This window comes from Gambusia affinis, linkage group LG18 (genome assembly GCF_019740435.1).
Source record: "Gambusia affinis linkage group LG18, SWU_Gaff_1.0, whole genome shotgun sequence".
NCBI lineage: Eukaryota > Metazoa > Chordata > Actinopteri > Cyprinodontiformes > Poeciliidae > Gambusia > Gambusia affinis.
This window is the reverse complement of record NC_057885.1, coordinates 12,001,945-12,290,302: the sequence shown is the minus strand read 5'-3', so window position 1 is coordinate 12,290,302 and position 288,358 is coordinate 12,001,945. Positions and strand designations below refer to the sequence as shown.

At 39.4% G+C, this 288,358-nt stretch overlaps 2 protein-coding genes and 1 long non-coding RNA gene across 5 annotated transcripts; 2 read left to right on the top strand and 1 right to left on the bottom strand.

The window, feature by feature from the left end:
- Nucleotides 1–48,440: 48,440 nt before the first annotated feature.
- Nucleotides 48,441–57,912, bottom strand: dthd1 (death domain containing 1). Its single transcript, XM_044098255.1, is given in 10 exon segments — nt 48,441–48,971; nt 49,444–49,501; nt 49,586–49,839; nt 50,996–51,276; nt 54,028–54,183; nt 54,269–54,516; nt 54,951–55,130; nt 55,903–56,254; nt 56,256–56,289; nt 57,543–57,912. Coding segments are annotated over 10 exon segments (2,244 nt in total). The 3' UTR covers nt 48,441–48,660.
- A 10,166-nt stretch (nt 57,913–68,078) lies between these two features.
- On the top strand, nt 68,079–198,909 carry arap2 (ArfGAP with RhoGAP domain, ankyrin repeat and PH domain 2). 3 transcript variants are annotated; one of them, XM_044097633.1, is made up of 33 exons: nt 68,079–68,224; nt 73,571–74,445; nt 77,063–77,136; nt 80,977–81,053; nt 81,376–81,440; nt 82,519–82,848; nt 86,745–86,814; nt 98,047–98,167; nt 107,999–108,192; nt 119,405–119,511; nt 124,300–124,499; nt 130,333–130,418; nt 130,610–130,792; nt 136,327–136,501; nt 144,778–144,903; nt 151,962–152,106; nt 157,645–157,747; nt 158,230–158,428; nt 165,391–165,454; nt 165,912–166,078; nt 167,768–167,980; nt 168,771–168,876; nt 170,193–170,340; nt 173,578–173,655; nt 180,414–180,488; nt 181,188–181,305; nt 184,163–184,291; nt 185,901–186,034; nt 187,115–187,197; nt 192,092–192,127; nt 192,737–192,800; nt 197,576–197,701; nt 197,799–198,909. In XM_044097633.1, exons 2-33 carry the CDS (start codon nt 73,634–73,636, stop codon nt 198,147–198,149), a joined length of 4,959 nt encoding a protein of 1,652 aa, XP_043953568.1. In that variant the 5' UTR covers nt 68,079–68,224; nt 73,571–73,633; the 3' UTR covers nt 198,150–198,909. The 3 variants fall into 3 exon arrangements, with proteins under 3 accessions (XP_043953568.1, XP_043953567.1, XP_043953569.1); XM_044097632.1 differs by lacking the exon at nt 68,079–68,224 and adding an exon at nt 68,301–68,449; XM_044097634.1 differs by lacking the exon at nt 68,079–68,224 and adding an exon at nt 68,319–68,449 and having other exon boundaries at nt 165,915–166,078.
- Nucleotides 198,910–242,463: 43,554 nt separating this feature from the next.
- Nucleotides 242,464–243,995, top strand: LOC122820328. The gene is made up of 3 exons (XR_006368766.1): nt 242,464–242,575; nt 242,651–242,704; nt 243,701–243,995. It is a non-coding gene; the product is annotated as an uncharacterized LOC122820328 (long non-coding RNA).
- The last annotated feature ends 44,363 nt before the right edge of the window (nt 243,996–288,358 follow it).

Below are 288,358 nucleotides of genomic sequence, written 5' to 3'. Positions count from 1 at the left end.
AAAATAACAACACATGTAAACATACTAGAAACAAATATAAATCGGCTTATGGTTCAAAAATATAACAGCAAAAATGAATCTAATGTCACCACTAAAAATCTAATTGGTCTGTTTTGAACAATCTAAACATTTTCTTGAAAAAGTGCTTGACCATTTCTGGCCACATCAAATCCAGCATAGTGCCAAATCTTCTCTTCTCTAGTTTGGTCTGATGCATATTGTATTGTGCATAGGCAATGATATGTATGGCGTCTCATCGTTAATGGTTGAAGGAACATAAAAAAATAGAGCCGTTGAAGTGCAAAGCCTGTTCCATACTATGATTTCTTCAGATTAGATACGACTGCACGGACAACGAACGGAGCTGGCAGGCCAACTCCAACATATGATGAGATCCTCTGGCTGTGTGGCGTAGTAATTTTTGCACAGACTGATTCTGGTTTGTTTTATTTCCTGCTAACAGTTGCGGGCTAAAGGTTAGTATTTAGCACGCTGGAGCCCTGTTGTGTTGATTTCTCGTCTGAGGAGTTATTTTCAATTGCCTGGATTCATCAGTAACTTGCAGGGTGCTTGTTTCTTTTTGAACAAGCTCAAGTACACTGACATTTCTGACAAATTTCATTGATTAGATGCAGGGATGTTTTGTATGTGGGAAAAATGCTGCCCTTTTCAAACACCCGGCATCTATGAAAGCTTAAACACAAACTTCAAAAGAGAGGTAATATGCCAAGTTCTCACATGGAGACACAATATTCCAAGACGTGAACAGAAAGTATTTGTAACTCCTATGTAAAGCTGTCCTCTTTAGGTGTATTTAGGATTTTAAGTGGCATAATCAGAAATCTTGGCTTCCATCCTTGTCGTGTGGTGCAGTTGAGCCAAATGCAGACTGTCGTTTGAGAGGCAGTTTGGTGACAAAAAATCTGTACATCACTAAAGGTAACGTGAAAACAGCAGTCATGATGACACGAGATGAAAAATAAGCACAAATAGTGCTTGACATGAGTGAAAAAACCTGGACAAATAATAGTGAAGATGTGGAAGCATAAAACTGAGAAATTGTATGAAAAATTAATCACAAAACGACCTGGAGCTTTAAAAGGTTAACTGGCCAGAGATTCCAACTTGAGTTGCTGCTGTGTTTCAAAATCAAGGTCAGGGACGTGTAATGTTTTTCAGATGCTTCAATGTAACTGGTCAAAAATGTTTCAAAACCACAGACATAAGGGCGACAAGCATTTAACACAGCGATGGTCCCTTTCTTGAGAACCACAAAAGACGGTGAATCATCTGCGGGACAAGCTGCCAGTCCATCACACTACAATTATTAACTTACATTTGCTTATTTTATTTCCATTTTTTTTACACTCTATCCAGTATGAAAGTATTGGTAAATGAGTGATGTTATTGATAGGTGATGTGTCAACTAGCTGTAGAAGACATGTTTACATTTTTAGAGAGAAAAATGATTACTGTGAAAAATGACTGAAATTCAGTAATTCCTCCCTCCTCCCCCCCTTCTTCCCACAGAGAAGAAAACAAAAACAACTCTGCGTGCGAACCAGGCCATTTTAGGTATGACTGCAATCACCTCTACCACAACTACCATAACTATACAGATGACACACAGCTCTACATTACGATGTCACCAGGTGACTGAACCCATCCAATCACTGAACAGATGCTTAGAACAGATAAATGTGTGGATGTGCCAAAACTTCCTCCAGCTGAACAAAAACAAAACTGAAGTTATTATTTTTGGACCAAAAGAGGAACGATCTAGAGTCAGTGCACATCTTCAGTTATTACAACTAAAATCCAGCGATCAGCCCGAAACCTGGGAGTAGTGATGGACTGACCTGAACATTCAGAGCCACATAAAGACAGTTACAAAGTCAGCCTTCTATCGCCTGAAGAACATTTCCAGGATTAAAGGACTAATGTCTCAGCCAGATCTAGAGAAACTCATCCATGCGTTTATCTTCAGTCGTATTGATTATTGCAACAGCGTCTTCACAGGTCTGTCCAACAAATCAATCAAACAGCTGCAGCTGATCCAGAATGCTGCTGCTCGTGTTCTCACTAAAACCAGGAAGATAGAGCACATAACACCAGTTTTAAAGTCTCTCCACTGGCTCCCTGTAGCTCAAAGAATAGACTTTAAAATACTGTTGTTAGTTTATAAATCACTGAATGGTTTATCACCACAATACATTAAAGATCTGCTGCTGTTGTATCAACCTTCCAGAACTCTCAGGTCTTCTGGTTCTGGTCTGCTGTGCATCCCCAGAACCAGAACCAAACAAAGAGAAGCAGCATTCAGCATCTATGCACCGCAAATCTGGAACAAACTTCCAGAAAACTGTAAAACAGCTGAAACACTGACTTCCTTTAAATCTCAACTAAAAACCAACTTGTTTAGAGTTGTATTTGAAATGTAATCAATTACAAATTTAATGATGGAACTTGACTTAATGTCATGTTTTGATTGTGTTTTTGTGTTTGTTATGATGTAAAGCACTTTGAAATGCCTTGCTGCTGAAATATGTTATACAAATAAAATTTGATTGATTGTTTCTGTTCCTATGACCTTTGATGAAGGAGAGTAACCATGAGAGGGGATGCTGTTCAGGTCTATAAAACATGAAAATCAAAACAAGACCAATAAAATCAAAAAACAATTCTACAAAAAAAAAAAAAAAAACAGGAGAGAAGACTGAATTAAAAAAAAAATATGCCTCTGAGCACATCTTTGTTCTTCGCATCGAAACCAAGCACAGTGAATTATGCTATTCATAAAAATGTCTGTTTCAATAATCTCTCCCAAACATTTCTGCCTAAGTGCTAAGACTCCTCTTTTCTTTCCATTTCTGTCTGTGCTTTCCTCAGGTCTACCTCTGAGCTGTCTCCCTGCTGCCTTCTTCGCTTTTGGCCCAAACTTCCTCTGCTAATATCTGTCCACCCTGACCGACAAACCTTTCCTGTCTCTTTCTCTCTCTCTCTCTCATCTCTCCATCTTCCCATCTCTGCAGCTCTTGACATGAGTGAAGAGTTTAGCTGAGATAAAACACAATGTCAGAGCCTACCTCAGCTCTCTCTGCTGAGTGGGAAAATTGACTGGGATTGTCTCTGGCAGTCACCCTCTCGCAGCAGTATGTAGCCTGTGATGCTTAAAGTGCTGTGCTAATTAGTTTTCACTGTTCCTCTGTCCATACCAGTCTTACTCTGACACACCAACCACAACGATTTCCTCTTCGTTTTTTCTTTTCTTTTTTCTCCTTTTGTGCTGCCTTGCTCCTTTGCCATGACCTATCCGTTATGTAATAGCACACAGACAGTACACACGAACCCTCTCAGGGGTTTTCAGTGTGGCTTTATATGTCATATGAATTATGTCTTTTCCAATATTTGCCCAAACTGCGTGTTAAGACAAAATAGGAAAGAGGACAAAAAGCAGGATCTGTCAACCGATAAGCATGTGACCACAGTAGTTATTGGGAGATGACGTAAACACAGACTTGGGTTGGGATTCTTACATCTACTACTTTTAGCTCTCTGGTCTCTGCCAACTTAAATTACTTGGCTTCACTATTGTACTCAATCCACTTTGCTTCACCAGTTTAGTGTCTAGACATCTTAGTCTGTTGGTGGGTAATCTCAAAAACAATATGCTATGCTGGCCTTTTTGAGTTGCGTTGATGCTTGTTCTTTACGAGTGTTTTAGTCTGAACCTGAGGATCAGTCGTATTCTGGTGTAAGTTCTTAGACATCCATGACATGACGATTCAAAGCGCTCAGGTAGAAGGTAGACTTCTAGTCTTCTTTCTTCAAGATGCACCATATGGCACTTCCAGAAGCCTTTTGTTTGTCATCCAAAAGTCTTCTAAAGTTCTGGACATAGTTGGGGCAACTGGCTTATAAGATGCTGTTAGAAAAATCCCACTAACCGGGTGTTTCAGGTCAGTTAAAATCGGTGCTGTTCTCTGCGACTCTGCTCAGAATTTGAGTCACTGACGGTCACTGTTAAGTGTGACCATTCCCAAGTCATTACCAGCTAGTGAATGCCAAGGCTTATCAAAACATGACAAAGATAAGACTTTGTCTACATCCTGGTGGTTTTAATTTCATTGCTTCTTCAAGTGTTCGACCCCTCCGCAAATGACTTATTCTGCTGGTATCGCCTCAACCAGCTGAAGATTTGATCTCAGCTCTTTGGAACGTTTTGTGTACTACTGCCTGTAGAACAGGGCTTTTATACTTTTTAACCAGTTGGTGTACTTGTTTTGGAAAAAGAGAGGGGGGAAAAAAATTTAAAAATGAAACGAATGCATAAATAGCCAACCTAATGTTGAAGAGGGATGGTAGCATAGCAACCCAGAGGTAAAACACAGAAACACAATGGCCTGAGTGAGCGATATTGCAAGGAGTACAGCATTTGAGAATGCTAGAAGGAGCTTTGAGTGTTGAGGAGAACAATTATTTTAGACTGATGTCTGTGTTGTCAGGACAGATGGGGCCGTGCAGCAGTAAATGCATGAGCCACAACAAGGGGAAGGTGACTTCCATCCTGCGTATGAGAGTGGTGTGTTGTGGATCATTCGATTAAACTTTATTATTCAAGGTGATGTAGCTATTTTTCTTTTAACAGACAAGAAGACATACCAATAACTCTTTGGTTACTTTAATTAAAGTAATACAGTATAAACGCTGTCTATTCCAGTCTTCTTTGTGTCATCATACTGAATCCTTCAGTGTGTGATAGTTGATTAATTATCTGGAATCCTGTGCTTAGGGGTTGTGTTGCAAAAAGTTATTTTACCCAAACAATTGTACCTTGAATGGATTAGCCATTAGATTTTTATTTATTTATTTTTTTTGAAGAGATGCATTTTAAATAGTTTTATATTAATTTAAAACAAAATGGCAAAACAAACTGAAAATGCTGACTGGCATTTTATTTTCCTGCAACATGAGTTTGACCTTCTTTTTTTTTAAAGATGAGTCTGGTCACTGAGTTTAGGAGAACAACAGCTGTTTCCTATATTTACTGATGAGCAAATGCATCCTGCGGTGATTTAACAGAATGGGCAACAATGCAGCTACCAACTGTTAACCTCTGCATACATGCTGATCCGTCCTCTGGAAGCATTTTCTTCCTGTAATCATGTGTGAACCTCCAAAGAGCAGAGCTGACATGTTTTTCTAACCCTTCTGAGCGCCTCTCTCTCTCCTCTCTCTCTTTTTTAGCTGCACACACACATTCGCCGTGGTGTCGATGCACTCTGCGTGAACGGGCGGATTGCTGCGAGGGCTAATGAATTGTGCTGTCAGGGAAGTAACAGATTTATTTACATCGAGAAATGGATATCTCCTCCAACCAATCCTGGAGAGCTGAGCTGATGAAGTTTTACGCTAATGGATCAGGCAAAGGTAATGAGAGGAGGAAAAAAAAAGGAGGTGAGGCATTCAGAAAACAGCATGAGGCTGGACAGCACGCTGTTAGCCAGCAAAACTGGATATTGGGGAGAAATTACAAAAGCAAAGAGGGCGGCAAAAGTAAGTTGAAGGGTAGTAGTTGAGAATCCACTTTAGGAGCTGTCGTGCTGCGGTCGAACACATGTACACTCACGGTTGAGTGGCCTCGGAAGCAAGTAGACAGCACACGGTTTTTTAAATTGAGGGGAAAAAACCCCCACATAAGCCGCATAGATATGGCTGCATTCAGTGTTCAAGATATCGGGTTTGCTTTGAGAGAGGGAGAAGTGTACGAACGTCAAAAACACTTCCTGACAAAAGTATTCATTCCCATGGAAAGTTTTCACATTGTCAACAGTGATGGCTTTTGGAGGGGGTTTTATTTGATAGAAGAGAAATTAAACAGTTTTCTTAGGTGCAGTCAGTAGATGATGGAGAACAATCATAAACATCCACTTTTGAGGCTTGGCACAGATTCCCTTTTGGACTCGGGTCAGATCCAAGTCTGTCAAAGGCCAGACTTGACTTGTGCAGTCAATGCTTCGGTCGGGTGACTTGAACTGGTCTCCTGTTTGAAGGTCAACCTCTGCATCAATCTCAAATGTCAACTCTGTGACATCAGCAATACAATATAATTTGTGTTTGAACAATCAAAGCAGTGATAGCTTAGAAACTCATTTTAGCTATCCTATATAGTTTGCTAAACAAATGCTTCAACGCGAGTCTGAATTTTTTACCGTCTACCTTCTTTCTGCTGGAAATTAGTCTTGAGTTTTCTAGTTGGCTGCGCAAACCATGACTAATCGTTTGACACTTCCTTAATCTGGAAAGCTAGTGTCATCAGTCATTTGGCAAGTCAGGGCGCAACAAAGGTAGGTTGACCAAAACCCTCCTTACTGTGTTGATCCTTTTACAAAACCTTTGGAAACTAGAAAAAGTGTTGAAGAGGTCACTGTTTTATAACCAAACCATCACTTAAACTTCTTTACAGATTTACAAAATAAGGTGACTTCTAAGGGCATAGGTAAATCCCGAGGGTGTTTGGGGAGGGGGTCCCCCCCAAATTGGTCTTAAGAAAGTTTCCTGTTTATGGTCCCCCCCCAATAATGAGATGGGATTTTTTTTTTTTTGCGCCTTGTCTAAGGGCAATTGGTGGATGGTGGGGGGAATACAAATGGCAACATTTTCCTTTTTATTTTTTTCAAAAACTACAATCGTGTATCATTTTCCTTCCACCTTTTAACCATCCACTATTTAGTTTTACTAATAAAATGCATTGAACATGACAAAATCTGAATAGGTCTGTGCACATAATATTTGCAGGGTAAAAAAAGGATCAGACAGGCACAGCTTTCTGCGGACCAGTCTCAGGGGTGTTTTATTCAAACAATTGCTGGCAAAAAAAGCCCCTAAAAAACAATGGGGAAAAAAAGAAAAACAGGTAAAAAATGGAACAGCAGTCAGAAAGAACAAAGATCTGTTTTTCAGTTTCTTCCCACTGGAAATCTAAATCCGTCTTTTGATCTTCTCTTTAAATCCCAATCTGTCTCCTGTTCTGTGCCTGCTACATGAGTTTAGGTGTATCTTTACAGCCGTTTGTGGTGAGGAAATGAACACAGTCACAGCTACGTGTCAGGCTGTAGAATCATCGAGTTATTCAATGAAAACTGGAGCCCCGCTGCATCGCCTCCATCTCCTTTTCTCTTCTTGTTTTCCTTTCGCTCTGAGGGATCTGGACCAAACCTCCATACATGGTCAGACGTAGCAGAGTGTTAGCCCCTACGGGAATATTGGAGAGGGCAAGAAAGGACGAGTCTGTGGCGGTATGACTCGGTGTTCTTAGATGTTATCAGTCATGCCAACTGCTGGCCCCATGTTATGTCATTGGGCCCTTAAGCAAGGCAGAATAGTTCTTCTCTTGTCTCCGTCTGTTTATAAGCCCTCTCAAATGGCACGTTGTGGTCAGTTGCGTACGTGACTTTAGGTCTACTGCTAGCCTACATGGGTAATTACAGTCATTAGTCTATTTCTTATTGTTTGAGTATCTGTACTAATAAGTGAGTGTCTGGGAAATCCCTCTGTGTGTGTGTGTTTGTAAATCAGGGACATTGTATGCATTCAAATGAAGCATCCTAGAGAGTCGGTGCAGCGAATCTTCTCTCTCCATGGCTGTTCATGTGTGTGTCTGGAATCCAGCAGGGAGGCTTGTTCTGTTATTAAATGGCTTAAAGCATTTAATCGGCATCTATGAAGTGAGCAAACAAGCATGGATGGTTTTGTTGCTTTGCGCAGCATTTCATTTCATAGGTTTTCCATCAATCTAAAAGTGTTGGAAAAAGTGTTTTGAAGGATTTCCTTGAAAGGCAGCATGAGGACGCTGAATGCATACAATCAGTTAGAATGTCATGATACAACTAATCTTTTTCAAAAAATGCAACGTTTGTGTGTGCTTCCTACCTTAAGAAAAAGAGTTTGTCTCATGCAAAATAACCCTATGCAGTTTTTGTTTGGGGAATTTTTATTGACATGTCACCAAAAGCAAAGCACAGTTCTGCTAAGCGCTGATATCTTTTAAATGTTAAGCCCAAAGTATGGAAAGCCAACAATGCCAAGATTGGGTTTCTGGGCCGCTTTGAAAGGCTGTAGAATGGAGAACGTTTTAGGATATATGCCAACTGTTTGAGCAAATTAAAGCTGTAATTTGTTAAATATTTCTATTTATAGAGGTCCGGTCTGTGCACCTCAACTATTCCATCAGGAGCCTGGCATTATTACAGTACTACTTACTTTTACTGTGCTCCAGTTTGTTTTGGTGTGATACTATTGCAATGCTCAAGTATATCCAACTTGGTTTACTGCGAATTATGTTCTCTTTTTTTTATGTACTTCTATGTGTTTTTCTCTGAGTCTTTCATTATTTTTGTCGTACTCAGTCACAGATAATGTAAATAAAACCAACTCTTGAAATCGTATTATAAACTGTGCATACACTTAAGAGCACAAATGCATATTAAATAATGTAAAGCATTATTAGTGATCTTAAAAACTTGCAGTATGCAGTTGCTTAGGTTTTGAAAGTTATTACTTACTTTCATCAAAGCGTGTATGTGGTGGTACTGTTTAAAGTATTTGGCATGACTAACTCTCTAAAGGCTATGGGAGAATTAAAGATGAATTACTTCCTCAATAAGGACTAAGTGCTCTATCTACCAAAGCTGTCAAGCCTAAATAAATGAATTCAAATGACTAGGGAGCAACGTGGGCACTGGAGGGAAAAAAGGGAGGGAAAATGGTGGGAGTGATGATAAGAGAAAGGATATGAGAAGGAAGGAAAGGGCGTATAGAAAATGACAGTAAGCGGGGGTAAATTCATCTGTTAAGAAAGCAGCAAAAGCTCTTTTGCTTCTTATTAAAACTCGTCTCTTCCCCCCCCCCCCCCACTCACACACTCAGGCTTTCATCTTTTACACCTTTCACACACTCGCCCCTCCTCCTCCTCCCTTGCCTCGGCTCGTTCCCCTCCATCAGCGCCTCTCTCTGCTCTCATTGGTTCTCTACAACTTGTTTAGTCGAGTGATGTCGTGTGCAGGTACAGCTGAAGGAACGTTAAGACGGTGGGCATGCCTCTGACATTTTCTTCTGTTCTCCTGATATTTGAAGCACTTTCAGAACAAACGCTCAATTTGTTCAAAAGAGCAGCAAGAATAGACAGACATCAAAGAGGCTATAAGTGAAATTGGGGAAGGAAGAGGGATTAAAGTGTTCAAACCAATGTGATAGATGGTATGAGCCAGAAAAACAGCGACTTGGTAGACTACTTGGGTCTGACCAAAATAATTAGCTTTATATGAGTTTATTGAGATTTGTGGTGGTAATATGATAAAATTGGTACAACGCACTTTTTGTTTTATAGAGATTTGATGTATGTTAATGTTTAACGCACACACTTGTCAATGTCCACAAGAGGCAATTCACATTAACATTTGAGTGGTTGTTCACAGTCGGCAAAATGAGAGGTCGTTATCTGAAACAAGATAAGTGCCTCAAATATAGCAGAGAAAATAAGGCATGCATCATTTTTCTTAGATCTTTGGGTTTGTGTGGCTGATGCATAGTTGCTTTCAAGAGGCAAACAAGAAAAGCAGCAGTTCTAAACTAGACAGTAATCCTTTGACACAAAGTAGAAGAGCCAGAAGCTCCAAGATGAGGAAACCAACGTACTGTGGTTGCTTGTGCGACAGCTCATTAACAGCGGCGTGCATGTTAGTGGATTGGTGACAATTTTGCGCATATTTTAATTTGATTTAAAGTGAGGGAAGAAACTGTGTTTAGAAACAAATACTCACAGGCTGTGTGATAGCTGCTCATTTGCAAGAGTAAATGGTCCGCATTGTGTCACCCTGTGTTTTTAATGAGACGTTGGTTTGTATGTGTGCATTCTGAATGGATATGAAGAAGACAGGAGATTTTTCACCAGCACAGAGTTAGTCTGGTAGGTGAGTAAGAGCGGTCATGGTGGAAATTAATTCCACCAGACAGAAACGCTCTCGCACTTCTGTCTCTCTTTACACGCAAGGAGTGGGTCAGGGTTGCTGGCAATTATCAGCACTTATTTGTCTCATGTTGACAGGCAGATTCTTACCGTGATTTGAAATCAAAAACAGAGGCATGGGCAAAACGATTAAGAATGTTTTTCCCAATGCCTGTTTCATTACGCGGTAGATTTGCTACGTCAATTGAACACGAGATCAAGACAGTTTTTCGAAGGGCTATTATATGTACGGTCATGGTGGGTGGTAACTACCTGGCCTAGAATGAGTCTAAGGAGACTAGTGAAAGTGTGAGAAGTTCAATTCATTAATCTTTGCAAAATGGTGAGACACGTGCAAAGCCGAGGTCGTTCTGGAGAGGTTGGGATTGGAGATCATCTGAATGGGAAGAGAAGTAAGTTTCATTCAGAAGAATGAAACCAAGATAGGTCAGTGGTGAGACTGGTGGTTCACTGCAGCTTGAGACTGGAGGAAGACCCTGGAGAGGCAAGTCAGGTGCTGGTGCGTAGCAAAGAGCAAGTATGCATTCCAGAGGCGAGTTCGGAGAATGTTGACGAGTTTGAGAAACCAGAGAAGACGTGAGTGGGATGGTGGATAGCTTGTTGACGTAGCGCAGCCTGACAAAGTGAGGACTGAGGGCAGTTTGTTGTGTTCAAATTATCATCAACACTTCAAAGAGTCGAAGAATACTACTGTCTTTATCTTGCTATGATCTAGTGAGGATTCTCTCTGCCTCCATTTCCTAATAACTTTAACATTGATGTGGCAAAATCCATCGTAACCTCCGTAAACAGTGTGCTGCTGTGTGATGTCTACGTTCTTCTACCGCTCATGCTAGTCGCTGTGGGGACTAATTAGGACAATCACAAAATCCATCCACCTACGTCTGCTTCGTTTGATGAATATTTGAAGCAATTTTGAGCTGCAGTCAAGGGTCATGCAAAATTATTCCACTGGTTCCCTGTTCACACTTTGGACACCCTCGATCTAACTGTAGGTAGACAAGATAGATTTCAACTTCTTTTTTAAAATCTTTCCTCTATAAAGCTCTTGATATTTTGGTATTGTTGCATATTGCCCTGGTTATGGTCATTGTTTGTCCTCTAAGATGGCCTATGGGCCATATGGCAACTTCATTAGAAACCACTACAGTGACTACTTGGTCCTTAAATAGAGAGGTAACTTCAGCTGTTTGGGCACACTGCTACTGACAGGCTTTTGGTTCAAAGACACAACTCCAGGAGCACTCAGCAGAAAGTCAGTCAGTCACTTTGATAATCATCTCTAATGACCTACACCTGTGTGCCATTCAGCACAGCTGCCGCTAATCAGCAACTGTCTCAGCAGCCAGCCAGGAGAGAAAAGGTACAGACAAAGGTGAGCAACTGTGAGGACGGGGCTGTTGCTGCTGTACCTCATAACCTTATTACAAAATAGTCCCTGGAGGACATACACTAAGTTCCAAGGTGACTGCACTGACAGAGTAACTCTGCTGCTCAGCTCTGAATCCTGTGCTCTTTCTCTTTGTTAAAGGGCTTCCTTCGGTTTCCTGAATATTCTGCTGTTGTTCACGTCGGGTCATTGAAACCACAGCAGCAGGGAGTGTTCTCGTTGCTCTCGACTTCTGAGTCTTTCTATAGATAAGAGGTATTGATTGGATCCTCAGGTCTGAATGGGGAATAAACTCTGATTAATGGCACCTCATGCTGGGTTAGAGTCCAGAGCTGAACAATGCTTGTGGAAGTTTATATAGAGCCCTTGAAGAAACAATAGGAGACCAAGCTAGCGCAAATGAACACAGAAAGCATTTTTTAAAAGGAAAGTTTATTTTATAAATGTAAGAAAGCTGTCCAAGCCAACTTGGCATTATATAAAAGTTGAATCTCTCTCCTTCACCCCTGGGGGCCTTCATAATTTCTCCAAAGCAATGTTTACCACAGGAACTCTGCTTCCCATCTCCTTTCATCCACCCTCCCTCCACCTTGCTTTTCATCTGCTGTGTTTTTTTTGTTTTTTTGTTTTTTTTGTGTGACAATTCTCAAAGTCGAGCCAGAGATTAACTGCTTTCATTCATTAACAAATCCAATATTTGAGGCTGCTAGGATTCCCATTATTTTTCTCTAGGAGACCGAACACTGCCATGCATTCATTTAATTCCCCCATGTATGAAATAATATCCTGCCCAGCTTCACCAAGCTATTAAGGCTAGTTGTGCTGTGGCATGATAAGTGGAAGTATGAGGAACAATAATTAAATGATCTCAGCTGCCTTCCTCCCACTCTCTCATTAAGGCTTCTCCTCTTGCTTATTTATTTTTATTTTTTTCTGGCACAATATCACAGAGGAAAGTCTGACTACAACATTAGATCAAGATTTTGCATCGACTCTTTCAAACATTGAGAGGACGAAGCTTTCTTAGACCCGCAAGATTTGACAAGACTGACAGGATTTGCAGCAACTTTTTAATAGTGTCCTGCTAATTAAATTGGGGTCGACGGAAGCTTAATTTATTCTCACTCTATCACTCCAGATTAAAAGCTGAGTACGGCGCTGGCTGTGGAGTTTGTAGGATGGTAATGTGTCTGATAGCTGGCGTATCTCGTGCTTGTCTTGCCATATTATTTGTGAGATGGCTTTTGCACCCTTCTTTACTGCATGCTAACGTTGTTGCTGACACTTGAAGGCTGGTTAACCCCAGATTCTGATGAACATCTTGAAGATGGTTATGGGAAATCTACTTTAGTGTGATCGACCACACCTATGCAAATCTACACACGGACGTGATTTTTTGTTTTTCTCAAGATTTATTTTTGCCTCCTTGTTTTCAGATTCGCCTGTAGCTCTCTGAACTAGTTCCATTTGTTTAACGGGATCGTCCCTAGACAATAGTATTTTTTTAAGCAGTACCTTTATGGCCAGATGTATCTCTGACATATTGATTTCGAGTGGTAATAAGTGAAAGATTGCATATTAGTTAGGATGGTATACAATTAAATAAGAAATTGTTATTTTGAGCTACAAAATGGTGACTGTGTTTCAGAAATCTCACTTAAATCATATTTATGCTCACAGGGTGACTGGAGTCTGTATCAGGTGTAAGACATCTCCAGCACATGAGCTGCTCTTTAAACATTTCCGTGTTATTTTCTTACTCTATATCTGACTTGTACAACTATCCTAAAATTGCAAATGATGAGATTTTCAACACAGCTCATTCCCCAAGTCCCTCTTCTTCTACAAATATGTTGTTAACCTCTAACACATCCAAAACATTTACATCCTGTAGGGCTTGGGGCAAACCAAAACCCTGGAGGAGATCTAAGAGATGCTGATTCACTCGAAACTACCTAAGAAGGCGCTTTGGAACCTTCATTGATTTTTAAAAGGCCCGTTCATTCCACTGACTCTAGGAATGATTTACATTATCTCCTCAATTAGCAAATGAGACTGAAATCTCCAGCGTTTCCTGCTGCCCCTCCTGCTCTGACTGTTTGCTGTGCTGCTGCGCTTCATCAGTGTGTTTTCCCTCATCAGTTGTTTGGATTTGTTCTTCTTCTTAAACACTGTAACTGTTGGCTTTTCCTTTCTTTGCAAATTTTAAAGTTTTGCATTGTGAATTTTATTCAATTGTATGCTCATAAGTCAGTGTCAGACTGGCAGCCATTTTATCTCTGGCTTCTGAAGCCATATTGACTGAGTGAATAAAATGCACCCATCAATAGCTTTCTTTCCTCTTGCCACAAGTGATGAAGTTAATGTTCTTCTCTTTCCAAGTGATAAATGCAACCCTCTAAATCTAAAGCTGAAACTAAAAGTAACTCCTTTTCTGTTTTCCTTCCATCACCAACTCCTGTCTCGGCATACAAATGCACAGGCCCTGTAACTAATACGCTGATGTTGGTGCCATTGGATGTCGGAAGCTATTGTAGTATTATGTTAGACCCAAATATATGAATTTTTTTTTTCCCTTTCATTTTCTCCTCCGCTCATTTCCAATTTCAGGTTCAGGGAGCAGTAAGTTCGAATGACAGAGGGAGCTGAAGCCTTGAGGCTCTTTTCACTTTCTAGTACGGTAAGCAAAATCCTTTTAGTCATTTGAAAAATGCCGTCCACAAATAGTTATGAATTCCATTCTTTAGATGATTTTGAATACTTTTTTTAATACAACAATTTAGCACTGTTGTAAATGGTAGTTTGCATGTTTAATGTTCACTCACTCCCGAGCAAAGGACATCTCGTTCCGGCAACAACTTAACTCCACGCCACTTTTTACGCGCGCCAGTCACAGAGGTCGGGCCGAGTTGGGGGTCTCGCAACTGTTCACTGCTGGAACTGGAAGGTTCTTCCCGTATCTGTACCCTAGTTTAGTATGTAAACTCCTCTGTTATCGCTGCCTCATTGCCTCCCCAAGCCACAGTTACTTTGTAAGTGATTTTGCATTCTTACTCAATCATCCTTCCACTCACCCCAAATGTGACATTAGTGGGGGACTTCAACATACATTTGGACAATAGCAATCTTCCACTTGCAAGACGCTTATTGTCATAACAACGTATCTGCAGTCAAAAATAGAAGAAAGCACTCAGAAATAAATTACAAAGTTGAGCCTCTTAAGTGCGTAACATAAATTAATACACAGGAACACAGTTAAATATATATAAAAAAGATCAATATCAGACTGAGCTATTGTTTTCATGGTACAGAATTATAATTCACAACATACACTATTGTATGGTGCTATTGGTACTTTGTGTGTGTCGATAGACTCAGGATCTGACGAACGTACCACTTTTGACGAACCTCAAGCTGTGTCATGTCTAATCTGTGATCCATGTTTCAGATTGTTTGTTGTGTGGAAATTGTACTTCTTCATCACTGGGAGACATTGGGCATCTTTCCAACACGCTAATCAGAAGGATTTAAATAGCAACATTTAAGAAGTTCGTGCAGAAGTGTTTGAATTAAACCTTGAATATGCAACAGCATGTTTGTGCCTTTTTTATATTACACTGTAGTAAACATTTATTAGGAAGGGTTTCCTTGCAGACAGATTACCCTGACACTGTTATAAGTACTTTCCAAATGCGTTTTAAAGCACAAGTAGATAATTCAAGAGCTGGAGGCTTGTTTTTGTAAAATATTCATGGCTTTCAGGGGCTCCCATGGCTCTTTGCTGTGCCTGACTGCCTGAGAAATGTCTGGAATAATGCTATGCTGTAGTGTGGTTAGACATGTCCGACCTGTCAGGAAGGATTACTTGATATATTCACTAATGAGCTGCTGGACACAACCAGCTGAGTCCATCTCCTGCAATGGCTGATTGGATGTCTTCGGTGGCCTATAGTCAAGGGTCATAGTATTTTCAGGTATTTCTAAGATTTATCCAGCATTCACTAACACATTTTTAAAGCACTGACCAAACGTAGAATGTTGGCTCGAGCTAAGACTCTGTATAACCTTTTACGATGATCTGTATCTTGTCATTTTATTCCTTTCAGTACTGTTTTTTTCAGTGTTACCTTGGTTTCATTCCAGAGTTAATCTACAAAAACAAGTTAAAATTATATTAAAGAGTGTCAGTCAGTCTGGATTTAGTAGCTGTCTTATGTAAATGGGATGTTCGCTTATTATTCCCATGTTAAAGAGTTTAAGAGAAATGAGCCTCGGTGCTGTATCGGATTATCTTATTGAATTCGTTAGGATAATTTTGTTGAAACCAGTTTCCTAATGTTGGATCTGTTGGACGTTTCTAAAGTGTTCCGTGTGTGCAGTATGTTACTGAAATGAAGGGCTGCTTACTATACTATTTATCTTAAGAGATGGGGTCATTTGGACCCCACAAGTTTGTGTGGGGTCAAATTGTCTGGTTTCGGAAGCTGATAGTCTCACAACAGCCCCAAATTCCTCTTTGTTGGATCCTCCCAGCATCGCGCTACGATCGTGGGAGGGTTAAAGACTCTTCACAGTTCTTTACCAGGCGTGCCAAAAATGGAGGGTGCTTCTAATGCTGCGGGAAAGTCCTACAAACACATTTCCCCCTCCTCCAAATGGCTCAGTCCCTTTAGAGATCAAACTCATGTCATCGCACACGTCTCAAAATATTCAGGTGCTGGAGAGTTACCCAATGGCAGAGTCCTGGAAAGTATAGTGAAGGGTTTTGGTGGCCTTAAAGGCAAATAAAAAAATAAATAAAATGCAGGGTATATGAAAAATAACAAATCCAGAAGAAATTAGGAATACTGAGCAAAATGAATGACTGAATTTCATAAAACACCTGAGATCCAGGATCAGAATTCCAGTGAACATTTGTCTCTCCTTTTGAATTTCTTGGGCAACAAGCAGTACCTTACAATTTACTGGTGTACTGCCCTCTACCTATTGTCAGAGGCGGGTAGAGTAGACACTAAGCAGAAATTATACTCGAGCAAAACCAGAACTACTTCAACGTTGAGTTTGTGTGCATTTCCAACTTAGCCTTTCTTGTGGGACTTTTTCTCTATCCGAGTTATTTCACTGATTTTTTGTCCTGGCCTCAACAAATCTGACTTTTGTATGCTAATTTCCACTCCCTATCACATTTATTACTTTCCTCAGTGTTTATTCAGTATGGCTCCCTTTGTTGTGAAACCAATCTTGGTACAGAGTCTCTTACTTGTCTTGAGCCCATCTTGCCTTTTAGGCGCTGTTGGATTTGTTTCTTCCCAGCTCATGTTAAATTATTGAGGCGCTCTTCACTTGTTGCCTCCTGCCTGTCAGTGCTACATTTAGATCCATCTATCCTCACATCCCATGACAACTTTTTTTGAATATCCCACGTACCGGAGACCAGAGTTTTGTCATGTTTAAAAGCAACTTGGAGCAAAACCTTCCTCGGGCTTTCAGAAGTGCTTTGAAACCTTTTCCTTACAAGTCTGACAGCTTTACTTTCCTCGGTCCAGTTCTTTCACCTTACAATTTTCAGATGAAAACAGTTTTTTTTTTTATCCATTTATTCATTTTTTTTTATATCGGGTCATGTTACACTGACCCGATATAAATCATCCAAGCACATAAAGTAAACTTGTACCTGAAGAAATGCGACCAAAGAAATGGGAACAAATTGTAAATTGTAAAGTGCTTTTCTGTGTTGTCTGTGTGTAAAGTGTCCAAACTAAATGCTCGAAAATACCATATTACAAATTTGAGCAAGCAAAACAAGGAAAAAAAATTCTTTTTGAGCAATGTAATTATATCAATCTTTACAAATCTTCATATAAATGATGAAAATTGACACACAGAAGATACAATTTTATTTGTCAGAACGTCATTCAGGTAAAACTCTTCATATTTGACAAAAAAGGCTTCACTTTAGCAAATGAAGAGTTTATGGCTTTAATGCTTTTACATTACGTCGTGATGGTTTTTAAACCTCAAGCTATACAAATACAAAAGCAGCCTTTGTTTGGTGTTATATGGAAGGGCCTTAATGAGCAGCGCCATTAATAACTAACACTCTTTAGCAACGAAACACAAAATTATTCTTCCCGGCAGCTATTAAGTTGCTTTGCTCTTTTGATGGGTTTATTATGCTACTAAAATTGTATTATTCATTAGGTTTTTTCCCACTTAAAACATTTAAGACTAATGCGGCAGCAGCAACATCTTGTTCAAAAGTCAATACAACTGAAGACCAACTTGGGCACTTTAAGACTGAAGACAACCTTCAAAGATCTATTGTTGATGGCACAGAGGAGAGAAACCAAAAGGTTAAAGGGAAATAGAAATGCAATGAAACAGGAAGTGCTTTAAACTGGAGACCTTCCTTCTCTACCATTTGGGGGTTTGTCTGAGACCACTCTGTCCTGATCACCTCGGCAACAGTGATTACTAGATGAGTGGATGGGAGGATACAATTAAGCAGCGGTTCTGAAAAGTGTGCACATACAGGCTTAAATGCAAGCTAGTGTAACGTATAAAAGCAGCACAGTTTTTATCTGCTGTTTCCGTGACTATAATGTATAATTACTGGATCACAAGAAAATCTGTTTTAAAAAAAAAAGAAAAAGAACATCTGCAGTAATGTAGCTGGATATGTGTGAATGCATTTTAACCGTTTTCAAAGACACTTTTAAGTCATTTTCAACACTACTTGGAGAATAATTTCTGGTTCAATGGATTTCATCCACAGGGACCCTGAAGACACTTGGATGATATGACTTTCAATATCTCATTTCCTTTTGGAATAAATAAAGTATTTTTCAAAAGCCAGCTTCTGAAACCAGAAGCTTTGGGCCAGAATACCATGCTAACCAGAAATCCATACCTATCGCACATGTTGGTGGTGGCAGTATCATGCTCTGGGCTTACTGTTTTCCAACTCAAACTAGGTTTTGTGTCAAAATGAATGGATTAAGTTAATTGACTCCTAAATGAGACTCGGTTATATCATTTTTAAATAAAAGGGATTTCAACAATGCATTAGCTTAAAGTTGTGTGCTCATGCAAAACTGTTTTTGTAGCTATTTGTTTGACATTTTAACCTCTTGCTGATTTAATTAAGTACCGTAGCTGTATCAGACTAACCTCAAATTATTGGTGAAAAACCCTCCCTTCACTTTAACATTCCAGTTTTGTAAGCTATCTGTTACTGTTGCTTCATCATCGGTAAACTGATATTAGATCTTAGCTTTTGATTTAGACAGCTTTTCGTAATAAATTATGTATGTTTGAGTAGTTTTGATAGGACCTCCAGCAAAGTTGACACACTGACAGTCAACATATCCCTCCACAAACAGTACACCAAACCATCATCCTTCTCACATTCAAGAGCTGAATACTAGGATAACTAAAAACATTTTTATTTGGTAAAACATAAATATGATCAATTCTAAACATATTTCAATTTGATTTCTTAAGCTCAAAACTGACAAAGGCAGAATCAATTAGTTTGCAAATCAAACCCTTGTCACATATGTTGTGTGCTGAACTGTGTCTTGGCTGAGACCAGTTACCAGGCAACCAGTGGATATGTGGAGCTATTACATGAGTTTCTGACTGGCTCCATTTAGATTGTCGGTGGAAGTGCTCACAATGATAATTTAATGTATTCAAGAGCATAAAACATTATTGATTATTTGTGTTAATCTTTCCTAACCTGTACGGAAAAAGTAGAACAGAACAGTTTTGTTGCACAGACAGTAGTATGTGAAAAAAATATTGAAACTGTTAAAATCCAGACTGATACTTAGGAGCTTAACCATCTTTCCACTGCCTTCTGCTTTTCCAAGGTAATAAGAAATGCTTTTAAACAGTTTTCATAAAAATATTTCTACAATTATCTCCCGTGCTTATTTTCTTTGCTGCCATTTTTTATTAACTTTTTTGCTTGCTTCAGAACATAACCTTGATTCAGCTAGAGGAATGTAAACTAATGTTACTCTTAGAAAACTCCTGACTTTTAAATTATTATGGTCAATAGTCTGTTTCACAAGACATGATAATCATAAAACCACAAAGACAAAATGCACCAGAGATCCCTCTGGGCTTTCATATGTCCCTAACGAGAATGGTGTTTTACCACACCGCTTTCAAGCTTTCAAGAATTTAGTCAGCGAAAAGGAGGTGTCATGCAACATGGCCGTCAGTGGTACTCATAAAATCTGCATTATTTCCAACCGTGATGGCAGACAAACTTTGTAGCGCTCCGGTTTTTCCCTAAGGAAATGCTTCAAATTTAAATATGTCTCCTTTTTACTCTCATCATCAGAAATTAGTTCTGTCTCCTTTATGATAGTAAGTCCTGCAGCTGTCTGGTCATGCAAACACGCATCATCTCTATATCACTTTGTCCATTTTGGAAAAATAGCTTCCTTCTATGCAGGTGAACCAATGTGAGTCTGTAGCTACCTCACTTGTTGAGTCGGGAGCATAACAAGTGGATTGACTCTCAACCTCTCAACCTCTGTCGCGTTGGTTCCTTTATAAATCTCTCTGGGTTATGCATTTTCTACTCTTGTATTTTGGATTTGTTGTATGTTTTATGCCGCTGTCTTGGCCAAGTCACTTATGGGAAAGAGGATTTTAGTCTCAGTGAGTTATTGTGTTTGTTAAATACATAGATTTTAAACATGCATATATTAAGATATACTTGGTGTGTGAACTATTAAAATAGGCAGTTTTACGTGTTTTTAGAAGGGGTCTCAAGAATTTGTGGATTTTAACTATTAATGGGCAGCGGAGGTCCTTACCCACCAAAAAATATATATTTTTTCTTCTTCTAAACTCTCGTGTTCACCAGAGTTTCCACAAGAGTTTGGAATGCTAAGGTCTGCTCTTCTTTTTCAAATCTGTGATATGCATCGCTGTCCTTTTCTTGGCCTCCTACACACACTTCACAAGCGAGGACTTACCTACCATCAAGCATGTTCCGCTCCACTGAAGGTGGAATACATATCTACAGTTTATTCAATTTCAGCATAAATTTCCTGTGGATATCAGGAGAAAAGTGGGCTAGGAAAAGAAGGTAGATGCAATAAATCCTGAACGGAAAATAACGATTAGAGCCGCGTCCACATCATCTCAATCTTCAGTCTGCCGCTTCCTTATAAGCGAATGTTAATAGGGCAATCATAAACCCCATTGCTGTTCTGCTTGGAGTCATTACCTCCGTTATGTGCGCGTGCAAGAGGTAGCGTCATGTTTATTGCGGGATGTCCTAATTGGGTTTCAACAAGATTGATTCAATCTGCCCTTTAGTTCGTGATATAACATTTAAATGGAACATTTAACCTCCCTTCTTGATGCTCTCTCATCTGAGCACTTAGCCACACACACACACACACGCACGCACACACGCAAACACACTCGGTGCGTCTTACATATGCACGGCCCGTTTGCTCAAGCTCCCCAAGAGTGGCAGCTGGAACTTGCTAATTGCGAGCGCTAAATTCAAACACTATCGTTATCTTGGCTGGCAGGGCATAAATATTAATATATCATAAAGCGCTATAAAAAGCTCGCCTCAGCCTCATTTGGATCCATATATATGCAGCTGTTAGTGTCTATTGGGCGGCAGACGTGGACCATCATTTATTCAGGGAGAGGGACAAGAGCGGGCTGTCACGAGAGGAAGAAGGCAGGAAATGACTTGCTCTTCAAATGGATGATTGAAAGAGAAGAGGGAATGCAAAGAGGATGCTGGCAAGCTGAGAAAAGGCATCGTCCAGCAGAAATGACTGGTTTTGACAAAAGGGCAGGCCTGTCGGAGAGAGGAAGGCAGATCAGCATCTGTTTTCAGGGAGAGGTTTCCTCTCTATCAACACGACCCAGAGATTTGTCCATGTCGAACTCAAAACGTGCACAGCCTCGACCCGTCCTTGGCTCTCGGCTGCGCTGGCGCACCAGACGGCGGACGTGCCGTCGTCCCCGCGCTGCTCCCGTCTCTGACCGTCCCGGGGCCTGCCCACGACCGCTGAGAGCGCAGCGGGGATGGCAGGTGTTGACAGAGTTCCACCTGAGGGGATTTGATCACTGAACGCTGCCTTTTCCCAGCTGCTCAGCAGAGCTGATTAATCAATGGGCAGAAGGATAACCAACTGATATATATATATATATGTATATATATATATATATATATATATATATATATATATATATATATATATATATATATATATAGATATATGTACATTTACAGCGGGAAAGGCATTTGATGAAGGAAAACACAATAAATTAGCAGACAGTAGACTCAAAAGAGGACTGGTATACATCCGATAAATTGTCAAATCACCACCAAAAATATATACAGAGACTAGATTTATTACTACTTACCTTCTAGGAGTTTTTGTCCAAACAGAGTTGCTTTCACTTGTTCAGCTTTCATTTCAGATTTCTAAACACTTTTATACAAACATTTCAACTTTTATAGCCTAAGCTAATTAGCAGTGCCTGGTTCTAGATTGACTTTCATCTACTTGAGACTAATATACAAGGCTAAAAATGCTAAATACAATGGAAAAACCCCCAACATTCATTAAAAAGCGGAAACTATTTGCTCACCAGATAACAGGAGTGCATCAAAAGTAACACTAAATCACATGACAGGACTTGACGCTCTACAAACTCTCATACCAAGTTTTGAATGCCGTCATACAAGGGAGGGAACAGTTCCAGCAGCTCTTACATCTGAAACAGACTTTATTAGAGAAAAGCATACAAATGTGGCTATGGGAGAAAGCTAAGGGGGATAATAACTTTATTACAGACGGTGAAAGAACTCCATGTTGAGAGGGAAATTGTTAAATCACCGGGCTCAACATTTCATAGAATTCAAAGCACAGCTGCATGAAGCAATACCTCCCCTTCCTTGAATGCTTTGGTCCGTTCGAGCAGCATATATTTCAGGACCTGCTGAGAATGAAAATGATCCAAACTAATCATTAAAAGTCCGACTGGATAGTTTGAACAGACTACCATTAATATAAATTAGATCTGTGAATTCAGGTAATTGGATTTTTGTAGAAAACACAAGCACTCATGAAACGGGATGACTCATAGTCCACTGGATTATTAATAAAGCTCATAATATAATCTGGCCATATATTTTGTTGAGAGTGTGTTTTAAAATTCATATTTTGATATCTACCATATAGTGATATTCTGCATTTATTTAACATGTGGTATACAGGAGCATATATGATCTTATGCATTAAAACGACTATTTCTTCTGTACAAAAAACATTACAATTGACTTTTCTTTGTGTTCATTTATTTTCCTTTTTGTGGAAGAAGGGGGGGGGATGTAAGCAACTCTACTACCATAAACATCCAGACTTTAGGATAGATCCTGAAGGTTTTTTCCCTTTTTTTTTTTTTCTTTTTTTTGGCACTAGATCATTTACTGGAGAAAAAAGAGAAACAGAGCTACAAGAATGGTCTGGAAATTGCAGTTGCTGGAAAAAAGTTTCTGTTGCAGACACACAACTGATTCCAAACGCCCAACATCACAAATTGCCAAAGTAGACAATACAACAGACAATAAACAATAGTTGAGTTGTAGGACTGAGTAAAATTCTGTTATTAATGCAGCACTACTTTGTATATACAATATTTTCTCTTTGTTAAAGAGAAAAGATTTTCTAGTGCAGTTCTAACCTTTTTGTTGGTAGCGGGTCCCTGAAAAGCCCTTTAGTGGCTAGCAAGATACCTTTGCCCCTTTCTCATGAAGAAATCCTAGTCACAGAATTATGAATTAATGAGAGGAGGGCAGCATGCAACATCAACTCAAAATGAATTAATGCTGACAATGGCTTTTGTGATTGACAGGCTGTGCAATGTGTTCTCTCTTTATGCTTACGATTACCATCACCACCAATTCATATGTAAGCTTTAATTTTTCCAAATACAATAGTCCTAGAATTTCTCTATTCTACATTTTGGAAAGAGTAATGAGTGTGCTGCTGGACTCCCAATTTTTTTTCCTATTCTGCTCAGAGTAACATTCAAACATAGCTGCACATAAATAACGACACGCACACGCACACACACACACACGCCCACGGATAATCTGGATGCAGCGGAAGCACTATTTATTCGAGAGGTGTTTTGAAGCACAAGGGAAATAGAAAATGGAGGAAATTTAAACTGCCAGATGTGATTGAGTTCTATTGTGTGGTCTGTGTTGGTTAATGGGTGGCAGTGAAAGGCAGGACGGAAGGATGAGAGTGAGAGGAAAAAGGAAATGCCTTGATGTGCAGAGGCTATTACGGTCTGGCTGGTGAGCTGGACTCGATCACTGGGGATTCTTGGGCAAATCCAATATAGAAGCAGGCAGTCACACTGAAATAGTGCCGAATGGCTTTTCTCTCTGTAGATAAACCAAACTCCAAACCCATAAATCTTCTCATGTGGCCATGCATCCATGGTCTAAAGTTATCAATTTAAAAGTTTAAACACAATGTCCTCAATGCGTCACTTTTATTTTTGTCTAATCTGCAAAACCTTCGAATTGACAAAAACTTAAAATTGCATATCATTAAAGTTTCTGCTTCCAATGAAAGAGAAATAAATAATAATTTAAAAAAACAGTTCATGTGAGCTCAATATGAAGGTTGTAAGTGCAGTCTACGTAAACTGAAACGATGTGCTGGAACCTGTCAGCTCCATTCAGTTCAGTTCTTCATCTTAATCTGAGCGTCTTAACGAAATGTATGGATTTTATATCCAGAAAAAAAAAGACTTAAAAAGTTAAAATTAAAAACTTTGTATTAGCATGTGGCCCAAAGTTACAAGAGTAATGCTCAAAAGCGTTATGCCAACAATTAATTAATGCTAACTGCAGCAGTCTTAACTAATTACTGGGATTTTCAGACTCTGTGCAGTTGTCCAAGTATTTCTTCAAATATCTCGTTTGTTAAGTGGATCACAGAGAAATATGAATAAAATCCAAATTTACTGTCTTAGTTCTTTATCCAACAAACATTTGTTGTATAAATTTCCAACAATTGTTGAATGGCTCTCAGCTGAACTACTTATCTCTTGAAATAGCCGTTTAATATGTTTGTTTTTTTTCCTTTTTATCTGGTTCATGAAGAAATTCCTCTTATGGTGCTGTTTCCTTATGTACACTTAAGAAACATATCAGGATATAATCAGAAAAAAAAATAGCAAAAAGAAATGCCATTTCACCTCAAAACATCTCCAACTGTTTTTACTCCCAAACCAGGAAACATCAGACTCTCTTTAAGTGGCATTAACCTTCAACTGAGAATAACCCAAATCACCAACATGGGCAGGAACAGCACTGTGCAAATAACATTATGAAAGGAGAATTATGCAATCACTGCATGAAGAGTATCCTGCAGAAGGTAGCCATTAATTATTGATAAAATTAATCATTTATTGCGCAACCACCTGGAAACGGGGAACTAATCATAATTGTATCTGTTTAAATGTCTGTTGAGCTTAATGTCTCAGTCTGATATGGTATCTCCAGTGCAGACTGCTAAAAGTATGTATTACAAAACCTTCCGACCAGCAACCATCACCATATACATACAGTAGATAATGTCAAGCCCCCCCCCCCAAAAAAAAAATTCCAATAGAAGCTTTTAAAATAAATAAATAAATGAATAAAAAACAAGGGATACTGAGCTAAATAAACATTACTTACCAACTGCTGCTCAGTTTATAAGTCTGACGTTCGCAAATGATCATCAGTGTAAGCATGTTGGAGTTTGTGTATCTGTGTATCAGGGTAGGTGAGAGTGACAAACAAAAAAACCGTGAGGATTTCCCACATGTCTGTCTTTAACATGTCATCAGTTTAGTCGCGTGACAACTTGGCTGCTGCAGCTACAACAAAGGAAGATGGCGGCCAGGCATTGCATCAGATCACGTTCCTTACATGTTAGAGAGGAGAGTGGGACTTTGGATGAGAGATCTCTGAAGCATGGTCTGTGAGAGAAGAAATGTTTATTTCTCAGCAGATGGAAAAACAGGTTGCGAAACAGTGATGTGCGAAGTTTTTTTCCCCAGGGAAGTGTGACCGCGATAGAAGAAAATAGTTTCAAATTAAAAGTCCGGCCTTCAGGGTAAAACCGATTCTTAGGTTTATGAATGTGCAACAGGCTAATCGTCATAATTATGTCATCCTTGAGTGACCGCAGCCCAAAAAGAAATGTACCGCGTTAACCTGATGCGTCAGAAAACGCATTCCTAGCTTCAGACGAACAGCGGGATTTAAAATGTGTTTCCATAACACTCTCCATCACCTACATGTATTTAATAAAATCCACTAAATTGTTTCTTCCGGTGCCTTATTAGTTTATTTATGCTGCCATGCACTGTTCAGACCTTTGTGGAAACCTGACAGGTTTTGTTTTTTTAGCAAATTAGTGAAGCTGACAACTTGAAATGTGTGTTTAAATCAAAACATGGTGTGGAAAAAGAAGCCAACAGAAAGCAGATAAAGCCCTCTGGCCCAAAGCAGAGACAAACAGCTGTTTGATAACGATGTCTCAATATCAATTACCTGCAACACCTTAATTACTGTACTGAATGAATCAGCCTTTCGGCTTGCAACACGCTTTAAATACACGTCCAAAGTGCTTACACACAAATGAGAGACATTTGAGTCTATAAAGAGAAGATTTATTTTTCCCCCCCATTTACATAATTTCTTCCCCTTTTATGTGTCAAGAAAAACATCCTTTATTCACTTTGACTTTGAACATAAACCCCTAATGGCTCCCGGAGGTTGGTTTCTGCGTCCATCTTGCCTGCAAGAATGATGAAAGGCCGCCTTGTTAGAAACAATTAAAGGGATTTGAAGAACATAGAGTCTCCTAAGCAGGACATGATGTTTGATGTGTTAGGAAATTATTTCGCACCTTATTCTTTTTGAAAACTTCCATCTGCCGGAACCTGCCTCGTCCTTTTCAGCAAGCGATTCAACCTTTTCGTGAAGAAGCCTGAACATTAGAAATCTAATAGACACTTTATTAGCAAACACAATAAAAACCACAGAACTTCTGACAAATTTACAATTTACATCTCAGCATGATGTCAGCACAGGTGTGCTTCTCCCTGTATCAGATCCGGTTCAAGTGAAGCTGTAATAAATCTTAATTTACTACTTTAGCATGCAGGAGTTCACATCCTGTTCATCAATCTTGGGAGAGCTATAAGGCCTTTTCCAAACTATTTGAAATCTGCCAAACTTCAGTGATGATTTGCTATTGGGGAACAATTTAGAAAAGTCATCAGCCTTTCCATGTGTGGATGTTTCCACAAATTTATCCCAAATGTCGATTTTTAAAGGTGCTGAGAACAACGTGTAATATGTTGATCTCAATTGATACTGTCACTGCAATATAAAAATGGTTTTGCTATGCCTTTGTTTTTCCTACTTCCTAGAACCAGTTGGATTTCAGCACATTTCTTTTTTCAAGCTGTCGTAGAATCTAATAATACAAATTTGGATGGAACTCGCATTTTCTCATTCCAGTCTGCTGTGCTCTCTTTTGGAAAGCTGTCCAAAAGGTTTATATAGGAAAAGAAAATAATTTCTCCCGATTAAGCCTCACTTCAGCGGCTCGGCTGACGTGCAAATCCGACTTGTTTACATCTGTGTTTTGGTTTCACCGACATAAAGATGTGCTTGGATTGTTGCCTTCTTCGCGTCTGGTATTGCTAATGTGCTCTGGTGAATAATGACGAGTGTTTTAATGTAGCGAGAAGATTTATTCATGATTAGTTTTTGCTAAATGTGAAAAACGATTGAAATGGAAAATCTTGTTTACAAATTAAATTAAAGAACAGATCTTGTGTTATAATTCCTTGTATATTAGCTCCTTGCTGGAGATTTGACCGCCGGGGCGCCTGAAGAGACTGCAGCCCTCATTAAACTTTCATTTCCTCACCGGATTTTGGTCAAATGGTGTAAAATGTCACAAAATCCTGTCGGGGGAAACCTGCTGCAGCGCATGTGGCATCACGAAAAGGAGTGAGTCTGGCAGCGGAATCTCGGAGAGATGCTTAAATGAAGGCAAACACAGTTTCTTTGTCCGCCTGATATGTTTTCCTGACAATCACCAACTGTTGTTGAATATGTGACGGGGCTCGCTTTCAATTCAACTTATTCAGAAATGAATTGCCGCCTGGTGGCTGTGTTAATTACTTCTTAAACCATTTACCAGCCAACTTAATGTTCTCCGGTTGTGTAACGTGCAGCACATTGTCATGGCTAATTGCACAATGCCTCATTGATTGTTTGTTAATGTGGTCATAGGAGACATCAAGCAATGCGTGGACTTAAGTTGAACTTTTTTTTTTTGTGCAAAATTAGTTTGGAAGTTTGTGTCTCAAGGTCCTAGCCAGACTTTTTATGCCGAATCAAGTTTTAGTTGTTAAATTAACCCAGAAGTTGGGACAAAGATTTAAAAAAATTTTCCCCAACAGTTTTGTAGAACCAGGAAAACATTTAAATAACCTTATGGTTATCAGAATTTTAAATCTCATGATTCCTAAGTTTAGAAGAAATGTCGCAATTTGTCAAATAAAAAAACTGCAGTCAGCACAGAATAATTCACCACATTTTAGTCCCGCATTCCAATACCTATCTCCATGTCAAGTCTTTTAAATACCATGAACTGCAATGACAAAATCCTTCTTTACAGATTCTCAAATAAAGTTTGAGAATCTGTTGACTTCATCACTCAGTGGCGCCCCCAAGCGGAGGTCAGGTGGGATAGGGCGTCTATGGTATAAACATATTTTCTGATAAATTTGAGATGCGTCTTTGTGTTCTGTTTATCAGTGATTTTCTCTTCCAAACTTCCCCATGCAAGCTGAAGCAGTGTTGCGTTTTAAATGCCTTTTTGCCTACTTCATGTTGTCGGACAAGTTCTTATTGAGTTAATTCCTAATTCTACATGTCACACAGGCATTAGGCTTGGGAAATTGAACTCGGTTTTTCAAGAAACGTGGTTAATAACAGTTAACTCATGATTAAACAAGGGAGAAATTCCTGTTTTCACTTAGCACCATGTAAGTTTGCATCGCCATTTTCCCTTAATCTATTCGAATTTGAAAAAAAAGGTTTCTTGAATTTACTCAATTTCTCTATCCAATTTAAAAATGAGTTTGATCTGAAATACTTAAATGTGACAAATCAACAAGAGAAGAAATCTGTAAGTGGATATAAGTTGAATGCTCTTTTGAAGAACAGTGCACTGAGGTTATTACTTAAACTGTACCGTTTAAATTATATTAGAAACCACAGACTTTCACTTTATTTCTTGTAAAAGGCACCGTAGAGGCACACGTAAAGTGTAATCCTCACGGTCATATAAAAATGATGGTACTGCTTCAGGGTATCATTAAAAATCCTAAATGATGTTTTAATCTGAAGGGAGCGCGCTGCTTAAGCATCGTCTGCATTGAGATGCAAAGCTGCACTGGGAAACGTCTATTTTTTTTTTTTTTTCCCACTCGGGGGATGAAGCTGCGAGTCTCCTGTTTGACACTGGATTAATACCAACAATGCAGAGATTTATTCACTTGCGTCGAGCTCGCGGTCTTCCTCGCCCTCCCTGTCGTTAGTCGTTTCTGCACTTTGACTAATTCCTGCACGTTGCTCGGGCGGAAGACGGGAGGAACTCAGCAGACCGAACACATGTTGTGACTTTTCCTGAACTCACGCCTCGCTTCAAACACTTTGATGTGGAAAAACCTCTTCTTTCAAAACGCTGCAAAATTTGTCCAACTCAGGAAGTAAATGCCTCGGTGATGGCTAATGAAATGTTATTGGGAGGGAGTAATAAAAGCACGCTTCGCCGAGGCACAGCTTTGTTTTTCGAGGATTTTTTTTTTTTTTTGTGCGGGGCCACCTTCTTCTCTGTTTTGCCTGTGCAGAACTTAATTGAATTTGGTCAAGAAAACAATAGATAAAAGCCTGTCTGAGGCGTCTCCTATCTGTGTACACGCTTGTGTGATGTGGTGTGTTTGTGAACGAGCGAGCCTCGGTATCAATCTCTCCCATCTCCACGCCAACCAGCCTCTTGAGGAGTTGCGGCTGCAGCTTAATTAGCAAAGCAGCCAGTTTCTCCTCCCTTCTCTCCTTCATTTATTTATCTTTTACTCGTTTTTTTTTTTTTTTTTTTGTGCTTCAAATCAGAATTAACTAAAAGAAAATTCCGTTTTTACCTCACTCCTACCAACACGTTTTGAGATACAGTCGCAAACACAAAGGTAGTGAGCATACAACCTTCTGACCCCACCGATACTCACTGTGCCGGCTCGGACTCAGTGGTCTGTGAAGGTGGAAGCCAGAGGAGCCAATTAGAGCGCACAAAGCCAACGAGGACCCAATTTCTCTCCACCTCCCCCCACCAGCCCCCCATCTGAACTCTGCACGTCTCCTGCTCTGAAAGCTTTCCTGGGGACTTGCTTAATATTACACTTTGTTGAATATTCGAATGACCATTTGTGCCGTTTCCTCAGCCCATCCAGCACACCTGAGAAACTTTCAAGATGAGAAGCGCCGGGTGGGGCAGAGGTAGATAATCGAACCAGGGGAGGCAATTTTCACTTGTAGCTACTGTCGGGCAGAGCTGGCTGGGGGTGGCGGGTGGGGGGATGCTGTCACTTAGTTCACATTTTCTTCTTTCCCCCTCGATCGCTGCTCAGTGGAGGCTCATTATTACTCTCATTTACCAAAGGTCTTGTAACATGTTGATTTAGATGGGTTTAAAAAAAAAAAAATGCTATACAGTTGTGTGTAGATTTTTTTTCTTTAAAAAAAAAAATACGTGTACAATATAATGTACTATCCCTTAATGAAAAATATTAGCTTGCATTCACATGTGACAATCAAAAGAGTTTTCAGAGTATTTGAAATTATGGCACATAGCTTGGTGGCCTGATAAGTGCCATTCTAAATGTTTGCCTGACATCACAAACTATGTAACATTCAGTCGGTTAAGACGAGAGAGTTTACATCATAAAAACCTTAGTGGGGTCGCAGAATCGTAAAAGGGAGAGACACCACGGTAATAAATCACTAAATATGAGCAGGAGCTCATATTTAGTGATGCTTTTACATTAGAAAGTGCATTCATGGCACTCTGCTTCCAAATCAATGTAATTGGTTGCATTAAATAAATACATTTCATGTATACTAAATGTATAGCCAAAAAACAGACATTTTGAATAAGTTAAATTGAGGACAGTGGCAGTGGGCTGGCATTATTTAGTAATCATGACACTACTGAGATTTGACGAGTATTCATGTGGGAACTTGTACTTGGACTCGGTTGGGATAAAGGTGGTATCAGTGCATTCCTGATCAAAAAGGTCTTGTTGTATAAATGCTAGTGCAAACGACTGCAAGGCAAAAGAGAAACGCAACATTAGCAGTAGTGTAACGACGATGTTGATGTCGGTCATTGCACTCCTCGCTACAGGCGACTTTTTCTCCCTCGTGCACAGTTCACTGCCTGAAAACACGAGCTTACAGGCGTCTGCAAGCTGCGTGTCCTGATTTATCTGGATGATTTCTCAGCTGATTTCTTTCAGCTCGTTGAGTGCAGTCTTTTTCACTTTTGTTTTTGGGTAGAGCAAAAGCTCTCGTTGTCCTAAGACAAGAGGAACAGATGAGGAAAAACAAGCATGCAGTGCAAAAATAAGACGCATTTTCCGTATTCCATTGTACAGATCCAACCAACTACTTTTGGTTTCTCTTTGCAGTAGAGGCAGCACTAAATGGTCGATGCTCAGTAAAAGCAGTGGGATTGAGAGGATTAAAAAAGAAAAAGGGATGAAGTGGGTGCGTGTGTGTGTGTGTGTATGGAGAGAGAGAGGTTTCTGCCTGGACACCTCGAAGGCACCAGAAAAGAGTGTGCTGATTAAACTTTACTCCATCCTAAACAGATCCTCCCACTCTCTCCTTAGTGAGCTCATATGGCCAGAAAAGGACTGCAGCCACCGCCTTATTCTTCAAAATGATGCAACCCTTGTGGCACTATGCTGCACAAAGCCTCTGGTTGCATCAGTGACAGTTTGCTTTGCTGTCACTGTCAAGAGATTAACATCTGACTAACAGCAAACAAAGCTCTTTTCAACGGGATTCGCTCCCAAGGGCAAAACCAAGAATGAACGAGGAAAGGACATCATGGCAGAAGTCCCACGCAATGGGTTCAAATGCTCAGATATTTTGAACCTACAAGGTAACACATAGTCTTCATCAGATCAGCTATCTTCAGGTTAGTGGAGGTATACACGGAGCGAATCTTGTATCGATACTTTGCCACCATGTCACTTAATCAGGCGAGGCGCCATGACGGACGTCAGAAGTGACGGACGACAGCGATTGTTTTCCCAAGTTGTTTCTGCTAATATAGCCTCGGCTTGTACTTGTTCAAGTTGAGCTGATTTGTCTGTGGAAGTAGCAACGCCAGCAGTTGGGGCTCGTAGACTGTGGTTTTCACAAAAGTTAGGAATCGTTAGCTTAGAAACCAACCAATGCCTGGTCCCTACTAACACGCAGATTTGATTTGATCAAATCTGCCTGAATCGACTCCAGATGGTTTATACCGATAAGTCATAACTGGCATTTCCGCTTACACCCAAAAAAACTTAAAAGCATACAAAGTCTAGATGCTCACCAGTTTATTTATGTACAGTTTAGGCTATTTAGGCTATTTAGGCAATTTCCCTGTGGTTGCTAATGATTTCATTGCATCTTACTAAATGTACTTATGAACATTAGTGAGTAAGTACGTTACTTACGAATGTTCAAGGTCAATCTGCCACTGTTACGCCGCCAAATAAAAAGTTACTAGTACATTAGTAAGTAATCATCTTCTCTGTTGAAAAAAATGAAAAATAGGCCTCAGCATCAGACCGAAAACCTTCAATTTTCTCCAGAAATCCATTGTTTACCTATCAGTAGAATAAATCCTCTCAAATTGTGATTTTTCCAACTGAATTTTTTTAATGCTTTCACTTTCAAAATTTCATATGTTCTTCTTAGAGGATTTTTATCAAGCCAAAGCATTTTTTTTTTCTTCCGCAGAGATCTGACAGAAAAATAAAAAAGCTTTGTCACTCAAGCAGTGAAGCTGACCTGCATTTCTTATTTGGAGGCGTAACAGTAGCAGATTGACCTCGGACAACTTTCCACCTAAATCAAGTGTCCAAAGGGCAGCGACTGCAGTTCAAGAATGGTACAAATTTGACCTTTCAGCAAATGGAGCTGACGCAGTTGAACACTTGGTTTTCTTTATTAAAAAAGTTTTTATAAAATTTATATTCTACCTAACACTTTCTCTGTTAGTAGAAATGTTAGGTGCATCTAAAAGTATTTCTCTTTTTTGCTATGTCTTTTGGTGGTGTTCTTGTTGCTTCTATTTATTTTAAAAGCAAGGACCACAAAATACCTGCAATGTTTTACTTAAAAACAGACTTTGGCAGAGCCATTAATTAAAGTTGTACTGTGTTTTATTAAAAAAAGCATATTTATTTTTTGCTAAACAGATCAAAGAAAAAAAAATTACAAAATACTTAAATTTTGCTCATATTGGCCCACAGAGCAAAACGTTGAGCGAAGTCCTTTTGGAAAATACCCAGTGAAAAAAAAAAAAAAGCAAAACAAAACGCATCTCAACCGTTACTTGAAACGTTTTCCAAAAATGGGCGAATGAATCAAATTTTGCTGACTTGCTACTGTACACATTTGTACAAATTATCCCTTAAACCACATAAAGATGACTAAACTCCTGTTGAGAAATCGTTCAAATGTGAAAAAAAATCTTTCCAATGAACAGGTAACACACAAGGGCATTATCGCCCCCTACTGTATAGTGTGAGAAACTATAACTCCCTAGGGAGTTAGTTTCCTAACTCCTGGGCTGTTCCCTAAATGCTTTAAATCTCTTCCTCCTCTTTTATTATTCTGCAACCTTCAGAATTTTCACCAGGCCTATATTTCACTGTCCATAGTTTGGCCCTGCTTGTTCTTCCTATTGTAGTTGCACAAATATTGATTATATTTGATCCGAACTCAGCTTTCTTTTTTTAATCAGTCCTCCTAGAAAGGAAGAACATTTAGAGTATTTAATATAAAGTTTGTCCTGAAAAAAAAAAAAAAAAAAAAAAAACTAGCGAGAAAGCTTAAAAGGCGCGGCGAATGCAATGAAGCTAATTTGTTCAACGTGAGTCATGTGAGGCCCTTGAGCTGTGATGTCGGCGCTGGAAGAAAATCGCATCACGATGGCGTGGCACCCGGTGACATCATCCCCATTATGTCCCTAAGTGATGTCATTGAAGCGAGGGCACTCGGTCATCCTTTGCAGTGTTTATATATATATATATATAGTCCGCTGCCTTCCTTATCTCTCTCCCTCTCCCCACTGTCTGTCTCTCCTCAACTCACTTGTCCCCTCCGCCTTCTGTGCGCCACATTTTCTCCTCTCTCATTGGAAATCGCAACAGCAGCTTAATCTTTGTGTGCCCCCTTCCCATCTTTTTCTTCCCCAAGTCTTTTAGCAGGGAGTGACTTGTAAAGCAGGGGAGGAGGGGGTTCAGTTTGGCCACATCCCAGGCTCTTTGCTAGATTAATTTGTGGGCGCACCGGGCTGCACTGCGCTGCTTACTGTACGCAGTGAAAGTCACTCAGGGATTAACAGCGGCCAGGAAGGCAGCCGCCCCCACCCTCTTGCTGCCTCGGCAGAAAAATCGCCTGCCCTCTTCCCCCCACACACTCCTCTGACTCCCCCATTTTTTCCCCCTCCCTCTGCCTCCCCATGCAAAGCAAACCCTCTCTCACTCTAATTCTTTCCCTCTGTCCCTCATGCCTCCTTCCCTCTCCCAGACTTCCCTCTTTCCTTCTCTCCATCCCATCAGCTCCTTCTCTAGTTAATTACTGTAATGGGCTCGCTGTCCTTGGGTGCAGAGTGGGGTGGTGGGAGGGTGCCTGGAGGAGATGCTTTGTGGTTCAGCCTCTCGCCTCCAGCAGGCAAATGTTTCCATGCTTACACATGCGGCTTCATTCATAAAGTTGTTCGCAGAGACAGTGCAAATGATTCTGACGTGGGTTTCACTTTTATTCAGGAAGTACGGCTCACCACCCAGGGAGGCCACTGTAAGTGGGATGGCAAGAGTTCATAGGAGTATAAATCGGGCCTTTAATCTTGTTGTCTGATGTTATGCATGTAAACAGGAAGTGGTTGCCCTGTTGTCTTGGCCAAAGTGTGCAAAGGTGACGCACTCACGATTTCTGATTTCTGATTAGACTGCGTTCTGGAACAATTTAACTGAAGTTGTAGAAAGAAAGAAACCTTTATTCTGATACTAAAGATTGAAGCTTTTCTTGTCTTTAATAGAGAGACAACAGTGAATATACAGGTCAATTGTTCTGTAAGGGTTACATGAGGCACCCAGGGTGATGTTCATGTAAAAACAAAGAAAAGAAATAAAAAAACAAGAGAAAGACCGGGCTTTTATATAAGGCAAGGTAATCTTGGGGAGAAAAATAACTTGATGTCCAGAATCAAAATTTTACAAGATATAAAGAATTAGGACAACAGAAAGATACCAAGGTAATTACAAATAAACTATTTGTAAATGTTCATTTGTAAAACTTTTACAAACTTTTACAAAAGTAAAATAAAAGTGTAGAACTAGCTAAATACTCTGTTGCTTATCATAGATTTTCACCCGTTCTGCTCTTTGTAATGTTGGGAATCTGAGAGTTGAGCTCAGCTGGTTAATTAGTCGTGGCGTTTTGCCTGGATTTCCTCGGGAGACACTCTGACTTTAATAAATGATTTGCTGTTTTTTTGTGTTTATTTGTCTTGCTAGTTTGTTTGGTGCCAGAAAATTTTTCCATCAGCATAATTTCTCTTTATTGAACAAGTAAAGTTTAGAGGGTGCTTTCTTTGTTTGACCATTACACACACCCGACACACTGTGTGTGACTTTATAACTGGAACAATTTGAACCTACGATAAACCTTGAAACTGGCCCAAGCCTGCCTTTGTAATATCTGATGGTAGGTTTTGCAATTTTCCCAAAGGTTCGTTATAACATGTCAATAAACATTTCATTTGCTTAAAGCAAAAAGCGGTTTGTTGACATTTTGCAAATTAATTTTTTTTTTTTAAAAGTCTGATAAGCTGAGAGGAGTGAAGTAAAGAAAGACGGCTGGAAAGAGTAATGGAAAGCAATAGACAAAGTGACTTGTTCAGATAGATGTGCAGGGATTCAGGGTTTCTGTGTGGGAACTTATTGGCCCAGTTTAGAGATCAGTCATCTGAAACACCCTGACTGAAGCTGACAGCTGTTTGAGCAATGCCAAATGGTGCTGCCAGAGTACAGGCGCTCTCGCACAGGGCATCCGTTCTCTCCCACATCCTCGTATGAAACTTCGGTTCCATTCGGTTCCTAACGCGGACAAATGTGATTACAAGCGCCGCATTTTTTTTGTAGCGGTGCTGTTTACGCCGTCATGCGCAAACACATGACGGCGCGCACAAACAGAGTAATTACCTCTGCCAGTTGCATACGAGGAAGCATATGCCTGTGCTTCCAGGAGACACTGAGCAGACAGGACTTTTTCTAAATCAGAACAGGTAGCTTCATCATCCAACTAGGCGACTGCAGAGAGAAAATCTGTTTACCTTTCTTGTGTTTAGACTGTTAGAGCAGCAACATCTAATTTTAATGGTTTTTCTTATGGCAGGCTTATGTTTGGTGTATTTTGTCGAACATTTTCGAGTGAGAAGAAATATACTTGAAGCTAAAAAAAAACAACAGACTTTCACCATTGCTTTGTACTTTAACGTGTACTTTTTGTCACATAATATTCTGATAGATAATTTAGAACACTAAATGTTAATTGTACACATACGGATATTAGGCTGTTTCAGAAAAAAAATCAAGAGCTTTTATTTTAGTACTATTGCCCCTCGATCGCAGTTTCTCGCTGAGAAAATGTGTTTGCTTTCTAAAAGTTAACTTATATTTCCACATTTTTTCCTAACCGGGAGAAAGTAAACATGCAGATGTGTTTGTTTACTCGCAGCTGTTCTAAAGTTGGGCAAACCTGATGGGATTTATGGGCTTTTGTTAGAAAGCCGAGACGCGGGAGGTGCACAGAGGCGTCTTCCTTTCAACAAATTCCTTCTGGCTTTCAAAGAAAAGACAGTAGGTTTCCTCACCATGGCAACCCTAACGAGCAGGCCACACCAAGCTGTTGCTTGTTAGCAGCTACTATTTTGTGTGCGTGTGTGTGTGTGTGTGTGTGTGTGAGTGCTGGAAGTTTGTGTGTGTATGTATGTGCTGTTTGTAGCACCTAATAACACAACAAGATCAAAGTCAATTTAAGAAAAAAGAAGAAACTGTTTTTAATGAGCAAATGTTTCTGAGCAAATTCTTTGAAAGTTTCTGTCAAAGAAGCTTAAATATGTTTTGCACTCGTGGAAATCAGCCTTGATCAGTGGATTTTGAGGCTTTTATCATATTTTTTATTTTTTTATTTTTTACTTTTTTAACTTTGTTTGCACCAGAAAAACTCTATCTGAGAGTCAGGCCATAAAAGCAAAGTTAATCATCTCCTGTATGCAGCGTTTTAAAGCCAGCTGGTCTTTGGAGCTAAATATTATGCTTTGAGAGTGAAACTGTTGTCTTTGATATTGTTCATATAACATTACAAAAGCTGAGGGCAGAGGTTTACGCACATACACTTCTTCCTGATGACCTTCTTGCGATAACGAGTTACATTCCTGAAGGTGTTCTCGAGACAAGGAGTTAATCTCGAGAAAAAAAACAGTGTTTTCTCGAGATCATGAGATGATTGGTGTGTCTGTGTGACACCTGATCCCATCCTTCACATGCATTATCTCATTATCTCAAGAAAACAATCAGGAAAAAAAAAATATGCGGAAAATGTTCTGGACTTCTATAAAATACTGAATTTTTTCCGTCTTGATTTTTTTAGCGGAGTGACAGAAAGTAAAAAAGCTGCCAATATCTAAAGGCAGGTTTTAAAGGAAACTTCAAGTCCCAGAGATCTATTATAACAAAGTTTGGCTTTTAGGCTTCGGTTTTAAAATCTTTGTGTCTTTGAACAAAAGAAAGCATAAGAATCTGAAATCGCAAATCAAAACCGAGCTGGAGCTGGTGAAAAATCTAGTGAAACCAAACGTTTCTTGTTTTAGAACAGCTAGAGAAACCTAAATCAATTGAGGTTGCAAAATGCCATAAAATGTTATTGGAAAAGATTTTAGACATTTTTTTTAAACTTTCCTCAAATTCAGAAGCTTATGTACATTTGACAATAAACGACTTTTCAACCGAAAGACTTTTCAATTCTCCCAGCTTTCCTATTTTCAGTGTGTGTAAATATCTGGCTTGAACTGTGTCCGTTGTTTCCTTTAATCTTACCGAAGCCTTCCATTGGTTTGGAAAGTAAATCCGACAGTTTGTGGATTTGGGAAATTTTGCTCCATTAAGATCCATAAACATATTCAAACGAGTCTGATAATCTAATCAGAGAGGAAAGAGGAAAGATCTCACAGGACTTTGCTCTGATGCAACTGCTCGTCACAATGATTATGATGTGAATGTTTATCTTACTCCTGCTACTACATTTACTGAACTTGCTGTGGTAATAGCCTGCAGCTACTATTACCACAGCGGCACTATTTAATCTCAATAACAGAGACACACACACACACACACACACACACACACACAGATGCGTACTTTGACGCTGGCATGAAAAAAAATCACTTCACATAAGCCACAAGTGAACGCTGAGTGCATCAAGCAGCATGTAGCCAACCCGCTACTAACCACATTACATCCATTATGGGTTTTCATAATTTTTAGCTCCACTCAAAATAACCCCCCACGTCCTAAAGCTCAGATAAGTTATTTTTGCAAAGAGAAAAAAACCTAAATGAATTCAGACATTAGTCTTAAAAAAAGAGACTTGATTTGCAGATTCTTAAAATAATAATAAAAAAAAAAAAACTTTTTTCTGCCCTGTAACATAGATTAAATGTGAAACTTAGCACTCAATATGTCTCATGAAAGTTAGCATGCACTCAAGCAGTAAGGTAACCAGACCCACCACGCAGTTTGCATAGAGATCCATATATTCTCCCTTTTTGCAGGCACATGGGCTCTGCCCATTAACACTGTTGGGAATCAACGCCCCCATGCTTTTAATGTGTTTATTAAGTTAGCATGACTGTTTAGCCAATATGTCGACAATCGGCAGTTCTGAGTTGCTTCCGGATTCTGAGGTTAATGTTCAAACATGCCAGTGTTGGAGCATCAGACCTGATCTTAATGTCAAATTCCATACCTTGGACCTAATTGAAGGTTTTATATATATATATATATATATATATATATATATATATATATATATATATATATATATATATATATATATATATATATATATATATATATTTGCTAAATTCAAATTTTAAATCTTTTTTTAAGCAACTGTTTAACTGTCCTAAACTGTTAAAGTTTTAATTTAAATATTTGGTTGTGTTGCCTTTTAAACTGTATAACTCGACTCAAAGGTTTTAGGATCCTTCCATGAGGTTCTCGCTATACTTTACATTATTTTTGGCCCATTTGTCTCGACCAAACTGTTGTAACCAAGTCAGGTTTGTACGCCACCTCTCTCCTGTATTTCCTATAGCACTGAGTCAAATTAGATCAGATTTCCGGTCGATTAGATTGAGCGTAACACCACAGTACGGAGGCCGTCACGGGTTTGGGTCCCAGTGTGCTCACAATCCACTTCCTGTCTGACCACTTTCAAATAAAGGCTACCAAAGCTGGAAAAAAAAAAACCCTTTAAAAACAAAATTAGATCAGAGCTTCGTGATAGCTCCTCCAAACCACTGACTTTGTTGTCCCTAAGCCATGTTTGAACTAATTTGATATGATATGATACGATCAGGGTCATTGTCTCCTCAAAAAACCCATTAGATGACCTTCTGTTTGATGTCTTGAGATTTTGTACCAATATTTCCACATGATGCTCTTTCCTGATGATGCCATGTTTTTGTGAAGGGCAGCTTTTTGTGCAATGTAATAACCATGCAACATTTTGGTGCCACTCCCATATGTCAGGTTCAGGTGATTAGGTTGATGTAAGGATGGGTATTATGGCTAAAACCAACATTTTTGTTTTAGCTGACCTCAGGACATGCACCTTGACTTTAAGGTCTTTGACCCAAAGTGCATTTCCACACTGCAGTGTTAGTTTTTATGTTGCTTTTAGAGTAATGGCTTCTTCCTTTTGATTAGTATTTCAGCCCATGATAGTTCTTATTTCACACTATCAATGATTCTTTATTACTAGCTTATTTCTGGGGCTGAGAGGGTCATTTTGCAACAAAAGACAGAACTTGTTTACTTATTGAATATATATGCTGACATATATAGTTGTTTAAACAGGTGAACATGCAACCTTTAGACAAATGATTTACTTGGCTTGTTATCATACATAATGCTCTTCCTGACATCTTGGCTGAATATAATAAATTTTTTTCCACAGTGACACATAGGGAAAATTTTGAGCCACTGCCTAAAACCAAGATGTGTCTCCAGTTATTTCAAGTAATTTTAGAAAAAAATGGTTGTCAATTGCTTATATGTACGTCACCTGTATAAAAAGGTGAAATACCAATGCTCATGATCAGTATTACTAGGTAGTTATCAACAAAGGATGCTATCTTAAGAGTTTTAAAAGTATTTTTCTGCCATTGAACATTTTATCAAGCAGTGAAATCTTATCAGATCCTACACACCTGACCCTGTGTCCAGCCTGAGTCTAGTGCAGACCCAACAGTAAATCCGTTCAGATCATCTCATACTGTGTCCGCTACCCCCTCTGAATGTGAATATTGCCAGACTCGTTTGCTCTCCCGGTGAACCCGATGTGTCACGCTGGCCGAGGAGCAAAGATCAGAGGCCAGGGAAAGGTCAGCCAACCAGGCAGACTGCTGGCTGTCCACTGAGAGACTAACAGGATGCTTATGTAATGTAAATGGCTACATGAAATCAGTGCCCCAGTGAACCCAGGATTTGAAATGCAACACTGCATGAGGCCAAATAAGGTGAATCTATGCCAGATAGTTTAGTGACCAAAGACATTCAAGTTTTACTTAGCTGGAAAAACAGCTTTACTTTGGATTTTAGACATAGGATTCTTTTACAGAGTGCTGATGTGAAGGTTACATGCAGCCACCATGAGAATGAATGTAATTTATTTTTGCATTTCAATTTTGCTTCTTCTTTTTTTTTTCTTTCTTCCGACGTTGAATCATAACACCATGAGCAACTTAAATGAATTTTAATAAGAAGAATTTAATATCAGTTCGGGTCTCTTTGGATTTTTCTTAAAGTGATCGTGATTGGCTCAAACTCTTAGTCATAAAGGATCTTGGTATTTGGCATTTTAATTCCACCTTAGAAGAACATTGCCTCCTTCTGTCAGTCATTTAAACCTAATTATTCCTAATTTCACTGATTTTTCAAACCAAACACCCAAATTGCTATGAATAATTTAGCAATCTCTGCTTCATTTAGCATCTGACTGACATCAAAAACTCAAATAATGCTTTTAAATGTAATTGTAAACAAATTCAGGCAGTAAGAAGAAGCGTCCTGTTAACGCAGAACTAAAGGAAAACATAATTAGATACTCATTGGAGTACGCTGTGGTTCATAAAATCAAAAGGTAAGAGTAGATTCACTCATTCTCAAGTGGAACAAAGTAATCCATCTTTAAAACTTCCGACATGCTTCTACATCGGCCCTCTCAGCCGGTCAGATATTGAAGCAAATGAAACCACTTGAGAGCAAGGTCATCTGCAGTGCAGTGTCTAACAAGGATCTGTGGAATCGGAGAGGAAAGAGGACAGATGGTTATTAAAGAGGCAGAGGAACGTTGCCAAATAACGTCATTCAAAAATAATTGGAGGCTAAAATGGAAATAAAATAATCCCTGAACTGAAGTATTTCACAGACTAATATTGTCTTTTTTTGCTCACGAAGATTAACTATCTGCCTCTTCACTATCCATTTAAACTGCCATCCCCATAGACTTTGCTTGGATTTTTACGTCTCCTCGGTTTTAGAGACGAAAGGGACAATAAAATGTGATTCTGAATATTTAATTTTGTTCTCAAATCTGGATTTATATTGTGTTGTTTCCCTGAGTTAAAGACAAAATATTTTACTACTTTTACTCCTGTGTTTCCTTCACCCTCCTGCTTCTGTAACCAAAAATCAGCATGACTATTTATTTTTAAAGAAATAAATACTGAAATGACGTCTGGAAGGCTCAAAATCAATTGCAAAATTACACCAGTGTTGTAAATATCCAAACATTCTTACTGACTATATAGTTTTTTTTCTGTCATTGAGTGCATTTTGCCCAAAAACTGTTTCCTTTAAAAAATAAACTGCCTCCTTCAAGTTAACTGCTGATGGTTTTATACAGTTTCCCACTTCCTTTGCAACAGGAAGTGGGACACTTCTCCTTTTATCGTCTCTTTGAAATGTTTAGAAGGAAGCGATTACTGACATTTTGAGAAGATGATACTGTACACTTAATCTGTCAATAGTAATTCACACAGTCATTTCATGAGACTGAGTAAATAAATAAAAAAATCCTAACTGTATTGTCAAGAAATGAGTTTGATGCGTCGTTAATTTGCTCTGTATGACTTGGATTTAATATTTAGCGCCACAAATATGTGCCAAGACATTCCTATTATCTCAAACTATTATATTGATAGTTTGAGCAGATAAACGGGGACCTTCAGTCATCTGGAAATTTTACCCAAGGATAAACGGGACTAGGTAAAATTCTCACTTCTCTTCCTGGCATCGTCCATGATGTATAAAAACAGTGAATTTGAAGTGTCGCTTTAAAATACATCCGCTGGAGTTGCAAAGCCATTGCGTCATAATTTTGACTTCCCCAAATTGCTTAAAAGTATAATATGTTCAGTGCATGCAAATGACTGACTTTAAACAATGTTAATAGAACATCTCCCCATTATTATTCTGGTATTTAGGAATTTGACATAACTTTTGCAAAGCGTGACAAGTACAGCCTGATTTTAAACTCTCAAACAGAAACATTTTAGCAGAGTTTACGTAAATGTCGCGCTTTGGCTGTAACTGTCATTGGCTGTGCCCTCGTTCTGACCCTCTCAGCCGTAGACGATCCTCACGGTGAAACCAGACACGTCTTTGAGTGTGAGAGAAAGAAATTAAGCCGGGCTTCCTCGTCTCTCCTCGTCTCGTGCTTACCCTCGCAGAACACGTAGACACCGCTAACGTCCGTCCGGCAGCTTCACACGCCGGCGGGCACAGTGTTACTACTCTCTCTAACCCACACGCTTCACCATTTCCCATCGTGTCACACCTTCCTCCTTCATTCCCTCGTGGCTTTTCTCCTGTTTATTCGCTCCTCCATCACTCTCCTGGCTCCTCTTCAACCCCCGCTTCTCTCTCTCTCCATCATTCCACTCTTTTTCTTCACCTTGTTTTTTTTTTGTTTTTGTTTTTTTTATTGCTCCATATCACAACATCTCAAATATGAGTGGAGAATTTACACAGTAAACAATACCAATTTATTTTTTTTATTTTTTTATTTTTTTATTTTTTACCAGGAAATGGTCAAAAAGGACACGGAGACATACTTGGAATTGATGGTTTGTGCCTTTTACATTTGATGATTTAGCATGGATATTTTTATGCTTAAGTTAAACCCCGGCAGCAATGCCTCTGCCCAAAACCCCTGAAAAAGAAATCTTCTTGAAAAATCACTGGCTGAGTTTAAAAACCTCCATCCAATGGGCTTGGCATTGCCTCAAATTGTACATAACTTCCTTTCTGTACTGGTTCCAAACTCCAAAAGCTTTGCCCACTCAGTCTCATTTGTGTCGTTCATGCTGCATGAATGGCTTTCAATTAGCTTAGATCTGGAAGGAGGCTGTGGCGCTGCTGACATGCGTCAATCTTCTGCAGCTTGTTCAGGACTGTGGCCTAAATTCCCCCAGAAAAAAAAATGTATATAAATAAAAATCTGTGCAGCTACTTTCTGTTTTGCATCTATTTTGGAGTAAAGTTCACTCCTCAACTCTAACTAATTAGGTCAGTGTTTTCCAAACGGTACGCTGTGGGATTTTTGTGAACGCCAGACATTATCATTTCAAAATGATCTTGTAAAGAAATGCATTTCTAGTTGGTAACGCTGGCATTTTCTCACTTATTACCCAGACAGGGTCCAGCTCTTTAAACTTTGGACAATTTCTTTTTTTAATTGGCAGAAAAAAAAATCTACTGCTTCCTCTTTTTAAAGACATTAGCTCAAATGCATTGTCAGCCAGGAAAAAAATTAAATAATGCATCAGCGGCAGAAAGCTCCACACACCATACCCACTGTGGAGCATGGTGGTGGCAGCATCAAGCATCAGACTGTGGGAATCCTTTACATTAGCAAGAACAGATAAGCTTGACAGGGAACATGAATGTAACTAAATACAAGGCACTCATTGAAGAAAAATAAAAAATGTGAGTAGCTGCGAAAGACCTGAGACAAAATAAAACTACCAATATCAATGGTATTAAAAATGGATGTTTTACGTCCAGTCTGATCTTGACCTATTTTCCGGAGAAGAATGGGCAAAATATTCTGTTTCTAGATGAGACAATGTGGTAGGGATGTACCCCAAATGGTTCTAAATAATTTAGCAAGTTACTGTGTCACTCAGGTGCAAAAAGCAACGAGAAAATGTAGGACTAGACAGTAGACCTGGACTTCCACACGTGAATGCCAGTGGAGGACTTTGCAAAACGATGCTGTGAACGGTAAAGCTGAGATATAGAAATCATGCAATGTTCACATAAACCACATAAATTATTTTAGATGCTATTTCTAAACCAGAAAACGTATCATGTACTGTATGTATTTTAATGTTTTATGTCGGACCTATTTTTCTCTTCTAGCTTTATGCTAAGCTAAACTATGCTAACAATATTTACTAGCTCACCTTTTTTTTTCCTGTTCTTATATTTCCTTTCATGTTCTAGACTGGACATGTTAAAGTAGAGAACTGCAACATGCCTTGTTTTTTTGGAGAAACTTTTGAGTGTGTTGCTTAGAAACTGTTAACAAAACCAACCAGGCTTGAGACCTCCATTTAGAATAAATTGTGCTAAATATAGTGCGTTTTCAAAAGCCTGGATAATTAAATAAGCCTTAGAGAGTAAAGCATATTTCAGATATTAATAGCTGACAAGAAACACAGTATTATTTCCAAAAATGTGCTGCGGTCTGTTTGCTCTCGTTGCAGACTATTACAGTGCACATCATCATTCCTCACCAAGTACTCTGCATCTGGATCACGTTAAATTGCTTTACTCTGAGATCAGCAGCTGATCGAAGGGATATTGACTCCCACCTTTCCCCCCTCCAAAAAACAGGAACACAGAGTGAAGCTCTAAAGTGAAGAAGGTGATGAAACGCATGATGAAACAGATGAGGTATCTTTCAGCATCTCCTTCTGATTGCACCCTTCTCCATTGCCTCATCAACCCTCTGTTTCCACCGCTGCTGGACAGCGGCTGTACCCTCCCAGAGTGACTGGCTGCGTGGCCTTTTCAATAATGCAGGAGGGAGGGAAGTGAAGAGAGATAAAATGAGGGAGGAAACGATTTCTTGGCCCAGCAGGAGCCCCCCGGGTGTGACATTTACCTCTTGGGTTGTCAGCGCGTGCGTCTCACTGTGCATGTTAGACGGCCCCAGAGCCAGACTAATGATACCTCCCTCCAGCTCACTGACTCGGAGGACAAAACTCTCCTGCCAGTCATGTCGTTTAGAATCTCACTGAATGGAGGGAATAAGTTGAATAAGGAGGAATGAGGTGTTCTCCAACGAACTACGACAGAAATATTACCACTTAGAGTACGTGTGAAGTTGAGAAACACCACAACGTCTATACAAGGAGAAAAGAAGCATTAATAATTAAAAAGAAGAGATCGATATGTTTAATCCTCCTTTACTCTTTTATACGTCATTAACCTCCGCCACCCCCTATCGGCGGATCGGGGTGGTCTCGTCTCTCCTCCAGAGAACCCCACTAACCCCCACCTGGGCTCCCAGCGTCTATCATTAGCTCCCTCCCTTAAGCTCAGGGCCGGCAGAATGTCACACAGCTGGACTGTGAGGCTCTGAAGGCAGATGAAACAGAAGAACTCCTGTGAGCGCCTTGAAAAAGCTGGAGCTGGAGCAGTTTTAGATACGGCAGGAATCCGCTGTGGCCCTGTGGAAACCAGCTGCAACTGGCAATTACGTTTTCATTTGAAACACAAGTAAATATCTCATTACAAGGTCCATTTCCCAGCTGTGTGATGGCACACATAAAAGATTATCGGATGTTAGCGTTTGTGGGATTCGTTTACAAAACGCTGCTATTTCTGTGCGACTGGTGTTTGTTTTACAGTGTTAGTTAAGAAAGAAGCATTCTTAGACTATAAATCTAAAATAGATTTTTCTATCATAAACCTGTTGCACCAGTTTGTATTTTTCTTGGAAATATGTAGAGTTTAGTTAAAGGGGTTGGAGTATTATGCGTAATTGATTTTTTTGAGGTTTATAACATGTTATAATGTCATTCCCATCTCAAACACATACCTGGATTGTTACTTTAGTAAAACTGTAACCGTGTTGAGATCCAACTGCTCGATTTGTTCAGATAAAAGTAAAAATATGTATTTGTTCTGCCTGTGCCACTTAAAAGTTTAAGTAAACCACTGCTACTTTAAATAAGTAGTTGAGCATGATGCACTGTTTGATATCTCAGATCAGTTGGAATGCATGCACAATTGAACTGAAATTCTTCTTTTGTAAAGTGCCTCCAGACATTTGTTGTGAATTTGCACCCATAGTAACCTCATGTCACAGTAAGCAGTAGCTCTATCTGCACTGATGAACATTTAACAGCCTCAGCATGTTATATGCTTGAACCAAAAGAGAAGTCTGACCTATTTGTAGGCCACCTGTAGGTGGCACCCATAGAATGTGCATAGAGTATTGAACTTCCATCACTGGAAGATGAATACATATGGAACCAGAAAAAAAAAAAGATTTTCTGCATTTTACACTCTTCATACCAAAACACAAGCATTGTAGAAAACAAGAGCGCATCCTAAAATGAGCTACCTTTTCTCCATGTTAAATGCTTTTCAAGGAGGCCAACCTACTTGACTGGCTAAACAATTAGACAATGTAAGAGCTGTCCAGTTGTCAGTCCAGTTTTAATTTAACTCATTTTATCTAAATAGTGTCATCTCGCACTAAATGTCATCTCAATGCACTTTACAAGACAAACAGGACTAATATTGGATTGGGTTATGCATAAGCCAATCCAATCAAACTTCAGACATCACTCAGATTCTTTTCTATGCATTTCAGTCACACATAAACTTAAATTTAGTCCACATATCATACAATACAGTCCTATTCTACTGATTATATTGAGCCTCTGCGTAAATAGTTATCCATCTAAGGAAGACCAACTGGTTTAATCGAGCCATTGACTTTGTAGCAATCCCTCATAATAGGCAAACATGTGCTTACATTGGAGTCTTGCATATCGAGAGCCAAAATAAGGTTTCACAAAGACAAGTGTTACATCTGTGGCAGTGTCATGCTACGCCGTAAAATCCAAAGATGATGCCCCAGCTTACGCCACTTTGATCAAGTAAAACATGAGAAGCATTGATAGGTGTTTTTAGATCAACTTTCATCCGTATTACTTGTTTACTTCCATCCTGCAAATAATCAGTCTGATCAAATACTGAGCCTTGTTTATCTGAAACACATCAGCTCACAGACATCAAAACATATTAGGCTTTTAAGAACTTCAATGTGATGGGCCCATAGATATAAGTGGAAAAAAAAAAAACACATTATAGATTTTGCATGCATGGCTCCTTCTTTTAGCATGCGCCAAAGTTCAAATGATTACACAGTAACAGGATTTGACAAACTGTCACTCAATCAAGTGGATAAATAAGTAATTATAGTCAAATTTGAAGCAGATCTCAGTTGTCTCATTTACATACAAGTATGTGAAAACAGTAAGCTGAGGAATAGGCCTTAGTTTTCTAATCACATCTCAAGAAGTGCTGTCAAGTTTTTAAAAAATGACTCTGTCAGGGAGCTGAGAGGAGGTCACATCTCAGTGTTTGTTTATGAGAGAGATGATAGAAGACTGGTCCACTAAATCTCTCTTCTGTCGCTGAAGACAGACTTCTGAGCAAAGTGAGAATGTTAGTCTGTTTCATAGATAAAAATAAAAAGTTTTGAATAAAAAAAGGATTTCAGACAAATAAATAGGATTATTTCAAGTTGGGATGAAAGTACACCAACTTTCAGACAAACGATTTTACATAACAGGACATAAAAATTTGCTGGCGGTCTTAAAATTACAAAAACAAATTCCTTGTACGACCTTTATGTTACATGGCACATTAGATGCTACCGCCCCTACACTATCTGTCCAGTGTTGATGCTTAAGAAAGATACAAAACATGTTTTTTTAACCAAAAAACCCTTGAACCCTTAGCTTTGCAGAATCTGACATGTTAAACAAAACAATATACCCCAGCACAGTTTCTCACTTAAGACAGTGATGCTAAAGAGAATAAAAAAATCAGCTTGGTAAGACTTTAACCCAGCTGTTTTTTTATTACTTTATGTTTATAAAGCAAACAATTTCAAAGAACTGCAGGAATAATGCATAAAGGATTGTTCCAATACACTGTTTGATCAGGTCCTCCATATTGTCTAAAAGCTCCTGAGATGTCATAGTAAGAGGTGTACGGGGCAATTAGCTGAAATCTCACAATCATTCCTTTTGTTGATTAAATATTAAATATCTAAATTGCATTTACTACAAATGCTGCTCCCCAAATCAAAAAGGAACCTCTTTCCTCTTCCCACAATATTGTCTCCCTGTGCAATACTGTCCTCTTGTGGAATAATCAGATTACTACATCATGCTCCTTAAATTAAGCTGGTGTGATTCATTTTATTTATTTATTTTCACTTTCTAAAACTCCTTGCTTCAGAAGGTTCTGCCTCTCGCAGCAGCACCTCTCGGGCCAGCTCTGGTCTGCCTATTCTGCCCAGGCTCTGAGCGAGTTGGGAGGCCTTTGGGTGGCGTGTGACAGCAGGCAGCGCTCGCCTCCACATGGCCAGGACGCGAAAGGCCTGTTCTGACGGACTGTCCCTGGAGCGGAGCTTCACCAGCTGGGCTGCGCTGCGGCTGAGACGCAGGGAGGACGCCAGCAGAGACGTCTCCTCCGGAGACAGCTCCCGAGACAGCCAGAGGAAAAGGGCGTCCGAAAGAGCCTCTGATAGGTTTTAAAACGGCAATAAACACCATTAAGAAAAACTCACAGCGTAATGCTCACTAACAGCGAGTTGAACTAAACAATCCTACAGAGAAATATTACTTTTGTACAATAAAATGTCAGCAAGTGCTAATTCACAGTTGCTAACTCCACATGGCAACAATATTTGACATGGGATGTTCATATTTTTGTTGAGTATAAAAATAATATAGAATAGTAAGAGTAGTTTTTCCACATGCAATATAATTTAGCTTGTGTTATTCAATGTTATTTTAAATATATATTTTATCGCGCTAGCTTGGTGATCTTTGGGTGTGGCGGGCCCTAAGCAGCTGCTTAACTCCCTTATGCCCTTGACCACAACATGTAGTATTAATACAATGTGAAAAAATTCTTGAGGTAAAAATACTTCAGCAATGCATCTAAGAGCAGCACCAACAGCTGCTTCTAAACCGCTGACTGAGTCGCCCACCTGCATCCTCAGCTATCTTCACTCTGGTGGCAATCGGCCGATGAATGACTCTCACTTTCTGCAATCACACAAATGTAACGTGTTGAAAGAGATTAAAGGTCTTCTCCCTAAATTAAAATGATGTTTACCAAGACTTCTGCACCTTTGGTAAACTCAGAGGCAGTTTACAAACTGGGTTTGCCAGGAGCTTCGCATCCCTCAGAAGAGCTTTGTCTCCTCTCCACTCCAGCTCAGCTGCGGTGACTCTATAAAACAGGGCTGTGCCCTTGTAGCAAGGCGAGCTGTAATTCCCAAACGGGTCCACTTCGGTTAGGCGCACTAACAGCTCATTCCTCCGCTGACAGTGAAAGGTCAGCCGCTCGTGTGACTCCTCACTTGTGTTGCTCTGTGTGAAGGCTGCAAAGTGCAGATAGGCAAAAATCACAAAATCGTACAAGCATTTTTTCCCCTGTGAAATGTTGCATTTCAAAACTTCTCCTATAAAGCAAAGGATTTCTTTTAATCTCACTTTACCAGAAAGAATTATCTGTTTTACGACATTTGTTTCTAGATATCCTCTGTGGCCTGTGAAGGCTTGTCTATAAATCTCTACTCACGTTCCACCATCACTCATCATTATTTCATAAAATTATAAATAGCCTATGTTTGGTTTAGCCCATTTTCAGTTCCTCTGCTCTTCTGGGGATCTGTTGCTTATCTGCCTTTAGGTTGTTACTTTTTTGTGTTGAACTTCCTGTGCCTTCACCTCTTTTAGTTTTGGTAATAAAGGTTTCTGAAAGCTTTCACTTCCTGCATGCCGAAGTGAATGCAGGTTATAAAACCTATAAAACCTGAAGAGATTTTCATTAATTGGAGGACCTTTTTATTTTGCCTTGATACATAACATAGTATGACTAAAAGGGAATATAATCACTTTTAACCGCATCTTTAGGTCATGGGACATAAAGCAACTTCTCTCACCCAAAATCAAAACATCACACTCCCAGTGTTGAAGCCTTTTAGGATAGTTGCATCAGTTTTTCCTGTTTCGGCTGAGCTAAACAAACTGATGTTTAACCTGGAAATGTGGTGCCCACACACTGACAAGATAAGACATGGAGCAGGTTAAGAGTAAGGGCGGTGAGAACATTTGAAATCAGACATTAAATTGTTCGGAAAACAGTGTGCAAGGGTGAGACTTTAAACAATAACTGCCAATATGCCCAGAACTTCTGGAGTAATGTTGTTTAGATTGGGGCAAACCTCCTCACAGCGATATCAAAGACTGGTAGATACACGAAGCGTCTGCGAAGTATTTTTTTTTTTTAGCTAATGAAGGTAATACTAGCTATTAAGAGTGCAGAGTGTCTTTTCCACTATTGTTACATCTTTTGTTTAGTGAGTAAAATAAGTTTAATCATATAAATTTCCTCTCCGGAGACAAGTAAGAACAGCGCCTAGACGTTAAACATTCCACAATCGTACCGGATTTGAAGCACTCTGAACAGTCCTTGTGTTCTTTGACACATAAAGACATGTGACAGCTGACATGTGATTCTGGCCGGACTCCCACCTGTGGATGTGATGTTTCCACTGAAGCGCAGGAGAAGCTGATCTCCTTCACACAGGGAGATCTCAGAGGAGGTCTCCACGGCCCCACCGGCCCGCCGTCTGTTCAGCTCCCAGCTGAGGTCTCTGCTAGGCAACGCAGCCAGGAAGACGCTGTGAGGGTCATCCCGTCCATGCTGGAGGACGACGGTCACCGGGTGGCGGCAGGCCGAGGCCTCCAGCTCCTCGGCCAGCGCAGCCAGGTGACAAGGCTGCAGTGGTGACAGGACACGAACTACGAGGAGTCTGGTATGAAGAGGCAAAGAGAGAAACTTAAGCTTTACTTCATTAAAAGAGACTGGATTATCGCTGAGTGAAAAGGGCTTGTTATCAGGAGCTGGAAGTCAGAAATAATGTATTCATGGGAAATTAAGGAAATTATAAAACCTAGCGTGCAAATATATTATTCCCCACTAAGCTTGATTTAGATAAGAAGAACGAAGAGTAATGCAGTTTTAGGGGGGAAAAATTAAAATCCCTTCTTAAAGCTGGTTTTGTCACATGTAATGTCGCTTCAATAATCAACTAGAGAAGACGGGTTTCAACTCTTTGTTTTTTCAAGTACTTCCCAAAGGAATCCAAACAATACAAATCCAACATAGAAGCGCTATAAACCAGGTGAAGGTAGGCGTTATTTAACTGTAATGTTCAGCTGGTTGCTGATTTACTCATAAGTAAAAGTGAGCAGAACAACAAAACCATAATAAAGTGGAAGTAGTGCTGGGCAATGAAACGTTACACAATTTTATTGAGGAACAGAATGAGGAACGAAGAAATAATAAAATTGGCAAGTATAATTTAATCTATAGACAATATATTGTGTAAGTGTGATTTGTTTTATTTTATGTTGTACTAAAACATATTCTCTTAACTCTTAAACCACATATGTCAGAGTCAAGGCCCGCGGGCCACATCCGGCCCGCGAGAAGATTTTCTACGGCCCCTGGGATGATCTTGATTTATTATTAGAACCGGCCCGCAGCAAGCCGGCCCCCCGTTCGATCCTTACAACGCCCACCCCCCCCCCGTCGGAAATTTACGAAGACTTGAGCCGGGCCGCTGTACTGTTGGAGACCACTGCACTAGACTATATGTTTCAATGAACATTCGATCAGTCCGGCCCTCGGCTTGTAGCTAAATTTTTTATTTGGCCCTCCGTCCATTTGACTTTGACACCCCTGTCTTAAACAATGAAAAAATTTTGCTTTTTTAGTATTAACGTTGACAGAATTTAAGAAAAAGTCTCATTAGTTAATAACAATGTTTATTATGATGTGCTATTTAAGTTTGTGGTGGAATATGAGTGAGAACATTTTAAGTCACATTGTCCTGCTGCTGAAGATCATGTGCATTTTTTTTCCATGATTTATCCACTTCTGTCAGCAAATACTGTGAAGTATTCTCCTGCAGTTTTATAATTGATGTTTTGATAATTACACGTGACATTTTGAACCAATATCAAACCGGTGTTTAAAGTCCTGCTAGATTTGGACAGCGTTACTTGTTGTTATGTTATTTATGACTTAGTAGCTTTAGCTCGACAGAGATAGCTTGAAGTAGCTCCTCTCTGATATTTCCTCATATTATTAGCTCTCAGGTCCAAAGATCACCACCCTGTCACAACCATGCTTGACACACTTTCATGAGCAGCTTGAGTTGATCTTCTGTTTGGTTTCCAATTTATGATGATGCTTTGTGGGTGGACATCTCTAGTTTAGTGTGATCTGTCCAAAAGACAAATGGTTGTAAAGTCCTGCAGTTCATTCAAATAACACTTTTGCAATTGGTGAAAAATTCTCCACCAGTTTTAGCCTCTAAAGAACGGGACTGAAAACTAACTGAAGTACAACCAACTTCACTATTACTCCCACTGTGGTTTCACTTTGGGTTTTTTTTGTTTTGTTTTGTTTTTTTACATTGCATGCAAACATGTTCTGGTACTCTATTTTCAGTTCAGGTGCAAGAAGTTACGTCATCTTCCTTTGCAGTGAGCATAACTTCATTCGGACACTGTAAAAGTGAGAAAGGGGAAGCAAGATGAGAGCATGACTGTACAAATCAGCTAACGCTACTGACCAACTTCTGCAGAAACACAAAGAGAGATGTGGTGAAAGATACGAGATTATTTCTGCTCTCTAAACCATTTCCCAACACTGTTTTAGCAAACAGTATTTGCTGGGTGGGTGGATGAAGATGACCAAAAACTGTGTCCATGGTGAAGCTTGCCTACATCTTTTCCAATGACAGCAGGACCTTTACTGTTTTGTGCTATTGACTTGGCAACAATGAGTAAAGTGTTTGGAGGAGTCATTGTGAGAATCTCAAAACTAAGAAAACTGCTGTGACTTTCAAACACGGTGGTGATGGCATCATGCTGATGGGCTTTTTTTGGAGGCCAGTGGGTTTACTGTTAACAGTAAATCCATCACCACCGTGTTTGAAAGTCAGAGCAGTTTTCTTAGCTTTTCTTAGCTTTTATATACCCAATGTATATGAAATACAGTGGATTTACTGTATTTCATATACAGCAAACCCACTGCTGTATTTCTTGCTCAAATACAGCAAGAAATACTTTCGCCAAGTTATTGACTTTGGATGAAATCAGCAGCTTGATGGTTGAAACTTGTACTGTATGCTGGATTACTGTATGCTATGAAGACTTCCTGCCATTCTTGAATAAGGAAAATTAATTGTCTCACTTAGGAAAATTAATGTTTTCTTAGCATATGCTATACATTTTACATCTAAATTCAGTTTTTTTTTCTTCAGAAAAGCAAAACATCCATTCATCCGTCTAATGATTGTCTGTATCCACTTATCTTAGCAAGCTGGGGTAGCTGGGCAGAACCCACGCCTCCATCAGAAGAACGTGTGAACTCCGTACAAAAAAATCAACAACAAAAAAAAAACAAAGACCTGATTGAACCAATGTGCCACCATGCAGCTCAAATAGGCAAATTAAATAAATGAAAATCTCTAGGATATCGTTTTACTAACCTCTCAAAGTTTTCCATCAGATCAAAGGAGACCAGTCCGTTCTTCTGGTTCCTGATGACTATTTGATCAAGAACAGTCCACTGTTTGTCTCTTGAGCCTAGAACAATCAGCAACTCATTGGATGTCTCGTTAGATCTCACATAACCACCAAGGATTCTGATAGAGACACAGAAGGGAAAGTAGCTTAGCAACAGGACTAAGAAACGACAGACGATTTAGTGTTCCTACACTTTTGACCCACCTTACTTTGCCTGAAGGAATCAAGGGATCACTAGGAGCCCCATCCTGGTGTGCTTTGCTTTCCTTCCTCCTTTCTTCCTCCTTTTTCTCAGAGTTTGGTGGACATGGAAGCGTAATTGTGAGGGGTCTCCTAAGTGGCTGAGAGGTAGGGTGGGTGAGGTGGAGCAGTGGGCTGGCCGACACCACCGACTCATAGGCATCATTCCTGGACTTGAGGCCGGCCAGAAGGACTGCGTCCACCGGCTGGACCTGAAGCAGATGAGCAAACATCTTTTTGGCACAATTCGGATGGAGATGCAGAATGATATGAGGACGTGTCTCTCCTGAAGCTTTAATTTCGTCGACAGCGGGTTGTTTAATCAAAGCGGCGCCGAGCAGAGTGGGAGCTGATGTTTCTTGACGTGAGATCAAGCAGCAAACTGCTGCAGTGAAGTCAGTTCAGAAATGTTTGGACTCGCATGTACACTGAAATGCGCCACGCAGCTGTTCCTTGTTCTCTTCCTACAAAGCAAACATCTGTGACAGCAAATCTCTGAACTACTAGCTGCCTGTCTTTTTCTTCTCTACTCTGAATTTCACAATGTTTCAGCCATTTCAGAACAATCTGTTTATATGTTAATACACTTGGTCTGGCCTCCCACTCTACAAAAGAAGGTTTGGTGATCAGCTTGTTCTCTCCATACCGCTGTTTGGGCCATTACTGGAGCAGTGAAGGATCCTGGGAGGTAGTTCAGACAGATCCGAGGGTCCATGGGGATTTTTAGTGACAACCCCTTCCTGGGAACGTTGTACATTTCTCTTTTTGGACGTGAAACTACAGCAAATATCCCCAAGGAGTACACTTTCACCTCAGCAAAACAACCCTGTAAAGTATATAAAACATATATATATTATTTTCATTGCATTAAGTAGTAGGATAAAGTAAAAAAAAAGAAAAGCTATACAGCTGTGGGGAAATTACAACATAAACATAATCTATCACTGCAGTGGAAAGGCATTATATTTAGTTTGCATTTAATAAATTGTATATTGATAAAGTTGTCTATCAATCAACTTCCACATGTCCGTTTTTGGTATTTTTTAAGATAAATCTTTGTAAACTTTGCTTGGGGCTCTGTGAGTAGCTACTTTTCCTGGTCTTGAGAACTGTAAATTAGCTGTAACTGTGCTTAACAGGTATGTTATAACATAACTTTTTCTTTTGTTAAGCGGAGTTATGCTGCTTACAAAATGAATTGCTTCACGACGAAATAATATAACGTGGAAGCTTCGAAGGAAAATTTTAAGATATCAGCAATCTTGGGCACACGCAGATCTTCAAAATTAAAATCACCCTCAGCGAAATATACTCAAATTAACTTAATGACCAAAAAAAAAAAGATGAGAATTGCAAAGTGACAGTAACAAAGCTCCAAGATCTTAAATTAATTGTAGGCAGATCTGAAAAGGTGTGTGTTGGCAAGGTGGACAAATACCTTTAAGATTCCATCAAAAACAAAGGAATGCATGTAAAGTTCTAACTTGCAATAAAGTGTTGACCTAAAATAGGAAAAGCTTTATCAGATTTGATGTCCAACAATTGTTTTCTATTTAGTGGGAAACTGAACAGAAAACTTTCTACGCTAGCAGAAACACCTTTTGGCCTCCACGCGCTTCCTCCGTTGTCACCGGGGTGATGTAGCTGACTCTCTTCTCCTCATCAACGATCTTCACAGAAACCTCTCTGTGGCCGCTGCGATGGCGCACACGGTAGGGCACGGCCACGGTTACGGGGAACTGGAAGGCGTCTCGGTCCTGAACTTTTACACGAATCACTCTGCTGATGAGCTCCTCCGAGCCGCTCGCCATCAGGCAGCTCACGGTGTCGGCCGCCTCGCATGTCAGGGCTCCGGCGGGCGCTCTGATAAAACACGCATTTGTTGCTTTGTCAGAGCCGTCCGCCTCGCCTGTGAGCCTGAGCGTTGTTTTAGAACACACGAAAACAAGATTTGCAACACAGCGCAGAGATGGAGCACTTAAAAGCTTTTAAGCACAAGTTTCAATAAAATATATGGGTGACTGCCTGCACTCGTCTTCGAGCCACATTTTTGGGAACTATTTGGAGGGAGAGTGCACACTTTACCCATATCAGCTTCTGCCAGACTCAGTCTCTCCGTCTGAGCCGAATTCTCGTGATTTGTTCGACATTTTTGCACAAATGCAGCCACTGACCTGACAGTGAACTGTACAAAAACTATCTGGCTCTGTGGAGCCCAGGAGGTCAACTTGCGGGGCCTGTGAGATAACGTGTTGCTGAGTTTCTGTCTGAATCAGTGAGCGGAAGAAATGAGGAGCAAGTTCCCATTTATTTCCAGAAGAAAAAAAAAAGCAAGCTGCATGTTTGTTTTTTTCTTCTGAGAACAAGATGCTAAATGTTTCTGTCATCGGAATGCTCTTTTATTCCATAATATTATTCAATATAAAGACACTTGGAAACTGAATAATTTTCCAACCTAACTCCAGTTATAAAAAGTAAACTTTTATGAAAGGCAAACTAGAAAAAAAGTATCCACACCCTTTAACATTTTTTGCATTTTCACAAAACGACCACAAAGTTGGTATTTTGTGTAATTAGCCGAAGCAAAGTGGCGCATAACTGCAGAACTAGAATAAACTGCTGTTATATTTTGTTCTTTTATTAAAAATTAAAGAACTAATTAAAAATGGGAAAAGTGTGTCATATTTTGTGAAGTCAAAATAAAGCTTATTTTACTTTAATTTTGCTAAATCAAATCTAAAGCAATTAACTGCCTTGAGAGGTCACATATTGCAATTTCTAACCACCTGCGGTTTTTAATCTCAGCAGAATTCCATCTTTTTTTCTGCTTCAGATGGTTTTTTTTATAGAACATCAGAGAAACAAAAAGCATCATGAAGACCAAAGAGCACTGCACACAGGCTAAGGAGAAGATTGTGGAGAAGTTTAAAGCAGGTTGCCGTGACAACATTTAACTGAATCAAATTAGGGCGCAAAAATACTTGAGGATAGAGCAGAGGTTCATCTTCCGAAAGGACAACAACCTTAAATATGCAGACAGACCTACGACTGCATAAAAACCATATTCATGTATCAGAATGGTCTAGTCAATGAAGTTAGAATAAACACGCTGTGATGGTTGTGGCAGCTTACCATGTTGTAATCCATTTCTCTTCTGTTCTCCACTTAGTTTTATTTTTTCTGTCTTTCTCCTCTGCTTCCAGTGAAGTAGCCTGATGGTAGAAATCCTTCTCTTGACCTCTGATGTTGGTTTGCTCTTTGGTCTCTTTCTCAGTGCTGCAGTTTGAACTGTTGAATCCAGAATCCAGGGTATTTTTCTGATCTTGAGCATCTTGAACTTCTCTAATCTCCAGATGATATTCAGATTGCTGATTCCTGATGTCTTCCGTTTGATCTGAATCATTCTCGTCTCTGGGTTCCTGAGAGACGGCAGCTGACTCCTCATGCGTGGATAACCGGAGCACTGCGGCATCCAGCTTTGGAATGATTTTGGTCACTCTGTCCATGAGGTCCTCCATGTCTTCCCCCACTCTCAAGAAAATGCAGTCGGATTCTGAAACAAATTCACGGGAGATTGAGGTCGTGCCTTTACTGTCCACCTTTGTCATAGTCTCCGAAGGGTCAAAATATGCAATTCGCTATATTTGAAATCTCAGCTCAGCGTTTTGACTGAAAGATTTATTTATTGTAACTAAGTCAGAATTTCTTCTCTCCTGTTTTACTCATGCTTTTCTGGTTTGGACCAGAAAATGACCAGTAGGGTTTATTTACACAGTTTTGAGACTAAATACGTTCACTTGGATTTTTCCTAAAGATGGGGGGAAACTCTCAAAATAAATACATATTTTAATACTGTAGTACCAAAACTAGTGCTGCCCTGTGATGGACTGGCAACCTGTTATGGGTGTCACCTTTCACCTCTCATGATCACTGGAGTTTTTGTACTTTAATAAAGTAAAAACAACTTCAAGGGTGCAATCAATTGCTTAAAAGTAAATATGTTTACAATATTTCAAGATTTCTCATACAAGAACCAACACACGGTACCTGTGCTGTAGGGTTGTTTACACTACTCGGGTTCAGAATGAAAATGGTGATCGCAGAATGTGCACCGATTAGATGCCCAGATGACCCCGAGCCAATAATGAAGCCAGGTGATGGTTTGACTCTTTAATCAGCCGGTTAAAACTGGTTTACAGGCCGGATGTGGATTGAAGGAAGGCGTATGCATAAGTGTGTGTGTGTGTGGTTCTACAAAGAAAAGAATAAATACAAATTACAATCCACCATGAATACAGATGCTCATTTACAAACATATTATAATCATATTATATGTCTGTTTCATTAATATTAAAGTTAAGTAAAGCAAAGGAAAGCAACTAAACAGAATATGGTTTACCATTTTAGAATATAAATTAGCTTAGCCTAGCCTTCGCTTATTCTAAAGAAAATCTTACAACAGAAAATGTTCGAAGTACTAAAATACACATATAATGCCACTAAAACATAAATACACTGCAACCTACCATTCATATGGAGGGCCCTTTTTCGAACAAAATCCAAAACCACCTTCAAACACCACGTCTACTGGCCTGCACGGCTTCTCAAACAATGTTTTGGTATGAAAGAAATACTACTCACAAACGGCAGCCGCGCCACCTGGTGGCGGCTTCGAAACATGGCCTTCAGAACAGCCGCCCCCAAACTTGTAACCACAAGTTTGCAGTTTAAAGTTCACTGTCCATCTGATTCTGGTACTGCAGGTAGTCGGATAAGGCGACTCACTGGTCGTATGTACATGCGATCTTTCACCTTGACCTCTGCGGACCGGATCAAGCCATCAGCTCCCGGGAACACTCTGCTGATCTCTCCAATAGGCCATGAGGCTCTGGGGAGTTGGGGATCCACTATCATCACCACAGTGCCCAACTTGATAGGAGAAGTGTCCTTTAGCCACTTCGACCGAGTCTGTAATGTAGGCAGGTAGTGGCGTATGAACTGTGTCCAGAAGCGATCTGATAACACTTGACAGGTCCTCCAATGTCGCTGGCCAATGAGCTCTGAGTCGTGATATAACACTTGGGGTAGGGAAGGGTCTAGCCGCCCCATCAGCAACAAATTTGGGGTAATCGGGTCTGGGTCAGCTAAATCTGAGGATACGTACCCCAAAGGTTTCGAGTTGAGTATTCCCTCAATCTCAATCAACACTGTTTGCAAGATTTCCTCTTGTACAACCTGCGAACCTATTGTAGATTTCAGGGCTGCCTTTATGGATCTGATTTCCCGCTCCCAGGATCCTCCAAAATGGGGAGCACTTGGAGGATTAAATCGAAACGTGATTTGATATTCTGCTAATTGGGATTGTAAGGAGGGGTGTAGAGCATTAAAGGATTCCTGCAGCTCTTTCTCTCCTCCGCGAAAATTAGTTCCTTGGTCGCAGAGTATCTCAGTTGGTTTACCACGACGAGAGACAAATCTTCTTAAGGCCATGAGAAAGGAGTCAGAACTGAGGCCAGACAGCACCTCAATATGAATGGCACGAGTTGTCAAACATTTGAAGAGCAGGCCCCAGCGTTTTTCAATTCGCCGACCAACCTTCACTTGCATCGGACCAAAACAGTCAATTCCCGTTGAAAAGAAGGCTGGCTGATTCAATCGAAGGCGTGCAATGGGAAGGTCTGCCATCTTTGGATTGACAGGTTGAGCTCTCCATTTCTGGCACTCTGGGCAATTGCGCTGTTCACTCCTTATGGCTTCACGGCCCCTAAGAATCCAGTATTTCCTTCTCAACTCGGCAAACAATCTCTCTGCTCCTGGGTGCTTTAAATCTCTGTCAGCCTGTCGGATGAGTAGTTTAGTGACAGGATGTTTCGGGTCCAAGACTATTGGATGAGTCATAGTAAGTTCCAAATCATTACAACGTCTAAGTCTGCCACCTACTCTGATGAGTTGGAGTGATTTGTCATATTCTGGTGCCAGGGTGACTAAACGACTGGACGAATGAACTGGTTTCCCAGTGGTCAACCACTGGATCTCATCTGGGAAACTGTCTCTTTGAGCAGATTTCAGGAGAGTAAGTTCAGCCTCATTGTAGGTCTCTGCTGTGAGATTGTCACCAGTTGACCCCTGAAGACATTTGGCAGTTTCCTTTAAAAGGTCATTAAAACTGGTAAATTTCTGGGCATCTGGGAGCGGACAGGGTTCAGAGGTTACAACCAAGCAAGTGGCTGATCTCGCTGCTCCTCAGCGAAGTTGGTGCATGGTGTAATCGGGTGCTCTGGCCACTGGCCCTCGGTAACTGCAGAAATGATGGTCCACATGCCACCGGGACTGACATGTGAGGTCTACTGATCTTTTGCCTCTAGTTAGATCATCTGCAGGGTTGTCAGATGTTGTCACATACTGCCAAGCCCAACGATCTGTCAGTTCTTGGATTTCAGCTATTCGGGTTCCCTGAATACCTTGTAGTGGCAGGAATCTGACTGAATCCATGTTAGGGACGGTGGTGGAGTCTGTCCACAACACCACTTTGAATAATGGTAGGGTGAGCTCTTTGGTCAACAGGCTGGCGAGCTGAGCTCCAGTCAAGGCTGCACATAGTTCCAGGCGTGGCATGGACAGCTGGCGCTTAGGAGCCACTCTGGAAGCGTGCGGTCAGGAAGGCAACTTCCACCTTTCCAGCAGCATCTTCTGTCCGTAGATATGCAACACTTCCATGCCTGTTGTGATGCATCAAAAAAGATTTGAACATCATGATGACTATCAGATTTGTACATCTCAGGGCTTACATAGCAACGCAGCAAACTTATATTATCCAGATGTTGCAGCTCCTCCTCCCATTCTCTCCATGCAGAAAGCAAATCACTTGGTAACAGCGGATCATCACACTCGCTCTTTCTGTCCCATAACAGCTGGACTAGAACTTTAGCCCATGTCGTGAAAGGGACCAAAAGCCTAGTGGGTCGTACTGACTTGCCAGAACCCGATAGATGTTCCTCATAGTAGGTGGATTACTGTTTAAGGGCCTACATTTATACTGCAGAGTGTCAGAGTAGCACATCCACCTCAAGCCTAGAGCTGGTTCTTGAGGGTCCACATCAGTTTGATTCAGCCACTGTTCACTGTTCTCTGATCTTAATTCCTTGTAGATGGCCAATGAGATCTGGGGTGTTGCTGGCCCATTGCCTGAGCTCAAACCCTGCTTCTGATAATAGTGACCGTAATTTCTCCATCACCTCTTTAGCCACATCTGAAGAAGAAAAGCTTTGTAACCAATTATCAACATAGAAGTTCTTCTCAATGGCGTCACAAACATCCTCTCCCTGGTGGCTGTGATCATGGACATGTCTCTGGAGTGCGTAGATGGCACAGCAAGGGGAACATGTTGTTCCGAACGGGAGCACCTGCCATTCATACACTTTGGGAGAGGTGTCTCTTTGCAGATCACGCCAGATAAAACGTAGCAGTGGTTGATCTTCTGGCAGCAGTCTCACCTGGTGGAACATTCCTTTGATGTCGCTGCTAACTGCAATGGAGTGTTCTCTGAAGCGTAATAGCACACCAAGGAGAGAAGCCCCCAGGTTTGGGCCTGGCAACAGCAGCTCATTGAGGTTCTGGTCTCTGTAAGTGAATGAGCAATTAAAAACCACACGGTTCTTACCGTTATGTGTCACCATGTGATGGGGGATGAACCACGATTCTCTAGAGGCCTTCATCTCCTCTTCACTTACTTCTCTCACATAGCCGGCCGCTACTAACTTGGTGATCTCTGCTTGATAAGCTTTAGCCTTCACTGGATCTCGATTGAGGCGCTTCTCTGTGCCACGTAGACTGGGGAGTACTACCGAAGGTGGTACTTGGAGGGTAGGCATATCACTGACACGCAGAAGGGGAGTTGCATATCGGTTTACACCTTCAATATCCAGTCTGGTCGTTTTTGCCTCCAGGAGCTTCATAGCTTGCTCTTCCCTCCGTAACCGTGTCACTAGCTTCTCACTTCTCTGCATAATGTCAAGTTGCCAGAGTCTTTCTACTTGACTTAACAGGTCTGATTTAGGTGAGGTAGCTGAAAGGAAGAGGCATTGTTGTGATTGTGTGTCGAGGGAGGAACTGGTCCTTGTAATACCCAACCAAGCCTAGTCTTGACTGCAGCTGGACCGCCAGGTGGGCCCAGCCACAGGTTGGATGGGGTCACTAGGTGGGGACAGTCTGATCCAATCAGAATGAGCTGGGCATTGGTAAATGACTGCAAAGGAAGCTTTCTCAAATGTCTATACTTCTGCTGCAGTGCTTTCACTGGGTATGAGTGTGGAGCCAAACCCAGGTCATCTGCTGTGAAGGCTCTCTCGATGGTAAATGTTTTGGATGGTTGACTAGCAGAGGAGACTTTAACTGTTACTGATTCACCATGCAGTGTTCTCAGTCCTTGCCTTACTGTACGTAAAGTAAGACTCTCTGCAGTGCCCTGTAGCTGGAGCTTCTGAATGGCCTCTGGAAGAAGAATTGTCCTCTCCGAACCATCATCTAGTATGGCAAACGTCTCCAGAGTGTGTTTCCCATTTTGCAGCAAAACTTTGCTTATCTTCAGAAGCACTTGGTTGCACCCTGAACGACGGTCCAGATAGAGCACATCAGTAGATGGTTTACTGCCCAGTTCACTGACATGTTCTATTGGTGGTGTAGGTACAGCTGCTCTGATATTCACTTCATGCAGGGCTTCTAGATGTTTTCCCTTACATGTGTTACACTGTACTTTAAGTCGACACTGAGCCGCTTGGTGGTGTCGCCCGCAACGCCAGCAGCGATTGTTGGATTTAATCCAGGTGGACTTCTGCTCCTTTGTCAGCAGCTTGAAATTTGAACATTGATCTAGGAAGTGGAGAGTATTATTACAATAAGGGCAAAAGGTTGTGGGCTTGCCTTGGGCTTCAGAAGTGGAGGGGGTTGTGGCTGAGGACCTCTGAGGGGTAGCATCGTGTGTTGAGCCATGTAGCACAGTAGTCCCTTTAGTGGCTCTCTTATCTCTTTTGATACCATTTCGGTCTCTCTGCCTCTCTTCCCCCTTAATAGAACGATCTCCACCCTCTTGAATGATCAACTCATACTCCAACCACTCTGCAAAGTCTCTCAATGATGGTATTCCACTTTTCTGTGGGTAGAGGTAGCGGCGGAAAGCAGCACGCAAGTCTTGGGGTAGCTTTCGTGTGAGTCTTGCTACATGAGATCCGCATTGTAGCTCTATGTGTCCATCTTCCCCAAGTTGCTCTAACATGCCAACCAAAGCACGCACTCTTAATGCAAATCTCCTGAATCCTGTTGTGTCACTTGTACGAATATTGGGCTCATCCATAAGCTCTGCTATTCTCTGAAGTGACAGTTGGTGAGGCTGGCCATAATGTTTAGTGAGTGAAGCCATCGTATCAGAGTAGGGGCAGAGTGAATTACTGTATGAGTCAGCAATTAAAAGAGCTTCTTCAAATTTAAGGTGGTCACATAGTACCTGATATTTGAACCTCTCTGTTGCGTCGGCTGGGAGAATATTATCAAGGGCGAGTCTTAATCTAGCAAATTGCCTGGGATCATCCTTTGTGAACTCTGGTATAGAAGGCAATGGTCCCCTGTAGATCTTCTCCCTTGTAGCTATGGCCATGGTGGGATCCAATGTTTGGGCAGGGGAGGGCATGTTGGTGTCCAAGCTAAGTCCAGCTCGTGGTTGAGATAAGGGGGTGGACTGTGGCACTCGGGGTTGAAAGTCAGGATCTCTGCTAACAGCAGCTGCGGTTTGTTGTTGTACATGTAGCTCTTGTAAACGCTGGCTAAGCTCTTGTACAATGGCTGGTGGAGGTGGAGGGAGTGGAGCCCACTGTACTTCCTGAATATCTGGATAGTCACCCAGAAAGGAGATTGGAGGTGGCGGTACAGGCCACTCCTCTGCTGCATTTTGTGTAGATGATACGTTGAGCTGCTCCTGCTGCAGGGAAGAGGGTTGCGTAGTTTGACGTGTGGAGAGCCAGGTGTCATCAGTTGAAATGTAGCCATCTGGTTGCTGTGCAAATTGTAAGCTAGTTGATCTCACCGTGGCAACATTACGATCCATCTGCCTCCTCATGTCTTTAACCATCAACTGAAGTCGATTATTATCTTCTTGCAGTTGCTGCACAATGGTCATGAACTCATGCGGGATGTTGGGTAACACTGGCGTTCGTCTGACAGCTCCAGCAAAACCAGAAGTCTGGGTGAAGGGTGTCTCGGCATATCCCTCTCTAGTCTGACGCTGTTCCGACATAGTGTTTGACGGCAGTGTATATCCATCATATTCAGCCATCCATCCTGGTGGTCGCACAGCCCTCCGTGGACGTGCACCTGCTCGCTCGGGGTCATAATCCATGTTCACACTGTAATCACTCCACTCCGGCTCGAAGGACCATGTGCTGTAGTGTTGTTTACACTACTCGGGTTCAGAATGAAAATGGTGATCGCAGAATGTGCACCGATTAGATGCCCAGATGACCCCGAGCCAATAATGAAGCCAGGTGATGGTTTGACTCTTTAATCAGCCGGTTAAAACTGGTTTACAGGCCGGATGTGGATTGAAGGAAGGCGTATGCATAAGTGTGTGTGTGTGTGGTTCTACAAAGAAAAGAATAAATACAAATTACAATCCACCATGAATACAGATGCTCATTTACAAACATATTATAATCATATTATATGTCTGTTTCATTAATATTAAAGTTAAGTAAAGCAAAGGAAAGCAACTAAACAGAATATGGTTTACCATTTTAGAATATAAATTAGCTTAGCCTAGCCTTCGCTTATTCTAAAGAAAATCTTACAACAGAAAATGTTCGAAGTACTAAAATACACATATAATGCCACTAAAACATAAATACACTGCAACCTACCATTCATATGGACGCACACTCGAACAAAATCCCAAAACCACCTTCAAACACCACGTCTACTGGCCTGCACGGCTTCTCAAACAATGTTTTGGTATGAAAAAGAAATACTACTCACAAACGGCCGCGCCACCTAGTGGCGAAGCTCGGAACTACAACATGGCCTTCAGAACAGTACCTTTTGTAGAGGCATCGTGATCTTCATCGCCTCCTTGTGGAAACTTTTCAGGCATGAGGACGCATTCGCTAATAACCTTTCTCCAATCTGTCAGTATCTCCGCATGAAACTCATTCAGCTCTTTCAGTACTTCCACAACCTTTTCCTTCTGCTCTCTAATGACACTTCTGTTCCGCTTTTGTCCTCCTTCTTGATTTTGTCTGCCCTGCAATTTCCTTCTTCTCTGCCAAATGCTAACCCACCGTGGTGATTTCTGCAGCCCCTTTTTTCTTGAGGACCCTTTTCCAAAGTGATGTGGAGACTGTCCCCGGTGTTTGTGCTGAGGGGACAGTTTGCTTCATTGATCTGATGACTTTCAGGTTGGTCTGTATCCATGCTAACGTGGAAAATGGCAAAGATGACAGCCAGAAATTCTCCCAGGGAGACCTTTTTTATAGTCTTCCCTTTCTATCTTCTTTCAATTCCCTTGACATGAATTCACATGAATATAAGCCGAGCTGTGTGTGGTTTTGGTGCCACCGGCAGTGAATGTTGGCGTGTCTTTCGTCGTCCCAGCAGGAGCCAAAAGCTGCATTCACACGGCTGCTGGCAGTAAAAAGTGTTGCTAAGGTGACCCCCCCGCCTAAAGGGAGGGACAGGGTTGGACAAAAGAGAACCTACACAACAAAAAACTTTACGAGAGGAAAAACTTGTTTCTATTGTCATCTTCTGCTTTTGTGCTCCACAGTTTACTGCATGAGTGAGCAGAAAGGAGATGCAACCAGGAGCTGCTCAGAAACCCGAACCCAATTTAAGGAGTATTTCTATCCTGAATAATCACAATGTTGCTAGTTCACAAGGGATTCACGTGTGTTAAACGTGCCGTAAATTGCATCTTTAGAAGGTTTCATTGCAGTGCGAAGTCTTGAGCTGTCCTGTCACTGTGCTGGGCATCATTTTCAAGGTTTCCTGTGGAGTTTCTCATGTCAGTACACATGTAATACCTTGCAAACGTATGCAAAGCGCTGGCATTATATGTGATAAACCAACCAACACAAGGCAGTGGTTATTTTTGATGTGGTATAAAAAGATACACAGTTTTTCAAGTTTTCTTCCCCAAAAGCAAAATCTGAAAAGGATGGTGTGCATTTGTTTTCTTCCAGGATTGTCATTCATTCAGCTCCATTCATTTTTTGGGGGATTTAATATTCAAAGCTTTGGATGTTATTTTATAAAACTTTTCCTGGTCATTCTGCGGTGTTCCAACAAACCTCTGAGGCCTTCACAAAAGATCTGGATCCACACTGAGATTGATTTTCTTGGATTTTATTTAGGGGTATTAGGATAATACAAATGCATTCCACACTTTGTATTTTGTGAAACGTTTTGAAAACCCTGTAGGATCAATTCGTCTTCGCTTTACAGTTGTGTGCTTCTTTATGCGCATCAAATAACACATTTCCAAATACAACACACTGAATCTGGTGGCTTCACACAACAAAAACAAATGAAGGAGTGTGAATATTTTTAGAAATCATTGTAAACAAATTTATATGTGAATATCTCAGTGACCTACTATAAAAATGTCCCTTCAGACCAAGTTTCACCTAAATTTTTAAAAGTTGTAAAAGCATCCATCATTTACTAAAATTATACTCTGATATGTAACAATGCAAGATGTTCAAGTTCCCTTAGGGATGATGGTTTTGGAGTTCTGCATATCACAATATTAAATGAAAAAATCTTCTTAATAAAAGCAAGTATAATAAAAAAATTCTAACTTTTATCCTTCTTGGGTTGGTTTTGTTTGGATGTACGGTAGTAAACATTAGATATGATTTGTTTCCATGTCTCATAGAACCTGCAGTACTTTGGCGCCATCATGTGGCTGATCCTGGACAAGCAAAATAATTGCAGCTCTTCACAGACCACATATTCCCAACACGATCCACTGCATGGTCTTTTTATTCCAATAAGTCCCGGTAAAACAGCACAGCATTTAGTTTCACATAAGGTTATGTTTAAATGTGCTTCCCCTTTGTTCTTTGTTTTCTGAGCATATGATCAGCTTACAAAGATATACTGGGACACATCTTAAAGACATTCTCTTTGTGCATCCAATTTTTAAAGTTTAGTTTTTAGATTTAACTAGGAACATCTAAAAATGCGGAAAAGGGTAAAGACCCACTTTGGATTCAAAAGACAAGGGTCTTTAGATCCTCTTCAGAAATTAAACAATTAAGAAAAATGACAATGGCATAGACATATCCATGGTATGCATGTCAGAAAAAACTAAAAATGTATTTATTCTTTGTCCTCCTGCTGCTCACCAAAGTCTGATCCAGACTTCTAATTTCTCTGTGCATGATGTTTCTGATTTTGAAGAATTCCAATTTCTTTAGAGAAACTACCTGCTCACTTATAGCTATTTCCTGTTCTACTTGAATTATGAGTCCTGAAGAGCTGCTACAGGAAGTCATGGATTATTGATTAACACGAGAACCCTCTGATCAAACGAAAATGTAAAGCGTTTTTTCTCTTGATGGCACATTTCTTTCCCCATGGAATAAATAAGTATCAGATTTTTCTACATTTCAGATCGTAGGGTTTACCTGGGAAGTCGGGGTGTTTTAATGATTTTTCATTGCTCTACGGGATGAAAATAAAACAATGTGTCAGTAGGACGTGTTGCCAGCTGCATTCCTGCCTGTGCCGAATCCATAGCCTGCGGCATCGGGATCAAGCAGAGGCATGCCAGTATACCCAGAAAAACTTCACACATTCCTGTGAGCTCTGAACAGCGAGATCTCACCATTTTCTTTAACAATATCACGTCCTTATACTGGCTCATCTTGACAGCTGGTAAGTGTCACAATAAACACTGATGACTTCTTTTTTAATTATTATTATTATTAGAAGTTAAGGAGGAAGGTTCCCTGATGGGCGTGGAGCTCATTTTACTCAATGACGGAAACAGCCGAGTGACTTGTACACTGGTTCAAAAGCAGCGTTATTAGAAAAAGACTCGAGGGAAGTAAAGGTGTGCGGACAAAATGCCGGAAGTTTCTTTCTGTTCTTAAGTTGCAGGTAAGCTTTTCTAACCCAGCTGCACACACGCACACACGCTCACGAGTGGTACGTTTGTACAAAACCCGAATCAAGACCGGGCTGAATACGCCACCTTTAGTACAAAAAAGATTAGTTTCCTACGTACGCGTTAGAAATGAGGACGTAAGTAGTGACATATGATAAGAATTCTGGAACAAGTTGCGTTTAGTGGTTTTTTAAAATAGGTGACATTTACATTATATTTTCGGTGTAAGACCATTCATCCTGAAGTGAAACCAGGGCTTAGCAGCCCTACACGTGGGTTGTTCAATGAAAACATTCGCATTAAAAAAAGTTGAGCGTACTCCCAGGGCTATTAATCTAATTGATTATCTATTTTACTTGAGTTTTAAGTAGAGTGGGATATCAAGGGAACCATTTGGAGAATGTCTTAAGGTTTCGGCTTTCGGTTCCTGAGCTTGATGTGAAACGCACACGAGTAATATTACTCTCGAACAAGGAAGAAAACACAGGGTGAACTTTGTTCAAAGGGATGCACAGAAAGCAGTGGTATTGTACAGTTTTGTGTTTGTGTGCATGCATGGGCGTGCATGCTGTGACTCACGCAGTGATTGAACCGTACAATAGTACCTGCAACTTTCTTTTGGATACTTGTGTTTCAGGTTGCCAAAGTAAATAGAAAATGCTATATTCTAATAGCATAATAAGAAAACTATCCATACTAACTTGTTTTTTAAAAAAATAATCCCTTGTCCCTGTTAAATCATCTGTTATCTGTGATTAACCAATTTATTTGAAAAGCTTGTTTGAGTTTCATTAGCCATATCCAGGCCTGAACTTTACTCCTCAAGTCAGTAGAATCAAAAAATCAGTTGAATGAAAGCTGTTTGACAGCATGAAGTAGGCAAAACAATTTCAAAAAGCAAAAATAAAAAAAATAAGCTGTTAACATTTATCAATCTGGAGAGGATTATCAAAGCGTTTTTACAGATTTTGGTTCACATTGAGAACTATTCAGAAATGGAGAAAGTAAGAAGCGGCGTTAAACCAGCCTAGAAGCAGCCGGCCGTACGCACAGAGTTCATCAACTGCTCTTCTGGGACGTCACAAGAGAACCCAGAACAATTCTGCAGGCCTCACTTGCCTCAGTTAAGGTCAATTTTTATTGCATAACGGACATCTCAAGTCAGTACTTTTTTTTTTTTTTTTTAATGGATGTAAAACAAGAAAAACAACATTTAAATATCATTTGATACATGATATTCTTTTGTTTTAGAAGTATGATCTTGCATTTTAAACTTGGCTAGTCTACAATTTACGGGAGATCTGGTTTGATTCAGTCAATAAAATTAATTATTATACAACAATGAAATCTCTTGTTTTTTTTAAGAGTTTGCAGACATTTGATTGCAAAAAAAGTAAAAGAAAGTAAATATTTTTATGATGTTTCGAATAGTGCATCCAGTGCACAAGTTGTACTTGAATGCCCATATTGGGTAAAGCATCTTGAGGGATTATTAACTCTGAGACAATGGCAGTGTGTACTGCTGTAAAGATTTCATTGTTGTTTGGGGCTGATTGAATGCTGCTGCGTGCAGCTGGTTTTACTTTTTACTTTACTTTAAAGTAAAGATTTACCCCTTTTCATTGTAACGTTCAATCTCATCTTATTGTCAGCTCAGTGAAAAGCTACCACTGCAGATGCAAAGTTTTTGTTCAGTCCACTTTCCTCCTCGTCACTTTGGTTGTCTGGGAAACCGTAATGTTACCAGTGAGTCTTCGAACTCTCCTTGGAATTGAATTTGCTTTTCGAAGTTGTTAGCCCAGATTGAGAATCAGACATTTAAGTCGTATTCATTCTGTAAACACAACGCGACACAATGCGATAAGACTGAGATTAGGCACAAATAACATCCATGAGAGCGTTCGAGGCAGAAATAACCCAAAATCCAAAATCAACAAAATAAAAAAAAATACATATGTATTATTATTATTATTATTATTTAAAAGCATCTTAAATTATCCCCAAGTCCTTTGGGAAAATATTTCATAAACAGATGTGACAAAAGTAGAACATTACGTAACACAACCTTTCAGAGAAGGACCATTATAGCGACAGTCAAACATGGCGGTGGTAGTCTGATGCAGTGGGGCTGTTTAGTTGCAGAACCTGTATGACCTGCCATGATGGACTGAATCATGAATTCCGTTCTCTGCTGAAACATTTCAGAAAAACCAGCCTGACCATCGGTTCGGGGCTTTAAGCTCGGTCGTGCAGCAAGAACGTGATGCGAAGCACATCACCACGTCCACATCTGAATGGCTTTTAAAAAAATAAATAAATCAGTGTTTTGGAATGACAATGTCAAAGTCTGGAAGTTAAATGCTGTAGCATCACCCTACCATGCTCAGAAATCATCCAAAGGTGCCAAGAATTGAAGCATATTTTTTTCCCTGTTAGTAAAAGAAAGCATAATGTAAAAACAATTTTTTTTTTTATTTACTCAAGTTATCTGAATTCAAAATGTGTTACTTGATCTGAAAGCACTGTTGCTTGTTTTATGAATGCAGGCCATTTTTTTAAAATACCCCTGTTGTGTCTGTAAGTTGCTTTTTTTGTGTGTGCTAAATATGTCTTCATACTTATGAAGCATGTGCAAACCTAGCTGATTGAGTTCTCTTTCCCTCCTTTTCTTTATTTCTGTAGCTGATGTGTGGTTTTGATAGCAAGGCAGTGTATCTGTAGATTAAGACTCCTCTGCCTGATCTTTATTAATGTCTGCGGTTCAGTAGCTGTCTCTCTAAGTGCTCAAACTGGACTGGTGTGTCCAGCCGTAATACTTTAGTACAGAATTACGGCTGTTACAATAAGTAAGCTACCTGGAAGCAAGTTTCTGTTCACTGTTGGAGACATCCTTTTAGAGTGAATTCACCAGCGCCTGAACAATGTTTCTCAAAAGCAGAAGGAGCGGTACAGGTCTGCCGTGAGTGGCAGCTCTGAAACCTAAAAGAGAAGTGGACATATTATAAAGCTGATGTTTATGCGTCTCCCTGTTAGTTTCAAGTGTATGTGGTTAAAATCTAGATGGTGAGAGGCCAGAGCTGTGCTGCAAAGTTTAGCTGTGTGTTTTTTTTTTTTTTTTTTGTTTTTCCACAGGGGTTAGCGTATCAGCAAAGACGAAAAAAACATGACCGTTCATTCTGGTAAAGCTTAAATTTTGATGTCATCTGCTGTTTCATCAGAGCTATTGCTGTTTCCTGCTGCTGCCTCCAAAGGTGTTGTAAATGTAGATCTGTTTGCTAGTTGTACATTACTCTGACTTGGCTTTACTTGTCATTGTTGCATATTACTGAACATGACTTGGAAATATCTGATTAACAACTGAGCAAAAAAAAAGCAGAAACAAGTCCACAGCTTACGCTCTGCCCATGACAAACTCTTTTGTGGTTGTGGTTTTTACATGCAAGTTGTTTGCTTCTTGGAACCTAAAAGTTGAGATGCAAGTGCCGAGGCATTTTTATTCTTTTTCTTTTTAACTTAATCTGCATGGGTTTTTCACAGCATACCCTTGTGTAATGAAACCAAGTTCCTTTTTTCTAACATGATTCTGCCTTTATTTCAACAGCTTGCCAACCAGCCTGTAACCTGCCAGTTTTTAGTTTTAAAACAGTTTAGGGGGAGCATTTTTAGTGAACAAGAACTTTGTCATGCAGCCAAATTTGCGTGGGGGAACATAGAAGTGCTATCTCTCTGCCAGTTTAGCAACGACATGTCGGGGAAGTTCTGCATTCTGCTCCTGGATCCGTACAGCTAGACGAAACTTTGGTCACTTTTTCTGTCATTCTGTTTTATATGATGGTACAAGGGTCAATTTTAATGGTTTTTGTCACCTGTTTAAAACCTCGGTGTGCCTTCATACCTCTCTCCAGTTGTTGCTGAGTTCTCTCACTTGTCAACAGTAGTTTTAGACTAGTGCCAATTTCACCCTTCGAACTATTATATTGCATACAATTATTTCTGTAGCTTGTAGTTAAACATACGTGTTGGTTATTCAAAGTAAAATGTTTTGGGGTAGCTGCAAAATCTGCATACATTCTCTTGGTTGTTGAACAGCAAAATATATCCAAATACGACTTGTATGGATTTTAATACATATTTATTCCATATAGTTTAGCTCCTTAATTAGGATATATAGGGGAAAAAAATTGAGACAACTAAACTTTTTGAACTGTTGACTCAGTTAATGTAATATTAAAATGAAAAAGAAAAGTTAGTTTTTCTATTTTCTTCTAAAAGCAAAATGCTAGCTAAGTCACTGTAGTTTTCTAATGGGATTAAACAAAATACAACACGTATATTAAGGGTGAAAGTTCAAAAGGATCAGATTCATTCATTCAGTCTTCTGCTGAAGTCCCTTTGCTTTCAAAGTAAGGTGGACTTGGAATTATTTGCACTAAAAAAGCTGAATTCCATGAACCTGTTCAGCTAAAATGTTGAACAGGAGGCTTGAAAATGTGACATTTTTTCTGCTGTGTGGTGTGTTCCTGAAAATATCGATCTAGCCTAAACAACACATCAAACATTAGTTCCACCCTGCAAACATTTGGCAGACTTTTTTCAAATATGCATTTTAAAACAAAAATGCATGCATCACAGTCTGTATGTATTAAATGTGTTCCTTTTTTTACTTTCTTTCAACTTATTTATTGTAACCTAAAACTTTGAGATTAAATTACTGCCATCAGTGGGTGAAATGCACTGATGGTCTGATGGAAGCCACAATCAAAACAGATGGATTACCAAATGTCTGTGGTCATTCCCTTGTTAAGATTATCAAGTAGAAAATGTTTTAGCTCTGTTCAGACTGATTAAGCATGGCAAGAAATTGAACTGTTGGTTTGCCTCAGACTTTTTATGTTGGTTTAGATTAGATAAAATTTTGTTCTCTCAGAAAATACCTTTACAAGCACCACCATTTAATTTACAGCTGCAGAACTTCCATGCACCATAAAACCTGGTTTGGTCATTTAGTGTTAAGTATATCCCCTTTTTGGTACCTTTTAATTCAATTACACATTAACAAGACAAAATAAAAATGTATCATCTATCTGTTGATGTTGTCTTATGTGTCTCCACAGTGTGAAGGTAGACTCCTTGCTCTCCATGTCTTGCTAAAGCTTCAGACGTGGGACTAGAGCACCATGTTGGAGCCCCGAGAGTCTCGATACAATATTGAGGAGTGGCTGATTTCCCTTCGCTTGTCGCAGTACATCTCCTTTTTCCAGAAGGCTGGATATCAGGTTGTGGAAGACTGCAGAGGACTCACAGACGAGCGACTCCTGGAGCTTCAAGTGCTACCAACCGGCCATCGTAAACGAATCCTCTGGAGTTTGGAGGCACAAGGGTTGAAGCAGGAGGGTGGAGAGAAAGGTGAAAGTGAGCAGGATGCTCTGGAGAGTGATGGAAATCAAAAGAAGCCACCGTTATTCCCAAGACACATTTTCCGTAAGGACCGAATCAGGGGGGAGTCCTATCAACATAACCAACCAAAAGAGAATAGGGACTATCATGTGGAAGGGAGTCAGACTTTGCCTGCAGGTGCAGGACTAACACCAGATTGTCAGAACCAGCCAGATCGCCGACACATTATTCCACCGGTACCTGCCCCACGTAACCTCCAACTTACACAGACATCTTTGTCCTCATGTCCCTGCGTTCCTACCTCTGTGCTCTCGAGTAGCAGCAATGAATCGCTTCCCACCTCGGAAACACCCTCTGATTTCGAGGCCTCTTCAGAAGAGCAGTGTCAGTCGAACTTTGACTCCGTGCCCTCTGCTACCGATGCTCTCCTTCCAGTGCTTGCTGAAGACCAAGAGGATTGTTATGGTGAAATGGTGGAAAACGCAATTTACGAGGCACAACCCGCAGGTCCTCGACTTACCCGCTCCTACCGGTTAAGGCACCGGCCTGTTCCTGAAATCCCCATTGAACCTGCTGCTGCGCTCCTGGACAGGTACTGCTTTTTTAAAGTTAAAAAGCATAGCTGCAGGGTTAATAAAACTCGATTCTCCTTTTATAGACTCACTGTAGCATTTACACACATCGTGCTCATTAGACGAGTCATCTAGAACGCTTTTGCGCTACTCGGTGTACACATTTACACAGTGGGGGTTTAAGAAATTAATTGAAGCCGCAGCATTAATTAGTTGAGAACATCTGCTGTATTCCTGCAAATTATTACTACCAATGGCAGAACCTCAATGGCTCTACTAAGCCGGTTAAGGCAGCTCACCCACTGTAAAAATATGTTTAAAAATAAAATATGCACAAATGCATGAGACCGTTGTAACTCAGCTCAAAAGGTTTTGATTTTGGCAGAGTGTAAGGGATGATTACTAGACTGATGCATAAAAAGGTAAAGGTGCCAGGATTTTCCCCAGCTGTAAAAACAAAAACAAGAAAAAGATATAGAAACTAAAAGGGAAGACTGTCATGTTCAGCCTCTTGGTGCAAATGATATAATTTGTGTTAGGTCAACAGGTCAACACTGCACTTGACCTGTTGTTGTAAAGTGCCACACTGTGGCTGAGAAAAACATAACCAGTAACGGTGTAGAGTTAAAACGGCTCTATCCGTCATTCTCATTAAGGTAATATGTCTGTTGAGCTGCAGATTAGCTAGTAGGGATGATCAGCTTTCCTTATTTTATTGCTATCAGAAAAAAAAGAACTTGTGACCATGAGAACTCTGATAATCTCTATGCTATCTGTGCAAGCCACAAAAACATGCTATCAGATAAATGGGGAAAAGTGACTAACAAATCGTTTTTATCATCACTATGATAAATGCCACAAATAATTTGTGAGATTTTTAGTTCTCACCTCCCATGCCTACTGGCTCACCTGATGGAGTAACATGATTAAAATGACACTAACCGGCAAAGGATGCTTGTGCTGCTCTCTAAAGATCAGATCAAGCAAAAAGATGGAATATTCTGCAAAACTAAGACAAAAAAAAAAAGCCATTAAATTTAATGTGGTTTTGTTCTTTATTTTTGCATTGGTCTGTGTATGAAAATCAAAAAGACAATATATAAATAACCAAAATGTTATTTTGGCAGCAGTAGACGTAGCTGTTGCTTTTGTGTTCTTAAATATAAGATAAGATTTTTGCATTTCTGCACAAATATCTCAGCACATTTTAAACTGTGATGGTTTTATCCAAGCTTATTGTCCCAATAGAATCTGATACTGTGACCTTACCCACACAGTGGTTTTTGCCCAGTAATTCCAGCAAAGAACAGCATCGAGTTCAGAGTGAAACTGCAACTTTTCTTGTTGCTGATCCCTTAAAAGCAACAATCTTACTCCTTGTGAGCTCAGAGTTGCATCTCAGCCTCTGGAGGTCTCATTTGGCATTTAAACCTTAAAGTTCATAGCCGTACAATATGTGAAAAGACTGACATATGAAAGCTAATTTAGATATTGCAATAAAAGAACCCTGCTGTTTAAGACAGAGAGGATTGTTGCAGGTCTTTGCCAGCCTTTGCCTACTAAGACCAGAAGTCTGAGAGCAAAACCAGAACAGCCAGACATTTAGCAGCAACTTGAGGATTCTATTTGATCGTTTTCTTTAAAACAATCATGTTCAATTACTAGACCTTTGACGCATACGTTAATAAATAGAAACAATGTTCTAGTTTTAGAATTGAGAAGATTTGTAAGAGAACTTCAGTGCTAATGTTGGAAAAAAAAATTTGTTTGAGTATTGTGTGCATACAAATGCATATGCACATGTAAAAAAACCCCCAAAGAAAACACTATGTTTTTTCTTTTTACAATTTTATAGTTAAATGAGAATCTCTTGCTGTCCTCTGCTGACAGATTGGCTTTACAACAGTGTGTATTTCTTCAGGGAACATGTCCAAACATGTTACCTGCACTGTCTCTTTACCAAAACCTGAGACATGGTGCCAACAGAAATGCCTCAAATGAACTACAAGTCACAGTGATTGAAATCAAAGTGTGTCATGGATTCCTTTGTTGCTACAAGCCCAGGAATGGTCACTGAGCAACAGTACTTTAGATGACGAAGTTAAATTTTAATGAAAGACAATGTGAATAAGCACACAGAACCCCTTTTTGAAATGATGGTTTAATTTAGGAGAAAATAGTGATATGTGAAAAAAGTTATATACCCACAACCTAATAACTGGTTGTGCTACCGCTGGCAGCAGCAAATGCATCGAGCATTTCTGATAACGGGCCGGGTTGTCTTTTACTTCATTAATAAGCTGCTTGTTTTTAGACAAAGTCACGCTATTTGAATCTAAGTTAAGCTCAGACTTTGACTAGGTTTAACCCTGACTAAAAATAAAAATGGTGGGCGTTATGTAGCTACTTGTTACTTGTTAATGTTGCCATTGCTTTCAGACGTACACTAACGGGGAACCGGAGGAGTACAATTACGTATTCCACAGAAACGAATGCCCTTCACTCTGTACTTTATTTGGACCTTTGAATTGTGAAACTTTCCTCAGCTCTGAAGGTCTTTATGCTTACACGGCGTTAACTATTTCTCCCACGTGCTCCACTGTTGGTTCTAATCCACTGATTCTGCTTCCTCCTCAGGAGCGCACAAACAACCAGCCCTGAACACCTAACCGGCTCAGAGCGTCCCACTGGTGCAAACGGCATACAGAAAGGTATGCACAGACTTTCGGCTACATCCCCTTTATCTCGGCTATGAATATTTCATACGGCAGCGGAGTCAGCGGTGCTGTTGTTTGCCCGAATGAAAGCGGGGGAGAAGAGCCAAGGGTAGAGCGGGGGTGCGGCGGGGGAGAAGCCGACACCCCGGTTTCAAGCGCTCATCTCGCCGGGCATATGCTCTCTCATATCTCCTTCCTCGGGGAGACCTTGGTATATATTCATGTCTCACGGCTCTCCAAAGTTTTTTTCAGAAGTTGTTTAACTTTGGTAGCAACACGCAAGTTTGTAGTGCAACCAGAGCACATATGTTTTCGAGTCTCTTCTATGCTGACTTTATGCGACTTGCTCAGCAATCCCCCAGCCGGGGAAAGACTCGACTCATACGAGCGGATGATGCTTTTCTTTCACAGGATCTTATCGCAAAACAGCTTTAAACATGTAAGCCTTAATAGGGTGTTATTTAACAATGTTTGTCACTCTCCTGATCATTTTTTTCCACCTAATCTGCCCTCTGACATAGATTTAATCTGTTCTATCTACTTTCTTGTTATTGGTAACTTTTACTCTAACTCTGTAGTCTCTTGGCAGGCGATGTTTTTGCCAACTTTTGTCCATGTGGAACAAAATAGGCAGTGAGAACAGACAGGAAGGCGAGACAGTGGAGAGGGTTGGGAGAAACAAGGGCGAGATGGATGCAAAGCAGGCTGAGAGAGACCGAGGAGAAGAAGAAGCCAAATATGTCCCAGTGCAGGGACATGGGGACCCTGAGTCTCAACTAGCAAGTCAAAATTTCCCTAACTTAGATTCGAGCAAGGAAGACGTTATTTGACATATGATTCTCGTGGAGCACATTTGAAGTGTTTATTCCATGATGAGATTTGGGATGCATAAAAAAAAGGAAAAAAAAGTGCAGTACTGTCTCAGAGAAGGATATATTCAGTAAAAATGCATTTCTGGAGGCAGGCAGGTATTTAATTTTTGCACTTTGTCCTTCGACACCTCTCCAAAAACAGCACAGGTGTTCTGTTTAGTGTTTTTCTCCAGCAGCCCTGATGCCCCTCAGGCCAACATAATCCCTTGTGTGATTTTGTAAGTGGCCCACATACAAAATCGCAAATGTCTGACTCTACATCTATATTTACAGCTTGGTTAGTGTTCTGAAAATACTATAAATCTGAAGTATATTTGTGTTGCAAACATATCATAGCAAAGAAGGAAGTCATAACAAAGGAAATCACAAGAAAGTCGTGTTTCCCAGGGTTTTGAAAGAAAAGCAAACTGCTTTTAAAGCTGTCGGCACATAGCGGTATCAGTGTTTTGTTGAAAGAGTGCTTTGTGTAGCGTTTCCACTTTCAATCGATCATAGCGTGTAAGTACAAGAGAAAATGAGAAAATATCAGGAGTCACACTGTCAAGATCATTTCATTCCATCTATTCTGATTCTTGCCAGTGCCACCGAAAGACTATTAAAAACAAGGCTGCAAATCTAGATAGAAATTTTGATTAATTTCAGGAATTTCTGAGAGATCACTAGTGAATGTTTATCCTGGAGATGAAAGGAAATCTGTCGTCAGTGCAAATGGATAACGTTGTGAATTAAATTCCAACTGCTTTGCGTCAGATCGTTGCCAGGCAGATCAGATGATCGTCTGGCAAAGATTTATTATTTTTTTCTTCTGGGGAAGCTGGGTATGGCGTGCCAAAAGGAAGAACAAAATTTAATCACTGGCAAGATTATTATAACAAATCTAATATAATATAACAAAAGTAGAAAGGATCACTGGAATAAAAGGTTAAATTTTTTTTAAAAGAACTATGATGTGCTGATAGAGGTGGTAGTACTGGACACAAATGAATACAATTTGAAAACTACAAATTTACAAGAGTATCTTTTTTTTGTACATACAAAAAATTCTGTGTTGTCATTAAAAACATTTTAAAATTGATAACTTAAGTTGAAAAAAGAGAATTTGAGGTTAAGTTGATAGTAGACAACTTCAGAGGAATTTATGTTGCTTTTCTTTCTTAGATAATCCAAGATCAAACAAAAAGAAGAAAATAACTTTCTGCCATTTTTAATCCAAGAAAATATAAATTCTGATCTATTAAAAACTCTGACTATCTGTACCTGAAACCTTCACTACTAACTTATTTCGATGCAAAATGGTTATAGTCAGCTCCGTTCTTTCAGTCATGATCATAACTGGGAGTTAGAAAAGACAGAAATTTCTCTGCCCTGTAAAAAAGAAAAACAACAGCAAAAAAAATAATTAATTTGGAAACGGACCTAAAATGAGAATAACTTTGCAGCTAAACTAATTTACCCAGGCCCGATGCAGCAGAACGCTGATTTCCACGCCCTTGATCCCAGTAAACCTGTTCACCCATTAAGAACTGGACAAGGACATTGTGGTCTACAAAATTCCCTTAATTTTGATCCAATTTAGACCCACTTAATAGTTTTTCCAATGTGCCAGGATGCGGTAGCTGCTGTGACAGCAGCTGCAGCTCTGGTGCAGTTAACATGTTTCAGCAAACAACTAAACAATAAAAATATGTACTTTGTTTAATTCTCTAACCTTCTCTCTCAGTATAGAGGGCATCAAAAAAATAAAAAAAACTGTTAATTGCAACGTGACCTGCGTGTCCCTGACTTGACTCATCTCTATACCAACTCCGAGCCTGATAGCGGCAGTCTGAGGTTGCCCAGACTGCTGCTGAACAAAGTCTGGTCAAAAGCAGATAAAGAAGCCTCTGAGAGAAACAGCGGCACATAGCAGACACAAACCCTCTGAGAAAACAGTAGAGGGGAACAGACAGCAATAGAGTGCAGTGGCGTCTGCGGGGCCCCTGAGAGAGACCCATGAGTGGCCTGAAGGTTGGCTGATAGAAGGTGATTGATGGTCGCTATCTGCCCACCAAGCTTTTCCGTGGAGAGGGTTGCAGTATCGGAGTGCAGTCCATCATCCAGCATACTGACCTCTTCATACAGCTTACAAAACTGACTACTTGCCTCATGTGCTCTTCTGTAATGGCAAGGATAATTGCAGAAAGAAACTTTCTGCTAGACGTTAAAAACATCAACATTTATGTGGCAGTCTTTTCATTTGGCCCTCTACCCTTTTATGTCTGTGTTTTGTCTCAAGGCGTCTTTAAGTGTCTGTGGGTGATTCAATCTTTGTGAAGTCTCAAAGCGTATCTGTCCATCCGCCGATGTCTCTCTGTGTGTGTATGTCTGGCCCTGTGGCGACAACTTCTGGCCTTCGCAATCCTCAGGAGGGAGTAGTGTCATTTTTCACGGTGACAGGAAGCGGCCTACGCGCTGTAGCTCCAGGTCTCCAGACTAATAGTGTCTGGTTTGAGTCTCTCTCTCTCTTCTTCTTCTTCTTCTTCTTCTTCTTCATCCTCATCCTCGCTTTCCGCCGACCACAGTTCCTGCAGGAACAAAAGACGGAGAAGACAGTCTTGGCAGCGATGCTGTTCGTTTGAGACAGTCCGAGGAGGATCAGACTCCCATTAGCGCAAAGAAGGGGGCCGAGGTGGAGAGATAGGCACGCTGAAGCAAAAGGGGGGAAAGAAAAAAATAATTAATTGGTTTGTGCCTGGATGGATCAAGGGCTAAGACATTTACTCAGATCAATGAGTTGGTTAAATGAAAGAGCTCTATAACATCTAAGTGATTTGAAATTCAACCGGAACAATCCGGTTAAGCTGTTCACTTTCAAGCTCCACATTTTAGGCCTTCACACCATGTTATTTATTTATTTATTTATCTTTTAAAGTTCCAACTCTTCGACAAAGCCACCTTTGTGTTGTTTCTGTCTCCTTTCTAGCTGCACTTCAAGGAACCTTGACGCCCATCGCTCCCTACGGAGAAATATTCCTGTACAACAAGCCCGACTCGGCTCCGGTAAGACGACGCACACTCCCACTCGTGGACGAGTGACGAGCAGCTCAGCAAAGAGGAACCAGCGTTTCTCAGATCTTCAGCAGCATCTCTGCTGTTTCAGCCACACTCACACCGAACTTCCCTTCGCAGTCTTAATGATGTTACCCGTGAACACATTGCAGAGTGGAAATTGTGCTTGTTTCAGTGTGCCCCCTGAGGTTAATTGAAATGTCACCCTGATGCTAAAGTTAACATAGTTTAGGGCGCCGACTTGATAAGGGTGTCCTGCTGAAAGATGGACGCGTTCTTTTCGTCCGATGCTAATCTCTGCTGCTCTCTGTAGGAAAAAGGGGCCAAAGACGGGTTGCAGAGGTGCTTTATGGCCAGGATGAAAGAGAAGAAAAAGAGGTGTGTATGCTGATGCGATGCTGCTTTCACAAGCTGCAAGCTGTGAACAGGAGGAGCTGCCTTCACTGCTTCTAGCATGAGAATCTTGTTAAAATGCCTTGAATTCGCACCGCGTACGATTTTCACATTGTTCTGCACTTCACAGCCACAAAGTTCAGCATGTTTCATTTAGATCTTATGCATTGCTTATATATTTAAGCAATATATAATTGTAACGTCAATAAAAATGATCTGAAAAGTGTAGCATGAATCAGAGCCCTGTGCCAAAACTGCCTGCCGCCTAATGAGCAAACGGAGGGTCAACATGCGGGTTTCTCTATCTCAGTATAAAAACCTACCAAAACATGGCCGTTCTTCAGCGGGTACACATGAATGGGCGAGTGAATGCAAATGCATGCCAGGCGTTTTAAGATTTTTAGTTATAAAACATGAATATTTTCCTTCCGCTTTACAATTGTTTGCTAGTTTCCTAATAAAATACATTGATGTTTGTCGTTTTAATGTGAAAAGTACCAGATGTTTCAGTGCATCTGTGAGGAATTATTGTGTGTGAGCAGATAAAACATTAATTTCCCCCTTTTTTAAATTTTTTTTTTATATGAATAAGAAAAATAATCAGGGATTAGTGGGGTATACATCACTTTCTTACATTAATGCTTAACAAATGATTCTTTCAACATTTTAGGAAATGTAATGATTAACCTGGCAGAAATTTAGATGTGAGGATCAATGTTGCATTCACTGTGCTTGTTAGCTAATCATGTTGCTCTACAGCTAGGCTAAGAGGTATTTATCTTTAATTTTTGTTAAGCTATAAAGTTCCTGAATCTTCGGGTGAGAAATTAGTTTTGTTTTGAAAAGCAGCCAGTCACTAAATGTTTACACTTGAGTATTACTTTTTTTTCTTTTTTGTCCATGAGACTAAAATAGACCAACATCACCAGTTCTAATCACCAGTTCTAATGTATTTCAAGTGTCGTGATTAGATCATTTCCTACACTTTGAGAGATTACATAGAGTGCTACAAGTTCTGGTTACATCAGTTTTTGAATTCACCATGTCATATGTGCTCTTGCAGACAAAAATCCAAAGAAAAAGAGAGTCCTCCAGCTGTCCCAGACGTAGACGGTTACTCCACCGTGAACATGTGTGCCAGCATGCTACCTCGGGCCAGTCTGGACACAGCTTTTTCCACGACCCACGACACTGCCCTGGTTGGTTTGGCGCCCCCTGGCCCCAAAGACGAGTCCATGATCATGGTGGAGTGCGACCTTTACATGGAGTCTTCAAACTCTCGAGGGATTGTCACAGAAAGCACAGAGCCCGATATCTCGCCATACGCTTGCTTCTACGGAGCTCCCAAACAATTGGCCAAAGTGGGCTGGCTGGACAAGTTGTCTCCTCAGGGGTGAGTTAGCCTGCTAGCTTCTGCACGCTGCCCTGCAGCTTCACTCACTCCCTCATGCTCAAAGTGAAACAGGGAAGGATTTGGCCATTTTGCAACAGGCTTTTAAATAAGGATCAACCAACCAACAAATTTGACAATTTGTGAAAATTGACAAATTTGATCTTTACTTGAATGTTTTTTTCTTTTTCTTTTTTTTTTTTTTTTTACTTCAAGCCACAACAGTTCTTTGGATTGAAAGCTTTTGTCACTCAGAAGAGACATGTGAGGCCTTTAAAAATACATAAAGTTCACACGCATGGGTGTAAAAAGTTACTGAAAGACAACACTTTCTTTTTCTTTTGCTGCCACTGTAAACTCTTCACAGCTCACTTTACAAGTTCCCCTTTATATACAGTACAAAATGCTATTGAAACATATGGTGCATCTTATTCTGCGAGACATATGTGCAAAGATAAAAGCCAATTTTATAAACGTTTACAGATGCAATAAACCTACACAAAAGCTGAGAATTTTTTAAACTACTTTTCAAATAGTGTAAATTTCAAATAGGAATTGTCCAAAAAGTCCCAACTGATGCATTTGTAGATTTAATGGAGGAAGTTTGTTCATGTTTCTATGTAACCAACCGTCTCTTAGCTAATCTGAGCAGCTCTTTGTAACATGATGCACAAAAGATACAACAGCAATGGATGATATGAAAAGGGAACTCACTAGAACCTACTCCAGAATCAATTTGTATTTACGAATAATGTTTTGTCCTGAGTCTTAAAGCACTTCTTATCCATTCTGAGTGTATTGCCTCCCTCTGTTTTTCATGTGTTTGACCCTGTGACAAATTACAGCCTTTAATCATGAGAATGTGCTATGAGCTCCAGCTCTTTATTCATGCCTGTTTATTTGTTACACACTGATAGGGCAGAATGCAAAAATGTTTTTTTGTTTTTGTTTGTATTCTCAAATGCCCTTACTCTTTGCAAGTGTTAATGTGGTGAATAGGACTTCTGTACCCATGCATCGGTGGCTGGTCCAGAGGGGCACTTCCCCACCCCTAAAGACAAAACAAAAATCAAAACAAATTTTAAAGTTTTTTTTTTTTTTCTATGTGACTAAATAGTTCAACAAATGTGACTGTGATTAATTCTGACCTAAATGAAAACAGTAATCCTTAGTAAACAGTGTATCAAGATAACAGCTATGACTTAGCAACAACAAAGAAAACAATAGAAAACAGTGATAAGCCCATGACCTCCTGTAAACAAGAACATGGTAGAACTGGACTGCTTAGTGACTACATAGACATTAAGACTAATCCTGCAGAAATATCCATCATCATCATCTATCTGAGGCTTAAACAGAGAAGTTTCATGAAAAGGAGAACTAACATGGAGAGCCCCACAAAGTTGGCAACCAGCTGCAAAGCCAGTAGAGGCAGAGCTGTACCGTTTACAACACTCAGAACTTTGTAGGTATTAGGCAGCATCACAAAGTCATATTTTTAGACTTCAATAAGTTGATATCTTATGACATTTCCACTTCACCAAGAGTCTGTGAATACAGTTTCTCTTGTGTCTTGTTTTCAAATACGACCAGCAGTGTAGCAACAGTGGCAGTTAAACCACTGACATGACCCAAAGTCTCCAGGGGCCTCACAAAAAGACTGCACAGTTTTCACTGGCGTACGGAAAAATTTAGAAAAGTGCGACACACAAAAAAAAACAAACTCTGATGCATAAAGTTATGCACACGCACGTGGTGCACCTTTTGTTTATCCCAATTTGCGGGAAATGGAGCGCAGCTTGTGGTCTGCCCTGTTGTCACCCATAAATACATACAGTATGTAAATTAGTATAAATACCCGGAAGTCTGTCACCACACGAAGCTAAGTAATGTCAGGACACATGAGGTCATCTCACAAAAATAAAAATAATAAATTTTAAAGAGAGAAAAAAAATCCAAATAAAAAAATAATAAATAAAGAGATTGTGCAAATGCCTGTTTGAACAGTAGCTCGTTCAGCTGGGATTTAAAGACAGAAAGTTGTAGCCGCTGAAGTAGTAGAATCGTATGCATGAGTTGTACACTTACAGAATAGAGATGCTTTCTGTCCATGAAGGCGGATTCACAAAGCGGGCAGCTCCAGTGAAGGATGACTGCAGCTGGACCGGTACCGGTACCTCACCGCTCCTTCTTTAAGTTTTGCTCAAAGTTCCAGGGTGATCAGAATGGGCAATCTAAATGCCCATAAACCATCAACATTTGACAGCTGATCAATATGATCAATCGCTCCCTCTGAATCCTTCCATTGAAGATGTTCTCCATCAGAGCCAAAGCGCTCCACATTTACGCGGCTCACCTTCGCGCAGCTACTTGAATACGTGTGATTCTCTGCACATCTTACCTGGAAAATAATCAAACCTGTCTGGAGTTAATCTGCTGATCCAACCCTGTTTTCTTTTTTCAGTGAGAATGAAATTACCCCGTAGATGCATTTCATGCGCTTCGGTGCACAGACCAATGCGTTACATCTTTATGAGACAAAAACTGAGTAAAAGTACTATTTACATTCGGGTGAGGTTTTCACATCCGTTCATTTTAAATTTCTTTATTTTGTCTGCGTGTTAGGTTATTGTCTGAGGAAAAATGCGGTTCAGTTTCATTGTTTACGTTTAAACAATAAAATATTAAAATCATAAAAAAAACATCTGGTTTGATGCTTCTTGGTCTGAACAACTGAATGTAATCAGATTTCAGTGTATTTAGGTGAGTTTTGACACTTTGTAGTTTGATATTGTCCACAGAAAACGTTTGCGTGGCTGCGGCACATTTTCACGCCAGCGAAAAAGTGTGTGTGTATTTACGCAAACTTTGACGCAAAGTACGTAAAGTTTTATACGTGCCGACTTGTGCCTAAAATATGGCGCAGCATATTTTTTGTGCGCACGCATGCTTTATACATGAGGCCCCAGGACCTTAGATCAAAGCATTTTTTTTTTTTTCAATGCCTCCCCCCCTCAACCACATCAACAGCCACATTTTTCTGTTGTGAAGAAATCTGACACTAAGTAGAAAAAAAATCCTGTGTCTTTTGCCATTAAGTTTTTTATTTTTATTAAGTTGAAGACCAAGTTTGTTTCTAAATAAATGGTTTATAATGATCTTGTTCTATGCTGTAATTGAAAAGCCAGAGAATGTCGAAATATTGTATTTATTAGGCACACTGTTGGTGACTGTCCTCACATGCCTCTGATTTTTGCAGCGGTAGCTCAAGCATAGCAGCTTGACAGTTTATTTCTCCTGATGCCTCTGTAAGTCTCAGATGAAAGATTGAGTGTTCATCCTCCTCTGGGTCTCTTATACTCCATGTGTCTTGATCCTTTAAATATGCTGAACTGACAAATGGCTCCATGGACAGACATGTGAAGCTGCTCTATCAAATTTGCATGAGTCTAATATTAGACAAAGAAAGGAAGGTGGGAGTAAACCTTGTGGTTTGAGATGCAGGCCTTCTTTTGCTTTTGCTCAGTTTGGTTTTCTTGGCAAAACTAGATTTCATTTTCAGTCTTTGGCACTGTGTACATCAGTGTTGCTGTGAAGCCAAGCTATCAATCATTTATTTGCCTCTTATAGTCTCCTTCAGCACCTGATTTACATGGCTTTGGCACACTGCCCTTGGGCTGTTGAATATTCAGACTCAATGCAGCCATTTATTTTGATTAAGATAATTGACAGCTGTTGATACGACTTTTGACACTAATGGATCAGTGGCACTCATGATAAAATATGAGTACCTGTGCAGAGTAGATTAGTAACTTACTGTCTTCACATCAATGGGGTTAGCTTTCACGATTCTCTCAAATTGGGTTTAGAGTCTCTAACCTTTGCATCTCTCTTTGCAGAAATTGTGTTTTCCAAAGAAGATGGGTGAGATTTGATGGTGAGAGTCTGGGCTACTACAACAATGACAAGGTAGGTGGGGAGTTAGTGGGACGTACACTGCTCAGCATGTCAGCAGCTGCTAAAATGTCGTCTCTCAAACGTTTCTGCAGCTATTTGGACGTTAGGTCATTTGGTGAAAGCCTGTTTCCTTACTTGGCTAACTCTGTACCAAGTTCTTAAGTGCTCCTCTATTGTCATCATCATTAGCTTGGCAGAGTGGGAAAAGGGGCAAGGACGGAGTAAGATGCGTGACGGACCAACACTCTGCCTGCCCAGCCGTACTGTAGAGTACATCGGTGTTGGCACCTGACCAGCTCTGAAGTGTGAAAGAATGACAGAACGGGAGGCTCTCATCTCTTATTGCCTTCATCAGCATTTTTCCCCTGGCTGTACCTCTCCTTCGGCCCCTTTGTGACAGTAGAGTTTGAAGTTTGGCTCATGACGAGCAGAAGGTAGTGATGAGTCAGAATGGCATGACAGGAGAGGAAGCTGTAGGGGTTGCAGACATAAGTGTAGTATAGACAGAATTGAAATTTAGATTCAAATATAAAATGGAGGGTGTTGTAGTATAAACACCCCTGAAATGTATCAGAATTCACCCTATGGATGCCAGAGGTAAGAAAACAAGGCAGGACTACTTAGATGATCGGAGGAATTCCTGCATGGCTGCAGGATTTTTATTTTTTAGTTTCTCGAGGTGAGATGCAGATCATTTATTGTTTTTATAACACTTTTGTAATACATAGCATACCACCGGCATTAAGATCTAGGCCTGCTTGGCCTGAGGCTGCACTGCTGCTGCTGTGCTGAGAGCGATGTGATGGTGACAAGATGGAGAGCAGTGGTGAGCTCTGCGCTGACTAACTGCATCTAGTAGATGTAGCATCTAAAATAAAATAACTATTTCCCCTGACCTTTCATTGGGCTGAAAAAAAACATTGTCTAACATGTTATATTTATTGTTGCACTTATTTGAGGATTTGTTCACAGATGCTGTCAATCTAATTTCAATGATGGAGAGGTTTAATTTTTTTGAAAAATGCCAGCCTAACATCCTGTTGTCTCCAGCTCAATGTCACATACTTCTAAGGGGACGGAAAAGAAAAAAGATCTGGTCACGTAATTTTTCCAGCAACACAGACCGCCAACTTTCAGCTTTTGGCCTTATCAGAGTCTCAAGATACGGAAAGTGGGTTGGAGACCCCAAAAGGTAGTTCTAAGTATTAACTTTGATGCTTATAAATGATAGCCTCATTTTCAGATTTTTGATTGTAAAAACTGTTGGAAGCCATAAAACATCGTCTTTCCCTTTCTCAGTTATGCACAAATTTTTGTTGACGCATCGCATAAAATCTCAAGACACTTTGAGGCTTGTGGTTGAGGCAAGAAAAAAAAAAAATGCCCAGAGGCTATAAATACTTCTGCAAGGTGGCATAAAAGATGATGTCGTTTTCCTGTGTCCTTTCAAAAACAAAATCTTTTGAGTTTCTGAGTGGTTGTCGGCCGGGTCTCTCAAAATGCACTTTACATCTTCATCATTTTCAATAACGACCATTTGTTCTTGCTGCGAATCACATCAAACCCATTTTGTTTGCCTGTGTGGTTGGATGTGTGTGGGTGTGGAGTTGTGAACTCATACCCCTTTCTCCTAGGGCCAGCTTGTTTTCACTACAGCAGCAATGCACAACATCACGATCAATGGTGTGGGACCTGTCTAATGCCTGCTCGTTAATCACCTACTAATTATAGCTCTCTCGCTGCCTCTGTCCTCCTGCCTTTCCCTTGTTTTCTCTTTCCATTACATTTGTTGCTTTATTTATCAGGACATGCTTGGTCGACAGCGGGGCGGCATTGGCGGAGGAGGCCAAGGAGTCAGCACTTTGACTCTGTCGGCATAGTTGCTGCAGTGTTAAGAGAGATGAAAGTCTCTCTTTATGTGGTTGCGTGTAAGGGAAAACAGGGTTTGTTGTTGAGACTTGGTCAGAGTACAATCTCTCTGTTATTCTTGATTTGCGTGGCTAGCTGGAGCTCTGCACCACCTGCCTCCACTTTCAACCACCTCCAGCAGTTTGAGTGTGGTGGTAGGAAAACGATTGCAGGGAAATCTCCCAGAACTGCTTTGCAGTGTGTCAGAAACAGAGGAATTGGAATTTATTGTTCATTCCCCCACAGTGCCAGCTATAGAAATTGCTAGTCTGCTCATGGTCTCATATTGATGTCTTGTTGACTCTGGGCTATAGAACACAGAATTAAGCCATTTATTGATATTACAAAAAACACAACAACAACAAAAAAACAAGAGAGCACTGTCTGAGGGCCATGTTCCTCCTTGTCCTTTACCTGATAGGTTGTTAGATTTTTAATAAGTTTTCTAACTTCATTCTTGTAATATTATTAAATTAAGGCATATATTGGGGAGCTTAAGTCAAGAGACTTCCAGTATTTAACAAAATTAAGATTAAAATAAAAAAATATCAGACTATCTTTTAGTGTATATTTTCCCTTTCTTTGCACCAGATATGTTCTGCTAGCTTTAGCGACATTAAGACTGGTCTTTGTGGGTATGTTTTCCAGCTTCGACAAATCTTTTATTTCTCAAAACCGGCCCGCAGGAATGTAGATTGCCATTTATTTGAACAAATCTTAACTTTTCCAAATGTAAAGACAAACAAAAATGTTTTCTGCCAAAAGCCCACCAATTTTCATGTCTTCAAAGGGAGCTGGTGAGTTTTTCCAGATTGTAGCTAGAAGGTGGTTCCTTAGGATGCTTGTACATCCATGGAAGGAACAAGTGGACTTAGTTAGCCAACATGATTGCATTGATTGTGCAACAATACAAAACAAACAGTACAGCTGTATTTACATTATAGACCCAGCTTGCAGGGTTAGAGCTTTAGGAATAGAATCATAGCATGATACAAAGGAATATTGGGTGTTTGAGATTGGACTGTAGAAATTTGTTCATGTTCTAACAAAAACATGAGGAATTCATGTACTTTAATCAAGTCATGCTTTTTGCAAATCCCCCAGTTTTGGGGTCTAACATTTAACCACTTACTGAAATGTATCTGCATTTTTGTAACACTTTGAATTTGCCTTTTGATTTGCTAACAGATCTGCTAATTATTTTGGGTGCTGCATGCACAGAACATCTTGTACAATTCTAAACCATTTTCATTGCAGCCCTTCAGCTAGGAACGTGATAAAACCTTTGAAGAACCAGAACATATTTGGGTGTGAACTTCCCTGTTCACGCCCTAAATTTGGCAGAGCCCTTATGTTTTATTTCTGCATGTTCATCTTTATGTATAGCAGTAAATATAAAGAACCACTTTGATCATGGTTTGTCTGTCTCTTTAATTTGCTTTAAAATGTTTACTGGGTGAACTAAGTAAAAGGTTAGGACAGCTACTTTGCCTTGCAGATTGGGTTGCAAAAAAAATAAAAATACAATCTTTTAGCATTAATGATCTCACAAGCCAATTCTAATAATGTAAACCTCTGAGTGTTGTAGATATTTAACTGTTGATTTCTGTCAGGTTTTACAGGTGGAGGAATTTGGTAAAAGTAGTGGAAAATGTGTTGAGGTGTTTTAGGCTCTGCTAAATGTGCAATGTCAGAGAACATGATATTTTTATTACCAAGAATAAAAAGGGTGACGTGAACAAAAGTACCCCTGGCTCATGCTAGCATAATCAACAGATTGGTTGTTCTACTGTCCATAACAACAAAACAAACAAACAAACAAACAAAAAAAAAACCTATTCTCTGATTATTTCTGTTTTTTTTTTTTTTTTTTTCTTTCTCCAACTTACAACACAAAAAAAGCTCTTCTGTAGTTGAAATTCCACCGGGATCTGTCAACCCCAGACAAAACTAATCATACTTAATCGCAGTCCCAGCTTGAAGGTCTCTGTCCGTTGTGATGTCATCACAGGGGTAGCAGTGGTGGCGTGGGAGAGTAGTGAGATCTTGGGTCTCACTTCTCCCTCTCTGCAGCATTGCCTCCAATCCGTCTCATCAATCATGCCTTGCGCTCGATTTCGTCAACTCAGGGATTGGCTTTAGAGAATGCTTTGGGCTTGAGATGTAGTCTTCGGGGTCCTGGTGTACTGTCGTGTGTACGTGTGTGGGCGTGTATGTGTGTGCGTGTGTGGAGGGAAAGCTGGGCTTTTGGGCTGTGGAATAAGAAAGTGAAATGGAGAAGGGGATAGAGATAAGGGTGGCCAGAAGGCCAAAGGGGAGATGAGGTTTTAGGATCAGGGATCAGGCTCTTAGTGTCAGTCTGTCTGGCTGTGCGTCTGCGGCTGAATAGTTTCTTACAAAGCTAAGAAAGCTTATCTGCTTACAGTACTACCTCTAATATCTTGCTTGGATCTGTCCTTTGGCTTTCTGTAGCACTGTCATTTTAATCAAAACTTTTTTTTTTTTTTTTGAAGAAAAGATTTCCATGTTCAACAAAGAAGAAAATGTTACAAATAAAACTACTTGGCAATATGTGAAACCCATTCAAACCATAAATATTGACTATTTGTGACATTTTCTTTGTTAAACATGAAAATATCGTTTTGCGATTTGGGTTGTTTGTCAACGGGATCATATCATTTCCACACATCGTATCCATGAAGGATATTTTCTGATATACCGTGACTATATTGAGCCAAACTGCAACCATTCTTCATTGAAGAGACTCAAACCCATCCCAATTCTTCACAAGAACACCCACATTAATCTGAGGTGATATTCCCTCTGCTTTACCCTTAAATAATTGAAAACTGGTCTAAAGTAGTAAAGCGGAGCACTGTAGATAGAACATGTTGAATAACGGACTAGCCAGCCAAGCCTGTGACAAGCTAGCTTCATTCATACCAGATGCACAAACCAGAAGCCTCAACTTGTTTTTATTGGAGCACGACTTGAACACTGAAATACGCAATCTAGTCAAAGTAAAGACTAACTAGCCACTGTATAGTAGGTACACTGCGTTATTGTTTTTTTTGGGTTTTCAGCCTGTAGGATGGTTGTGCATGAAAATGTTTTTAAAATCATCAGTTTCAGCTCCGACGAGTCTATGTGGTGCAGAAAACAGAAAAGCCATGTTCGAAGTCACTTCAGTCTCTTGACTTTCCTATTCCGATGCTGTTTGAAATTCAGAAGGTCGTCTTAATGCACTACTGTGATTCCGTACTCACCATGTGGCATTGCCATCTTAAATTCAATACGAACTTTCGAAAGAATCCTTACCAAAAAAAAGGGATTTGGAGTGGTAACCTTAAAACTGAATTTATTAGCTTAGTGATGGACCAGATCATACTTGCTGTGAAAGAGGTCACTGTTTGAACAGACACATTGTCCACCTCTGAAGGGTTCCCCCCCACACACACATCCTAACAGTTGTTATTACTGGTCAGCTCCAGATTTTAGTTAGACGATCCACAAAATAACTGTTTTGATTCATTCTCACTTCTCTCGCTGGTTTTGTTTCATCTCAGCGGGAGCCCTCTGTGCACGTCCCCTCTGAGCTCCACATGTCAGACAAAGTTAGTGGATAGATGATGCCTCTGGAGAATATAGAGCCAGGCATTTATTTCTCACTGCATTACATGGAAAATGACGGCGGCAATAAAGTAAAAATATGGATATTGACGGACAAGAGTATAATTCTGGTGGAATGAAAGTAAATGAATACTCCTTTCCAGCATTGGAGATGTTTGATGGGTTTTTTTGTACGCACATTCTCTTCTCCAAATAGCAAGAAATAAAAATTATATTCCTGATGAAACACTTGAGTTTGCACGTCCGACTATAGCATGTGAATCTTGCAAACTAAACAATAAAAGGATATCCAAGTCTTGAGTTTAAGATTTAATATACCGTATATTCCATTGGTTAATCTTTTTATCTTTAACAAATATACACTGAAACTAAAAGCCCTGCTGGGCAATTAGTTATGGATTTCTACTGATGGATTACACAAAAACATGTTCTGCTTTTGCGTTTTACGGCTCATGACATCACGAGAGGCAAAATAATCTGGCTGATCAGCTGTTATTAAATCTGTAAACATGATAACAGACAGGTTTGTTTTGATAGATTTTATAATAGTTTCGAAAGCTTTTCAGTTGCACGGGGTTCAGCCTTACATGTTAGAGCCAGAGTTTTACTCAAATGACCCCCAAGCAGTGAAACAAACCATGTTAATGACAGTCATTATCGTCAGGTCATTTACTGGTGTGAATCTGTTCATATTTCTCTACTTTTACGGTTGGTTTGCGTGCAAACTCACCACTCATGAAATGAGAAAATCCTACATTGTCCTTTTTATCACCATGAGTAGTTGTAGGAATTGTCAGTGTAAGCAGTCTTGATTTGTAGCCTACCTGAACTGCTTCTCTCTGGTGTTGGATGGAAGAGCGCTGGTGGTTTATGCTCTTTTTTTCAGTCTATGTGGCTGGTGATCATTTTTGAATGCAATGTACAGATTTGTTTGCAGTGGTCTCCTGCACCATAAAAATCATTCACACCCTTTTGCTTTTTTTTTTTTTTTTTTTTTTTGCATTTTCACACTACAGACTTATTATAAAATTCATTTTAGTGTTGGTGTTTTCACGGATCAGAGAAGTTTGTTTCACCTGACTTGACAAATTCAGATGTTTTTGGTTTAAAAAGAAAATGGTGGAGTACCCCAGCAATGGCTGATCTCCTTCTGGATGGTTTTCTTATCTCCAGGTAATAGAGACCAGACAGCTTTTCAAGATGGCTAGTTGTTAACTTTCTCCACATTTAACACTTTCCACTGGGAGGTTCACATTCCCATTCACATTTCCAGGACTTTGTTGTTTGGTTTCTGGTCTGTTAGGTCAACATACAGAATACAGAAGGATGTTCCACTCCAAACTATGTTCTCTTCATAAGCTGATTGACATTATGTCAATCAGCTGGTGTCAGGTGACACAATTAATAAAATGTCTCCATTTTATTATTATTTTTTTTATTTTTCATTTTGAGATGTAATGTGTGGATTTAAGAGAAGTGTTTTTTTTATTTTTAACAAAATCAGTTTTGTAACAAAACTTAAGTGAAGAGGCTTGAATACTTTCTGGTTGCATTGTGGAGAACAGACGTTTTCTTTCAATGCAAGCAAGCAGATTTTAAATAATTTGATTAAGACATGCAAATAAAGGACATTTATATATATTTTTTTACTTTCTAAGACCTTAAAGAAACCCTGTGGAGTCAATACAAGGTTGCAGCTGAAAGCACAAAAGGTTCAAGCCTATATGTGTAAAATTCATAAAATCATTTTCACCCCTAAAAAAAGAAATTGCAATTTTCTGCTTCAACCAGCTGGTGTCCTCGTACCTCCACTGCAAACCTGGATCTTTGGAGACGCAACAGCTTAAACTCCATTTTGGTAGAGGCATCCGCCAACCGTTTTTTTTTCTTCAGTATTTTTATTTATTTATTTATTTAGCCTTCCTCCCTGTTTTCTCCTCATGGTGCCCCTATTATTGTAGGCTTTAGCTCCATTGCTTTGCTTTAATTGTTTCCTGAAGTTTACTAGTTTGCTTTTGAAGAGACACGGTTACCCTTGCAGCAGAGGCACTTTTGTTCATTAAAAAAAAACGAGTAAAAGAAAAAAGAAACTGACAGAACCCTGTGATAGGACAGATTTAGAGACAAATGAGTGTAAAACAAAATTTGCTGTTTTGAGCTGGAATGTAGATGCAGTAAGGAGGGAGAAAGTTGGAATGAGGTGAATCATGTGTGAGGAGACAGGAAGGCCTCTTTGCGTTTTAAGAGTATGTAGCTGCGATTTCCGGTCGGAAATCTCCTTTTCTTCCTTCTCTTCTGCTGCCGCAGTGTTTACAGGCCAGGCACAATAACCAATTAAGAAAACTCTCTCCGTTGTGACCCCAAAACCAGAATTAAAACAATTAATTACTGTTAAGCCATACTGGGGGTGTACAGTAATTATCAGCATAACAACCGCAGAGATAATTCATGCGCACACACAAATGTAGACACATACTTCATTTTCTCCTCCTCTTCACCTTTCTTTGACTTCTTTCTAAATTTAGAGGGAAAAAGAGGCAGCTACCACAGTGAAACTCCCAGGGAGAGAGACGCGCAAGGCTACGGGTCGGTAATTAGGTTGAGCCACTTCTTGCCATTGTTAACATCCTGCTTTAATATGAGGAAGACCCCTACCTGACCCCCTCAGGCATCCTCATTTTTACATTATGTCTCCCTTTCCCACAAGTGTAATTTTTTTTTTCTTCCTCGTGCGCCACTTTTAGATCCCCTTATCACTCGGTTTGTAGTGTTTCCAGTGCTCTTTCCATTTCCTTTCTTTTACTTCTCTCCTTGGCCTTTTCACATGAACCTAATTTCTATATTTTTTTTTTCTATTTTGAGCTCTTTCCATCCGTGTGTATTCCCCCACCGCCCCCACTCTCCCTGAGTTACTGTGCTAGTTGGTATATTTTAGGCTGTACTCTTTTCTTTCCTTCTTTCTTTCTTTCTATGCAAACGTCAAGGTCACTAGCTTAATTAAGAATGGCAAGAGGGAGTCAGGAGTTCACCTCCGCTTTCTTCCCTCATTCATCCTTCCCATCACTTGCTTTTGCACTCTGCCTTTGCAGGACGTGACCCCGAGATAGGACAGTAGAGCAAACAAGCAGCATCATGCATGCCAATCAACACAAGCTTTTTTTTTTTTTTTTTTTGTCGGCTGAGAATCAAAATTCAGGTCAATACTACTAAAGAGCAACAGAGGAAATGAATGAGTCATGTCTCCCTCTTCTTTTTTTTCTTACTTTGCAATGATAATGACATTATCAACATGAATAATGCAATGTCTGCCATGACCTTTTTTTTTTCCCCCTTAAATGCGAACCAGGGGATTTTTACATCATTACAGAAGCGTAATGTACTGTTCTGGAGTTCACGCTGTCGCAAGTACATCACAATTTGAGATCTTTTTGAATTTCTCCACCTACTTTAAAGGAAATTCAGTGCTGCACTTGTCACAGAAGGTTTTGAATTCCGATTTTGACAGCGCTACCATTCTGTCTTTGCCTCTAGTCGCAGTCATAACATTAAGGTTTAATACTTTTCCTTTTCTTTTCCGTTTCACACCCACATTGACCCAGAACTTTAATTGCCATTATCTTGGGAGATTGTAAAGAGGGTCAGAAAGCCCCTTGTGCAACATCCTTCCTTAATTTAATGCTACTTTGGGGAAAAACATGAGGGTAATAAAACATTGCACACAATCAAACTCTTCTTTACCTGTACCCTTACCGCACTGTGGTCCAAATCCCAGAACAGTGTGCGTCCCCATTTTCTTTTGTCTTTAATATCTGTGAAGTTTGTTTTTAGCCTCTATATTTGTTTTAACATGTCCCTTTGCATCTAAAGTAATATTATTGGTTTTATTTTTATTCTTTGAGGTCTCGCATTTCACAAATTTTGAGTCGTTTCCTGCCATTTTTCCTCCCGAAACCTTCACATCTCAAGTTCGGAATCTGAGATGAAAAGATCACACTAATACTGATTTGATTTTGCTCTTTCACCTTTCTTCTGCTTGTCCAAGGGCTTGGTGCCATTTATCAAAGTTGATGATTGGATAAAAACCCCCCAAAAAACAGCAGAAGCAATTTGTGGGGATGAACTACCCGCAACATTTGATGCGATACTGATGAAAGCAATGTGCTAATAGGGGGAGTACTTGTGGGCTTACAGATGCAGATAATGACGGGAGGATGAATTTTGGCTCTAATTAGAGATGCACTAATCACAATTTGCAAAAATCTCTGTGTTGTTTGTAAAACACTGACCCGCTGATACAGATTTTTGCTAATTTCCCTTCCAGGGGGTTTGTAGTACATACAACAGATATATGTCAGAATACCTTTGTGAGAGGAGGCATTACAAAATAGGAGTTCACTAACAATACCAAGACAAAACTTTAACAGATTTGACATCTTTATGTCTCTGTGTAGCACTTTGTGGCGTATTCTCTTTGTACTCTCTTCCAAATTCCTAGTTGCAGGAAACAAGCCAACCACAAAAACAAGAACGCTACCTGAAGTCAAGAGTACAACTAGGAAAGCGGGAGCTCACCAAGCACCATTGCGATTTCTATCCAAATGTGGCTTCACATACATAGAAAGTTGAAAATTGCCGATATAAACTACTAATAGTTAATGTTATGCGTCTCATTAAACCAGTGACACACATGACTATAAATTGTGTTTCACTTGACAAAATTGACAGAAATATATTCTCTTGTATTGCTAAGTAGACAGTGAACTATAGAATGTGACTTGTGACTAACCATTTTAATAGTTTGAACAACATTAATACTTGGTGCTAGCTGCTTCAGCACTACTGCAAAAGCTAATCTCTACAATCTTTCTTATCAGATTGGAGTTTAAATCAATGAATGTCAAGGAAAATGAATGGTGCCCCTTTATTGGCTGTGTGTCAAGTAGCATTTAGATGTTTAAGCTCCCCAAGCTGCTTTTTCTTCTGAAAAGTTTAGATGTGCTCTATAAAAGGATCTGCAACCAGGCAGATTTTCTGCGACTGATTAGGGGTTATTTTTTTTGTAGAAAAATCCATGAATAGTTACCACAAACAGGCAGGGGATCGCTTTACTTCCCACAGTAACAACTTCTGCACTAGAGTGCTGGTGGTGGTTTTATGTTGTGCACAAATCAGGGAAGGATTAGGTTTTAGAATTTGCGGCCGAGCAGTCTCTGGTTGGTGCTGGTCCAACTGAAAATCAGCCACTTCTTGTCCCCAATAGAGAGATCAACTACTGCAGATCAAATTTGACTTTCTCTCTCTGAATGTATGGCAGATTTTTAATTTTTATTCCTGCAGCATCTGCAGCGTTTTGACCCACTCTGCTTGTCCGAGAGCTTAGTGCCGTTTATTGAAGTTGACGCTTGGAAAAAAGAACAGAGGCAGCCATTTGTGCAAACAAATTTGACGCTGCATTTGATGGGATATGGTTCCGCTTTGATGAGGATGTCTGTCAGTGCTGTTTCAAACCGAACTCAATCCCAGCTGACTGTAATACAAGTCTGATTTATACATCTATTGATGCAAACAATGCGCTGGGGGGAAAAAGTCATTGTGTGTTTACAGATGCAGATAATAGGAGTAAACAGGAATTCGATGGCAATATTTGCATGAATGTAGCTCAGTTTGTGTGTGTTTGGAGCACTTATTATGTGTTTCTCTGTTTAGGAGATGTACTCCAAAGGTCTGATCCTGGTCAGTGCCGTCAGACAGGTGAAAGGACTGGGCGAAAATAAGTTTGAGGTCATCACGGGCCTCCGGACTTTCACATTCCGGGCTGAGAAAGAAGGTACATCAAGTCCCTGTTTTTTTTTTCCCCTCTCTTTCTTTTTCTGTATTTTTCAGTCATCTTTCTGCTCCCCAACATGTTCTTGCTGCTCGTCAGTCTGCCTCTGTCACTCTGACCGTCTGATTCGCTGTCTACCTTTGTTTTTTCTCACTCTCTCCTTTTTACAGTCTCCTCACTCTCTCCCGGAGTCGCCTCTCTTTCTAAATGCCTCTGTGGTAATCTTCTGTCTTTCACCTATTTTCCCTGTCTTTCTATAAATGCACTTCTCTCTCGCCCTCACTCTTTTCAGCATATTTCATATTTCTCCCGCAGCTAATTTCACCAAAGATTTTCCATGACTCTGAATCTTGAAAGTGATACTTTGCGAAGAAAGAGATATTTGTTTGGGCAAGATTTTCTACCTCTCAAAGTCCATGTGAAAAGATCAATAACAATTTTTTTTTGTTGTGCGTGTGTGTGTCTGGGTTAAGCAGAGCTAAGGAGACAGGTAAGATCAAGAGAAAGGGGTGACAATGACAATCATGGTGATTGTTTTTTTAAATTTTTTTTTTACTTCAACCCAGAAATACAGTTGTTGGAAGAAAATTCACATTTCATGTTCAAATAGCTTCGTTCAGGTGCGCTGGACCAAGGACGCATCTCGAAGTTGAGGGTGGTAAATCTCCAGGACTGGACTTTACAATAATGGCATTTGCATCCCAGGCCTTAGCTAAGCTTAAGCTAAGAAAATTGTTTTTGTGTTTACAGACAATCTACATCTTCCCCCCAAGTGTAAGAATTCTAAATCCTTCTTGTTCCATGATAGAAATTGAACATTACGTGTTAAGTGATGATTAAAAATGGTGTTTCCTTTATTTAACCTGTGGGTCATAGTACTACTTTATGTTCAGAGTATGTGACAAAACCGAGGAAAATAATTGGCTTTTTAATGATAAAATTTTTGTGGAATCAGTCAAAACTGGAGTCTGATTTAGTTTCTTGTCTCTTAGGTGGAGGGTTTGTATCGAGGCCTGAATAAAACAAAGGGAAGAGATGCTTTCTGGTCCTTGCTTTCTCCCATCAACCCCCTGCCTGTTTGATGGCAGTCAGTTAAGCAGCTCAGGTCAAACAGCTTGTTCGCTAATCGTCCGTCTGTGTCTCGGGTCAGATATTGTGTGCCCTTTGATTCCCCTGAACGAGTAAGATTGGTGAAATTGAGGTTTGCATAATAATGGCTCTGATAATGGCTGAAACGTCTTATTGTGTGGCAGATTGTGAGACGAGAATGAACAAAAACAGAAGCGCACACATTAATTACATTAAAAACTTTCTTGTTTATTCTTTACGGCACATTGGTTATTGTACCTTTGTGTTCTGATTCAGTTCTACCACAGGCAAAAAGTCCAACATTAAGTCCTCAAACAGCAGGCATCTTTTTGTACATGCTGACTGTTCATATAGCAGCAAAACATAATGATTAATCCACAGTAAACAGTTCTGTATATGCTGGATTGCATCCCAGCTAAAGAGATCCTTTTTCATTTGGATAAAGTCTGGAGTTAAAAAGGTTACCAATTATTTACTTCAGATTCAATAACAATGTTGATATGTTGAATGAAAAGAGTGCCCTCAAAGTCAATGGAGGAAGTCACTGTTCATTGCCTTGAGGAAGGATCTTTCCTTTTTTACAGTTAGCTGGACATTGTGGAAACTGACCCACATCCTACACTGCATGTCACTGCAGCTCTTTTCATTGTAAATGGATTATTTACAACTAAATAACCCATTATTGTTAAAGTTGTGCTTCACTCGTTTGATGAAATAGACTTTGAGCATAATGTGGACATGAAAGGATTGCTACTGGCACACAATTCTTGCCTAGGAAACCATGGTTTCTTTTAGAAAGCTAAAACAAAATAAAATTTCTTATACATATATATCTTATAGGCAGGGGGAGCTTGAGTGTTCTGCCTAGTAGAGTATTTATTTCCAGGACTTTGCTCCTCTGGAAGGGAATTTAATTTCTACCTTTAACTTTCTACACACAGTTCTGCTATTTATGACAAATACACTATAATATTTCTCAACCAGTCTGGTTCAAGTGACTTTTTTTTCACGTGTCCTTTGGTAGCATTTCAGGAATACCATATAGAGAAGCTAGTTGACTAGATGTGATAGGGAAGTTTTGCTCTGCAAAACGGATATCTCAAGATGGAATCCTAATTGTGTGATTGCTTTATTAAATCAAAACTGTATTCAGTATGATTGCAGACATGCCACATTGTCTTAATTGTAACCTTTCAACCCTTTGGATTGCTTATATTTTCATGTGGGTGCTGTGTTGAATGTTTGTGAGTGAGTTTGTCACCTTGAGATGCTTACTTACAGTGATGAGAATGGTAGAAAACCTGTAGCACATGGCACCCAAGAACAGTTAAGAACATGTGGACTCTGCTCTTTAAGACTGCAGAAGCCCCAGGCAGACAGACACAACACAGCAGTGCAGCCATATGCCCCTCAGAGGTAGATGGACAATGAAGCACAGGAGCAGCAGCCACAGGCCAAAGAGAGGTATAGGTTGAAACGTAGTGCACAGAGCCCCCTCAATCCAGCCTCACAGTCATCTGCCACTGTGCAGGCCAAGTCTGTCGCTCTGTGGCTTAGGGCCTGTTCCAACCCCCTGCAGTAAGACCAAGCAAAAAATATGGGTGACATCCACCCAGAGCTCCGGACAAGCACAAGCCCACAGCTTTAGCAAGAACTCAGAAGGACAAAGGTGTGGAAGACACTTTACTATCTCATCTGATGAGCTTTCCCATTAGAGGTCAAGACACCGGTTTGAATCCACCTGGAGGGCAGTACACAAATTAGCCCACTCCTGTCCCACCCATGGCCTTACCAACATCACTGACCAAGGCCATTGAAGAGTAGCCCAGGACCCAGAGACCTGCCAACCCACTCAGGACCCCAGGCCCCAGCTGGTGCACCCAACCTCCAAACCCTCACTGTCTGCCCAAGCATGACCCAGATCTCTTAATCTCCCTCCTGTCCTCAGACTCTATTCTGCCCCACCTATGCTTCCCAGTTCCAGCCACCACAGCCTTTGGCTCACCCACCAGGCCAGGGGCAGCGGAGAGACGCCCTCCAACCATCACACAGGCAGCCACCCCACAGGAAGCCAGAGCAGGCTACAGCCCATCAACCAGGAGAGCCAGCAGGCCAGACAAGAGGGCACAGCGGTTGTTTAATAAATGTTGCTAATGTAAGGAATATTTGCACTAAATCTTTTCAGAAAATTTTGCATCTACTTGCCCAATATAAAAAGCAGTATATTCAGCAAGCCAAGCACAGACGGTCTTCCCTGCCGCCGCTGTCATTTCACTGTCATTATATCAACGACAATCAGCTTGTTTTGTCTGTTCATAAGTTGTGTCCTTAGGGGGATCATTTATCACAAAGTCAGTTCACTGCTTGTTGTCACACTGACGCATCTTGACTTGAGCTGAGAACGAACGGGAGCTGTCTGATTTGGAGTCCTCTGACTCGTCTGAAACAGCGTGAGGCCTCTCCTGTAGAAGTGGCCACTGCCATCAGATTTAAGGAGGGGAGGCAGGAGGAAAATTGGAGCAGGAGAAGTACAGGAGGAGAAAAGTTGGTCTCATCACCTCATGCAACTTTAAACAGGCCTGTTTGCCTGGTGCTGAAGAGTCATCAATCTTTGGGGAAGCACGTGAGGAAGGAGGAGACGCTGGGAGATGGAGGGAAAGAGAGAGTAGGTTAGTGGAGTGAAGGGAAGGAGCTGATGGAGTCGAGGTAAGGAGGGTGGTGAACAAAGTGATGGAGTGACGGTCAGAGAAGTCCAAGAGGTGGAGAAGAAAAAAGGGAGCAACGAGAAAGGGAGGGGATTAAACCAGAGAAGAACAGGAGGGGATAATGCCACATGCAATCTGTGTGAAAAAGAGACAGAGAGGGGTTAAGGCAGCAATGGTGGGGAGAGATGAAAAGAGCAGAGTGAAGATGGAGAGGAGGAGGAGGAGGGAGAAGTGAGTGAATAATTGAAGGCCACCGGAGAGAGTGTGCACACAGCTGTCGGCTGATTCCCCACTTGGTCCGCAGGTGGCCTCTTCCCTCAGGTACTGTCAGCTTGAGAGAGGAAAGATAGGAAGAAGGAAGGAAGGATGGAAGGCTGGGATAGAGTGATGGAAAGCAGGCTGGAACTTTGGGGTTGGTCGATCTGCAGATGGGCTTCAGACAAACATGCTTCTTGACAGAGGACAAGATTTATTGTGTTAAAAAGAAATATAAAGGCAAGCGATTTGTATTCTCAATGGTTGGCATTTGCTTTCCACAAGTGCTTGTAAAACTTGTTGGTTTGGTTCGAGTTGACAGGGAAGTGGGCCAGAGAGATGTAGAGAATAAGTAAATAAAAATAAACACAGTGGGAGCGGGTCAGAGAGAGAACACATCTAGAATTATAAGACCTTTAGTTTGACTTTATTTAGTTTCTGTAAACATATTTGCAGGTCTTGCACACGATTTAATCTTTTTCTTTTTTTTTTCTTTTCTTTTTTTTTTTAGAAATACAAATTTGAAAAGTCTGGAGTAGATTTGCATCCCCCCCTCTTGATAAATTTCCCTGAGTAAAACTCAGGTCAAACAAATTCACAAGTCACCAAATCAATAGACACTGTCCGCTTGTGTGCAAATTAATTTCAATTAATTCATCCATCGGTTTTTTTGGTGGATCCCATGGGTTCGTTAGAGAACCTAAAGAAAAAGGAACATCATAAAAACTAAGCAACTAAGCTATACTATTTGTAACCAACAGGAAAAACCAATTGCAATAGCCAGTCTTTAGTCCAAAGAGGGCAGCACTGAGAAGTTTTACTCAAAAATGCCAACATTTGCACAGTAGCAAAAGATGGCATAGTTGGGGCCCAGTTTATACAGATTATCTGCAAAAAAGAATTGATTTGGGGTTTAATTACTCTTTTTGTTATTCTTTTTAAAGAATCACATTAAGCCCTCTAAACATGCCTCTCAGCATTCATGATTAAATAGACTCAGTCTGACCATAAAATGCCTTTAATAGTAGTAAAAACACACTGACCCGAGCCGTACGGTCAGTGGAAACGGTGCTTCAGAGTCCGTCCGTTTCTGTGTAAAGCTCTGCATCTTCTCGAAGGCAATCAAACTCTTTTCTGCAAATGCAAGTTATTTAGGTGATGGCAATACAAAAGGGCTATAATGGAAATGTGGTTCGTATAGCTCATAATGTCAGCTGCATAAGAAACACGAACATTCAACAAATAGACACTAATGTGAATGTTTAATTCAGTATTTGTAGATTTTGGCATGAAATGATTGAAATGAGAGAAAATAAATGGAACCGGACAAAAAAGCCCATATTCTTTTGTTTATTTTTTTCCCCCTTTTTCTTTTGTTATTCCTGCTGATGGAGACCGTGTGGGTGGCTTTTAAGATTCCTGTTGAGCGCAGAGTGGACCTGGCTCTCATCTCATCCACTTTCTGTGAGGATTATATGCCTCTCTCCTCGTCTGTCTCGGTGGAGAGTGGAACAGTCTTTCAGATAGCTGGCTGCACATGCATATTTCCTGTAATAAGCGCCGAATGCTGGATGAAGCAGTGGGCTTTTTTTTTTTATTTTATGCATACAGAGGTGAAGGCAGAGTTAAAAAAAAAAAAGCAGCTGATTTTGGCAAGCAATGTAGAATTTTTTTTGCTTTTGAAGAGAGACATACTCCATAACATATGCAAAACAAAAAAACAAACAAAAAAAACATTCAAGAACGCAAATCAGATAGGCACATGCAGGCGTAAATTTCTCCTTTCTTTCTCGCTCCATCCCTCCATCAGAAGTCAGGCTGACAGCTTGGTCGAAAGCGAGAGATGAGCAGAAGGAGAAAAGAAGGAGGCCCCTGAATAAATGAAGAGGCAAATAAGAGAGTGCAGGGCAGGTAATGGATCTCAGAAAGCAAGGTGGGGACGAACAGTAAAGAGTAGTGATGTACAGAGCTGTCAATAATTGAGAAGGCTGTTTATTATTGATACGCCAGCTCTTTGTGAATTCATAAGAACCTCCTGGGCTGCTGGACCAGAGATGAGCTCAGGTACAGGAAGCAGATGCACTGTGTGGGTCCTCAGTTGGACGGGATGGCCTGCAGAGATTAGAAACTTCTCCATGGGATGTGTTTATAACCAAAGTCGAGGGATAGTCTTAATCGACTCACTAGGAGTCGATTAAGAAACACTGTCATTCTGCAGAGAAAGGCAACATTATGACAACAAAACATGCTCCAGTTATGTTTTAATCAAACCAGAAAAGCAAAGTATCCAACATCATGTTTGTTGAGTAAGAGCAAAAACATGTTCCTGCTCATTTAAAGGACATCTACCAAATGTGTGTTGGTTCCTCTTTTTGCTACCAAAACAGCCCTCACACAAAAGATCTGTCCTGGAGTTTGAGAAGTGGAGCCTTCATGCATAGGATGTCTCATAGACTGCTGTATTGAGATCTGTGGAATTAGGAGGCCAATGTCTAAAACTGTTGGAGTGCCTGAAACTATTACGATGAGATTTCTGTATTGAGGGTGGGGGGAAATTGTCTTGGTCTTAGGTAATATTCTGGTTTTTCCAGAAGCCATATGTTGGTTTTTACTCACTCCAAGCTAAAATAATAAGTCACAAAATATGCAATACACTTTGTGCTATAGTTTTTTTTATTTCAAACTCACTTTCTCCTTTAAAATATCTACGTTCTATATCCCATAGATGCAATTTGAAATAATTTTTTGCACATTTTGGAAATGGCTAAGAACGTGCATAAATTGTTCGTTGCCTTTGAAAGCTTAAAATTGGACTCAGAAATATTGATTCGTCATATAAATAATCTCAGTTATGTTGCCTATTGGAGGCAGACGCGGTGCATTTCCTGCACTAGTAGAAAGGATGCACAGTAAAACTTTATTCAGATTGGGTTCTTGTGTAGACAATTGGATGTCAGTGTGCCTCTTCATCCTTACCAGTCCGGTACATGTTGTTCCTTACTGGATTCCTTTTCATTCTGCGATACATTGAAGGAGACACAGAGTACCTGTCAGCTCTGGGAACTTCTGTTCTCAAAATACCCTGAAGGGGAAAAAGTAAAAAGACAGATCAATAAGCCATAACTGAAAGCACTGTATTATTTTCTTTATTCCTTTCATGGATGAGCTTCGGCAGAAATTTCATTTGCACATTTCCTGGATGGCAACCACTTTGTTAGTGGTGCTGACATGATTTGTGACTATCAAAGAACAGGAACATAATGAACGTAATTGGACACCAAAAGCCAGCAGAGCAGTAATTACTCGAGGTAAAAGCATCAATGTTTAAAACAGTTGGTAACAAATGCAACCTCCCATTCCTCTAGCTTTGCTTTGGCATCTTGTGTTTTCTCGATGAGAACTTCTCATTCGGTCCCATCGCCGGTGTTTGTTGTTGGATCTTGGCTCCGAAGACGCATGAATTTTGCACATAGCTCTGTTGACTTTTCAGAGTCTTTAGAAACCTTCAAATCTCCTTTTTTTATGGCAATTAAACAATGGTGGAGGGAACAAAAAGTGGATTCTTTTAGACTTTTTCAAATTTGCAAGACTTTCTCAATTGATTCCAGAGTTTGATACTAGTTTGCAGATTTTATTTGATACTTGTTTTTCTGTCTTTGTGTTGAACACTTGCCTCTGTGGGCTCAGCTCTGGACCTGTGATGTTAGACTGTGTGTGTTTGCAATCCTTTGGTAATTCTTGTGTTTCCACTTTGCTGGCTTTGATAGCTCAGTGTCTCGGGCGGTGGGGGAATGGGCTTTACAGTGTCGGCTTCGTGTCTCCTTTTAAGTCTGTTTGAAAAGTTGCAGAGGAAGATGTCTGACAAGCCCTTTTGAGTGTACATTGTTTGAATGTAAAACCCTGGCTGGAACATGACGCCTTTGCTCTGTGTTGGTCCATTTAGCTGAGCTGTGATCCAGGGAGGGATTTTCAGTAAGTTTCCTTTTTTTTTTTTTTTTTTCAAATTCTGTGTTTTGTTCAAGGACACGAGAGTTTTTGGGACCAAACTAAATATGAAGCTGGATGAAATTCCATTGGTTTAATTGTCATGCACAAGCATTTGCATGCTTATAGTTTCTACTTTTTTGCTTAATCACTCAGACTTTTAAAGGCCATGTCATCTTAACTACAACTCTCTGTAAACACTGTTAATTAAGGAGGAAGCAATATTATTCAGACCAATCTACGTTCTCTGCTAAATTGAAGATTAGCTGTAAATAAACAACATTTTTGGACAGCTATGTTGAGTTTCACCAGCCACAATCAAGACTGTTTATCAAGAGGCAAGAACTTGCCTAACTAGGACCTGTCTGACAACATGAAGTAGGCTGAAAGATCTCAAAAAGCAACACATCTTGCCCAAAGAAATGGATGAATATCTCTGGAAAAAGAACAAGAACAATGTGGAAATGGCTTCATTTCTTAGACATTTTTAGGGTTTCGGGTTTCCAACAAACTACAATGAAACCCATCCAAACATTAACCTTCCAAAGAGGTGGTGAACCAAAATTACTCAAAGTTAATAAATTACTCATCCAGCGGGTCATAAAATAACTGAATATGATTTTTGAAGCACTCCAATTATCTTACTTATCTCTTTATAAGAAAGATTTCAAAAACTGTATCCACAGCAGAAATTAAGGCAGAAAACAACCTGCTGGCCAACATGAACACATTTATTGGAACTATGGCTTCTGGTCTCTTGTAGAAAATCCTTATGGATGACATCTGACTATCATTTGTGACCAAAAACTCCAGTATACTCAGGTATACATGGGCTTTAAAACAGGACACTAATCCAAATCTAGGTTTCCATCTTGTCTAAGCAAATCAAAGGTCACTGCAGTAAACAGTGGGTCAAAAGTCCCTGACACCAGAGTTGTACAAAACAATGGTAGAAAGTTGATTGCCTTGAATCACATGCAATTTATGGCAGTTGTTACCACCATGGTTGGCGCAACCAGTTTTTAAATTCTGGGGGCCATTACTATTTTGCATAGGGATTAGTTTGCATAGCTTTTTCCTTATTCATTTAAAATTTATTAAGATTTGTTTTGTACTTATGGAAGACGTCATTAAAAGCCTTATCAGGCAAACTCTTTGATGAAACAAGACTCTCAGCTGAATGTATATTTATATACTTGGTAAACAGTCAGATAATTTTACCTGTGAAATGTGCTCACACCTTTCTGTGACTTTGCTCACTTGCTTTCTATTTTGAGGCAAGTCTGTGAACTGATCATCAAAAGATCAGTTATATTGGTACATTTATACGTCTATGTGTTAGTCTGAAATCACCCACGTCGCTTCTTGCCCCGTAGCTTCAGAATGTAAAAGTGGCACTTGCATCTATGTGTTTAGTGGAGATATTCACTACTTTCTTTCAGCGTTGTAGGATTTCCTTTTCTGCGAGCCGGGATCATTTTAGCAATTGTGCCTCATCCTGTGTTTCAATAACTTTTCTTTCAGTCTGGAATATTCTTTATCACATTCAGTTGCGCTTGAGCAGTCAAAGAACCAATATAACTCAGTGAAGAAATTGAAAAATGATGAACTAACAGTGTGATGTAAAGACTCTAGGAGATCCTGAACTCTCAATGTCTTTTTTTTTTTTTTTTTTTTTGCTGTCTTCTTATTTTCTTAATTCTGTTCCCTCTTTGTATTCACTCTCACATATGTGTCCTCATCCGCCATCTGCTTCCCTTCTTCCTCCGCTTCTGTCTCTCACTCATGCACGTGTCCACAGGGGAGCGCCAGGAGTGGATGGAAATTCTTCAGACGGCCATGCGCCCCCCCGCCAGCAGCTCCCAGAAGCTCACCGACAGCCTTTCCCAACTCCCCTCCACAAACAAGCGAGGCTTGCTGGAGCTCCGTGGTTACAAAGGCAGACTCCTGGTGTCCCTGGTGGGGAGTAAAGTCAGGCTCTGCAAAACAGAACAGGTACTTCCAACGCCACTGGGAACTCCTCTGTACAGAATGACAGTTTCGTGTTTAAAAGACGGAAGATGATAAGCCTCCTTGAAGCGGCGGTGGGAGAATTGGAGAGGCTCGTGAATGTGTAATGCAGAAAGTGAATATCTACATATGCACATGTGTGTTTTAAAATGTTTCGGTCTACTCTGAAATACTGGATGCTTGCAGAAAAAGCACATGCTAGCACACAGAAAAGACAAGTTTGCAACCTTGTTGCTCAGCCCCATGTACCGCTGCTGATAATTTACTGCAGACATTCTGACGGTGGAAGTAAGAAAAATGGCAACAAACAGAAATACAAGACCTTGGCGTGCAAATCCAAAGTTGAGTTGTAGACGTTATACAGACCCTCTAAGCTTTTGGCGTCAATGTATTTTACAATGTTTTAAGAACCTCAGTGAACAAACAGCGTCATGGAGATGGATAAAGTTGTTGTTAAGATCAAAGCAAGTCAATATCGTAAGTTTAGAACGTCCAAAAGAGCACTGTTCAATCCAACAGCTGAAAGTAGAAAAAGTTTGACACAACTGCAAACCTACCAACACATGACCATCCACTTAAACTGAGAGGCTGAAGAAGGAGCACATTTGCTTAATGAGAAGCAGTTGGGAAGTAATGGAGAATGGCAAGAAGAAGAAGTACTGTTGAAAGACGACAATAAGAAGTAGTGCTAGCATTTTGCTCTCAGCCAACTAGGAGATATGTCAAGAAACTCTGATCAGATGAAACCACAGGTAGCGTTTTTTGCTCCATGTAAAATGCAAGATGTGGTTGAAAACTATCACTGCAAACCATCCCCAGTGTGAAACATGTTGGCAGTAATCATGCTGTGGGAGTTCATGTGAAGACGGACCGAGCTAATTGGAAACACTTGCAACTTTTACTGCGGCAAAATGTGGTTAAGCTCCGCTGAAGTTTTGACCCAGCAGAGCTGAAAACAGATGCAAGGTGAACTTTTCAGATTCTTATGTGTAAAATTTGTATTTCTTCCTTCATGTAACTACTTTTTCAAGACAGATAAATTCTAACGCCTGCGCTAGTTGAAAAAGCAGCTTTGGTGCACTGCATGCCTTTTGTCTTTCTCAGTCTTCTTTTGTGCTGTGACTGATGGAAAAAAGTTTATTCCATTTTTTAATTTATTTTTGTTTTTGTGGAAACTAATATGTTTGTCGAAGAGTGCATTAATAGAAAGACGGCAGAGAAAGTAATAGTTGCCGACCCTCAGAAAGTTCAGTATTTACTATCCATCCGTCTGAAGGTGTGGCTGTTGGCTCGACATTATTTTCTAGATGCCAACTGACAGTCACACTTGTCTCTAACAAACTGCAATTTCAGCAAAGCTAGTGTGAGGTGGAGGAAGGAGGCATGTTTCAGTGATCTTGCTTGAAAAGTATTAGTATGCAAAGGCCTTCCTACTACTGACTCTGCGCCAGTCACACGTTTATGCAAATTGCTGCCGAACAGCAAAACAGCAGGAGGGAAAAGTTGGTAGAAATTTGCAAAAAGTCAAGTATGGCAAAACTAAGAGAAGCTAGTATAAAACAGAAACTTTCTCTCAAACACTGAAATAATGCATGCATTTTTTTCCCATGCTGGATATAAAGCACCATGAGACACTAGGAAACCTTTTAAAAACTTTAGAAGTGTACATTTGTTCTCACTGATTACAGAATGTCAGACATAAAAGAATCACAAGTTTGCTTTTTATTTTATAGTTCACAACTACAGCAAAAGTCAGATGGCTTGTTTTGCAGAACCTATAATGTTTATTTCCTTGAGAAAAAAATAAAACTATTCAGGAGTTGCAGTCAAGCAACCATAGGAAAAAGTTAAGTTTGGACTAAGTTTGTGTGGAAATGATTAGGTCTGCTCTCTGCTCTCTTGCTCTTTTACATTTAAACATGTCTTTTTAAATGTAAAAGACATTTTACATTTAAAACAGTAAAATTTAAGGAGCCCAAACGGAGGAATGCTGTTTAATGACGGGTTAACAGGCAGTTGCCAGACCGCCTGACGGTCACCCATAGCACTGAGTGAACATCACCAGACAGCATGCCTTGCAAATGCTTTAGAGAGCATTGATGCATTACATATTAATATTGATGCATCAATATTAATATGATGAGATGGGGTAGTTTGTATTGTTTGTATAGTTTGTATTGTCATCCCATTATCCTGCATTGCATTTTGAAACTAAAACAAGTCAGTGTTGAATAATTTAGACAAAGTTTGACCCATCTGGAGTCAAGTCTGATATTGGTCATTCATGCATGTAGGAAGATTTAGATTTAAAATGATTTTTGTTTTAATAGAGAAGAAGCATGTTTTTAATGGAGAGTAAGATGGGTATATCTCACAGCATAACATTTAAAACAAACAAAATTATGCATGTACTATAATAGAGTTTTTTATTGACATTGAATTAAAATCTTTTTTTATTTTTTTGACTAAAATAGAAATGCATTTCTTACAGTGCTGATGAGCTTTTTGCATGTTTTCTCTGATATTTTGATGATTTGTTGCACAAAACGTCTGTGCTGAAAGTCTGACTTGCAAAGTTATTTTTAATAAAGTACTCACTGGCAACTCAGTAATATAAACCCTATTGTTCAACAGCACTACAGTTACCTAGAGTCCCGTAGTTAACTTTTTGTGTTGATATTGAACCGATGCAGATTAATATACCTATTTTATCGGCCTAATCTCCCGATTAGCCATAGATTAAAAAACAGGTATGTTTTCCTTCTTGTTCACAGTTTCTCTCGAGGTGTTCTTGTTTGATGTTTGTCCAATTAGGCCCCGATAGTCCCTGCTTATGTACATCATTTCTGCCGACTCCCTTCCCAGGAGCAAAATGAGATTGAAAGATACCTCACAGATGTGATACTGTTGCCTCACTCAGATTTGTGTGCATATTTGATAATGCCACTTGCACTCAGCTCATTTCCATCCCTCCTTGGCGCCGAATTCGTTTTGCTCGCTCTTGCAGTTTTGTTGTTTGCCTTTCATTATTTTCTTCATTAGCGTGAACAAACATCTTTGTTAGAATTCTCTTTGGGGTATCCCTCCATGTCAGCACATTTCCACTTCCTTGATCTGAGACGGCGGGGAGAAGCGCGGGGAACGAGAGGTTCAGGGAGAGAGCAAATTAATTGTATTATTTCAGCTTACAAGCTCAATCCGCCACATAAATGCGGCAGCAGCAGCGACACGTTTTGCAGAGGGGGAAAGCGGGCGGCAAAAAAGGAAGACAAGACAGCAAGAACACAGAAGACCTGGGACAAGGTGGGAGGGGGGGGGGCGAAAAAGATGAAGTGAAGGGGATGGAGAGACCACTTCAGCGCAAAGGCTTGCATGAGTGAGAATCGAACGTTGGTGGTTTGTAAGAGAATGAGAGGGTGATGGAGAGCGAGAGCTCAGAAAGAGAGGGATACTGTGCCCCGTTCAAGATCAGTGAAGTGGAGTATTTAATCTTACATGATGAACGAGCTATTGGGAACATCATCCACCCAGCACCTCCCTCAACACCCCTTCCCCATTTTCTCATGGATCGTAAGCCGTGATGGAGCTGTGTTTAAGGTCATTTAGGCACTAAGGTAAAAAAAAAAGTCAGTTGGGTTAAAAAGAGAGAGAGAGAAAAAAAAAGTGGTCCAAGTGCAATCACCTTTTACTCTCAGAAGGATTTCACGGCGGTGGGCTTTAGTATTAGAAAAATCAATCGAACTTTAGTGTCTTTTCTCATACATCCCCTCGTGTCTCTGGTTGTATTCTCACTCTGCTGTAATACACATAGTAACAATTGACACGTGTGTAGTCTTTCGTCTTTGGGTTTAAGGTCGCTACTAGTTGCATTCCTGATTTGCTTGTCAAAACACATTAAGCATTCAGTTGTAGTCTGTTATGTGAAAATTTTTTTTTAGGTTAAAAGCTCTTTGCTGTTCTTTATTGTGACAACTGGCATACTCCCAAGGCTTAAAAAAAAACAAAAAAACAGAGTTGTTTAGAATTTCTAATGAGAATGAATTTCTCACATCAATGCCCTCTTTCTTTTTCTAAGAGAATAATCAGCAAATTAAGAATAATTTTTGCTTCAGGGCCAAGTTCACAAGTGCATCTTTCTTCCTTAACTGATACGTTAGGGAAACACAAGCTGTAATCACCGAGCTGACACATTAGAATTGAAAGTCTGTGCGCTAAAAATGTGTGCTGTTAACACATTCAGTAGACACGGAGCAATATTAGCATGTAGTTAAAGCTGTTGTGCTTCTTTTTAAATGGATGTCTTCCCCACTGGTTCCTTCATTTCTCAATGGACATATCAAGGCCCTTCAAGGCAACAGTCACACTTTTATTCTCCTGATATTTGGATGACCAAAGTCCAGATCATTTTATGTCTTTGGCATTTTGTATTTTTGCAGATGTGTTTGTCCCATATTAGAGGAATTGAGAATGTCTAGTCTCTGATATCAAGGTATATAAGGATGTTGCTCAAAACCTCCACCCCTGCTTAAGCTAGCACATGTCCAAGCCGTAAAGTTTGCCAATGACAATCTGGATGATCCAGGGGAGACATGGGAGAAGGCTGTATGATCAAAGGAGATAAAATAGAACATTCTGGTTTAAAGTTCATGAAAGGGATGAAGGATGAGCATAATCCCAAGAGCACCATCCCAACCGTGAGGCATAGAGGTCAAAACATCATATTTTGACCTCTATGCCTCTATGAGTCGGTCTTCCAGCGAGACATTGATCTGAAACACACAGCCAGAGCAGCTAAGTCATGGTTCTTTAACAACCAGTCTGTCATAGCCAGTCTGCAGACCTGAACCCATTTTTAAAATTTTTGGAGAGAGATGAAACTCTGTGTTGCCCAGTGACGACCCAGAAACCTGGAAGATCTGCAGATCTATATTAAGGAATGAGACAAAATCCATCCTGCAGGATGTTCAGTCTAGCCCAGGGGTGGGCCGGTGTCCTGCAACTCTTAGATGTCTCCCTGGTCCAACACACCTGAATCCAACAGATGAATCACCTCCCAAGTGCAGTCAAGTTCTCCAGAGTCCTGCTAATGACCTCTTTATTTGACTCAGGTGTGTTGAAGTAGAGATGCATCTAAAAGTTGCAGGGCACCGACCCTGGAGGACCAGGAGTGCCCACCCCTGGTCTAGCCTCTGTAATGGAAAACTCCTGTTTTCCATTACAGAGAATGTCAAACTTTGTTTTTCTAATGCTTGAAATGCTCATTTTATGGAACAAAATTAAGTTTACTTATTTATAAATCATGCAATGTGATTTTCTGTATTTTTCTTTTTTTAGATTCTGTCTCATTTTCTTTTTTTCAGTGGTGAAAAGTTGTAAAGTCAGCTGCGTATGAAACAGATTTTCCTCACTGTTTAAATGACTAAAATATTTAGAGGAAGCTTTGAATAACATTTGAAGAAAAAAAATATTATTTATATAAATAATAAAAATATTATTTATATTTTTTTGCGTTTATTTCAAATAGGTAAATGATACCCATTTATTTAAAAAACAACAACATCAAAACTAAGGAACCACAATAATTATAGAGCAGTACAACCAGCATATTAAGATTATTGTACAAAAATATGTCTTTTGCATTCCTTGTTCATGTGTGTGGTTTTATACTTCTATCACGTTTGAAACAAACAAATAAATAAATGAATAAATAGCTGGGATATTCCAATAAGGAGTAAGTAGAAAGCATAGCTAATTGTTACAACCCACACTGTTCTAAGGATACTTCTTAAAGTTCCCTTCTTTATTTAATTTTTTTAAGTGGTTAGGTCAATACTTTATGCAGACAAGCAGCAGCCAGGCAAATTAAAGGTGTGCAAATGTTTACCTTTTGACCCCCCCCCCCCCCTTCTTTTCTCTTCCTTAGTCAGCGCCACGATTGCCACCTAACTCATAGCAGTTGTAATTGGGCGAGTTATTTTTATCCAGCTTTCTTTTTTTCTTTTTTTTTCTGTCTGCTTCCTCCTTCTCACCATCCTTGGTGAATTAATTGAAGGGAGCAGAAGGCCAAAGCACACATTGGGTAGGTAACGAGTGGCGAATGCTGGACTGCCGCTAACATCCAGCCCTCTAATTGGCTATCTTAGATGGATGAGGGTCATTAGATATAGGTAAATGCATTGCCGTCTCGGCACAAACCATGCGCACACCTTTATGTTTTAAATCACAGGCAACATAAACTGTCAGATGTCTCTTGTTGGAATCACAGTGGAGAACCGTGATTGAACTGATTGGTTACTTGCTGGAGCGAGCTGTGAACGAGGGGCGCTTCACGCTCTGTCACATTGCGCTCTCTCATTATCGCGTCATGCATCTTCAAACCTCGGAACATGCTGAACTTAAAAGAGCAATAACTCTATGTAGTTATAATTGATAGGAGAGAGAGAGGCAAGTTTTGGGCTGCCCCGAAGCTCTCACATCAAAAGTTTTTGCTCAATTAAAACCTAAACATACAGTAAAGTCACTGCTTTCACACACATTATCTTTCTTGAGCTTCTTTGTCATCCTCTTCTCAGATCAGAGTGCCTTAATTATCTGTAACGTTTTGTAATGAATGATCATGAGGTAGTGCCATGGTCTTCTTTCGATGTCGTTAGAACAATGGTTTGGTTCTATTTTCCCACCAATTTTCTAATTTGGTGGGAAAGATTGGGGCTAATGGCGGTCAAATCAAGATTTTAAATGCGCCCCCCCCCTCCCCAGTTGAACCAGCCCACACAATTCTAAAAAGGTTCAGGCTGGAATAGTCTGCACTGTGCAAATATTGAAGCAACTGCCATCTTGTGTTGCAATCTGCAAAATTTGGCTGCTTTGCAAAGTTTGCCGTTAATTATTCTGCGAGTTACTCTCCTACACATGAACACATGCTTCCTTTCCTCTCTGAGGCCGCGTGCGTTTCCAAAGATGTGCCCAATCAACAAAGATGGTGTCTATTCATTTGCCTCTTTGTTTGGTGTAATTAGCAGAGATTGTTTTCGCCGGTGATGAACAGTCGGCACGAAAAACACATTTTTATTTTTTTCAGAAATGAAACAACAGGGCCACAATCTGAGCTTCCTGAATAAGAACCAACAGAAATAGTGCTGTGAAACATAACTGTCACTTTTTGCCTTTTTTTTTTTTTTTTTGTCATACCGACAAAATAACATAATGGGTATCATCAATTATACCTAATATTAGACAAAAGTATTCTTAATAATAATATGCAGTTTTCAAATAAGGATTTCCATGAACTAAAGGGAATGGCTTTCAAATGTAGAAGAAAAAAAGTAAAAATTCCCTCAATAAAATTGTAAAAGATATTGTGGAGTGTGTCTATGACTAGCAGCGGCAGCAATTAGCAATTCCTGATGGAACTGCAAGTCGGTTCTGTTCATCATTTAAACTAATCCAGCACTCTCAACAACGGTTGTTAACGGCATAATGACATGCTGAAGGCGGCGTGTCGGAAGGAGCAACATCCTAAAGACACCGATGCCCGATTTCTAGGCATCAAATTGTGAAGTCCAATTTCTTTTAAGTTATGTTTGACCTATACCATAACATAATTACTTGCTTGTGCTGTAAACGGGTACAATTTGACTGGGAAATGCATATCACCTCTTTAAAGTTGTAAAGTTTGTGATGGACCAGCTTGTGAATAATTTGAAATGTGGAAACTAATCAAGGAAACTGTAGATCTTTATTTCTCATTCAGGAAAGCAATGTTTGATAAATGTAAAATTTCTCAAACTGAACGTGACCTTGGAGCAGACCTTCTTTATGGGAGTTCTTTAATTCACATTCAAATCTCGATTCAGCCGTGACTAAGTGTTCACCTGAAAATAAGTGTCTTAGGCTTGTATCTGCTCTGTGGATTTTAGTGGAAAATGTTCAAACTTTTCATACATTTCTTTATGAAGCATGTTTCCTTTGCTATAATATCTGTCAACCAGCTTGACCCGCTTCTCTGTGTTGTTACAATAAGTAGAAATAACTGTGTCATCTTCATTAAAATGTATTTAACGGTTATCATTAAATACATTTTGATGTTATAGGAAATGCACTGACTGGTTTATAGTTGCTAGTCAACAAAAGGTAATAATTTTTTGATTTTGGTATGACTACAGCATGGAAAATCACTAATGACAGTGTAGAATTAGTTATAGATCTAAAGAAAAAAATAATTGAGGATGTAATTTCCTTTTGGACTGTTGTCTATCTCATAAAAATACCGAAGATCTGAATGTAATTTTAACTAGATTTTACACTTAATGCAGTTCTATACTAACCTTTATTGCTGTACTTTGTGATATGAAGCTATTTACTGTACAGACATCGAGCAACTCTGCCACTTGAGTTGAATTTTCTACAAATTTGCCATCAGTCTTTAGCTCATAATCACCTTTTTAATTGAATTGGTTGGTGATTCATGATCCAATATTGTTTTGCAATTGCCTTTAAGAACTACGTATAATTGCATTTGAAAAAGAAAAAAAAATCATTCTCTCTTCTTGGTGGTTTTAATGCAGCATTTCTTAACGTTTCCAACTTCTCCACGTTCTAGTGGAGACCAGACTTTGCAGTTTGTCGGCCAAGTGCCGAAGTAGCAAAGCAGCCACAGACCATTACACTGTCACATTTAGTATGTTGCTCTTTTTCTAACATGCTGTTAGTTTTTATGCTAGCTGTAACACAGGATGCATATTTGTGTTCTTTGTGCTTGACAGTGGATTCTGTCCATTGAAACTACCCCAAGCCCTATCTTAAACTTTTAAGTGTGTCAGAAAAAGAAACAAACAGAAGCTCCACATGATACCTTTTTAAAGCACTGTGCAATATATATTGGTGTATGCCTTTTTTCTTTTTTGCATTTTTTTATACACAGACTTACTTCTACCTTTTGAGCTGACCTATTTTAGAAAATCTCTGTATTTTATTTTACTGAAACCCTGTTTCACCTTTCATTCCATCACCTTTGTGTGTTTTTTTTTTTTTACCATCTTTTCCTTACTCCATTTTTTGTGTCACATTTTCGTCTCTGTGCCTCTGCAGTGGACTGTGGTGTGTGTTTTGCACACTTGAGTGAGTGTGTTTTAGCTCCGTTTTGAAGCGGTGGGTGCTTTCCCCCGTCTTTCCAACCTGTTTTTTTGTCCTTGTCAGAGCTTTAGGCTATGAAACTGTTCTAAACAACAGTGAAAGTTGACAGTCAAGTCAAGGAAAAGTAGACTTGCCGTGGAATTCAGTAAAACAGCTTTTCCCGCATAAACTCCCGCGTCGGCGTGAGAAAAATTTGAGGCTGAAAGCTCAAGTTGGTTTGGATTCCCCAGGTGAAACTTTGGCTTTCAAAGCGCTTTGCTGTTTTGCACAGGTAAAAGCCCAAGCATACTTTTTCAGCACAAAACCACTTAATAAAGTCCCCCTTTCCTTCTGTTCCTCTGTAACCCACACATGCGTCACATACAGACTCAGTTTGTGCGTCATTGGGAGAAGAAAGGATGCACTATATTTTCTTCAGTCCTCTGTATTACAGATCAGTTTATATCCAGTTCCATTAGCTGCCACAGACAGAAAACAACCCTGGATAAGAATGACCCACTTGGTTTGGGGAATCTTCCTCTGTGTTTGCTCTTAGCCTTTCAAAAGGTTATGACTCCAACCTCATGACCGCTCTGCTGCTACAGATTCTTTCTTGGGCAAAATGAATTCATATGGTGTCTAATAAAGAATGCTAACACAGACGGTTTCAGGCATGGTCTTAAATACATAAACAACAAAAATGAGTGCACTCCTTTTCAATATAAATCAAATGTCAAATGATTCAAGAGCATGTCTTTTCACAAGGAAATGGAACTGGTGTGAGAAAAGAAGTTAAAGAAAACAACTGCGCCCCTGAAGAAATTAAACTTATTTCAAGAAAGTAGATCAGGAGATTTAAGGAGATTTAAAATGAAATCTCTTACCCAACACACATTTTTTTTTTTATAACTTATCCTCTACTGTCATTGTACAATATTTGGGCTGAACTCCAATTCCAAAAGTTGCCTTCTGCTCCTAATCATTTCAAAGTAGAGACTACGAGAGAACACTATACACTGAAAAGAATAATGGCAGCAGAAATTTATATAGCATCACCTGAATAATTGATAACATCTCTGGAACAATACTCTTTGAACAGAAAACCTAAGGTAGAGATGGTTATAATGTACACCACATTCAGGAAAGACACCCTACATGTGCTGCCTGTCATGGTGGTAAGAGTGTCATTGTCTTTTGCTGGTTTTACCACTGCATGGTATGGACACCTTGCAGAACCTCAGTCAACCACAATGTCCTGTGTTTACCAAGGTGTTGTAGCGTCAAATCTGTCAGAGGTAGAGCTTAGCTGAAACTGGGTAATCAACAGGACAATGATCCCAAACCTAGAAGCAAACCTACAAGAAAAAGACCCAACAAAAAAGAATTAAAGTTGTGCAACTTCCTATTTAGAGTACAGAGCTCAATCTGATTGAAATGCAGCAATGAGACCCTAAGAGGGATGTTCATAAAAAAGAATAACTGCAAAACTCAACAAACATGACACATTGTAAAGGAGAGTTGGTCAGATGTCTTCCACAACAGACTGAGAGACTGATACAGTCGGAAAGAAAACAAATGCTTTAAATTACTTTTGGTTCAAGAAGATGGTTTTCTCTCAATGACATGAGTAAACGTTTAGGTTTTGAGTTCATGTGCTCTCAAAGAAACAAGGTTTTAACTGTATTTTATATAATGGTGGCACGCAATGCACTAATGAGATTTTGAGCCTATATTACAGAAACAACCAGAATATAAAGTCCATTAGATGCTTTGTTAAAATGGGGAAAAGAAAAATTCCAGTGTCATTTGTGGTTACGGATTCCCTTTCCCTGCTGTGACAAGATGGGGAATACGAAAACACTGGAAAAAAGATCCAGCATGATTTTTAGGATTTTGCCATAATCAGACATTAACTTTTTAAATGAACTTTTTTTACATAGTTAATTTACTATTAGCATCTACATTCAGTTATTTTTACTCATTTTACTGATGATGTAAATCTACAACATTTTCCCTAAATTCTCGCTCTAGCTTTTATTGCTGACATTTTTCTTTTTCTTCTGTGTTTTGTTGTTTTTCCCAGGACTTTCGAGCAGGGCTTGGTATATGCGAGGTGGAGCTTACTGCTGCCAACATTAAAGAAGTGGACCGCAGAGGTTTCGAAATCAACACACCTTTCAAAAATTTCTGGTAGGCTGGCTCTACCTTTGTGGTTTTATGTGTGTGACTTCTGTATCTGCATGACATCTTGCTTTATCTCTTTTGACCGCCAATAAGTGGTGGAGGGATGAGCAAAAAATCTTTTGACACCTTGCAGATTTTTTTTCTTTCTTTTGTGTCGCACGGAAATTAATTTACCAGTCTGGGGAGAGTTATAGAGCCTTTTCTAAGGATTTAGGACTCCAGAAACCCAAAGTGAGAGTCGTTATCTGCAAATGGAGAAATATGGGAAAAATTGTGAACCTTGCCAAGAGTGCCCAAAAAATTGGTAATAAACGTAAAACAGGAATGAATTTGTCTGATTTAATGCTGGTGAAATAAAAGTTAGCCCTTTTATGGAATGTATAAAATATATTTCAGCTGATGATGATGTCTCACTTAAGGTTCTGACCTTACTTTATGACAAAGCTTTTTTTTTTTCATCCGACAGTAAGAAATGTTGACAGTAATAAGATAAACTTTTGCAAGGCAGGCTCACTTTGATGATAAATATGGCATGAAATGAGTTAATAGATCAAGGCAATTACTTTTTCATCTCATTTTAATTCCCCAGCCAACGCTTACTAGTTGTTTATGTTCCTCGAAGCTCATGCGTCGTCCATAGTCCTTGTGCCAAAAAACAATCTCACACATTAGCTCTGGAACTGTCCAATCAGTAAGTCACTTTCCCGCCTGCGAAACTCCACTTTATCTTTTGTTGTTTGTTTTAAAAAGACCTGAATATGAACATAGGAAGTCCTTGATTTATTTCTAGAGCCATCTGAGCAGAACAGGAGCATCGTTAAAAACAAATCCATGCACTGACAATGCAAAAAGAAAGAAAGGGGGGGGGAAAAAAGCACTCTATATGCTGTCCTTTTGAGGTGTAAAATGTAAAAATAATGAGCAGGCATGTCAAAAAGTTAAAACGCTGCTGTAGTGAGACAAAAGAGAATCCTAAGTTTGCTTTTCCTTTATTGATCAGCTCTCCCTGTCAAACCTGTCTCAGGAAGTGCCTTGTGAAATCACCGCGCCCCACACCCAGCTTATCGATCAGCACGTTGTCCGCAGTACATGAGAGCCGTGTCCTGTACAAAAACCGCTAATTATTGATCAGTGCTGTTTTTCTGAAGCGTCCTTTGAGAGCTTTGTGGAGGTATCTCTGCCTGTGTAGAGCCCAGAGCCTTTCAGGTGACTCCCGTCTCCGCCCCCTCTTCCCGAGGGCCCACAATCAATGGGCACGCCGCTTGTTTGTGCTGTAATGGCCCGTTTAGAATACAAGCATGACAGCTGCCCGGAAAAGAAAGTGCGGCTTGTTTGTTTGTGTGCGCTTGTTCACTGTTTCTCCCTTTTTTTTTTCACGTGTAAAGATATTTTTTTTTTGGCCTTGTGGTTCTAGCTGTATTGTGTATCTGATCGATCTATTTGTGGCAGCTACCTTAATACCCCCCTCATTGTATGGTTGCTTCGTTAACACACTAGTCGTAATTGTACCAGAAGAAAAGGGATGGGGAAAAAAAAAAACACAATTAGATGCGTCTGCAGAATAGTTTTGATAAGGTCATTGCTAAAAGGGTTTTACTCTTTACGCGATTGTGTTTGTGGATCGAATCGATTGGTGGCCCTGCGAGCGTTCTCCCACCTGCTCAAGGTAGGGATTAGAGAGAAACTCATCTAATCGCTTTAAGCTGTGGAGACTCACTTTGGCTTTTCCATTGTTTTGCTGCCTTTTAGTGGACAAAGTGTTCTGTCCGAGGTGGGGAATTCAGCAGCCGACTTTTTAGGGCAAAACAAGAACACTTCATAGTCGGTGGAAAGTTTGATGAACCAGAGACATTTAAATTTAGATAGAACAACAAAAAAACCAAACTTCTGTTTCGACCGGAAAACATCTGTTTAACGGTTTCTGTTGGCAAGACTAATTTACTACTGCACCGCTAATTTTGTGCCAACTTTAAAGATAAAGGACGACTTTTTAATACATCAAAGTTTGCCTATCTGTATCTGTGTTCACAAACACCTGTGTGCAGAAATGCGAAAAGCTTTCATAATTTGCATTAAATATGTCTGTTGGGATGTTGCACACAGTTGTAACAGAAAAATCTGAAAAAGAGAAAACTGTTCAGCTTCTCAGTATCAGCAGCAATGTGACATTTAGTTAGTTGTGGTGTTCTTGTAAACCAAATGCCTCCACAGTTCTCTCAACACTTTGTAATTTTTTGCTGTGAAATTGCCACTTTGTTTTCCTCGATTAAAATGTAAAAGCCACTGTTTTCAAGAATAAATTATACATTTTTATTTGTCTATAAATATAAGCGTTAATGCAAAATTTCATTCAGTCAGTTTCCACTATGATTCCATTTATAACACTAAGCTTGTGATAGTTGTTAGTTGTTTAAGGAGACTCGACTAATTGCATTGAGTCGCTGATTTGCGTCAATCCCTCCTCCTGATTGAGTTGACAATTGGTTATTTGCCAACGTCCTTTAATTGATTACCTTACTTTTCTGAAGAGGGTGTTGTACACCATCTAGTACTACATCTACTAAAGTTACTATACAGTTAATGCAATCAGTTTATGAGCAATTAGAAGTGAAGTTAAAGATGGATTTTTTTTAAAGGTATTTTCTCATAAAGATCTTCTGTAATATTTTTTCTCAGGGGCAGAAAGGTAAAAATAAAATTTTAATAACATTTTAATAAAATGTTATTATTTAATAACATTTAACAAAATGTTATTAAAATGGTCAGATAGGTCATGGCAGTGGGAAAAAGCTGTTCTGTTCTCATTCTTGGTCATATGTCAATGCCAGATAAAATGTATGAAGGCAAAGACAAATTGAACTGTTAACATTTTGTGTAAAGCCAATTGAAGCTTAGATGGCATTTACAATTTTTGCATGAGCAAGTTTATTTTAAAAATATGTATTCCACTTATGTGTAGGCTACAGTTTTGAAGTTAACATAGTTTTAAGAAAAATGTTTTACATCAATTTGCCAATTTTAGCATGTCTGTTGGGGAAAATACCCAGTTTGATACGGGTTTTCTGGCTAATTAACAACTTAACATTTCTCGGGTTTAAAGTGTTACTTTTTAAAGACAAACTGTCATAAAATTCTGTGCAATGAGCACATTTACTTTAGAACCGATGCCTCTTTCACCCATACGTAGCCTACACCTTCTGAAGGTGACAACAAGCTACATGAGTTAGCATGTCTGTTGGCAAAATAAACATCCTACTGCAAGCTAGCAAATGGGGGAATATAAATAAACGTGTTAATTGGCGAGATAACATTAGCTTGTTGTCAGGCTCATTCTGCAGGGAAAGACGGTTTATATTGGAAGTTACCTCCTTCACCACTTTGTACCTCTACGCTAACTGTACCTTAAAGCATCAATCTGTGTGAGCTAGCATGTCTGCCAGCAACAGAATAAACCAGTTAATTCATGAGCCATGGAAAGCCTCCAATGTTACTTTATAAACAGAATGATGGCAAAATATAACATGATAATCTGTGTACTTTAAAATTGATACATTCTCTATGTGCACACCTGTTTTAAAAGCTTTTCTGTAAAGGATTCTTGTTTGTTTTACATTCAGTATTAACACATCACTTCTGACTGGTCAAGGTGTCTGCAACTAAAATTGATTATCATTGTTCATATAGGTACAAAAATACTAAAAATATTACCAAAGCAATAATAATTATCCATACCATTGCAATCCTTAGCAAACTCTACACGCTTTAATGCAGAAAAAGCTATTCTCTACTACGAAAAGAACAAGAGACATTTCCTAAAATGGGAACTGATACCTTCTTGTAGTAAGGGGGGGATTTGTGTATCTAACTGGCTAAGTGTCGGCATTCACTGAACTCTTAGATTACTTTCAGCATTTATAGTGTCCCAGATAATTACTTCTTAGAGCTCTGTGCCCCCTCTTCGGTTTTCAGGCACACATTGCTGTAGTTGAGCAGTCTTCTCCTGGGTAGAGGCCAGTGGGCACAGGATGGCTGAACCCAATCAACCTATCGATCTTTGGTGGGTTGCTTGGGTGAGGTTGACCCCCAGCTCCACATCCCCAGCCTCAGGCGAAACTCCCACTTCCACTTGCTTCTCCCCCCACACCCATAAACAGACTCCCCTCCTTCCCCTTCGCATTCTTCATCTTACTTTGCACCGGGTGCCAGGTTACCATGGAGATCTGTGGTTCCATTTCTCCTCTCTAAGTGCTTCTTTCATTCATTCTCTCGGTCTCTTCTCTCTCAGTTTTATATTTCTGTCTGTTCTCACCGTTCGTCTCCTTGTCTGCAACCCCTAAAAGCTGAGTCATCACACACCGATTTCAGACCTCCCAGGTTTGCACGCTTATTCATTTTCTTATCAGTTTGATTTAATGTAACTATTTAACGGTTCTCAGTTTTGCTCAACCTTCACGTTGCAATAATATCCGAAAAGAAACGTGAGAAATATGCTACATTAGAACTTTATAGATTGTTGAGTTAAATGCCAAGACAGATTGATTTACTTGCCCCCCTCCATTGCTTCTATCACTTTCACCTAATCTATCGCAATCACACAGAGACGTCCACATTTAGCAACTGCCTTCTGAAGCTGCTCCAAAATACTGTTTGTATAGACACATGCAATACACATACACCACTCCCAGTCATCCTGCTAGTGGCTACTATGTTGTTTAATTGCTGTCTCAAATCAAATCAATATTTGTGAGGTTATGTGTTTGGGTTAGGGCTAAAGAAAAGAATTGATCGTTGCAGCTTTGTGGCAGACTCAGAACGGGAGAAGGAGGAGTGGGTCGAGGCGATCAAAGAATCAATCGCGGAGACGCTCTACGACTACGAAGTGGCGGAGAAGATCTGGTTCAACGAGGCCAATAGGAGTTGTGCCGACTGTGGTGCGTCGCAGCCAGAATGGGCATCGGTCAATCTGGGTGTGGTCATCTGCAAGAAGTGTGCAGGTAAGAGGCACATTTATGAAACAAACTTTTAGTATGTTCTCTATTATCTTCACAACTACTAGTATTAAGTTTTCTGATATGTCTAGACATATTTCATGTACATATATCTTCCAGCGACATAGTGCCATTTTATAGCACGATCAAGTAACTATGTTACCTCCAGTCGTTATAAAAATGCATAATATCTCCAGTATGACTCAAAAGAGGTTTGACTTTGTAATTTGATGCCCTAAAATTGGCCTCCGTCTCTTTAAGAAGTTCTGGTTCTTTCCGACACTCCACCTTCAGCACCTCATCACAACAATCCTTCTCCATTATGCCATTTTACAAACATTCTTAAGGACTTTGTACTGAGAAGTAGTTCTTGATGATGAGCTCAGCAGACTCACAGTTCCACCAGGTGTTTGCTAATTGCTACTGCTGCTAGTCTGGAGGAGCTGATTGAGGAAGACTTGCTCGGCCTAAGACTGAGCTTTGTGCAAGCAAAAAGGATTTCTAAGACATGCAGTCAAGAATCAAAGCAACACTCCGGGTATATTTTTGATGGGTGGAAATAACATGACATTATATAGAACTCAATAAAGTACATTTTCCATAATACCTCCCCTTTAAAAAAATTATAAAATGAAATGTAAAATGTCAATACTTGACTGGTGAAGATGGTATTACTGTTGTTTTGCAACAAGAAGGTTCAAATCCAGACCTAGGGTCTTTCTGCAAGGAGTTTGCATGTATTTTATTTAATTTTTTCTGTGGGTTCTCCTCAGGTACATTGTGCTCCTCCCACAGCCCAAACATGACTGTTCGGTCTCTAGATTAGTGCAAGAGTGATTGTCCTGTGTGTCTAATCTCTCATTCCTACTGCTAGCTATTATTACAACAACCTCATTTGCCAGTGGTCACATTTTTAAGGCAGACTGGTGCTGCTTTCACTTTGAATTCATAATGTATTTCATTGTTAAATAATTTGACTAACTTTTTCTGAGGTCAACAGGTACTTTTTGTTTAATGACAGACGGTGGATTTCCATATTCTCTTCATGCACTCAGGTGAAGGCAAACATATGCTGGCTGGTGGTCCACATGCTGAAAAACAACACACAGTCCACACAGTGAAATAAAACAAGGACTCCTATGTAGAAATCCTCCCACGTAAAACTTGAGTGTAACCGTGTAGGTCCCTGTAGGTGAAGACCTTCTATCGCACCACCCCGTATCTTCATCTTAACCGGGATAATAAGCAACAAAGTAAATACTTGCAATCGAAGGAGTGGGGTACTTAATAATTCCCTCCACATTTGTCGGCAAAGATGTGAACAAAGCGCTTAAAATAAGTTGCAGTAATGGAGACTTGATGACCCCAAGATGGTACTCTTTGCTGCAGTCCTCCAACTGGTAGCTATGTAAATTTCTTTTGTTTACTGCTTGATCTGGTAAGATAAACTTTTCTTCTCCAGCCTGGTTGTTTTAAAAGTTTTAAAAGTTTGAAATTTTGTACCTTGACTATCGATTTGAACAGGTTTACATGAGCCGTTAGTTTATTCTAGTTATTTCCTAAATTATGGGCATCAATGCATGTTTGCATTGCTTCCATAACATGTTCTCCTCTTTCTTTTTTTCTCCGTTTTTGTTTTCTTTCTAGTTTTGTATTGTAGAAATGGGCCTCTGTTATGTAATTTTTAAATCCCATGGAAAAAGACAATTATGTCTTCTCAGAGACACTATGATCAATTTGAGAAAGAAAAACAATTGGGATTGTTAGAGATTCCAATAATTCTGGCATGTGATTTCACTAAAAGAGTTATTCCTTCCTTTGAGTAGGATTGTTCATCTTCTCACCTAATAAATATACTCAAATTAAATGTAGGCTTTTTCTATATGAGAACGTGTAAAATTATATTGTATTTTAAGTATGTTTACCAGAGGAAGCCAATAATCCTGGAAGGTGCAAAAATAATAATAATACACTTTATAAAAAGATTAAATTGATGCCACAGAAATACATATTGAACTTTTATGTACTAATCACAATATCAGACACTGTTTAGGTTAAAGAATGCCTAATTTGTGAAACATGGCCTTTTGAAATGTTAAAATATAAAAAGGTAATCACTAGAAGTTTCTACAAGGCATTTCAAATAATAAATTCTAGAAAGACTAATCAGTGTTTTACTCCCCCCCCCCTTATATCAAGTCAAGGAAGTTAGTTTTTAGTCCATTAAAACTTTTCCAAGGTAATTTTACAAAATCTTAAATTGGTGCCACAGAAATATTGAGAAAAGTCATAATTTCAATAATGTGTTTTGAAACAACAGTTTGAAAACGAACCAGAGTCCTGGTGCACTGAAAAGCTTTTACTCACCTATTCTCTGTAAACGTGAAGTCTTAGGCCTCTGCTGACATGTAATCTGACCCTGGGTGTATTTGGGGGAATAAGATCTCAGGTGATAAGCCACTTATGGGAGTTGGTGTCTGGCCTGTGGACTCGCTAATCTGTTTTGCAATGCCAGATAATTCAGATGAAATGACAAGAAAGATTATGTGCCAGAACTTGGGGGATCCCAGACTGCTACTTGACCTGCTAAACATGATTAGAGTGAGAGAGAGAGACGGACGGAGTGGACACATCCCTCTTTCCACCTCCAGATTTCTTCCTGTCATACTTAATGCGATTCTTCACCTCGTCCGTGTAATTGGTACACATCAGATAGCCAACGTCTTCTTTCAAACACTTCTAAATGGTTTCATTTGCAGAGGTGTTTAATATTACATTTTGTCGACACGCAGAGAGCAAGAGGGGGGGATATTTGCAGTTAAAGGAAGCGGCCCCGGTCTCCTGGAATTATTCTGTGGTCTGTTTGGAATACCAATGCCTGCTCATGTTTTTAATTAGGCCTCTTAAACTTTATTGTTATGGACCAAAAAAAGAGAGACGATGAACAAGAGGGAGAGGTAAGAAGTAATGAGAGAGCTAATGGGGAAAAAATGATACAAGATTGACTTTCCCTTTTTGTGCAAAGACGGAATGAATCCTAATGGTGTGTAACTTCACTCGTTGATGTGGAAGTGTTTATTACTGGAGTATTTTGTCATAGTTTGCAGATTTAGATTACTATAAATAGTGAATTTGTGATTATTCCTGATGCTTATGTTTTAGGAAATAAACACAGCCTAATTTTTCTATGCGTCTTTTATTCATCTGGCATAAAATCTGCCTGGTACTCACACTTTCCTTGGATAACTTCTGCTGCTGCTTGGACACCGTAGGATGCTACGCCTGCTGCTGCCCTCTCAAATGCTGCTGGTTCTCATAAATTTAACGTAAGATACTACTTCACTGATGCCGAGCTTGGTCACTTGGCTCCACAGCTACTTCCGTCAGTTATTGCTTTTTATTTGGTCTACAAGTTTTAAATGCACACATTTTTCAAAAACCTTTAAATAGGATTTGCAATTTTCCAACCAACCATAAGTAAATTCCCCAGAGCCATTCAAATATTTTTTAAGTACAAAATTAAATAGGCAAAACGTTGCATTGTAGGAAATTCTAAATGTAAGGTGAAAATATTGCTTGACTTTTTCTTTGCCAACCCCCACTCTCCCCTAAAGATGACTTTGAGCTTTCATCTTTTGCACCCGCCACCACCTCCTTTCAACACAAGTTTTCCAATAGAGATGGCGCTAATTAAAGAGTTTCACACTGCTACACTGATATGTAATTTCAACAAACCATGAGGTAGCTCATAAATATGTCCTAACTTAACAGCTGCCAAGATAATCTTGGGTTTATCCATTACTAACTTGCCCCTTGTCGCCCACTAAAGGTGCAAAAGGCTTGAACTTGCTCCCTGCTCTGTTCTGTTGCACGAATCGCCATGAAAGTTTCTGACAGGAGGTGAAATCGTTGGAGGTGGCTGTCTGCTCTGTGTTGTTTTGGTTCCATGGGAAAGATGAAGACATTTACACTCAGATTTTTATACAGAGAGATCTCACTGCTTACCCTGAGGCTTGTGCGCGCTTTTTTCAGCTTCATTAACTTTACACAAGTGAAAATGGTCCTGTGGTGTTGCACGGCCCAGTGGACGGTGCACTGATGTTGCAGTGCAGGCGGCTTCATGAGTAAAATGGCTGCAGTCCTTCACAGGCTAGAGTGACAAAATCCGACCGCATAGATCTTATTTGTCAAATTGCAGATCAGAAAGCCACTTGCAGTTTTATTTCAACTTTTCAAGTCGTATTGAACAACCTATTTAACCAAAAATCAATCAATCAATCATCTTCAAAAATAATTCTTTAGTCTGTTTTAATACACTACACATGAAGCACACACCTCATCTTATGCCTCCACACAGGGAAACTCTACATTCAAGCTCAAAACTGTAATTACACCCCAACTAATATCTGTATTAATGTGTTTTTAGAAATGAGCACTTCAGTTACACATTTCCAGCCATCAATAAACTTTTGGCATAATTCTGGTTGGACGTTTCAGCACTCTTCTTGGCAGAATCGGATTAATTCATTTATGTTAATTTCCTGGCACAGACGTGGCCTATGAATTTTCACCAGTGTTGATGCCGGGGCTTTGAGACGACCATTCTTAATGTCAGCCTAATCCTTCCCAAAGCCAATTTTAATGTGTTTAGCATCATTGTACCTCCTGGAACTACTTCTAAACACTGAATGTCAATGGATATCTTACATTTATTTACTTATTTGTTTTATCTTTTCAGGTTGATCGTTCAGATCGGACCTTCTTAGCCCACATGTTCCATCTAAATGTAGAGAGTAGAAGCAGATCAGAATCAGGGTAGAATCATGATGATGGGATCAAACGGCATCTGGTTGGATCGTGTCTTAATTACAGCAGATTTAACCACCTATAGTACTACTAAGGTAGTTTTTATCGATATCCATCATGTTTTTCCACCCTGATGTGGTGTAATAAAAAAGAATGTAACTTCTGATAGGTGTGTTATATACTTGTGCTTGGTGTAATGATTGTGTATCTAATTTATCAGTATATAAGATTATATTGCCAACATTCATTCGTGAGAAATTTGCCTTGTGTTGCTTCCTCTAGACATCATCTCAGTCTAATAAAAGAAAGTGATGCCAACACCGAGAACTAGTTATCAAAAATGTCTCGTGACTAAAATTGTGAAGTGACAAATAATTTAAAGTCTTCTTTTTCAGTCTGTGCCATCCGGAACTGTGTCAAGATGTCCTGTCACAGCTCACAGCCCCTCATTTTCATTCACAGCTGCTCCACTTCTGAATAGGAGACAGTAATGAGATCATGCCAAATCTCAATCTAAAATTATCCACCGTTACTCACAGGACAATAATTCACAGTCACACATACAGCATGCGTAATGTATTATGCATGTCCACTCCGTCTTTGGCCACAAGCAACCCCAGAAGCCCCCCGCTCACCCAAATAAACAGGCCGACCAACAAACACAATGAATTACTCATGATTCATTAGCAATTAATGGTCCTCATTCTATGCTTTCATTTCCAATTAGGGGAGCTGAGGGGACTAAATATGTTGTGTTGTGAGTGAGAGAATGAGCTCACAGTCATGCTCCGTTTTCTCCGTCTTGTAACTGCCTGTTTATTGTTTACTCCATCACCGGCAGCATGTTTGTGCACGCTGAGCAGATTGTTGTGCATATATGCGTCTAATAATTTTGTACTTTTATGTGAACTCCTCAGGAACTAAGGGATAGCCTGGCAGCACAGTATTCTCAGCGCATGTTTCAGACCTATAAAATATTTTATGAGCTTGTCTGTCTGTTTGCATTAATAATTGTGTGTCACCATTTTGCCAGGACAGCACCGGTCCCTTGGACCAAGTTTGTCAAAGGTGCGGAGCTTAAAGCTGGACAGCAGCATCTGGAGCAATGAACTTGTAGAGGTATTTCATGAAACTGTCGCTGAAAAAATGTCTAATAGTTTTTCCTTGCTGTCAATGTACACACTTCTGAGTTACACTGTTTAACAGGAATACAGAAAAAAACTACTTGTGTCTAAATAAAAAGTTCGCACATAGTGATGAGACCTCTACTATCCGTTCTCATTTAATCAAATTGCTTGTACATCTTGCAGCTTTTCCTGGAGGTGGGAAACCAGAATGCTAACAGTTTCTGGGCCGCTAACCTCCCCTTAGAGGAGGAGCTTCACAGCAGGGCCTCCACCGAGCAGCGTGCCACGTTCATGCGCCGGAAGTACAGAGAAAGGAAGTACAGGAAGGTCCTGGAGGACTTTAATGATCTGGAGGAACTCAATAAGGTAAGCGCTTCATGAGAATGTAGCAGAGAACAAACTTTGGGCAGCAGCTGCATGCAATTTTATACATACTTTCTGATGCTCTAGTTAAGTCCCCTCTTCTCCTCATTTTGCATTTTTTAAACACAAAACATTCCGTGATGAATTTACTTTGTTTTTCCTATGTTGTTGTTAAGTGATACTTAATGGTACCCACCATAAGCCTTGCAAAATGTTATAAAACATAGAACAAATTCACACAGAAATGGTTCATCAGATGGAAGAATCAACCTCATTCAATGGTTACCTCATGCCTCAAATGCAAGTCATTAAAAGACAAACCTTGGGGGTGGGAGGAGTAGAAGAGAAGAGAGCATAGAAGAAAACCTAGACCCACGTCAGTGGACAAAAAAAATCCCTTCTTTTGAATACATGTTTCTAAAATAAAAATAATGACTCTTAAATCTTTCTACATATCGGCAGACAATTTTTTTTTTTATTTTTTCCCCACCGGGGGGTCTTTTGTGAGCTCTAGTGTCCCTCATTTGAAAGTAGGCTGACAGAAAAGGGGGAAGAAGAGAGAGGGGGGAAGACATGCGGCAAACGTCGGCCGGGTCCGGGAATCGAACCCGTGACCGCTGCGTCGAGGACTGAAGGCCTCCAAATGTGGGTCGCGCTATCCCCTACGCCACCACAGCACACCACTTCGGCAGACAATTTTGAAGGACACTTGGTCACATGACCAGAGTTCTTCTGAGTATGTCCATTATTATATTTTTTAATTAATTAAAACGTATTCTTTAGCAATTTTTAGCAAATTTTCTAAGGCTGCTTGAAAACATCTGAGAGCGCTTTGTTTTAATTTTTTTTGGTCAGCCAGCATGGTAGATGTTGGAGAGAGACGGTATCGCTATGTGTCAAATACAAACATGCCTGATAACATTTTTTGCTCTTTTAAAGCCTTCATTGTTTATTGTCAGACTAGGAACAAACTCAGCAATGACATTGGAGTCATTGCTGAGTGGTTATGTTTGCCGTCTTCTGTCTTTCTATGCTGTGTCTCATACAGTCCATACAGATTTTCCAAGTATCAGTGTGTCATATTGGTGATTCTACCTTGTTTCGTCACTCTGCAGCACTAGCCCTTTGTTTTGCTCATTTATGTCGGGGCTTCATGGTGTCAAGATGCATTTCTTTGTTTTTTTGCATGTCATTTTACACCGTTGGCATCTGCATGCATCTGACTAGTTATGTGATGGAAAAATTTCCAGAAAATCATTATAAAGAGTAAAAGGCAGAGGATCTAGTGCAGAGACCTGAGAGACACCAAGTATAATATCAGTCATCTAGGAAAATCCATCATCTATAATAACATACTATAACTAATAACTTCACAATAATGCTCTTATGGTTAATAAAAGCCTTCCTTTTATAGAAGGAAAACACTCCCTAATACCCCACCATTGTCCAAGTTATCCTTCATTACTTTTGCAATTTTAGTGCAATTTTAGTAGAAAGGTGTTTCTAAAAACTGTTTTCATAAAATTCTAAATTATTTGCTCATTATATGATGAATAGCCTCAGATCCTGCTTGGATGACATACATTTGTTTATATGCAATAAGTTTGTTTCTTTTAATATCACACTGTTATTTGAGTATCAAGTGTACAGTGAAATAGTTAAGATTATACTCTGTGACTTTGAATGAAATACCAAGGGAAAGAGGCCTGAATCAGGGTAACAATTTGGAAATGGGATGCAGGCGTAACACTTAGACCTAACATATTTTTAGACAAACAATATAAAAACTCATGTACTCATCTTAAAACAGCAATTATGCAAAAAAAGAAGAAAAAAAAGTGCCACAAACAAGGACACTGAGTCTAATCTCACTGGACAAGTTGTTCCACTTACGTGTCACATTTACTTACTGCTAGCATGAATATGAAACACTTAATGCTATATAAATCCTGCTCCTTTGGGAGGGTTCTGTGGGATGAAGACAATAGCGCCAAATCTTAAGTGACTTTCATGCAGTCTTAGAATTGGTTTAGAAAGCATGATTTCTTTTTTCATGCTTAAGGGTCACAGAATTCACAAAGCTGTGAAAAAATAAAGCTGACTCTGTTAAGATAATGGATCCTACAGTCTAGGTAAGAATTTAATTTGTTCTAACCGTCTTTCAGGTTTGGTTCAGTACGCACAAAGAAAAAAAAGAAGTGTTTTTTAGGGTTATATTTACTTCTCTGTTTGTTTATTTTTTGGTTGCCTATGTAAAGCCTGATTTCTATAAATGCACATCATACATTTACTGTGAACTCTGATAAACACAAGAAACAACAATTTGAGTCTGGTAGGGTCGGGAATTTTCACGAGTAACCCTACAAAAAAAGTTGCATACTCTGAAACCGTCATGTTTTATGCACTGTTCATCTCTAAACGTGCTTTCTTCCTCCCATTCTTTCGCAGTCCTTCTTAGTCTCATGTTCACCGTTAGGAGCTCTTATCCCATTGACCTCCACAGAGTCTCCGCAGACCACATGACCTAGAGATGGGGTGTCAGAGGAGCTTCTAGTATCACTTTGCGCACACACACGCTCACCCCCACTGTCTCTGGTGGCTACAGTAATTGCTGTGACACGGAAGGTCATTTCCAGAGACAATACAGAATAAGGCCGAGCTTCATGGGACTGGTTAGCCAACATCCGACCCCATCTTGTGTGTGAGCGAAAGAGATGAAGACAGAATTAATTTTGCTTGTTGTTTTCCAACTGATGAAGATGAATCAGTGTTTGCAGAAGCAGTGCGCAGAGGCACCTTTATCTCCATGAAGAGGCCCCTGTGTGCGTGGGTGGGTCTTATTGACGGGGGACTTTTGTCTGCATGTCTGTATGCACGGCCTCACCGTCCCCCCTCGCATTCAAACAGATATTGCTTGTTTGTGGCAGATCAATTCAGCCCACCCCCTCGGCCACGAGCGCGATGAAAGGCGAAGTTGTTAGTTGAAATTCCGCCATTTGCCACTCGACTCCTCTGTTGATCTACTTTGTCACAGGTCATTGAGCACAATGTCACATCAATTGACTGCACAGATGGAAAGAGACAGATGGAGCCAAAAAATATCTCCCTGGATCAGACTGTATTCTTTTGCTCCTTTTATCTGCTAATCTTAGCTCAATCAATGAGAGAAAAAAGTAACTCCTTTTAACAAACTGTCTACCTGCCCAGACATTCCACCTACTGTGCACTTAAGCTACCTTACTTTGATGTTCAGAAAACATACAGATATCTGTGAAGGTGTTAGGTGCATTCACACCAGCTTTGTTTAGTCCACTCTAATCAAACTTTTGGTTGTTTGCCTTGAATGTCCGTTTTATTTTTTTGGAGGGTTGTAGATGCGCAGTCAAACTCTGATGTGGACCAATAAAGCTAACTCTGGATCGGCTAGAAACCGAGATCCCAGATCAGTTGAAATGAACTCTGATGCACTTTGAATGGCAAGTGAATTGGATGCCAGTCCAAAGGCAGGAAGGAGACTATTGCGGTGGGCATTCTGATTAAACCCAACCGAAACAAACACGAATCCAGCAGAAATGACTTGTGGTCTTTCGCTGAAGACAAAAGAAAAAAATCCTACATCCCCTAAAATCTGATGCTGCTTCAATTTTTGTTTACCTTTTGTGAAGAAAGATGTTGCACTCAGTGTCTTTTTAAAGTGGCAGCATTGAGTATATTCCAAAGAATTATCTGTTCTCCATGCTAAGTTATTGATTTATGAGGTTGAGGAAGAGTTGGTGAGTTGAATTCATGAAATCCATTTATTGGAACCAATATGCAGCTGGCCCATAGTTCATACTATCCTTAAGGACTAGCAGAACAAATGGCACCCAAAACCAGTTTGTGATCCCCTTTGTTGGCCTCTATCTAAGCTACGCCCTAAAGAGGACGTTCCATAATGTGTTATATCTTCTAACCTTAGCTTTGAGGGTGTTTTCTAACATGTTACGTCCTTTAGCTTTAGCTTTGCAACTAGCTAAAAGAGAAAGAAGTAAAACACAGAATTCTTTATTCTCAACAACAGCAATCAAATAGCTTTACCTAAAATGCTGCTTATACTGATCAAGAAATTTTGCTTGGAAATGTAACACTTCGAAACTAGGCCTCTGTCTCTTTACGAAGCTCTTGCTCTTTCCAACACTCCGTACGTCGTCAGAATAACATTTCTCTATCAAGCGACAAACAACATTGGAGAGTACTGGAAAGTAGTTTGTATGATGAGCTCAACAGATGCTCAGTTCCAGCTGGTGTTGCTAATTGCTGCTGCTACTTGTATGAGAGTGAGGAATAATCAAAGCAACACTCCAGGTATGTCTGATGAGATAATGACTATTATATGATATAAAGCTCAAAAAGCTAAATTTTACTTAATGCTTTCCCTTTAAGAGGTGGTTATGCTGTTTCCTTGAGTGGCCCTTGGTGCAGTGCCACCACAGGTGAAGGGGTGAACATGTTTCTCAAATTGTTTGGTTTGTTTGACACATTGCAGTGTGAAAGCGAACTGCGCTAGCAGATGATGCAACAAATGTTGCAATTGAGAGGAAATTATTGTCCACATAAAATGAAATGGTGATAAAATATGAAAAGATTTGATTAATCTATAAATTTTCTAAATAAATACATTTTGTATTTTAAAGTATTCTGTACATTGTCTCCTGTTTGCTGAGTTAGAAGTGAGTAAATTTGTCCATTTATTCGATATTACTTATTTATGGAGGTCAGTGGGGAAGAGACATCTCATTTGCCTCCTTGCTGTTGTTGGTATGTTCCTCAGATTCAAGCTCCATATATTTTTCACACACAGAAGGAATTCCACATGCTTTATACTCTGCTCCTTAATGAAGTCTGCTGCTTTCCTGTTGCTCACTTGATTGTTTTTCACATCATCATTTCTGTATTTTTCCTCTCGGAAAATGTGCATTTCATTATAGTTAAAATGGCCCATTTGTACTGTTCTTATTTGCTATATTGCTTCGTTTTACTGGGATCAGAGCTTTAATGATTCCCACAGGCTGTATTAAAGTTTGATCATATTTTTACTTCTCTTTTGAGATCAGCGCAGGAAACTTAATTTCAAACTTTATGTGGTTTTCGGTTGCCGCTTTATAGACTGTTTGTCCTCTATCAACCAAACGTTCCATCGCAGACCCACACACTAAAATGGAGAGCTGTTCCACCTCCACTGTAAAAGGATGTACTTCCCTTTCCATAGACGGCTTCTTAAAATCCCAGCTAACCCATTAGTTTAACATTATATCATTAAGTCAGATAGGCAAATAATTTTTATTTTAGTTGTAAAATAAAAATCAGTCTCAAAAATCAGATTAAGATGTGGAAGGAAGTGCATGTAGTTTAGTTTTATTGGATCCGTTCATCTGGAATTTCTTTGGACTCACTTACAAAGTGAGCTGTGAAAACATTTCAATGAGGAATATTCTATCGGTACCGCTGCAGATCTTTTAACTTGATCATTTCTTCCAAACTCTTTTTTTTGTGAACAGGCACTGTGTGCAGCCGTGGTGTCGTCTGACGTGCTGCAGACCATGGAGTTGGTGTTCAGTGGGGCGGACATTATGTGCGCCACCGGAGATCCGGTCTACTCCACTCCGTACCTCTTGGCTCAGCGTGCCGGGCAGAAGCTGCAGATGGAGTTCCTGCATCAGAATAAACTATGTGGTAGGTTGCTGTTTTGAAATTGTGATTGACATTCCATTAAAACTCAAAGGGTCAGGTTTCTACCCCATCTATAAAAGCATTGATTTGATGAGTGTTGGAACAGATAACAGGGTAGGCATAAATGATAGCATACCTTTATTTGTCTGCCTTGTAAATATGGGAATTTCAAAATATTTGTTGCTCTGACCAAGTAGGGAGCCTATTATATTGGTTTCATAGGAAAGCATACATGTGTCCGTCTCTTTATCCGTCCATCCTCCTAACAGACTGCCTTTCCGTGTTTCTTACTACTCAGACACGGAAATATCAGCATTTATTTCTTAGTCAACCTTTATATTTATACTTTAAAATGGTCTGATCATTTATTTTTTTGCTTGTTATTTTTATTTATTCCATTTTTAAAATGTATAAATTGTGGTTTGGTGAGGAAATGTTATGTCCTGTTCTGCCATTATCCAGCTCAGGACGTTTATGGCATGAACTGATGCCATAAATAGTGGCAAAACCAAGAGTTAAATTTGACACAGAAAAGTTTTTCCAGGGTCGCTATTTAACTCCGGGGACAAAATGCAGCTGGGAAGCAGAATAGCTGAAACCTGTGAAAGGAAAAAAGAATATATTTGGTGTTATGAATCTGTAAAAAGATCTTGGAACTAAAAGTTCAAGTTTGTCGTCTACCACTTCTGATGGCACACACATTTTGTATTCTTGATTTGTTAACAAGGCAGTCATGTGGCAAACCTGTTCTCACTACTGTTTGTGTTGGTACATTCACAGCACTCTTTTTTGTGTGTGTTCGCTGTGAATAGAAAACGAGGGCCATAAAAACCCACAAATTTGGAGCGAGGGAGTTTTAAGTTTAAAGGTCTATCTCCATGTTGCTGTCTCTGTCCTACCTTTTCCCCCAACACTCCTTTGTATTACCCACCTCCTGTTCGGTAGACACGACACAGATGTGGCTTCTTCCTGATGGGTGTGTTTTATTTGCGCACTTCCACACGGGGACCCATGATAAGAACAGATCAGATTAAAGGAGGCTGAGGCCGGGTGGGAGACTTTCTCTGGGACTGTATTTTACATAATTCATGCGGTGCATCTGTGTATACTCGCCGGCACCGAGCCTGTTAGGGACCCACTAATTGCTAGCATGGGTCACCTGGTCACCAAGGAGATGGCAATTATCGGAGGTGTACTGAAAGATACACATGCAGAAAGGAGAAGAAGCGAATACATATTCGTGTGTACGAGCATGTTCACGTAAAATGTGTAGGATACACACAGTCTGTGTGCCCGTTGTAAGTTTGGAAGTTGCTGGACTTCGTCATTAAAATACAGATGACTATGGACTTAACCAGACTTTTGCTGTGGCGGCGGGCGTCCAACTAAGCTAACATACTATAGGAAGCAAGCAGTACCTGGGTCAGGAAACCTAAATGTTTCCTGAAAGACCGACTCCATTCTTGTCCATCAGTGAGACGTTGTTTCTGTTGGTTCACCACTTAGCAAGTGGTCCTAAAATAGATGCTAACCCAAGGTCAGATTCTTCATCTTGTTTAAGGTAAAGATCTAAAGAGCCTGTATCAAATTTCACAACTCTCCAATTGATTTTTGTTCAGACTTGTAGCTTATAGTAGTTATATTCCTTCCCATCACCGGAATTGAGAAATATGTTATTAAAAAAACAGAGCAGAAAAAGTGAGCAGAAGACTGCCAAGGAGCACAGCCAAGACTTGACACTGACATTATGTTTGGGATGCTGAATGAATGATAAAATCTGCAGCTTGAGATTAAGTACTTGGGAGGAAGATTTATACAGAGATGAGTATGTATGCACAGATGTATGCTTACCATGCATACGTAAATATATGCATGCTTGCATGCATACGCAAATACATAGTTGAGAACAATTTTTCTGAGGAATTAAAAATGGATTTGGATTTTAAAAATGAGCAAAAACCCACCTTAAGACGGTGGGTGATTACTCCTTTGAAGTGGTAGAAGTGGAAGTTTGGACATTTTGTCAGTTTCTTACTAACTGCAGCAGTACAGACGGAACCAGGAGTTTTTGATGAGCCAGAAGTAAAACAAAATAAAAAAGCCTAACTTGTGCAGATTTTGAACTCAAGCAAAAAAAGTAAAAAGTTGCTTGATCCTCTGTACATCACACTTAGTATATAAAGATCTAAATGAATGAAAAAAATGCATTTTTCATGAAATATAATTTTAAAGTTATCCATTGGCAGGATTTAACCCGAGGTGGAGTACATGTTTTTGTTTTTATTTTTCAATTGGAGTTGGTGATTTGACCAAAGTCATTTTAGTTAAAGATACAGCAACACAATAGTTTTTGTCCGTTTTTGTATTTTGGGTGGCACTTTGCATATATAATCCACACTTTTGAGGTGGAAATTTCCATTTTATTTTGTAAAAAAGTACCAAAAATGTAGCACCTGTACTGAAAATGCTGCTGTATCTTGTCTGTCACTATTTCTTTTCTATCACCAAAAATGATGCTACACAAACAATTCAAAGGTTTTTGAGACTTTTATAGTGTTATTGTAATGCTGTCATCTAGCTCACAATTAGTCTTTTAATTTACTCTTTTCTACTTCCTTTTTCACTTCAAAATAAACACACCAAACATAAATACAACATGTCAGGTTCAAGTCAATTATCTTCTTATTCAGGGTTATAATAATTGTTTTAGAGTAATTTAATCCCCTGCTGACAGTCACTGGACAGCACCGCATGTTATTAATAATCAACATTGATTCCAAATGTAACATATGAGAACATATCAGCAGTAAAATTACTCAAATTCATGCTTTCCTCTTTTAAAAACATCTCCATTGGAACACATGAGATGAGATTCAGCCCATGTACTCTGCAGCATGGTTGCTGAGAGAAGGCTGTTTAATTTCACTGTAGAAAGAAGCGGTGCTGTGAGAAGATTAAGCTTCCCAGAAAATACTGTCCAGATTCCCCCTGTTGACATTTCTCCACTGTTTTGTCGGACACATTGTCACATCAGACGCAGAGCTGTGGAAAGTGCCGTCTGCATTGTTCTCGTGCAATGTGGGGGCCCCGCGAGTGTGCAGACAGACTTCTGAAAATTTTCATTAAACAGAAATTGAACTTTTTTTTTTTTTTTCTCCCGTCATTGGTGTTTGCAGCGTTATATTTGGCAGGATCAGGGAACAATTCAATACCCGCATGATGCCATCCCTGCTGCACAGCTCTGTGTTGACAGAAAGAAGATAGAATGAAAGTAGTCACACAGCAGCCAATATTGAGGACAAAGCAGAGTTCAGACTTGTTCTGGAGTTTTAAAGAACTCTGCCTTGGGTTACAGCTGACTTTTTCAACCGGATAACAATTGCACACATGCTAGGTGACATAAGGGCAGATATGGATATTTGAGTTGTTTGCAGTGGGGTATCGCTGTTTATGGTTGCGTGTTTGGTTCTTTCCTCCATTCGGGTTTATCTTGTAAAGCATGTTTTCACAGCAAGGGCTCTCTTCAGGGCTTCCTTAAAACACCACATACAGCCGTTAACCAGACGCTATCTTAAAACAAAATGATGACAAACATGGTCTTTTCCCAATCCCATGACTCCCTGGGACAGCAGAATGAGCCAGCAATAAACAATCAGACACCATGAAGAATTGTCACTTCTCAACTAAACTCCAAATTGGTCTAGTATGCGGGAAATATCGTAGCCGCCTGTCTACTCAGTGTGAATCACACTTTGAGTTTGTGGAAAGAAGAAGAAAAACCCCCCCCCAGAAAAGTAAAAATAGGAAAAAAGGCTCACCATGTCCCCCTTGGATACAGTGAATAAAAAGAAGGCTGTCAGCCTGCTTATTCCGGAGCCACTCTCCAGCCGTTTCCCTCTGCAGCGGCTCATTTGTGACTCCAAAGTTAGGACTTCCACCAAGTAGTGGAGCGTGGCCACTTCATTAGCTCCTTCTTTCTGAGTAAATGTGAGTACATGCACGCAGTCCTCGATGGCCCCCCTACTACCCGCCCACACCTGTTCGCCTGAAAGAGCCCTGGGAGACAGTCGGAGCATGTTCATTTGCATATTACCATCCCAGATTCTATTTAAGAAAGCCAATTGCAACTCTCTGAGGCTATGTGGGTTTGCATTTTAGGAACCCCAGAGGCTAGCCTCTATGATGGGCTCGATCCCTTATTGTCAAAGACTTCCACTGTGGTAGTTTCTTATTTATTTTAAGGTTCTTTTTTTATTTCGTTGTATGCAGTGTCTTTCCATGTGTAGACATGTAGAGTCCACATAGACTATAAAAAAGACGAGATCTATTTGTGTTAATGCTGGTAAATTAATAGCTTATTTTACTTTAGGAAAGTTTCACAGTTAAGTTAAGAGCTTTTCCCTAATGAATTGTATTTGATTTTTTTTTCTGCTGCTAGTTTCCTGCTAAACATTCACTAAATGTTTCTATGTGAAATTTTAATTATTTTAGCACTTCTAGATCTCAATGAGGAGCTGCACGATAGTGTGGTTGTTGGTACGGTTGCCTTGCAGGAAAAAGGTCAAAGGACAAACTTTGAAAATCAAGTAATATGTTCTTCCAACATCAAAAATTTCTACTCTGTCTCTTGGATCATTGCATCAAATTTTAATAAAATAAGTTTTGCTACAATTTAATGCAAATGAAAACTCTAAACAACAAGCTCAGGAGGTCACGGTCACCTTTTTTCCACCTTAATGCTGCTTTTAATCTACTTTGAGAATGTTAATATGTCCACAGGCTAAAAAGCTCAACACCTAGACCTCTCTCCTTGCCGTCTTATGCACAAATTGCTGTTTTCACTCATCTTCTGCCTCTGCCATGCATTATCTCTGCCCCTCCTGCATGCGTTGTCTGTGTGTGCCGTCGTTTACTGCATGTCTGGGTGTAAATGCACAAGTGTGAACAAGCTCCTCTGATTACCCCCGCTGTCCACTGCCCGTTGAAGCTCGCTTTGTAACTGCAGCCGTGGGCAAGCAGATGGCTAATTGAGCACTCTGTCATGTCACCTCCCTTCACAGGGGAGTGAGCCAATCAGCATGGGCCAGACTCCTCCACTGCTGCCCCCGCAGACAACACAGTCCCATCCTAACAGAGTCCAGGTTTAGGGGCCCACAGGGGTTGTTAAGCATGCTCACAAAGAGAGGCTTGTTACAACTGATACAGCATCAACCACTGGCTTATTTACATTCTGTCAACCTGAGTGGTTGGAAACACTTCAGTGTGGGTGTGTGCGTGCGTGTGTGTGTGTGTGTGTATTACACTCACTTTGTTGCTGTTTTATTCTTAAAAGCTGGCATCTAATTCTGCAGTGCTGAGAAAAGTGTCTCCTAGTTTTTGTGTTATTCTGGAGTTTTTTTCACACTTAAATGTTTCAGAATTTTAAAAAATGGCGCACCAGTATAGCTGCTATGCTTAGCCACTTTCATGATTGAAACCAGAGCTTAAATGATTTAATTCATAATGCAAAAAAAGTTATACAAACCAATCTAGGCTTTTACAAGAATCTAATAACCACATTTGTTTTTGTTCAGATTCACTAGCCACCATCTCTGCTGACGGTAAAATTAAAATGCCTTCTAATTTGAGCCTGTCTGACAAAATGAAGTAGGCTAAGCACTCTTAAAAAGAAAAACATAATGCCATAATCTAAAGAAATTTAACTAATGAAAAATAGTCATTGAATTTGTCTTCTGGAAAGGTTGATAAAGGCTTTTGAATGTCAGTGAACCGCAGTGATCTTCATTATTTACAAATGGAGAAAACATAGAACATAACTGAACGTCCCAGAAGTGGACTTTCAAATTGCTCCGAAATAAATTTCAAAAAGTCTTCTAAGACAAGTCTTCCAAGAGGTCACAAAATTACCTAGAACAACCTCCAAAGTACTGAAGGCCTCACTTCCCTTTAGTGAAATTTTTGTGTTGGTGATTCAACAATAAGAAAGAGGCTGGGCCAAAATGGCATCCGTGGGAAGAGTTTACATTGTCACAAACACTCTGATTGTCCCCAAGACTTGGCCAAATAGTTGTCAGAAATGCACTTTGGAGATTTTGCTCCACATTGACGTGACGGCAACACACAGTTGCTGGATTTTCATCTGCACATCCATAATGCAAATCTTCCTTTCTGTCAATTCTCAAAGTCCTCTGATGACCTGAGATCTGGTGGCAGTGGAGGCCATTGGAGTCCACTAAACCCATAATTAGCATCAACAAATTAGTTTGAGATGATGTCAGCTTTGTAATGTGGTGCATTACAACTTCTGGAAATTGCTGGCAGTAGATGGGTGTACTCTGGTCATAAAGGGACTAGCTTGGTCATCAATAACACCGGAATTCTGCGGTGTTTAAACGATTCTCAACTGGTACTAAAGAGCCCAAAGTGTGCCAATAAAATATCCCTCACTCTGTTGCACCGCCATCCTGATTGATATATGAGAGGATAGATCTATGTTTTCGAGTTATTTCCTGAAAATCCTAACCCAGCCATTTGAATGCTGCATCTGAAATCAACTCATTAAACCATGCAAACATGTTCTTGTGCAGTTTTGATGATTTTCTCCATGTCATAGATCGATTGACTATTCCTGACAAAAAAAAAAAAAAAAAAAAAAAAAAAACTGGTCTGTGAAAGTATATTTACCTAGTTTGACTTTTGGAATTTGAATCGTTCATCAAATCTAACACAATAACCTCCAAGGCTAAAATGTAACAAAGCTACACTTGATCTGAAAAAGTAAGTGATTAGATTCATTAGATGCTCCCAAATTATCCATCCATAATTAGTCATATATTAAAAAGCCCTTTGCTGTACGTTTGTTCATATGATTGCTGTTAATTAATTTGACATAATGAAACCATATACAGAACAAAAACAATAGTGTCTCGATAAACGGACAGATTGTTTTTCTCCACTGAAAGATGTGCGGGCATGAAACGAGGCGTTGGAGGTGGCGTCGAAGGGGGGAAATGTCGATTCAATCAAAACTGGTTTCAATTAAAGTTATTTTACCTTGCCTGATGAGAGAGCTGGAGGTGCTCAAGATAAAATCTGTAAGATATTACCAAGGCTTGGGCAGAAAATTGGACCTTGGAATGAAAGCTAATTGAATTTGAAAATGATAAGGCTGAATGTGGGGAGCTCTTAAAACTAGCGAGGAAGGATGAGTGGAGGGAGTTCAGATTAAAGAGGGCAAGATCGGAATGCTTCTTTCCTCTGATGGACACAGAAGAGAGTAAAAGTCATTTTTAAAAGATTGAGTGCATGGAGAAATGCTCTCTGAACACACAATCCTTGCCTTTGCAAAAGTAGGACCATGTGACAAAGTCATGACTAAATTAAACAGAACCTTGTATGATCACCTTTATGCGTCTTGTGATTAAAAAGGCAGTGTTGTGCTGATTCTTTTTTTCAAGGCCCACTGGGAAAAAGAAAAAGTCTCCACATGGAGGTCAGAGCTTTGGTTCAAGAACAGTAATCAGGAATCTGGTGGGGATACATTGCTTTGCTTAAGGGTAAGTCAGGAGTGGGCAAACATAACAAAGCTAGTCCGCAAAATTCAGCTTTTTTTCTGTTGAAGGACATTTGTTTTGTTTGAGTACATAACACGTACAAAACAGACAATTTAGAGAATTGCTATTCTGCTATTAATTCATAATAAACAAAAAAAATGGGCAAAAACAAACGGGGGAGAAATACAGCCACAGTTCCCAGGGTCAGAATTTGCATCTAGGACCAAATACCTCAGTATATGGGGCGACTGCTCTACCACATCTTCATGTGCCGCCCCCAGTCTTTGCTGGTTTCTAAGGTGATTTAAAGCTAACCTCAAGTGTACAAAACCACGTCACAGATTTAAAATGTCAACCCTTAGCAGATTTAGACCAACATATTTCCTCTGTCTCAAGTAATATTAACATTGTTTAGGAGTGTCCCAGTCAAAGTCTCAAATTGAATCTGATGTAAAACCTGAGGAGGGAGCAAATAGGCCTTTGATTGGGAAACAAAACAAAAAATACCTGAAATTTATCACTAAACTGATCACAAACAAATATGGAAAAATGCAATGCGCTGGTTAGAAATTACAAGAAGAATTTGATTGTTGTAATGCCAACAAAGATTGTTTCATTGATTATTAAGATTGATTTTTGATATGCCAATTTACTTTTTTTTTTTCTTCACAAAAATTTCTATTACTGTTCCCCACAAATACATTAAGCAAATTTGTCTCCTTGTAGATTTCCCAAGGCTGGATCAGTGGTCAGAAAACTCTTCACTGCCTGATGCGTCCATCTTCATGGACGGCTTTCTCTATGTCTCGTCTGGCCCAGCTAAGACGATGCCGGATCGGCGTGGACGAGACGGTGAGTTCAAAAGCCTTTTAACAAAAAAAACAAGAAAAAAAAAACATGACAAGTCCAATCAATGCATCAATCCATTTGTAAGCAATTTAAGCTGCACGTTTGTCAAAGGTCTCCTTTTCTTAAGCGCTGGTCAATCAGTGTCAGTGTTTCAACTGCCAAACTGTCAATCTACTCAGCAAACAGTCAAGTCAGAATGATCAATGGATCTGTCTTTGACATGTCCTCTGCATGGTCTTCTGGGAGGTCTTGTCTGACAACTGTATGTAAGATGAGGCAGAAGGTTAACGATGGTCTGCTGAGAATAAGATTTAGAACAAATTTAAAGTATTTACTTTTGATAGGGGATCCCATCAACTTTTCAGTTCTCCTCCCTTTGACCTGGAAAACAGAGTAAAAGTTTTAATCAGGCTCGTTTTCCCACCCAGACTCCTCAGCTGCTTCAGGTACACACCCAGCCTGTGCAACATTCCCACATCTCCAAACAGCTGGAGCATTGTTGGACCCATGGGTAATTAGCACAAGGAAGCAGCATTGGGGACTCCTTCAGGGAAAGGTGGCTATTCAGAGGCCTGAGGACTGGGATAAGGAATTGAACGATGGAGGGTGAAGCAGTACCTGCCACTTGAGCGAGCAGAGTCTCCTTCATATTGAGCCATTCGTCTCTATTCCCATCACCCCACAGCCCCTCAGCTCTTATTGGTGGTTGAACATGCCAGCTAATGAACAGAGCTCAGGTCTGGGAAATTGCTTCTTACAGGGACCTGGGATAAATTTTATCCCAGTATCTCTAGAAAATCTCATTATCTGTGGTAATGAAATTCGATTTGAGTCTACTATTTAAAAGGTAGTTTCAATTTATTGAAATATGGCTCTTTATATTAAAGTTTTTAGCCATCATTTACTTTGGGAAAAAATTGTACTCTACAGCAACGACGGAATTTCAGATGTAACAAAATTAGTTTTTTTTTAAAGAATAGATTTTCAAATTGATCAAATGACACTTTAAATCCAATATAATTCTATATATATAAGTCCAGGAAATACAGAGCCCACATTTTTATTGTCGATGCACAATGTTATGCACTTTTTATCTATTCTGCCAAGCTGAAATATAAGCAATGTTGCTGCAAATTTTGCACAAATGTTTTCAAATCCTAGTGACTTGTTTGCACTTTTTTCCCTTTCAGACTCAGTAGTCTTGATTAAATGTTACTGATTGACTTAAACTGAACTTGGAAATTGTTTTGAGAACAATAAAACAGCTGTTTTGAAAATCAGGTCATACAATACTAAAGCCAGTGGTTTGTATAGTTACATTACCAGGCTCACAATAATAATTAAATGGAAGGGAGGGAAGGGGATTTGGGGTGTGTGGAAAAACTAGTACGATACTTAGGGGACGCATGACGGAAAATAACTGAGAGACACTGCAAAAGCTTATCGTCACATAGACCACTCCATGTGGGTATTCAACTTTTACTTTTCATTTAGTGTTTTTGAAATGACTTGCAAAGCAGTGCATCTGCTTTGTTAAAGGCCATTCTGTTCACTGTTGTGCTTTTAGTACCTCTTGCATCTGCATGAACTCCTCTGAAGGTTCAACCTATAAAACATTTTATTATTTCATGTATTATAGAAGACTTTGCTTTTGTGCTCTACTGGCACTTTAACTGCAGCTGCTGCTGCTGAAAAATTCAGCAGGGTTGGGGTGCAAAAAAAAAAAAAAAAGAAAAGAAGAAAACTCAACGTGTTCCAACTTCGTCAATGAAAAAGGGGAGAACAGCCGGGGCTGCGTGAGCACAGACGGGCGAGGTATTTTTGAATGTAATGCAGGATGCTGTTGGCTTCAGAGGCTAATGGTTTGATGCTCTATAGATGTGCCTGAGTGTTTAATAATTCATAGTGTGAATAGGACTTAATGAAAGCACTGCTTTAATGTGCCATAAGCTATTATTTGGAGACAAGTCAAGCTAGTTTTTTGTTTGTTTATGGTGCAAACTTTACAAATTCACCAAAGTGGCATGCAATTGATGTGGATGAGTAAGGCAATTATTTTTCTTGTCTTGTGGTAAAAAAAAAACATGTTGTACTCCTCTAAACTCAATACTTTTGCAACATTGACTCCAGCAGTGCAGACAGTTGATTCCTGCTCCAGTGAATCGTTCCCAATGGAAAGGAAAAAGAAGTGAATCACATTTAAATGGTCCACCTCTTTTGTGCGTTTTCTTCTCGGTGCCAGAGTCATTTGGAGGAGGTAAAGAGAGACGGCTTGGAAGTCTCTGTTTGATATGGTGACTGGCACTGAGGAAATGGCACGCATAATTTCTGATTAGCTTTTGTCTTTTCCTCATCAGCGGTGCCCTGCCTTCGCCTGCAGCCGTAACTCACTCGCTTTCCGTGGAGACGTTGAGGAATGGAGGGCTTGTGGATAGAAGTCAAATTATGTTTTATTGAGCCCGTATGAACAATTCAATTGCTTTTTTCATTTGCAAACTTGAATCTGGGTCTTCCATAACGAGACAAATCGTCTCTGTGGTATATATTCAGATTCTCTTTTCAAACTGTGAGTAGATTTTATTCTGCTATACATTGCCTTGTAGAAGTATTTATCATCCTTCAAGCTAATGCTGCACATACAGCCTCTTTTTAGGCACGTCTTCACCCTCATTGCCCATCTAAGGTTTGAAATTTTTGCCCAATTTTCTTTGCAGAATAATTTTTTTATATTAGACACCGGGTGTCTATAAACATACGTTTTCAAAATGTTTAATTTGATTTAGGTCTTTTCTATGCTGGACTGTTCTAACATAGAACTCTGCCTCAATCTGAACTATGTAGTATATTTGACATTTTTATCTGGCTGAAGGGTGAACCGCCTCAGTTTCAAGTCTTCTAAAAGCTTTTCTTGCAGCTTCTCTGTTCCAGCTTAAGAAAAGAAGCCGCACAGCATGACGCCGTCACAACCATATTTCACCATGCAGGATGTTGTGCTCAAGGTGATGCGTAGTGTTATGTCCACCACACCTCAACTGTTCTCCATAAAGTTCAGTTTTGGTTTCATCTGACCCCAGTAAAATTTTTTCCACATGACTGGTGTGTCTCCTTAATAGGTTCTAGCCAACTTCTAATGACTTTATTTCAGAAATGGCTATTTTTCTGTTCTCCTTTCTATAAAAGCCATTTTATGGGTGCCAAAGTCCCATTGGTCCAGTTGAAAGTTCTCTGTGACATCTGCAAAACTCAAGATAAGGTTTCATAGCCCAACCCTGCTTAAACATCTCCACAGCTACATCTGCGACCATGTCTGCTGTGTTTCTTGGTTTTCATGATGCGTTTTGTTCACCAATGTTCTCTAACAAACCTCTTAGGCATTCGTAGAACAGCTGTGTTCAAAATAAGATTAATAGACCCTATTTACTAATTAGGTTACCAAAAGAATTTAGTTCCACTGAGCTATCAAGAGGCATAAGAGTAAAGGGCTCAATTCCAAGTGCCTTACTTTTTGCATACTGGTAATTATTAACTATTTTGTGTTGATCTGAGCTTGTGATAGTAACATGTACCTAATACATGCAACTTCCATTCATTTTTGCAACATTTAGAGGACTGAGTGAGTAGTATTGTAGGTTGAAAAACATGACAAGATACTGATTTCCTTTTATTTCTTTGCCATTTCTTTTGTCATATTTGTCCATCCCTCAATGTAATGAAGTAGGCTCTAATTCTGGCACAGACATATCCTTCAGATCCTTTTCCGTTTTCCTGATTTCCATTTCGAGCCCCTCTGACAAGCTGTCCACCAGATGTCTTCGTTGCAGATATTTTAGTCTGATGGTGAGATAGGCAGAAGATTGGTGGAAGGGGGCGGACATGGGAGTGAGAGTCAAAAAGGATTCACAAAAATGAAAGGGGGGGGGGGAAGAAGACACGAGGCACAGCCTTTCTATTCTGATGAATACTGAATTGGATGTCCGTGGCACATTGATAAAAAAAGTTTAAGACAGTAGGAAGACTTACAGGAAGACTTGTAGTTAAGAGGCTTTGAATACGTCTCTTTTTCTTTGAGAGTGAGGAGAGAAACACAAGGTTATAATTTGAATCCAATCAACCTGTTCGCCTTGCACATTTGGATAATTTAGAGCATTTTGTTGAAAAACGATCCGTGTAAAAAGCAGAAAAATGGTGAAAAGAGGTTTAACATTCTGAGACCTTCCTTCCTTTGGAAAACACTATGCAGGGAGCTCTCTTGGTGTACATGCTAATTGGCCCATTTAATCTGGTGGAGTCGCGTACCTTGGCTGGCTTTCGTGAGTGTCGTCTCTTGTGGCTGGTTATGGACTCCCGTGGAGTACGGCTGGGCCACGGGGCCACTGTATGTGTGTGGGCGGGAGGGGAGGGGGAACAGCTGGCAATGGACGCAGCTGCTAGATTGTAAATCAAGCACTATTGTTCCCCTCATATTACGCTGGTTCTCGTGCAGAAGCTACTGATATATCCCACCCGCTAAGAAAGAGAACAGTCCCAGAAAAAGGACGATAGAAGGATTCTCAAGATCTGTGGCTTTCTGACGAAGCCAGTTTCCTGGTGGAATGTGTTGAAGGGATCTAAACCCACTAACCACCATAAGAGGAAGGGACTTTTGCCACAATTTATTTATTTATTTTTTTAAAAAAATGCCACTTAGAAGTGGTTTTGTTGAACTGTTTGAAATTCATTCAGCTTTTTCAGATTTGCGCTGCTCCTAGCAAAGCAGCTTCACAGAGAACACTCCATATTCATTGGCATCTCTTGTAAAGATGTATAAAAAGCTTTTAAATGAATCGTTCTGTCGTAGCTGTTGCATGACCTCACACTAAATACATAGCGGCTATTTTTTTTATTGTGACCGTTGAGGATGTTTTTTTTCCCTCACGTCCCTCACAATCCTCTTCCCTTTAAAAATTATTGCTCTGTTTTTAGGTATGAATGTGTTTAAGCTCAGCTGAGGTCTTAAAGATGGTAGACGTTTTATTAACTGACTTCTACAGGATATTAAAAGAAGATTTCTCAGCCCAGGTAGGATGGCTTGTAAATTATCCAGAAGTGGCTCAATACAAACTGTAACTCTTGGTGTTCTAGATATTTCTTTGTGTGGTGGCTCCTAAAGTTCTCACCCTTGTTGTGATCCATCCCTTCTGAATCTCCCTCAAGTTCTTTACAAAAACATTCTCAAATCTGTGGTTATCCCTGGTGCTTCTGCTCTTTTTACCGTCTTTTGTCCACCCATTCAACTTTCCATTGATATCTTTGTATCCCCATGTGAACAGCCATTACCTTTAGCAATTACCCATTGTGGCTTGGGCTTCTTGTGAAGTTGTGAAGGGACTATTGGACAATTATCAGCAGTCATCACTCTGTGTAGAAATAACATTTTTGAATTAGGATAGTTTTCTTTTCTTAATTTTGTGACATGTCTGAGAAAAATGACTTTTGATAAACTCTTTACCTGTACTAGAACATTCTACGTTACACAAAGGTACTTAATACTGGTTGACTGCTCGTCATTACACTGTTTCAACTGAAAAAATCTATTTCTTAATTGAAACAAATAGAATATTTTACACCAACCACTAAAAGAGTGTTGGATATTTATAAATATTTAAAATCTTCTGTGTGACAGTAAAGGACAGTCAATCTTCTTGAAAGAAAGCAACAATGACTTCTATACAGGTTACAATGACGGCTAGAGACTCAGTGGAGCAGATTTGTCTTCAGTTATTAAGGTGTCGCAGCTGTGAAAAATGAGAAGCAACACAAAATTACAATATAGTACAAAACAAGAACTTTACCATGTTGTCCTGGAAATGATGGACATGACATTTTCTGCAAAACCTCGGTGATTTAGGGGCACGTTTTAAACCAAAGTGAAATGTATTTTAATCTTTTCTGTCACCAAGGCAGCACTATATCCTGCCAGACAGATCCGAGTGGTAATAGCTTTAAATACCACACTTTGTCTCTCTCCGTCTGTCCCACACTGGCACATTAAACCCCTACATGCACAGTGGGTAAATGAAGATGATGCCTCTGTGGCTGCTGGAGTTATCTTTTTCTTCAAGTGAAGTGAGGTCAGCGAGAGGGTATTTTTTTTAAATGCCAAGGGAGAGAAAAAAAAATTAATTATGTTGCTTTTTTTTTTTTTTTTTTTTTTTTTTTTTACTGAATTCTTGTACAAATAACTTTTTGCTTATGAACAGAACACAGAGATAAAGTGAGAAACGGCTGTAAAGAGATGCAGCGTGAGGGTGAATAGAGCAAAACTGACATCCTCCTTTCCCGTGTTTATCACATCCCTTTTCTTTCTACATCCAGTTGTCGACACTTCCTTTTTTTATTGGAACTATATCTGTTTCTTCAGAAGTATCACAGTTGGCAGAGGAAGGCACAATTAGCATATTCATGAGATGAATACGCTGGAAACTTTGGAGTTGCGAACAACGGGGGGTTGTGGGGTGTGAAGCTGTTTGTACGTGTGTGTTTGTTTCGGAACAAGGAGAGAAAAAAACCCAGATGGCATGGTGACTTTGAAAATCCAAAATTAGGTATGTTTTCATGAACTTCATGCTCATTGGCTATGAAAATCTCACCGTACGGCAGTCATAAAACACAAAGTTGTGTGTTTTCCAGCCTTTCTGTTGAGAAGATGTTTGTAGATTGAAACCTGCTTGGACTTTACAATTTTGCATCAGTCTGCTTGTGTGTCCTTCTATGATGTCTATATTTAAAGTTGACTTTACAGATAGTTTGTTTTTTTTGTCTCATCAGCTTTTGCTTAAAATGACCACCCTTGTATTTGTTTTTTTGTTTGTTTGTTTGTTTTTATTTGCATTACGTTGCTTTCAAAATCCATTGTTTACTCCAAACATAGTGGCTTAACATTACCAGTATCAAGGTAAACTGATTACTCATTTTGGGGGCAAAAAGGTCTATTTGAGAAACTTTAAAATATGACACCCATAAAACGAGGTTCCTGATGCCTGAACTGGTATTCTTTCTGTGTGTGTGTGTTTATGTTTCAGACATGGGACGACGCTGGTGTACATTGGAGGGCGGCTTCCTGAGTTTTTACGAGAATGAGCGAAGCCCCTCAGCCATGGGGAGGGTAGATGTCACCGAAGTGGTCAGCCTGGCTGTCAGTAACTCAGAAACTATGACTGGAGTGGGGTATGAACACACACTCACACAAATGGAAAGATATGTCCAAAACCTACACGAGTATCTTAGTTTAAAAATGCGGAAACCTTATTTTTTTTACTTTCTAAGGATCACCCTTTAACTGCTAAAGGTTAAAAATGACTATGTATCCTTGTTAAAACTTTGTTAAATGCCACTCAGCAAGTTTCACCTCATCTATCTTTTTGGAGCCAGTGGGAATCTTCTGGTAGAACTCTATTTATTTGACCTATTTATTTCTTGTCAAAACTCATTCAGTTGAAAATTATTGTTGTTTTTTTCTTGGACATACTAAGCTTTTAGCTATAATCTACAAATTTCTGACAGGGTTGAAGTTGGGGCATCCCAAAAGCGTCATGTTGGTCTGCAACCATTCAAGTCATACAGTCCTCCTTAGATCTTTACTTAATGTTACTTTTACTTGTCTGTTGTTCGAAATATTTCTCAGTGAGTGTTGTCAAATACTTTTTTTTTTTAAATGTTGGCAAGTATAAACCATCACCTGCAGTCAATCATATGCATTGTTACGCAGAAATCCATATAGATAAGCTCTCTAGATGCTCTTGTGAGATGTCTGTCCTGACTGTGGGTTTTATAAAACACCATAACTTCACAAAGGACCTCAAGGTGCTTCTAAAATAGCATAAACAAGGAATGTTAAAGTCATGAAAGTCTCTGTCTGGTGGCTCCTGAAGCAATGACACCAGACGTGGTCCACCCCTTGTGAATTTTCCGCAAAATCATGAATGGAGTTTTCACAAAACTCCTAAAGCTGAAGGTTTCACTGCAGTCTGTGTAATAAATCTTTATTCAGTACACAAGTGTATTTATTTAAGCATTTACAAGTCAAAAAGATTTGCATGCATCTCTCCCACTGTGTGACAAAAACCGTAAAGGAAGCCTAAACTTGGTGATTAAAGTCTTTTATTTGCTCCATAACAGTCACCTGCTCATACAGCGCGAGCCGTCTCTGACATCCAGTAAACGCGCAGATGCTTGTAACCGCAGACTTCCACGTCGCCTCAACTCCTCGTCGGATACGTCTTGTTAACGTAATCTCAGATCGGGCGTCGCTCGCTTTAATGCAGCCCATCAGGGCTTTATGAGAGCTGTATTTCCTTTTTCACTTTGGTGGCAATGCAGACATCAGCGGCGCAGCTCTAACTGCCACTTTCCTCCGTTCATTTTACTGCCACCGTCTCCCCCCATCAGCCTCGTCTCTGCAGCCGGATTATGATTTAGTTGAAAAGTTGCTCCGACGGCAAACTTTCTCTTTATTTCATCTGGAGGTGACACGAATGCAAAGGAGAAACAGATGCCTCGAACGGCTTCTGCTCATAGCTTTTTCCTCTCCCACTGGATCCCTCTTTCTCTGCGTGTGCGTGCGTGCGACACCCGTGTGTGTTTGTGCTGCACAGCTAAAGCAAGTACTCCGGTAATGGCTTATGATTAAAGCCGAAGCTAACTCTTTAATGATAGCAGCAGATGTTGAGAGGAGTGAACAATGTGTTTGTTTGTAAAAGCTATCTGTGCAGCCATAAGAAGCACATCTGGCTCAGTAACATAACGACCCGCATAATGAGCCGGACGCCACACGTGAGGCGGCGAGCGCGTACGCACGCCACCAAGCAGGCGCTGCTCTTTCGCTGCTTGCCGCAAACATCCCAGTTACAGGTCACAGTGTCACCCCGAGTTGGGCGACGAGCGGGAGACGGAGGAGGGAGGGGGGCTATTATTTTGTCTGTTGCTAACACTGTTAATGGTTTCACTAGATTAAACTCTGCCTCGCTCCCTTTCACTTCTGCAAACTTTGAGCGCTTTCCCCCCGCCATGGCGCGTGTCGGCTCAGAGAGAGAGAGAGAGAGAGAGAGAGAGCAGGGACGTCTCAACCTCTCGACTGTCTGCTTCTGCTTATAAATATTGATGTATGCAGATGACACACTCCCCCCAGCAGCCTATCAGCACGCTGCAGGAGGCCGTGGGAGTCGTTTCCATTAAACGCGACGTTTCTGGGTAATTTCACCGTGGCAGAGGACACTGCCAGACACAGAGTCGGAGGAGAGGTATACGTTTGCTCAAGTTGCATGAATATTACACAGCCACTCCTAGGAAATGAATGCAAAATGAGTGTGTCGGTTCATGATAAGTTTAACTTTTTTATTTTTTATTTTTAACAAAGCTTCTTGTTTTACGGCAAGTATTTGCACCTTGAAAGACGCACCGGATCCATCTATTCTTTTTATTTTTTTTTTACATTTTCAAGCTTCTTCTCCCTTTCATATTACTTTACCCTCTGTTGGTCCCCTGTTTTACAACTTGCTTCCCTCACTGACTCTATTATTCTGTTTCATTAACTCCTAAAGTGAGTATAAACAGTGACTTTGTGAAAGGAGTTACAGGTTTGTGCGAGTTAGTCCCTGAGGTCTTTAGATTTTGTTTTCATGAAAAAAGCAAGATGATTTTAAAGTCCTAAAAATACGGTTTCAGTAACGACAATAAATAAATGGTTTAGTATTTCTGCAGGCTCTTGGTGCGTGTGGTGGAAATAACTCCGGGGGGACATGGACTGGAGGTACAGAAGCCAGGGAGAACCTCACAGAACAGAATCGCACAAAGAGCAACCCACGGTTGATTTAAACAGCAACCACTTGTTGATCAACAATTAAAAGTGTGCGAGAAAACTTTTTAAAAAAGTTGCTGTTCTGCTTCATAAACTGAGTTTTGGTTTGAACAGCATAAAGTGCAATGATCTATTGATATTTAAAATACGTGAGTCAAAATCCCCTCTTGTGCTTATTGTTTTGATTTGGCTGATTCCAGAACAGTAGTATGATTTAATGACCGATTTGGGCTAAAACTTTACCCCAACTACAGTATGCATCTGGTGACTTACTTACTGTGTCAAATGTGAAATTGAAATGTAATTGAAGTTCAGGCAGGACCACTGTTGTCAGCATTTGGCTTGCTCTGACGTGTTTAAAGGCAAATATGATAGAACAAAAGATAAACACTTCATTTCTGAATATAGCTAAATAAAAGCCATTTTGCTCATTACTGAGATAAATCCTCTCAAATAGAAAATGCAGGTGCAGTGCATAAAAGTGGCCTTTAGTGCTTTCTGGCTCTGCGCTCTCATTCCTCTGCTCTTCAGCTCGCTCTCTCCCCCTGTCCCCACATACCTATTCCTCTGCCAATACCTCCCCCTGGGACTCGCATTATTTAGCGTTCATCTCTCATCCTCCGTGTCCTTTCTTTACCATAGCATTTGCCAAGCACAACAATGTACTCTTCCGCTCTCTCCCTGTGGGACCTCCACTAACAAGCGGCTGCACACCTGCCAGTTCAGAGGCAGGAGGAGGCGTGGAGCGGTGGAAACGAGGAGAAGCCAGTGGCGGCGGGAGGAGGGGGGGGGACCTCCGAGGGCAAACACCCATGTCTCGTCTATTCCCCTGACACCTGTGAAAAGAAAGTGACTCGTAGTTGCCTTGACCCCGTGCGACATGTCGCCTTGAACACCCGTCGCGGCAGCATTTAGAGGCGCCGCCGTGTCGGCTCGCAGCAGAGATGTAATGTTTGCAGGCCATTAAGCTAGCGATACTCTGACCTGTGACACTTTCATTGATAGACAGAAGCAAAGGTGTTTCAGAGCGGAGGCAAACACAACAGGATGTGAAAAGACTAAGGGAATAATGGTGGCCTTTCTTTCTTTCTTTCTTTTTTTTTTAACAAAGTTTTGCCTGGGAGTTTGACTTTGGAAGTGTTCGTTTTTTGTTTTATTTTTCTTTGAAATAGGCTTTTGTGCATAAACGATTGGGTCTTCTAACATACTCTGTTTGAAGACCCAGTGAATTAATGTCTGACAAAAGTATAAGTAAAGCTCGAGAAATCTTCAACTGTTCCACAACAGTTTTCAGATTTTAACATTTATTTCTTTTTCTTTTTTCTCAAGACTTTCCAGTGTTTTCTGGAAGAATCTTACTTGGAAAAACTAAGATTTGTTTTATTACCCCACAACCACAAACATCATAATTTTTATCAACATTTTATGTGATGAGCCAACACAAACTAATGCGTGCTGTGTGACATGAAGAAATTGATAAGTGGTTTCATAAACTCATTATCAGGAGAAAATGAAAAGTTGTGGAAATGAAAAAAAAAATCTTTACAAATAAAAAAATATGACTAGTGTGGTGAGCATTTTTACTCGGTCTCCCTGAGTCGATATGTTTTTAAACAAGCTTTTGCTGCAGTTGCACCTGCTGGTCTTTTGGGGGTATTTATCTGTCAACTTTGCATATCTTCTTACATTTTCCCCCTAGTCTTTATGCAAAAGCTGAAGCTCAGACAGATTTAATGATGAGCATGTGTGAACATCAATTTTCAAGTCTTGCCACACATCTTGTATTGGATTTAGCTTTAGACTTTGATTAGGCCATCCTAAAACATGTCTATATTTGACCTCCACCAGTAGTATTAAAGGTTCTTGGCCTGAATGAAACATGGCCAGAAAAATCCCAATTCTCAAGCTTGTGTTATTAAAGGAAAGGCAAAGATATTTTATTTCTTGCTTGCTTTCCTTAAAAAGTGTTCTGATCATAGCATCAAAAATGGGATGTGGTTCAGCCTCTGTAAACATGAAACACTAGCTGCATTTAGCCAAGATTAATGTGTGCACCCGCATCTATTTTTGATTAAAAGTTGCTGAGTGTTTCTTGGTTGGTTCTGTTTACAATCTCTCTGGAAGATAGGCCTCATCTGTAGTATCTTTGTGGCCAATACCAGGTTTTCTCCTAAATATGCCCTCTGTTTAGCTCCATCTGTCTTCTCATCATTACTCCCCAGCATAAACACAATGTTATGCCAGCACCACCACTTTTCTATGCGACGGTCTTTCAGGGGGATGTGCAGCCTTAGTTTTACGTCACGCAAATTGTTTTGCAAAACATAAAATTGTGGTTTTATTTTAATTCGTCTACAAGCGTTCTGTTTACTGTCAAAAAAAAATGCTCCCACCTGAGCTGTGGACATCTGTAATTCCTCCAGAGTTACCAGGCGCTTCATTACTTCTTCTCTGATCAACTCTCTCTTTACTCAGTATGTCTGTTTAGGTGGAAGGCCATGTTTGTGTAGGCTTACTGTTTTGTCTCCAACATTTTCAGATGACTCTTTCAGATATGTGCAACTTTTTTGCTACGTCCCTGGAGGAGATTATTAGTATGCGCATTAATCTTTTACATCAACAGATTTCCTGCTTGTGATGCATTAAGAAACCATCAGTAAATCAGAATGAATTAGTGACAAGGCTCCTTTCCCCTCCGCTTCTTTGTGTTTGTTCCCGCTAATGTACACTTTACCACATAGATTCTGAAGAGCGACAGGAAAAATGCCTTTACAGTAACTTGAATAAAATGCAGCCCAGGCATTTATGCTTAATGTTTGCAAATGCGTAAAGTTTGAGGCGTGCTGCTGTACATGAACGCTTTCTCGCATTCAGAATCCTCTGAAAGTTGACCTTCATGTCTCCGGCAGGGCTGTGTTTACCGTTGAGCTCTACCTTCGAACGGAGCGAGCCCTGACTGTCGGAGCCGAGACGCAGGATACGCAGCATGACTGGATCCAGGCGCTGACAAAGGTGACACCGTTCGAGCAGAGCGCACCCACACATACAGCACGCATTTCCACCCTCCTATAAGTTTGTTTTTCACCTAAAGTTTAAGTAAAGAAGTATTTTTTTATTTATTCTTTTTTTGTTCACGCTGCAATGCCTCTTTCGGTAAGACAAGTGGTTTTACCATCTTTCCCCGCTTGCTGAAGGAGACTTTTTGTAAGTCCCTGTATAAATATGCCCACTGTTACCTCTCTTATCTTTCCAGTCTTAGACAACTTAGTCACTGGTAGAAAAGAGTCAATGCAGCATCACTAAATATGCCTCTCCCTCTGCAGAAGAGGCCAGAGTTTCAATTTAAATTGAAAGAACATGGCGCAGAAACTTTTGCTAGTGAATGCAAACTAAAGTGTATACATTTAGTGTGGTTGCAGTTGCTTTGCGTTTAATTTGGACATGCAGCATATATTTATTTGTCTCTCTTTTTCATAAAAACATGGTATCCACAGTGCTTCATCCCGTCTAAGGTGGAGGGACTGGTGCGGAAACAAAGCGAACTGATTGGCAGACTCCAATACAAAGAAGGTCATGACCTGTATCACTGGAGGACAGGCTGGTTCATGCTGGAGGGTTCCACCCTGCACTTCAGCTCTGGAGATGAGGCGGGAGAGGAGGAAGTGCTTCATCTCAAACAACTGCAAGAGCTTAGTGAGTATCTTACTGACTTGTATGATGGTTGTTGTCTGTTTTGGCAAGTCTTTTCTGTTTTCACAATGTCAAACTTGGAGGAAGAACAAAGTAAGCTGCCTGATCAAAAGTGTTTGCAAACACAGGAACCATACCAAAAACAGAAAGAATACAGATATTTCTGAGCAGTATTATTGTCTAGTGTTTAGTTATTGATGTCCAGAAGTGCTTAAATTTTAAATAGAAGTTCCACATTGTAGGCTTAGTCTCAGCTCTCTAATCTACTGATTTTATTTAGGTAAACTTAGTGTAAAAGGGCCACAAAGATCAGAAGTTAGAAAGCAAGCCCAAATCATCACTCCTTCGCCTCTATGCTTAATAGTTGGTGTGAGGTGTGCATGATGATTTGTTTTGTCATTGGTTTTTAAAAAACAAAGTTTCACTTTCTGTGCCCTTTGACTACTATCATAAAGCATTTAATATGCTGACATCTTTAGATACTGGCTTTTAATATAAGGTGAGCTCATGACTTTCCTGGAAAATGATTGACATCAATGTACTTATCATTGCTGTGCAAATCTACACTACACAATTCTATTCTGAAGTTGAATAGAATTGAATTGAAATTGAAATTAAATTGCGACATGTAACAATTGTCCCTGCGTAATAAAAGCACCTCCACATCAAGAAAGCAAAAAGAAAATTCTCTGTTTGAAAGAAGCAAGTAAAGGCACATGTGTGATGCACTTAGAAAAAGCATCTGTCAAAATGATGTTCCTGCTTTAGTTTCTTGAGCAACGGCATCATTTTAGAAGGAATTGTGCAAACATGTGCTGGTTTTAGCTTTGCTGTTTGTCCAAATTACCGCTGAACATGAGTTATTTCTACTCATCAGCATGGAAGGCTCCAAAGTTCACACAAGCTTTGGCAGATGATGAAGATTTTGGAACATTTCAATTGATTGCACCAGCATGACGCACGAGCAGAAGGAGGGGAGAATCAATAGATCTTTTTAATCTACTTACAGCTCGGCATGGATGAAATCACGCAAAGTGCCGCCCAATCTTCTCACCTGGGGCGGGATAAAGAACTGCAGCGGTGTTCACTTTTATTCCTAGCTTTCACAAGCCATATTTGTCACAGTCGGAGAGCCCCTGCAGCCAGAAGGGGACCCATGTTTTGTCAGGGGTATGTTGGGTTTTGGAGCACTGAAAAAAAAAAAGAAAAAGATCTCCTCAGGATTCGTGGTCTGTGACACGGGATTAACTGTTATTTTCTCTGTAGCGACATCACCACATGAAAGGTGCCCCTGTGTAACACCGAGGGATTAAATAAACTCACTTTTCAATAAAAGTCACCAAATAGTTCCTACATGCTTCACTCCAACATCCATCAGTAGTTTTACATGCACTCTGATTCATAGGTATGCTGTATTTGGCTGTTTCACATATCATCAGTTTATTCAGTTGTAATATGAAATGTTTTCCTGTCCATTCTCTACCGTATAAAATAAGATGGTTCTAATTCATTTAAATTTTGACTTCATCCAATACTTAGGGGATTTTCATACTTCAGCTTATTTCAATATTTTTGTTGTTGTTTCCAAGGTTAAGAATAGCTGGACTTAAAGAAAAGTCTCTTTCCTAGAAGTTTGCTGGGCTTTAGATTGAAGCAGAGTGTCTTGTGTCAAGATCTGTTTAGCGAGTAACCAGAAGATCAAAGTAAAATAAGGAGAAAAAAAACATAGCTCTAGCTGGATGATCATCATATTTCACAGTGCACAACCCATTACATTACAAAAGGACAGGTTTTTAAATACGGTAAGAACATTTAGCTGCAAAAGTCTCTCTGGTTATGTCTTGCATACAAAAGCCCAAATTTTAAAATGCGCTTTGTCCAACTGTCCTGCTAAATGAAGATGGATCTTGGCAGAAGATTGCGATCTTGCATATTCTGTAGTCAAATTCCAGTTTTTTCTTGCAAAAGTCCATTTAGTTTATTATATGTAGAGAGTAGTGAAAACAAATTTGTCTCTCCTAACATAGCTAAAAGTTTCAGATCATCAAGTACATTTTTAACACAGGGCACAAATTACCTGACTAAATGCAAAAACCAGCAAAGAAATTATGATTTAATTCATTAGGAGGGAAACGCTACAGCCAATCGGCACCTATTTGAAAAAGCAGTCCCTCTGTCTGTTAAATTATGACTTGTTTTTCCACTTTTTTGTATTTGAAAGTTTGGATAATTTTCACCAGCCACACTTAGCCCTGATGCCAAACTGACATGTGGAATCAAAAAATTCCTTGGAACTAACCCATCTGACAGCATGGCGCAGGCTGAAACATTAACGACTGGTAAAAATTACAAAGACATTCATTTGGCTTGGGTCTCCATTGATCCACAGTGAGAATTATAACACAAACAACAAATTATCTCTTGGAAAACATTAGATGAATTTTAATATTTACTCAGACGTCATTAGTGTTTACAAAAAAGATGCTCGTCTCTCTTGCAGTCTAATTATGTAAAAAAAAAATAATAATAAAATAAAAATCATGATAAACTCAGGGATTTTTGAACAAAACACTGCTGTATGCTCATAAGTCCAGTTAAGTCCATTCCTTGTTTTCTGACATAAAAAAACCAGAAGCTGACCAGAAGCATTTGTTCCCACAGTAAGAAAGCTTTGAAAACTGCTTTGAACGTTTAGAATTTGGTAAAAAGAACAACCATAAAATAGATTCTTTGGTGAAAACAAGGCCGCAGACTTATCACACAAACAGATTAAGAATCAAACCCATTGCCACTGAGCTTGTAGTTGGATGAATGAGGATTTCTGTATGTTTGTTCAAAACAGCTATGACAAATGTTTTGCATTTTACCTGATAACGCGCCTAATAAACCTCTCTCAAGTCAATCTCTTCAGTTCTTGGCTTTCCTTTCTTGTTATTTGGATCAAAATGAAATGCGGCACCCTTGAAAATGTGCCAGAGAAAATTATAAAAAGGAAAAAAAAAAACACTTTATGGGATTAATTGTATTTCTTTTCCCCGTTTCTGGATCAACATCAACTGGCCGGACTTGTCAATCATAGTTAGACAGTCGCCTTTTTTACAATCAAATTAAAATATATGCTTCTGCATATCTTCACTGAATGTGTTGGATTTTTTTTTTTGAAGGTTTTTGTATGATGCGCTCCAAATGAATTCATCCTACGAAAATACAGAACGCATATAAATCCACCCACGTGTGCGAAAGCTTATATTCTTAAAGGTAATTACAGAATAAAGGTAGTTATTAAGGCAGCAATCCGTCTCGTAAATTCGGCGGTTTGCTAAGATGAAGTCCTGTGTCGTCTTTTCTGTATTTTTCATCCTTCTATCCACTACTGGAGCACAATCAGTGCTTGAGAGTGATGAAAGTGCCAGATGTTGTTGCTAGGAGATTTGAGCAGCCTCGTCTCCTTTTTTTTTTTTTGTTCTTTCTCTGTTGTGTGTGATTGTTGCCATGATCCAAGCAGCTGTTTGAAGCCCCCGAAGAGATTATGGCTACGCTTCAGAGTCTCTCAGCTCTGTTCCTCTGTATCTCACTCTCTTATTCCGATTTCAAAAGACTGATTGTGGCGATGAAGAATGTCAGTAACTCTGTCTGTTTTACTGATGCGTTCAATACCACGAACAAGGCAATCTATTTGCATTCAGACCTTTTTTTGTTGTTGTTATTGTGACTATTATGTATAAATAACAATTTTCTTTGTGCCCTACTTCCTACTTGTGTTTTAGTCTACCTTGTGAAGGTGGTATTTTGGAAGCAGTCATTACAATAAAGAAAATCTATAAGTTTAAGACAGCATTTATGTTTTTCTCTACATTTACCAGCTGCCTTTCATTTATCTATGTCTTCATTACTTATTTGTTTATTTCATTTTTATTTTTTATTTTTACAAATACTGGTAGTAAAGAAGCAAATATAAGCGCTTACATTTGTAACAATACAGTGACAGATTTATTGGTACAGCACGTTTAAAATATTCTAAAGAATAGCAATACTCCAGTGCTATTCGATACACAGTTGGCTGACATTTGGAAAGGAGCGCCATTTAGTTTCCTTGATGCTGATTGGCTTAGCCCGCAAGAAAGATAGATATTTCCTTCTGCGGTAGTGGTATGTCAGTCTCCATTGTGCATAATAACGTATATTAAATTATATTTAGTGTTTAAGCTATTAAAATGGACAGTTATAAATTATTTTAGAGGAGTTCTCGCGTATTGGTGGATTTCTGCTATTCAGGAGCCGCTGTGGACTCGAACGAAAGCAGCGGTTCACTTTATTATTCTTCAAAGAATCCCACAAGTGGTCAAAAGGTGCTTAGTTGAAGTCTAAATTTCAATTAAAATATCTGTCCTGTGCATCGCACAGCTAGAGCTTTTGCAAACGATGGCACATTTGTTGGCAACTCGGTTGTGAAATATTTAGGGTTGTAGCATACTTCTACAGTGAAAAACCCACTTTTTAATACGTTGATTTATTGAGACCCACACCATCACAGATCCTCCATGGTTAACAGTGGGCATCTGGTGCTTTTCCACATTTCATTTGTTTCAATGAAATGAGCACACCAGCGGTGTCTGGAAAACGACCGGCACCAATGTTATCGACAGTAAACGTTACTAACTAAACATGATTAGAAACACAAATAACACTGTGTTCCTGTTGGCGCTCTTCTTCCGTGCTGCTCTGGCCATTTTTCTGCTAATGCACTGCCGCTTTTGCTGGCAATATTCAGTTTTTGAGGTTGGAATTGTGATTGATTTCTACCAAGATTAACTCTTCTGATAAAAAAAAAAAAAAATACTCTTGAACTGAATACATTAAGAAGGAATGCATAACTTAATAATTTGAAGTCGTGTAAGAATTCACCAAGGGAACATTTTATGACATACAAATTTTATTTTAGTGTAATAAGTAATTAATGTTGGCTACAGCACCTGCTTGCATAAATGGATAACAGCATCTAGCAGAAATCCACAGATTTGTTCTGATATTTCCAATGTGTGTTAAAAGTGTGATTTGACGTTTGTCAAAAGATGTTCCGTTACCCCATGCTTCTGATGTGCGTTGTCCTTTAGTCTCCGACCAGAGCTCTCGATTCCGGTTCCCCTCCACATGCTTGCATTTGTGAGGGAAGATGAGACGGGCATTTTCTCTCAACATCCTCAAACTGTAAATCGGCCTGTTGATAGAATGTGATTAATGGTTGTCAAGGAAACCTGATGACCCCGAGATGTTCCTCAGCTATGCTGTTATCTAACTGTGAGCTTTTGACATTTTTTTCCCATTTAGCTCCCTTACCATCTTTCTCACAGTGAGATGACAAGAAACCTACAACCTGCTTTTACTTTGAAATTTTGAAAAAGTCTGATCCATGCTCAAAGAAATAAAAGATATCATGTTTACTTATTGGGATGTTCAGGTAAAATTGAGTCATTTTCAGAGTAAGTCAATGTCAGACCTCTGATCTGGAGCACAAGGCGCAATCTCACACTGATATTTTGTCGTACATACTTCTCTACTACTAAAGCTGTATTTCAAGAACCCTACATGATTGGTCAAATGCATCATTGGGATTCAGATGATGCATGTATCACACATGAAAATAGATTAGCAATTTTTGTGCAACCTTCCAAATATTTTATTGATTGCATAGTAATGGATCTCACTCATCCAGGTCATTCTAAACATTTTATATCTGATCTAAAAGTTTAAAGTTGTTAGCCCTATTTCTATAAAAGAAGGCTAAATTGCTGTTTAACAATCCTTTTCTATTCCCAAAGCTGTTATGTCTAGTCACACATTTTTTTTCTTCTAATCAGCAAGGCTGTACGAATGACACTGTTGTAATGATGTGACTTGACTACACAATCTGACATGAAGAAAGGCAAGTCTTATAAAATATGTGATAAACTGAATGCTGATCAATTTCATTTGATTTTTTTTCCTTTCTTCACTCTAATATGTAATCTTACCAAGAAGATGTGGTACCAGAGATTGGATCAATAGTTGTCTCAGAGCATGACTTTTAATACAAATCTTATTTGCTTATTACCTGTTTTCGCTGTACTTTAAAGTCTGGTCAGATATCTTTCCAGAAGATTTAAAAAAAGAGAACAAAAATTGGTCAGATGAAATGTTACATATTTTACCATAACACTAGCATTGTTTCCTCCCTCTTGAGAGTTGGAACCTTAAAAAATGCTAAGTGAAATATTATTTTACGAGACCTTTATCAGAGTGGAGAACTACACATTGCATTGCAACACAAAAACTTGGATAGAAAGGATTAGATGAAGTACCAAATGCCTTAGGTTGTTTGACATGTTTAAATTATCACATTCTTTAATTAATTACTGTAATGAATTAATTTATTTACCTTCCATTCTATCTCCTTATGTAATATTTACCGTCATCTGTGAATTTGCAAATTAACGTTGTGAAATTGAGACCGTATTGCTTTTTACATTTGATTTAAATATATGTGTTCTATTCTTATTTTCTGCTGCATTGTGATTTCTGTTTGAATCTCAATCAACCACTTCTGCTACAGTCGACTGTGTGTAATGCTCTTCTGTTTACATCGGTACCGCTTCATGTTATGAAATATTCTTCTGCTTGCCTTTCAATAAACACAATATCTACATTTGGGTCAGTGTTAACGTATTTGAGAACTTTTTCAATTTTAAAGTACATGGACAGTATTAAAACGCAATTGAAATATTCCAGTTTCTTCTTGATTCATGATTAGGATTTGTTGTGCATATCAAGGTGTGCTATGTTTGTGACTGACTTAATGTATAAATGCATCAAAAATTTCCTTAATAATAGACACTTCTTGCATCATCTTTCAAGTTTAGCCAAATTGAGATCATACAGTTTCAAATGGCAAACCTAAACTGTCCCTTACAAACCTTTTCTTTCCCCAGCTGTCTCCACACATATCGAGGGCGAAGACAAGATCCAAGTTCTTCTGATGGTGGAAAGTGGAAGGTATGTATTTGTTTGACAAAAAAAAAAAAAGATAATTAGTGTTATGTTTATCCATTCACCAAAAGTATATTCATTAGTCAGTGTTGTTAGCTTTGAGATCGGGTTTTTTTTTGTCTTGTTAGTCCAAATCCACTTCACCTTCTGTAGCCATCTGTGGTAATTAAAGCTATGCCTGAGATAAGGAGACAAGGACTGAGATAGTAACACAATGCGGCTGAAAATTTCCAACTCCTTTTTTTTTCTTTTTAAAATAATGCAACAAGACTTTGTGCTGATGCCACTAATTGCTGTTTGTTTGTGTGTATTTCATCAAACCTCAGGGGAAGACGTAGAAGCGCTTTTGTATTCCTTTAATCTCGGCAGTCGTTTGTTAAATGATTCAGAAGTGTTTTTTCCAAACGTGTGCACCTCGGGTGATCTTCACTCAGGCTTTTGGCTGATATTATCATCTTTTCAGCAGAACAATTTACATCCACGGGTTCAACAGGATGGACTTTTCTCTGTGGCACTCTGCAATCACGCTGGCTGCCGGCACAGACGGCAGAGCGCTCGGTGACCAGCAACTGACCAAAAACGGCGTCCCTATTATAGTGGACAGCTGCATTGCTTTTGTCACTCAGTACGGTGAGTTGCCGCATATTTACCTGCAGAGCCTCAAATCTGGAAAAGTGAGTTCTGTATGACTAATGTTCAGTTTTTTTTTTTCCCCCCTTGAGGAGCTGATTCATCCAACGGAGATGAGAGTTTCAGGCTTTTTAATGTTGTCTGGCACAATGTGGTGACATTATCCTACCTCGCTTTCACAGTATTTTTAGAAATGTCGAAAAGGCAGTCCACTTTTCACCATGCTCTTGCTGTGGGACTGCTCCCAACAAAATATACAGTTCCACGCTGTCAGATCACGCTGACAGTGTTTTCTCGTTTTGTCATGTTACAACCACGAGCTTTAATTTGTTATCTCGGGATTTTAGAAAATAGAATAAAATAAATTAGCGCCCAATTGTGGAGTGGAGGGAGACGGATACGTTGATTTTCTTCCAAATAAAAATTTGAAAGGCGTATGTGCATTTGTATTTGGTCGCCTAAAATATTTGCCTATTCTGCTTTGCAAATTTGCTCAAACTAAGTGAAATTAGATCAAGAGCATTTGTGGACAGCAATTGTTGCCTCAGTATGATTTCAGTCCTGTCTTAGAAAAAATACTTTCACAAAAGTCTGAATGAAAAGAAGTAATACATTTAATAAAACCTTATTAGACGAGAACAACAATACAGTCAAAAGAGTCTGTCGAGTTTTCTCTAGCTAACAGTTAATTCAGGCTGTCTTTTATAGTTTCTGGTCAGTAGAGCTTGTGACAGTAGGTTGTTTTGTCATAGTTTCTTGGTGTTTCCCAAAAAAGGGAGGAAAGCGTTTATTGAACTATAGGTGTGAAGTTGTGGATTGCTATGCACCAAAGATAGCAATCCACAAAGATTTTGGTGCAAAGCAGAGATAGTCTTGCCATTTACTTTTTGTTAAGAAAAGGGGGGTTCTCTTTGATGCTGAAGAGGACAGCTTTGATCCTGATGAGCTCTGGGTCGGTTAGGTAGGAAAAAGATTAGTCTCGAGCATTAAGGACCCATCCCCTGCTGCTTTATGACTCTGTAAGAGTGTCTGTGCGAGAACAGCTGACCTATCTTATGACAAGACTATTCATATAATCTAAGGCTATGCTTAGAAGAGGCCGCTGCCTGGACTTTATCTGTATTATCGAATGTTGATTGGGGAAAAAGTTCAACATTTAGATGAGACCGCCAAGACACCTTGAGTCAGCTGAAGTGGTTGTGCCAGCCCACTATATGGCACTGTGATTTTAGCATGCCATTGAACGCTCATGTGCTTTTGACACTTTTCTTCCATCTCAATAGTTTCTACCTCATTTAAAAACAGTAGCCCATCTCAAATGGCCCAAGTGCTCATGCAACACTCAAATCAACTTAGAAGCTGTTGTGTTAAACTGAGCAGGTTAAGTAACATACAGTAGAATGATGGCTGTGATTGAAGGTTTCCCTGAAATTTGTAACAAAATATATAAAAGCTCAAGGGTGTCAATATTTTCGCAAAGCAGTTACCAAAACCTATATTTTATACAAACTGCCACTTTGGCAGTGCTGTTGTAAAACTGATGTAAGAAACTGTGAAATGGCGAGGTCAAGATATCTTACAGCAATACTTTTATCCTACGGTTATACAATCCAGCTCCTTTTAAGAAAAGAGAAAAAAAAAATCTGTTCTCTGCTAGATTCTTAATAAATAACCACATTCTTGATGCAGGTCTGTGCCAGGAGGGGATCTACCAGTCTCCAGGGAATCCTGCCCGGGTGTCCCTCCTCCTGGAGGAGTTCACTCGTGATGCCCGCAATGTGAAGCTGAGGAATAAGGAGCATCAGCTGGAAGATGTAACAGACACCCTGAAGCGCTTCTTATCCCAGTTGGAGGACGCACTTTTGACCAAGGAGCTCTATCCATACTGGGTGTCAGCTCTGGGTAAGTAAGGTGACTGCTACAGAAGGAAGGGAGTCTAAGACAGAAAAGAAACCAAAGGCTGTCTTAAAAAGATTCTGTATTGCAGCTTCTTTAGTGTGTAGTTATGAACCTTGAATTAGATGTCCGTTCTCCATTGTGGAGTCATAGAAACACCAACAACAAAGGGGCACACAAGCCTGAATTTGCCATAGATTTTCTCAAAACCGCATTTTTACAGGCGTCACATCCTCAGATGTGTGAAATGTGTTTGACACCACTATCCTGTGTCTCAGTGGGGAGAGTAGTCATCTTGCAATCTGAAAGCTGTGGGGTTTTTTTCCCCAGCTTCCTCCTGTCTCATCGGGGTGCCCAATTCAATGTATGAATGTGAACGTTTGGTATGACTAGAAAGGTGCTACACATATTTAGTCAATTTACTATGTGGGCTACCCAGTTGTGCCAAAGTTCCATCCATCCGGCTGTTAAAATTAGATAAAGTGCAGGACATTGGAGGTAGTCTTCCTCATTATTCACTCAATGCACCGCTACCACTGAGAGCTTAACAGCCGCTCCGCAGGATGCTGCCACCACCGTGCTTTGTGCCCCTGTTTTTAGTTTAAATGCCATTACTTTGACTCCTCCAAACATTCGTCCTTACATTGAGAGTAAATAGATCAATCTTTGTCTCATCAGGCTCTAAAACCTTCATTGGATATGTTGTTTAATCATTACGCCATCATCTTAATACAAGTGTATCATTAACGGGACACAATTATTGCAATACCTGCCGTGTTTTTGTGTGGTTTCGCAGATGAGACGGAGGAGAAGCAGAGAGTGAAGAAGTATTCGACTTTCATAGAGAGTTTGCCAAAAATCTACAGGTCGACTCTTCATGCCTTGCTTCAGCACCTGTACAGGTATGTTCACGCAAACTCACAGTTTTGGTCACAGTCAGGCATCTCAGTCCTCGTCACCAGTAATTGGAAGTGGATCGTGTCTTTCTTTCACCGCCACACTCCTCTCCTGAACCCTGCAGAAAACATGCATGTTCTAGCTGGTTTTTAATATAGCTGGTCCACAGTGAAAAAAAAAAAAAAAAAAAAAAAATCAAAATACCAAACAAAACAACAAAAAACACCCTTTAATTTGTCCTGGGAAAAGCGGTCTGGGTTTCTCTTAAGATGCAAAAGAAATTTGAGCCGTTGCATCCAAATAGCTCTCGATTTGCCATTTGTCCATTTCTAATACATCTATTGTCCCTTACTTTCTACAAAACAAAAAAAATAACTACTCTACTTTGTATAATATAACATTTTGTTATATGTTCGCCATTCACAAGTTGCTTAGTTTCCAAGACTTTGTCATAAATACTGTACAGTGGGAATTCTGGCAGGTTCTTCAAAATGCAAGCTTAATTAGAAAAGGCTGCTTATCACTGAAACAACTGTCCTTGGGTTGAAAACGCTGAATAAATTCCTTATTGTTTGTACCGTTTGCCCATATTTTCCGTCTCAAACAGATTGTGCTGCACATTATTGAAAACGCAGGCAATTAGCAAACAAATTGCAGCACTCCTCAGTACGAGTGGCTCCGTTTATGGCTCAGTGGGAATTGGTTTTTTTTGTTTTTTTTTTAACTATAGAAGTTATTCCTCTCAGCTTATTCCATGAATTTCTGATATATCCGTTCTCATTCTGCTCATCGCCTGAATATACAAAATATTTAGCTTTATTATTCAGCTTACCGATGATAAACAGCAGGTTGGTGTAAAATAAAACAATAGCAATTAGTGTTAAATGAAATGTGCATCCGAACTCTGGATGCAAAATTTAAGAGAGCCAGCTTTCCTCTCTGGATCTTGTCCCGCTGTAGCATCACAGCACAAAGCTGTTAGGTTCTTCCACCTCTAATTGGATTAAGACATGAGCACTCTGCTGTCATCATGTCTTATTCACTGATGCTCACATCACACACCTCTCCCTCAGATACCTGCACCGGTTTGTTGTCACTCAGCTGTTAATTATATGTACAGATTCAAGAATGCCTAATTGGCCCTGTGCTGAGTTTGGCCCAGAGCCTTGCATTTTATTCAATTCCAAGTGCTCTGTAAAGATGTAAGCTGCTGGTGCTCAGCTCTCTGTGTTCGTTTGCTTACCTTCAGGGTTTTGGGTTCTTTTCTTTTTTCTAAGCACTTTTTTTTTGTTTTTTTTTTTGTTTGTTTTTTTTTGTACAGGATTCAGCAGTGCTCCCACCTCAACAGAATGCCGAGTGAAAAACTGGCCGCCGTCTTCTCCTCCTGCCTGTTCCAGACGCAAGGACAGACTCCGCAGGAAATGAGCGTGATTCGTGACCTAATCAGCAACTACGTTACGCTTTTTAGTGTAAGGCAAAAACGCTTTGGTGTTTAATTCAGGTGTTTTGTGTGTGCAATTTTAAACAATTGATGAACATAAAAAAAACTTCACCAAAGCTTCAAGAAAGCTAAGTTTTACTCGCTCACTTGATATGGGTTTTCCGCCTGCGAAGTTAGGTAACATCCGTCTTCTCGTTGCATAAACACGTTGCATAAGTTGTTAAAAAAAAACTCCACTGTTTTAGCTGCTATTTTGCATTGTGTCATATGTATGCCAAATTTATTCTGCACACACTACATCTCCAAAACTAAAAACACCTACCATAAAAAATAAAATCAGGGAAGAGAAACAGAAACAGGTCAACTGGACCAAAATCCACATAATAAAATCTACCTCAAAAGATTATTGTGCATTGGGCAGTTCAATCCTGCATCATGTTCAACATGTTTGAACCTATTTATTTCGCAAATACCTAACTTTAACAAAAAGAGTGATAACAGCACTGTTACAGACCAATTTTCTTTTGGCAACAGAACAACTCTTGGTCATCTGCAACATTTCACAAGGTTTGAGAGATTTTGAAGAGACTTCAAAATGGTTTTCTTTTTCTCGTTAGTATCCTTTCTTTATGCTTTACGTCTAGGTACTGAGATGGCTAATGAAAAAGATTAACTTTGTGTCTGGTGAAAGCTTGTCTGGTGAATCTGCTGATGTTGTTTTGCCTTGCCAAAGTTAGGGGAAATGTGCGAGATTCTCCCGCTCCTGTTAAGGATCAGAATTTATGATTCCATCAATTAAGGCGAGACGTTAAGATCCCAAAGTAGCAAATCAACCCCAAACCATTACACTGCCACCACCATAAACATAGAATATGTCGATGTCATATTCTATTTATGAAATGTTGTTTGTCTTTACACAAACTAAAACAGCTTTCAAACTTTCACAGAACATTTCCCAAAAGCTTTGGAATCATCAGGATGTGATGTAAGAGAGGTGTTTATGTTCTTTTTGGTTAGTTGTGTTTTCTCCCTTGGAACTCTACCAAGAATTCACATCCCTCCTGATCTCTTTTCTTGTTGAATTATGAACACTGACCTTCACTGAGGCAACTGAGGCGTACAGTGCTTTGTATGCCATTTTAGGTTATTTTCTGACTTCCTGTTTGAACCGTTGATGGGCTCTTGGAATAACTTCCATAGGTCACCACTCTCACTGTAGCTTGCTGGATCCCAACACCCTTCAAATAACTTTGTAACCCTTCCTAGTCGGATATAAGTCGATAACTTTACTTTTTGTTTGCTCCGATGTGTGGATTGCAGGTTCTATTTGAGGGATTTCTTGACTCTGCATGTCTGTTAGTTCAACTCAAACTTATCTCAGTTCACATGGGACCACAGTTATTTTGATAACCTTTTCCCCCTCATAAGTAAAGTCATGATTTAAACTTGCTTAATAACATAATTTGGCACTCATGTTTAAATGCATGCCTGCAGCTAAATGTAAATATTTTCAAATAAAAAATGCAGATGATCCTATTGCAGCTGCAGTATGAGTAATCAGTGGAATCGCATGCAGCAATTTAGCATCTGTGGTAATGTAAGTTGCGGTTCTGCTTTTAAATGAAAGCAAATAGAAACTTTACAAAGCATGAAGCACACTCAGCCGGATGTATCAGACCAGAGTTTATCCTGACAACAGAAACAGAGATAAATCAAATATCTAAATAAGATCATATTGCAAATCTAAACCAGGCTGCAGTTATGACTTTATTTAAACTTGAACTGTCTGGGGAGCAGAACAGTTGCTGCCACATTTCCAGGACTCTCCTGTCTTTTTGCTGATGTGTATATGAGTGAGAGAGGGGGCACAGGAACACGCTTACCCTTGCAGAGCTAACATGGCTTACGGGATAAGCGGCACAGAGCAGCTGCTAATTCCCATGTGGAGCTTCCCAATCTTTCTCTTGTTTAGATGTTACAGGAGAAGCATTCGCTCCAAATCGGTTCGAGACGCCATCGTTCGCATGACAAATAGCCATTAAGCTTAGAGTGAATGCACTCGATGTGACATAAAAAGAGAGAAGACGTCTCAGTAATTAAGCCTCGGGTTTGTGCCGGATGTCGTCGGCAGACTCTTATTATCAGCCCCAAACACACACGATGAGTTTGAGAGTCTCCCCCTGTCCCCCGTCTCCTCCCCTCCCGCCATCTTCTCCACCATTTCTATGACTCTAACAAATCGAATTGTTCTTTGAAAATGATAATGAAGTTAAAAAAAAAAAAAGAACAGTTGGAAAAAGAAATGTAATTTTCCTCAACAGATCTTTATGAAAGCAGACTATTCAGTTGGAGCTGAGTGCTATCAAACATTTCCAGCCAACTTTTACTTCAGAGATTAGTTTTCGGAGGTTTTCCTGAATGATCCGCTTCTGCTACTAGAATTTTAAACCTTCCTCTGCGTTAGAGCTGCTCCTCTGTTTTCTTGTTACTGTGCCTTGCAAAAGTGCTTGCACTCCCTGAATTTTGTCAAATTTCACAATGATTTGTTTTGGACTATGAGATTCACCGAGGCTTTGTAGTGCATAATTGTGATGAGGAAAAATTATTCACATGTTTTTATTAATCATACATTTTCTCTACAAAGAAGTTTGAAAAGTGTGGCCCGCGTTCTACTGGTACTTTGCAGAAGTGAATTTTCCAGCAGGTAGCTTTCCATCTTTTCAACTCTGACCTGCTGTCCTGCTTATGAAAATCACCCTGTCATCACCATGTTTCACAATGCAGATTGCAGATGGTGTGTTCAGGTCAGTGTTTCACCACACTTCACGTGTGGCAAAAAGGACAGTTTTTATCAGTTCTCTTGTCAAAATATAGGTAACTCTTATCAAACCTTTTAATAGTTTAAAAGATTTGATTACAAACCTTTTAAACTATTCAACAACTTTACTCCTAACTTATCTGCTGTGTGTGTTGTCTGCTAAATGTCTAATTAGGTGACTTCTGAAGGCAACAAGACATACTGGATTTAATTTAGGGGTGTCAAAGTCAAAGGGGGGATGGTGGCAGATTCAGTCAAAGTTCGGAGGTCACTGTAAACGATTCGCAAAACACGTCTCATGCTCTTTCCACTTCACAATTGTACACCTCTTAGTTGTTTTATCACATAAAATCCAAATTCCCATCAAGCAAGTACAGGTGACTTAAATGGGAGCTGTTTTGTGTTCGATTGTGAACGCTGATGTGTTTTCTGTTTTGCCTCAAACAGGTCAACGAAGACCAGGTGCAACAGATGGAGACAGAGAATAGCTTCATCACACGCTGGAATGAAAAGAAGGACACAGCAGTAAGTCGACCCACACAGGCCAGATAGAACCGCGTGTTCTGTGTCTGCAAGAGCCGCTTCTGTTTGTGTGTGTGCGTGCACATCGATTTGCCTGCATGCATCATGGGACTCAAACGCGGGCTTCATTTTTCTGTTGTGTGTTTTTTTGGTTTTTTGTTTTTTCTAGCCGAAATGAGCAGGGGAGGCAGAGGGAGCAGAAGCTGGGATTTTGTTCTCGTTGACCTTTACAGCAGGTGCTTTATGCCTGAATGACGGGGAAAAGAAAAAAACCTCTTGGTTTAGATAAGCTGGTGGAAAATTAAATCCCGTGGTGCCCCTGTTGCAGAAATCAGAAAGGAGTTGTTTATGAAGGCTTTCTGCCCCCACAATCTTCCCTCCAACATGTCCGTTCTGTAGAGCATGTTGGGCCTGAGGGCTACTCAGAGGAAAGCTTCTGCAGGTAAAAACAACACAAACTAAAGAGGATGGTTAGGTCTTCATTTAAAGTAAAAAGGCTTCAAAATTGGAAAGTTTTGGGGGGTCTTGGGTTAAAATAGCTTTATGTTTGCTTCCTCTTTGAAACAATTGAGATTTCTGGAAATGTAAAAGTTGTCTCACCCACATTAAGTTAGTTCAGGTTGGTGCCCGTATTTTAGGGATGAATTAGCATTCTAAAGTGAAGCTCGGATTAATTTAATGCTACATTAATCATCTGACTTTACTTTTTCTTTGTCAGTTTTAATTACTTGCTGGTTTTTTTTTCTTCCTTGGTGTTGAGGAGCATGTGTATGTTAAGTTCAAAACAGGGATCCCACACATTCTGAAAAGTTCTGGTTTTAGGGACCAGTATTTTCCAGGTCTGGAAGAACATGAAACAAGACAAGACATACTCATGTCTGCCTTTTTTTCCCCTTTGTTCTTCTTTCCGCCTTCTTCTTTTGTATACTTCCTTGTATGAGGACAGATTCTCCCTTGAGTCACCATTCCCTTCTTCCCTCCCTCCTTTGCTTCCTTACGTGTATATTTTCTTGCTTCCTTTGGTCCTTTTTTTCCATTGTTTCTTTCTTTCATTCCCTTCACCCCTCATCTCATTTCATACCTTCCTTGCATGTGTCCTTCCCTCCTCTTAATCCTTCCTTCTTACCTTCCCCCCTTCTGCCGGTCCTTCCTTCCTAGCATGACTTCGTGTGAATAGAGCCCAAACTGATGATATGCATATTTGCACTAATTCAACTTTGCTTTCTTCTTTTATAAAAACCATTTCTATATTCATATCTACATTAATAAAAAAAAACAAAAAACTTTACTTCTCACAAATTACATGAGTATATTTATAATTTAAATGTACATTGAAAGCAAAGTAGAACTTGTTTGTGTCTAGAAAAGTATAGGTTTTTTACATTAAATATTAGTCGGGACCAAAGCCACAGACTGAAATGCTATTTTTTTTTTCTTTGCATCTTTCCATTTTACTGCAGAGCATCTCCTCACCACTCTCGTCTGAAAATGTGATAAAAGTTTATGAAAATGTAATTTGCCACCCACAGGTTTATAAAGGTTGGACTCGCAGTGCTTTCCTATTTATTTATGGTGTGTCTGAAGCCTATATAAGCTGTCACATAAAATGGAACTTCACTTGGCTTTTTTAATCACTGATTTACTCGGCGGTGAGGTTTTTTTTTTTTGGGATAGAAAACAATAAAAGATTATGTTTCAGTTTAAGCCTTTTAATTTATCTTTCATTGGAGCAATTATCAAGGTTCAGGTTTTATGTAAGGCCCTCAGATTTCAAATTTGTGGCATTTTGTCTCCTGAAGATAAAACAATCACAGGCATAAGAGCTGTTTTTCTGCTGCAATATTTCAGCTTGATTAAAATGTTGTAAAATCATTTTAATTCCTGATGTAGCTTTAACAATCACATTAATCGCTGTTTTCTTATGTTTTGATAACCATATTTATCATAATAATGTAAAGCCGCACTTATGACTACCAATGAGTCAAAAACAGTGAGTTTCTAATTGTGATTTTGTCATATAAAGTCATGGATTGCAGATCATTATATATGATCCAACTTCTTCAGATTGCTGTTTTACAGTATTTGTTGTCCTTTAGGGTTAGGAGTAATTCCAGCTCATTCAAATATCTGCAGCAAGGGGGCGCTGTGTGGCTCAGTAGGTAGAGCCCGTGCAGCATGTGCAGAGGTTGTGGTTCTGGGTTTGATTCCCAATGTTGGGAATCTCTCTCATCCCTTTTTCCTGTCCAGGCCACTAGATCCTATAATTTTTCTTTTTAAATTCTGGCACAAGAAACTTTAAATTCATAAAATTACGTGTTGTTTCTGCTTCATCTCTTCATTGTTTACCTGATTTTATATATCTAGAGATTTGCATGGTCAAGCTCCTGAATGAAGTCTCTATAGGGCTGAGTGAAACCATTCAGATGTGGATTATAAGACGTTTTTCTTGTTTGCTTTTCTTCAAAGAAATCTTCGACGCTGACTATATTGTCGAACTGCAGCAGTATTTAAGTGTAAGATCATGCCTCTGGGAATTTTTACCCACCTGTTCCAGGCACGTCCTTTAATTTGGAGGACACTGTACTGGATTTTTGAATATTTAACCACTTTTGTGATATATTATTAAGGCAAATTCATGCTAGTACTGGGAATGATTCCTACTAAACTGTGTATTGCAAAAAAATCTTGGGAAATAAAAAAAAATATATCTACCGAAGAACAAATCTGGATAATTGGCTTACTCCTACTTAATTTATTTAAGCGTTCCTCCTTCAGATTTCTCATTGTGGGCAACATCCGTTTCCCTCCCTCATACAATGTGGTGCATCCAGATGCTAACACTGCTTTGTAGTTTTACTTCAAATCCAACTTAGCAAGTGAAAAGTGATTTTCAGTTCATGTTCAGTTCATTTTCTCAACAAAAATGTTGCAAAAAGTCACAATTAAATTATCTTTAGAAAAAAAGAAGCATAAGCAAAATCCAAATGAGACATTAAGTCACTTTTATTCTTTGCTTAGTTCCCTCTGCAGCTGCTTTGAGTTGCTCAGTCAGAGTGTACTTAAACTCAGCTGGACGTCCAGCTAAGTGCTGACATGCCATGCTAATCTTCCATTCATTGTTATTGTAGCAGTAGAGAAATATTAGAGCAGTGCTTGTGCAAATATTGAGTCACTGGCAGTTGTCTATTGAATCTGAACCACAAATTAGGAAGACCGTCTGTGGAGGACGTCTAGAAATCTTCAACCTTTTTGGACTGAAAGGTTGCTTTCCATGTTGCAGATTGCTTCCTGGCTGGTCTAAAATTTTGCAAGCAAATTTTAGTTATGAAGTTCATTCAAGTAAATCCAAGAAATAGCTTTGAAATGTTGCTTTAATTTTTTGTGGAAACAAAGTTAGCCAATACAGCAAGAAACTTTTTGAATAAGTATTTCCCCCCGTACCATTTATTTACCACGGTTGTATGAATTGAAGGGTTTTTAGCAGCACCAGACTTTGACTTGGCCATTAGATTTTCTTTTAACGTTTGTCAGAGATGAATATAATGCTGTGAATTGGTTTGTTGTCCTGCTGCACTACCCTAGTGTGGTTATGATGAAATTTCTGAACTGATGGCTAGAAAAACTCCTCCTGTATTTTCGGGATATAGAGCAAAATTCATGGCTCCATCAGTTGGACCTAACGCAACAAAGCAGACCCAGAACACGATGGCAACACTGCCATGTTTGACTCAAAATTAGTTTTATATTTAATTTTATTTCAAATTTAATGAAACACTTAGCTTCCACAGACTCCAGTTGAATCCCGACACTCCTAAGAATATTTTTCCCAAATGTCCTTTCAATCGGAACAGCATTTTTTGGCACAAGGAAGTGTTTCTTTCTCACTATTTCATTATGAACACTGATGATAACAAAGCCAAGAGTGGCTGCAGTTTTTCAGATGTTCTTTTGTGAGCTCCTGGATGAGCCAGCGATTTACTTTTGGAGCGATTTTGTGAGCCAGGCCAACCACGATGAAGTTCACCGCTGCTTCATGTTATCTCAATAATAATAATGCGCATATACTCTAGTAACTCTTTTTTTTTAAGGTTTTGTTGGCTCTAGTGGCCTTTATTTGAATGTAGTTAGACATGAAAGACGGTAATCAGAGAGGGAGAAGACATGCGGCAAATGTTGCCTGCCCGGGAATCGAACCTGCGACCACCGCCACATTAATTATGTCCTCAATATGTGGGTCGTGTGCTGCCTCTGCGCCACCACAGCGCCCTTTACTCTAATAACTCTTAAAAACAAAAAACAATGTTTTAACAAAGGGGGTAGTTTCTTTTTAAAGTGGGCCAAGTTGGGAAGGTTTTGATCTCTTCTTTTTGTTATCACTTAAAATTTTATTTTTGTGTTCATCAGATTGTCTCTGTCTAATTACAACAATTAACAATTAACTTGATGTAATGAAGTGGTAAAGGCAAAAACAGCAGAAATCTGGAAGGAAGCAAACACATTTTCACAGCTCTGTATTCTGCAGGCGAGGTCCTGAAGGTTCTGATCAATGGAAGGGAATGGCGAGCATCCTTTAGAGGACAGGACAGCTCAGTGTACAGTGAGCAGTAAGTGAATCAGCGATATAATGAGGAGCAAGGCAGTGTCATGCCTTTTAAGCTTGTACTGACTCTAAAATCGATACCCCGCATTCACAACCAGCACAGGATTGGCTTTAATTAACTCCAAAAATGCCTGGATTCTGTCTAATTTTCTTCACTCGCAGCGCCGCTGATTCCGTGGTCTCAAAGAGATCTTGCAGCCTTCACACAAAAGTGAATAGAAGGAGAGCAAAAGAGGACAGAGCGTAACAACGTGGCTCCATATCCGCATGTGACATTTTCACAATTACAGCTTTTTGCTCCATTGGTTTAAATGACTGTAATTTCCGAGTCATTTTTGGGCCACAGGAGTCAGGAGGGGCCCTATCCCTCTTATTATAAGACAGCTCAAGCCATTAATGGACCTCGGTTCACCTGCCCATTGAAATGACAAAGGGAATGTAACTGCAATTTCAAGGTGGTTAAGGAAAAAGGAACCTCTTCATGCTCACTTAGTTCTCAATTTTTCTGGAGAAAGAGAGATTTCCAAACCTTGCAAACGCAGAATCATTGTCTGGAATACAAGTTTATTTAAAATATTTATTTAATTTGAGGGAGTTTTAAGCCAACACAATAGGAAGACGTGTCAGCATTTATGCAAATGAATTGCATATTACTGTTTAACAATGGCAGTCTCAAGCTGGAAAAAATAAGTCCACATCATTTAATTTGTATAATAAAACAATCTCCTTCTGTTGAGTGGTAAGTTTGATATGGAAATATGAGAAATGTAGTTTTTATCCAAGTATATATTTTTTTTCTTTCAAAAATGAAAAATAATCCTTCAGTCTCCTGAACGTGTACTGACTGTTGTCTTGTGCAGTCAGATGGTTCATTTTAACATTTAGTCTGCAAATAATCTTTGTAAATTTAAGCCAGACCTATTTTGATCAGGTATTTTTGTTCCTTGAAAACATAAAGTGGTCACTGAATTGGAAACTTGTAAGATACATGACTCAGATTTGTTTGATTTCTTGCGAAACAGCAAAGGGAACCAATCAGCACCAAGTTGTTAAAAAAGATTAAATTGTAATCAAAATATACGAGAGCTTCTTCCACCCACTTTTCATTCATTAAGATCTAGTAAAATTCTCATTAGTTAAAATCCTGATTATAATTTTAAAAAATAAATAAGAGGGAGATGATAGTGGCCAAGATAGTTATAGAAAGGGTCATGCAAAACTATTAGAACAATATTGACATAATATATTGATGGTTGAATGTATGTTGCTGTGGTAAAAGAAGCAAAATAATGGTAGATGACAATGAGTCATAACAGTAACTCATTGTAACAGTGAGAAATTGTGGGATTGTCTATTGAGCACATTCTGTGTTGCAGGTCTCTGCTTTGAGATACTATATATTCGTTTCATTTGCCTCCTTTTCTCTAAACTTTATAAACTAGCATTAATGTAGCAGTGATGAAACGACTACCATGGTGAAATGTAGGATTAGAAATTTTTATTACCATTTTAACATGAAGTCAACATCCAGATATTTTTCCCCCACTCTTGTATAAAACATGATTCTTCTGCTGTTCACATGTCTGGATCTGGCTGTAGCAGCGTTAGCGTTCAAGGTTTCTCTAGCTTCTTCAACAGTGAACATCCCAATTTTTTTTTCTTCCATTTATTTTCATAAACCTACAAATTTTTAAACACTTTTTCTTTTATTTATTTGACTTTTTAGGTTTTGTTTAGACGCAAGGGTTTTTATTGACCACAGGGCCATTTTCTGGCACTTAACCTTTTTCTGTTGTGACAAAAACAGGGGAACGAATACACGTGTCTTCAGGTGTGCCCTCTAAACCTCCTCAAACTCAGCTAGCTTCAATGCGACTCTTGAGTGAAGATTTGTGTTTGGATTGGAGCTTTTGACCTGTGCCCCTTCTTGTTTCTTCTCTCTTTAGTGAGTTTGGCTTTTTATTCACACTACATTTTATTTTGCCTCCTGCTTTGAAGAGAACCCCTCTGGCTCCTACAATTACTTTTAACAATTTCTCTCACTCGTCTCTAGTTTTTTTTTTTTTTTCTTTACCGTGTTGGAGCTGGATTTCTGTAAACAAAACAACAAATCACTTGACTGATGCATTTTTTTTCCCCCTCCCTCATCCTTTCTCTCCAGTTCTGCCCAGCAGGGGATTTGATCTTCGAGGTGTATCTGGAAAAGCGTGAGCCGGAGCAATGTTGTTTAATAAAGGTGAGCGTGTGTGTCTTATGCATAGGCCGCTGCTTTGTGGAAGCCCTGATGTAAAGGGATGGGGGAAGTAAGAGAGAGCAAGAGCGGATAGAGGTTGTTGAGGGTGAAAGAGTGGGTTGAACAATAAATGGAGGTTGATGGAACAAGGCTGAGACATCTGTGGTTTAACCTGGTGGGATTACTGCCGCTGAAATGAATCAAAAACAAACTAATCAAAGAAATCTGCTTAAATTGTGCAAGTAATTGCGTTTTCCGTGGGGTGCTGGCAGTTGAAGGTCACAGACTCCCGATCTAATGTTTGCTGCAATCCTTAAGAGGGTTTATGTTCAGATAAAAGCTGCAGAGAAAGTTTGGTGGCAGTTTTCTCGTTGTTCAGACAGGTATATCTTTGGCTCACTCCGTCATGTACAATGAATTGCTTTGCATAAATCCATATTTTGTTTTTTATTTTTTATTTTATTTAAAGTTTTCAAGGTTTAGAACATACAGATAAACAGACAGATGTAACCCAGATGCACAGGTCATACGTAAAACATTCCAGTTGACAAATGGTGTACACACATAGCAAATGTATACAAAGTCACATACATGAGAATACATACACTCATTAAGGAGAGGCTGAGGGGAGAGTCCATGTTTTTTTGATATTTTCTCCTTGTGACAATTTTTTTCTTCATTTTCCATTTTGCTTTGTGGTAGCTCTCTCCAAGTATGCGGTCTTGCGAGCTCGCAGAGACTGCGCTGAGTATGAGAAACGACACCTTTAAGGCAGATGACTTGTGGACCACCTTTGAAGTTATAGAAAACGGAGAACTAGGTATGCAAGATTTTGTTATTTCTTTGCTTATTAAAATCACTCGAATAGTGGAATTCAAGTTACATCATATTAAGGGTGCATGATGCGGCACGTATGATACAACGTGTCAGATTAAATTGTGTTAAGTTCTAGGAAAAAGATTTAGAAAAGCAAGAAAATCAGGAAAAAAAACAAAAAAACAACTTAGGCGTGAAAAAATGATACGTTTTATTTAGAACAAAGAAAAAAACGTATTTTCTCTCAAGGCATTTCGCAAGAAAATGGGGTCTAATTTGACTCCAATTACAAAGCAGAAATTGTGGTTCGCTACATTTCAAATTAGTGGAATTCATTCAGTATTTCATTGCATACAGTATTGCAATGAAATGCTGTAGTCATATTGATATAAAAAATGATGTACAGTTCAGTTCAGGCTCATTTATAAAACCTGTTTACATCTAAAAGTATAAAAAAATCTAAAAACACAATAATCCTTTAGCATCGCATTGCTGTATTTTAACCAAAACCTTTTTGTATATGAGTCTGTATAATAACAGAGAAGTATTATAGTTTCTTTAAAGACATTTCACTGGAAATCTAAGCAAACATAAGTTACAGTGGTGTGAATAAGTATTTCCCCTTTTACAGATTTCTATGGTTTTTGATAACCTGACCAAATATCAAAATGATTTTTAAATTATGATTTCCTTCTATTCATTAACATATAAATGCTTTTGAAATTAACCTGGTCTTATTTTGAAAATGGTGTTAACCAACAGTTTTGGAAAATGAAGTTCAGTTTCACAGCCGTGCCTCAGTGTGATGTGACCTTTAGAATAATGAAATTGCTTAAATGGAATCTGTCTGACAACATAAAGCAGGCTATGTCAAAAAGCAATACATGATGCCCATATTAAGAAAAGTAAATAAATCAAGAGGAGAAGCAAAGTCATTGACATTTATCATTCTTTAAAGGGCGGCAGAATGATAAATTCTGACTCTGTGATTGGCTGAGCAGTTCCCCAAAAGTGCGACAGCGACTCATCCATAAGATTTTAAAACACTGTCCACAGTTAAGGTTGCTATTAATTCACCTTAACCGGTTAAGATTCAATATTGAGAAACATTTCTTATTGTTCTTATTGTTCAGTCTTTTCAAGTCATTACGTGAAACAAAATGTTCCCACTGTAGTCTTATAATGTGCTTTTCATTCACATCTGTTTTTCCAATAACCCTCTTTGTTTTTTGCTGCTAAAATATAATTACTAAAATTGCTTTCATGGTTAATTTTGTCAGGTCCTGCTGTGTTTTTTTTTTTTGCTCGAAGCACTGCATGAACTTTTTCTCATGCGAGACATGTTGCCAGGGAGAGCAGGATTTCATTTTTTGACACCGAGCTCCTTTGGAATAATGTTTAAAAGGGAATTACAACATTTTGGAAAATGTTGTAAATTTTGCAATTTAAATGGTGTTAGAGCAGAGTCGACTACCTCAATAAACTGATGCCTGGTTTGACTTTTAAAGATTATTTTGTGCCTATGAACTACAGTAATTCTGAGGACTTCACATTGTTTCTTAAACTTGTGTTGTAACTCAAGGGCAAGATTTACAGATTTAAACGTTCTGCTGTGGTCCGCTTTGTGTCCAATTAGTGTCACGTTACCATTTATGGTTGGCATTTTGTTGCGTGGCACATGAAAAGAACAGACCCTCATTCATTGGCCTGGTGATTAGGAGATTATGCTATCTCTTTAATGAACCCAGTGTCTGTGTGAACGCGGCGGCACGCTGAGAAATTATCCGAGCATCATTGGTCTGATGATATGCACATTAATTAATCATCGGTGCCATCGTATGTCATAGATTACCTTCATCTTTCTTGCATGATTGACCTAGAGAGCTGACCCGCCTCATTTCACATTAATAGGCTGCGACAGCTCCTTGTGCTTCACACTTCACCATTTGATCATAGAAGAGAACCACGCAAAGAGGAAAGTCAGATTCGTCACAAAGCTGCTAAGCTCACGCGTCCCCCGTGCACTTTTCATCAGTTCACATGGAGTTTACACCTCAATCTTCTGTTTATTTTCCTTCTCAAAAAGTTCCAAAGGACACGCCGTCCTCTTCTAACAGCGAAGGTGTGTTGAATACTAAATATATATATTTATATATTTGCTGACAGATCCGAATATTTCCCACGCCAAACCAGCACGTCTCAGGAAGGATAAACAGATAAACAGGCTGCGGCTTGACAGGTTTTGCTCGTAAAACCGCAAAGAGGGGAGAGGGAGTGCGTTAATTAGTCATCATGGTGAATAGCTTCAGATAAACACGGTTAACGAGAACAATGGGCAGAAAAAGGGGGAAGCTAATATTTGTTGGGAAAAGAGGAACTAATTCCATGGCCCGGGTCTGCAGAGATTCCAGCTCTGAGATAAGCTCTGTGTTATTAATAAGTTATGCCACTGTGGCTCTCTTTACCTCCTTTGGTTAGGAAAAACACGGGGGTGTAGAAACGGAACCATCAGAGCAGAGGAGGCAGTACACAAATTATCAGCTGTTTTTGGCTGACAGCATGCACCCTGTTCACCAATTAGGAGGAGATAATAGGTCTATTTTTCACATGAGTGTGTTTTTATAATCAGCTCCTGATATGATGTAGATAATTTAAACTGCTCTTTAATGACAAAGGGAGGAACAACAAGATCATAATGTTGCTGGGTTTACATGTGTTCGTCTTGGGTGTGAATTGGCGCCTTGCATGTCGAATTCGAGTAAGGTCAGAGGACAGAATGGCTTTGTTGTTGCTTTTTTGGGGATCTTTTTCGTTCCCTGTCACAATAATTGATCACAAAGTTTGTTGTTCTCTTTCAACAGAGCGACCACTGCACCACAGTGAAAAGATTCTTGAGCAGGTGCTGGAGTGGAGTACTTTGGACTGCCCAAGCTCTGCTTTTCTTGTTATAAAGAAATTTGCAGGCGCCAAAAGAATGGCTGGAGGAAAAGGTAAAGTATGCAGCCAATGAAGCCCTTACAGTAAATCCCTGTGTACACACATTCAGGCATTATTCACTGTGGGACCAGAAACTGTGGGATTATGTTTATTATCAGTAATACATAACAAAATCCTCCTCCAGAAAGTGTCACAAGATCCAACGTTTACATAATGTTTTGCCCAGAAGAAATGAAGGGTTAGTAAAATACTCTGACATCTGTAAGTAAAGAGCAAAATGATTCATCGCCGAAAAGTGACAATTAAGCAGTGGAAACGTGTTGCTAATTAGAGTTAGCTAAAAGTAGCTTTTGCTGTAGGAAAATATTAACTTGTGGAAAAGTTGGTTAGAACAAAATGGATTGGTTATGACTATTACAACACAGACATTAATGTTAAGCTAGAATGAAATCAGTATCCATATACATTATATTTCTAAACTATAACTAAGTTACAGATGTATATATTCAAAGCAATGTTAACTAGGTTAATTTGGCTAAACGTTATGAATAAGCAATGATAAAAAGAGACTCCTCCCACCCCTGTTTTATTTTGTGCATATTTTGCGTATTTATGTCAAAATACTGTCAATTATTTGGAGTATTCAGATTAGTAGTGTTACTATGAGAACTATAGTTGCTAACAACCAAAAGAATAACTAAACCATATATTAAAATAGAGAATGTATTCGCACACAATGCACTTTTCCACAGTTTGCTCAGATATGGCCCCAACTAATGAACAGAAACAATGTGTGCAATTTAATATCTGTAAGCATCAAGCTGTTCTGTGACAGCCCGTATTTGTTGAAGGACTCAACAGAGCATCATGAAGATCAAATTACACAAAATGGGTATGGTAGAAATGCAGATGAAATTACCCAAATAAAAAAAAAAATGTAAAAAAATGGCAAAAAGAACTCTAGTGTTTGAGTTTCCAAAAATATATCGCGGAGTCGCAGCAAACCTATCGAAAGAGGAACTCAGATCAGACTAAAATTTTAACATCATGTGAAAACTAATACTGCATGCCACTTCAAAAACACCATCCCAAAATTTAAACGTGGTCGTAGGAACTGAAAGAGAAGCTATTCATATTCAATTGGAAGTTAGACTGAACTATAGACAGAGCAATCCTGGACAAAAACATCCTGAAAGGATGCAAAAGACGGCAATTCTAAACCCAGTGCATTAATAGAATGGTTTAAATCAAAGCATTCATGCCAAATTATTAATCCAAACAATTCATAGGAAGACTTGAAAATTGATGTTCCCAGATGTTCTATATGAAATCTGACTTCATTTTTGGAAAACTAATTTTGCTAAATATGCGAATATGGTTGAGACACACTCCCAAAGTACAACAAAACTTAGTGGAAGATATTAACTCAAGGGACCTGCATGCTATACGTTTCAGATTTTAGTTCAAATTTTTGTTCAAATTTTTCAAAGTCTGTATCTTTACTTCCACTTCTCAATTCTGCACAAAATAAAATCTCAATAAAATGCATTTGAATGTGGAGACATTCTAGGGTTAGTATGATGTTTGCGAGGCCCAACAAATCCATAGACGCTCTATTTCCTCATGTTCTGCAGCATGTTTCCATTACTGTTTTTTCAACAGACCCGCAACAGTTTCTAAAGAGCGACTATCTGAAGTTCAGTGATGGATCCTCCAAATTGCTCTCGGGTCACAAATTCCAGGACAAGTACGTTGTACTTCGCTCAGAGAAGCTGCTTCTTTACAGGGACATCAAAGTAAGTACCCCCTTTTTTAGTAAAGGCTTCATACACTGTCACATTCCCCCAGCAAAGACTTTTAACCATTTGGGATTTATTTTTTCTTGCTTGTGAATGCTAGTCCCTTGGAGGACTGACATCCCAAGGAAATATTTAAAAAAAAGGTTTAGAAACTTCTTAGAAAAAAAAAAAAAAACACAAGCGCCACAGTGGAGCATACATCACTGCAACCTAATAGACCCAAACCCAGCCAGTCTCTGCGACATCTCGTGTATCTGTTTCATATATCCCTGAGAGTAGTCTGGAGTTCTCAGATTTTTAAATTACAGAGAAAAAATAAAACATACTGATGGCAGCAGGCTCCATATTTCTTTCCCCAAACCCCCCTTTTTTTTTTAAACAAAAAGAAAGAATGCAGAATTTGCGGGAGAGAGGACCAGCAGGATCGAGTTCCCTGGAGGGCTTTTCTTCTCGGCACATTTCTTCAGTTGAAACATGGGATTCGTAAAGGAGTGTGAAGAAGTGTTAATAATTGATGGAAGGGCTGCCTGTAGGGTGGGAGGGGGTAGTGTAGGTAGGAGGCAAAATGAGTAGGAACGATATATTTATAAATATACATTTCCTTGTGTGTGTGTGAGAGAAAGAGGGGAGTTCTTGCTCTGTGAGTTTCTCTAAATATGAGGTTGCAGAAGAATGTGGCTAATTACTGCATAAATACAAGGTAAATTAGAAGTGTTACTGCAATTTAATTGATATTCTTTGGCCTCTGCAATTATTGCCAGGTCTGTATTTAGTGCAAATTATGCTGGATGAAACGGAGAACGGGGTGTGGGTTTTGATGTGTAGGTGTCAGAAGCAAGCTCTAACTTTGATTTTGTTTGCTTTGTTCTCCTTCACTTTGTTCTTTGGCAGTCGGAGGATTGGGTTTGCCGGTAATGATTCAAACTGATTGCTGCCTTTTCTGTGATTGTTACCTCGTGATTTTAGTTTAGCTCGTCATGTTTTCTTTTTACTTATATTTTTATTGCCAAAATGTTCATCTGTGTCTTATTTCTCTTGTCTGTTCTCGCCCTCGTTTTTTTTTTCTTCTTTGTACAGAACACTAAAGCGGAGAAAGAGATTCAGCTGAAGATGGTAAAATGTTACCTGGGCCTGAAGAAAAAGCTCAAACCTCCATGCAAGTGAGCAGTAAAATTTTCTTTGAATTCTGAAGTCTACAAATGTCTAGAAATGAAAAACAAAAACAACTCGTATCTAGAATTTGATCTCGGTGGCATTGTGTCTTCACTGTTACCTTTTACCTGTTAGGTAAACTGGTACAGCTGTAGTAGTGGAGTGACTTTGACAGAAATCCAATTCAAACCTAAAGTTATTATAGGTGTAGATCGAACATTTGGAGCAATATGTGAGCAAATAGGTGTTAAATAATGAGCTTTAATGGAATCATGCATGTCTGGGGTTCACAGTAGAATGCTTCATCAATTGTCCAGTTTGCATTTGAATGACATGAACCTTTTTGACAAATCTGTGAGTAATCAACTGATGGGAAAGTGGTGACATGCACTTCTCAAGAAGGAATTGTCACCATGTTTACTGATGTATTGAAGAATACAAGTAGTGGCCACATTTGTTGGTGTTGTTAGGATTATCTGTAAAAGCTCAATCTTGTTCCCATCTGACCAAACCACACAGTTCCCGTTAAAATCCCAGTTGGGTTTAGTGAACTCCTCATGTTGACCTTTGTGACTGTAAAAGTACATCTTTTCTGGCATCGCTGTTGGCATCTACTGGTCGTCATAGAGATTTGGTGACTGTAAAATGCCAGATTTTAGTGCAATTTTCTAACAGTTATTGCATCCATCATCACCCTGCTTATTGTGTGTTGTAGTCCCTGTCCAGTCTTGTGGCCCAATGCTAGGTCGGACCAACATAATTTATAACTGACTTCTATGCAACTCATTGAATACAAGGCCTTCTTCATGGTTCGTCACTCCCTTACCATTTTCTTCTTCTCTTTATTTTGCCCGGTGGCGAAATAAATTTTGAATTCTCCCTCACCTTGTTTAAGGGAAAGGGTTGTTGGGTTCACTTAAAGAAAAGAAAATAGTGGCTAATTTTTTTTTTTCTGTTCAGAAAATCGTTGATGTTTTCAAGAATAGAGTTCGAATGCCGAGATAAAAGGAAACGTTTTGTTTCATGTCAAAACATTGAGGAAAAAACATCTACAGAAAAAAGCCATCACCTTGACTTTTATTTGCCTATTCAACTATAATCTTACACAAGGTTAGCAACAACAAATATACTATATAAGATGTTTATCACCATTCAAGTTCTACTTTTCAATTTCTCTCTGTAAATAACTCTGTATAATATATTGGCAACTTAACAGAGCAATATCACTATATGCAGTCAGGATTGGCAAGAATTGCTTATACCATGAATTCAGGATAAGGTAGCTCAATGTTAGAAAATTTTGTGATGGTGACTGGTACATATCACAGTTGCGATATCGTCCTATTTTTTGCCTTTGCTTGGTTTTATGTCTTGTGAAGTAAATTATCCAGTGTAAAATTAATAGCATCTTTTTAATTACCTTAATTAAAAAAATACCCGATAGTGTGAGCTGAAAACATAAAAAAATATAATTAAAACTCACCTATAGACAGTAAAAAATAAATGTACAAAAGAAACACATTGAACCTCTGTGAGCTTTTGTCTTATGTAGGATTTGATTCCAGCAACACAGATCAAAACAAGTCTGTAACAAAGCCAGCAAAAGCCTGATAAAACTGTGTGAGGTTCAAAAGAAGCCCTGTGGAACATTTCACAAATAATTAGGAAAATTTACAGCGTGTCAGTAACGTGACTGGGAATAAAAAGGAACATCCAAGAGAGGGAAAGTCCTTCTGAAGTAAAGCGGTGTTCACCATGCTGTAAAAGACTTGCAGTCAGTTTAAAGAGAACGTTTCTTGTTGTGAAATAGATGGGATCTTGACAGTTTTATCTTCCGGAGACGGCACGTCTTTTTAAACAATTCCGAGCAAATTAGAATTCCAGATGTACGTACAATGTTGTGCATGAACACACTGAGAGGAATCATGAGCACTGAACATTAACATTGTCATTCACCTAAAGAACTTCAACTGAATGCGACAAAATGAACTCTGTTCCATTTAAGTGTGACTGCAGCTGCTGTGAAATTAAAGTCTAAAGCTACTTGATATTGGAAAGTATCACCAGTTTCTTTATGGTTGTTGTCTGTGACACACTTCTGTGTGTATTTTTATTTTTTTTTTTCATTCCCTCACTTCTAAGTTTTTCAAATAAAGGTAAAACTAACAGTTTTAAATTATTTTCTTGTTTTTCTGGTCTTTGTGTGATGTGTCTAAATACAATCGAGCACTTTTAAAATGCTTACTGTCTGAGTTGGGTTGATTGTTTTGGTTGTTCCTTATATAGTTTTCCTTCAACAGCTGGAATTTTGGGAAAAGGTTCTTAAAAGAACTGCAGTATCAGAGGCAGGTTTGTTGACTGCTTTACCCAAACACACCTCCCGTCTGCCTGTAGACGTTCACTAGCACTAATTGCCCCTTTAGAAGACCCGTCCTCGGCGCATGATTCTGTTTATTTTGTGAAGTGCACCTGTCCCTCTTGGAGCAGAACGCCCCATGAAAATGAGGCTGGCACTTGTACGCTTCATAGTCAGGATGGCACTTTCAGACTTCCATAGTTCTGTGCTTTTCATTTCAAATGTAACAATCACCATTCCCTGATTGCTACATAATCGCGTAACATTCACCGTTATGTTATTATGGTGATTGTTACATGAAACATTTATTTCTAAGTTTCTGGATTTGACTGTGACCAGCCATAATCAAACTTATCTCCACTTTTGTTGTGGAAACACAAGAGAGTAATGTGTTTGAGGACTCTGTAGCACTGAAAAACAAATTATGCACAAGTTTTTACCAAATCTTTTCTTCCCTTGTAAAAAAAAATATTTGGTTTTTATTTAGGCAGACCACTGTTCCGGTCAGCTGACTGTGTGCCACTTACTTGTTATAATACTTCTTTTAAAGTTTTGTCTCCTCATAGGAAACACAAAACACCAGTTCATTTTGCACTTCAGTGAAAATGATTTAACACATATCTGTTTTCACGAATGCAAATAGTTAATTTTTTATTGTAGCTCACGGCACGCGCCAAAGCTGTAGCAGTTTCTGTTGCTGAATCAAAGAGCGAATCTTTTGGAAACCAACCCCATAACTCACGTTGCGTATTCATAATTCCTCATAATTTTCTCCATGTCAGAATTTTCAGAGCCGGGGGAAGTGTGAAAAATGAGTCCAGTGAGTGGTGGTGCATTGTTCAGGGCTTCATAGGGAGAAAAACCGGATAAGAGGGAACGACTGGGAGGCAGAGAGGGACAGAAAAGAGAGGATGGTGCAGCGTGATATCATAAATGTACTGTTGAGTGGGCTGTGGGAGCGGTATTATGGTGAATAAAGAAATAAAGACAGAGTGCTGAGGAAAATGGAGAGAGTTGTGTTGAGAGGGTGAGGAGAGCCAGCGCTTCAGTACCTCATTAGGGAGGGTTCTGTCTGTGAGCGGCCTACTGTGATGCGATGTTGGATCGGCTGCCTTAACTCGCAGGAGTGGAGCTGCAGGCTCTCAGTCCCTGCCTCTTATTTTTTCACTTTGTTCTCCCCTTCACTCTTTTGCCCATCTTAATTTATAGCTATGAACATTTCTGAAGCACAAAAATTTGGTATTTTACACCATTCTGCCTGTGTGCAGATTAATCCACTGTTAAAGTTTTCATAATAATGCTGTGAAAAATGTATAAAATACTGAATGATATAACTCTGAAATGCTGGTAAATAAGTGAGTGATCCTGCTAATAAATAGAATGTAATGAAATGCGCACTGCTGGGGTTTGTTCAAATGAAACTGGATTTAGACAAAATGCTTGGGTTTTTATTTTCACACATTTGAAAACATGCACACAGTGCATCCTTTCCAGTATTTTATCTTTGTGAACTACTAGAATATTAAATGCAATCCAGGCTCATTATAATACCGCCATTTACTTTGGCCTCCAAAGATGAAGCCGTCTCTACAACACGGTTTCTATGTTTAGTACCTCTAAACATAGAAACAACAGTTACCAGCTGTAAACTGCCTTTGCTGGACAGTTTCTAGCAAAGGACCTTGTGAAAATGTGCTATTTTCATAAGGTCTAAGCTTTTGTTCTGGCATTGATTTGCCAATTTCGGACCAAATCTGCAGGACACAGAACACATCTCCTTCTTGAGCTGTATGATGACTCTGTATGTAAACTTCCAGATTTTAAGAAGGTAATAAATGCATCTTTGACATATTTTTTCTTTCATTAGAGTAGCATTTAGCAAATGGATCTAATTTTGGTAATTCTGACCTAAAACAGGAGAAGTTTGGTCCGACTTAACTTCAGACAGCGAGGGAAAAAAAACAGATGTCTCTTTTTATTTGATGCATGTAAGCATCTGGTTCCAGCTATGTTGTATAGTGAACTCCAAGCTTCAGAGGTTTTACATTTAGCCCAACTTGTCTACACATTATGCTTCTCCATACTTTTGGGCTTATTTAGATGAGCAGAGAGTGCTGTGTGTATAGTGTTTTGCCTGGAGGACATTGAGTTCTCATGCATAAACATATGCATCGGAATTGCTCTAATTAATTGCACAGTTAAGCAGCAGGCAGTCAAAATGAGTTTTTCTGATCTGTTCTGTACACGCTTGTGAAACGGTTTGGACCTTTTCCTATGCGTCCGATACTTACTGCACAATTCTTATAGGTTTGAATTTTGGGGGTTTGTGTTAATCAGTGTGTAGAGTATTAGTATCGCAATTGGATTGTGAGTGTGAATGGGTGAATGTGTCTGTAGTGTAAAGCACTTTGAGTGGTCAATATGACTATAAAGCGCTAAATAAGTTGAGACCATTTACCATTTCCACAAATCTGTTCTTAGATTTAATGGCACAGAAATTGCTTTGTCTGATCCGTGTCTTTGTTTTTTGTTTTTTCTTTTTACAGCTGGGGTTTCACAGTTTACACAGATAAACATCAGTGGTGAGTCCTGTACAAAATCTAATTAACTTAAAGCTGTGATTTTTTGCTGTCTCTCTGTAAAATATTGGAGAAAAAAAATGAATAAATAAAAACCTGGTGAGTAAGACAGAGATGTCTTCATGATCTAATTGGGTTCATTATGGGTGATAAGAATCAGTTTGGTGATGGGAATCATGAAAGCAGTCTAACTGAAAGGTAGACTGATGTAGATCATTACTGCCTCTGTATTGGAATTCAGCTTTTGTCCTTCTCTCTATCATAGAATAAATAGAGCATGTATTCATATTTGTTACAAGCAAACATGTAACATCAAATACATTTTCAAAATATTATTGACTCTCTCATTTAAATACTGTATGAAATAAAAAATAAATAAATATATATATATATATATATATATATATATATATATATATATATATATATATATATGGGCTGTTAGGTTGATAAATTACTCAACTGGGTGACTGCTAATGACGGTGAATCCCCTCTTGCCAAGTCCATTTATGATAATACCTGAGGTGTTCCCTTTAAAGACATAATGTGCACTGACTTGTAGAAAATAGGTGAATATCTGTGAGTGATGTGACCAAGTTTCCCCTCCCACAGGCACTTCTGCTGTGACAGGAGGGAGACTCAGATCAGCTGGGTGGCAGACATCATCGCTCTGAAGGTACAATCTACTGCAGCTAAAAACGTCAAGGACAGCTTAGCTCTTCGTTAACGTAAATGCTTTATAAAGCAGCTAATAGCATGGTTTGGGGGAAAAAACAAAAAGGTATATATATATATATATATATATATATATATATATATATATAAATTTCAAAGTAAAAAAAAAAGTAATTTTGCTTTTTAACATGGATTGTTTATAAGGCTGCGTGGCTCTATGTTAAAATCATGTAATCATACTCACTTTAAAAGTTTTAAAAGTACCTTTAGGTTCTGGTCCTTCAAAAAATGAAAAAAAAAGAAAAAAAACAAAAAAAAAAAACAAAGTTTCTTCCTCAGATAAAAGTAGTGCTACTTCAAAACAGTATTGCTGAAGTAAAAGTAAAAAAGTATATTGGAAGCAGATTTGTTTTGTTTTTCTAGGTGAATGTATTTGACTAAATGTAACCACCTACGAGCCACCTCTGTCTTTCATTAGATATTGAAATATACATAGTTTCTCCAAAGTGAAGTTGAATTGTTTGAAGAACTTACTTTTGAAGGACGTTTTGATCTCACTATTTATTTGTTGCGGCTTGGACAGAATATTGAGGGAGCCCATTTTGTTGGATTAGAGTCAACACCGCAGTAGGATCAGCTTCAATGTCAGCGTTACTCTCTTATATTTTCTTCCCCTGACAGATGATAGGAATGAAACACTGATTCTTCTACCCTTCTGTCTCAAGATTGTTATACAAAAATCTTCACTGATACATGCTGCCAATATTTTTGAATGAGCTCTGCACTGGTGGCAGAGCTTTGTGCCAGATGTTCCTCGTAGATTTACATTAGATATATAAGTGGTGGCGTCACACAGTTCCTGCAGATTTGGTGGCTGAAAATCTGTGATGTTGAATTTGAGTTGAGCTGCCTATGTTTCAAAGGCACCCTTTTGGTGAATAGAGAAGCCTTTATACCATCATAGGCCCCTTGTCGTGTTCAAATAACCACTTTCAGATCATTTGAGGTTTGTAACATGTTGCGTCATCTTGCTAAAAGTAGTCCACTTCCACTGACCTGAATAGTTCAGATGGATCCTTGCTGTCGTTCCGTTTTCTCCAGATTCCAGCCCTACGATCCGAATGTGGTAGTTAAAATCTTTACATTTGACCAGACAAAGCTTTCCAACCGTACATTGACCTTTTTTATTGAGCCTGTATAAGTTGTAGGTTCAACATCACTTCTTTTTAAGATGACAAAGAAATTGACCTGGTGTGGTTTTCTGCTGCTGTAGTTTATCTGCTTCAGAAGGCTACACACGCAGAGATTTTATTTTATGCACCTTGTTTGTAACAAGCAGTTATTTGAGCTGCTGTCCACACAACTGCCGCTCGCTGCATATTTTCCCTTCGATTTCTCTCTAACCCCAACAGATGTTTGGGCATATTCACCGGTTTCTAAAATATTCAGCACTTCTTGCACCAATAACCACGAAACATTCAAAGTTATATAACGCGCGCTTTCGTCTTTACTCTGTCGATTTGAACTTTAGCAAGTTCAACATGTACTGATGCCTAAACGCATTGAGTTGCTGAAACATGATTGGCTGATTTTCTGTTCGCATCAACATCCAGCTGGACGGGCGGACGTAATAGTGTGGCTGAGTGTATTTTGATCAAGCAATCTCAGCTGGACTCTTTCGCGGGTCTTTGCTTAGTGATCACAGCAGCATAACAACATTTTTCTTCCCTTGTGAATTAAATGGTTCAAGTCAGAAAAGTCAGGAAGTAATGTGCGTCCGATTATTTGCCACAATAATTTAAGTGCAGTATGAAATGTCATCACATACACTAAAGCTGAATAGTTTGCAAAACACAATATTTATCCCCGTTGCCAACCAAAGCTTTTGAACATGGCTGTGTGCTTCCCCTCTCCTATTTGAGTGAAAAAAAACAAGAAAACCCTGGATTGCTGTCAGAATAAATTTACTTTCACTATTAAAATTATTAGAAGTAGAAAGTATAAGTAAATGAATCCTATGTTTTCCCCCATTAAGTCATTTCTGCAGCGCTGTTAGGCACATTAAACACATAAAGCAGGGAGAGGACTGTAAAGTTTTTCGAGGTCACTCAACAATGACATAAATCACTTTATGTGGAAAAGCTGTGAAAATAAGGTCAAGGCGACTGTAACAATCACATTGTGGTGCTTAGCCCCCAGACAGAGCGCTGTGTTGTCACTGTCAGCCGCTGACACAGCACATATGACATAAATAATGCAGGCCAAAGCAAACACAGGCAGAGCAGCTATGGATGCCACATATTCTCGAGACATTTTATTTATTTTTTTCTCTCCTCCCAACATTTCTTGCTGCGACTCGTATTTTCTCATTAAAATAAATAAACGAAAACCCTTTTCTGGTCAATTTTTAATCTAAATAACTGAAGTTGTTTTTGGTCTGCTCAGCACATTTAATCAGTATTGGCACTCCTTTATGGGAACTTGTCTGCGGCACAGTGCTGTTTATCACGGGTACTTACTGTAAAAGCCTTTTAGTGCTTTAGTTTGGGTTAGCAAGTAAAAAGGGCAATGCTGTCAGGGGGGATTGATCTAAAGGGAAAGGCAGTATTTGTTTTAAAGGTGTTTATTTCAGTGCACTCTTTCCTTGCTCTCTGGAGATGCTTTTAGCTCGGCAACGGCTAAATCTATAGCAGACTGGAGCGGGCTGAAAGTATTAGGATTCTCCTCCTAAATCCTCTAAACATTAGGATTGTCAGCTTCCAGCAGGGAGGCTTTCTGGGAAGGACACCAGGCCCAGCGCGAAGGGCAAAGAGAAATGTGTGGACCAGAAAGTAAGACAAGAGACTTCGGGTTTCTCGTGATTTCCATTACCTGTTAACAAGCATTGTACTCCCACAGTTTCCATAGCAACCGGCGCTGGTTGGATCTCACTCTACTGTGAGGTGTGATGAGTGTTGGTACTGATGAGGGGCTGGGAGGAGGGTGGAAAGGTCCAAGGACAGGTTCTTGCAGTGATAAAATGAGGGTTTGTTAAGGAGCCGCGGCTCTTGTTGGTCCGAGGGGTCACCGTGGTTTCCAAAGGGGGACGTTGTCGAAGTGGAGGTTTAGCCAGAGATCGGAACTCGGGTGGACTTCATAAATTTATCACTCAGACTCTGCATCCGTGCTAGGAGTACAGCTACACCTCAATAATCATGGAGTAGCAAAATGATTTAAGTGATTCAAATGTAAAAGTAAAGCTCATTCATAACACATTAATTCCACACTGATATCAGGCTTTTTACTTCTGCTGTTTTTGATGAATGTGACTTATACCCTTTTTAATTTCAGTTTAGTCCCAATGAAATTTTCATCTTAATATAAAAGCAATCAAAAAAAGATGTTTAACTCTGTATCATGTCACGGCTGACAGAGGGAAGAGTGCTGACTTGACAATTGTCCCCCAGCCTGTTGTGATAATGAGTGCAACCCACCAAAGCGCACGCCTGCAGAAGCTGGTTGCTCACTCAATGCTGTCCAGCCACATTGATGAAAATTTGAATGGAAAAAAAAAAACAGCGGGATAACTGCAGACTTAAAATATTCAGATGTATTAGCATGTACGGTATTAAATGCTGCATTCTTCATCGAGCAATGCCATCTAATATTTATGGACATCTCTCAGTTACGCTCTTAAAGCAGTGTTAGCTGAAGCTGTCTTTTAGTGGTGCAGCTGTTTACAACTTTCTGGTTCAAACTGCTTCACAAGCCGTTTGTTGTCCTGGGTGTCTCCCATATCACCAGATTCAGAATCAGATAAGAAAGCACTTTCTTTTCTTTCTTTTTCAGCTATAAAGATATAACAATGGAAGTTTGGGTTTGCAGTTTCTCTTACTTTCTCCCCAGACGAGTTTATTATTCCACAGCAATATGCTGTGCATCTCCTGATAAAGAAAACACCAAAACTGAAAGTGTAAGTTCTAATTACAGCGTCTTTGTTTTTCTCGTCTCATTACCTGGTCGTTGCCCATTTCTGAAAAATTAGCGCCAAGATTAAACTTCAAGCTAATTTTCACTTCCAGGATATCAATGTTGATCCTTATGTCTTTAAACCAAAGTATAATCAAATGGAGCTCTGAGGAATTGCAAATTAATTTGTGAAAATAGAAGTCAGTTTCAGCTAACAAGCACATTTATCAAACTCTGAAGTGTTTCTATACAGTAAGAGATGCTGTGGTTCAGATTGTTTTTCTCCCGGTTACCTCGGAGAAACAGCCAGTCACGACTTTCATTGCTTACCGCATGATTTGTGAAAGAATGATGAACCATCTGGATCTCTATATGTCAGTCTGTATCAATCTGTATTTGCGTCACTCCCAGCTGCAACTGTGACTTGTTCCAGTACGCTAGAAGTAATTTGCAAAATCTACAAAGTGTAGCATAACAGTTCTGTTCCTACAGGTTGGAGATGATATCGTTTTTGTTTTTGTTTTTTTATTATTTTTCCCTGACAACATGACAATTTAATGGCTTTGTAACAATTCACAAAGTCTTTCTGCTCACCGAGTCTACTTGCAGATTTCTGTTTGTCAGTAATTTTTTTACTCCGGAATACATGACACACAGGACCATAGTTGTGCTGCATACTTATACTAAGTGTATATATGTGTAGAAACCTCATACAAACAAAAAACAGCATTTAATGACCACCACATGAACAAAACTGAGATTTTTTTTGGTTAATTTTAAAACGGTGTTTATTTTTCTTGAGTTTTGTGGTCCTTACTGTGTCTTTAGCACGGGTCTGATCTCCAGATGAAGACCAGTACCAACAAAGAAACTGCAGATCTCAAAACACCCAAAGGAGGCGCTATAACAGAAAGCAGCAAAATTACATCATATAACCATAGTTTCAGCACGCAGGTAAGTCAAATACTCAGACTTAGTTTATCTTCATTTCACCACATGTTGTTGTCTAAAAGAAATAAAGAACCGCTGCATCTTCTTTATTTCCCTGTAGTTGACAGATAGGAGGGTTTCTCTTGGAGACGCTGACTTGAGGACAACCAAAGTCTCTGGTCTTCACCTCAAAACCAACACGGTACCCAAAGGTTTAAAGCCCGACTACCTATCACAGACCCCAGAGGTTTCTCAGCGCAGAACCTCTGTGGACATCTGCCAGCCTCAAAGGCTGCCACCTCCATCCTTGCCAGGACACCTGAAGCCCATGGCACTGCCGGTTTTACCTCAAACTGGCAATAAGACGCCAGGCAAAAAACCCGGTCCAAGTGTTGGGGGAGCTATGCCCCCTAACTTGCTCAACGAGCTGAACTTGGTCCTCAGCAAGAATGCTCACAAGACCACCGAATGACAAACGGGAAAAGAAGCTTGGTAGTTGAAATGCGACTAGTGCAGAGGCTGAAGAGAAGAAAAATGCATAACTGCAGTTTTAGCTGGAAAGAGCCAGGTTGTTGTTTTTTTTCTCCCCACTCGTTGCTGTTGAACGTTGATTCTCAACGCTGAAGCGGATGCACAAGGTGGGAGATGCAGTGGATGTGGCACTAACCCAAGCACTACACGGTGTGATTTACACGCCTATCAGGGATGCAAATCAAAAGTTAGCACAAACATTTCCACCTTTACTTAATGCCTGAAACGTTTTTTTTAAGAGGCTTCTTTTTATTGTGCAGTAGTAGTACAGAGTATTTAAGAGCATTTTTAGGACTTTCTATTGAAGACTCTTTACTGGTCAACAATTTCCTCTTGTATTTTGTTGGAAAATTTATTGCACAAAGTTCAACTGTATATATAATACATAGTGCTTCTTATATTTTAATTTAAGCACCAGTTTTAAATATTCCTTGTGCATGTCTGCATATAAAATTCTAAAAGTTGAAACTTTGAATAGATTCTTATTTTTATGAACACATGATGCAACACGTCTGGTAGAAGGGGAAGACTAATGCTTTACGTGTATTTATATTTCATAGGTGACTTTTATATTGTAACCTTTGACTATACAAGCAGAGGTGTTTTAAGCTTATAATTAAGTGGCAAACCACTTTAAACTGTCTGCCCTCAAATGTATTTTTAATGCACAGCATGAATATATTAATAAACTCTGAAAAATGCTTTGAGGTGGTGCTTTAGTGAACAATTTAATCTTTAATGATTACTTATTTTCATCTGCTAAGTATTTGTTCCTGTTTCACCTTCAAGGATTTTTATGTAAAATGATAGCTTCATTTCAAGTTACAGTTGATAAAAAAGTTTAATGGTGCATGTATTTGTACTTAACCATTATGGTTCACATGCTAGTGTGGTTCATGTAATGGGACAATGCTTAAAGTTGCTCATATCCCAAGAATAGAAAAGTCTAATGTTTTTGCACTGATTTCAGTAAGAACCACCTTAGAAAATAAGTTGCTTAGCATGCTGTCAATTTGAACTACATGAATGCCACAACTTCATGCAAGATACTGAAAACATAAATGCTTTCTTTTCGTTTGGCACTGGAGGAAAAAGTTGTGTGTGGTGAAAACTCTAGAGGGGGAGTGAGGATATCATCAGGCGATGGAAGGAGTTCTTTAAAAGTCTCCTTAATCGAGCTGTTATCCTCCATAGAGAAAACAATCTGAAAACTCTGGGAAGGAAGTTGCATTACTAAGGTCTAACAGAGTTAATATTTCACAAACATCAAAATGAGTGTTCACTGTAATGGTGAGTGGGTGTAGCGCTCCATCGTCAAGGGGGCCTTGCAATGGGGCCACTGCTGCTCTGCATCCAAAATAAGTCGACTGAGGTGATTCATCTGATCAGAGTACCTCCTGGGCACCACCTTTTGGAGGTTTTCTGGACGTATTCCTCTGAGAAGGGCAGACACAACACCCACTGGAAGTACCACATATAGCTTCTGGCCCGAGAATCCTTTGGGAACCCCTAGAATAAGCCAGAGGCTGCTACCTTAGAACCTTCTGACTCGCAAGATGGTTTTTACTTCTAGCTCGGTTTTAAAAGGGGTTCTTTACTGTTGAAGAACTGGCCAAAAGAAGGTTTTGACACAGAGTTTATGAATATTGCAGACAATAAATTAAAATTATTGTCCCAAAACTGGTACAAGTCCTGGATCTTTGACTTATGTGTTCTTTTAATACTTTAATATATAAAATGTCCTTTCATTGTGAATCCCTTCTGTGGGCCCACCATTAGAAGAACTTGTCAGGACTTATATTTATGCTCAAGGTTCTGAGGCAAGTAATTTCAACACAGAAACTTTTTCTTTTTTCTTTTTTTGAAAAAGCTTTCCGTCTGATTTTAAAGTACAGACTAATTTAAGGTTTTACTATGGTTTTTATAGAGTGAAATTTAGATTTATTTTCAGACTTGAGTGCCAATTTTGATGATGTCGGTAATATTAAGCCTATGGGTTCGTTGGTTGGTGTTAAGGACTGGGCTAATCAGTGATGCTCATACCTGTTAAGCAGAAGCTCTGTTGTTATTGTCAAATAATCCATTCCTGCTCTCCTAATTGAGTCGTGGTGTACCTCAGGAATCTGTCCTTGCTCTTGTTTTATTCTCCATTTACATCATTTTCTCATTTTATTTTCTCTTTCAAGTTCATTGTGCCCATTTTTGAGCCGTTCATGTAAAGTGTGAATGAAACCTCTGTTCTAATGTTTAACACAGCTCAGACCTACTGGCCATGTATATCTATGCTCACCCTCTTGCTAGATGTTCCTAGATCATACATTGACAAAAAAAAAAGACTAGGCCTTTTTTTCCTAAAGCACTTATTTTACAAACTGTCTTTAAATGTGAATAAGACACAAATCGTTTTCTGCCTTCAAAATCAAAGGCAAAGCTTTCTACTTTTGACAGCCTTTGGTATTGTCTGACATTTATTGTTGTGGTGAGCACCCAGCAGACTAAAATCACGTTGCCCTTTCTTGGGAAGCCTTTTGCAACTTTGAAAGGGCTGTTTGTAGTTTGCTTTATGGTCTCATTCTGGCTAAGAGGCATCTTTTACAGTTTAACCTGAGAATCCACGCTTTTGTTCCCCGACATCTTCCAGATTTGGTCAGATTTCTATCAATGTAACTACAGCCTGGAACAATCTAAAGAGTGAAGCTAACTCACTTCTTTATTGTCAAAGCACATTTTCTCTTGTGGAATCAAAGGCTGCATGAAGATCAAACAGGGAAGAGACCATTTTTATGGGAATCGGTATTCAGAATAATACATTTTGGCAGCTTATTCATCAAAGCGCCGAGCTGTGATTTCATCTGACGTTTAAATGTGTTGAGACGAGAAAACCAGTGAAACCACCTGGACATTTTTTTGCCACCCAGTTTATGCGTTAAGTGTGTTTTAGCAAATATTGCTCTGCATGCTTAGTTGTCATCTCAACCATATTTATTGGCACTTCTTTAAGTGTTGTATGAAATTTGGGGAAATGCATCATTAACTTTGCAAATTGCTTAGTTGTTCGGTTACTGAAAATAGCAATTACCAATTTTCAAATTTAAAAGTCACGAGTTTAGACCTGGAACATGATTATTTTGGGTTTGGTCGTATACCTAGATCCAACTTCAGACAGAGGCATACAGATAAAAAAATCATGCTCCTGGTTCTGTCATTCTTTTCAGTATTTGGCCCTCCAATTTTTTTTTTCTGCACCTTTTGAACGTTCCGAAAACCACCTTTGTTCCCGAGGAATTACACATGGTGGGAGCAGTGGAGTTGCTAGCAGAGTGAAGCAGGGAGAGAGATTAAATTTTTTTTAAAGTGGCAGTCATTCACTGTTTTTTCTCCCAAGCGACAGAAGTGCATAAAGTTCTAGTTGGAGATGATTACATTTACTGATGGAGTGAAGAAATTAATCAAAAGAGACATGAAAGCAGCCTTATGTGATGATAAAGCATGTTGAAATTCAAAAGGTGATATACATAATTGTTGTTTACTGATAATTACACACTTTGCTTTCAGGTTTATTATGCATCATGATTGGATTTTTTCCCCCCCATTTTCTCAGTTCAGCTGTTATTGCTTTACATGTGGTTTCTTCTGTTTATTTTTGCAATGAATCTTCTCTCCAGGCTATTAAAAAAGAGAGTAATTTAAGTTTTTTGTTTGTTTATTTTGTTTTTATCCACCTAATAACTTTTTTTTTTAATTTTGCTTTCATGGTGACCTTCTTTCCTAAATTCAAAGATCTGCATCATGTGCAAGATTGCTCACTTCATCTTTGAAAGGACCCCGTTGTCCTTGTGGGATTAATATGTAATTATAATGTCGATTTATTCACAAATTAAAACAAAATCTTCTTCATCTCAAGTAAAACTGAAAGAATAAAGTAGATGTCTCATGCCGCATGCCTTTGTTGAATAATGTATAGTGGTTTGAAAATGCACACACAGGCGATTGTCACAGGTTTCTGCATGAAAAATTCATATGTATTTTCATTATGCTTATCCACCAGCTGCTTGTCCTCTGATTTATGCCCTTATATTCTAATCACAGAGCTTCATTATTGCACTTAGAGTGCTGGTCTTTATCATTTTAGCTTCGTTGCAGATAAAAGAAATGTGTGTGTTTTCTGTGCTCTCTCCAAAACAGTAACTGTATTTCACTCAGGAGATGTATTTATTTGTATTTTCTGTTTCAAGTGTGCTCGCCTCAGACATGCGGTGGCAACAGGAGCCAATTTATTCCCATGTGTGATAGTTCAGCTATATGTTGCCAGAGAAGCTCACTACACTGGAGTGTCCTATCTTCACGTCCTTCGTGTCCTTCCTGGTACATTCGACTGGACGTATATTTACCTCTGTCGGCCTCTGTGTCTTTACCAGCCAGCAGTTTTCCCCGTCCCTTCGAGGCCTGTGCCGTTCAGAGGTCGCCATATGGTGGAGGCGAAAAAAAAGAAGCTCCTGCTAGATCACAAGACTTTTCTGGTATGCATTGACTTTGACCGTATAGCACTGTGTTGCAAGTTTTCAGATTGTGAGGCCACAGTGATGGAGAGCCGCAAGTTTTCACTAGTCTAAATGTTGCCTGCACTCTTAAGAGCAATCGCAAAACACGTAGAAAGTCATGTCAGCCTCGAGTGAGCTTTAAAAGTGTTGTGACCTTAGTGCGTGTAAACTTGTGATAAGAGTGCACCACTGGTTTTTGTGGTATTCACCCACTCACAAACAGCTGAAATCTCTGAATACTTGAGACTCCGTCTAAAGTCGCTAATAGCTTCCCATTTTAAAAGCTCAGGCACCAAATATGACTTAATACGCAATAACACGCACAGTGGGAACCTTTTGAACACTGCGTCAGAAGCCGATATGTACAGGCTTCAATATTTCTTGTCTTGGGGGTTGAGTCAACAGGCTTTCCAAAAACCCAGGTGTTTCAGCTTTCCAAGATGTATTCGCCTTTCAATACTTTAAATATCCTCTACAAAACCATCTCATTTGGAATTTTAAGTCGGATTTCATGTCAAAATCAATTCGAATTTACTCACAGTGCAGGCAAATGGAAATCAAAGTGCTTGTACTCAAAATACAGGTGACTTGGACTTGATCCTGTACTGACCTCCGTATTGACATTTCATCTCATTGGTCCCTGCCAGCTTCTAGGTAGAGTATTGCAGAAGCAGCATAGAGCAGCAGCCACTTGACGGGCTCTGAAACGGTCTGGTATTTTTGCAACGGTTCCTTTGAACGGTGCATGAGGGAAGCCATGGTTGGAATGTTGTTACACAGGAACCTATACAGATAAACCGGCATCGACCGCGCAGATAAATCCGCTCTGATGTGCAGACAATCACTGCAAATGATCGCATTTGAGACACAAATCTGATTTACCTGGATGAGTGCAGCTTAAATGTGCGCTCTGAGTCATCCAGCACATGTATTGGAAAGGTGTACAGTAGCAGAGTACTGGGGCTGCATACAGCTTTTACTCAGACAGTAATGACAGCTAGATAGAAGAGAGGAGGGAGAGGGGGATTAGAGAGCAAAGGAGAAACTGATACGCTGCTGAAAGAGAGAAAAGATGACAAGTCATTTCAAAAGAACAGACACCGAGCCCCTGATTGGACGTGAGATGCCTCTCAATTAAAACAGGAGTCTGCGCTTTTGGAAAACAAGCCATGTTGGGCCTAATCCCATGCAGTTTTGAAATGCAGAGCTTATTGATTAGCTCTCAGCCGTGTGGAAGTGTCCACTGAGGCTGTGATCTGATCTCTTATTCTCTCTCTCTCTTTCTCTCTACGTCTTTCGTGTTCGCTCATTTTCCCTCTCTTGGTGCATAGTAGAAACATCAAGGGCAGAAATGATAGGACGCAGATGAGTGACAGGGCTCAACATGGCTCGAATGCCACGTTAGATGCGTAGATTTTTTATTTATTTTTTCCTGACCGTGTTGTAGAAGGATGGGCCTGTCCACATCGCAACCTTGCTGAAACGGCATGCAGCCATAACGCATCCCTTGCAGCTTTAAGACTCGTCTTAGACGCTCACCCGTCTTTATAGGCAGAAGTTGGAAGGAAAATGCCAAGACATCAAATTGACTTAAAAACACATCATCTGTCCTCAAGGCCAATACACAGAAATGAAGCAATTATCTTTGCCTTTTCCCAGGCTACTGTAAATCAGTCAAACAGTACAGTTCACTCTGGCGCTTTGCAATATAGCTGCACATCGAGCTATTGGCCCCGGTGATTTACATTTCCAGAAAGGGTAAGCCTTATATTAATGGGGCCGTCCATTTCCTTAGCTATAAATAGCTCAGTGGATGAAGTCGGCACACTGCTGGCTGCCTTTTAGCACTGATCCACATATTCCGCCCTCTAATCTCAATTCTATTAATGTCTCGGGCAATATTTACAGCACACAGACCCTTTTAGTCTGACACGGCTGTAAAGTATATGCTCAAACCAGCCAAGCTTTATCTAATTAAAAGCCTCTGCGATTGCATTTCAACTGGGATTGAGTCTTTAAAACATCAGTCAGTCCTTCTGGGTTGAAGAAAGGAGCATGTCACAGCAGAGCTAATAAAGGAGGGGATCTTATAATGCCCCAATTTAACCTTATGGTAGAAAAAAAAGGGCTACGCATCATTCTCAATTTTTTTTTATTTTTTTATTTTTTTACTTTAAAAGTGAAAGGGTGTACCATTAACAGAGGGTGAACTTCACTGATAACACTCCTTTGGTAGCTGTAAAGACAAACACACACATTTTCTGATCAACAAATCTGCCTTTAAGAAATAATACATTGCAAGCAGTCTAGAGTTAGCACAAGAAAGCAGAGTGTTTTAAAGAATTGGTCAGAGAAACTTGCATTCTGAGTTTAAAAAAATGTGCATCATCTACGAAGAACAACAGACGAAAATAATAAAAACATGGAAGTTGTCATGAAATGTCTAGCCATACGAATTGGACACGTTGATTGATCAGACCATAAACTCTTCTGTGTATCAGAATTCAACAAAACGTTGAACGCCGTGCTCGTCCACTGAAAGTTGGGTAAAACTCTGCTGGAACCAATCTACCACCTAATCCTTCAATGGGTGTTTCACGTCAAACATGCAAAGAGTTTATGTTCTTTTCATCGTTCATGCCGTGAAACAAAAACGACTGAACTTGTAGTGTCTCGGGAAGAAGCACAAGGCTTAGGAGAGACGGGAGCCTTAGGTTGACCCTGTTTGGGATGCAAACTCTGGTCATTTCCATTCAGTAATATGCTCCAGCAAGACGCAAGGACAAGCCAACCTCTTCATAGAGTCATTTGTCAGGTTTATTTATTTTCCTTCCAATGCCTAAAGAGGAACAAACCGAAAACAACAAAGATCTATAAAGATGGATTAGAAAAAAACAAAAAAACAGTGCTGATCAGAATATGAATTATTCCAGCAAGAAGAACCACAGTGTTTGGGAGAGCGAGAGAAGAATAATGCTGGGCCATCCCATGACCCTAAAACCCAGGTTCCCTGCACTGGCTTTCAGTTTGTGTATGGGACCTTGAAGGTCCTATTAAAGCAGACAGCCAATCCCTGGAGTAGCTAGATGCCCTCCGCAAGAGGCAGCAAAATCTTGTGCACCATGAAGCCCTGCAGCTTTCCAAACCACACCATTCCAAGGACATAAATATAGATTGGATACCACTGCTTTGAATTAGGAGAACAAGCACAATTTTCTTCCTCATTCTGAGTCCATTAGTTATTAATCCCTTTCTGATTTGGATGGTTTATTTAAATGAAGAATTAACCTTCATGTAAAAAAAGACTTTGGTCTCAACACTAAGGTCTAAGCAGATGCTTTTTTTTTTTTTTTCCCTTTGTGACAGTAAGGGTATTCTGTTTCATTGTGATTGAAATAAATTGTACTGGGAATAGCTGCTTTTGAACTTGAACCGATACGAGTGGTAGTAACAACAGAGAAGCACTGGTTACACCGTACATATGTACATATGTACATATGTACGGTGTAACCAGTACACAAATGGAATCAGGAACATTTTCCATAGAAAAAAAATCAACTGAATCCAACAATAGATTCTTAAAATCAGTTCAGTAATGGAATGGGAGTCAGTGTAGTGAAGCCGACACTTGGATGTTTTCTTGTTCTGGTTAAAATTGAAAACGTATACGACATGACCTCACAAACAAATTACTGCTTGGATTATCCCATTACCTAGCATCTATTTTATTCTTTCATGTTGTCCTTCTTCACATAAACTGTATTTTATAAGGGCTTTTACAAGGACTATTTTTTGACAACATAATACACCCTGAAATGTCAACATTTAGACTATGTTCCATCTTTGCTTTTAGCTCTGTATTTAGCATCAACTTGTGCTGTACAAAAGTAAAATCAAAGCAACAACTTCTCTGCTTATCTTTGGTCTGTCTGGTCCATTTTTTTTTATTTTTTTTTAAAAAAAGGGGGCGGCAAAAATCAGCAGGGCTAAATTACCAATAAAAAGTTAAGCTGTGTCTCTGCTGACGGCACGCTCTTAGTGTTTGCTGAGTGTCTGTGTGGGCAGCAGAGACCTACCTTAACCTTGAGAGAAAAGGCTGCAGCTTTTTTTTTTCTTAAAAAAAAAAAAAATACAAAGCAACATCAAGATGAGCTGTTACCTGCCATGTTCTGCACTAATAAGACGGCATCCGTCACAGTTTTCAAATATATGATCTCCACTTTTAAATTTGTTCTCATTATCTCGTTGACACACGCCCTTGTAAATAGTCATGTTATTATTATTATTAGCTTTTTTCTTCTTTAGTTTTTTTTTATATATATATAAATCCAGCTTTATTAGGACTTAGAACTGGCAAAAGTATCTAAAAGAGACATTGTTGAAGTTGCTCAGGTTATTTTATTTATTTATTTATTTAATAGACTCATGGTCCACATAGACTTAAAACAAACAAAAACACATATTTGTTTCTTCTTTTTTTAAAATTGATTTCACATTTTTAGTTTAGATGATTTAAAGTTTGATTTAGTATTACCCTCTTGGTTTCTTGAGGTTCGTTTCACCAGTGTACAATTTATTTGCAGTCTGGATGCAAACAGTGTTATTAGCATCTCTGCTGTGATCGCAGACAATTACCTGAGTGCTTCAGACCCCATTCAACATATTTACCTTACAGTTAAGACGCATGCTTTCACGTCAGAGTCTTCATAAGTTCTAATCAACATTTGAGAAAAAGTAATGCAATTTGTTGAGAAAGAGTCACCAAAGCTGTCTGAATTATTGCTAATTGTACTGATAAAGTTGTCAAGCTAAGAAAACCAATTTATTCACATCCGATTTCTGTGTCTGTTTACATTGCATGTACATGTGAAGAAAATATACTCTTTAAAGTAAAAAGATGGACAGTACTTCACCTTGTTGTTTTTTTTTTTTTTTTTCCAGTTTTAAGGAACCTAAAACTGAAAGTGACAAAACTAGCAAGTCACAGTTACATTAGTTTTTAATGGCGTCATACAAAAAAATATAAGTACTTTGATAACAGATTTAGTAACTTTAGCTAACTCTATAAATGCTAAATATATCGTCTTTATGGTCTTTTTTAAAGTAATGCTCTAATCCTGAGTTGGTCAAATAGATGGTCTCATACTGAGCCTGATTTTATTGAATGTTTGTTTTTGTAGTTAAAAGAAGTTGTTTCTCTCCATTATGTCCACAGGCTTGCTCCGTGTAAGAGATATCTACAAAGTTGAGTACTGGAATAAATGAATTCAGCATTACAAGAACAGCTAATCTAAAGTTTATTAAATTGGATTAGAATTTTGCCATATGGCAGGATTGCATCGGAATGAACTTGATAGATTTTAAATTAATGTGGATCAATTTGGATTTCATATACCAGAGTACATGTTGTCCCATGTGAATAAATGATTTAAATAGTTTAAAGCTTAGAGGAGTTCATATTTCCCACTTCCATTTATCCTCTCCATTTGGCTAACAAGAATATTGTCCATCAAGCATAAAAACAGATTTTTTTGCTTTATGGACAACATTTTTTCCTCAAAATGTTCCTTTTACAAAGTGAAGGCAAACATCTTTGTGTTTGAAACTCAACTTTTCTTTCTCTCCGTTTAAAGTGACATTGGGCAGTTTGACAAAAGTCGGTAAATGTGTCATGGGTTTTCTTTGAATTGTTTGTCTGAATAACAGTGTATAAAAAAAATAGTCTAACTGCGAGAAAATAAATGCATTCCTCCTCTACGGAATATAATAGATATTTGCCTTTCTCCTTTACCTATTTAAAAGCATTTAATTAGAGTTAATACAATCCAGCGCAGCCATTCTTATTGTCTATTGGAGGCCATTTTATTGATTCCTGGATGTTTTTCCATCACCAACCGCTTTCAGTATTAATTAGTTCTTGAAATTCCCGTTCTTCCAATATGCCTTTGTTTAGAATTCAGCTCATCTAAAAGCTTTTTCAGAATAAATAACGGCCGTGTATCTAAAGGCACAACAAACAGCAAGAATCAAAGAAACTATTAAGCTTTCCACATGCAAGTGATGGGAAAAAAAAATAAAAAAAATCCTATTTTGTAATTTTATTTGAAACGCCTGTGAACCATATCAAAGCACATATCACTTGACGCACAAATAGACAAACACACAGGCAAATGCACACCCGCACACACACCCCTGCCAGGCTAGTCTGTTTTTCCCCTGATGGTGAGATAATGACCCTCACCGGTGTGTGAGATTTCTGATTAGCAGAACGGCAACAATAGCTGCTAATTACCACCTGAAAGACGAAGCTGCGGTGCTGGAAGTTACTGTCAGCCCCGTGGTGCGGGGAAATGATGCGTCTGTGTTTCTGTGCGCACACCTGGGTGCGTGCTCCGGAGTGCAGCTTTGTTTATGTGCATGTGGTTGATTTCCCACAAGAGGATATAAAAGGGGATCAAGACAGAACGCGGCAAGGAGCAAGCACTCTGGCGATGAGGCATGATGGGAAGAGCGGGGCGGGAAAAAAGAAAGAAAAAAAAAACAGCATAGAAGGGACGGTTGATAACAAAAGGCAGTGATAATGCAGTGCTTCCAGTTCATCAAGACTGTTTTAACCCGCTGCAGTTTTTCCTTTAACAGTCTTACCTTGACTTGGAGATCTTGGTCTGGACAAAGACAGGAAGGACGTCTGACATCACAGCAGCATCTTTGTTCAAAAGCACAATTCTGCATAGCACTAAACAGGGAAAAGAAACAGTTTTGCTGTTGCTAGGCGATGTAAACCAGCTCTGTGATATTTCTTTAATTCATTACAATCTGGACAAAAATCCTCAAAAAAAAAAAAAAATTAAACCAGCATATTTTTACACCTACAAAAGTTCCTTTGCTCTAAATTAACATTTATATTTTCTCAGGATGAGACACATTTTCTGCCTCTGCACCGCTTCCTCTCCACTGTCAGGCTTTATTGGCTCTGATGTGTCTCCTGCTGCTCTGACTGGGGTCGCGCTGTGGCCTCCAGTGCGATGTGGCCCAATGAATATTTGATTCACCTTGATTACCTATTGGTTTGGTTCAATATGGCATGCATAATGAAGCACAATGCAACCGCATCAAAAATGAGTCCTGACAGCTCTCCAAGGGAGGCGGCATGCACTTGCAGACCTTTGATGGTTACCTGACAACAGCCACAGAATGGACACTCTCCTCTTCGATATTTTGTTTTTTCCCTCTGCTGTTGCGCCTGCTTTACATTGCCTCTTTTATTGATGTTCCATTTACCTAACTCGACTACAAAGCAAGGGCCTGGCGGTGATTCCATGGGGTGAATTGATCCGTAGCATTGGCTACAGACATTTTGGGTTAAAATGGAACACTTTTGTCGTTTCTTTGTGTGTTGTGTAGAGCAGCCAATCTCTGGCAGACGATGATCTTCCACTATTTGGTGCGTCCTGTTGCTTGTGCCAAACAGCTTGTTGTTTCCTTTCAACAATTCATCAATAGCTCTTAGGATGTGTCTATCTGTACATACCTCTGATTTTAAAAATAGCTGAAAAATAACGCCAAGTGGTCTTGGCGTTATTTTATTTTCTCTGGTATCTTTGTGGTGAAAGATAGCACTTTGTCATCTCCAAAGTGTCTTATTTTCTACGGGTTGGTTACAGGCCTGAGTTGAGGGTGATGAATTGGTGATGTTAAGTAGCCATGAGTTTCCTTTGAAAACCAAAGCATGTGAATAGTCAGTAAAGAACGTTGTGCAGGTTTTGGGGACCATAAAGAAGGAATAGTCTATGTTTTTCTTCCTCATCTTTTGTATTCAATTTATTTTACAATCCATGTTTGATTTGGAATAGTGAGCAGTCACAATATACAATTGAACATTCAAGCACTGTCCAGTCATTTTAAAGAAAAACATAACAAAAAGAAAACATTGTCAGATCACATAGAAAGCGCTTTAGTCAGCTAGTTGATGGTGACTTGATAACTTTCTCTCACTCCCCTCAACATGAGTTTGAAAATACAAATACATTGTGGTTACTCTAAAAGTGCCACCTTTAGGAAAACCTAGAAATTTCATGAGTACATTGGCGTATTTTTAAATCACATTCTCTAAGATGAGTCATGCTGGCAGTAAGTGAAAAGGCCATTACAAAATTCTGGCTCCAAAACACAACCCTGTTGTTGGCCCTTTGATGGCATAATTAAACAACTCAGCCCATTAGAGAAAATGACATTCTCTTTCTGGTTATAAAAGGGGGAAAAAATTATTTAGTTGTCTTGCTAATATGGCAAACTCTTAATGACTCTTACATGCTCTCTACATCAATTAAGATAAAACCCATTTGGTGCTGGTGTCCATCTCACGCCCGACTGCTTTGAATATTTTCGTGTGTTTTAATTTATTTTTCTCATGTCTAAAAAGAGTTGAAAATGTGAGCATAAATATAAAGTTAAAAATGTCAATAAGAATTATACTGTGTCTGTTGCTGTATACACTTTCAGTAGAAGCATCTTCATTCCCAACTTTTCTGCACACAAAAAATGTAAATATTTTTTGCTTGCTCACCTTTAAGTCAACCAATTTCTCCAACTTTTCTTTTTTTTTTTTTTTTTTTTTGACAAACCGCTTTTCTACTCAATTACTGAAGGCCTATTGAGGTCATTGATGGACTGTGAGACAGATTAAGAAATGCAACCGGCATTCAGATGGCAGTCTTGTTCCCGTGATCCTGACTTATTGGACACATCGTCTAACTGATGTGTGTATGGGTTTTCTAATGAATAGAGAAATGCTACCAGAGGTAAAACAGTGATTTCTTAGGCTGATTGGGTGTAATGGATGGTACTCAGAGCTCCTTCATAATTGATGAGGATGTCTCCTGTTGTGCACTGCTGCCATTGTCTTTCTTTGAAGGGGCATGTATGCATATGATGGAGAGCAGCGTCCTGGGTGAGGTGCCGGAGACGGCTGCTTCCGCTATTTCCTGCAGTAGTTCCTGTCAATTCTTATTAACACGAGCACACTCTGTCATCTCCATAATGCATGACCGTGGACTGTGGGGAAGAATAGTGTCGGATTCCCTCATCAAGCTGAACGAAAACAAAGGCCCAATCTAATTGTTTGCAAAAGGAGAATGGGGATGATTAAATCTCATTGTTTCTCATTTCATTCAGGGCAATGGAAAGAGACAAGAGGTTGGGTGAACAGGGAGCTATCACTGCAGTGGAATCTAAATAAAAATGTGGGTCTTTTCCATTTAAATTTCCCAAAGATTGCGAGCGAATTGTCTGTGGCTGTGGGTGTAAACACAAACAGACAGTTCAAACAGCGACATGCGATTCAATAAGCTAGCCCAAATTCAGACAGAGAGCCAAGGACATTTACGTTCGGAAACGCCGCCTGCAACGTCCCTGTTGTTTATCTTAATGAGAGTCGGTGTTTATATCTGACCTCTAGCTCTTTTCTCAAAAGTAGGATTAAAAAAATGTCTTCAGCAGGGAAATATTTTCTTTTTTTTTTAATAGAAAAAGTATGGAATTTCAGTGATGACAACGCAAAACGGATCTGGTGAATGTGACATTTATTGAAGTACAGTGAACTCATCTTAATTTTCCAGAAACCAGTTGAAGATGATCATCAGAGGATCTGAAGGTAATGGACCTGGTGAGTAGGAATATCCTGCTAAGTTGTGTTCTTTTAAAAGATGCTCATTTGGTACTAAGAGGCACAAAGTCTGCCAAGAAATGATCACCAAACCCGTTACATTGTTCAGATTTGGTGAGTTATGTGTGAACTGTAGCCTCATTTACTTATCCTAAGCTAACGTAAACCATCGTTGGGCTTTTTATTTATAAACCTAGGAAATTACTTCATATAAATGAGCAGTTTCTGAAATAATCATACCAGCATATGAACTGGGACCAATTTGAACTTTGTCTAGATGCTTAAATGCATTTACTTGCTGCTTTGTGATTGAATAAGTCATTTTTTTGTCTTAACAAGCTTTTGACCATTAAAGGGTCCGATCAGTGTAAATTGCCCTGCTTGCCAAGGAAAAGCAAAGGTAGGTACAATGAGGACATGTTTTTTTTTTTTTGTTGTTGTTGTTTTTCTTCGCACATTGGGTTTTCTCTCAGACTCTGAACCTGAAGCAGATTTGGGAAAGCTTCTCTGTATGACTGACCACTGGAAAAAATGGAACATGCTAAAAATACATTGAAAAATCAATTTTTATTTAAAAAGTATTAGTGGCAAAATGGGCTGCACAGTGGTGCAGTTGGTAGAGCTGTTGCCTTGCAGCAAGAAGGTTCTGGGTTTCATTCCCAGGTTTCATTCATTGACTCCACCTCTCGGCCAGAACGTAGCTGGAGATGGGAACCAGCAACCTTCCCGACCCCATTAGGGACAAGGGTGTTAGAAAATGGAAGGTGGCAAAGTGGCCTTGTGTTTAATTTGAGGAAGGTGAGCTAGTTTGTAGTAGCATTTTTTTTTTTGGTAGTCAGTGAGAGGAGACAAATAAGGAGAGTTTTCAGGCTCAGCGCAAAAGTAATTAAGAGTGAATTTGCTCTAACAGTATTTTGTGCAGTTGCTTTTTTTTGTGCAGCCTCTTTCTTCAGTTAACCTAAAAACTGAATTGCTGTGGTCTGATCTACTGAAAGTTTATTAGAAATGTTCTTTAATCTTTCATGGCAAGGATTTTAAACATTTTTTAACTTTAACTGGGTTGTTAATGAATTAATTTTCTATCATTTTACACAACTGAGTCAGTAAAAAAAAAGAGTGGTGTGTTTCCTGTTAGAATGATTTCCTTGCAAAACTGCAAAAATAAAAAGTACCTCTTCTGAATAGGTTTTAATATTGTGAATACAGCTAAAATCTGCTAAGTAGTTGAAAGAGGCGAGTTTTAATACCTAGAATTGTGATATCAATGACTGACAATTGTAATGTTGGCGTCTTCTTGTGTTTTTTACTGTGAAAATATGCAAATATTTTTGCTAGGTAACAAAAGTAGATTTTTCAGCAAAAGTTTTTTATTCTTTTCATTATCTGGATTAACCTCTGACATCAACAGAAGGAGCAGAGTAAGTTCTGCTGGGCGACTTTAGGACCGTCTTTTTATATTTTACTTACCGTATTTGTGCTCATTCCAATGAGACAAAAAAACAAAAAAAAAACAGTTTTGACATCTCTACTGCAGTGCACCTGCAAGGTCCTGGAGAGCCAGCGCATAAACCTGCAGATTACCTCAGGGCCCCACAGGGTCTCCCATCACTCCTACACAAACCCCTGCAGTTAAACACATCTTTCTCACTGGCTCCTTCCTACTTTCCTCCATTACCATTCTGTTGTTCTGCTCTCATTTTGTATCGCCTGTCTCCCTCGACACTAAGCTCCATCGTCCTTTACTCTCCTTTCTTCTCTTATTCCTTTTTTTTCCCTACCGTTTCCCCCTCCTGATTTCTAAAAGGTGTCACGCCAACTCGATAGTTCACTACGACACTTGCCATTCTTGGCTTGCCCGAGCTTTTGAATGTACATGGATGCATTAACAACCATTTATGTTGGTTTTAAAATGCTAAGGAGTAAAGGCCAGACAGCAATTAAAATGTATGTTTGCTGAGAACTAATTATGCATTTATGCATGTTGACTGGAAATACAGGCAAAAACCGTAAATCTGTATTATGTTTTTTAGTGACAGTGTGCTAAATGAGCCTAGATAACAATCATAATATCAACAAAACCACATGAAAAATTAAAATGCAACTGGAAAGCTGGCAAGCCGAGTACTGCTGAAGAGGTGGTTCTTGGCTTTTACAGACTTGTAGAATATATACTACATTAATCTCAGGAAAATAAAAACACAAACGATGCATAATTTCCAGACAAAAATCTGCATCGACATGACAGATTTATCTAGTTCGCTTCAAAAAGCAGGCAAACAACAACATTTTTAGAAGACGTTTATAAATTATTATGTTTAACATTTTCTTTGGAAAAGTTTCAAAGATAGGTATCTGGTTCAACTCTCAGCTAGAGATATGCTGGTGCAGTCAAAGAAACAGATCTGGGCATTAAAAGAAAATAAATCCACCTCATGAACTGGATTATCAGCTAGTTTTATCAAAACAGAAAGCAGGAGAGCTTGTGTTTTTGTGAGCAAAGATTCTCAGTCTCTTGTGGGTTTATAAATATTATACAACATATAGCTAAACAGTTAAACACTTTCCAATAACCCACCATCGGCAAAATGTTTTTGAAAGAATCTTTGATCTAGCGCTGCTTTAGCCATGCTCAGGATCTCCTTTTAAAGGGAGCTATTGTGTGAAATCGACTTTATTGACTTTTATGTCTTGACTTTTATTTTAGAAATTCTTAAATTTCCCACTGTAACTCCTGAAGTGTGTGTAATTTCTTAGTGGAGAGACAAGTATTAAAAATATATATATTTATCTTCACAAAATCTATATATCAGGAGCATCCTGTGCATCCTGGAACTTGGAGCAAGTGTGCAGGAAACTGAAGGTCTCAATAAAAGGCCTGCCATTCGGACAATTAAATAACTATTTAGTTATCGTTACACATCCTCCTGGTGTCGATCATAAACACAAAACCCTTACTGAACACACTGGATGGATGTTGAAGAGGTGTAAACCCAACAGCCATAAATATGATGCTGTAATTCTTCCTCCTTAACTTAAAAAAGAGCCAATAAAACCAAACAGTAAATTAATAAAAGTGGGATCAGCAAATTCTGTTCCAGTACAAGTTTAAAGTTAAAGAAGAAAATGTTTTATAAAGAAGTAAGTCTACTTTTTGTGTAAGTTATGATCTCTGATTAGATAACTATGTAAACATTATGCAAAGTTAGCACTTAGCATTGCTTAGTAAGAGTGGATTAGCACCATTATTCTCATCATTAAAAACTGCCTATTTTATAAAAGTGCCTTTAAAAAGAGACATAAACAGTACAGCAAATATATATATAGTGATTTATTTACAATGTAAAAAAAAAACCCTCAAATCTTAGAATACCTACAAAAAAATTCTGGAAATAAAACCAAAATCTTAATTAAACACCTGAATTTTACAACTGCATAAGTATTCTTCCAGCTCCATCGTCTCTTCAGCTACTCCAAAACTGGAGACATGCCAACAAGTGTGATCTTAGAGGTAACAATCAAATAGGATCAGAGTTTTACCTTTTTCTTGGTCTTCTCATAAAACCCTCCAGTGCTGTAAAATATATATATTTTTAAATGTAATTGGTCTGAGTTTCATAAGATGCAATTCAAGCAAAGCCATAAGGATTTGATCATGAGTGGCAAAAAAAAAAAACATGTTAGGGCAAAAAATATATGAAAAAGTCAAGAAAATGATAGGATCAAAAAAAAAAAAGAAAAAGAAAAAGTTTGGGCAATGATGTGAAATTGAAGTTGGAATGGCAAATAAAGCAGCATTTTACTTTTTCTGACAACACTGCCGTTCCGGGTTCTGACTTCCAGACGGATATCAAATTTGTTCCCGAATGGTGAAATGCCTTCATGATCCACTACCTCCCCTTAAATTGAATCTGGTCTGCTCCTACCTCCGCTGATAATAAGGAGGGGAAACTGTCTCAGGTTTTAAATTATACAGATATAAATGTGCACATCTACAGCGGTGACACAATTTTCTGTGCTTTTGGGAAGACATATGTTTCATGTCTTTGGGAGAATATTTTCTCCCACTTATTCTGTGAAATTGGGGTGAATAATATGGACCACAAAAATGACTTTTTGAAGCTTCAGCATCAAAGTGTCGCTCTCGTATTTAAACAGGGGTTGCGTTGATTTGGTTGAAAAAAAAAAATCATGATAGAAAATTAGTTTGACTGTTAAACAGTTACTTTTACTTCGGTATCTTGTATGACTTGAATATGAAGAACATAACCACTGCACGTTATATCCACATATGAAAATACAGTGGTGGTGGCGGCATAGAACACCAGTAAAATAATGTTTTTTTTGCAGATTTTTTTCCTTTTGTAAATCTAAATTTTGAAGACCACTTCCTTTCACTTCACATTTTTGCACTACTTGATGTTAATGTTTGACCTGAAACCCCAATGGAAATAACTGCAATACTGTATGTGCTTTTCACTTGACTTTTTCTTTTTAAATTCCTTTTTAAAGTTTCGTAAGGCAAATCAGTAGCACTGTGTTCAAACAGAACAGACACAAAACTGTCTCCTGATTTGTTCTGTCTTCAGGTGCTCTACAAGGCAAAGCCATCATGAGGAGATCAAGTTCAAAGACCGAATAAAAGAGAACGGCGTGAAAATATCTATCAGAAAGATTGGCATTGTAACAAGTAAAGGCTCTGCATCTGGCTTCACTGCTGCCCTAGAAAGAGCAGAAGTTGGATTTACATTTTTATTTTTTTTTTTCTCGTGCAGCCCAGTCTGAGCATTACACAGTTGGATTCAGAGGAATTCCAGTGCTGTTGCCATGTCTGTCCACACTCTGGTAGTATCTTGTTTGCTGTACAGTACTACTGTGGGTGATCATGTGGAACCCAGACTCGAGCGCTGGCCGTGTTGTGTGTGCTGTCATCTCAGATGTGCACAGAACATTGAGGAGTCACAGATCACTACCCCTCAGGGAGATGGAGTTTGTGTGCTTTAGAGAACAGGGAGAGTGGTTTGGTGTGTGTGTGTGCGTGGGTGGGCGTGTGCGTGTGTGAGTCAGGGTGAAACTGGAAGAAAAAGGGCCGGTTGTTATTTTACTCCTCACGTCCTCCTCTACTACATCCTTCAGTCATGCTGTCACCAACCTCGCGTTGCACTATTACCTGACCGAACCAAGCCTCATGAGAGATTTGCCGGACCAGATGGATTCTCATGACCACATTATCTAACTAATTAAAGTCTGTAGCACAGCGGCTGTGTAACAACACAGAACATTGATGTAATGATCATGCCTTGTGATTTGTCATGCTTATAGATTCAGCTGTACAAAATGTACAAATTCCTACGTGGCAGCTGAAACTAAAGGACGCTAGGATTAGGGCTGGTTAGATGGTTTAACGTGTTAATGAAACAAGGCAGACACAACGGTCCATCTCAATGAAAACCAGACCGAAGCCCCCTTTTTATTTGTTCACATAAAGCAACATACACCAGAATGAGACGTAAAGGACGAATAACGGAACAAAATAACCCCATAAAGCACAGCAGCACAGCATTGCATGTCACAGTATATTGTAAAAGCAGCATGAATTAAACCGAGTCACATTGTAAAACATAGCATAGAGTAACCCTGCATCGCATTGGATGACGCTACAGCAGTATGTCGGTGTAATACAGTACATCAGAATGTTCTGTTGCATAACTTGGCAACATTGCTTTACAGAGCAGCAGTCCATAGCAAAATAACATGGCATGAAGTACATCATAATGTAATATAATACAGGATATGGTGATGTCACATTGTCTTGCTTTGTACAGCAATGCATAGCATCCCATTGTAGAACAGTGTAGCTTCACAGTATAGCATAAAAGAATGATGTGACATTTAGTGTACCATATAATTGTGTAGCATAGGATGCATGATATAGAAAATAGCTAACATGATACAACATAACATCCGTTCATCCATTTCTGTTAGCAATAGATATAACTGTCATCTGTTAATGTTAGTGTTAAGTCCAAACACACATTTGGCAACATATTAGACTGAAATCCAGGCTAAATTAAATGAATATTAGGAAAGAACAATTTTAAGTATTGCCTTATTGTTATATGTACAATATGTACAGACAATTTATTAGATAATTAGTTCACTTGATGAACGTTCTTTTTATTTTTTATTTTAATTTCACGTCAGTATGTTATGCTTATCAATACATCTTGTGGCTTGTTTCTTATATTAAAAAAAAACAAAACACTTTTATAGGTTTGAGTCACTCAGGCCTAAGAATCACTTAGGCACATCTTTTTAAAATCTAATTTAATTCATGAAACAGTTTCATGTCTGCACTTAGCAGTCAACTGAGCAGCAAAACAATTATGAAATGTGTTTTCAAGCACTTAGCTGTGTGTAGCAAAGACATTAGTTTATTTTATGGAAAAAATAAATAAATGTTGTGATCGAAAATTATTTTGACTGTTAAACAGTTCCTTTTACTTCAGTATCTTGCATGAATTGAATATGAAGAACATAACCACTGCACATTATATCCACATATGAAAATACAGTGGTGGCAGTATAGTGTGGTGATGTTTCTGCAGTTTGATTTCCGCATATTTATGAATCAGAATGGCCCAGTCAATAATTTCACATCAGTAGGTTATGCTTATCAGTGCATCTTGTGGCTTGTTTATATATATATAAACACTTTTATATGTTTGAGTAAATAAATGCTGTGATTACAAGTTCCATGCATTGCTTTTTGCTAATGAAGGTGCAAGACATATGAATGTTAATGAGTAAACAAGCAGCCAAAATTGAAACTTATAAATACCCAGAGAGGAGTTGGGTGATTATTGGTCAAGATAAGTAGGTGGTTCTTAGCTAAATATAATGAGACAAGGAAGAGCTGAAAAAAGATTCTGTCATTGTTTTCCCAGACAAACATGTTTCTGATCACCAAACTATTTACATTGTCATACAAAAACAACCTAAAGTAACTCACTGTAATTAACTGCCAGTATTAACCCTGTAATAATGATGGAATTGACTCAAGCAGGAGGTGAAGAAAGACCCAGAACAACACCCAAAGCACAACAAACTGCACTTGTTCTTATGTTCTTATGGATCAGCATTAAGATAAAAACTGAGCTCTACAGGAAAGTTCAAAGGCCAAAACCATTCCTTACCAAAAAAATAACCCAAAAGCCCATGTACCATTTTCCAAAGATAACTTGATGACAGCAAGACTTTTAGGAAAATAATATGTAAGCTGGCATTTCAGAAAAATAAGCATGTGACTATCAGTTACCTATGGTGGTGGTAGTGTGATGGTCTGTGGCTCCTTCAGCCCTAAGTATGCTGCTATTGCCAATTAAACTGTTTAGTCTGCTTAAGTTCAAGGGCACATGGGTCATGCAACAGGTCAATGATATGAAACACACTTGCAGATCAACCTCTGATTGACCTTAGATCAGGGTTTTGGAAGTACCTTATCAGAGACTGGACTTACATCCATGAGAGGTGCTGTGGCATGCCTTAAACACAAAACAACCGAAAAACGTTCTAACGTGACTAAACAAAAACAACAATTCTTCAAAGTGTGTGCCGGAGCTCCTCCTCTGGGATGTAAAAGACTAAAAGCGAGTTGTTACTGCCAGCAGAGGGAAACATGACATTGCTTTATGACTTTAGGCTTAGGGGGCGACTTGTATAACTTTTTCACTTAATAAATGCAAACCGGGACAAACACAAAACTGCCTTTTACATTTACTAAGTTTTAATGATTTGACAAAACAGCTGAGTACAATAAAAATAACTTAAAAATTTGATATCCAGAGTCATAATAATCAAAACAGTGATTATGACTAATATTACTGGTTACTGCAGATTGCTTCGGTTATCTATGCAAAACTAGCAAGAAATGCATCATCACTTTTTTTCCCATCCTTTCCTCATAAAGTTTTAGGTTGCAACTTTCAGAAATTTAGGACATTTTTCACTTAGGTTCCAGTCAATCTCCTTGACATATTGCTGTGCTGTGAAATTCAACTGCTGTCAGGTACGTTAAAGCCTAGTGAGAAACTTGTTTACAGCACTGGTTTTCTTTCTATCACTATTAATCCACACCTACAGGCCGTACCATAATTGCAATAAGACTTTTGCTGCGATAAGACGCCCTCAGCCTTTATGGTTTAGACTATTTGTTGTTTCTGTTAAATCTATTACACCACATGTTGCATACAATACATGAGCTAAAAGCGAATTTTCCATCTGCTTTCAACTTGTCCGGTAGTCTGTCATGCACGCAAACGGAAACGACAATAGAGACCAGGCAGCGTTGGGTTTTACATTGCTGCAAACACAAGATATGACTAATCACTTTTCTACGCCAGCAGTCTATTCCAGGGCAAGTGAGCCTATCACTGTATAATCAGTGGAAAAAATGGAGAGAGAGAGAGAGAGAGAGCAAGGGAAGCTCCAGTCACCAGAAATATGGGTGGAACCTAATATTTGCATAACTGTGTGTCAGATAAGGAGGAACCATTATAGCGTGACACAGACATAACCCGTGGGCATGTAGACGGCAAGGCATTATGGGGGCTGATTTGGGGATGGCGCGCTAGACGATTCCATTAAAGATGGAGAGCAGATGCCAGAGGATTGAGAAGTTGCAGGGCAAAACAGTGTCAGACTTTCCGGAGCAGAAACACTGGAAGTATTTCTCTATCTGGTTTTACATACAAAGAATAATGAGCAGTTTATGACATCAGTTCTGCCTCATGTGGTGGAAAACACCCAGAAAAGGCACAGTGTGGTGCACAGTTGATAGCATTGTACTGAAAACTTTGCAAGCCTTATGAACATAATCCCCTTAACGCGACGCTGTTATGTTTGTTGAGTGTTTTATGCTGAAAAGCCGATCGCTGCCTTAAATCCCTGGACTGCTTTAATTTTTTGAAGTTGTGCAGCAACTTTTACGTTTCCGACTGTGGCTTTAATTATCGACAGAGGCAGCTTTCAGCATTTCACTCCCTCACTCTGCATGCAAGTGCACGATTCTGTCTAGACAATAGTAGACAGGCAGCTGCTTTGGAGTACTCACACACACATGCACACACGCACACGCCTGTACGCACACATGACATAGTGACACTCACCAAAAAAGTGTTCCGTTCCTTTCATCTTGAATAGATGCTTTGGAGGACCAAAACTAATAGATGAGTGAGTCCGGAGAATCAGTCAAGCAGGAGGAGCAGAAAATCAATGCAAGTAGCTGAACATTCAGAGAAATCTGACACATATAATCTGAATGTTGTGGATTTCCCTTTCATGGCCACAATGATGTCCCTGAGAGATTGCAGTGCAATGATCCAATTTTAGCTGTCACCAAAATAGCCTTTCTTGACACTGCCATTATTTTTGTCTTTCTGCTTGCATTTGAGTATATTGTCTAGTGTGAAGCCATACTACTACTAGTCAACCTACTGCAATTTCTGACATGACAAATAGTTTTTTCACGTTGTTCAGTTATCTACCGACTTACATGCTATTAGCCACCAGCTAGCTACTAAGTACACAGTCAAGAGAGATCTCAATTTTAAGAAGAGAAAATAAAGGCGATTCAAGCATCCAGAGTGCGCTTAGCTAGTATGGCAGCATAAAAAAATGCTTGGTTGATAAAGTAATTAAAACGTCAACCTCTCCTTCTTGAAACCTAACAATAAGGAAATACATCATGTTTAATGTCTGATCTAGCAAACTCAGAAGAGTTCTGAATCTGTGCTGTTTTAGATGGTGAACATTATCCATAAGAGTACCATACTGCATGGCTGTTAGCTTGAAACAAATGCAAGATTTTTCAAGAAAAGACTTTGGTTCAGAAGACATGCACTCTTTTTATTATTCTTTAGGTATACCCTGCTAGTACTGGCTTGGATTTTTGTCTCAGGAACCCAACACGTTTGTAGTATAGATTCACCAAGGTTTTCTCTGAATCGTCTCTGAAGGGTGGAAGGCCACCCTTCCATAACAACGTGAAAACATCATAGAGTTGACTGTAGATCAATCACGTGAGTCTACTGCTAGACAACATCCCAAAGGTGCACTACTAGCATTTGGGGTGATTGGAGTGCAGCAATCCAATGATCATGTTCATTAAATCAGTTCCAGATGATTTGACTTTTGTGACATGCTTGTACCACCATGAACTGAAAAGCCATTGAGCTATTAAGAAGCACATATTACAAAAAATAGCGTAAAAGCCCACATTGCAATTTAATCATGCATTCCAGAACCAAGGAGTTATTTTTTAGAGACATATGGTTGTGGTTTGATGAAATTAAAACATAACTGTTTGGCTATAACAGAATATAAGAGAATGTGATCCCAGCTTTGACGTATAGAGGTGGCAACATCATTTTGTAGAAGTCCCTTTTTTAAAAAAAATCATCATATATATATGTCATGTTTTGTGGTGGTGGAGGTGAGGCAGAAACGCAGATGAACCAGCTTGCACGTAAAATATGATTAATTTAATGACAAACCAGGATACAAGTAACAGGACGACGAAGTGTGACGTGAGACGAGACGTAAACGAAGACGAAGACGAGGATCCGACAAGACACAGAGACACCGGTGACACTAAATACACATAAGGTAATCAGGGAACGAGACACACCTGGGAACTAATCAAGGGGAGACAGGACAACACAGAGACTCAGACACACAGGAAACTTCAAAATAAACACAGGAAAACACAGAATCCAACAGTACCCCCCCCTTAACGGGCGGCTCCCAGACGCCCAAAAACTGAAACACAACAAGGGTGGGTGGAGGGGAGCTGGACGGGGGGCCAGAGTCTATGGAAAAAGAACGAAAAACAACCTATCAAATAGGCGGAGACACTAGGGTCCAAAGTCCAAAAAACAAAAACAAAACAAACCCAACTGGGTGGGCGGAAACACAGGAAGCGGGAGCCACGGAGGAGGTCAGGGGGCCGACCTCGGCGCAGGAAGCGGGAGCCACGGAGGAGGTCAGGGGGCCGACCTCGGCGCAGGCGACGGGAGCCACGGAGGCGGTCCGGCGGCCGTCCGCGGCGCAGGAGGCGGGAACCACGGAGGCGGTCCGGCGGCCGTCCGCGGCGCAGGAGGCGGGAACCACGGAGGCGGTCCGGCGGCCGTCCGCGGCGCAGGAGGCGGGAACCACGGAGGCGGTCCGGCGGCCGTCCGCGGCGCAGGAGGCGGGAACCACGGAGGCGGTCCGGCGGCCGTCCGCGGCGCAGGAGGCGGGAACCACGGAGGCTGTCCGGCGGCCGTCCGCGGCGACGAGGAGTCTCTGGGGCCACACGGGGGCGGCGACGAGGAGCACAAGGAGTCTCTGGGGCCGCACGGGGGCGGCGACGAGGAGCACAAGGAGTCTCTGGGGCCGCACGGGCGGCGACACAAAGGAGTCTCTGGGGCCGCTCGGGGGCGGCGACGAGGAGCACAAGGAGTCTCTGGGGCCGCACGGGGGCGGCGACGAGGAGCACAAGGAGTCTCTGGGGCCGCACGGGGGCGGCGACGAGGAGCACAAGGAGTCTCTGGGGGAGCACTAGGAGTCTCGGGGGGAGCACTAGGAGTCTCGGGGGGAGCACTAGGAGTCTCGGGGGGAGCACTAGGAGTCTCGGGGGGAGCACTAGGAGTCTCGGGACAGGCACTGGGAAGCTCGGGACAGGCACTGGGAGTCTCGGGACAGGCACTGGGAAGCTCGGGACAGGCACTGGGAAGCTCGGGACAGGCACTGGGAAGCTCGGGACAGGCACTGGGAAGCTCGGGACAGGCACTGGGAAGCTCGGGACAGACACTGGGAATTACTGGGGACAGGAGCGGAGGAAGTCCAGCGAGCAACCTTGGGGCCGGCAGCGGAGGAAGTCCGGCGAAGCGCCTCGGAGCGGGCAGCGGAGGAAGTCCGGCGAAGCGCCTCGGAGCGGGCAGCGGAGGAAGTCCGGCGAAGCGCCTCGGAGCGGGCAGCGGAGGAAGTCCGGCGAAGCGCCTCGGAGCGGGCAGCGGAGGAGTGCCGGCGCGGATCCGCGGGGCCGGCAGCGGAGGAGTGCCGGCGCGGATCCTCGGGGCCGGCAGCGGAGGTGACGTTCCCGGAGGGCGACGAGGGGCCGGATCCACCGGCGGCTCACGTCGTTGTCTCCGGGTGGACTGCGGAGGTGGTTGATCCGGGAAGCGACGAGGGGCCGAGTTCATCGGCGGCTCACGCCGCTTTCTCCGGACTAACTGCGGAGGTGGTGGTTCCGGCAAGCAACGAGGGGCCGAGTTCATCGGCGGCTCACGCTGCTTTCTCCGGGCGAACTGTTGACCTGGTGTCCGCAGAGGGTAACGAGGGGCCGGATCCACCAGCGGCTCACGTCTCTTCCTCTGGACTGACTGCGGAGGTTGTGCTCCCAGGCGGGAAAAACGGCCGGGAGCGAATCCGGGGGGTGCCAAGGCCAGTCTCGTCCCCCGGAAAGCCTCCCTCTGCAAGTCGTAGTCCGACTTCAGACCCATCTCCTCCAGCAACAGCGGAGAAGGCAGGATCTCTACATCCTTGTAGAGATCCCTCTGTGCCAACTCCAACTGCTGCTGGATCCAGTCCTCTCGGTTCATCTGCCCCCAAAGGGGAGCGCCCTCACCTCGGTTGTGGTCGGATCCTTCTGTCATGTTTTGCGGTGGTGGAGGTGAGGCAGAAACGCAGATGAACCGGATGGGATGTAAAATAATGAATTTAATGATAAACCAGGATACAACAAAGGAACAGGACGACGAAGTGTGACGTGAAACGAGACGTAGACGAAGACGAGGATCCGACAAGACACAGAGACACAGGTGACACTAAATACACATAAGGTAATCAGGGAACGAGACACACCTGGGAACTAATCAAGGGGAGACAGGACAACACAGAGACTCAGACACACAGGAAACTTCAAAATAAACACAGGAAAACACAGAACCCAACAATATATATATGATGATCCTAAACATACTGTCTTCAGAGTGGCTTAAAGTGTAACCAACATTGCCCCAGACATATTTCAAAAAAATTCCAGCAAAGTGGGAGGAGCCAAGAGACACAGAGGGACACGACCGAGAGGAGTGGAGATGAGCAGAGGGAAATCGTGGTCAGGAAGAAATAACTTCACCACATCAATGCATTGAGTTGTGGCCCTGTGATTGGCTGATTTCCTCTTATGTTAACAAACAGTTTAACAAATAAAATACCCAGTCGGTGTAGGCCACACCTTCTGATGGGCTACGGTGAAGCAGGGAAGCGTGCTTCGCAATTTTCACTCCTCTTCCATGTTTGCATCTCTTCAGCCCAGGATGAATGCAAGGCGCCGCTTCTTTTACAGGCTCTGAACACGGCATTTGAGACACATCACCACAAAGGCGGAGAGTAAACAATAATTAATGAGACAAAACTTTTCTGTTTTGTTGACAACAAAGCGAGGGGATGAAAGGGAAAGAGGTAAACATCTGGAGAGTCAGATGAGGGCCTTTCAACTGGGACAGGATATGAAATCCCTCCTGCCCCAGAGGCATATGAACACATTTTAAAAGATTCTAGTAGAATGCATTTTTTATTGAGAGAGGGGATTTTTATTTCTTTCTTTTTTTTTTTTTTTTTTTTGCTTTAACAAGGACACCTCCATTATGTTCAAGGTTTTTTATCAACAAACAAAAAAAGAATATGTAAGCAGTGCCTTTCAAACATGGTGGGTCTATATTTAGAGAAGGCACAGCAGTAATCAAATAATTAGGAAAACAAATTAAAATAGACACATACTCCCTGATTGCTCCAAGCCATGTTTAAATTCTGCTTTTCTGCCTCATTTTCAATTTCTTTTCCTTTCTACTCTGTTAACTGCTCCCGTGTCCCTCTGCGCCAAGAGCTAACATCAGTGCAATCAATACCAAGGTACATTTTCACAGCACATCTTCTCTTGGACAGATTAATGGATCAGTGTCTGTGAGGATTTTTTTATTTTTTCATTTTTTTTCATGCACAAGCTAAAATGATTTGGCGATTCGATTATACTGTATACCTCTCACTGCGACCATGGCCTCTGGCATTGTTTCCAATGTCTTTGGTCAAAGTTGTGGGGGTCAAAACTTTGAGAGTCCAGCCTGAGGCTGGACATAAAGATTTTCTGTACAGCATAATCCCGATTCTAGCTCCAGGCTTAGTAAATCTGACCTAGAGAGAGTCTGGTCTTCATTGGGATTTTCTCCCAGTGTTTCCTCTTTTATGACACCATCTGCAGTCATTTTCCTGTCATTATTTTTTTTTCATCAAAACTGCATTATTCTCGTGTTTTGGGCAGTTTTTGGGTGCTTTTTTTTCTCATTTTTATCACACTTCATCCCCTGTTATGTCCAAAGCTAAATTTTTCCGAGCAACTATAAAAATTTACATGTAAATTTTTAGAGCTTGCTCCATTCACAACTAGTTTATCTGGGACTTTTGATACAATTTAAAACTGTGCCAGAAGAACTTAATGTTTTTTCTAAATATTTTCTATTTTAGATCCTGTTTGAATCTTGGTTTTAGAAACTGATAGGACACCCAATCAAATCCTCAGTGTCTGAGCATGACATCTGCCTCACTCTTCCAGAACATCGGGCTGGGACAGCGGCGGTGTTTTAATGTGCAGATTGCAACAAGATTTGTGACTTATGCTGATGTTTTTGACATGACTCGTTGTCCAGACACATTAAACATTTCCTTATTCCTGAAAAACGCCTGGGTGCTTTTTTTAAATGCTTGGCCTGTTTGTAGAAGCAGTAGAGACCGAAATGGAAGTACAAAAATGTGCAAAAATACAATTTTGCATAATGGGTACACTTTAAAACATGGGCACAAATGGAGCTTTTTAATGGACAAGGATTCTAAGAGCGTCACAAAATAAATGTGGAGGTGACATAAGAAGCGAGTCACTCTTTTACTTCCCTGAGTATTTGATGAAATTACACCCATCATCTCATTAGATGGACAGCGTTAGTTGTGCAACCGTAGTTTCGCTTGTTGTCGCCAGGCACTCAGTGAGCTTCATTACAAAATGGTACAGAATAAATTGCAATGTATTTACATTTTTTGATTAGATTTTATTTTATAGTTTTGTTGCGCACTGAGAGCACAGCGGTTTTGTGTAACTCCCCAAGCACAGCTTGGAGGCGACCATGCTAAAGAAATGTATGCTTATGTTCTGCTTGCAGTCCTGGATTCTCTATCAATAACAATTTGTGTTTATGTTTAGGAAAAAAAAATGTAAAAAGTCAAATTTTTTTGGAACAGAGGAAGAAAAGGACCGATTACATCAAGAAAGTAAAGCCACATCCGTAGAGTCTCTTCATTCTGCCTCTTCTTTCACTTCACATGCTTTAAACACACTGTGTGCATCATAAAAGTGTACTCTATTTACCGTTTCTGTGTTGACATTTGAGAGCTGACCTTTGAAATCAAACGTTCGTGTAGGCAGGGACCAGGGATTGCATTAATGAGGGAATTTAGAGCACAGTGTAGATTTAAAAGTCCATTAACTTTGCAGGGCTCTCTGCATACCAACTCTGCCCAACGTTTTTCCCCAGCCTGCTGCAGCTAATTGCCATTCAGGGTAGGGACGGCAATAAAAGTTCCCGTTCAGCCAGACACTGAGTTTTCTGGTCGCTGTACGAGACAATACGACTTTCTGTGCAAGTAAAAAAGATAAATGGGGAAAAACCGGGCTATGAAGGCAGCTGACTGTATCGGTAGAGGAGAATATTTGGAGGCAGAAATCAAAGACATTCTCCCTGTGCAATCTTTATGTCTTCATTTGGAAAACTGAAAGAACATATCTATAGAGAGGGATCAAGAGGCGACAGAGTGGAATCTTATGGAGCACATGACTCCATTTTCCGCTTTCTAGCATGAGTGAATTAAAATTTAGTCATTTGCATAGGAATGATTTTTATTATTTGAGAGCAGAATGGAAATCTGGCCTAACACATGCAAAATAGTTAGCATTAAATTTAGATCATTTTATGCTTTGATGCTGTTCAGTACTAATTAAATTTTCGGTTTAACTTTGGAATTCAGTAATTGTCAAGGGAGTCTTTTGGACAGGACATGCAAGTTTCCAATAACTATTATTTTTCAGTGGAAAAGAAAGAAAGCGTCCACGTTTCTTTTGAAATTTAACACAATGGCATGTTCGGTGTATTACAACAACCTATAGCTTTTGCGCTTTAAAGCAAATACTTAATCAGGCCAGGGTCTCAAGTAGTTTTCACTCACCTGCAAAACTGATTGGAAACCCATGGCATTTGGGAGGAGCTTCAGTCAGGTTTTAGAAGATTAAAGAATGTTGCTAAAACTTTTAGCATGGACAGTTGCTGTTTTTCTTTCTTTTTTTTTTTAAGGGACCCAGATGTCAGGTTTACTGAGGTGAAGACAGTCCAGAGGGACGCAGATTTCATCCTGTATACAGTATTCAGTGGTGGTAGCTGCCTGTGGTGCTGAAAAACTTCAGCTTGTCTTTTTCTCAAGCGCCTGTTGTTTACATGCGTGCCTTTGTGTTAATGCTCATCTAAGACTTTTCCGGATCCTTCAATCTTTGTGTTTGCCCTGAGGGCTCCCCTTCACTTCTCCTTGACTGAGGAGGAGAAGCCATGTGTATAGACGTAGCCCTCTTTCCCACAACAGACACATCACAAGGAAAAAGGGAGCAAACATTGGTTTCCACTGCCTTGCACTAGGCTCCATTACACGTCAAACTAAAGTGAAGTTGATGAAAGCCTTCAAAAGGCTCTACAGTAAAAGCATCACACTTATTGTTTCCAGGAATTAACGGCTGGCAGCTTGGACTCCTCTCTTTCTGACTTTGCGAGTTGTCCCGAGGGAGAGCGCAGCAGCAATCTACTGTGACAGTCTCATAAACAGCTGTATAATTTATTTTATTTATTCTTTTCTCGTCATTTTTTTTTTATTTTTTTGTCTCAAAATAAAGCCGTTTTCCTGGGAGTGACTACTGTAGCTGACAGCAGCAAATCGCTCTCAGCAGACGACTTTTACCGCAGTTTTCCATCAAGAATTTGAGCGCTTTCTTTTCTCAGCACCGGGAGCAGATGTTTGTGAGCCCGCGTGGCTTCTGCGAGCCGCGCCCCGTTCAACCGAACCAACTCAGCCGCTTCCAAACAACACAGCAATAGCCTGTTTGTGTTTGGGAGCCGATAGGATTCACAGGAGATAATGGACCCAGAGGGGACCTTTGAGACAGAGAGGATGTGGCGCATAAAGAAAACAGCTTACAAAAGAGGGACTTAGCAAATCAACATCGGGAAGGCTGAGGATGTCACACAGCGTGCAGTGACTGTGACTCCCAGCCAAGTCTGCGAAGTCGCAGCAAAATGCCCCTATTTGGGTCCTTTGTTTTCCCACCTAAATCGAGTTTAATGTTTTTTTTTAAACCACGTTCAAACCTCTTCTTCCGTTTCTGTAAATGCAAAACAGAGCATGGCGAGACTGAAAAAGTAATTATGCTTTCTGCTGCCTTTATAGTTACATTTCCTCCTTCCTAGGCCCATCTGCCACCAAGGGTATGAGTTTCCTCCTGCTGAAAGGGCCTTTGAGCCAGAGTAACAAGTGAATAAACAACTCTGACAAAGTCCTTCACAGTAAGTGATACACCAGCACTCATAAAACTATTTTGTCTTGATTCGGTTATAAATGTTTCTTATGGAATAATAGAGTGCTGCTCAGATGTTGGTATTCAGCTAATCACCGTCGAAGCCCTGTAGACTCTTGAGGAATGATTTCATGATTGTAGAATATTTAGACCACAAGAGCTGCAGTTGCCTTAAAGGGCATGAAAAGATTGTGGAGAATTTCAGCTGGTTCTTAAGTAGTTGCCAGGTGCTGTTGGGAGTAGGTTTATCCACAGAAACTGTTTGTTTAACTCTGGAAAGTGATGTAGACATATGCATATGCATGGAATTAATCTGTAATACAATTGAAAAATTTATCTTTTTTAATGCAAAAGGGAAATTTAATACATATGACGGGATGTATCTTATGATCAATATCCCTGCTGGAAGCTGTGTGATTTGTGAGTGTTCCTGAGGAATATCATAAATGTACTCAAATGTACTGGTGACAATCTGATTGTTTAAGTCAATATTATGCTAGAATATATCCCCTCACCCGCAGCTGTATATAAATCTGCAGTTAAGGGTCAGCCTTTAACACGTTCCAATTTTATTCCAATAAATTCTCTTTGATTCCCATTGAATGTTTGCGACTTTGGAAACATGCAGGAATCACATTAATGGGAATGCGGCACTAAGACAAGATTAACTCGATATATTTTGCCCTACTTTGTATTAGCCAGCACTCAGACATCAAACTCTAAATATGAAGCATTTAGAATATTTACACTCTTGACTTAGACTGGGTAGTGTGCTTTGATAGTTCTCTTTTAAATCCCTTCATTTCGATTCCACGCTGTCTGGAAAATCAGTTCAGAGAGTAACACGCAGGGCCAACTGAGTTCTGTGTGTGGAGATCAGACAGAAGTACGACGGGTGTTTAGGAGTACTGCATAGTCACATGCAGATGAAGAAATGTCAGGGGGGCGGGGGGAGCTGAGAAATGAGGGGGAGGGACTCATCGATAACTGATGGAAACACTGTTGGGCGTCTGCTGTCGCTGAGAACCAATTTAACTTCAACGCACTCATTAATCCATTCAGAGATAGCCAATCCCCACGCTCTTAATCAGTTGCGTCTCCCCACTTGTCTTCCTCTGTGTCCCTGTTGACTGATGGGTGCTCCACACACGGCGAGCCAAGAGGGCCCCAGATAACAAGGGCTTTCATATCAACTTGCTCCAATTGTTGAGATGCAGACAGGTATCAAGATCGGCCACTCACTTGTAGGAGTTTGTCACTGTCACAGATTGGTGGCGTGGTGCCGGGACGGGGGTCGACACCAGCATGAGAGGGTGAGATAAGAGGGAGAAGAAGGATGGTAAGAGTTGGATGGATAAAAACAAAGCAACTCAAGAGGAGCTGAAGAATCATTTTGGAGCACAAGAGATCATCCAGAAGTTGTCACAGGAGGGTGAATAATGTTTTAAATTTCTTAGATCTTGTTTGAGACTCATTGTTTTCATGCGCTCCTCCGCTCAAAATTAAAATGGCATAAGTATGATATGCAGTCATAAAATCTAAATACTGGGTTGACTAGAGGAACCATGAGAGTCGCATGAAGAGAAGACAAAGTGAAGGGCTAGAAGGAGAACCTTTCAGGAAATGGTCTTTATTAGTCATGTGTTATGATGAAAAAGATTTTTGCTTGCAGTAAATGTGCCTGAACGTTGTTTTACATGCCACTTAAGTCAATGTCAGAACATCTATCAGCATAAAACTAGAAATCTGGGTTGAAAATGGAGACATTTATACTTAGAATTGGTTTCTTTGGAGGTACCTGTTAGCAAGTGTTTGGAGGAAACAAGCCTTGTTCAAGCTGTCTTTACTGAGTGGTCGATGTGAAAATCATGTTTTGAAATTTTTCACAATCTTCCCCTTGAAACGTGGACACCACCACGCTTGCTTTGATGATTGCAGAGCAGCACGAGAAGAGCGAGGATCATCCAGAAATGCATTGTGGATGTAATGGTGGCTTTGTTCTCTGAGAAGGCACATTTAAAGGGGATTAGTGATGTGCAGACAGGATCCCTCCTCCTACAACCCTTTGATGCCTAATGATGGGCGGGCGTTTGGATTCATCTGGCACTGTGTGGGCCAGATGAAAGCCGAGTTTTAGACAGGGATCTGCTGCTTTCCTCTGGAGGTCTCTCCTCTCGCCTCCACCCTTCTATTCCTGTCTCTGTTGAGGATCTACCTTTTATTCTGAAAGCGTAAATAGCTGTGTTTACCTTCTCCCAGGCTCTTTACGTTGCAGTACCTCATACACCTACCATTGACATAGACACATAAATGCCACGTCTAATTAGCTCTACCTTTTGGTGGACATGTATGATTATCACAACTTTGTTACAGTTGTTTGTATCTCACGATGGAAATACTGACTTTCATGAGCAACGTAAAGAAATGTGTCAAACATTCTAAAAAAGAAAGTTTCAGAAGTGTATTAACTGTTCACTGGACATGCTGAACCCAACTGCAACACAAAATGGATATCAAGAAAGAAAGTCAACGTGATCTTGTGTTGAATGTCTTATTTGTTAATCTGTTGCTAACAGACGACCGTGTTTTCCGGTAATCAAGTGCTACGAAGTAAACATTTGATTTTTACTTTTGCAAGATTTACCAACTGTAAATTTCTTGTGCCTAAGTAGATATAAGCAGTATTTCAAAAGAGCTTATGCTTTTATAAAGATTAATATTACTTATTAATTTGGTATTAAGAGATGAGCGGGGGGTTTTTTCTGGCAACGAACTGCCACGAAGTAGAAGTCAGATTTTTACTTTTGTGTTGAATGTCTGTTATGTAATATATTTACAAGCAATGAAAAACAAAAAAATAAATCACTTTTCTGCCAAATTTAAGATCTACACAATTCTAGCTAAGTAGTATAAGACAAGTTGTATTTCAGAAGAAATTCTTTGTTCTTTGAACAATAACAATGTTTGCCGTTAATCTGTTGCTAAGAGACGAACATGTTTTCTGGTAACCAACTGCCACAAAGCATAAATCAAAGTTTTACTTTTGTGTAGAATGTCTGTAACTGCACAATTCTTGCTAAATAGTATAAGACAAGTAGTATTTCAAAAGAGCAAAAAAAAATCCAGTTTTTTGTTATTGTTTTTTGAACAATAACAATATTTGTTGCTAACCTGTTGCTAAGAGACAGGACGGTTTTCTGGTAAGCAAGTGCCACAAAGTAAACATCTGATTTTTAACTTAAAAAAATTTACCAACTATAAATTCTTTGTGTCTAAAGTATTATTTCAAAATAACCTATGTTTTACAAGCAATAATTAATTTGATGTTAAGAGATGAGTGTTTTTTTTCTGTTAACAAACTGCCACAAAGTATAAATTAGATTTTTACTTTTTGGTAGAATGTCTGTGTGGTAATATATTTACTACTAAAAAAAAAAAAAAAAAAAAAAAAAAAAATCACTTTTCTGCAAAATTCACCAACTGCACAATTATTGCTAAGCAGTATAAGACAAGTGGTATTTCAAAAGAGCAGAAGAAATCCTATGTTTTTTGAACAATAACAATATTTGTTGTTAATCTGTTGCTAAGAGACGAGCAGTTTTCGGGTTAAAAAAGTGACAAAATTTGCCCAAATTTTAATGTTAGCTTATACACTATTTTAACATGCTGAAGTCCTTGTTACTCAACATGCTTGCGACTCTCCACATGCTGTTGAGTACATTGTAGCTCTCCTTAGCATTGATGCTAATTTTTAGCATCAGAACGGTGGGTTCCAACCAACAGACTAACTTTGGCAGGCCCTGTTTAAGTTTCTTAAGAAATGTTCTAGTCTTACCTTGTGATTCCTCCCTGTAATTGTTTCTTGGACACAATTTGACACCTCCTGCTTTTTAAGTAAGATAAGTTGGTCCTTTCAACAACCTGCATTTCACAGGGCTACAGAATTGCAGCTGTCAACAAATTATTTCTGGATGCCACTCAAATGTGGCCGTGTAAAGCACGTTGATTAGTCCTAAAGGTTACTTCACTGTGAAAATGTTTACGTAAACAAAAGACAGAAACAAATTTAGACTTTTTAGAGGCTCTTTGTCACCATCTTGGCATGAACTGTGTTGTGTTGTAGCGTCCCTTGGGAATATAATTTTAGTTCTTTTAAGTAACTGGTAAATTTGGTGGAAGTGTAGAAAACATTCCTGTTTGCATTATTATTTTCACAAAATAGGCAGCCACACCCTGCTGCTGCTGCATACCTTGGATCATCATAGATTTGTGGTAATTGTGTTTCCATTTTAAACAGGAGTTGCCACAAATTCTCTTTTATGGTTTCAGAAAAAGTGACTTTTAAAAATGTTTTTGGTTTGCTGGCTTTAAGCTCCACTAAAATATGGTTTAGCATTTGTTGGTAGTCCTTATCCTTGTTTTCCCTTTGATATCTTCACCTTGCCCTCATCTTATTCCATTCTTTTTCTTCAGCTATTTTTCATTTTCATTTGTTCTTCCAGCCTCATTTAAATAAAACATCTCAGGACTTTCCCTTTTCAATTACGCACTCAGGTCATGTTTAAGCTCTGGGTCCCTGTGCTTACTCGAGCTCCTCTCGCCCTCTGTCGTGCTCTCGATCATTGTCTCTCTGCGGGGAATTATATGCTTCTAATCCATCAATTAATGATATCAGCGCATCGTTTCTCTGCTCCATTAGGAGCCGTGTCATCATACGACTAAGTATAAAACCCCTGTAGCCGCCTGAGCCTTAACTAATATCAGATCCAATCTGCTCCTCCTGCTCTATGCCTGTACTTTGCACCTTTGCAAAGAATGTGACTTCTGGGCTTGTTTTCCTTAGAAGAAATTCTTTTTAGTTTTGGCAAAGTATGTCGAATGAAGTACATAAGATTCTTTCCAACAAATCACTTTATGTCCTAAAAGTCATTCTGGAGCGACATTCATCAGGCAGACATTTTGTAATGTGTTGCCGTATGCTTTTTATCTTTTTTGTTCTTTGTCATGTTATGACCACAACCTTTAATTTAACTTAATTGAATGCTGAACATCTGATAGAGAAATGTTCGTGGCATGTGGGACTACTGAAAACCTACCAAGACATGGTCATCAACCTAAACTTACAAGACAGAAAAAGGAGAACATCAACTAGAGAAGCAGCCAAAAGACCCACGGTAACTCTTGAAGAGCAGCAGTCACCCACAACTCCCATGAGGCAATCTCTTGTCAAAATAACAATTACTCATGCACTCCACAAGCTTTTATGGAAGAGTGGCAAATATACACGTGTATTTGCAAGTAGATCTATGAGATCTACTTGCAGTTGCCACAAGCTTTACAGGAGACACTACAAGGAAGTCTGCTGTTGAAGAATGAGCTCAGTCAGTTGGCCTGAAATCTATATCTGGTAGAAAACTAACACTACATGTCACCTTAAACACAGCATGTTCCCATTGAGACATGGCATCACGGTTTTCTCTCGCAGGGGTGGGAAGCTTGTCAAAGTTGATAGCAAGAGGATGTGGCTAAATTTTAAAAAACATACCACCAGAACTACAATGTAACAGTTTGATTAAAGAATACCATTGTGTTTTAATGACCCAGTCAAAGTCCAGATCCAAATACAATTTAGGTCAGAAATCTCTGTCTCTAGTGGTGGCAAGGAAAAAAGATACATTCCCTAAAAGCCCGTCTGTAATTGCACTGAAACCTGGATATTCAAAAACTGACCAATTGAAGATGATGCACATTTTTCCATCCTGTTTATTCAATAACTATTTCCCTGTCCATTTTGTACTCGGCCTCTTGCCCAATGACCAGCCCCTCACCCTCGTGTTCCTGCGTGAATAAGTGGGGGAAGACGATTGACGATGGTTGGATAGAGGGATGCCATGAAAGAGTGCACATTGTCCTCCTCACTGTCATTAAAACAGAGGCTGAAAGTCCTAAAAAAGGCTTAAGCTTTATATCTCTCAGATGTTAAGTGCTATTCATTTGTTGAACACATGAATGATGGCAATTACTTGCACAGATGTCTGTTCAACATCCCTGATGATTGCAGGGTCACACTGTAGGAAATAATGAGGTCTTGTTTACTGGAGATTGCAGACAAAAAAGAAAAAAAAGGAAATAGCTTTGAGTCCCACAAAAGTTGCCGTCGCTGAGATTCCATACCACAGCCAAAGGTGAAACACTGTAAAGCAATGCAGTTAATAAGGATGTTTCAGTCACACTGAGGAAGAAAGCTAGAGGGAGATGGGGTTTATCTGTCAGAACAAAATGCTGGTTCTGATGGTTGTAAAAGATTAATGTTGTGTTTAGTCAAGTGTTGCCTCTATTGAAATTTTTGTGCCCGACCACGGTTTAGTCACTGCACATCCTCTTGGACCATACGAATAATCTCACACTCAGATGCCTGCGATCAAAAAGAAAAAAGAAAAAAAAAAAAAAACCTCTAAAACACAGGCTGCGTTTACACTGCAGCCTGAAGTGACCCAATTCCGATTTTTTTGTCAAATCAGATTTTTTTTACTGGGGCCGTTCACACTGCCAAACATTTGTGACCTGTATGAACGGGCAACCATCTGAAAGTGTCCCACATGCGCAGTAGAGGGCGGAATAGCATCAGCGTTCTCAGTGTTCTGCCAACCACCATAAAAGGAAGAAGTCCTGAGTGTTTGCGGAAGTCATGTGTAGTTTTCTCATGTGGGAGCGAGAACGCAGCCTGTTGAATTTGACAGGTAGCCAACACCACACAGTGCACGATTGAACCTGTTATACCTACGATTTTTGTCAGCTAGTGTGTGATCTCTCAGGTTTGGGAAATTTTTAAATCGTATAGTGTGAACTGAGCTTTACACATTTGAAGTTTTTGTCCGACTGGAGCAGAATATTAACAAGTTAATCCTCATTACAGTCCGTCATGGTTGTTGTTTTTCTTCCCGCTTGCGCGTATCAGGACGCAGAACAGTGACATTTGTTGCATATCAGTGACGTTCAATTCGACCCGAACGTTAGGTCGCATTTGAATCGGATACGTATCGGATAAGGGTTGCATTCGAAAAGAATCTGACCTGTGCTGTTAAGACTGTCATGGAAAGATCAGATACTGGTCGCATTATGTCAAAAAAATCGAAACTGGGTCACTTCAGGCTGCAGTGTGAACGCAACCATAAACTCACCCAGGGGAGTGAAGCACAAAGTGTTCCATTCACTCCGGAGAAGGGCCCATCAATATTTTAACGGCCTCTGCCTGGCCCGTGGGTGAGCATGCCAGCTTGGCAGACTGTGTGCTAATTGAAAGAGAAAGGGGTACACTGATTGTGCGAGGCCATTCTTTTGAAGTGCTGCGTTAAATGTTTCAGCAGCGCCTGTCGGAGTGCTTCCGGCGCTGAGTCTGAGGCCACCCTCCCAGGGAGAACCAACAACACCTGGGTGGCTATTCGTCTAGTCAGACTGGACTCGGCTTTGTCTTGTCAGCACAATGAAACGACTTTATTCTTAGGTTTTCATTCAAAATCGGCTCCTGGGCTAAAGAAATAATTCATGGCTTCTATTGTTGGAGCACGCCATCTATAGGGATAGATTAAGTTAATGAGACGTCATCTGTGGGAGAATGTGAAACAAGGGAAGCAGACAGGGACAGAAACACAGCACCTTTGGGTAACATTAGCAGAATTAGAGCTACCACATAGAATAAAATTAAATCAATATAAGTTGTTCAGCAGGGATCCCACTGCTTCGGTTATATAATTCGGCTCATATTTCTGCAGTATAGTTATATGGAAACACTGGGATCTTAATGGTAAGACTTCCATGATGTTCTCATTGCATCGTGTATGTCATAGTTTGGTCAATTCCTCTAGAATCCTTAGTTAATTTAAAATCGTACGTCTCACAAGTGGGACGTGTCGTGGTTTGGGAATGGTTTGCTGCAGCACGACCTAGCCAATCGTCACAATATCAGGTTGAGCCATGAGTTCAACCATGTATTACAGAGTGACTAAAATGTAAGATTGTCCATTAACAACCCCATGCAATGTCTGAAAATTCCTAGGCCAAATCAAACCCCAGATTTTTATTTCATTCATATGCTGTGTGGTTACTCAGCCAGAAAAAAAAGACATTTTTGTTGATATTTTTACTTTATTTAGCATTACAAGGTCTATTTTTGATTGAGTGAGTGTAATTGCATTTTCTTGTGCTGAGACATGTAAAGAAGATTAGACTGTACGTAATATTTCTTTTGAAACAAATTGCTATTCATTTGTATGTCCTAATTCTTTAGCTGTACATTCTGTACACTACGTGAAAGAAGTTAAAGCACTGGCGTCAGTGTTTCGATGTTCATATTGTCCGATGATTCAGACACTTAAGAGTGATATTCAAGCAGTAGTCTCCTGTTGTTTACCTATATGTATGGGATTGCTCTTTTAGAATCTGTGTGAGCCACAAACCTCACACTGAGGCAAGAGACAAAACATCTCTTGTCGGCAAGACAATTTTTTTTGCTACAAGCATCTCTCGTCTTGCAGACAAATATGTCCTAAAAGCATATACATGCTTTTAAAACAGTAAAAATCAAGTATATGTTTGACATGGTTTTAGGTTATCCAAACAAAACTTTTTAAGCTAAGTTATGAATCAAAATATAGCGTGGGTGGTTAAACAGTGGGGAAAACTATCCTCACAGAACAGGCACTCAAATGTTCTACAGCAGTGAATGCACCACCATAGGTGCACACTGCTTTGATTAGGCTGATGAGTTTCACCGGTTACTATGTTATAGTCCACCAGGACAAAGAAGCCATGTGGAGGACACAGCCTGTTGTTTTGGAAGAAAACCAATTGCAGCCAAGTTAACGGTTTTTATCTTGAAGAAAACACACATTTTAAAACTAAAACTGAACTGAAATCCTGCCCCTAGGCTGGACTGAGCTGTTGGGGCTACCAGATGAGGAGCTGCTTCTCAGAGGGATGAGTAAAATGGAGGTCCAGGTGAGCTAATCCTTCCATTGTTTTCTCATGCCTGCCTAAACCAGCTCTATTGCTATCACTTCCAAGGGCTTTCCTGCACGCAAGTTAATGGTATTGTTCTTTTTCTCCATTATTCAGATTTCTGCTTGTCCGTAACACTCACTGCTAAGTAACTGAGGCCGTTCTGAGCCTGGCTTTATATTGCCCCAGCCAGAGTTCAGACCCTAAATCTGTGGAGTCTCTTGAAAAAGGAATTAGAGACAAGAGATGTTTTTCCAATTTGGTAGATTTACAGAACTTCTACGTAGGACTGTGAGTAAATATTGTCCAGTCAAGATGTGGGATGCTGAGAGGCTTGCCAAACACAGGACTGAATGTTGATATCGAAGAAAAAATTGCTTCAACAAAACATTAACAATAGGTATGACTTTTTTTTTTCCCTCCAGGGGGTCTTTTGTGGTCTCTAGTGTCCCTTATATGACAGTAGGCTGACAGGAAAGAGGGAAGGAGAGGGAGGAAGACATGCGGCAAATGTCAGTCAGGTCTGGGAATCGAACCCGCGACGGCCGCGTCGAGGACCCAAGGCCTCCAAATGTGGGTCGCTCTATCCCCTACGCCACCACAGCATGCCAGGTATGACATTTAGACATATTTTAAACATTTTTCCTCTTATTGCCAAATTTTAAAAAAAATTAAAGCTGTTTATAAATTAAGTAGCACTTCAATTTGAATATTGCACATAAAATACATAACTTTAGGCATTCAGCATAAAAATGAACAAAATTAGGCAAAGTTGATCATATTTTAGACTGTCAGATGAAAGCAAAGTACTTTCAAAATGCTTAGTATGTGTGGAATATTCATCAACAAGCAATTTTTAGATATTTATGCCACCTTGGTTTCATATAGGACTGGAATCTGTTTGGGGCTAATTTATTGAAATACATTTTTTTACAAGGGGTTATTTATTCAAAAAGCACTTAAATGACATTATGGGGAAAAAAATAAGAGATATTGTGGTCCAATGTTAAAAATTTCATTTTTTTATTATTATTTTTTTTTTTTCAGACATGTCTGTTACCAATGTGTTTTCTGGCACAACTCTACCAACTCAGGTGCACATAGAGCCAAAATGCCTTGTCTGTCTACCAATAGAGGATTTTTGCAGCACTTCAGGTGTTGCTGGACTCTTCACCATTACATATGTTTCAACCACTGAGCAGTTTTTTTGTAAAAATCTTCATGCAAAAATATTGGCATGCATACTATAAAATTTGTTTCAGTAGCAACTGCATTTACTCTTGTTCCTCTGCAGTTGTAAGTCTGCTGATTCAGTCAACCCTCCTGGGATCTAATGTCAAACTGATAGCTGTCCATCTTCCTTCCTTCTGTCCTTTAGCCTCCCAGGCTTCTTCATTTTGACTTCTAAACTACTGCTACCAATTTCCTATTGTCAGCAAGCAGAGTGAAATAGGTATTTGGTAAGAGACTAGTAAGAAATGAGAAGGTCTCTTTTTCTTTTTTTTAACCCTCCTTCCATCCACAAACACCAGTAGAAGGCTGACTTTCCACAAACCGTACAGAGTGTAGTCTTTAGGGGCTCTTTTTGAAGTTGAGCCCAAGGATTACCATGGTTGCTTTCTCAGCAGTAGCAAACCTGTGTCTGATTCCTGAGTTTGCAGGAGAGGCAATGGAAGGAGGAGGAGGAGGAGGAAGATGTACAGGGTGCTGTGAGAAAGGATGGGGAGTTAAAAATCCCTGGGGGATGGTATGGGTTTGTGGGGGATTGGGCTGGTTGGGGAGAAAAAAATAAAAGCAACCCTTGCATACTGACAAAAGGAAGAGATGGTGGCGATAAGAGAGCATGCATATATGCATCTGTCCTTCCAAAGAGAAGATTCATGACTCACTAATTAGTCACGAGCTTGTTTCATTATTTAACGATGTTCAGCAGTGATTCAGGCGATCGTGTTTCTGCCCCATGCACTGTTATGTCTCATCTCTTTTATATGTGCCATGAACTTTAAACATGTAGAACAATGAGCTTCTGGAATAAAGAAGGTTCAGTCATCAAAATTGAATCCCTCCATATCTAATAATGGCAATCATTGTATGCTTTTGCTTTCCCTTTCCATTTGTTGCTATGAGGTGACAAAGGGGTTGGCAGACTTGTCAACAAGTGAGTGTTTGTGATTAATAGTATTTACAAAAGAACTATGCATATCTTAATTTTATAAGTGTGCTTACAGTAGTTTAGATCCAACTCTTCACATTTTTTTCTTTTAAATTCTGCTGATGTAAAAACAAGTAAATGTATTTTTCAGCCACATGGCACAATCAAGTATGTTATTTTCAGCTATAAAAATTCTTTACACAACAATCAACTTAAAAATAAAAAAAATCCTTCACAATTTGAGAGCTTGAAATTGGACTCTCTTTAAGAAGCTTCTACACTTTCAGACACACCGCCTTCAGCACGTCATCACAACAACACTTCTCATTGAGTAGTAGTTTGCATGATAAGCTCAGGCTTGCAGTACCACCCGGTATTAGCCAATTGCTGCTGGTGCTAATCTGATGGAGCCGTTTGAGGAAGGCATGGGGAGAGCTGCAATGAGGCGGAAGCTCCAAAGAAGAGCTGCATGGGAAAATGCTGTGTCATGTGGGATCAATCATTTAGGACCCTTGATGGCTGCCATGTGTGTCTCAAGGATTTCTCAAACATGTATGGAAGAATCAAATCAATACTGTTTTTGATGAGGGAATAACATGATATAACCCCCCCCACACACACAATTTAATTGAGCTCATCTTACTATTGCAATTAATGTGCGGATACTGTTTTCTTAAGAGAAATCCCTTCTGGAAATTGAAACGGCATCTAATTTCAGCAAACTCTCTACTAATGGTACTAATGTAACCATACCATAAAAAGCTGATCATATCAATATAATTTTTTCAGGTGACAGACATGAAATTGTAGGTACAAGAGAACAGCCTAGAGGCTCACAGATGATGTTGAAGAAATGAAGTCATGTTAGTCCTGAGGCTGAGCATTATGACAAATGGTGTTGGTGGTTCACACAGGTGACAGAAGCAAACTGGCCAGGTAGAGATGTTGGTAGGGAGACAGGAGCCTCACAGGTGAAGCATAGCTTCTATTAATGTGGTCAGACCAAATATAGCTAATTACTTAGCTAAATTGTATGAAGGCTTGTGAAGTAAAGGGTCTAATCATGTGTAAATGCATATTGTGGTAAGAAATGCTACTAAGCAGTGAGTTCATGAACATGGTATGTTTTATCTTGGCTGCATCAGCAGCAGCCAGGGTCAGCAGATGCTCAGGCAGTGGAGGAGTACAAGATGGAAGAGCAGGGCCACATCAGATAACTCGGCTTTATCTAAAAGAAATGGCGGTTCAAAACCAGCAAGCAAAACTCTACATTTCCAAGAGGAATTGTTTAAGGAATTCCATTCAATTCACTACAGTCAGTGTTTGTATTTAAAAGATTCTAGATTGTAGTTTTATACATATTTTGAACTTCATATTGTTTTTATGGTAGATGTCCTGGAACTGATCAAGTTGTTCGAGTCAATCCTTCAATTTCTTCCTTGAGGTCAGCGGCCCTCATTTAAGTACTATATGTTGTTTCAGTAGAGAGCTTGATGATGCATCCACATCCTTTATACATCTTTCCTGTTTTTGACCATAATTATCCTGCAATTGATTCTTATTAATTTATTAGTGCTCTGATATCACAACTATTTACCCCTTTAAATCATGTTCACACCTTTACCAGTCATTATTCTAGATGAATCAGAAGATCTGAACAAGATGGCAAGTATTGTTGCATGCAGCTTTTTTTTCTCTCTCACTTTTTCTTAGGTTGTGATGAACTGGCACTTATCAGTTAAGTGGTAACACTGGAATATAACTGAAGGAGGCCAAGGAAGCTTTCCAAGAAACGGCACCTTTGTGGACAGATAGCCCTCTTGACACAGATTTTTGCCAACATGTTCAGACCAAGGACAGGCTAATTAGGATGCCTAAACTTCTCTTTTGGGTGATTTGTTTTTCAAACCTGGATATAACTTCCCTCCTACGCCCCAGTAAGAAATGAGAAGCCACTAATTGCATCAACTGGGGTTAAGGAACTTGTTGCCAGCTGGAGGACTGTTGTCCATGCAGTAGCTGTCCAACATGAGGCTCATATCTATTTGCTCAATTAACTTCAGATGGTGATTTGTTTTATTTTTGTTTGTTTGTTGGCCAGGCAGTATAAATCTGACTGAATCTATTTTAGTCCATCAACATAGGTTGAGGTACATCTTAATGCTGTAAATGACAATCATAGGTTAAGTATGAACAATAGATGACAGCAAAATGCTTTGGATAGGATCTTTAGTACAAGATGAAAATGCATCAACAGAGATTTTTTCTGAATGGAGAGTGGAAGCAGTCAACATTAGTAATAGGAAAAGACTGCCTGTTTATCTGTGTAAAGCTCTGTGTGGAGGAAACCACGTTTGGAACATGACTGGCTTGATAAGTGATGTATAAATAACCAGAAAGCACTCAGACAGAAGCTTGTCTTTGCAAATTTGTCTCTTAGTGTGGCTATTGAGCTGACCATGAACTCCTCCGTATGCCATCCGCGCGAAATGATCTACCAAAGACAGAAGTGGAGCTACAGCATGACCTGAAAGGAGAAGAATCGAGACTTTTCATTGACCCGATCAAAGTCTAACTTTCAGCCTGACTGGAATACAATACCGAGATCTTCAGAGAGTTGTGTACCAATAGACATCTGCAAACCTCAATCTGTTAAAGCAAGGTTGTGAGGAAGAGAGGGACAGCATTTCCCTACAATGATCAGGCAGGAAAACAATTAGCAGTTACCATAGCGAAATGTGTCGCTACATGCTTCTGAATGAGGCGTTAACTTTAGTTGTTTCATGAACATTTTTATTTTTTATTTTACTTTGTCAGGACAGAGGGAGGGATGGAGAAGCTCTTGGCTTAGTCGATTTGAAGTCGTCTTCATGTTGTTTTGTCACAGCATCCATGACACAAAGCGATGCATAATAAGCTGAAAGATTCCATGTGCGATGGTGTGTAGAAATGGAGAAAGAGAGCGTGCACTGAGGGAAACACGTTAACTCAGAAGGAGACATAGAGGACATCTGCAGGAAGAAAAGGAAGAAAAAAATGACACTGGGAGTTTCCGTGCGTTGTACTTTCCCTGATAACATCAGTTGATTTTATTACGAGACGTCTGCTAATATCTTTTCTGTCACCTTAATTTTCATTCCTCACCATATCGCCAACATGGCAAGCAGAGCTAATGAATTCGACTGTGAATGAAGGAGCGAGAGGTGGCAGGGAACGAGGGAGAGCTAGAGCAAGTCATCCGGCGAGAGGAGAGCATATTGCATACTGAAGCAACTCCTCCAGCCACTGACTTGGAAATGAGTCACAGTGCTCCGCTCGACTAATAAAATCTACAGCATGTGTTAGACTGTTTCTCCTTGTTTAACACCAAGCCAGAATGTGTTGGGTCATAACAATGAGGTGGTAAAAATGTTTTAAATGTACTTCCGTTGTGGAGCTTGGGGAGAGTTTGAATTTTGTCTTCACCAGCAGAGGGGGGTAATGGTACACTGAAGAGTTGGACGTGCTTTATGGATATCTCACTATAGGAAGATCACTTAGGAATGCCTAATTTGGATATAAGTAGAAAACAAACACGCCCTTTGTGGTTTTTATTTTTTCAAACCTCTGTTCTTGTGTCATATGAGGTTGAAATTAGTGGTGTTTTTTTTTTTAGGCTTGTTTGGGGTTTTTTTTGGTTGTGTTTGCTGCATCTTTGATTTTTTTTTATTTATTTATTTATTTTTTTACATCAAGAGAGCTTAATAGTCATTAATCCAGCAAGATGGGAAGAATGGAAGCATTTTCTGAATTTACATACCTCATTCATATTACACAGAGCCCTCATGCTGACTTTTCTCATATTGGGTTTTACTTGAGGTAGTTTTTTTTTTTTTTTTTTTTAAACCGTGCAGCGAGGGGTTTTTTGTGTTTGCTTATTGATCGTGCAAGTATAACACCAGCAAAATATGAGAACTTCAAGCTCAGCAGTACTGACAAGCAGGATTATGCGCTAGTTAAAATGATTCTCTTTCTGTAAACAAACCAGTGCTGGAGGGAACTCCATAGCTGCAACATCTGCACACAGCAATACATAAAATAGGCAATCTCCCTCCAGATGCTGCCTCTGATCTGCTCAGAGTTCTGAATTTGTTGCCGCTGATTTGTTTGGAGATCAACGAAAGGCAGTGCATGATTTTGAAGTGTAAGGAAAATTATTCATATGGATGTTAAAATCTTTAACAAATAAAATATCTGAAGCATGATTCGCATTGGTATTCAGTCCCCTCTTACCCTGATGATAATAAATTTCAACCTGCCAATTCAAGCGGCCAATGATTGGTAATTGAGGCCAACCTGCAGGCATGCGTGCAATTTAATTTTAGTGACCATAGTGATGTTCTGTGACGGCCTCAGAACTTTAATGAACAAGAAGTTTATTGTGGATAAGTTCAAAGTAGTTTATAAAGCTACCAAGCTCTGATCCCCTTTTCACAAATAAATCATGCACCTAAGAAGGTGCATACGAGTGGCAGTGTCATGCTGTGGGTTTAGACGCTCATTTAGATGAGAACCCGTGACATTTAGAAATTGACCAGACTCTCTCCATCCAATCTCAACTTGAGCTAATATCCTAAGAAAAATGGGGAAAGGTTTCAGCCTAGATGCCTAAACCTGGTAAATGAATCCTTGTAATGTCAACTTTTAAAAAAGCTGAAAGCAGAGAGTTTAATTTACAATATCTTTGTCTTTAACAGAAAACATTCGGCACCATGTTGGATTGAAAATGCATATCTCAGCTCCATGTCCATACTGAGTTAGAGGGCCCTTTAGACCGTCTATTTATTTAGTCACTGTCAAACGTGAAGCCATTGGGGAGACTAAGCGTTGAACAGGTGCCTCATGTATGGAAGCTGTCAGTCCTTGTTGCAGCCAGCCCTGGATTTGAGTCTTGGCCGGTGGCCATTTGCTACACATCATCCCGGCATCTCTTCGCCTGCTTTCCTGTCTATACCTACCATCAGGATATTTCTATTTCAGGGCTTGTGTTATGCCGTTGGACAGTAATAGAAGTTTAAAGTTTTTAATAAGAGCAGCATTCAGTAAGTTTGCATACTCGTTAGAATAAGTACAAAAATTAAACTACCCGTTACATACAGTGGACCAACAGAGAGGGCAACCTAAAACATCATTAGGTTTAATACTGGACTCATCCTCTCTTCTCTCCCTCCATATTGTTGGTCCCCAAGTTCCATAATTAATATTTTTTGTTTTGCATTATCCCAAGACAAATATGAGAAATCTGGATTGATGTTACTTTCAGCAGTTCCACTCCGTTGTCTAGAATGGGTCTTGGAACATTATAGGTTTTCAACATCAGAGAAATACCAGAAAACTTTGGGTTTTAAGGTAACCTTAGAATCCTCATTGAGTTTTACCATTAATTATTTCAGAAGTGAATTTTTGCAGATGTGATGTTGTTTACCACTCGTAGCACTACTGTATGTTGGATTGACTTCAAACTATTATTTCATTTGAAGGCATCTCTGCACACTTTGCTAATGCTTTTTTATATCTTTTGCAGACTGTTATTTTTTGTGAAGCTTTAAATATTGTTTTTTTTAAAGTAGCGAAAACTGAAAAAAACAAAATTATCTGCTGATATTTTCACCTCAAGCTAATAATATTGTTTTTCTAGTATTTTCTCCAGCATAATTATGTTTTCAGAATAAATCTTAGATCACCTCATGTGCTTTTAAAAGACAAGGCCTTTGTGACCTTCAGGACACAGAAAAAGACCTTTGCTCAACCTTCCTAACAATCTTTTGTAAATTTCTAGCTGTTGAGCTAATGTATACTGTTCTTGTGCTGTGAAAAGGTAAATGTCCCTTTGTTCATCACTTCTGTTTTTACTTTCTCCCAATTAAATGTTTAAAATAATAAATATCAGATAACCCCAGGAGGAAAAGGTTGTCTAGATATCCCCGGCTCTGTGCCAAAGAGAATTTAATAAATTTTATTAACCACATGTTTTGTGAACTCTTCATAGATTAGCTTCACAAAAATATGTAGAGGTTGGGTATTCATCAGGAGGAAAAAAAAGCAAAATTCAACCTGACAACTTGAAGCAGAAATAAGATGAACAATAAAGATCTGTTATTGACAATTATTACTCTGGAGAATGTCACAAAGACTTTTCCAAGGCTCTGGGTATCCAGTGAAACACTGGAAGAGCCACTATGCACCAAAAGTAGGAAAGTTGTAGGAAATGGACTTCAAAATGTTCCATATAGTTAAATCCATTACGGACCCCCAAGAAAATGCAATGATCAAGAATTTTAGGAAAACTATGGCAGCATTTGATAAAAAAAATTAAATGATTACAAAAAAATTATCCCAATTGTCAAACATGGTGGTGGTAGTATGATGTCCTGGAGCTGCTTTGGTTCTTCAGGACACAAATGAATTCTGCTCTGGCAGAATGTCTGCTCATCAGTTTTGGACCTGGAGCTCAAAATGGGCCCCCGTGATGTGAAACATTCATTGTCAGTTATTGCATACTGTTGATGGCACATATGGGGCACAGTTATCTTTTCACATAAGGACCAATTTAGATTTTTTTATTTTTTACCCCCTTAACATTTGTTTTTTTTTTTTTGTTTGTTTTCACTGAGATTATTGTCTAACCAAAAATATTAAAAACAAAAATAAGCACAGGGCTAGGCATCATTTTCCAATGTACGGCTCACTAGAAGTAATCTTATTATGTATAATGGTTACCTGAAGCAACATTATAGAATATTAACAATTCCAGACACAATGCTTCATCTTCCACAATAGAAGCTCTGCGACTTCCCTTACAAAGCGATATTATTGATCTCCTGCACCAACATGGGGGAGAGAAACAGTGAAGCTGTCCTTCTCAGCTTGTCCTGGAGAGCAGTGACCGCAGAAACGGCACAGCTGTTCAATGGTACATGATTTCATTTTTCCCCCTCCTTTGTTTTGCCTTCGTCTGTCTGCCCTCATCCCTCTTGTCTTCTCTTCCGGCTGATTTAGCTTGTCATGCGTTTACCTCAGTTCAGCAAAGTAGTCTCAATGAAACCATGGCATATCTTGTAATAGTCCACTGGATTCTCTACTACTGCAGCCACCTCATTGGAATGTCCTGTTAAAAAATACATACAGGACTCATGTACTGTGTGTAGATTAATCTACGGGCTGATCTCATGTGAATATTTTGTTCACCTTTAGTCAGAAAAACGCATGTTGAAGATATTCATGAAGGGTCCTGCTTCATTTCATGGCTTTTGAGATCTTGGCTAACACCAATGATGTTATGCAAGTAGTCGTTATGTTTAATCTCCACAGCAAGAGGAAAAAGGCAAAAGTATCATCACATATGGAAGCACACGGGCCTAACATGTCTTCTTTATATAAACAAGACATTTATTTTCTTTAATATAAAATCAAATCGGTATTGTTAAATATTCAAACCATTTCATATTTTGTTACTTTCAAACTTTAATTTAAATTTTAATACGATTTTATGTGAAGAAAAACACAGGTATAGTTGTGAAATGGATGGAAAATGTAATTTGCTTTTTGTTTTTATACTTTGTTCATTTTTTTTTTCGTTTTACAGAAAAAATTGTATGAGTCTGGAAATGGAATGTGTCTTGTCCTCCCAAGGTCACAAGTGGGTATTCAGTTATAAGATGAACTGCTATCACTGTCGCCACCAATAGTTCTCTGATAAAAAGATCCTTAAACTTAAAAGTCTGAGTTTTGCAGCTCCTACAGACTTGGCTGCTTCTCTCTAGTGTCTGTCAGTGTAGGTGGACGGTCAGGTCATTTCATATGGTTTTATGTAACCCTTTGTCCAACTATTTCACAATTTTGTCCCTGACCTGTCTCCTGTGTTCCTTAATCTTCATTATGCTCTCTGTACACTGATATTTAATTAACCTCTTCACAGAGCAGCTCTACACTGAGATGAATTTGGACATAAGTGAACTATTTTTATTAATAATGTGACTTCAGGCTATTGGTGTTAAAGTTGGGGCTGACTGCAAAACTTTCAATATTTTCAAATTGAAGACCTGGTCCTTTTTTTCCCTCCCCACTTAACAATTATGACATTATCTTGGTCTGTCACTTTAAAGACCAACAAAAAAAACCCATTTCACTAATTTGCTGTAATGTGGACAGAAAAAGGCGATGTAAAAACTTTTATGAAACCCTGTTGCTGTGGTTGTGATTAGCATTCTGCCTGCATGTCTTAGGAGGAAAAAATGGTGGCGAGGCAGTTAGCATTAGCATGAAATATGTTGTGATCATGTAGGAGGGATGTTTTCATTCTTCCTGTGTGGAGTGGAGGTAAGGGGTGGGTTGTTGGGGATGGGTGTTGTTGTGTACCCCTAGGACATGAGGTAATTAAGTTTGCTAATAGTGACATCTTTTTCAGGTGCCTCCTTCATACAAGATGGATTTAGGCATTCTTTCTTTTCCCTAATTTAAGCAGTAATAACCACTGTAATGGGGCCAAAGAAGCATGTACTGTATGGCTATTATTAACTGGTTTCACAGCTAGGACACATGCAGTGGGAGGAGAAAATTTTGAGCAGATATATAAGAGACACAAGGAGCATTTGTTTGTTTATTTAATTCCCAAACTGGATTCCCCCCCCCCATATAAATAGGCACATTTGCCAAAAACAGTGATGCCAGGACCAAGAGCAGGAAATTTAAGGTAGTATCCTCACTGTGCTACAGAAGCTGCACATCTGCCTCAAACTTACATCTGTGAACTCCACAGCTTCTGTGGGAGGCTTTAAACAGTGAACCAGGTCCATGGGGGGGAGGTAGTGGAAAATGATGAATGATTTGCCAAGGCCAACTCCGTGTTGTTCTTGTTCTTTCCAGTCATTTGCAACATCAAGCGCTTGCAGGTGTTCCCTATGACTTTGCTCTGCTGGCTGTAGGTGAACTACAGCCAGCTAAGGAATTCCCAACAGAAGGGTCCGGCCTGTGCAGCTCAGATTCCTCTTGAAACGGATTTCTTCCTGCTTAGGATCTTTCTATTTTAATATGACTCATAAATTTTCGCTAAGGTGCGGAGCCAGAATTATTTTTGGTATTTCAGACGGCCTTGTATTTGCGAAAGTAAATGTCTCAAGGTTATTGAATTCGTTTGCAATATTTTTCTTTGAAGAAAACACATAATGACCTTTAACTCTGTGCTTTGAATGTTGTTTTTTTTTGTTTTTGGGGGAGTTTTTTTGCACAAAATTAATATTTAATTAAATTTATCTTTGCTAAAATTTGAAGGATACAATTCAAAACAAACTGAAAAAGAGCACTACAGCTTAGTAACGGTTGGCAGAGCCTTCACAAATCTCAACTCATCCACCCCTGAACTATGTCTTTGTTTTTACATTTATAATAGGTGGATAAACTTTCCCATTTTTTAAAGATGGGAAAGTTGAGGGCACCTGGTTAAATCGGCTTACTCTCCCTTGAACTCTCTTTGTTCTGTTTAATTGTAATCTTGCTGACAATCTTCTCAAAATACATTACAAACACAATGTGCTATTTTGTAAGACAGAGAAAATATGGTGCATTTATTTTACCAAATAAAAACTCTGGTATATATTTTTATATAAGCATCCCCACAGCATATATGAATCTGCTACTGCCATGTCTCCTTGGGAATGGTGTGTTTAGTTTAGAGTGTTCACATTTTACAGATATTGTTCAGATCAGAGTTTTGGCTCTGAAGACACAACAAAATGGAGACAAAGGATAGAAGGAGCAGGGATAAAAGATGAAGGATAAGTGATGCATTTGTAAGAGAGGTGAATGAGAGATGGAGATAAAGATGGTCATGAGAGAAGAAGGATGAGTGAGGTAGAGCTAATGGGTGAAACGATTGATGCGGTAGAGATGAGAAATTAAGTAGCTATGTAGGAGTAATGGGTGAAAGAGGTTGGATAGGTTGATCTTTAAGAAGGTTAGGTTGGGCTGAGGTAAAGGAATGAGGGATGAAAGAGGAGGTGGTGGTAGGAATACTGGAAGAAGCAAAGGGGAATGATGGATATGGATGAAGGTGTTAAACTATTATGTAGGAGGGTGGGTGCTTAATATAATGGACAGTGCTAAAATGGAAGGAGGATTAGAAGGTCGATTCCAAACTAAATCATTCCATTTGTCAAAATCGGTACAAATGTCACCATTAAGATTGTTTCAAGATGATAGACATCGTCTTTATAGCTAGTCTTAATCCAGCTATCTATTAGCTAGACTCACAGGTGAGATGTAATCTTTCATGAGGTGGCTCACAAAGGTACTGGAGGTAAGATACTTACTATAGATAACTACTTCATTGGACTCCCCCTCCACCCGCAAAGAAGAATCCAAAACAGTTGACCCTTTTAAGACAAAATGGGACTTTAAATCAGATATCACAAAGTGTTATATCCTAATTGATGTATTCTGCAGTGCAGGTAAAAAAAAAATTATAGTATTAGTAATTCATCAGAGGGAAAGAATACAAACAGCTCAAGCAAACTGTTGTGGCCTGGTCAGCGACACCACCTGATGTGGGATGTTTTGCTGTCCCCGTGCTGCCATGTGAATCTCTTCCACGTGATTGAACTGAACTGCTAAAGTGTCCCAAGGCTAGAGGCAGGTGTGGCGCAAGATTGAAGAAAGTCATTCTCTTAATTATAATTTGCTGTCATTGTGTTCCTCGTGCTTGGCAAAGCGCTCCGAGCATGCAGAACTCGTGAGTCTTTCATACCTCCTGCCAGGTGTAGCTGCTGTGCGCCTTAGGTTAGCCGTCTTTCAAGTCTACATTCCAAACGGCAACAAAAAGGAAGGACAGGGCTGACACCGCAGCTGTGCCACTGCTTACCGGTACTCAGCTGTCATCAGTAATCAGACTCTCTGCTGGGTTGTTTATAATGGACTTGATACAAAGGTGGTCTCGCAGAGCCTGGCAGCTCGTCTAATGTTAGACAAGCGGCGTAGGAGGCGGATGGACACCCATGCTGCTTTGCAATCTGAGCAGGATTTCCATCTGACCAGGCACATTAACCCCAGATTACTCGACATCTTCTCGATCATGTTTAGATTTTCCTGGCATACCACACCACCGAGCCACCACTGACTTGTCTTTGAAGGGAAGCGAGGCATAAAAACCCATACAGCGGCAGGACAGAAAGGACAAAAGGCGACGAACATTGGGTTGCGGATTCTATATCTGTGAATCCAAGTAGTCACAGATAAATATACAGCACATTTCTATTGGAATTTTTATTTTTTTTGTTTGTTTAATATTTCAGTCGAAATGCTCTGGCAGCATGAATGCAAAAAGAACAGCAATGACTGGCACAAGTAGGCCTGTACGCTGTTTGTGTGTCACTTTGAAATGTGGCAGTGCCAACAGGCTGATTTATATTATTTGTCTGCCTTAAGCGTACAACAAACGGTTAGACACCTTGTTGTGTTTTGTCCCATTTACTCTGAACATCACATTGGCAGGTATAGCACATTTTGAGATCAATTAAATAATGTAAAGCTGGCTGCACCAAGCCACATTCCACTCTAAAAATTCAATCAATATTTGTGTACAAATACTTCACAAGTTTTAAATAATGTCAATAACTATAATATATCCAACATATGTAACATCAGTTTTTGTTTTCTGTCCATTCATGTTAGATTTTTACATTAAAAGTTATTGTAAAATAAGGTTGTGTACATCCTGGGAAGGTCAATGTACCCTACAAACAAGACCATTAATACACTCATTCCAAATGACCGTTTGGAGATGATGGGTATTCATATGACAAATTTCTTTAAAAGTTTGTACTTTTACTTTTTTTTGTGACTTAAACTGAACATTTACACTTCTGTCAGAGACTAATCCGTCTTTTTGCCTCGTTCTCCACACCTGCTCTTTATCCACCTGCATCGCAGTGACAAAGCTTCTGGAGTTAAAGAGGCCATGCTTTGTTGATCCTGCAGGTAATCCAGTCAGAATCACCACCTCGCTCGAGGCAATCAGGTTGGCCCTGATCTGCTCAACATGGATATCGCCAAGTTTCAGCAGCAGGTATGATCAGTGGCTTGACAAGTGGGGCCAGGTGGACAGCGTGTTTGCTCCATTTAATCCTGCTTGCAAGACTCTTTTGAGCAGCTGAGGCAAACTCTACTGGAACACCAGACGTGTGTCCTTTCCTCTGGGACGACGTCGACTGAGGGTTCCCACGGCAGATCAGAAAAGAAGGGTTTTGGGTTTTTACTCTGTTCTTTTAATTGCGAGCTCTCTGGTCTACCTTACATTCCAAGGTCAGATCAAAGTCAGGGAGTCTCCTCACCACCCTCTTTAATCTGTGCGTAAGGTAAAAAAATAAATTCACTCTGGACAGAGGCAGGCACGAGTAAACTTCTTAGAACATCTTCTCATTACAATCTTTCATGGTTTCTTGGTGCCTGAAGATTTGCTGATACTGGAAGGGTAAATCAAAAATCTCTTGGAAGTTCTTTGTAATGTTGGGAGGGGAGAAAAAGGAGACATTGATCAGCAGAACCCCCCCTCCGGCCTTTTCGGTGCAACACACCTATGAGATCAAATGCAGGCTGAGAAACTCCCAGAAGGCAAAGAAAACATCTTCAAACCATTGCTCTTGTTGTATTTTTGTTTGTTTGTTTTGAAGGAATTTAGTGTGAATCACACAGAATTAACTTGTTTTTTTTCCCCTACTTATTGACATTCTCACCAATGTAAATATAATTTAAAATGTAATTTTCATGTGAAATTCAGCTTTGACCATTTGAGCTGAAATAAAAAAAATAAAAAAAAATCACAGTATTACAAAAAATGTTGAGAACATTTAGTTGGTATACAAATAAACACATTTTGAGTTGATTCTGACAAATCATTAAAGGAGTGGTATTGTGAATTTTCCAGGCACATAGTGCCATTCTATGGCACTGTGTTATGTGCCATTGAATGTTATGTTATGCTGTGTTGTTTAAGCTCTGTTTGATGTATCAAACATGACTTAGAAGAAATTTGACTTTTGAAGCCTTGAAATTGGGCATCTGACTTTTTCTTTAGAGCCTCATTCTTTTTCCTCCCTAAATGTTTTGTGAAAAGTTAAAATCACTAGATTCCTTCTGTAGGAATAAATCACATATTCCACTTACGTTGAACAAAATGACTTTTGAACAAAATCAACTTGACAATGCTGACATATTTTCTCGTGTTTGCTTTTTTTTTCAAATGTTGGAGAGGATTTATCGAGGAGAACTGAGATTTATCTCGTGACGCTCCCATCCTAGCTGCTTTTATATCTGTAAACTGCCTTCCATTATTTGTACACAGACTGTTCCACCTTTATACTTTGCAATCTTAATCTTATGCAGTTATAGTGAAAAGGAATTACAGGAAAATAGACCAAATAAAATCAGCAATAACCTGATTGTATAAATCTGCATAAGTTAAACCATTTTTAGATTCATTTTCAGCTTCAGTGGCTTAAAGTTAACAGCTGCCACCAATTGAGAATCTGATTAACCATTCAGTGGTCCTGGTAAGCTTTCCTCACACTTGGCTCATTTGCATCCTTTAAAGCCATAATTCAAAAAGGGCTGACAAAGGGGAAAAAAAATACGGGATAATATTTATGCCATTATACAGTGACATTTTACTAAAACCAATGATGCAATGAGGCCAAAACTGATCAGGAAGGCTTACCAAAAGGCCAAAAGCAATACTGAAAGGTATTCAGGATATTCCAACAAGCCCAAGTTGTGTTGTACATGTGGGGAAAGAAAAAAAAAATCTGTCGTTTTCCATCTGTCTAGATAAATGTATATGTTTGAAACTGACGCCTTTATAGAAGGATTTGAGGCAACAATTCCATGAAACATGTTCAGCTCAATACGACGCTGAACACATTCAAGAACTCCATGTCCTCAGTGAAACATGGTGGGGGGGAGCATCGTGCTCTTGAGTTTGTTCCCTCAAATGCAATTTTTCTATTTTTTTTTTTCTTTTTGTCAAGATGGATACAATTTTGAAAACGTCCAAATGGCAGTTCAGTTTCAAATAAAAATATTCAGGTTTCTCCTGGCAAGCCAATAATCAGACAATGAGTAATTGATATATATGCAAGTCGGGAAAATGACTGAAAATTATTCAGTGCCCTGCCAGAGCTCAGAACTACAGAGAAAGAGAGCTTTGAATGACAAAGTGGATGCATTTTATGTCTAAAGATCCTGGTAGAAAAAACAGCTGAATGTTGTATCTCTAGAATTCAAAATGTTTTTAAAATGTTGGATTTTTCTTTACCAGGGGAAAAAAAAAATATTCCTGATGGGGTTTATACAGATGTCCATGCATTCAGTGGTGATGCGTGTTTTTAAAACTTAATTGTTACAACTAATTGGGTTGATTGTGTTTTACCCCGATTAGTTGCCAAATTGACAACAGAACATGGCAATTATTTTATTGTGTTCCTAATCAGGGCCTGACTGAAATAGGGGTTACATAAGATAAAGGAAATTAAAACTTTAGGGAACATTTTATTTATTGAGTATTTAACTTGGAAATTTCCTCCGCACAAAAAAAAAAAAAATCTTTACAGGTTCAATTAATGAGTGACCTCACTCTGCCAATAATAAAAAAAATACCATAATAAATAAATAAACATGTCAAATCATTTCACCCCAAATGAAATGGAAACACTTCATTAAGTCTATTATAGATTGATTAAATTTCTGTGTAACATTGAATTAATGAAGCACACATCTAGAGATAATTGAAAACTATGCAGATCAAACTAATATACATGAACATAATTAAATTGATGAAGAAAATTAATTAGCCACCTCTGCTAATCATATATTCATGCTTTGGTTTGTTTCAGAAACGTAAACACACCAGAATGTGTATCAATGTGAGCGGCTACATGCAACAAAATCAAAGTCATTTCCTGAATAAACTTTCATCAGATGGGCATGTGGTTCTGACTTGAGATGCTGTGGGAGAAATATTAATCAGAAGCAAAGAACATGAGTGGTAAACTTTCATGGAAATACAAGTCTTTCTGAACACAAGGGGAAATATTTCTCTTATATATATATATATATATAATTTTTTATTTCTCTTTTTTAACAATTGGTGATTGTGGATGGAGTCGCCAGGGCTCATTGTCAAGGACAACATCGGCGAGGGGGACAACACAAGTACTCAAAACAAAACTTAATCTCTGTTGCATCGTGATTAAGTTTTCCTCATGCTTTTTTGCATGTTGAGTGGCCAACCCTTTTGTGCATTTTGTAAGGGCTGCACAGTGGCACAGTTTGTAGAGCTGTTGCCTTGCAGCAAGAAGGTCCTGGGTTCGATTCCCAGCCCGGAGTCTTTCTGTATGGAGTTTGCATGTTCTCCCTGTGCATGCGTGGGTTCTCTCTGGGTTCTCTGGCTTCCTCCCACAGTTCAAAAACATGACTGTCAGGTTAATTGGTCTGTCTAAGTTCTCCCTAGGTGTGAGTGTGTGTGTGACTGGTTGTGTGTCCTGTCTGTTTTCTGTGTTGCCCTGCGACAGACTGGCGACCTGTCCAGGGTGTGTAGGTTCTCGCCCGGAACGATCCCTGGGGATAGGCACCAGCAACCCTCCCGACCCCATTAGGGACAAGGGGTGTATAGAAAATGGATCAATGGATGGAATAAAATTGTGCAGTGCACCTTGACTGGCTATTGAGTGAAGTTTGCAATGGATTCATTAGTGTATCCCCTGTATTTTAAGGATTCTGAATTGCATTTAATCATCTTTTCCTAAAGGCTGATTAAACCTCTTTGTGTGTTGTGTCTAGGAAGTGTTAGTGGGTGTGTATGAGGCGCAGAAGAAAGGACTTGCCCTGGGGATCGTTCATGCCAAAGCCTCCAGTAAGTGAACGCGTCGTATAATCAGTGCAAGATATACCATACTGCTGATGTGGAGCTGTTCGCTGAGCAAAGAATACTTAAGGTTAGGTATTTTACATTAGTAAGGTATTTAAATTGGCACAGATGAAAAAAAGTAACACTTTTCTTCATGGTGAAAGATATTATTCATTCAGGCTGAGAAAGAGCATAGCTAACATGAAGGTTGAATAGACGCTGCAGAAATTCTGTTTTGTATTGCTTTTGGTTGACCTCTTGTGCTGAAAACTGTCAAATTGGTTGACTTCAAACTGAAGGTGAGCTCTTTTTTGAAATATGTGGAGTCCACACACAAGAGAAATATTTCTCATGTTGACCTGAAGGAGATCAGCGTCCATTTCCTGGTAAGTAGTCTTCTTTTAATAGATGGCTTAAGCAACTAATGCTGTTGTGTTTTTTTGTTTGTTTGGTTGGTTTTCTTTCTAATGAATAGTACATAGATGTTGGCTTCAGAAGCATAAATGACATTACTCATTTTAATCACAAGTTCTCTTAGCTTTATATTTTTGTTTACGTGTTTAGCTTTGTGCTAATACTAAATAGATTTGAAATTGTTTTTTTTTTTTATTAAAATGATTTTCTAAACATTATTCTTAAATTTTACATTATATGTCCTGACTGCCATTTTATTAAATTAGTTTAAGCCACAGGGTTTTCTAGATAAGCCAGAAATTTTCGACACGAGTTTTCTAAAATGCTGCTTATTCCTGTTCTTAGGTTTTATTGTCCCAGTCGTCTTAATGATGTGTTTTTGTACATTTGCACAAACATTGGGGTATATATATATATATATATATATATATATATATATATATATATAAATAAAATAATAAGTAAATATTCTATTGCTATTTTAGCATCCTTAAACCAGACAGATGGTTTGTGCTGGATGTGCGATTGTGATGCTGGTCTCCTAATAAGCGTTCAGCATTGCTGTAATGATACTGTGTGACATTATGATTCATCGTTGCCATTATTTTTCCGTTCAGCATTTGAGTTATGAAGCTAATTATTCTCATTGTTTTCAAGGAAAATTGAGTCTGAAATGGAATTTTGGCAGCGCACGTCTCAAATGACACCCTTGTTTACTCCTTTGCTTCTCAGACAGAGTACCAGCCCTGATCGGAGGCTGCCACTTTCCTTTTTTTTTTTCTTCCTTTTTCTTTCATGATAAGCACATTCATTGGGTGAACAAAGGGTGTAACCTTTCATCTCGTCCATTGCAACTTTATATAATATTTTTGTACTGCAGGCCGTCTTTTCATCTATGTCACCGCCTAATGGTTGTGCAATTGGCTTTTAGGGGTTACCGTGTTTTGGTCTCTGTACTCTCTCCCACTCTCAGCAATTCGCCTTTTTTTTTTTTTTTTTTTGAATGTTCTTTCTCACAAAAGCTGCATTTTGCCTTTCTTTTTCTGCCAGAGCACTTTGGTTGGAGAACACAATTAAATTAGTTTGACTGGACTGGTAAATGGTGGAATGGCCCACTCAATTCGAAAAAGCACGCTATGCTCAAGTGGTCCAAAGATAGAAAGTGAACTTCGCCCGTATGGGTTGTTTGTGGTTGTTTTGCTCTCTGGGAAGGCCATTAGCTGCTCTGACCTGTGCAGTTAAGAGGTGTCAACTATGATTTGCTATTGTACATCTCTGCTCTCTTTAAGGTTCAGCGCTGATTGTCTTTAAAAGCCCCACCAGGGAGCTCTCAATTATCACCTACTTAAGGACCATCATTGTCCTCGGCTCCTGGTCACTCATTTCACCTGCATTAGTTCGTCAAACGCGAGGTCAACCATGACTTCATGTCTATTTCTGTGTCACACATTGTTTTCTAACTTTGGGTGTAGCATAAGATGTGGAGCAGTTCAAGGCACTGCAAGAAGAAAAACATCTGTTGGGTAGGTGCAATGTAATGATACAGAATATCCGCTAGTATATTTACCAGCTATTTAACAATTGTTGCACCCAACTAACCAACCAATTGTTGCTTCCAGGCAAATATTGTCAAGAGCTACATCTATAGCCAGGTTTCCATGGACACTGACGCATTTTAATAAATTGAAAAATGTTAAGTTTTTCTTCTTTTCTTTGGGTGGGTATCATAATTCTTTACATAGCAGTAATAATGCTTTCTTATTTTTTAAAATGAATAAATTCAACACAAACTCTGGATTCTAGTGGTTGGACTAATGTAATGCTCTTTTTACCACTCTGGGCAGGTAATCATTCTCACATGTACAAGCTATTCAGAACACAGCAGCCAGAATTCTCACCAAATCCAGTAAATGCACTCATATCACCTCAGCTCTATGCTCGCATGGCTACAGGGATTTTAGAATTTTGTTAGAAGTTAGGGTTAGAGTTGGTTCTTGTACTCGCCCACAGGGCCTTGAATGACCAGTCCCCTGATAATTTGTCAGCTTTTAACCAAACATTCTGCTGCTCATGGCCTTTCGTTTCCAAACTCAGAATCTTCTGGTTGTGCCATGCAAGCGCTTAGAAACTAAGGGGGACAGTGCCTTTCAGTCAGTATTGCAAACTCTGTGAACATCATTAAAAAGCCACTGCAAACTCTGTTTTTTTTTCTTTTTTTTTCAGGCTTTTTATGATAATTTTATTGTCGCTCATGCTCATTTTTATAGTTTGTAAATCTTAACTTTTTTGTCTATTCAGTATGGTCAGGTCTGCTCTATAGGGTACTGCATGTATAATGTGATCATTTAAGTCAGACACAAAACAGTCTCAAACTCAAAGACAACTTAAATGTTGAACATTTTGCTCTATCTGAAAGGCTCGTATTTTTCACCCAAACATAGAGCCATAATTCTTTGCTGTTAATTTTCTTTCATTCGGTACAGCTTTGTGCTTGCTTTGTTTATAGCAAATTTGCATTCAGAAAATAACGGAAACATGAGCTGTGGGGAATAAATGTGATCTTGTCAAAATGAGACGCTGCTAGCATAGAGCTGTCTTGTAAAATCACAGTAGGTATTTTACTCGCATCTATTCCTCCTCCATGTTGATAACGTTTACAAGACACTGCCCAAGGAGATAAAAGTATTGCGGTCAAGGAGATAAAAGTATTGAGGGCAGGACTGTACTTCAGCCAAAGAAATATAATTAGAATATAATTGAAAAAGAAAGTCAAACCAAACAGATGGCTAGGAAAAATGTTGAATTATGAGCAGTGTCAATTGTCCAGAGTGTCCAGTCTGTTAAACTGCAACAGTAAATATGCTAATTAAGAAGATCAAAGCAATATAATATTCCTGTTTTTATGCTCAGTCTTTAATTGGACATTTAAGTCTTTGAATGCATTCCTTTGCTTTTTCCTGTTCCTCAGTTTGATGCTTCCCATGCCTGCAATGACAAGAACAATGACAGAACTGGAGCACACAGCATCTGTTCTGTGGGGAGATCAACATATGCAAGTGGATGACAAAGGGCTCAGCGAGACTTAAACATTTTTAACTTTTTCCGATTTCATCACAAAACCACAAACTTTAAAAATAATGATAGACCAACACAAATCAAAAAATCCAGGACATTCAAAAAGGTTCTAAAGCCACTAATTTGAGATAAACGTCTTCCATTTATAAATGATGGAAACCACTGAGCTCATTGGAACCTTCAAAGTGACCAAGATTTATGTATTTATTTATTTTTGTATCCCTCCCATTTTGTATCATTTGTGCCTCAATATTTTCTTGTCTTATAGGTTTACAGACAATTCCTCTGATTTTTATTCTTGGTATTTGCACACTGACCTACACTGCCAGCTGTGGGACGTTACATGGACAGGTGCGTGCCTTTCCAAATCCATTTAAGCTGTGTAGAAACATCTAAAAGATGATCTGTGAAAACAGCTTAAATTTGACTTTTGTCAATAAAGTATTAAGCAGGCCTGTGAATACTTATGCAAATATTATTTTTCTTTAAATTTCCAAAAACACCTTTTTCATTTGTTGTGTTGTCATGTGTTAAATTTTGAGGGAAGAGATTAATTTAATAAAATTTGGAATAGGGCTTTAGCGAAACAAAACGTGGAAAAAGTGATGTATTTTGCAACATATTGTAATACACAGATTAATACAATTTTTAGATTCACAGCTTGACTTAGCCATTCCATTTTTAAGTAAGTATTCTCTATTTTTCATAAATTCCAAACTTAACACTCCAGAGCTCTCGGTCCTTTAAAGCCCATTCGAAACACAAAATGCTAATGCTCACCATGTAGCGTAGCCAGTACCTTCACAGTGGGCTGGCTAAAAATCATCACAAGAATTGAGCATGAGTCAATAGAAGAAATCGACTGGAGGAAGATCGCAAGGGAGAAAGGACATGAGGGTCAAGAGAAGGAAGTGCACGAGGATGCAAGCAAGGCAGAAACTAAAACAGAGTCAAGGATAAACCTTAGAGAGAGAAGTATGATGGAGGAAGGAAAAATGGAAGCAAAGATGCAAGGCAGAGGGAAACTAATTGAATAATTTTTTTTAGCAGTATATCTGTTTTTAATTTTGATGGAATACATTTGGACATGACATTGTTCCATGTTTAAATGTGAACATTTTTACAACCCTGCATCATTTTTGCTTTCATTCCACAATCGTCTTCATATTGGACTATATCCTAATAATACTTTAAACTTGAGGAAACTGAAAGTTTGGGGATTTAACATGGCAAGGGCTGTGAATACTTTTTAAGGTAATGTAGGAAGCTCATTACAAACTCAGTGGTTTAGGTGAGAACACAAACTAAACATTTTTGGACCTGTCAAGACATTTAATCTCCCCTAGGACTGAGGAAAAATTGATTTTAATGAGCAATAACATTAAATACAGGAAAGTGTTCCTGCATTTAATGTAAATCTCATTCCCCTACACATTCCTCTCGGCTTCCTTCACTTCCTTGTCCAGCTTCTATCTCTCTTACTCTATCATTGTTCCCTGAGGGTTGAAAATGCTAATTCCTTCAAAGAAGTCTCAGGATTTTGCTTGCCTCAGTAAGTTTCCACTCCAAGTCTGGCTTTCGATATATTCTATTTTGTGATATATTTTCTTCTTGTCCGCGATGGAGTGTAAATTACATTCTATAGGAAACGATTCAACTGCAAATATTTCTCATGCTCAGTTTGTGTGTTGAGCACCCCTCCCCCCCCCACACACACAGGTGTCTCTAGTTTTCTCTGTTCTTTTTTTGCTCTTCTCCCTCCATCACTAATAGGGATGCATGCCCAGCCATCTGTGAAGGACAAGGGAACCTTTTGGCTGAAACAAATCGCTTTGGAGCAGGTCTGCAGCCCACTCCGTGTCCCCCCTTTTCACCCGTGCACACAGGCTAACACGTGTGAACACATGCTGTCCCTCTCCTCCAGGGGTAACAAGGGAAGCGTCTGCACTGGGTCCATCAAAAGTCAGCCAACTGAGCCACCAGTCTAATCCCTACCAGCAGCCCACATGTGATGCCAGGTTCCAATTAGACCCATAAAAAAGTCCCCCGTTTTCTTGAGTGGAGACCTTGGTAAGGGATGTACCAAGTACTCCATGTCCATCTATTGCCTAAATAGAACAATGTATCTTTTTAAACTAGTAGGGCAGAACTATTGTGGACCCTGAAATGATCAGACTTAATTACAACCAACACTGACCCCCTCTTCCCAAATGAAAACAAAGCAAGACTCTGCAAATATGCTTCCCTCCTAAAGTTTTCCACATTCTGCCATGCTGCATTCACAGACATCAATGTTTCTATCATAGTCTAACACATTGCAGAATCCTCATGTAAACTTCTCATCCCTGTAGTTTTTGTTTGTTTTGTCCCTAGACAAACATAAATTTTATTAAATGCAGGCCATCTAATTAGCTTTGCTTTAGGCTATGATTAGAAATCTTGCACTGTTTGTCTTGAACCTATATCAGTCAACACAATCAAAAGATTTAGAACTAGTTTATATATATATATATATATATATATATATATATATATATATATATATATATATATATATATATATATATATATATATATATATATATATATATATACACCAATGTTAATTTTAACAACATCGTTAAGTTCAAACTGTAAAGATGTGTCAAGGTATACTATGAATTATGTAAGGTGCAGCAAGTAAACTAGAAAATAATCTTCTGCATCAACAGGAAGCGCTTCTAATTTGATAAGCCAGCAGTGTAATGACACAACCAGCTTCAAAACAAGAGAATAAGATGTAAACCCTAGCTAAGTCTCTGGTTTTTTGCAGTCTAAATTCAATTTGAGTCTAAAACTTGATCCAGCTTCTCTGGGAGGGACAGAGAAGGCGATTAAAGTTGATGGGGAGGCGGCTGGAGCTAAATACAAGGCAAATCTGAAGAAAATCAGTTAGGTGTTGGCACTGCCAAAGACTCTGAGAGAGATTCCTCTTCAGCAGGACAAATGCCCTTAAAATAGAGTCAGAACTCCAGATGGATGGTTTTGATCAAAGGATATTTGTCTTACAGTAACCCAGGCAAAGTCTCATATGTCAGATGAAAAATTTTAAAAAGCTTACAAGATACTATAGCCATCTGCTCCCTAAATTTGTGTAACTTGATGAGAGAAAGTTCAGCCTCCAAAGCTCTGATTCACATACACTCGTTGAGTTGTCATTGATGATGATGGAAGATTCACCAAAGGTTGCCCTTTGACGTACACCGAACGGGCACTTTCAAAATTATACACACCGGAGCATTGCAACAGCTGGAACAATGATTTAGCAATAATCCGTCACTCTAACCGATTATATTATTTCATGGACACTGATTTGTTTTGTTTGAGGGTCAGAGAAGCCAGTGAAGTATGTCTGAGTCATTACAGCTGCTTGGGGTAACAATTTAAAATTCGTATATTTTTCAGTGATGAGTCACACAGTTGGCGACCAGACTGTCCAACTATGCTGTCTGCCGAGCTGTCAGTAGGCGGATAAACTCCACCGATCAGAACATGTGACTACTTTAGCTTCAGAGGCTGACGAGAAGCAATAACAAAGAGATTTACAACCACTATCTTCAATAAACGGGACCAATACACTGTAAATCGAGACAAGCTCCTAATAGCGCTGGCTCTTCAGAGTTCTTGCTGACAACTGTGTCGCTGATGGTGTCCCTACGAGTGTGTGCGTGCACCAGCTGTGTCCAAGCCTACTAATGTCCTGACTGACCTTGCTAAATAAAAGCCACTAGATTGAGTCCTCCACTCCCCCTGTCCATTGGCAAGGCACTGAGGCTTGAAGTATACATTTGCGCGCCGCATTACACCCCCTAATAGGCAGTCAGTCAAAATAACACAGCGCCTGAAATGTCAGCATTTACCTTCGTAATGACCGCGCTTCCAACAAAATTAATAGATCCTCAGCCATGGCTTTCAGTGTCTTTTCTTCTGCGACATCCAGATGCCTTAAAACCACCACCAAACCCACACTTTTTATATATATGCATGTGTGTGTATATAAACACTCTTTCCAAGATGATCTCGTTTAAATGTTTTCTTAGTGGGGCCATTGAGCAGCATCAAAGCACAAGGTTGTATCATAAAATAGGTTCTTAAGGGACACTATTCAGATATAAAATGTTGGTCAGAACATGTGCAAATAACCACTCTACTTATAAGTGCATATAAATTGTACTTGCAATAATTGATTATTGGTATTTATGCATTTCTATTTAATTTTTAATGCTCAAATATTGGCTGTCAAATGTTTTTGGACTCATACCAAAGTGGGCAAATACTTACCTTGCCAAGTACTACCATTTCTGCTGCTCTTTTAAGAGAGCGGCATAACATTGAGTTTTTCTGTTCTATAATACCTATTTTTTTCTAACTTAATGGAATTCAGTCAATTTCAAAATTTTTGGGATTCGGGAAGTGGTACTTATCAAACAGTAATATGCTTTGCTTACATGAGACCGCTGCCAGGAAACATCTGGTATTTTTGGATATTGGTTTAGTAGCTGTATATAATCTTGCCTCTTGTTGAGAGGTGGCTGAAAGGCACAAATTGGCATATCAGTAAGTAGAAACTTCAGAGCACTTTGATGAAAGATAGTATTGGTCATACCCACTGACAACTGTGCATTTTCTTTAATATTTAAGCAACCAATATTGCTTTGTAAATGTTAAATGTATTTAGAAAGTTAGGAGAAAATATTAGGTGGCTTTATACTGATAAATAAGACTCTTTGCTAACATTCTGCCAGTTGATGTATGTTTTGTTGACTATTGTTTTACACCAACAGCACCGCAAAAGCCCATTAAAATCAGATTGTTTTTTTTTTCTTTTTCTACTAATCTAACTTTTCAAACCTCTGTAATGCTTTCTAAGATTTAATCAAAATCTTAATTCCTGGTTGCTTACATTCAGTGATCACATGCTTTAGGATCGACTGTCATCAGACTGCCAACAGAATGCATTTAGGTGTGTTCACGGGTCAGTTGCAGAATGCAACATCTGCACTCAACTTCTGCACTGCTGCTCCCACGTACACAATAAAATAAAATGCTAATGAATGCTAATGAAATGGCTAATTGTGGATTCTGTGCAGTCATGTGAAGCTCACTCTCTAGGCCTTGTTGTGTGCCGTTTATCACTCTTGAGAGTTCTGGTGGTTGTGGTGGGGATAAGAGGGCTAATAAACATTAAAAACAATGAAACAACAAATTATTATGCATGCGGACTGAGAGGCATGTTTACCTGCTGTTCAGAGGTGACATTCCCATGCGCTCGTTTCAGAGATGATAGTGATTTTTTATTTTAATTTATTTTTTATTTTTTCCTGACAACGACATGGAAAGACGGAAAGGTAGCTTGCAGTAGGCTGGCCAGCGGCGATTTTTCACCTCAGAAGCCGTCTTCCTTGTCATTCCCGACAGAGACAGCCGCTGAAGCCTTCTAAAGCTGACTAAAGCTCGCGGCTGTCTTTATCTCCCTCGCCCGTGAGTCCAGAGTGCTTTCAGGCAGTGATTAGTGAGGCAGATCCCACATGGGTCACCCCTTTTGCTGGAGGAGATCAACGCTAAAGATTTGAGGCATCTGGGCACCTTTGTAGTAGGAGCATGTGAGTGACAAGAAAGGAGAGGAGAGGTGGACGTTATGGAAAGTGAGGGGAAGAGAAGACAGGCAGATGGAGAAGGGGTCTGTGTAGGAACAGACGGAGATGAAGGCTGTATGATAAGTTTGCTCAGGAAGTGGAACTGTTCTTTGTACGGGGATGAAAAGCCTCCTTCATGCAGCTGCAGTGTTTTAGAACACCTGAATACAAATAAGTAAACATCCACCCAATGCCTTTGAAGAACTCTGCATTTCGAGGCTCTTTTTATAATACTAGCTTGACGTAACTAAAATATTCTCTCTTTTTGGGGGTTTGTTTCTTTTTCTTCCTGAATAAGCTTGTTTTTGTTTTGTTTTTCCATCCACCTTTTTCCATGTGTCAGATGAGACGACAAAAACTACTTTCTCATTTCATGTAAATATAGCTACTGAAGCCACAAACTAACCTTGTTGTATCTCACTGAAGCTTTGTGGGGTCTGAATGCTAACTTAAAAAAAAAAAAAAATAAGTATTCATATTTTTCAGTAAGACAATGCTTCCTATGCTGAGCATTTTTTTCCCATCAGTCTGTCCATCAATTTGATTAAGATTTTCACTTAGAACAGTTAGTGGTATTATAAAAAGATGATGATGATGAACTGTTTCCAAAATTTTCTGAAACATGAAAGGGGACCAAAAGGTAAAGAGGAATAAAAGTACAGTGAAAGTAGAATCTCTTTTCATTTTACCAAACAGTCCATCTCACATGAGTCAACAATCTACTACCATCAGTTGAAACATAACTACTGAAATTTACTTGGGATTTAATTGAAATCCTGACTCCTACCTAAACATTTTATAAGCAAGTCACACCTCCACCACATGACAACATCACAAATTCCCAACAAAGACAGTGTCCCTCAGTACACTCCCTCAGTAAAATCAACTGATTTTAAGGAATCATAATTTTTTTCTGACACCATCATGAAGATATAGGTCCACTATCTAATTATTAATCTGCCTCAAAGTCTCTTTCAAGCAGGGCCTCTAAAAGGAGGCTCCCAAGAGGCATCCTGACCTTAAGTAAGGGTTGGAATGTCCGCTGCTGTATTGCTTTTTGTATCTCCTGTTCCAAACATATCTTGCTTGGAGAAACTGGAGTATCCTCCTGGAACTAGGACTAGGGAAGGGAAGTCCACCAGCAAGGACACAGTTTTTGGTCCCTGGAGCCTGAGTGGGCTCAGTTGTAAAGGCCACAGGTGGCTACCTCCACATGGATCCACTTTACAGATGTTAAAGTGAAGTTGGGTGGCAAATGATGATGGAGGACCTGGGCTTGCCAGTCCTTGGTATTACAATCTGACCTTTTAGATGCGGCGTTGAGGGGAAAAGGCGTCATTGGTATTTAAATCAAACTCTGGCATAGGAATTAGTAATCTCACAAAAGCAGCCAAAATAAGTGCCATTTAATCCATCTAACTTTTATTTAACAACACATAAAATGGATATGATTCAATTTATTAAAATCAGAATTTAATTTAATTTTTGCCAGGCTCTTGCTTTGTCCTTATTTTTGCTAATTATGCTCATTACAGTGTCACTCAGCCTCCCCCAATGCATATGGCTCCCTGCTTCTTCTATTTTTGCTGGATAAATTAAAATATTTGCCATTACATGGTAATGAAAAAAAGTTTTTCCATTACAGCGGAGTAACCAGCCATCTGCCTTTATGCTGCTGGATGAAACTATTTTGCCTTTAAGACAATGCCTTCAAAGAGAGAGAAGGCGAGAAATGTAAGTGGGAGAGGGGAATCATTAGGGGGCACTTATCCATATGTTTGATAAAGATAAGTGACGTCCCATCTATTGGTTGTTAATGAGATCTTCTGCAATGAAAGATGTATGTTGCTGTGGCGTGGAGAGCACTAGTGGGAAATGAGTGCTGAAAGGCGCTGTGGAGGGAGGCACTTTATCAAGTATAATTGCTGCCTTGTACACACTACATCCCCAAAGGCTCTGGGTTTCTCCACAGACACTAAGATTCTATCTCCTTTAGGTTATTTTACTTCACTCATTCTCTATCTTCCATCCTCTGTCTTTCCCTCTCCTGTCCCATGCCTGCTCTTTCTACAGAAATACCTGCCTTATTCTGGCCTAAAAAAATTTAATAAATCAATATTTTGCTGCTTACTCTCCGAAAACAACCTTAGTCAAGAATAAACAGAATGACTTCCTCTTCACTACAGGTCCCCTGTGTTCCGTTTAGTTTCATGTATATGGAGGCTTTCTGTCTACTCTGTACCAGAGGTGGGGACTCGAGTCACAAAAATCAAAACTTGAGACTTGACTTGAAAAAATGCTCAGACTCTGACTTGACTTTGACTTTCACACTATTGACTATGGTCTTGACTTGACTTGAAGCTCTTTACCTGAAAAGACTTGATATTTTACTCAAGTCAAAAGTTTAAAACATTTTAAATTTTGCTAGAAAACACATCAAAACCCAGTAATTTTGCTATCCTTCAGAAATTGCTGTGAAAGTAAAAATTTTTACAATTGTAAGGATCCTGAATGTATCGCTGTGGGGTAGGTCTGAGTGTTTCTGGATGGTAATCAGGATGTTATTTTGTGTCTTGGTTAGGGATTCTGGCCAGCTTGATTCACACAACATGTTTTTATCAATGCTGCGATGTGAAATTGGCTCTGACAGATATTTATTTTACCATTGCATCCAAATTCAAAACCACTGTGCTTTATTTTATTTTTAAAAAAATACATGGTCTATTATTTACATTTAGCATAATTAGAATATTGTTTAAAAAAACTAAACAAAAACAAAAAAACGACTCGAAAGGATGTGAAATTCCTAGCTCCCGACTTGAGACTTGACTCGACTTTTGCCTGTCTTAACTTGAGACTTGACTTGACTTGAGGACTGAGACTTGCAGACCAGTGACTCTACATTTCTGGAAACAAAGTTAAATGAAACAGGAATCTGTTGACAGGACAACTGTTTGTAGTGACCTCCAATACCTTGACCTTTTAAGAATGGCAGGAAGAATGTAATAGTTTCATGAAAGTCATGATCCTGTCAACACTTTATTTTATTTCTGCTATTTATAGAAGTCCAGATTGAAATGTAATTGAGAATAAGTGGCAAAGAAATAGCCATCCAATTTGAGCGGTTCTAAAAGCTAACTTTGACAGTTTGAGCTGATATAAAAGAGATAAATTTTGTTGTAAATATTTCAGTTCCTTAGTCTGATAGTAGTGACATACTTCCATGCACAGTTCTAGTTATTGTAAAAAGTAGTCAAAGAAAGCGTGCCACATTTTTCATACTTCAATCATTTTCATTCCAGTTCAGAATTAAATACAAGTTTGTGCTGGTCTGTCACATAAATATCAGATAAAGGACCGTAAATTTTACTGTGTAAAGACTCTGCTGTTTGTTCATTAGCTGCTTTTAGCATGTCATGCAAGTCTTATTAATTTGGAATCTGCATCCTCTCAACAATTGTGTCAGAAGGCAACCTCTATAGTACCACCAGCAGCTTTGGCATCATGACCTCATGCCCATTCAAAGTATAGTTGTAGCCCTGGCACCCCAACTAAAGCATTTCAAATTGACCGTCTGTGTTGGCAAGATTGGCAATCATCAGCTGGTCAGCACCAAATTTATGGCACATCGGTTCTCTGCAGGTCCTCCAGAACTGGAAAGGTTTTGGCTATTGCCAGAGCTGTTGAAATCAGTACATTATGTGGAGTTTGGAGAATGACAGGAATGGTGGTATTCGAACATGCTCTGTGGTGCCATGCATCTGCAACCACAGATAACACAAAGGAGAAAAGGGTACAGAAACAGGATCTGTTAACTGGGATAATACGATTATTTATGAAAAGGGTTGAGTAAATGGTGCATAGTCTCTTCAAATATTTGCTGTTTGACAGAGGCATTTAGATTTAAAGCAACTAACACTTTCCTCTTTATTTAAGAAAGAAACACATTTTTATTTGAACTTTTAAACAATCATTCTAAGGTGATGTAATGAAAAGCAAAGTGGTCCCACTTTCTTGCTGTTTCTGAATTGTCCACTTAGGCACTTGAATGCACTATATAGCATTCAGAGATCTTCTTCCCCTAGTAGTAGCATGTGCAATAAAGCTGTCATTTAAAACTTTTGTTGCCAACTTTAAATGGTAAAGTGACACCTTTCTACAAAAGTACAAAGGTGGCATCACATTAAACTTTTTGCTCGAGTCATTTCTTCGAAAAGTTTTTAACTTTTATTTGAGTAAAAACATATTAAAGTGGTGCTGCTACTCGAAGATAACTCCTCCCACTCCAAGTAGCAATCCACTAAAGCTTTAGAATGTGCAATAATTTCTTTGGAGTAACATTATATGTTGGCATGATGAATTAATTGTATCTGTTACTCTACAGAGTTTTTCTTATGCCCTTAAATCTCTCTTCTTAAGGAAAAACACACGAATAATACCTTTTCTCATATGTACAGTTTGCCCAGCTTCTTGTCACTTCCACATTAATAGAGTTTCATTTTGCTGGAGAACAAATGCTGTTAGCCCGCTGAAATGAGAAGCTTAGCGCAGTGCCAAATCATGTCGGCAGCATGTCCAAACAAACAGGGCAGGAACTGTTGGCCAACTCTTCCAACAATGGGGCTGCCTATCTCTTGCAAGTGGGTACCTAGCTCTTCTAGAGGCTGCCAAAGCCACTTCAAATGGTCTCCACTTCACACTGGATCCTTCAGAACAGGTTTGAGCATCATCCCAAGATTGGGGCTAAGCTTGTCAAGGGGCCAGCTTGTAGGCTTCGCACAAATATTCAAAGCCTTTGAACTCCACTATGAAGTGGAAATCATTCAGGTTTCACTTTTATTGGTTGATGAATTTGAGGTAAGTCTTATGGGAGAACTTGATGTTTAATGTCATGGTTCGTCCTCCCTCTGGTTATCCTCCTCATTTGGTCTGAAGGCCATCTGGTGTGTCATATTAATATACACAAAATATATGTTTGATGTTTATGTACTCAAAATACAGTAGAACGACAGACACAGAAGTGTGAACATGAAGCGCTTGAGTAAAATGGAGGGAGAGAAAGCTAGAGCAAAGTCGCACCTCGGAAAATGTTTTTATTTTTGAACTTCTCTTCAGAAGAGACCCCGAAGAATGAAAGGGAAATGGAAACAATATGGCGTTCAACAACATGCTGCTTTCTGTGTGGGAGTAAGACATTGAGAGGATAATGCTCAATACTTCAGTGGATACGCATGAAACAAATAACCAGTCTGAAGTAGGCATCTTTTTAGCATATGAAATAGACTCACTGGTCTAAAGTATATTGTCTCTTTTATTAAAATTGTAAACAGAAGGCATTCAGGCAAGAAGTCCCTGATCAAGGTGAGGGGAGGTGAGGATAAGCAATCATCTTGTTTGGAATACTTGTTCATCAAAACTCTAAATTGTATTTTTTTTTCTTCCTCGGTTCTACAAACTAAGTATGTTTCATAAATCACCCACTTTGAATGCTCTCTTAAAAATATCTTAAACAAAAAACATAAATTATATCAAGGGTATGTATTATCCAGATCTCTAATGCACTTGAGAGACTTCTCCATGTTTCTTTCGTTTCCAGAAAACTGCTGCAGGAACAAGTGACATCAAAGGCAACTTTGCGTTTTGCTGCAGGAAGAAATTAAGGAATCTTAATGCAGGTCATGTGTTCCTTCGCAGGTCACAGACCAGCGTGATGTAGTCTCATGTGGTGACTTCCTGGTGGATCTACAGAGAAATCACCTGCTACACCTGCATAAACAAAGCCATGTCAGTCTCACCCAGTCAGGCAGACCGGGGGAAAAAAAGGTAATTTTTTTTTGGTATTCTCAACAACATTTAAGGATTAAATATTAAATTATCAGAAGTCACAATCCCAAACTAATGTTAATTCAAATACATTTTGGATATGTATTGTGTTAAGAATTTAACAATAAATATCGAGTGAACATAGAACAAGTTGTTTTGTTGGGTTCATTTCTGGACTCCTGTTCTGAACTGCAGATGTGTTGTTGAAACATTGAAATCACAGCCATGAACTTTCTGCAACACCAACAAGCCGTCCTCCTGCTACCATCAGAAATGGCCATAGAAGAACTGCTGATTGGCCATATTCTCCAACTGATCAGGCAAGAATATTTTAAATGTTTTCAGTTTACAGATAATCAAAGTTTGTAGTGAAGCTGAAGTTGCAGCAGATTTTCAGGTGTCTCTTCACTGTTCACAAGACTGTGGGGTCTAAGAGCCACAGCTCATGGAACCTGTTCAATTCGCCAACCTTTAAACTGAGTAAGTCATAAATTTAGACTTTCTCAGTTTAAGGGTTGGTCTCCTCTTTGCTGTTTTTGCAGTGCGATTCATGTGAATGTAGACAGGAAGTCATTGGGTGACTTGTAGGAGCCCTGTCTAGTGATCTTGTACAAGATGCTTCAACTGCTAGTGGTGATCATTGGGTCTGGTGGTATTTGGCTGCCTCAAGTTAGCTTGTCCCTGACTAATCAAGCAAGGTCGTCACAGGCACACATTGGCTGACTAGAATAAGACCAAGCTTTTTAGGAGTGATGTGCGTATGTATGTTTCCTATAACCAGCCAGCCATAAGATTTCAGAGTAAGCAAAAATCTGAAGTTACACATAAAACCGTTTTATGTGTAAAACCCACACAATGATTACTGTGAAATGAAATTTGTTTCCTAGCCTGCTATGTGGAAATGACTACAGGACATGGATGGTGTGAAAAATATACTCAAGTGGCTGGTCTGGTGGTTCAGCCAGAATAAGCCCTTTAGAACACATGCAAAACTGCTCTGGTTCAGCTTTTAGCATTTGAATTTTAATAAATACTCATCAGACGTTGCACAAATTCCTAATTTCTTTGATTCCAAAGTGGAATATTATCCTAGAATTTTAAAGTTGATTGTCAGTAATAGAGATCAAAATGTGGAACTCATTTTGTGTTTCAGGTGAATGTGCTTGGAATCTATTCTCATGACTTTCATAACAATCTTCCATGTTTTCGGCTTTTCTCTTAACACTAAGATTATACATATAACCCATCTAGTAGTGAAGATATGCAGATTTTATTATGCTTTTTTTTTTTTGATGAGGTTGGGGTAAGTCAATTCAGACGGGAACATAGGCCTCGCACTGAAGAGGTTAACAACCTATGGATCTCTATGTTGTAGAACCTCATTTGTTGGAAATTAATTTACTCCCCATATTGGATGGCTCCCTAATTATCAATTTTGTCATGTATTACAGTGACCTTTCTGACCTCCATTTAGTACCGAACCAATCGGAGTGGGGTTAATTCAGCCGACGATAAATTTGGCCCAATCATTTTTGCTCCCCTCCCGTGGGTGACTGAGTCACTTTGAAGCGAGTAAATGTATTTCCAGCCAGCCCGCGTCAACATGTTACCTCGTTTTACTGTCTCTGTTAATAGAACACATTCATCAAAACCACTTTGCATATTGCTGTGCTTTTAAATACAGCACTAATGATACTTTGCTAAAATGCATTCTCAAGCAGCATCCAAACCATTAGATTAACACAAATGGAAATTCTCCTAATTTATTTTGTGCTTTTTTTTGTTAGGTGAACTTTTGTGTTCCCCAACGCGACGCATCATCCTTTATGAGGCTTCGGCATAATATATCACCCCCCCCACCACCACCAGATTAACTTCTAAATAACATACCCCTGACAGCCTTTTCTATAAAATAGAGAAAATTGTCATTAAATTATGCATGCAAATGGAGGACAATGAAAAATTATAAGAAATTGCCCACATTTCTAACAAGTAAAGGTCAGCACTGTGTAAACTTTAGATCGTAATTTCTTGCCAGTCAAAAGTAGCTCGGCAATAGGGCTGCTGCCTTGTATGTGTGCATCTCACAAGAGCACACTTAAATGGAAGGCCACAAGTTTCCTCCCGAGTACATTTTCTGCTGAACAGCCAATAGCAATTGTCTTTGAAGGCAAAGTACAATGGAGAGGGGAAACAAAGCTTTGCTTTGCTCCAACCCCAGAGTAAGTAGGTAGGCCTAAACAATGACAGAATGTCCTTGAGTTATAAATTTATAATATTCGTCAGGTGGAAGTGGGAGACAGCGGTTTCTGATTGGCTGTGGTTATAAATCATTCATTAAACTTCACATCAATAATTAATATTCCAACCTAGGCTGAATCCTTTATGTAAATACTGTCACACGTTGGAAGGTTACTATTGTAAACCTGCATAGGCAGCACTTTGTGAACTTTTGATTGCGAGCTTAGAGACTCCTGTTTATCTTTGATATCTTTTTTTTTTTTTTTTTGCCTCAAACTGGTGAGGCAATACACCACAAGGACAAAAACCTGACTGAAATCAAAAGCTTAATTAATCACAGGCTTAGGAAATGCAGAAAACAACATAATGTATACCATAAAATACCTAACTAAGGAAGCACAACTGCATAAACTCATACATTCTTTAATTTGATCATTTGTATTCTATTTTAAATGGAATGGTATGCCATTAAGTTTTTTTATATATAAAACTTCACACGCTTGTGAAGGCTCCTTACAATGCTGATCAGTTTCTGATGATTGCACAGTTTGAAGCAGAATTTATGAACAGCATCCATCATTATCCAAAGATTTGACAGGGTTTATTAACTCAAACAGCATGTATTCATGAGAGTTTTTGGGTATTAAAATGTAAACTTATTTTCATTTGGGAATGGATATTTTATTCTATATGTCTTAAAAGCATAAAACATAGCCTCAAAGCTACATACCGTTCGGTAGTAGTTATGGTATTGTTAAGCCATGATAAAATTATGGGTAACCCAATATAATCCCTTTGTAAACAATCTGTACCAGAGCTTTTGTCTAATCATACATGGTTTGTGAAACTTGATTATTTAGGCCATGCACATATTTTCTGTGATCTAAGGAATTAGCAACCAGAACATTGTTGTGAGTGAAATGCTGCTCAGTCACAATACTAAACAAACCATGTAATACCAAAGTAATATGTATATTTTTCACTGCACTTTAAAGCTACTGAGTTTTCAAGCATATGCATAGCAGATGTAGTAAAATTCAACAAAGTATTAGATCTGGATTCCTTGTGTCTAATTTATGGTTAAAGGCTGATGCTTATTGACTAGGGCTGGCACCGGGAATTTCAAAACATCCTGATTGGGAGGTTTCATAGCTGTAGCAACTTTTTGTCAAGGTTTTGTTCAGTATATATGTGCCATGCACAGCAGAGCTCACAGTCCAATCAATCACAGCTCATTAGTGACAAGAAGAAGGCTCCTGAATCAAGACCATATGGCTCAGGCAGAGAAGTACCAGCATCCCCGCCCAGAACCTGCAGAGGAACAACTGCCTGGTTGTTTCTTTACACAAATGGAAACCCAACATCAACTTTTATCAACTTCGTAATTTGTATTTTTGTTATTTTTTTGCACTCAAAACCATCTCCCATTTTCTGCTGGAATAACGACTTTCAGGATGGCTGTTTGTGACAGCATTGCCCCCCTGAGTCACTGCGACAGAGAAGCTTCATAAACTCGCCACACCTGGATTCTGTTTGGTAGCCATATGGTAAGAACACTTCATCAAAAGATTCTCAAAAGTAGGTTAGCGATAACTTTGACAGCGACTGGATGCTTGTCTGTGGTGAAGCATGAGCAGACTGACCAAGTGGCAAAAAGAACTGGGGGTAGGAAAAAAAAAAAGAAGAAAAAAATGCAAGCCAGTTGCTTCCTACAAACAAAATGTTAGTGCTGATTTAAGTTTGGAAAACTTTAGCCATAATTGACAGTGGAGGAATTCAGCATTAGAGGATCCTTACACATCGGCGCTGTGAGAAAATTGCTTGAAACATATTTTCCCCCTGAATTTTCTACCTTAAAGGGTTTGTGTAAATGTGCTCTCTCTCCAGTCGCCGTTGCTCTTTGATGCTTTGATCCTGCTCAACAACATTTAGTCTCCACATACATTTTCATGGACAGAACTGTAATATCCTTGATTCACATTCCCATATCTGCCTCCTATTTGTGTAGCCACTTTCATCTCCCGTTCCATCAACACTTCCAGGGCTTCAGCGGCGGCCACTTCAGCTTTCCCAGACAGACACGAGTTGGTGCTCTTGTATCCTGTAAAAACGCTTTGGGAGGTGATAATATGGGCCGAGAGCAAAGCACATGACTGCAGACCAGCACTTTTGTCATGTTAATGCGTCCGCATATAACGCTCTGCAAATAGGATTTACTGTACAGGGCCCCCCTATGAAATGGAATTGCAGTCTCATAAAATGTACTTTTAAAGGAATTGTGTGGGGGAACTCTGGGCAGTAAATTAAACTCCTCTGGCAGGATTAGATAGAGGAGGGAGAGAAGAGGAAGGGGGTAGCTGGATGAGTATGTAGGGTGGCTACAGAGCTCCTGCTTGCAGAGGTCACGGATCCTCTGTAATTCAGCACCTCTCCATTTCAGCTTTTATTTTAGTGACCCCCCACACCCCTTCTTCAGATCCCTCGAAACAGTCGTCTACACTGATTCCACAACATAGAATTCATAAAAATTCAACAACCCAAACCATCTTGAATTTCAGTCGTGCGAGATTAATCCTGTATACATGCCTGTATGGACCTCAGTCCTGCTGCACATTAAGTGAACAGTTGGACTCTGATTTTGGTGGGGAAGCTTAAGTTGCCTCTCACTCATGTCACATTTCGAAAGTTAAGGACCAATTTTGGAGGGATTCTCCACACTACCGACTCACAGAACTCATCTCATTAAGTCACACATGCAGTGGCAGCTCAGCCACACTCCGGACAGAAATCATCCAGGAACTGAAGATGGCTCTGGACATTTTGCTGCAATTCAGAAACCGCTACTCTGCTTTCAATTCCTGTAACAAATACTAAATCCATTGACTTCTGCTGCTGTTTGATAGTATGCAGAGCTCTGCCAAAAATAATAATACCCATTAAACATTTTCTTGTTAAAATCACAAAGTTCAATGCATATTTTCAGAATTTGCTTTATTGGCAAACATTACATGCTTAAATAAGGAATTTGATTTTAGTTTCATGCACTCTCCGCAAACTGACTTTCAGTATGAGTAAACGCTAAAAGAAATAAGATAATGGGTTAAAGAAACACCAATTTAAATGTCTATAATTTATTCATTTATTTACAAGAAAAAGAAAAATGTCAGCTGTAGTGCAAATGTGTTTTGTTTCACAGCAGAGTCTTTTACAGTTTTTACTGCCCGGTATTTGGTTCCATTCATCTTCCCATCAACTCTGACAGACTGCCCTGAAAAAACGTAATTCTGCAGCATGATGCTCCCGCCACCCTTTTTGACAGTGAGGATGTTACTTTCAGGGTGAAGTGCAGTTGTCGATTTTCAGCACACATAACATTTTGCATGTGGGTCTTGGAGGTTTAATTTTGACCAGGGCGTTGTATCCGCCATGGCTTGTGGCAATAGATTCTCTGGGCTTTACAGAGCTCTTTAAAAAAAAATATATTTCTTCTTCCCAAATATTCATGCAGGATAGCAGAGTAAAAAGGACATCTAACAGTTGTTCCATAGTCAGATTTCTCACCTGAGTTGTAAACCTCTGCAGCTCCTCCATAGGCCCTTTGGACACCTTTCTATTTCTTTGCTTGATCAGTTTAGGTATATGGCCATACATCATTAGGAAGATGGAGAAAAAAAAGAACTGAATAAGACTTTTAGTTACTGTTTTCTATAACCTAACATTGCCCTACATTTTATCCTCAACTGTATCCCTGACTTGTCTGCTGTGTTCTCTGTTTTTCCATTACGTGGTTTGTTCTCTAATGTTCTCTTACAAATCTTTGAGGCTTTCACAGACCAGCTGAGATTTAAACTGAGATGAAACTACATGCAAGTGAACTGTTTACTAATTTAGGTGAAACGTGAAAGTAATCGCACAGACTTTCAGGAGGATCAGCTTAAGAGATGCTCAATTCAAATGCATCTGACCCTCTTCTGATATTTGCAAGATATTTTAACAAACATGTAACATTTTCTATCCATCTCATTTATGCTCTTTGCGTTGGTCTGCAGCATGATGTCTCTTAAAATCTCCTCCATCTAAAAAAGAAACCACTGAAGCCTGTGGCTTGAAATTGACAATGTTAAAAAGAAAAAAAAAGGCAATGTCCTAGTGACTAAATGTAGGGTTGCTTTGAATAGCTAGTCAAATGTAAAAGCAAAGGACAAAAATAAGTACATGTGCAGCTCCTTTTTTAATGTGATGAGATAAAGGATCATTTAAAACAGATAAAAAGACAATCAGGGCTGAACTACAGTGCATCAGCGAACAAAGGTCATTAAAATCTCTCTTCTTTTATTTTAAACGAGCACTTTGTTTAAATGCATTATAGAGATTTCTGCTTTTTTGGCTACGTTACACAGTAATATATGAAAACCAATTATACCATTTTCTGAACTAACACTTAAATTATTTGCAGAGGTGGTTAGTGACTTGTTACATTTACATGAGGAACTGTTTGAAAAAAAAAAAAAAAAAAAGGAGTAGTTTTATTACACCATACTTTCATAGTATGAAAACCATAAAAATGTGGTTTGGTACCATAAAACCAGCCTGAGATAAAACTTCCACAACTGACGTTTCTCATCTCTGTGCTCTCTGCCACAAACTCAGCAGCTTCTGTCACAGACATATTTTGTATCTTTGCTTGAGGAAGTAACAACCAAAAAAGGTCTGACGGGTAACATGTAGAGGCTGATAAATGTTTTGTAACTTTCTTTAGATGGACGTTACCACCAGTCTTGAACTCTGCAGTCAGGAATGAAATGAGGTTTCTAGTGTTAGAACCTCAGGAAGTTTCAGCTCCATGGCATTTGGAGCTCAAACAGGTCACACTAGCAGAAGCCTAAAAGATGAAGCAAACGTTTTGGACAGCAGCAGGTATGGAAAACTGCATGTGCCACATTTCAATAATTTACAAAGTCCTCGAATTGATATCAATGCGTGTGAAAATTTGTGCATGGAAAGCATTCCAGCACGACCATGTACTCTTGAAAAGCCCTAGTCATATTTTGTCTTATATTTTCCCAAACTTTCTTTTCCAAAAACCTTTATTTTTCCTACACCTCCAGTGTTATTGTTTTTTTTATTTTTTATTTTTTATTTTTTGTTGTTTCTTGCTCCCTCTTTACACAGACTCTGCTCTTTCATTCTCTCTTTACTACACTCCCCTCCTTCTTTCTATTTCATGCATCATTTCTCTGTTTAATTGCTGCTGGCTGAAATCTTCTGCATATTCCATGCGGCTCAGCATTCCTCCAGTCCTACACTATAGCAGCCTTTTGCTATTCAATTACCCCAACGCAGACAAAACTGAGCAAGGCGGACCAGAACTGTGTGGGCTCTCAGTCACTGAAACGCCTCTCTGGACAGCGGCCAAACATCGCCGATAACTAAACGATACACATTTTAATTTGAACTTTAAGGTGGGGAAAAAGAAGCTACAGTAACTCATTTAGTTTTTGCTGCATTTTGCCTTGCTGTTTGATTACATACACCAACCCTGATCAAAATAGTGTGTCTAAAAATATATTTTGAATAATAGTCGTATTAATAAAGTTTTCTCCAAGATCTTCTATTGATCATGAGTGAGTCTGACTACTCTGCAAAACCTTTTTCCAGCGCAAGATTCTGGATGGATTTAAAGTCTGGTCCTGTAGTCAGAACTCATTCTTTGGGTTCATAATGCTGAACCTGACCAATTGCACAGATGATAAACCTGTCTTGTCTTGTGCAGTAGACAGTAAGCATGATGGGTACATCCTTTCACTTGTCTCCATTCTTCCCCTTGTTTCATCCATCACTCTGGAGAAAGTCAAGTCTGGACTCATCAGACCACATGATCTTCCTCCATGGCTCCAGAGTCCCTTTTTTTTCTCTGCTTTCTTGAAAAATGAAGCCGTTTTCTCTGGTTAGACTCCTTGAAAGCGACGGTTCGCGACTTTACTTCCAGTTTTTAATAACATGTTGGACTGTGTCCTTAGATGTTTAAATGCTTGATGCGTTTCAGCACTTTGACCCTTCTTAAACAGAGTCAAATTTTCTAAGAAATACAAAGCTACTCATTGCATCAGTCTGGGTTTAAAAACTTGTTGCCAGCTGAAAGATAAGTGCATATCCAGTAGTTATCCACTAGTAAGTTCATATTTATTTGCTTAGCTAAGGGCAGGTTGCAACTGTTTTTTTTTTTTGCTCAGGCCCCTTTTTTTTTTACACATAACCTGTTCATGTTTAACTTGAGAGGTTTTAACTGCACCATCGTAGTGTGGCTTTTAAAAGGTTCTTCCAAGGACACCATTTGTTTGCTTAAACTCTGACCATGTTTATCCCTTAAATGTAACATCAAGCAAACATAGGAATAACAATATTGTGTCCCCTTACGTCAGGTCTGGATCGAAATGGTTTCTCAAACCTGGAATAAAATATGTTTCAACACAGATTGTTTTTACTAGTTGAGGAGAAATATGTCCAGTTCAATGTGTTTACTTCTTTGGAGCACACTTGCTTAAAATCTTCATGGACGCCAATAAGAAGCCAAGGATTAATTCATGGTAGTTTCCTTTTTGTGTCCAGAAATCTGTATGCCATTTCCATAAATGGTTCATTAGGAGCCACAAATTAAGACAACACTTCATTCATATACATGGTAGAAATTCCCCATGCAATTCTTAATGTTTTTAAGTGCTTTTAAAATGTGTCCGAGATTTAGAGATTTTAAGGCTTTAAGATTGTCATAAAATTTGGTTTTAAATCTAGGACTATAAGATAGGGGATTTGCAATCTAGGTTGTGGCAAGACTTTTTTAATCACAACTAAACTAGTTGTTTCTAAAAAGGGGAAAAAAACCAAAAACGTTTTCTATGTTGCAAGCTTTTCATATGGTTGCTGATTATGTAAATACTGATAGCATATCCACTATTAGAAAAAAAAAAAACACCCATCATGGCAACTAATTTTCACAAACATTAAAACAACATCCCTAGCTTCCCCAATGCTAAAAACTATTAAGCACACTCACTACAATAATTATCTGCCTTCAGGTCTTCCACTTAGGCCAAAGATCAATACATAGATCAAATACATTTCCATAAACATTTCTCTAACTGCTAGAGGAAAGTCTCACATGGATATTAACTGCGACATCTAGCTATGCTGCAGTGGGAAACCTGTTCAAACCCCAGACATTAAGTGTGATGTTCTCCTGACCATTGAAGTAACTGTGAACAGCATGGTAAGATGGAAGGACCTGGCTAATGACTTGAGGACTAAAGATTGTAGCAGCATATCTGTTCACTAAGGGATTTAAATTAATAGTATTTTAAAGTCTATTCTCTGGGCTTTGGCCCATTCCTCCTGACGGTAATGGAATTATGTTTGTGGGCCACCTTGCTCAACCACACTTTTTCAACTGCCCACACAGAGATAAGACAAAGGCTGCAACTTTATTGCATTCAAGTATAACCATGTTGTTTTGCTTGTTTTTCCTTTTTTATTTATTTGAAACTTATACTGGTAATTGTGCTGAATCACTGAAATCGCTGAATGGCTTAGCACCAAAATGAATTAAAGGTCTGCTGTTTTTTTTTTTTTTTTAATCAACTTTCCAGACCTCTCAGGTCTTCTGATTCTAGTCTGCTAAGCAGCCCCACAATCAGAACCAAACACGGAGAAGCAGCAATTAGTTTTTATGCACCACAAATCTGGAACAAACTTCTAGAAAACTACAAAGGTGCTGAAATACTGAGTTAATTTAAATCAAGGCTGAATCCCTCCTTGCTGAAGGCTGCCTTTGATTCCTAGGATCTGGAGGATGGCTCATTATTATTTGATATACATTTGCTTGATGATAGCATTTGACAAAATCTAATGTTTATTGTTTGTTTCATAATTGGTTACTGTATTATATTTTTTTGATGGAAGGCACTTTGAGCTGCCTTGTTGCTGAAATGTGCTATATAGATAAACTGAGCTTGATTTATACTATTACTCTGCCGGTGACAGAAAAATAATGTATTCACTGAGTAAACATTTGATCAGTTTGTCCTCCTCATCCAAGCTTTGGATAATTTTGTCAGAACAGTAACTTCCCTGAAAGACAAAATTTTAAAACTAAATGGTTGAGAATTGTTTCACATGTAGAAGAAAGGATTTTGCTTGTGATTCTTTTTTTATTATTATTATTATTTTAATTTCTACAAAGCCAGCTGCCATCTTTGTACCTTAATCAGGCCAGCCCTGTTTTTTTTTTATTCCTAACAGTGGCTCTTAGTGACTGTGACAGCTTCAAATCTCTTCACAGCGAGCAGCAGAGCAAACGCTTATATTTGCTCTTGTAAGCATGAATATGAATGCCAAGCTGCAGCAGGACATTTCTAGGCCACACACGCACACAATATGTTATCTAGCAAAGCAAAAAAAAAAAAAAAAAAACCGCAAAAACGCTTTTCTGTTTCTCTCTGAGGCCTCACACATTGTAATAGGTCTATCTGTCTCTCACACGCCCGTTTACACACACACACACACAATATTCGCCAAGGTATCCAGAGTAATTATCAGGCTGTTAATGATTGCCGTGCATCAGCAGTGCTCCAACCATTCATTACAGGCGCTTCTGCAGGCCCCTACTGGACCCGCGAGACTCCTTATCACACACCACACAACTTGACGGGCTTAATGCAACCTATTAGCCAACAAAAGTCTAGATGTGAAGTTTGTCAAAACACTCCCATCAGTAATACACTTTTGATTTATGTTTTTGTATCTGTCCTAAGTTAAGCCCTGGATTGGGATAAGATAGATTGAGATTTTTATTTTTTTTAATCTTCCTATTAGAGGATGGTGCTTGGAAAATTGTAATTACTCTTGTAAGCACTACAATGAAGTGAGGGAAGCGCGGTCGTAACTTATCTTTGGTGTTTTTTCTCAGTCTCGTCTGAACAATATTGGGTTCTGTGTCGCATATATGATAAGGGTGCATGAAGCTATTCCAATGTTACAGCCACACACGCCGTCACGTCTTGACAGCTTATGAAGTCGTTCTTCTTATCCTTCAATCAAGCCCATCCCTTTTCTGCATTCATGTTCTCTGCTGTCATTGACCCCTGTCAATGTCCCACAGAGACGTTTTCACAATGAGAAATAGAAGGTCGATATTGTCTGTGTGCTTGACAGTGGGGAGTTGTCACTCTAACCTTAATGAGAAGCTATCCCTTGTGTGTGGGCATTTGATGTGCATATGCATGCAATTTAGTTTGGGGGCTCATGATCATTAGAAGGTGTCATTGATGACAGGGCAAAGTATAGCATAAATATTCAGGAATATAACCACTGATGCTCAGAATGTTTAAGCTCCTTAATGGGGCTCTTTTGCTAGTAGTGCTTTGGACACTTTTACCTTCAGAACTGTGGTAATTTATTCATGTCAGTGAGATCCAAGAAACATTCGGACTGAAGAATGACTACCGTGGAAGCCATTGGCGGACAGGGGCGTCATGTTCAAGAAACTTGAGCTTTGTGACATGGCGCATTATCCGACCTGAATACAAGACAGGCTGTGATCACACAAGGTTGGAGACTGTCAGTAGTGATACTCGAATAGTTGTCTTCTAATTAAGGCCTATACAGTTTTACGGCACATCTTTCAAAATGGTGCGGTCAAAGTTGCACATTTTTTAAGCTTTATGTCTGCATAACATGGTCTTACAAAAAGTTGAAATTGCTTCACGTGACCTTCCCTCCCCTTCTCTTCTTCGCATCAAGTTATATTCCTTCCTTACTTGAGATGACCAGCAGCATTGTCCTGCTGCTGGCCTAATGTCTCCTCCCTCCCTAATGTCTGCTCTTTCTATTGTGACAATAAGGATTTCTATTAAATATGTGGAAATCAACAGCAAGCATAATGTCTGTGCATAAATGAAAGAGGATTGGGTTCATTCATGACATTACCCAAACTGGGCAACAGTATAGTCTTCTTATTAACTAGCTTAATATGATATACTTTCATGGATTACTTTCATTTAGCTAATATTATCTGCATGCAGCAGCAATTCTCAACTTACACAAGTTGATTGGGGGGGGAAAATTAGCAAGGTTTGTTGCCTTTTGGCTCTGACTATTTGCTGGACGCGACACAGACCGTGCAGCTCAGCTCAACTCGGCAGCAGGCCTCCCCTCTGTGATCTGATCCACAGGTGTAACCAGCATCAGCATGTGTACCCTGGTTATGTGTTTAATTGGTTAAGATGTGGTAATATAATTTCCAAAGCTATAAACTGTGGTAGCATCTGAAAAAAAGTTTGTGGGACAGAGGGTACAGATACGGGAAGTGGAGGAAACATGTCGCATGTGTACCCTGCGTCAGTTATGCCAGTACTGTATAAACAGATGAAGCTGCAGTTCACAAGTAGCACATTTGTACTGCTGGTGGTAAGGTAAACGCTTTTGATTAGTTAAGTATGGCTGCTTGTGTGCTGATGCAGCTAACATTTGGTGTCTGGACACCAGAGTGATGTCAGTGCTGTCTTTTTATACTCTATAATGTTTCTGTTATGGGAATTAGTATTTCTTTTTTAGGATGTATGCCAGTGTGCCTATTTATTATTGAGTAACTATTGATAATTTATTGGTAGTACCTTGCCATTCCAGCAGTTCGTATTCATCTGTTTAGTAGGGCTGTAACTGACTACTAAGGTAAATGTGTGTTTTTTGTTACCTTGTATTGGTTTTATTGCTGGCAGGTACTGTACTAATTTGACTTTCTTTGTACAGCAAATTGTGTACATCTGTTGGCCATAATTATTCTCGTGTAATTGGTTTGTGTCCACTCATCGTAGGTGATTTAGAGTGTGCACCTTTTTGTTATGTAAGATTGAAACTGGAACCTCAGAATTAGCTTCTTAGGACCAACACCTTAATAATGTATTGCCACCCAACCGTAACAACCCTTCTACGTCAAACGAATGTAAAAAGGTCTTTACGTTGACATTGTAAGGATATATCAGAAAAGTATTCAGGTGGTACATTTTTGTTTATTTATTTACAAATGTTGTTTTGTGTCTTTAATTTGAAACACTAGACTATACAGTGTTGTTTGAGGAGTCTACCAGTTGGCCTTAGGGTCACACCCTCCGAGTCACAATCCAGTTCCTGCATCCCGTATTACATGTTTTGTTGTTAAAATTATTTATTTTGTATAGTCTGTGTCTTAAAAAAAATAATAGTCACTTGCTTCCAAAGCCCACATTTTATTTAAGTCAGAAATGGGTTCTTAATGTTTCCATTTGAATATGTTTCGTCAAGTTAAGTCACTTAAAAACACAGTTAGATGTCACAGACTGTTGCATTTTCAGATATTTTACAGATTTGTGCATTCAAGTCACTCAAAAGGAATAAAGGTGAGGAGGAGAGCTGAGCTGCCAGTCTTTATGATGTTTGAACAGTGACTGACCTTACCTTCAATGAATGACAACAAAAAATAGTGAGGTGGTGCATCTCTCAAAATGTAATCTTCAGAAAGATTCCATCCATCCATCCATCCATCCATCCATCCACCCACTGACTGGTTTTTAAAAAAATGTCATTCAACAAAAAACGTTTCTGGTTGTAAATAAGATGGGGCATCTCTCAGAGAAATACATTACTTTAAAAGGTGTAGCAATTTAGAGAAAAAAATATATACCTGCTTAACAAGGCATACTAAAATTATTAGCACCCTTCAAAATAAATTATCGCAGCATGAAAGCCCTATTATAAATGATGAGCAGCTATTTGTGGTGACTTTTCTTCTTACCACTCTTCTTTTAAGGTCCAGATTAAAGTCTGACCTGTGGATCTCCTTTGTTCCTACAGTAACCAAGGATCTCTTGGCTGCTTCTCTGAATTATGGTCTCAATAGTGTGAGGTGTCAGTTTAATGGCATTGAGGTGCTTTGCTTATTGAGGTCCTGGAAAACTTGATGTAATTGATGGGATTATAAATTCTTCTTTCGAGCAGAAAGTCCTGAGGGAAATGAAATCATCTAGGTACTGCATTATCTGTTTACTCATGGTTATTTTTTTCTGATAATATTTGTTTAATGATCTGAAACACATGAGCAGAGAAAATCTGTAATGGGGCACATACTTTTCACAGAGCTACTCATACTTTATGCATGCACCCTGATTTATTTATGTTTGCAGTTTTTTTTTTATTATTGAAGAAAAGTAGAAGGGAATATATGGTTCCATGATGCTACCTTCCTTTCCCTGTATATTCATAAAACACACATACAAAAATGTGTGTTTCAACTTTAGATATTGGAATTAAATCTCTTTCACAAACAGAAAACTAGATTCACATCGTACACATAAGAATAATGAATATGTAGCTCAACACTGACTTTTCTCCTTATAAATCTCAGCTCTTTTCCCCAGCAAAACACATTTTGAACATCTGAAATTTCAATATTTATTATTAACACCCAACATTTGTGGACATTCTTGAAGCTTAACCAAAATCATATTCCAGAAATTCATCCACAATGTTTTTTTTTTTTTTTCGTTTTTTTTTTTTTCCAGCTCTGCTGAATGGGAAATTTCTACTGCCAGAGAGCCAGCTTCCCTAAGGCAGTACAGCAACAAAGCTAGCCCTAGTACAAGTAATCTCCATGTTGGGGGTGTTGGTAGTAACACCATGCTCAAAGTGTCGGCCTTTACAATTACATGAGCGTTTTCTCTGTGGAATCGTGTCGCAAACCCAGGAGCAAGTTTGGTAGCCTTAGCTTATTCAGCACTGCAAGGCAACACACTCAGCACAACACAGCCCCCCTACGTCCAGAGCTAATACATTTTTATTACTTGTGTCAGGCTGTTTTAAGGTACTACTACACTATGCAAATGATGAATTCTTCCCCAGGTATATTTTCCTGCTGACAGATTGGAGAAAAGCTGAGTGTCATGATATTGATTATTTCCCCTTTGGCTTCGGTTTGAACTATTTTATTTAATATTTTTTTCCTGCATTAGATCTAAATGTAAAAAGCTCCAGGGATGTTTCCTGAAAACACAGCACAGAGGAGAGAAAAACTTAACTTGGACTGAGGGGGGGAAAAAAAGAAAGAAAAAAAAAAAGAAAACCAGAGACTTGAAAGTTTCCAATCAAGATGTACCACATCTTAACCTGTTGCTGTGTGTTGCAGAGGTGTGTAATTCCATCTTATTGGTGTAGAGACCAAAAGAAATAGCCAGAGCAGCCTCCTATTACTTATGTTTCTCTACCACTCTTGGCCCTGGCTAATGGGATATGCCTCAAACTGAACAATAGTTCCATTAAACGCCGAGTCAGAAACAAGAAGTTGAACACAAAGCCTTTCAAGGCTGAGCTAGCCGAGCTGAAAGATGGAATTTCAGCTGCTGGAGATTAAAAGCCCGCAGCAGCAGATGGAAGTGTAAAAGAACGAGAGAACGAGACGAGGAAGGGGAAAAAAAAAAAAAGAAAATCATAGATGGAGATGGGGGGGTGGAGGGAACGCGGAAGCGCGGGAGCAAGACAGAGGTGGCAGGCAGTCAAAATGGCAGTTACACTGTAAATAAGATCTCCCCGCAGGGTGCTTAACTCTGGACTGTCTTTTGTCTGGCCTTTAATAGCTTACAGGGCTGAGAGAGACAGATTAGAGCAAAACTGCTGGGACACAGAAATATAGGCTATGTCTGTAGCTTGGATTTATCTCTCACCCCAAGTCCGAACTTTTGTTTTCCTCGAGGATCTTCGACGTGTTGACTAGTAAAATCTGAGTCGGCTCTCTGTTATTGTTACCTACTGAGCAACCAGCGATCATTTTCCTCTTTGATCAGTGTGTGCCCTGCATAATTCTGCTCGACAGTCGTGTCCTTAAAACTTGCACTGATGGATGTCAGTTGTTTGGAAA

Coding starts and splice junctions, on each gene's coding strand:
- arap2 (XM_044097633.1), top strand. CDS start 73,634: ATGTTGGAGCCCCGAGAGTCTCGATACAATATTGAGGAGTGGCTGATT. Junction 98,168..107,998: donor ATTCCGGGCTGAGAAAGAAG/GTACATCAAGTC, acceptor ACGTGTCCACAG/GGGAGCGCCAGGAGTGGATG. Junction 184,292..185,900: donor AAGAATGGCTGGAGGAAAAG/GTAAAGTATGCA, acceptor TTTTTTCAACAG/ACCCGCAACAGTTTCTAAAG.